The sequence below is a fragment of the Oncorhynchus clarkii genome, chromosome 30, assembly GCF_045791955.1.
Source record: "Oncorhynchus clarkii lewisi isolate Uvic-CL-2024 chromosome 30, UVic_Ocla_1.0, whole genome shotgun sequence".
In the NCBI taxonomy this organism is placed as follows: domain Eukaryota; kingdom Metazoa; phylum Chordata; class Actinopteri; order Salmoniformes; family Salmonidae; genus Oncorhynchus; species Oncorhynchus clarkii.
The window spans coordinates 16729145-17000896 of NC_092176.1; the positions used below are offsets into that span (position 1 = coordinate 16729145).

At 42.0% G+C, this 271752-nt stretch overlaps 6 protein-coding genes and 1 pseudogene across 9 annotated transcripts; 4 read left to right on the forward strand and 3 right to left on the reverse strand.

Moving 5' to 3' along the window:
- The first annotated feature begins 20133 nt into the window (after positions 1-20133).
- LOC139389658 (coxsackievirus and adenovirus receptor homolog) lies at positions 20134-28726 on the forward strand. Its single transcript, XM_071136533.1, has 8 exons — positions 20134-20247; positions 21109-21200; positions 24946-25115; positions 25364-25565; positions 25883-26035; positions 26168-26290; positions 26369-26507; positions 26624-28726. Exons 2-8 carry the CDS (start codon positions 21119-21121, stop codon positions 26871-26873), a joined length of 1119 nt encoding a protein of 372 aa, XP_070992634.1. The 5' UTR covers positions 20134-20247; positions 21109-21118; the 3' UTR covers positions 26874-28726.
- Positions 28727-33747: 5021 nt separating this feature from the next.
- On the reverse strand, positions 33748-66800 carry LOC139389412 (dedicator of cytokinesis protein 5-like). Of its 2 annotated transcripts, none has more exons than XM_071136155.1 (51): positions 66672-66800; positions 54100-54183; positions 53766-53806; positions 53624-53679; positions 53443-53539; positions 53135-53283; positions 52887-53022; positions 52621-52778; positions 52281-52362; positions 51867-51996; positions 50983-51055; positions 50451-50593; positions 50097-50222; positions 49838-49962; positions 49506-49604; positions 49192-49264; positions 48950-49053; positions 47896-48076; positions 47625-47722; positions 47445-47534; positions 47173-47273; positions 46891-47025; positions 46683-46788; positions 46269-46339; positions 46052-46158; positions 45805-45941; positions 45580-45675; positions 45193-45291; positions 44676-44846; positions 44446-44546; positions 44216-44274; positions 43818-43972; positions 43618-43703; positions 43312-43468; positions 43025-43065; positions 42584-42674; positions 42318-42437; positions 41635-41724; positions 40686-40790; positions 40090-40231; positions 39749-39830; positions 39578-39662; positions 38124-38210; positions 37759-37935; positions 37483-37566; positions 37253-37390; positions 36858-37021; positions 36365-36515; positions 36098-36251; positions 35773-35891; positions 33748-35675 (listed from the first exon to the last, which is right to left on the reverse strand). In XM_071136155.1, exons 1-51 carry the CDS (start codon positions 66712-66714, stop codon positions 35571-35573), a joined length of 5604 nt encoding a protein of 1867 aa, XP_070992256.1. In that variant the 5' UTR covers positions 66715-66800; the 3' UTR covers positions 33748-35570. The 2 variants fall into 2 exon arrangements, with proteins under 2 accessions (XP_070992256.1, XP_070992257.1); XM_071136156.1 differs by having other exon boundaries at positions 33749-35675; positions 36098-36248.
- A 10095-nt stretch (positions 66801-76895) lies between these two features.
- On the reverse strand, positions 76896-79719 carry LOC139389908 (neurofilament light polypeptide-like). Its single transcript, XM_071136941.1, has 4 exons — positions 78605-79719; positions 78195-78319; positions 77703-78004; positions 76896-77589 (listed from the first exon to the last, which is right to left on the reverse strand). Exons 1-4 carry the CDS (start codon positions 79670-79672, stop codon positions 77390-77392), a joined length of 1695 nt encoding a protein of 564 aa, XP_070993042.1. The 5' UTR covers positions 79673-79719; the 3' UTR covers positions 76896-77389.
- Positions 79720-87517: 7798 nt separating this feature from the next.
- Positions 87518-186791, forward strand: LOC139389493 (calcineurin-binding protein cabin-1-like; annotated as a pseudogene).
- A 9602-nt stretch (positions 186792-196393) lies between these two features.
- On the forward strand, positions 196394-199123 carry LOC139390044 (T-box-containing protein TBX6L-like). The gene is made up of 9 exons (XM_071137156.1): positions 196394-196409; positions 196660-196816; positions 196946-197048; positions 197466-197630; positions 197745-197891; positions 198004-198074; positions 198166-198254; positions 198355-198574; positions 198688-199123. Exons 1-9 carry the CDS (start codon positions 196394-196396, stop codon positions 199121-199123), a joined length of 1404 nt encoding a protein of 467 aa, XP_070993257.1.
- Positions 199124-201116: 1993 nt separating this feature from the next.
- LOC139389266 (kelch-like family member 22) lies at positions 201117-208272 on the reverse strand. 3 transcript variants are annotated; one of them, XM_071135825.1, is made up of 8 exons: positions 208174-208272; positions 207084-207379; positions 206804-206969; positions 206404-206715; positions 205699-206108; positions 204556-204748; positions 204019-204252; positions 201117-203900 (listed from the first exon to the last, which is right to left on the reverse strand). In XM_071135825.1, exons 2-8 carry the CDS (start codon positions 207302-207304, stop codon positions 203571-203573), a joined length of 1866 nt encoding a protein of 621 aa, XP_070991926.1. In that variant the 5' UTR covers positions 207305-207379; positions 208174-208272; the 3' UTR covers positions 201117-203570. The 3 variants fall into 3 exon arrangements, with proteins under 3 accessions (XP_070991926.1, XP_070991924.1, XP_070991925.1); XM_071135823.1 differs by lacking the exon at positions 208174-208272 and adding an exon at positions 208011-208127; XM_071135824.1 differs by lacking the exon at positions 208174-208272 and adding an exon at positions 208011-208085 and having other exon boundaries at positions 202427-203900; positions 207084-207358.
- Positions 208273-240819: 32547 nt separating this feature from the next.
- Positions 240820-255762, forward strand: LOC139389843 (neuropeptide Y receptor type 1-like). The gene is made up of 2 exons (XM_071136819.1): positions 240820-240863; positions 254011-255762. The coding sequence occupies exon 2, from the start codon at positions 254184-254186 to the stop codon at positions 255300-255302; it is 1119 nt and encodes a 372-aa protein (XP_070992920.1). The 5' UTR covers positions 240820-240863; positions 254011-254183; the 3' UTR covers positions 255303-255762.
- Positions 255763-271752: the final 15990 nt, after the last annotated feature.

The following is a 271752-nucleotide window of genomic DNA, read 5'->3' on the forward strand; positions in this document are numbered from 1 at the left end:
GGCTACTTCGAAGAATCTAAAATACATTTGTTTAACTTTTTTTTTGGTTACTGCATGATTACAAATGTGTTATTTCATAGTTTTGATGTCTTCACTGTTATTCTACAATGTAGAAAATAGTAAAAATAAAGAAAAACCCTTGAATGAGTAGGTCTGTCCAAACTTTTGACTGGTGCTGTATGTTGCGTAGCTATATGAGTTGGGACAATGACAATATCAGATACTGTCAATAGTAAAAACGAAGTGTGAATGGACATACTGGTTGTCAACTTATGTTTACGCAGAGTAGGCATTGTATGCCAGTACACCAATTTGACTGAACCATTCATATCACAGATACTGTCATCTGCACTATAGAAAGAAACTGTACGACTGAGTAACTTGGCAACATGCCCCTCCATTACCACTCACTGTATTCTGTGATTGTCCTCTTTTCTCTCCCTCTACTGGCAAATGCCTAAGTTAGCTCTCTCCATGCTGTGTCTGTTTGTGTTGGTGTGGGAGGGCCGTGTGTTCCTGCTGTGTAACAGGGAAGGGAAAGAACAGGGGCAACAGCCACTCAGAAAACATGGTCCCAAGGGTCAGGGCACTTTTGCTATTAGGAAAATGCCACCCACCTCCGCCTGTCTTCCCCTCTCCTCCTCCCTCCCCAGTCAACTCCATACGGTCAACTCCCTCAACGGAAAGGAAAATAAATTAAAGTGGGCAAGGAGGCATGTGTTAAGCCAGACAGGATTAGGGGAATTTGGTGCCAGCGTTCAAAAGCTATTTACATCAGTGAGCTATCCCACCTAATCAAAAAGGGGTGGAATTTAGTCACAGTCTACAATTGAGGATAATAATCCACAGTGTATTATCATCCTTCTACTGGTCCTAAACTAGAAACATGTCATTTCTCAGACTTGGAGACTCCTCATGTGTGTTGTTGTGTATAGGCTGGTATAAGCAGCTACTTGACAGCTTGGTGTGTGTAGAGTGTAATATTCATAATGATCACTGCTCTTGAGGCCAATAGAGAACATTATAACGATCTAACCACAGCTTACTCATACTAAACAGCATGTCTATACAGAAACATCATATAGTGAAAGATGGCAGGAGGGTGATGTGTCCATGGCCATCATGTGATGTAAAGTGAATGCAAACAAACATTGAGAATGGTTGATGTCCATTTGATTTCAAATGGATTTATGTGCCCCATCATTTGTTTCACTTTCTCAGTATGAGTCATGACGAGGAGTTACTGCTGGCAGCTAGATTTATATACCCATTTATTATGCTTTCAGCTGCTGCATTTATGATGAATTCCTGTTTGGAATACAAATGTGCCTTTGTATGTGTAGAAAAGAGCAATGTTGTAATTATGTGCATGTTAATCTGCCTTTTAAAAATTCTGATAGATGAAACATGGTTTACATTGTCTTGAAAACTCCAGATGGTTATAGCACTGTCTGGCTGCTGTATCTGGGAAAGGAGGCAGTGAAGAGAACGATCCAAGGTTCATGAGTTAGGTGTTTTACTATAGATGGGGAAACAATAATTGCTGCACAGTTAACCTATGCTAGCTATGATTTCCAATTTTAGTAAACTACAGTATGTGCTTAAATTATCCAGGCTGCACTGCAATATGCCTACATAGATATTTCCTTCTTCTTCTTTGTATTAGTGATTGTGTAGAGCTGGTATTGAACATGTCAAATTAATTACCCTAGACAATACCCGGTCAAATGCATTTTGATAGGCTATTAGTATTAGAGAATTGTATTTTTAGAAAGGGAAAACAATTGTATTTCTCAATAACTGAGTAAGATTAACATTCCATTGCACGTTGTGGTATACTCTGGCCGATATATCTTTACTTCCAGACCTACCCATACTGCAATATTCTTAACACTCGCTGCAGATGACATGATAATTAGCATTCATAGTACTGCTTGTAATTAATATAACATTGCCTAAACACTATTTCCATTCCAGAGGACTCTGAATGCCAACACGGAACCATTACAGGCCCAAACCTACTGTGTCCTTCATTTTAGACTGTACTACATAGATTCCAATGTCCTCATGAAATAATTTGGCAGAAAATCAGTCAACGTGTCCAATGTTTCATATTAGGAACTAATGTCGGACCACCTTAGGATCTCTGGAGTTTGGAATTGTTTTAATTTATTTTATTAACCTCTGTTTAATGGGGGTTTCATAATGCATGGAGCAACATCATGTCTCCTGGTCACCTCCGTGGCATTCACCACTCCAGAGGTTGGAAATGAACATTCTCCACTGACGCACTGTGTGTGCAGCACAGAGGCCCTGGTTCTGGTCCAGTGGATCTTCATCTCCAGCACAGCTTTTGCTGTTTGATGTTTCTTTTTGAGTTGGGGCAAGCATTGTTTTTGGTTGCGGTTGTTATTTTTTTTACGTGTTAATGGGATCTCAAGTGAACAGGACACCCTGATTGCCCACTTTCTTCTTTTCCGACATAGTGACTCACATTTCCTTGAAGACTACCTCCCTGATTTGAAGACAGACATCATGATTCAGTCCTACATCCTCGCCTTCTCTCCCATCTCGTTATGAACTGTGTATTGTTCGGGACGGCAGGTAGCCTAGTGGTTAGAGAGTTGGACTAGTAACCGAAAGGTTGCAAGATTGAATCCCCGAGCTGACAAGGTAAAAATCTGTCGTTCTGCCCCTGAACAAGGCAGTTAACCCACTGTTCCTCAGGTGTCATTGAAAATAAGAATTTGTTCTTAACTGACTTGCCTAGTTAAATAAAATTAAAATTGTTGTGACTTTTTTTAATGTTCAGGGGCGGAGACAGGGTTTCTATCACCAGGTCTGAAAGTGTATAATTTAAGTAATTCTTAATTGGATGACACAGGTGTTGTTAGTACAACCATGATCAGGGTTATAAGGATGAAGTAAATTACCACGTACAAATCTTGAAAAATCAGTGTAAGCTAACCATGCCTCTTGTGAAATTAGCCCCATATTTGTCATTTTTGTAAAGCACAAGGTTTTGTTTGGTCAATTTGATTTCATTATGAAATTATGAAATCAATATACACCCACCATTCAGTAAATATAATGCATCGTCTGTGTCAGACCTGGGCAGAAAATAGTTGTATTTTGTAGTTTATTTGAAAATACCAACTTTTCATATACCCGAGGTAGTCGAATATAGTTTATATAGAGTTTCTTTCTTTTATATACAGTTTCTAAGCAACTGGTTTCTTTCATATTCAAATACAGGTCTCAGAAAAACAACTATTATTTGCAAGTATTTAGAAAACCTCTCAGAAAATCTAATAATATTTGAAAACAAAAATATATATATTTGATGGCTGCCAGAACCAAAGACTTCAACAGTTAGTTGTATTAGTCAAAATATACTATCAATAGCACATGGTTTGGAGGGCTCTCAGATTTGAAAATAGCCTAAAATGAAATCCACAAGGGACATGGAATCACCTCAACATTAGAGTAGACCACTTTTGCAGCTTGAAATTAATTAACAAATATATTTTAGTAATTAGTGAGACATAAGGTAAAGCTTTACATCCAGTTCTTATACATGTGTAGTAACTTTGTGATTATTACAATAGCAACATTGTCAGTACATAGGACTTTGGAAATTGCTTTATAATTCCACAATAAGGGAGTTATTACATAAGTGGAATAAGGAAGTCACTATTCCTCGTGTACAGAAGTTACAAAAATTCTCAGCTCATTGCTATGCAATTAAAATGCAATTACTAAAGTATTATGTGAAAACATGCTAATAAAATGTTGCTCCTAAAGTAATTACAGTTTTACTACACAGTCACAAGAACAGTTTAATGTTAAGTGTTACTGAGAATGCTAACAGCAACAAAATATGGCTATTAAGTGTCAGAAGGAAACTTAATATCCAACTGCCTTCTTGAATCAACAATAGCCAAGGTAGGTAGAAAATCACATTAGTTTGTATTCTGAGTAAACTTTCCCTTTAAAGATGGTACAGTGTGTGTTTGAAACATGAGCACTTCTCCTCAGATGGACAAAGAGGTTCAAAGTAATTTTTGCTAAGCAACCAACTCGCTGTTTGCAATGCTTGAAATGACTTTTCAGGTATCATAAAATTATTTGCAGCTTTCAACGTGTTCAGTGGCATGTTGAAAGAGAAATACAGTACAGTAGTTGAGCATCACAAATGATTTATACTTATCTGTACAAAATATCATTGGTAATTGGTTTGACTTGATTATGCACTGTACATCTGAGGCAATGGACATTCAGAAGAATGGACATTTACAGAATGTTCAGATATAAACCTATTGTGTAGATCAAGTATGACTGTCAGATATATTGGCACGCATTAGTATAGGAGATTGTGTTCTATTCATTTAACATTAGTTGAAGGCAGCCAATCGAATAGTTTCTGAAATGTAGTCACTTCCTGAGATCTGTATTCAAATATATTTTTTAAAGTAGTTGCTTTCTCAGATCTGTGTTCAAATTGTTTAAAAAAGGAGTTACTTTCTGAGATCTGTATTCAAATAGTTTTCAAAAGTATTTATTTCTGAGACCAGTATTCAAATCATTTAGAAAATTAGTCATTTTTTGGGATCTGTAATTCAAATAGTTTTAAGAAGTTGTCCTTTTTTGGGATCTGTATTTAAATAGTTATAATCACCTCCAAAGTAACTCTTTGTTCTCCCCCCAAAAAACTTTCCACAAAGCATAGTTAAAACTATAGTTACAATTTGTTTTTGATTTATTCATACCTGTATAGAATTTCATATTATGATTTCACAATTTGCTCATTTCCATCAAGTCTACACTTACTGTAATGACAATGACAATGTCATCGTCTATGACACAGTATGACAAAATAGCAAAAGATGAAAGTGTTATAAAGAAAATACACCATTTGTTGACAAGATCGTCAAGATGGCTACATTCATAGAAAGTTCATCTTGACTGTTGGACTATGACAACTCCGTGCAATTTCCTTGGTATTTTCCCATTTTTGATGTGCTCACTGACCGTAATGATTTGATCATGTGTGTGGTCATGTAGAAAGTAAAGTTGTCATAGCAAATTATACGCTTAGGTTAAAGAATAATTCTGATGGGCCATTCATTATGCTTTATTTTATGAAATGTCAGAGAAAAGAAGTGGCTGATTTGTATTTATTTATTTAACCTTTATTTAACTTGGCAAGTCAATTAAGAACACATTTTTATTTACAATGATGGCCTACCCCGGCCAAACACTAACCCGGACAATGCTGGGCCAATTGTGCGCCGCCCTACGGAACTCCCAATCACGGCCGGTTGTAATACAGCCTGAAATTGAACCAGGGTCTGTAGTGACACCTCTAGCACTGAGATGCAATGCCTTTAGACCACTGCACCAATCGGGAGCCCCCCAATTTAAGTTTTTAAAGAGGCACGTCAATATCAATTCTTTATGAACCATGTATGCAGTGAAATGTTTGATTCCACCCTCCCAATAAGATTGAGTACATTTTCCGGTTTTAAAAATCCATTTTAAAGTGAGGAGTATCTGCCAGCCAGCCATGTTACTAAAGACCCAGCTCAATTTAATGGAATTAGTATTGTTGTATTTAGACGGCAGCACCAAGGCTTGCTCTCTTTTGTAATACTTTTGAATGAAAATGCCTTGTGAATGGACTGAAATTCATGATGCAATCTCTTTCTCTGAGCAACTGTATAAGAATACAAGAATATCATTAAAAAAAATTGCATACACATAGCTAAGTATTTGAATTATTTATTTTGTATTATTTTATTATTTTTTGCTAATCTTTATAAAGGGTGCATCAAATTTTTCACCTGACTGTACCTGAAAGCAAATCACTGAGATACAATGTTTTCAGAAAGTATTCACACCCCCTGACCTTTTCCCTATTTTGTTGTGTGATCAAGTGGGATTAAAATGGATTGAATTATAATTTTTGTCCACAATCTACACAAAATACTCTGTAATGTCATAGTGGAAGAAAAATTACAACATTTGTGAAATAAAACACTAATATACAGTATCTTGATTAGATACGTTTTCAATCCCCTGAATCAATACATGTCAGAATCACCTTTGGCAGCAATGACTGGTCAGGTTTTCTGGTAAGTCTCTAAGAGCGTTCCACAACTGGAATGTGCAACATTTGCCCATTATTCTTTTCAACATTTTTCAAGCTCTGTCAAATTGATTCAATACTAAACAACCATTTTCAGGTCTTGCCATAGATTTATAAGCAGATTTAAGTCTAAACTGTTACTCGGCCCCTCAGGAACATTCTCTGTCTTCTTGGTAAGCAACTCCAGCGTAGATTTGGCTTTGTGTTTTAGGTTATTGTCCTGCTGAAAGGTGAAGTCATTTCCCACTGTCTGGTGGAAAGCAGGCTGAACTAGGTTTTTGCCTGTGCTTAGCTCAATTTAGGTGATGTTTTGATCCTAAAAAATTATGTTTTCTCCCATCACAGCCCAAAATAAGACTTTGAAATTCAGGACAATTATTTGCTTTTCCAAATTTTTTGCAGTATTACTTTAGAGCCTTGTCGCAAAAAGGATGCATGTTCTGAAATATGTTTTATTCTGTACAGGCTTCCTTCTTTTCACTCTGTCAATTAGGTTAGTATTAGTATTGTGTAGTAACTACAATGTTGTTGATCCATCCTCAGTTTCCTCCTATCACAGCTGTTTTAAAGTCACCATTGGCCTCATGGTGAAATCACTGAGTGGTTTCCTTCCTCTCCGGCAACTGAGTTAGGAAGGACGCCTGTATCTTTGTAGTGACTGGACGTTTTGATACATCATCCAAAGTGTGTAATTAATAACTCCCACATGCTCAAAGGGATATTCATTGTCTGCTATTTTTACCCATCTTCCAATAGGTGCCCTTCTTTGCGAGGCATTGGAAAACCTCCCTGGTCTTTGTAGTAAAATCTGTGTTTGAAATTCACTGCTCGACTGAGGGACCTTACAGATAATTGAATGAGTGGGGTACAGAAATGAGGTAGTCATTCAAAAATCATGATAAACATTATTATTGCGCACAGAGTGAGTCCATGCAACTAATTGTGATTTGTTAAGCAAATTTTTACTCCTGAACTTATTTAGGCTTGCCATAACAAAGGGGTTGAATACTTATTGACTCAAGACAAATCAACTTTTTATTTGTTATTAATTTGTAAAAATCTCTAAAAACATCATTCCACTTTTACATTATTTGTGTGTAGGCCAGTGACCAAAAAATCATAATTGAATCAATTTGAATACATTTTTTATTCAGGCTGTAACACAACACAATCTGGAAAAGTCAAGAGGTGTGAATACTTTCTGAGTGCACTGTATAAGGCTTTAGCAGAGTTATACAGTGCCTTGCAAAAGTATTCATCATCGTTTTCCCTTTTTTATTGCATTACAACCTGTAATTTAATTACATTTTTATTTTTATTTCGTGTAATGGACATACAGTAAACAAAATAGTCCAAATTGGTGAAGTGAAATGAAAAAAATTAGTTGCTTAAAAAAATTCAAATAAATTGAAAATGCAAAAGTGGTGCATGCATGTGTATCACCCCCTTTGCTATGAAGCCCCTAAATAAGATCTGGTGAAACCAATTACATAATTAGTTCATTAAAGTACACCTGTGTACAATGTAAGTGTCACATGATCTCAGTGTATAAACACCTGTTCTGAAAGGCCCCAGAGTCTGCAACACCACTAAGCAAGGGGCACCACCAAGCAAGCAGCACCATGAAGACCAAGGAGCTCTGCAAACAGGTTAGGGACAAAGTTGTGGAGAAGTACAGATCAGGGTTGGGTTATAAAAAAATATCAGAAACTTTGAACATCCCACGGAGTACCATTAAATCCATTATTAAAAATGGAAATAATATGGCACCACAATAAACCTGCCAAGAGAGGGACGCCCACCAAAACTCACAGACCAGGCAAGTAGGACATTATTCAGAGAGGCAACAAAGAGACCAAAGATAACCCTGAAGGAGCTGCAAAGCTCCACAGCAGAGATTGGAATATCTGTCCATAGGACCACTTTAAGCCGTACACTCCACAGAGCTGGGCTTTACAGAATAGTGGCCAGAAAAAAGCCATTACTTAAAGAAAAAAAATAAGCAAACACGTTTGGTGTTCGCCAGAAGGCATGTGGGAGACTCCCCAAACATATGAAAGAAGGTACTCTGGTCAGATGTAGCTTTTTGGCATCAAGGAAAATGCTATGTCTGGCGCAAATCCGACACCTCTCATCACCCCGAGAACCCCATCCCCACAGTGAAATACCACGCTGTGGGGATGTTTTTCATCGACAGGGACTTTGAAACTGGTCAGAATTTGGAATGATGGATGGGGCTAAAAACAGGGAGATTCTTGAGGGAAACCTGTTTCAGTCTTCCAGAGATTTGAGACTCAGATGGAGGTTCACCTTCCAGCAGGACAATGACCATAAACATACTGCTAAAGCAACACTTGAGTGGTTTAAATGTGTTGGAATGAGCTAGACCTCAATCCAATTGAGAATCTGTGGTAGATTGCTGTACACCAGATTGCTGTAAAGATTGCTGTACACCAGTGGAACCCATCCAACTTGAAGGAGCTGAAGCAGTTTTGCCTTGAAGAATGGGCAACAATCCCAGTGGCTAGATGTGCCAAGCTAATAGAGACATACCCAAAAGACTTGCAGCTGTAATTGCTGCAAAAGGTGGCTCTACAAACTGTTGACTTTGCGGGGGTGAATAGTCATGCACGCTCAAGTTTTCTGTTTTTTTGTCTTATTCCTTGTTTGTTTCACAATAAAAAATATTTTGCATCTTCAAAGTGGTAGGCATGTTGTGTAAATCAAATGATACAACCCCCCCTCCCCAAAAAATCTATTTTATTTCCAGGTTGTAAGGCAACAAAATAGGAAAAATGGCAAGGGGGGTGAATACTTTCGCAAGCCACTGTACTCAAAGTTTAAAGCCAGCTCTATATAATATAGAATTTACACTGCAATATTCTTTATTTACATGGATGTAACATTTTATAAATAGTAGGGCACCTTACTCAACATTGTTCTATTCAAATGATTCTTAATTTGTAATTATGTAACATTTCAGTTACTTTTAGTTTGTTTTGTTGGGATTGCCATAATGGTACAAATCTAAAATCCATCCAGTAAATGTTCACACATTTGGAAGCCCTGTCAACCAAGCATGGAGGACTAGACTCAACAAAATGATGAATTGATTTACAAAACTGTAATTACTCTTGATGAAAATTGCCTTTATTCATTTTGTCGAACATTGTCACTGTATGTTGTTTACACATTGAAAGTAATTATACAGCACAACAGAATAGATTGAGAATACACAAAAGAGTTATTAAAGAAAATAAACATCCTCATTTTATAATCCTTAAGACACCCTGAAAAGCAAGTGACAGTTTTATACCGTTTCAAATATTTAATATTTAGTTTGGAATAAAATAGATTTCTGCATTCTCAATTACAATAACAAGAAGACTAAGGATACATATGAATTATTTAGTTTGTGTTGGAGCATAAACAGTTCTACGTTATGCAACATGAGCTGCATTCAATAACATAGAGCCACTTTCATATTCAGTTGTTGCCAGATGTCCCACATTAGTTGTCAGTGGTCAATGATAACCAGAACATTATAGCTAGAAATAGGAAACAAAATGCCTTTTGTAAATGAAAAGTAGAGGAATGTACTTATTACTGAGCCAACCATTTTACATGATTAATAAACCGTCCACTTTTCAACATACTCCCTTAAATCTGTGGTATTTTGTATCTTGGAAATGTGAGTTTAAAACAGTTGGAGAAAGTCATGTGAAGTTGTTTATCAGAAAGTGGCAGCCCTTACATTCTTCCGCTTCTCTTCTCCTAGCAGGACTTGGGAGACTACAATCTCCATGGACCCTCCCTCTCTGCCAAACTATAGTGCCTTTGGCAGACTAAGCATACCCTCTTGGATTATGGTATCCACCATCTCAGCTGAAATACTGTAGCTGGAGGGTGTGTGTGTGTGCGTGTGTGTGTGTGTGTGTGTGTGTGTGTGTGTGTGTGTGTGTGTGTGTGTGTGTGTGTGTGTGTGTGTGTGTGTGTGTGTGTGTGTGTGTGTGTGTGTGTGTGTGTGTGTGTGTGTGTGTGTGTGTGTGTGTGTGTGTGTGTTGTTTTTGTGTTTATTTTGATGTGTGTAGAAATAGAAGAAGAGAAAGCTAAATATTGGCAACTAATTTCAAGGCAGAGCTTTTTTTGTCAGAGGTCATCATGTCTTGTGAACATATTGCATACTGTATGCTTATGATGGGTGTTGATTTTTACAACCATGCGGTTGAAATACTGTTCTTACACAAAAAGTGATGGAACATAAAATGCATGAGCAATAGTAAGGTTCTTGCATTTTTGTTCACTGCCATCTTTTTAATAAATAAATATTGATGAAGTTGTGTGAGGTAAACATTTTTAGAGGGCAAATAGACTAGAGGTCTGTAAGATATAACCATCCTGAATAGATGCAGAACCAGGCCAGTGAAGTGAAAAACTATCCATAGAGGAGAATGGAGTGGTCCATATGGTATGTCTTTTAAGATTTGGGACATTAACTTATTCCAAATTACCACAACTTTCCAATTTCTGTCCTTCGTGACTTGTCTGGGGAGGATAAGGCTTGGCACATATTCTGGGTAAAGCTCAGAGTAATCTCATCTGATGAGATAAAAACAACTCAATCGATGTCCATGCAGTCCTTAAAACACAAAGGAAGCAATTTATTGGCAAAGGTAAACACTATTTGTATTTTAGCCCCTTATTCATTGTACCTTCTCCTATCTTGTTAAATTCTCCTGGCATAGGGGGGCCTCCCGGGTGGCGCAGTGGTTAAGGGCGCTGTACTGCAGCGCCAGCTGTGCAATCAGAGTCCTGGGTTCGCGCCCAGGCTCTGTCGTAACTGGCCGCGACCGGGAGGTCCGTGGGGCGACGCACAATTGGCCTAGCGTCGCCCGGGTTAGGGAGGGCTTGGTCGGTAGGGGTGTCCTTGTCTCATCGCGCACCAGCGACTCCTGTGGCGGGCTGGGCGCAGTGTACGCTAGCCAAGGTGGCCAGGTGCACGGTGTTTCCTCCGGCGCATTGGTGCGGCTGGCTTCCGGGTTGGATGTGCGCTGTGTTAAAGAAGCAGCGGCTTGGTTGGTTGTGTATCGGTTGGTTGTGTATCGGAGGACGCTCTTCCTTATCCTCAATCAGGAGAGGGAACAATAGACTTAAATGATTTAAAGAGAACACCTTAGAATGAAGGGGAGAACGTGTTAGGAGGAGCATCAATATCAGGTCTGATATTTTAGTGGTTGTGGAAGAGGAACGACTTAATTTCCCACTTCCCCCCTGCATTGTGGCAGGGAATGCCACTCTAAAGCTTATGATCAGTCCTCAAATCAGATCCAGTGACCTTTATGAAAAGACTTGAATAGGCACACATGATGACTGATACTGAAGTACACATACTTTGTGATTGTGAAAGCCAACTGGATATCAACATGATCAGGATTAGTGCGTCTAGAGCAGTGACTAGTAATCCACCATCTATAGAGGCTTATTGTTCCATGTTGTTTACTTCAGCATTCCTGTTCCTGTCATACTATGCTGTGTACAGCTGGTCCTGGGTTTAATATGCAATGCTCCCCTTTGCTGCAGCTGTCTGTGCCTCTGAGATAAAGAAGTCACGGAGAGGGAAAGGAGCCCTAAGCTTGTACTTGGCTGCTGATAATTGGTTTTATAATGTGGCCACATGGATACCACACAGTGTGGGGGCACAAAATGAGTCACCATGGCTGGAAAGGAGACAACTGTCATCATGCAGGAGAATTAGCTCCACAGGGAGAAGGTTGAGGTGAGAGTGATGATGATAGACAGCCTACAAGACAATGATGCTGCTTCTGTGTATATTATAGCCTAATTGTAGGTAAAAAGACTCCTGGGACTAGCGTATAATTAGGGCAGTAAAGTGGTCCCTTGATAATGCCAATTTGCATCTCACAGGAAAAGGAATATCTCGAAAACAAATCATCGCTGCCAGAGGTTACATTTAATTGAGAGGGTTTGAATACACAGATATGAGCAAGCCTGAGTGTGCAGAATTCTAGTCACGTAAGCCATTGAGGCAGTGATTGACTGCAGCCCCCTGGCAAGGAGCTCCCTCCTCGTCGCAGTGACGTCCCACCTTAAAAAGACAAATATATGTGCTTAACTGCCTCTCTGACATTGACACACCGTGACTCACTCTGCCATGCTATTTAGGTATGGCTGTTGGCAAGGCCCATGTTTCTGCAGCCTCCCCGGCTTCTCCAGTTTGGTAATTTGTTTGCTTCCCCTGTTAGGTTGTTTACTTGTAATTTCGACATCTGTCAAGGTGGCTTGTTTGCTACCATGCAGTGTCATTAGGGCCCCCCCCTGTAAAATGTACTAAGATAGATGGTGTTATCAGAGGCTTGGCTGGTGGACAAATTCACTTTGGCTGCTTTTCATCTGTTAGGCCTGTTAGGACAATTAACAAAGGATAGGATGTTCAGGCAGATGCTGTGAACAGGAGTCTCCATGCCATAGAAACACAGTGCAGGCAACAACACAGCAACACACACACACTCATGCACTATAATACTATCACCCATTTGCTGTATAGTGCTTCAGTTTTACAAGTATTGATAATAAGTAATTTAAGTCCTGTGTTGAACTGTTCCAGTGCTGTGCCCTCCCTCTATGCTCATTCTGTCCTGTCACATGCTGTTCAGCCCACAACAATCTGTTGTCCGAGAGCTATGTTACACCAGGGGGAAAGACTGGGGCAGTCAAACACCTGCTCTCATGAGAGTCAGAGTCATTAACATGCACACACACACACGCACCTACGCACACACACACACACACACACACACACACACACACACACACACACACACACACACACACACACACACACACACACACACACACACACACACACACACACACACACACACACAGACACACACACACAGACAAACTTTGATAAGGATTTGCTGACTGAACTCTTATTCCACTAAGTTGAGAGGAGAGTATGTGTGTGTGTGTGTGTGTGTGTGTGTGTGTGTGTGTGTGTGTGTGTGTGTGTGTGTGTGTGTGTGCGTGCGTGCATGCGTGCGTGTGTATGTGTGTGTGAGAGAGAGAGAGGGAGAGAATGTGATTTAAAGAGAGAGACACATGTAGTACATATAGAGAAAAAGAACTAGAGAGAGAGTTTACGGGGATGTGTACAATCCAATCTAAATTCTAGTCATGTTTGATGCAGCATCTGATAAGTTACTACATTTTTGTTGTTATTCATTCTAATTAATATGCACAGATATGACGGCATTGCTCTAGCAAGTACTTTGAGAATTCCTAATGGCCAATATCCTGTTCTGAAGCCAAAGTGTGATCAAGTAAATGCATTCCCTGTAGATCGATGCTGCATAATTTTACGTTATCCTCAGCCCTGACCAATTTAGTCCATTGGCTTATATCCCCCTCTCTCTACCTAATTCACCCATCATCAACCAGCATGGTAATCAATCAACCCTGTACCCAACATCATCAGAGCCACAAATCACATCAATCCATCTTTAAACAGTGAAGACAGCCACATGAGAGTCTTTTTTCTGCAATTTTTTAAACATCCAAGTGCAATTTGTGAGATTGGTGAGGAGTGGAGGCTGTTGCAGGCCAGTCTCTGAAAGCCATGCAACATTACATCACATAGGGACAGATGGAAATGTACTGGGGGGAGGGGCTGGTCCAACTCAAGGTGCCCCAACGTTAAAAATATTCTCACACGACCCTCCCCTTGTACTGTTTGCGTTTCCAACACCACAATAAATAGACTATGTCAAGCTCGACAAACAGAAAATACATCCCTCCCTACCTTGTACTCAGTTTTGAAGGCTTGGCTTGACAAGCTCCAAATGCCATTAAACTCTTTGGTGTTTTGTAACAGATGTCTCTTTCCATTCAACAATTGGCCGCTGCACAGTTTGGATTGATTTTATTTGTCAGCTAAAAAAATTCATACAGTATATACACAAATATTTTTTAAAGTGACTATGATTGTACAATAAAGTCAGCCACTACAGTTGAAGTCGAAAGTTTACATACACTTGGAGTCATTAAATCTCGTTTTTCAACCACTCCACAAATTTCTTGTTAACAAACTATAGTTTTGGCAAGTCGGTTTGGACATCTACTTTGTGCATGACACAAGTAATTTCTCCAACAACTGTTTACAGACAGACTATTTCACTTATAATTCAATGTATCACAATTCCAGTGGGTCAGAAGTATAAGTTGACTGTGCCTTTAAACAGCTTGGAAAATTCCAGAAGATTGTGTCATGGCTTTAGAAGCTTCTGATAGGCTAATTGACATGATTTGAGTCAATTGGAGGTGTATTTGTGGATGTATTTCAATGCCTACCTTCAAATTCAGTGCCTCTTTGCTTGACATCATGTGAAAAACAAAAGAAATCAGCCAAGACCTCAGAAAAAAAATTGTAGACCTCCGAAAATCTGGCTCATCCTTGGGAGCAATTTCCAAACGCCTGAAGGTACCACGTTCATCTGTACAAACAATAGTACGCAAGTATAAACACCATGGGACCACGCAGCCATCATACCACTCAGGAAGGAGAAACGTTCTGTCTCCTAGAGATGAATGTACTTTGGTGTGAAAAGTGCAAATCAATCCCAGAACAACAGCAAAGGACGTTGTGAAGATGCTGTAGGAAACAGGTACAAAAAGATCTATATCCACTGTAAAACAAGTCCTATATTGACATAACCTGAAAGACCGCTCAGCAAGGAAGAAGCCACTGCTCCAAAACCGCCATTAAAAAGCCAGACTACAGTTTGGAACACAGATTGTACTTTTGGGAGAAATGTCCTCTGGTCTGATGAAGCAAAAATAGAACTGTTTGGTCATAATGACCATCGTTATGTTTGGAGGAAAAAGGGGGAGGCTTGCAAGCCAAAGAACACCATCTCAACCGTGAAGCATGGGGGTGGCAGCATCATGCTGTGGGTGTGCTTTGCTGCCTCAGGGACTGGTGCACTTCACAAAATACATGGCATCCTTTGGATGGAAAATGATGTGGATATATTGAAGCAACATCTCAAGACATCAGTCAGGAAGTTGAAGCTTGGTTGCAAATGGGTCTTCCAAATGGACAATGACCCCAAGCATACTTCCAAAGTTGTGGCAAAATGTCTTAAGGACAACAAAGTCAAGGTATTGGAGTGGCCATCACAAAGCCCTGACCTCAATCCTATAGAACATTTGTGGGCAGAACTGAAAAAGTGTGTGCAAGCAAGGAGGCCTACAAACCTGACTCAGTTACACCAGCTCTGTCAGGAGGAATGGGCCAAAATTCACCAAACTTATTGTGGGAAGCTTGTGGAAGGCTACCCGAAAAGTTTGACCCAAGTTAAACAATTTAAAGGCAATATTAATTGAGTGTATGTAAAGTTCAGACCCACTGGGAATGTGATGAAAGAAATAAAAGCTGAAATAAATCAATCTCTATACTATTATTCTGACATTTCACATTCTTAAAATAAAGTGGCGATCCTAACTGACCTAAAACAGGGAATTTTTACTAGGATTAATTGTCAGGAATTGTGAAAAACTGAGTTTAAGTGTATTTGGCTAAGGTGTATGTAAACTTCCGACTTCAACTGTAATTTCCATTGTGGTCCCTATTTTGTAAAACATAAAATACAAAGAGAATTACATAGATACAGTCACATTACAGTGATAGACACAAAAACATTTTGTGATAGACACAAAAAAATGCAGCTGTCAGAGATTAACATACTAAATGTACCAGCACATTGCATGCAAAGGCCTATAGCCTTCGGTGTTCAATGTATTTGTGCCACCCATTAATGAGAAACCTATGTCAAGTATAGACCATATTGTGTGCAATACAGGTTATGGAAAAGAGCAGAAGCTCTGATCTATCCATGTAGACCCCAGTCCTACCTACCAACCTACCTACAGGTTATGGAAAAGAGCAGAAGCTCTGATCTATCCATTTAGACCCCAGTCCTACCTACCAACCTACCTACAGGTTACGGAAAAGAGCAGAAGCTCTGATATATCCATTTAGACCCCAGTCCTACCTACCAACCTACCTACAGGTTACGGAAAAGAGCAGAAGCTCTGATATATCCATTTAGACCCCAGTCCTACCTACCAACCTACCTACAGGTTACGGAAAAGAGCAGAAGCTCTGATATATCCATTTAGACCCCAGTCTTACCTACCAACCTACCTACAGGTTATGGAAAAGAGCAGAAGCTCTGATATATCCATTTAGACCCCAGTCCTACCTACCAACCTACCTACAGGTTACGGAAAAGAGCAGAAGCTCTGATATATCCATTTAGACCCCAGTCCTACCTACCAACCTACCTACAGGTTATGGAAAAGAGCAGAAGCTCTGATATATCCATTTAGGCCCCAGTCCTACCTACCAACCTACCTACAGGTTACGGAAAAGAGCAGAAGCTCTGATATATCCATTTAGACCCCAGTCCTACCTACCAACCTACCTACAGGTTATGGAAAAGAGCAGAAGCTCTGATATATCCATTTAGGCCCCAGTCCTACCTACCAACCTACCTACAGGTTACGGAAAAGAGCAGAAGCTCTGATATATCCATTTAGACCCCAGTCCTACCTACCAACCTACCTACAGGTTACGGAAAAGAGCAGAAGCTCTGATATATCCATTTAGACCCCAGTCCTACCTACCAACCTACCTACAGGTTACGGAAAAGAGCAGAAGCTCTGATCTATCCATTTAGACCCCAGTCCTACCTACCAACCTACCTACAGGTTACGGAAAAGAGCAGAAGCTCTGATATATCCATTTAGACCCCAGTCTTACCTACCAACCTACCTACAGGTTATGGAAAAGAGCAGAAGCTCTGATATATCCATTTAGACCCCAGTCCTACCTACCAACCTACCTACAGGTTACGGAAAAGAGCAGAAGCTCTGATATATCCATTTAGACCCCAGTCCTACCTACCAACCTACCTACAGGTTACGGAAAAGAGCAGAAGCTCTGATATATCCATTTAGGCCCCAGTCCTACCTACCAACCTACCTACAGGTTACGGAAAAGAGCAGAAGCTCTGATATATCCATTTAGACCCCAGTCCTACCTACCAACCTACCTACAGGTTATGGAAAAGAGCAGAAGCTCTGATATATCCATTTAGGCCCCAGTCCTACCTACCAACCTACCTACAGGTTACGGAAAGAGCAGAAGCTCTGATATATCCATTTAGACCCCAGTCCTACCTACCAACCTACCTACAGGTTACGGAAAAGAGCAGAAGCTCTGATATATCCATTTAGACCCCAGTCCTACCTACCAACCTACCTACAGGTTATGGAAAAGAGCAGAAGCTCTGATATATCCATTTAGACCCCAGTCCTACCTACCAACCTACCTACAGGTTACGGAAAAGAGCAGAAGCTCTGATATATCCATTTAGACCCCAGTCCTACCTACCAACCTACCTACAGGTTACGGAAAAGAGCAGAAGCTCTGATATATCCATTTAGACCCCAGTCCTACCTACCAACCTACCTACAGGTTATGGAGAATTTGCTCTTTTAGTATTTCTCCAGTAGGTTTCCTCAAGGAGAAAGTATTCTATGTCAAAGATAATAAAACAAAAACACTATAGTAAGTTATACAGCAATAAATCAAATGTACTTATGAAGCCCTTTTTACACCAGCAGATGTCACAAAGTGCGATATTTTATTTATTTAACCAGGTAGGCTAGTTGAGAACAAGTTCTCATTTACAACTGTCCAAGATAAAGCACAGCAGTTCGACACATGCAACAACACAGAGTTACACATGGAATAAACAAACATAGTCAATAATACAGTAGAAAAAAGAAAAATCTATATACAGTGAGTGCTAATGAGGTAAGATAAGGGAGGTAAGGCAATAAATAGGCCATGGTGGCGAAGAAATTACAGTATAGCAATTAGACACTGGAATGGTAGATGTGCAGAAGATTAAAAATATATATATACATAAAAAAAGAGATATTAGAAACCCAACCTAAAACCGCAAACATCAAGCAATGCAGATGTAGAAGCACGGTGGCTAGGAAACACTCCCTAGAAAGGCAGGAACCTAGGAAGAAACTTAAAGAGGAACCAGGCTCTGAGGGGTGGCCAGTTCTCTTCTGGCTGTGCCGGGTGGAGATTATAAGAGTACATGGCCATTTAAGGCCAGATTGTTCTTCAAGATGTTGAAAAGTTCATAGATGACCAGCAGGGTCATAATATTCAGTGCGAGACAGCTGGTGCAGTAGAGAGAGAGAGAGTAGAAAACAGCAGGTCTGGGACAAGGTAGCACCTCCGGTGAAGAAGTCAGGGTTCCCTAGCTGCAGGCAGACCAGTTGAAACTGGAGCAGCAGCACGACCAGGTGGACTGGGGTCAGCCAGGAGTCATCAGGTCAGATAGTCCTGAAGCATGATCCTAGGGCTCAGGTCCTCCGGGAGGGGAGGGAGAGAGAATTAGAGGGAGCATACTTAAATTCACACAGGACACCAGATAAGACAGGAGAATTACACCAGATATAATAGACTGACCCTAGCCCCCCGGCACATAGACTATTGCAGCATAGATACTGGAGACTGAGACGGGTGGGTTGGGGGACACTGTGGACCAGTCTGGCGATATCCCCGGACAGAGCCAACCAGGCAGGATACAACCCCACACACTTTGTCAAAGCACAGCCCCCACACAACTAGAGGGATATCAACAGACCACCAAGTTACTAGCCTGAGACAAGGCTGAGTATAGCCCACAAAGATCTCCTCCACCGCACGAGCCCGAAGGGGTGCTAAACCAGACAGGAAGATCACGTCTGTGACTCAACCCCCTCAAGTGACGCACCCTTACTAGGGACAACATGGAAGAGCAGTAGTAATGTCCGCAAAAACACTACAGTAAGTACTACAGTATACTACAGTCCGCAAAAACACTACAGTTTAACAACAGTATACTACTATCCAGAAAAAACACTACATTCATTTCTATAGTATATATTACAGTATACAGGTTATGTATATACTACAGTAAATACTAAACACTACAGTGAATACTACAGTGAAGTCCGCAAAAACACTACAGTGAATATTATAGTATACTATAGTATTTTTTCATGTGGCTTGCCCGACAACCTTCATTTACATACCTATTGAAATTAAAATGTAATTAACTATGGTACAGTATATTGAAATATTAAATATTTCCACAAATCTTGATCAGTCTGTAATTGTTGTAGCTTTGTGGTATTGTATGTTGAGGTTCTGTGAAAAGGCCTGGGGTGTATTCATTACAGAAACCATTAATCGTTTAATAACCAAACGGAAGTGTTTTTATTGGACAAATTCAGGTAAGTTCCACCCCATTTCACTCCGTTTGGTTCCGTTTAAGAAATGTTTTGCAACACAATCGATGCAATGAATAGACCCCTGTGGTTTCGTAGGAGTGCCAAGGAGGTGAGGCAACTATCAGTTTGGTAATCATTAATCTCGCCAAAGGCATACGCCACACACAGCAGCTTCCAGTATAAGAGCCAAAACATATATTTTTATTTTCATGCTCAATTTCCCAGCACAATATATTACTGAGAGAATTAAAACAAAAATTCTAGTCTAGTCATGCAATAATTATTAACAATACAAATGCATCTACATTTAAAGACATATTTTATCAGATCAGAAGCAGAGACAATATTTGAAGCCATGTTGTTGTTAGTGTTTTGCTTATTATAGCCAATATTTTCTAATCATAGAAAGTACAATGTTTAAATTATCCTAAGGCAATAGATGGACTGCATGCAATTAAAAAGGGTGTGAGACTGGTACTCATTACTCCGATTCTGTTGCAAAATGTTTCTTAAACAGAAGCAAATGGAACAAAACGGGGGAGGGACCTACCTGAATTGGTCCAATAGAAACTCTCATTGTATTTGCTGTTTGGCTAATTATTACACCTGTTTCAGAGTTTCAGGTGAAAGAGAAGGCAAGCAAAAGTTTTGTCCTGGTTCACTCTGTCAAGCCTCTTGGAAACTACATTATCTTTGGAATATTGCTGTGCAGAAAGGTAATTTGGATTCATTCATTATGTGATTGTTGAATTAAATACTGCTCAGGAATATTATGAATATGTGCTGATGTACTTGAGAGGTTAAAGTACAAATTCCTGACTCACTCAGCAACAGCCGTTAAATTGGAGAGGAGAACTTGTTGAAAATAGAGTAGGTAGGTATCGTTGAGATCAAAACAGGTTTATATATTTTAATTCTGTGCAGGGTTGTCTATCCCTTGGAAAGTGTGAGTGTATATTGTTAAGGGAAAACAAGTGTCCCATTATCAGTCATTTCAGTGCATGATAAACACTTATCTCCCTCACTAACTTTAAGCACCAACTGTCAGAGCAGCTCACCGATTACTGCACCTGTACATAGCCCAAACAACTACCTCTTTCCCTACTGTATTTATTTTATTTATTTATTTTGCTCCTTTGCACCCCATTTTTATTTCTACTTTACACATTCTTCCACTGCAAATCTACCATTCCAGTGTTTTACTTGCTATATTGTATTTACTTTGCCACCATGGGCTTTTTTTTGCCTTTACCTCCCTTATCTCACCCCATTTGCTCACATCGTATATAGACTTGTTTATACTGTATTATTGACTGTATGTTTGTTTTACTCCATGTGTAACTGTGTCGTTGTATGTGTCGAACAGCTTTGTTTTATCTTGGCCAGGTCGCAATTGTAAATGAGAACTTGTTCTCAACTTGCCTACCTGGTTAAATGAAGGTGAAAAAAATAAATAAAGACTACCTGTTTGCTGAGTAATGCTTCCTAGAAACTAGATTAAAATCACAATGAGGAAGTACACATTCAAATGACTCAGGTAGTCATTGTAATCATATTTCTCTTGATGTGCCATACAGGTTTACCAACATGGTCACTCTGGGAAAGTGCCTTACATGCTCAAGACTACAGTTAGCTGTGATGTTTGTGGTAACAGTTTATCTGAATACAGGTGAGTAATGCAATGTTTCCTAACCTAGTCGCCCTATGACATCCACTATTTTGGGCCCTTCTAAGCCCACTCTGCACCAGACAAAGTCCACTTTTAAACTGATTCATTTCTAGGTCCATTTCCATTTATCTTTGTCAGGGGATATAAAATGTGCCTGTGTGACAGTCAATGACATTGACTATATGCACATCCTTACACAAGGTTTATGTCACCTGATGGAGCCGGGTGGAGCCCAGACAGTGTCCCAGGTCAGGGAATTACAATGTCCGCTTCTGTTCACCCATTAGCTGGTGTCTGTCCTACATGTTCGATATATCACATTATACTTATACAAACTGCGTAACTGATGTCCAACAATTGGGGATATTCACTAGGAATCAAACAGAACCAAATGGAAGCAAATGAAACTGGCAGGGACCTACCTGAATTTGTCTAATAGAAACACATTTTCTACAGTTTGGAATAATGATTACACCCCTGTTGTGGAAGTGAAACTACAGTACCCTCCAAGTTGTCATACCCCTTGACTTATTCCACATTTTGTTGTGTTAGAGCCTGAATTTATTAAATATATTTGTTTTCTCACCTATCTACACACAATACCCCATAATGGCAAAGTGAAAACCTGTTTTTAGAAATGTTTGCACATTTTATGAAATGTAGGTATTCACACTCCTGAGTCAAGCACCTTTGGCAGAGATTAGAAGCACCTTTGGCAGAGATTACAGCTGTGAGTCTTAATAGGTACTTCTTTAAGAGCTTTCCACAACTGGATTGTGCAACATTTCCCCATTTTATTCTTTCAAAATGTTCAAGCTGTCAAATTGGTTGTTGATCATTGCTAGATAACCATTTTCAGGTCTTGCCATAGATTTTCAAGTAGATTTAAGTCAAAACTGAAACTCGGCCACTCAGGAACATTCACCGTCTTCTTGGTAAGCATCTCCGTGTTTTATTGGATTTGCCCCAAACATAACTTTTTGTCCTGAATACAAAGTGTTATTTGCTTTTCCACATTTTTTGCAGTATTACTTTAGAGCCTTGTTGCAAAAAGAATGCATGTTCAGAATAAAAATATTTCAGTACAGGCTTCCTTCTTTTCACTCTGTCAATTAGGTTAATATTAGTATTGTGTAGTAACTACAATGTTGTTGATCCATCCTCAGTTTTCTCCTATCACAGCTGTTTTGAAGTCACCACTGGCCTCATGCCCATTTCTCCTTCTCCCAAATCCAGTCAGCTGATGTTCTGAAAGAGCTGCAAAATCTGGACCCCTACAAATCAGCCGGACTAGACAATCTGGACCCTTACTTTCTAAAATTATCTGCCGAAATTGTTGCAACCCCGATTACTAGCCTGTTCAACCTCTTCTCAGTGTCGTCTGAGATTCCCGAAGATTGGAAAGCAGCTGCGGTCATCCCCCTCTTCAAAGGGGGGACACTTTTGACCCAAACTGCTACAGACCTATATCTATGCTACCCTGCCTTTCTAAGGTCTTTGAAAGCCAAGTCAACAAACAGATTACTGACCATTTTGAATCCCACCATACCTTCTCCGCTATGCAATCTGGTTTCAGAGCTGGTCATGGGTGCACCTCAGCCACGCTCAAGGTCCTAAACAATATCTTAACCACCATCTATAAGAAACAATACTGTGCAGCCATATTCATTGACCTGGCCAAGGCTTTCGATTCTGTCAATCACCACATCCCCATCGGCAGACTCGAAAGCCTTGGTTTCTCAAATGATTGCCTCACCTGGTTCACCAACTACTTCTCTGATAGAGTTCAGTGTGTCAAATCGGAGTGCCTGTTATCCAGGCCTCTGGCAGTCTCTATGGGGGTGCCACAGGGTTCAATTCTTGGACCAACTCTCTTCTCTGTATACATCAATGATGTCTCTGATCCACCTCTACGCAGACGACACCATTCTGAATACTTCTTGCCCTTCTTTGGACTGTGTTAACAACCCTCTTGCTCTTAAATACAAGTAAACCTAAATGCATGCTCTTCAACCAATCGCTGCCTGCACCTGCCCGCCCGTCCAACATCACTACTCTGGACGGCTCTGACTTAGAATATGTGGACAACTACAAATACCTAGGTGTATGGTTAGATTGTAAACTCTCCTCCCAGACCCACATCAAACATCTCCAATCCAAAGTTAAATCTAGAATTGGCTTCCTATTTCGCAACAAAGCATCCTTCACTTATGCTGCCAAACATACCCTTGTAAAACTGAGCATCCTACCGATCCTTGACTTTGGCAATGTCATTTACAAAATAGCCTCCAATACCCTACTCAATTAATTGGATGCAGTCTATCAGTGCCATCAGTTTTGTCCCCAAAGCCCCATATACTACCCATCACTGCGACCTGTATGCTCTCGTTGGCTGGCCCTCGCTTCATACTCGTCGCCAAACCCACTGGCTCCAGGTCATCTACAAGACCCTGCTAGGTAAAGTCCCCTCTTATCTCAGCTCGCTGGTCACCATAACAGCACCCACCTGGAGCACGCGCTCCAGCAGTTATATCTCTCTGGTCACCCCCAAAACCAATTCTTCCTTTGGCCGCCTCTCCTTCCAGTTCTCTGCTGCCAATGACTGGAACGAACTACAAAAATCTCTGAAACTGGAAACACATCTCCCTCACTAGCTTTAAGCAGCTCACAGATTACTGCACCTGTACATAGCCCATCTACTGTATAATTTAGCCCAAACAACTACCTCTGCCTCTAATTTATTTATTTAGCTCCTTTGCACCCCATTATTTCTCTCTACTTCGCACTTTCTTCCACTGCAAATCTACCATTCCAGTGTTTTACTTGCAATATTCTATTTACTTCGACACCATGGCCTTTTTTTGCCTTTACCTCCCTTATCTCACCTCATTTGCTCACATTGTATATAGACTTATTTTTCTACTGTATTATTGACTGTTTTACTCCATGTGTAACTGTTGTGTCGAACTGCTTTGCTTTATCTTGGCCAGGTCGCAATTGTAAATGAGGACTTGTTCTCAAATTGCCTACCTGGTTAAATAAAGGTGAAATAAAATAGTGAAATCCAATTGGTTTCCTTCCTCACCGGCAACTGAGTAAGGAAGGACACCTGTATCTTTGTAGTGACTGCGTGCATTGATACACAATCCAAAGTGTAATTAATAACTTCACCATGCTGGGATATTCAATGTCTGCTTTTTTACATTTTTACCCATCTACCAATAGATGCCCTTCTTTGCGAGGCATTGGAAAATCTCCCTGGTCTTTGTGGTTGAATCCGTGTTTGAAATTCACTGCTTGACTGAGGGACCTTACAGATTATTGTATGTGTGGGGTATAGAGATGAGGTAGTCCTTCAAAAATCATGTTAAACACTTATTGCACATAGTGAGTCCATGCAACTTATGTGACTATTATTGTACTCCTGAACTTATTTAGGCTTGCCATAACAGGGTTGAATACTTACTAACTCAAGACATTTGTTTTTTATTAATTTGTATTAAAAAAATCTGAAAAACATAATTACACTTTGACATTATGGTGTATTTATTGTGTGTTGGCCAGTGACAAACATTTAGATGTTGTAATCCATTTTAAATTCAGGCTGTAACTGAAGGCACTGTACAGTATGCTGAATTAGTCACAGGATGTTGTTAACACAATGCTGTTAATGCAGGAACTTGTCACTTTAGTCTGAAACTAGTCTAAGTTTCAATCTTGAATGTGTGTTTCTCTAAACCCTAAGATATCACAGTGGCTATGCAGATAACATCCACAGGGTCTCAGACCATTCAAAGAGCCCAGGGGGAGACAGTCATGCTGGGGTGCACATACACCCCTGCCCCCTCTGACACAGGAGATCTGGACATTGAGTGGTTGAGTGTCCATCCAGACATGACCCAGAAAGACCAGCTGGTGAGACTACAGAGCAGGAGACAGAGGCGGGTCTTGTTATGGATAATTTAAGGGGAGGGTTTGGAGATGCAACATGGGTCGTAAAACGAATGTGTTAGTCTTAACATCCACTCATATCTTTGGCAGACTAGTCTTGGAGATGTTGTTTAGCTACAGGCGATCTTATCCTCATTGTTGCAGTAGAAAAACCTGTTAACATTTGTTCTCAAGACTTGTTGCTTTGTCATTGATGCAAATCTCTCTCTCAGGTCATATCTTATACAGGAGGGCAAAAATTGCATTACGGGGACCCCAGCTTGTCTAAGAGGATGGACTTCACAGGAGACCCCGCGTTGGGAGACGCATCTGTCTCCATCTCTGCAGTGAAAGCCTCAGACACAGCCACCTACCAGTGCAAAGTCAAGAAGGCGCCGGGTGTCGACATGCGAAAAGTCACTCTGGTGGTGATGGGTGAGGAAGGCCGCCCCTCCCAGACTGGTTTCTGTTTGACCAGTTTCATCATTCCACTGTCCTCTGTTTTTAAATCTGCTTTATCACTGAAAAGGAATTTGAACACCCTGGTGCTCCTTTTGTTCTTATCAATATACTCATTTTCTTGGAAATGCACTTAGAAGGAATCAACACATTTACACAATGGCCCATTTTGTCATTGGTCGCAGAGTTAAGTAAAACAAAGGAAATGGTATTCACTTGTACTGTATACTTACTCTACACACTCTTTATTAAGTTGTTTTCCTGAGACAGTTTAACCTCTTCTCTTACACCAGTCCCTCCATCAGTGCCTAAGTGTTGGGTTGAAGGCGTTGAAGAGAAGGGAGCTGATGTCTCCCTGCGATGCAAGTTATCCGTGGGATCCACCCCCCTTAACTATGTCTGGATCAGAGAGAGTGGAGGGGCCATCCCGCCTACAGCAACACAAAGTAGGAAACAGGAACTAAAGTCTCTAGATAAGACATGGGTCTACACATAACCATAGGTCTACTGTGCATGTTGATATACTGAGGTGAGGTGTGGTTTGTAGCTAGCAGTGATTGTCTTTGTGTTCCATTTAGACTCTCAGACTGGAGAGTTGATGATAAGAAATCACTCAGAGAGCTACATGGGAAATTATCTGTGTGTGGTGTCGAATCCTGTGGGCAAAGAGCAGTGTAAATACACCCTGCACGCATACAACCGTAAGTTTTAATTGGGAGAAAGTGAGGAACGGTGCCTGTGTGTGAACCTGTCTCTGAATATCATGACTTCCTTTTTAGCTCCCAACAAAGCAGGGATCATTGCAGCTGCTGTGATTGGTGCACTGCTACTGTTGCTCCTCCTCCTGCTCCTCATATGGCTTCTGATCTGCTGCTGCCACAAACGTCACTACGAGAAGGAGGTTGCCCATGAAATAAGGTATGAAATATGACATTCCATACCTTCCAAGAATTACATGCAGCAGACAAACTGTAAAATGTGTTTAACTCCTACCGTTCTGTGCCACTCTTCCATGGCCTGGCCCTGCCCAACAGGGAGGATGCCCCAGCCCCAGAGAGCCGACCTGCCAGCAGGAACTCCAGCTTCCGCTCGGTCCTAGGCTTCCGCTCCCCCCCTGGGGCAGTCTATAGCTCAGTGACAAAAGGTCAGCCTAAGAGGACAGAGTCAGACAATAGGAGCTTCTACACCAACAGTAGCATAGGCATGCCTGCCCCCAGCAAGCAGAAAGCCCCTCATTTGCCACCTGTGCTGAAATATGACAGCAGTAATGGTTACCCTGTGTAACAATGTTTTGGGTTGGGGTAAGGATAAGCATGAAACCTCATAATTTTTAATTAAATTTTGTAATTCTTGGAAGGCCAACCTTCAGTATAAACAGCTATATCACATGCAGACCCGGCATTACAGGATATGTATAATCTCATTCCCATGCTACTTCCACCCTGTACTTTGTGCAATAGCCTAAAAACTCTTGGTGCAATAGTGCAACGGTTAATGTTTTAGTCACGTGAAGCTCAATTGAGGATTTTGCCAATGAGAATGAACGAGATGATATTTAAAGTGTATGTCAGATGAAGTGGTGTAAAAATACTTGAAAGTACTACTTAAGTTGTTTTTTGGGATATCTGTACGTCACTATTTATATTTGACTACATTCCTAAAGAAAATAATGTACTTCTTACTCCATACATATTCTGACACCCAAAAAGTACTTGTTACATTTTGAATGCTTAGCAGGACATAAATTGTCTAATTCACACTTATCAAGAGAACGTCCCAGGTCATCCCTACTGCCTCTGATCTGGCGGACTCACTAAGCACATGCTTCATTGGTAAATGATATCGTAGCGTTGGAGCGTCTCCCTGGCTATCCGTTAAAAAAAGTTTGCTTAATATAAGAATTTAAAAAATAATTTATACTTTTACTTTTGATGCTTAAGTATATTTTGGCAATTACATTTACTTTTGATACTTAAGCAAATATTTTTAGACTCAAGTAGCATTTTACTGGGTGACTTTTACTTGAGTCATTTTCTATTAAGGTATCTTTACTTTGGGTACTTTTTCCACCACTGGTCAGATGTATGTTTTTTATTCTATGCATGACTTATTTTGTCTAACAGACAAGTAACCAAAATGTTTCATCTTTTCTATGAGTTTTCAATGAAAATATATATTTTTTAATCAAGCACTTGATTCTGAATCAGTTGTATCCTGTACATTTATGTGTCACCAATCGAAAAAGCTAATGACCCCACCCTCAATACACCAGGCCAATGATTGTTAATACGGAATGACATTGTGTGCCAGTCAGATATGTGATTTAAGATATTGATTTTGATATAAAACTTAACGACTGATTTCATACTGACTAGCCTCAGAAGGCAGACAGTTCAAAGAATAAAAGCTTGAAGAAACTCTATGATCAAAGGATTTTTTTCAATCTTAGCACGGTGGAATGTCTACAATGATTGATTTGGATGCAAGGATCACTGGGTTTTTGCCTTTTTTTTGGTTTCCATCATAGTATGATATTGATCTGTCTAGACTCCTCATTCCAGATTCAAACCTGCCACAAATAATTAGGCATGCTTTCGTTGTGGTCTTGCCAAGCAGAATGCTTTAAGAGTCAACACCCAGAGCACCAACCCTGTACAGTGTTGAATAAACACAGAACATGAAGGTGAGCCAAACGCAGGTTGCCCCCTTTATCACATGTAAATCGACCCTGTGGAACGGATGTGTAGATCTGTGGCCATAGGAAGGATATTTGCATGGGAACTTGACCCTGAGGTTTTGTTCAGTATCTGTGGTTTTGTCAACATGTCATTCTGCAATACATCTGGTTCAGTAATTCCACCGGATATACACAGAGCGAATTGGCCAGTGTTACCTAGTGTTGATTCAGGAGTTAAATTAACACGGTGTAAAATAACCCCAGTGTTGTGTGATTGTGTCAGTTTTACTTTGTGGATAGTAAAACATTCCCATCAAAACCATGGCCATCGTTATCAGATTTCCCAGCATGCTCTACGGCAAAACATTTTTTAGGATTGTTTTTCATATCTGTGCTTTTGCATGTACATTGTGTAGCGTAAGACTAATCCATCAAATATAAATAAAAAAAATCTAAACTATTCCAGTCCAATGTTCCTAACCCTGACAGTCATTCTGAATGCATGTTGCAGGTGAATAAAAAATTCCAAATGTTGGATTCCCTAACTCAGGCTGTCTTCCAATAGGAATTACACATCACATTGCAAGCCAGCATAATGACTTGTAGGCCTGATGTGGCCTGTAAACCAGGAGGTTCCTAACACCACTGTTATAAGGGAAAACTTGGCCATCAAAGGTCTTATGATATTTTTAATGTATTGTCCTAACAAGTTTAATTTGAATGATAATATTCACCTCCAGTAGGAACATGAACAAATTCAACAACCATGTCTCTGTCACTAACAAATACAGGCATGGGTGGTAACTCAACAATGAATTTGAAAAGGCAAGGAACACTGGCAAATGTATATTGGAGGTGGGGTCATGGCTTTCAATTGTTTTTGGCCATCTGTGAGTGGACGTTTTGCAGCCTACCAGATTGTGGTCTATGGTTATATTAATTAGAGAACGTGTCAGAATATAGGGATCAATGAGAGAAAGTCTCTGTTTCAGCACCAACTGGTAAATTTAAAAATACTCTGATCTTGTAGATTATTTAGGAAATTGTTAGTTAGGAAAGTATTTCTGAATCATAAAAAAAAGGTTGGAGAGCCTTTACGCACAAAATATATTGATGACTCAAAAATAGTGGTTTACTAGCCAAGGTGGCCAGGTGCATGGTGTTTCCTCCGGCGCATTGGTGCGGCTGGCTTCCGGGTTGGACGTGTGCTGTGTTAAAGAAGCAGCGGCTTGGTTGGTTGTGTATCGGAGGACGCATGACTTTCAACCTTCGTCTCTCCCGAGCCCGTACGGGAGTTGTAGCGATGAGACAAGATAGTAGCTACTACAACAATTGGATACTACGAAATTGGGGAGAAAAAAGGGTAAAATTCAAAAAAAAAAAAAAAATAGTGGTTTAATTCATGCTGAAAGTTGCCATATTCAAGATCAATGCATGAAATATTGGAAGGTGAAAACAATGTGTACAATAAGGGTGAAACAGTCCTATAAATCTACCCTTTTTTAAATGTTGAGAATGATTTCTTTCAGCTTTTATTTCTTTCATCACATTCCCAGTGGGTCAGAAGTTTACATACACTCAATTAGTATTTGGTAGCATTGCCTTTAAATTGTTTAACTTGGGTCAAATGTTTTGGAAAGCTTGTGGAAGTCTACCCACAATAAGTTGGGTGAATTTTGGCCCATTCCTCCTGACTGAGCTGGTGTAACTGAGTCAGGTTTATAGGCCTCCTTGCTCGTACACGCTTTTTCAGTTCTGCCACAAAGTTTCTATAGGATTGAGGTCAGGGCTTTGTGATGGCCACTCCAATACCTTGACTTTGTTGTCCTTAAGCCATTGTCCATTTGGAAGACCCATTTGCAATCAAGCTTTAACTTCCTGACTGATGTCTTGAGATATTGCATCAATATATCCACATACTTTTCCTTCCTCATGATGCCATGTATTTTGTGAAGTGCACCAGTCCCGCCTGCAGCAAAGCACCCCAACAACATAATGCTGCCACCCCCGTGCTTCACAGTTGGGATGGTGTTCTTCGGCTTGCAAGCAACCCCCTTTTTCCTCCAAGCATAATGATGGACATTGTGGCCAAACAGATTTATTTTTGTTTCATCAGACCAGAGGACATTTCTCCAAAAAGTACGATCTTTGTCCTCATGTGCAGTTGCAAACCGTAGTCTGGCTTTTTTATTGTGGTTTTGGAGCAGTGGCTTCTTCCTTGCTGAGCGGCCTTTCAGGTTATGTCGATATAGAACTCGTTTTACTGTGGATATAGATAATTTTGTACCCGTTTCTTCCAGCATCTTCTCAAGGTCCTTTGCTGTTGTTCTGGGATTGATTTGCACTTTTCGCACCAAAGTACGTTCATCTCTAGGAGACAGAACACGTCTCCTTCCTGAGCAGTATGACTGCTGCGAGGTCCCATGGTGTTTATACATGCGTACTATTGTTTGTACAGATTAACGTGGTACCTTCAGGCATTTGGAAATTGCTCCCAAGGATGAACCAGACTTGTGGAGTTCCACAATTTCTTTTCTAAGGTCTTTTATTTCACCTTTATTTAACCAGGTAGGCATATTGAGAACAAGTTCTCATTTACAATTGCGACCTGGCCAAGATTAAGCAAAGCAGTTCGACACATACAACAACACAGAGTTACACATGGAGTAAAACAGTCAATAATACAGTAGAAAAATAAGTCTATATACAATGTGAGCAAATGAGATGAGATAAGGGAGGAAAAGGCAAAAAAAAGGCCATGGTGGCAAAGTAAATACAATATAGCAAGTAAAACACTGGAATGGTAGATTTGCAGTGGAAGAATGTGCAAGGTAGAGATAAATAATGGGGTGCAAAGGAGCAAAATAAATAAATACAGTAGAGGGAGAGGTAGTGGTGAGACCACCAGCACAGCTCTGTCTGTGGCCAGTTGTGCCCACCAGCTGCTCTGCAGTCTCTGGATGACCATGGGCAACATGGACTGCCGACTGGCCACGGACAGGACTGCCAACTTCACCATCATGTGGAGCAGTGCCTCCCTGATCTTCTAATAGAGCACCAAGTTGGTGATTGAGCCCATCTGCTGCTACACCAAGATCCAAAGGCCATCCTGAAGCACTGTAGTCCTGGTCATCCCTGTGTGGTCTCAGAACCTGTCTGCCCATGCGGACTGTTCTCGTCCCCGAGAATAACACATGAAAACAAGAACTGCGGTGCCATCATGTCTAATGACAACCCAACATGATACAGATCACCATTTATCTAGTCCTCTCTGACATCATCCTGGGAGTACTGATGTTAAAGTGTTGCATATCCATCTTTGTTCACCTGGCCATCCATCTCCAGCACATTAAGACCAGTACCAATGGTTTCCACGCGCCTAAGCTGGACTCTTGGTTCTTATGGTAAGAAGAACTTCTGGAAGGTTCTCCTCCACTCTTACAATGTCTGCCTCGATGAGTTTCCCTGTCGGTTCTGGCTGAAGGTGCCAGAGACCAAATGCAAAACCAGCTCTGCTCACAGTCGAACACCGGTCAGTCGACCGGTCAGACCAGGGTAGGCAGTGAGCTGGCGTACATTTAACGTGTTTGGATAGTATGGGTTTAGAGCCATCTGCTTGTCTGACCACTTCATCATTAGGTTAAATGTGTTTATTATTCTTCCAGTCATAAAACTATGATAGCTTAAAAACTATTTATCCACGTTATTTTATAATAGCCCTGTCTCTGTTTAATGTTGTTATCAGTTTAATTAAGCCGTTTTTATTATGGGTGTAGTTATTAAGTAATGATAATAAACAGAGTAGTTCAAGCCCTGGATGCTGATTGGCTGAAAGCCATGGTATATGAGAGAATATGGAGGCGAAAGAAAACTGTTTATAATAGCAATAAGGCACCTCGGCGGTTTGTGCTATTTTTGCCAATATATCACGGCAAAGGGCTGTATCCAGGCACTCTGTAAGAACAGCCCTTAGCCGTGGTATATTGGCCAAATACCACATCCATTCGGGCCTTATTGCTTAAATAACCTCCCGTGTCTTTTGACATTATAGATATTAAGATTTACAGGCCTTATTAATATCATGGCTAGTCATTTTGGGGCCTTTGCCACAGCCTGTTTCTCTGATCTCAACAGCTAATATCCCGTGTGTTTCTGAGAGCATAGCGAATGGGATTAAAATGGTTCAGTAAATTGTTCTGACATCTATAACCAGGTCATTAGCATAACAACCAAACAATACACTCCACCAATCAAACTGCATTTGAAGTGTAAACAAATATTTTGCTGAAAATCTGTGCCATGTATAGTATACCTGTTCTGTAGAACCTCTGCTCACGAATCTAAAATATTAAGACAAATATGTGACAGCTATATGATCTTTCATAATTCGGCAACACTGACAATACCCCACTGCTACATTCCCTCTAGCACCATCTAGTGAAGTCTTATATGGAGATACACAGGGGTATTTCTAATCATTCAACTGCACTTAAAGGAAAACTCCACCCCAAAAAACGATTTTTTTGTTATTTGTTTCATTTAGTCCATTGTTGACATAGTACCAAAATTATTTGCTTGTCAGCAATCAGGTTTTCAAGATATGTAACTTTCAAAATACAGAAATCATCCCTGTATGATGCAAACGCAAGTTAGTTTTTGGGTGGACTTTTCATTTAAGTCTACTTCTATCTATTGGTCAATGGCTTCTATCCATTGGTCAATATTGACGATAAAAACCAGGTCTCGTGAAACTCGTCCATGGGATGAGCGAATATCACAGGGCAGCCTGGAAGCATCACTTCTTTAGTCATGTGACTCAGGGACTGCAGGGAGAGTGATATCCTGTCCCCCAGTATCTGACAGGAAGGAAGAGGCCATTAGGAGGCCAGATTACCAAGACCAGTATCTACATATCACACAGGGCCTACTGCAATAAATTACACTTGTAATAAAACTCCCTCCCCAGCCCAGGCAACACTACTGTACAGAAAGAGACTGCTTTCACATATAGGGAACAGTCTTGTGTTATACTACAGTCCACGTAAAGAAACAATGTTGTGATCTTGATACATTTAATACCGCTATGAAGAATGTTCTCTTTCTCAACACACAACATAAAAATAAAGCATGAATATGACTGAAGCACAATTACATGTAGAACCTCTGGTATCTCAAGGAAATTACTGCCAGACATAAATTCTCACATTCCACATCACTATTTACCAGAATTAAAATTAGGCTTTGTGTGACAGAATGAAAAGAATCTCACTGTCATACCATCTCACCAGACGTCAAGGTCCTTCATTATGCTCTCAATTATCGCATAATTATTCATCAAAAAATATATAATGAAGTCCCAACTAGTGCCTGATATGTCCTTGATAAGGGATGACACCGGCAATAGATATGAGTACAGGATAATGATTCTGCTGAGGACAGAGACTGGTTGTCTAGCCTTCTGTAACAATACCTTCAACAGAGCAGTTTGTTAAATTCTTTATTTTTGTTTGGTCGGATTTACAAGTTTTATTGGTAAAAAATATATATATTACATCTCTTCATGCTACTATAAAGCTTTAAATCTCTTTACAAATATTTGTTCTGATCATTGTTAGAAAAACTCATTTAAAAAGGGTTAGATCCCTTCTAAAATATCTTTGATCCCTGGAAATAGTCTAAACTAAAATACTGACTCATTCTTGCACTACATACATGAAAAGGTCATTTCTGAAATTCTGAAAGATTACATGCATAGATGAGCAATTCAGAGGACAAAGAGAGCATTGCATTGTTTTGAAAATAACAACTATATGAAACCGAATAATAAAAGACAATGTATACATTGATATATAAATCAAGTTGAAATTTTCACTGTTGAAAGTAGACCGATGTAAATGACCATGTCTCTATCTGTCCAACTCAAGTTGCTTGATGAACGCATACCAATTAACTTGAAATCTTTAAAATAAGTTAAAGTAATACAACAATGAATCAATAAAAGCGTAATAAAATGAAGCTATGAAATGCACCAGGACTTGGGAGAAAAAAAATACCTGCCAACTTTAAAACAGATTATTGAGTTTGTGCCATACCGTGTTAAAATGACAACTTGCTAAATATATCAAGCAAATTTGTATAGAAAGCATGAGTTCAAGACATACAGTATTTTGTTTTTTATAAAACGTCAAAAATATACAATTTAAAAAAATCTAATTTACATTAATTCCTTCCAGTGCATGTCTCTAAAGATTCTGAAATCATTGAGGTACTATCTTAGTGTGCTTTCATCACACACATATGTAATGCATAGTTACTCAGTATTTATGAGTTAGCCAAGGTTATTCAATGTGACTATCGTCCACAAACGTATTTGGGGGAAAGTTCCATTTTGATTACAAATCTCAATTCCCTCCAAAAGGACTCCTACGCATGTACAACCTATGATCTATGACTGGGTCGAGGGAACCAAAAAGTCATCCAGGGTCGCAACCATAGATTTAGACTATATAATCAACAACAATAGAATCAAAGTCTGTTGAAAATCAGTCACAGACCACAAATTCCCTGCTCTTGATCAGCAATAGTGATTCTAATATAAAAAGGTTTTCACCTAGCTATATCACATAATAAAACATGAAAATGCAGTCACCGCCTGTGCTTTTCTTGACGAATGCCCAAAACAGGCACTGGAAATTATGAATAGTCCAGTGTGATTCCAACACATAATGACAAAAGACAAAATTGAAGCTTTGGTCATTCCTTATCCTTGCAGTGATATTCCCAAAATATATACTACACTATATACAACATCATCTCAAAGACCCTTGGGAAATATGCTAAGGTCATTGTTATTATTGCTTTTTCAGAAATATATACACTTCCCAAATCATGAATTAAATCCACCTTCATCCAATTCCCCATTCCCAGGAAACTAGACTATAAATGGACTCTCCTCAAAATATGAAAAGGCGTGTGACCCAATGCACCACGGCTTACAAAGACATCTGTCACACTCCATTTTACAACATACCATTCAATTACTTTAGTATGGAAACAATTATGCTTCTGTTTCTTAGAGATTCACAGGGCACACACAACACGTACCCAGCTTGTTGGAATAACTCGTAGTAAGTATCAGAAATATCCATTGTTGACATGTAATTCTGAAGTACATAACAGGTAAAAGTACTGGTCCTGAAATAGTACTGTAATAAAGTGCTACAGTACCACAAGGTGACCCAAACCCTTTTCCCAGGCAGCAGGTCTCTGAACCAGATGAGAGGGGCTGTCCGGGTGGAGGATCCTCACTGAGGATTATTCTCGTAGGAGCCAGGGAACATAGACTTCCTGGTTTTAGGAGGAGGTGGAGGGGGCTTGCTGTCAATTTTCTGAGGCAGAGGAGGGTGGAACTATGGAGAGACCGGGGAAAAAATTATCATGTTAAAAATATTCTGTTCCACAATGTGCATTTTACTAAAAATATAGATGTTTTCAGTGAAGATATACCTCAAGGGAGTTTTGGGAGATGTCAAACATCTCATGGGGATGTTTCTTTGGTGGCATGGGTGGGGGTGTTCCGGGAGTGTCAGTGGTGGCATCATTATCACCGGGGAGAGATGAATAAGCTGCAGAGAGAGAGTGACAAAACACACACATTTTAGGCTGCATGACAGCTAAAACTATTTGTGTGTGAACTACATGGACAAGAGGTCAGATATCCTGCACAGGGTTCTATATGTCTGTGTGCAGAGTGAAGCTGTAAGCATCTCTTTAAGGATGTGTAGGATAGGCTGCTTTGTAGGTATGCCTTGTGTGTAACTAAGCTACATACTGGAGCTGTGAGGAGTCTGAGGAGAGGCTGGCAGGGGGCTGAGTGGGTTGTCAAGGCTGAGGTGAGAGGAAACACCCTGGAACAGAGATAGGGTCAGGCGACGATCCCCAAACTGCAGACTTTTGGGTCTCTGCGGCTTCTCTGGAAGGGTCTGCTAAGGAGTAGAGTACAAAGATACAGCCCTCCTTGAAATCACAGTCAAGTAATTACTGCGAATGTATTAGCCATTTGTGCCTTAGTGCAGGAGCCCAAAACAGTTGTAGTTACCTCATCTATGTCTGGCTGTCTCTCCACCAAAACCTGTGACTTGCTCACACTCCATTCTTTTCGGTTCTTTCGACCGATCCGGTTGTCATCCTCAGAGCGGGACAACATCGAGGCCCGGCGATCGTTGGCAGTGTCACGGGACAACAGCGAACTGATGATGGATATCAGGACAGAGAGAGACAAGGGGGAGGTGTACAGTTAGATGGTTATACTGGCATGTGCAACACTTCAGAATGTCACACTGTGAGATGTGGAAAAGCACAGACAAATATTCCTGACAAACATAGCAACACAAATAGACTACACCAGACTACACTAGCCCAAGAGGGAGACAAACACAGGAAGGGAGGATGGAGGGAGGAGGGGGACTGACTCCTTGGAAGAGGGAGGGAGGATGGAGGGAGTGGAGGGACTGACTCCGGGGAGGGGGGAGGAAGGAGGAGGGGGACTGACTCCGGGGGAGGAGGAGATAGGATGGAGGAGGGGGACTGACTCCTGGGAGGAGGGCCGGGAGGGTCCGTTAGAGGAGGTGGAGCCGCTGGAGAGGCCTGAGGAGGTGGTGGAGACAGTGGACATGCGGCGCAGGGTGGAGGACAGGATGTAGGGCATCACTACGGAGCCCACACGACTCTTCTTCCTTTCAGTGAGAGAGCAGGGCTGGGACACACAAATGGGATTAAACATCATCAGGAAACTTGGCAGGGACTAAGCGGAATGACAGGCAAAACACTAACAACAATAGAGTGCCTTAAGCAAGATTTATGGTCCTGCAGCAATATAATGTACACTCTGCTTTGAATGAGGGAAGTTTGATAGGGAGGCAGAGGAGCCAATAGCTAAATTTGGCACAATTTTACATTAAATAAGAGTTTGCCATTGGAAACTGACCAGGGTTATGACGCCGTAATGCTTCTCCACTCTCTCCCGCAGGTCTGAGAAACAGGTGAGCAGGCGGTTGTGTAAGGGCTTCAGCTGCTCCGTGGATTTCTCTCCGTGGATTCGGATGCCATCAGCCAGGAGAGGGATCTGAGGGGAGAGGAGGAGGGAGCCTCTGTTCTTATAGCAGGTACTGTATGTCTAAGTACAGGTTCAATAACAAGGAGAGAATTACAATTTACCTGGAGGGCAATAAGATGTTTGAGGACCTCAATGCTCTCAAGGTCATCTGGGTGTTCATGCATGTAGGTGTCAGTGAAGAATGCCTGTAGAGACAGAAAAGGGGTGGAAACAAGTTTAGCATTTTGAGACATGAAGATGTTGTCATATGCACATTAAATACTAACTAAAATAACAGTGACCTAGAAAATAAGAATATCAGGTTACAAATCTTCAATGAAATGTGAAACAAAATTGTATAGGATTCAAGCTCCTAGGTAGTAATAGTCAAGTGAAACCTTCTCGTAGTTGGAGTAGCCACCCATGACGGCAGGGTCAACAATGCCATTGAGCATCATGGAGAGTGGGTGGACGGACGTGGAGCTGTCACAGGCCTGCTGCTGCACCAGGTTACTGAGCTTCTCATTGGCCATCTCCATGGTCTCCACAGCATTCTGCAGAGGGCTGATCTCCTCCTGACCAGTAGGAAAACCAGGAGAGGTGAGGAGACATCAAAGTGTAAAAGACCAAATTGGGTGAGTAGGAACTATTTGCTATGGGTGGTAGGGAGTCCTCAACAGTGTTTAGGATTAAACATACAGCACATTAACACCAGTAAGTTTGTATTACTGTGATTTCTATCAGTAATGATGATGACACTTACAACAGAGATGGACTTCACTTCGAACCATTTGAGAATCCCTGGGAAGTGATAGGTTGTGATGTAAGTTGTCCTCTCGATCCACATGGTCTGTAACATGAGGCGGAAAATATGACGGCTGAATGGTCAACAACACAAATGTTTTGAGCAACAACCTCTTGTATTCAACTGCTAATCAAAAAGGAACACCTATGTCAGAATGCTGTTGATTGACTACAGATCAGTGTTCAACACCACAGTGCCCTCAAAGCTCATCACTAAGCTAAGGACCCTCGGACTAAACACCTCCCTCTGCAACTGGATCCTGAACTTCCTGACGGGCCGCCCCCAGGTGGTAAGGTTAGGCAACAACACATCTTCCACGCCGATCCTCAACACTGTGGCCCCTCATGGGTGTGTGCTTAGTCCCCTCCTGTATTCCCTGTTCAGCCACGACTGCGTGGCCAAGCACGACTACAACAGTTTGCTAATGACACAACAGTGGTAGGCCTGATCACTGGAAACGTAAGACAGCCTATAGGGAGAAGGTCAGAGACCTGGCAGTGTCGAGCCAAGACAACAACCTCTCCCTCAACGTGAGCAAGACAAAGGAGATGATTGTGGACTACCGGAGAAGGAGGGCCGAACACACCCCCATTCACATCCACGGGGCTGTAGTGGAGCAGGTTGAGAGCTTCAAGTTCCTTGGTGTCCACATCACCAAAAACTATCACAGTCCAAACACACCAAGACATCGTGAAGAGGGCACAACAACACCTTTCCCCCTCAGGAGACTGAAAAGATTTGGCATGGGTCCCCAGATCCTCAAAAAGTTCAACAGCTGCACCATCGAGAGGTAGTGCGTACGGCTCAGTACATCACTGGGGCCAAGCTTCCTGCCATCCAAGACCTATATACTAGGCGGTGTCAGAGGAAGGCCCAAAAAATTGTCACCTGCCACCCAAATCAGACTATTCTCTCTGCTACAGCACGGCAAGCGGTAACGGAGCGAGTCTAGGTCCAAAAGGCTCCTTAACAGCTGCTACCCCCAGGCCATAAGATTGCTGAACAATTAATCAAATGGCCACCCGGACTATTTACATTGACACCCCCCCCCCCCCCTTGTTTTACACTGCTGCTATGCACTGTTTATTATCTATACATAGTCACTTCATCCCTACCTACACGCATATTGACTCGGTAGCCCCTTTATATAGCCTCGTTACTGTTATTTTATTGTGTAACTTAAAAAAAGAAAAATGTTTAGTTCATTTTAGTAAATATTTTCTTAACTCTATTTCTTAAATTACATTGTTGGTTAAGGGCTCGAAGGTAAGCATTTCATGTGACAAATAAAAATGCATTTGATTGGAAAAGGGCTACATTCCTGAGTTTAGAGTGTGTGCGTTGAATGGAGGAATTTGTCTTTGTTAGGGCTCTGCAGCATGGTGAGTCTGAGCTGTGTGCCAGGTACTCACTGCAAATTCATTGTCGGGGTCCTTTGCGCCTTTCCTGAAGGGTCTGGAATACTGAAACTGGTCCACTTCATTGGTTCTGTAGTAGCTGGGAGAGGAAGAGGGACAAACAAATGAGTTGCATGAGTAAGAACTAAGAAAATGTATTCAACCACAAGCTGTTGTGTTCCTTACTTCAGGATCTGCTCAGGAACACCCTTGTCTTTGAACTGGGCGGGCACAGTAAGGACTGGCTTGACTGTAAAACACTGGATATCTGTGAAGAGCATGTAAGGATAGGACTGTGTATTATTAAAAAACGAAAACCTTTTTAGTGCTGTAGGGGGAAACGGAGACGGGGGCCAGTGTATTACTGGCTCAAAATTGTCCTTGAGAAAGGTATAATAAGACTTACCTATAATGGGAAATACATCAACTGAATAATGTCCTGACTAGAAGCATTAACACCAATTAACATTTAAATAGCATTCATAGCTGGGAGCGTGAGGGCATGCTGCAACAGGCCTAAAGGATACGCTGTCCTTGGGAGTTACAGATGTTGTCCCCAGGGGGCGCTGTGCTGGTCATCCTGGCTGCGTTGGGGAACTGCGACAGCAGCTTCAGACTGAAGTCCTCCAGCCACTCGTACTCCTTACCACGGTAGATGAACACTTTGTTCTGTATGAGCAAATCCGTTCACAGATATGGTGAGCCTCCATATACGGTAGCAAATTAAATGTGAACGATAGGATTTAATTCAAACTTTGTTATTGAATGACATGCTACAGAAGATGTCAAAGATGGACTGTGGTCGACAGGAACGTGCCACTGCACTGTAGAAATAGACGTGCGTCTGCCAAATGAAGGCTATTCTAACCGGAACCTGACAAGATCATGGAAGGTGTTCAATCCATAGAATCCCCCACTGCTTTATGCAACTGATAACTAGTATCGCCTGCATGCTACATCATCACCGTGAAACATTTTTAATATTGACTATCATTTCATTTCATGGAGAGTTCCATAACTAAAATGAATAAAAGGCACATAAATATAAATATCTCAGGCGAATGAGACAGAACTTGAAATGTGCTATGGAGGCTGGATTTCTGAAAATACGTAATAATCTTACCCTGAGGAAAGTGGGGAATCCAAGGCCATAGTATCCCACAGCAAAGTATTCTGGCTGAGGCCGCATGGCATGCATTATATTCTCATAGAACTGGGCTTGCTGTTTCTGTGTACAACAGTAGGGAGAGTATAGAGGCTGTAGTGACATTGAGCTAAATTAACAGAGCCACAATCAGGAACAAAGATAACATACAACAGGAAACACTTAAAATACTGTAGAAGCTAACCAGTTCCCTGTGCACTTAACTTAATTAAGTGTCAAAAATGGAGGATTCATAATGAACATAGATTCATAGCAGTGCAGCAAAACAATGTTTTTGTACAACCCCACTGCAGGACTGTTGAATACCACGATGACACAGTATTTACAAAAACATGACTTAAAATAGAGTATCACTGCATAATTAACTGAATGTTACTTCCTAATGGCAGATGCCAGTATGTCTGTATGCATGAGTGGGACTATTGGATAAAAAAGGTTTGACACAAGTGTGGCAGCAACTCTGATATCTTCCCCATTTCCTCAAATTGTTTCTGCAGTAATGGGTTGTTTTTTTTCTTCAACTATCACTGTCATTTGGATTGAGCTAGCTGAAATGACTTTCTGTCTTAGACAAGACATGGTCGTCCTAGCCATTGACAATGTATCGTGAACAATTTATTGGCATAATTAACTCCTAGTCTTTGTGGGCACTGAAAAGCCGGTTAGTACAGCAGTTGAACTAGTCCTATTGAAAAGGCCTCACACTAAATTCGCAGTGGGCTATCCCTTTCTGGCATTGTAAGTGGAACCTTCACAAGCATTTTTTTTTTTACATGTAAAAACTAAAGAGGATAATCATTTTTGGTTTTACTGTTTGCATGTTTTAGGGACAATTTCTATTTAGTAGTGAGAATATTTTGATTAAATCTCAGACTAAAACACGATAGCAAATGATAAGTCCTCTTACCAGCAGCTGGCTCAGCTCCATGAAGTCGAACATCTGGTTCTCGTGCATCTTTGCCAGCTGTTTACCCATCTCAATGGCTTTCTCCCACATCTGAACAGATAAATGCAGCAGTTGGTAAAAAGACACGAGATGTGAACATGGTTTAGACATCACCATCTGTCCATCACTAACACCTCTTTTCAATCAAACCCTAACAGCAGGTTTCATCGTTGATGTACTGTGGTGAACAGTAGAAATGTTTAGCCTAACCCAGAAATCTGGTACCCATGTTTGATTGAATATGGCCCTCAGCTTCTTTTGCAGCAAATGAAACAGACACAAATATTTCTGACAGTAGCTCATATGGTATGTTCAGGGGTAAGTAGCATATCATCTCTGACTACATATGCTGTGAAATATACTGGCACCCTTGCACAATTCCCAATTTCTTCTCGAATAAGTTGAAATTGAAAAAAACTTTTGTTGTTCATACATGTATTTGTTTGATTCACAACAGCACAGAACCAAAACATTTCATAAAAAGTCCCAACATTATCTACTTTACAAGGTAAAAATTCAACAATTTTTGAAAAGAGAAAACAGAACATTCTGCTCCATTTCAAAGTGGAAGGGTGACAATATATTTGACCACATATGTACATCATGCTTCCTAATAGGGTCACTGGGTGAGGGTGGGAACTCACTTTGCCCTTGTCCAGGTTACAGATGATCTCCTGGAAGAGTCTCTCTTTGAGCTCCTGCTGGGTCCAGACATGTTTGCCATGACCGGGGATCAGATGTGGGGCACAGGGCTTGTCAGACCACTGAGGAGGGCAATATATACAATACACAAAGTGCATTTAGTTTTCTAGTAATGTATGTCATAGTATGTTAACTGTCATTTTAGGGAAATAAGCCAAAGACGGTTGTTTTCATTGAAAGTCGAATTGAATGTTAATTTGACTGAGACCTCGAGGAGTTCGGCGTGAAGTAACAGGGTGTATGCTGCCTCCGTGTAGTTCTCACAGACAAGGTGCAAATCCCTGAGCTTGTACAGATACCTGAGGACGAGGTCAGTATTTTAGAGTGATATCTAACAGATAGTAGGTAGAATCTACCGCACACCCAAAGCTGATTTGTAAAGGTGCTGGAGGTAAAATGCAAAACTGGAGAAACAAAGAAAAAAGAGTCTCCGCACACTTCCAGTCAGATGTACATTTATTTGACTATAGCTGAGCTTTCGGTCAGTCGACCTTGCTCTGAAGAAGGTCGGCTGACCCGAAAGCCCAGCTATAATGAAAATACATTTGCATCTGACTGGAAGTGTGCAGAGACTTTTTCCTGTTTCTCCAGAGTGATAGCTAACAAAATGGGATCCAAAGAAGAGTATACATTGAATCATCGGTCTCACCGAATGTAAATGTCTTCCCGCTTCTTCTCCTTGTAGAAGTTCTGTCACAACCAGAATAAAAACAGCTGCAAAACTCAGCTTCTGTACAATTGTTTGATAATATTTTTTGGGTTAAAATCAATTGGTTCAATGTAGAAACATAACATCTTGATATAATATTCTTCTGAGGTGGCGAGTGTGGCTCAATCTTTCTGATTAGAGTTTGAGTTCCACATAAACCAGTCCGAGGTGTTAGTTAGCACCTGGTAGGCTCTCCTGTCTCTTAGTGATGTACTGTAAGGGCATACCAGGACGTTAACGGTGCAGCTCATGCGGAGCTCAGGGCTCTCGTCATGTGTGATGGTGCGGTAGGCCAGTAGCTTCTCCAGCAGACTGCTGAGCAGCAGAGCCAGCTCCTCCCCTGACTGAGACAGGTATCTGTGCCTCCGGCAGTGCTCCAGTAGTCTACACAATACCAACAATGCAAAATGTCAATGAATAAGGGAGTTATATAGTCCATATTTAGGTCGCGACTATGAAATCATGAGGTATGACTAATAAGAAAAAGGAATTAGCCTCTGAATGATTGGCAGGTTTATTGTCAGGGTGCTTACGTTTTCTCCAGCAGGATTTTGTACTGTTCATCCCCACGGCCTCCCTCTACCTCCTGATCCAACTTGGTGATCAGCTCATTCTCAAACTACAGGTACAGAAAGACAAAATAAATCTGCTCAGCCAAATACAGCTGGGAACCTCTGTGTACAGTGATACTGTAAAGCCAGACAGGAAGCACTACCGTGGGCAGCTATCTCACCATGTTAAAGGTGCGGCTGGGAGTGAAGTTGTGCTCACACTGCATCATGTCAAAGAAGATGGGGATGGTGGCTTTCCTCAGCTCTGGCTCAGGCACCAGGGTAGCCTTTAGGATGGGCCCCACCATGGCCGGGATGAACTTCATCTTGTGGGGGCCTGAGGGATGCATAAAGTCAGAAGCAAAATCATTTGAAAGGGCAGTAAGTGGCTCTCCATTTTCATGCAAACAACAGGACAGTAAACTCATAAAGCGGTAAACAAAAAGCAGGCCACCACCATGAAACTAGGCAATAAAACCTTGTCCTCAAAGCCTTTTGCCACTGAACAGGCCATTATATAGATGTCTTTATTTGTTGAGTTTCTGTCTTACAGAGATAACAACCCCCGGACAGTACTTACCAAGATTATACCACATATCTCGGATCTTAAAGCCAATGCTCTTCCTCATGTCTCCATACCTGTAACCACAACATAGAATTATACTATATACTGTAGAGCATATGCACACGAACTTACAGCACTATTTCTTATACATAAAATTCAGTTCTCTGTGGAAATGTTTATTTTGTATTAATAGTTTAAGGGAATTTGTATTTAAACTAATTGAACCAAAGAAAAAAAAAACATACTTGTTCAGTATTTTATTCCGTTTTTCTTGAGAGAAGGATTCCAGTTGCAATGACTTGTGGGTAAGGAATGCAACAGTCAAGTGGAAGTAGTTGTTCCAGAGCTAAAAAATAAAACATGATAGTTTTTACACAGACATTGGGACAATGATTGACCTAAATAAGTTGACATTAGCAGAGAGACACGGATGTATTTTGTCCACCCCATCAGAAGGTGGCGACTGGAGACCCACCTGCAGCTCAAAGTGGGTCTGGTCCATGAAGTACATGTTGAGGACCTCAGAGTACTGGTTGATGGCCCGCAGAAACACACCAATCTGCAGGAGGTTCATGGTCATCCAGTCAGAGGGGAAAACGTTCCCCATCAGGTCCTTAAACATGATGAATGTCTCCATCAGGAAGTCCTGTAGTGGGCCAGGGAGAGAACAGTTACCTTGCCTGTAGTGGAAGTACCTAGATGTATGCATCTCATGTCTGCACAAACATGTGGGGTTCTGTTTCTGACCGATTAGTAACATGCTGAACTATGCACAGCAGTCCCCTTGCATTTCTCATATTAGACCCACACAGTTCAGTACAGATGCAAGGACAGGGAGATCCTCACATGTTCCAAGTCAGTCCCATGAAATGTCTACAAACAATAATCACTTCAGGAGCAGTTACAAGCACCAGTGGTTGAATGCCAGCTATCGATTGGATGATTCAGGAAGAGCGATGCCCAGGGCAGGGGAGGTGTGCCGGCCCACTTACAATGATGTCTTGTCTGGTCTTGAAGGTGCTGATGTAGTGGGCGTAGTGCATGTCATCCATCTGCTTCAAGATGGCGGTCATGCAGGCTAGGTAATGACCCTGCCATTGAGATAACAGAGCATCAGTCACCTTAGTTGTAAAACTACTTTAGGTTCCCACATATAACATGTTTTATGCTTTGAAGCTAATTATAAGCTATCATTCATTGTTGTATGCTTATAAGTGCCGACTAAGTTATTTATAGGATGCATAGAAGCAGCTTTTCAGGACTGTGCCTTGTACATGGAAACTTAAAATAAATCATTTCCAAATGAACAATTGAAAATAACTTGGCTTTTTCTTTTGAGTTAGATGAAGAACTGTCAGAGTACTGAGTATGAGTCTTACAATGAGAGTGGAGGTTCTGCTCATGCTGATGACAGTGCGATTGACCCTGCGAAGCAGCCGCTCCATTATCAGCTGGACATGGCCCCGGGTTGGACCCTGGGACACAAACAGGTCAGATCAAAAATGAATGTATCAAAACCAATCCAGTTAAGAGTTATGGATGTCACGGATTTCAATGTGTCTAATTGCAGAGATAGAGGTGTGCTATAGCCAGTAGCCACTCACCACATTCTTGCGGTCCAGGTTGTCCAGCACAGTGCTGAGCAGCTGAACACAAGCCTCGTGGTCTGGTTTATTGGAGTGGTCATCCAGCTGCCCACTCAGCTGGTCTGTCACCAGCGGCAAGAGGACATCTCGACACTCTGTGGGGTCAAAGAGGAATAGAGCCTATTCAAATGTGTCATCCTGTGGTTCTGTTTTTAAATAGAGATCATTCTAAAGTTATGTTTGAGCCAGAGAGGTGCTACAGTACCTGACTGTTTGAAAAGGTCACTCTCCACCATCTTACACATGCAACCAAGTTTCTGGCGCACCAGCTGAGAGTCAGGGATGCTCTCAATGAACTTAGTCAAAAGAACACTAGTGAGAGAGACAGGATGAAATTCAGAAAGAGACAAGGACATTTTATATACAGGAAAAAGTATAATTTCTGCAGATTCAACAGTTGAAAAGTCATTACAAGGAGTTACCTGAGCTCTACAGGATCAAAGACATTCTTGATGTCATTAATGATGGTGGGAAGGTATTTTAGTATCGCCCCCTGAAAAAGACGAAGGTCTCAAAAGTCTTTAAAAAAGAACACGGGGGAAATATCACTGGATAAGGCTTCTGTGTTTTACAGCTCTAGTCAGCTCGAAAGTGTTTTAATTCACGTTCTTCTGCAGTTTATCAAGTCAAACTTGACTTCAACTATCTTTCACGAAGCCAGCATAAGGCTTCCATAAACATAGAAAGGGTAAGCTGGTTTGAACAGCTGACAATTATCAGAATAACACAGTAAATGTTGCATTACCAGGCTATGCCATGCTAACAAAGTGTGCATTAAAGAAGATGAAGTACCATGTTAGTGCCAATCCCAGTTTCTCTCCCCTAAACCAACTCACCTTTATCTTCACTCCCTCATCCAGCGGTCTGTCCATGAGTGTGTTGAAGGACAGGAAGAGTGTCCGTATGGAGTTGAAGAAAGCATCCTCACTGGTCCCATAGAATCTGAGTAAACAAAATAGGGACATTGCTCATTTCACAAACAAACTAATATTGTCTCGCAAATGTACTAGTATGCATGAGGAAGGAAGGTCACGGCTATGATACCTGAGGTAGAGGACCCGGGACTGCACGATGAACCTGAACAGGTACTTGAGGGCTTTGAGGGCTGAGTACAGTCTCTCGGTTAGGACAGGCTCATCTGCATGGCCCACATAGTAATTCAGAACCTTGGTAAGCTTCCTGAAAAATAAATGGAATAGGGAACTCAGGCACACCAGTAATTACATATAAATGAATTCTGAATGGGTGGTGAGGTGTCAAAACAGGAGGAAGGAAAAATGAACGGCATAGAGATGAAAATGTGAGAAAGGAGAGAGCTCGACTCACATGTAAGCCAGAGTGGCACTGAAGTGCTTGTTGATGTATGTCTCCAGTACTGGGTTAAAGTGCTGGAACTTGATGTCTCCAATCAGTGTGATTATGAACACCTAGAAGAAATGCAGCGCACAGTCAGGAACCGGTGTAATATAGAATCCTGCTAGAAAATAGTGTAACATTAATCATTTCTAATATACAATTGTCTTTTGGTATATTAATGACAGATGCCATTAACCCTGATAACTTAATGCAAGTAAGTAACCCACGAGTACAGAACTCACCAGAGCATTAAACAGCAGTGTGTCATAAGTCTCCTCCTCTGAAGTCTCCATCATGATACTGAAGAGGGCATCAAGTGTGTCCTGTAGAAACTAAGACCACAAAAGACAAATGCATTAGGCTAGGGTGTCCTTGTATGTAAAGCCAGTTAAGAATGCTAACTCTGGAGCAGTCAGACTCACCTTGACAATTTCCCCCCCCTCAACCTCCATCAGGCGCTGCAGGTTCTGGTCCAGCTCTTCAGGGTTGGACCTCCAGTTCAACAGGCCCAGGAGATCCACTGGAAAACAGCAGAGGAACAGCAGCATATCACTTTTACTGACCCATTTCATATAAACTTGAATGAGTATGTCAACACCACTCTGATTTGTATTTGATACTTAAGATATTGTTTCATATCCATTTCCACCATGGTGCTTATAGATTAGAGATGATTGTGTCCTACAACAGTACCATTCTGGGTGAGTTTAGTGGAGCAGGTGAGAGTGCCAATCTGGAAGCTGTCCTTGGTGAGTGGGATGACTCCTGAATGGTTAAAGGTTTTCCCTGTCTGCCTCTCCTTCTCCTCCACTTCAGCCCAGGAGCCTGGCAGAGTCAGGTATGTTTTTGCATCCTCAGACTTCTTTGCGTCAACCTAAGAGAAAAATATATATATATAATACTAAAACATATTCATTGATATGTAATTTGATATTCATTGACTAGGGAGCTTTTTATTTTATGTAAAATATAATTACTTCACTATTTAATCGATAATGAAAAATAATCCCTACAGGGAAAGAAAGATCTCCAACTGTAGTCAAATGTATCAGAACCTTCTGGTTCCACCAAGATGTCTACATCATACAGGGTCTGTGACAGTTAGGGTTGCAACGCTACTGGTAATTTACCAATGTTACTGAAATCTTTATAGGGAAGGGGGATACCTAGTCAGTTGCACAACTGAATGCCTTCAACTGAAATGTGTCTTCTGCATTTAACCCAAACCCTCTGAATCAGAGAGGTGCGGGGGGCTGCCTTAATCGACATCCACATCATTGTCGCCCGGGCAGCACTTGTTGTTAGGGTTAACTGCCTTGCTCAAGGGCAGAACGGCAGATTTTTCCACCTTGCCAGCTCGAGGATTCGAACCATCGACCTTTCGGTTACTGGCCCAACGCTCTTAATATATCAGGCTGAAACCCTCATATTAAACACCAATGGTATTCAAATTTCATTTTAAGTTTAAATTTAGGCGAATGTTTTACAGCTTTGCCGTTATATATTTTTTATATAATCTTATTTAATTATTTCATATGTGATAAGGCCACAAGAGGGCCAGAGACAATTCCAGACACCTGTGATCATTTGAAGTAACCAAAAGGGCCATTGTCTTGTGATAGATTACATCAAATCCTTGAAAGATACCAAAACTCTGGTAGCTTGCTTGTAAACTTCAAAAGTTTCCAGTAATATACCCTCTCTTAACAACCCTAGTGACAGTAACAGACTGGTGTGCTGGTCCCACCTTGTAGACGATGAGGTCATGTCTGCCGTCTCTCAGCGTGGTTCCGTCTCCTTTCATCAGGCGGACGAACGCCATGCCAAACGGCTTCTCTGATTTGTCTCTAGCTAAAGGAAACACAGTCATGTCAGTGGGGACCCAATCAACCAACTGAGGAACACATTTATACTCATGCTGACCAGCTCCCAGAGGGTTAGGGCAGGCTGCCCGGCTGTCGAGTGTTTTTAGAAATGTGAGGCACTCACAGTCCTGAGATGATCTGTGTCGAAACATCACCCTGAGATGACAGCGACCCACATCTTCAATAGGAATAGTCACCTTGTAGGGGGAGAAGAAAAGGATGAGGAGAGGAGTGTATCATGACAAGATTATAGACAGAGAAAGTCATATCTGGTGTCTGTCTAGCATTTTGTATGCGTGAAACAATCCTTGCCAATATCTCCTCTAAAGGTTTTATTGTTATAGAGCCAAATTGATTTGGAAAAGTAATTGCTGAACTTGAGCCACCATGAGGAGAGTCCTGACAGAAACACCTGGGATGCTGGTAAGTGAACTGTACCTTGACTGTTTCATTCCAGCTTGGCTGCTTGACCTGGTAGTAAATTACAGACTTGTATTCTGTGATCCCATCATATCCAGCTCCAGGAAATATTGCTTTCTATTCAAGGGGATGGAATGAGCTTCAGTCAAACATAGGATACTTTTTTTGCAGATAAGAACATTTTATACATCCCATGTAAACATTAATTGGGGTCATTTTATAATAAACCCTGAACTACAATGTTGTCTTACAGTCAACCAACCTACATGACCGACATGCAATACTTGAGGTCAAAATTGTTAAAGAAAGAAAGGTGGAAGCACGTATAAATGTTAGGACGGCACCCTTACCTCCATGAGATTGCCATCGTTATCTAGAACACTCAACATCACCTCAACATTTTTGGGTGACGTTTTTTTACCACGGTCAAACTCCCCCTGCAGCAAGGTGACATAGATATCGTTCCTCACATACCCTAGAGGAGAATTAGTTGGTTAATACTAAACAAGGATCTATTGCCTGTCACTGCTGTAAAGGCAGCTACAAAGTATGCAACCCATTGTTTCAGACAATTCAGCTACAGAAGATGAAAATGTAAACTTATGGCACCTGGGAGGATGATCTCAGGGAAGCCCATCTTTCTGACGATGGCGGTGGTGCGATCAACAAAGTGAGGGTAGTCCTTCCTGACCTGGGACAGGTCACCAGGAAGCAGCTTCAGTGTCACAAACAGTCCTGAGAACCCAACAGGGCCCGTCAATGAAGACAAAGTTAGTAAGACAGACACGGTAACAGAATGTTCAGAATCGATTCACACAACCTGTAAAGGTCCTATTTAGAACCATGACCCACATTTCAAAAGCCCCTTCTGAGTTATATTCCTTTGTATTTCATATTCTGTTCTACTCTGCTATATTCTGGGCGAGTTGTTGCCACATCATGTCAGTGAAGGTCTCTCTTTACCCTGGCCCTTGTGGTTGACCTCCCGGGTGTTAATGACTTTGTTGAAGACGGCGGTGAGAGGCTCGTTCTCTCCAATGACCCGGGATGGGAGGAGAGGAGAAATGATGAGCTGCCTCTGACGGATGTAGGTCTCCATAGCTATCCTGAGAGAAATGGGAAGGAATAGGAGGGGGAGAAATAGATTGTAAAAGTGGGACTGACACGTGGATTGATCACAAAACATAGAGCAACGAAAAGCATATTAAGATACTGGAGGTGAAAATCCACAAAATATAAAAGTGCATGTGACCAAGAAGGAATGGTAAACAGTCTCCAGTTGCATTTTTGTTAACACTGTACAACAAACTTAGACTTGATCTACAGTATGGTATAGCAATAGAAAGCATAATGCTGTATCCTAACAGAGTTCAAGCCATTTGTCATTTGACTATAATGGTATAAGAGCAGGTTGATTTCAAATGGACTGGGGAGTGGGGACCACTAACACAGGGTGAAAATGAGCAGAGGCTGTTGGAGATTTTAAAACACTCACTGCTGAAAGGGGATGAAATGCTGCTTCTCCTCATCGTCTGCTTTTCCATGGGCGATATCTGTGATGTCCATCACTGTGGACAGAGACGATGACGTTGTGAATGCTGTGGTGATAGGGGGCCATGGCTAATATAATAAGCTGATATCAATTCAATTATCTAGTTATTGCCACTGCTGCTGCTAGCATGGCCTCACTTTAATATCTTTGGTATTTGATTTCCCAGCTCGAGCTATTTTACAGCAGAGGTCTTTCACTCTGATTAAGTAAACTACAGAGTAGAGCCACAATGTCGTTTGTGTTTGAAAACTAGTTATATGGCCCTCACACACCTGTTGCAATGTACCAGAGAAGCAATGAGAACAAGAGAATTCCACAAAAACAGCATAGGTAGGATTCCAGCAGGCCGGTCTGCGTGACATTGAGCTTTGTGTTGCAATAGATGGTTCAGTCGGCATTCCTCTTTCTCTCAAAATGTGTCATTTCTTAGGAAATAGCTGAGGGAAATGAGAGCTCTCTATTGTTCCCAATGATTCTGGGTTCAATCCATTTGTTGTGACACCCGAGGAAACCATTTCTCATCCAACACAGAAATGTAATCCTTCACTCAAAACAAAGAGGGCTGTTAAAAACTTTTGGCGAGGCACACAACCTGGAAGTGTTTTAGGGGTCAGGAAGGTAAGCAGGTGCAGGTGTGCTTAGGGTGTGTCTGGCTTTTATCAAGGACAGGGATTCCTACTGTAACTTTTTATTTAGGCTGTCAATTTACCCATTCACTCAAACTCGGAGTATGGGAAGTGTTCTGATCTCAGATTAATTGAATTCCATTGAATTGAATGTGTGAATGTGAGCAAACAAATATAGTGAAGCATTAAAAGACATCTCACCAGCCACACCAAATGGTCTCCTTAACCCTCCAGTGTGTTTCTTGCCCTCCTTGAGCTCCATGCTGCCCACTCTGATAATCTGACAGACGAGGAAGAGACGTGGCCTAATCAGGTCACTGCTGCTCAGATCCTGACCAGATTGGAGGAGAGAATTTTAATGCAAAGATAAGAACTACATAATGCAAGTACAATTAAAGTTTCTTGGCAGAAAATATTCAATATCTTATGCAAATCTGCTTACATAAAGCTTAATGTGAGCAGTTCAGAGCCTGTCTGAGGAAATAAATGGCATGGCATAGCATGCCCCATCCAAGGACTGTCACTGCCCATCTGTCAGGCCACATGGCTACTAGTTTATTACATTTACAACAGTGAAAAAAGACAGAAAGTAGAAGGGAGGGTTTCATCTGTTACCGTGAAAAGGGCAGGCAGGTTGTTGAGTTTCTCAATCTCTTTGGGCATGCCCATGCTGTCCCAGCGCACCAGGAAGTTCTCACTGCAGACATAAACAAATCAGGAATCCCAACTCACTTACCTCACTATAGCCACTCTGTAACAACCTTTTTTCGGTGTTTGACAAGATACACAAATATATCAAAAGGGTGATTTAATGTTATGCAATATCTGCATATATGTGACATGGAATACACATGATTACGGGACAAAAACTTCTTTATGGTGTCAGAAAATGGTATTGGCAGTGATGTTATCTGGTTTACTATAATGCAATGAATTGAATACATTGATATCTGACCTGATGAACTCAGACTGGTCAGGGTCATAGAGTGACATAAGCAGCTCTGCATCCTCCCCGATGTTACACACAAAGTTCTTGAGGTTCACGAAGAGACTGTAGGTGTGCACCGTGCTGAACAGGGACTGGCGCCTCATCTCCAGGTTCTGCAGACGGGTCTACAGAGGAGCACAGACACTATATGAGCGAACACACAATGCACTGGCAGGGCAACCAGTATTAGTCAGAGAGACAAATGAGAGAGAAAAACACCAGCTAGCCCATGCCTTCTCCTCCTGTATTCTGTCATCTATACTGCGGGATGCAGTCTCAAAGGCCCTGAACAGACTGACTGTGCTGGTGCAGTCCGGGTCCAGAGTGTTCCCCGCGTCATCTCGCACCACCAAGTCCAAACCCAGAATCCTGTACAGAAAGAATCCCATATAGTTTTAGACAGATTTACAAGGGCATATTCTTAGCACAATGACTTTACAAGCACGTTTATGTCACAGTGGAATTAGAGTACAATTCATACCGGTTTCCATAATCAATCTTAGCTGTGACTTTCTTCCTGAGCTCCACAAGGTCATCCTTGGGTAATGTTCCTGACACTATCTGAGATCGATACTCGATGAGGCTGTAGGCCATCTGCTGTACGCCCCTGAAGAGAGTGGTCTTGTTGTTCTGTCAAACAAACAGTCATATTCATCATCACAGCCACCCAGACTTACATAATCACACTTTTCCAAACAGAGTGAATGTCAGAGTTGGATAACAGTATAAGGGTAATGTGAATAAAATGCAAGTAGGGAGATTGATAAGAAACTAATATTTACCACGTACCACATACAGCTTGTACCATATTTGTGTCCATTCCCTCAGAGTGGCACCGAGTTCCAGTACCAGTGGTAGGTCTCCTGGGATAACTATTTCCTGTTGGCTGAAGGGGGAAGGAAAGAAATAACCAGATATCCCAAATACAATGCATGTCTAATAACATGACATGAAATGAGTGACACCTTACCCTGTCCCTTCAACTTTCGCCTCCTTCAGGTGGATGTACGAGGCTGGGAAAATGCCCTGTGAGATGAAACATAAACCTCTTCTTCAAACTATTTTCTCATTTCAATGAAACACTATGAACAGATGTACGGTTGTTGCCATACCTTCCGTGATTTGTCCCGTAATGTGTACCCTCTGTACCAGCCTGGGGAGATTAGAGATTGATAGATGGAAATAGAGACATGACAGAGATATAGGGATAAATACAATAGATAAGATAAGATTGATGAGAAGAGGGCAAACTCGATCCAGATGCTGATATTGACTGTTCCATCTTTCAAGAGCATTTCATTAAACATCGCTGATAATTTTCCATGCATGTCTGGTATTGAGCACAGCCTTGGTTCAATGTTTTACAAAGTTCCAGAGTGTTGCAAACTGTTCCTTAACGTGTAACAGCTTGTTGTATGTGAGTGAGGCTAGACTGTTCATGCTCACCTTCAAATGTCTCAAGTATATGTACAGTGTCTCCCACCTGGAGAGACAGCTCCTGCTCGCCTCTGGAGTCGTAATTATAAATTGCTGAGAGAATTGACAGGCGGGGGCGAAAAGAGAGACAGTCTTACTACGTGAACCAACATACAAACACAAAATGACAATCCCCAGCAAGCTCAAGATAAAGGAAGTGGAGACAGAAAAATTATATGAAGAGCCAAGAAAAGCTTATAGACTTTGGCCTTTTCCCAAGTCATATCTGATAAAAGGTACATGGGTAGTCGGGTATTTCTTGTGCTGTGAAAAAACATGCTTGAATTAGAGTCAACTTTTTTTATGCATTGAAAGAATTTACAGGTGCATTCTCATGGTGCACGTGAAATTCGGTGTTGGCTGTATACTGGAAACGCAGTTAATAAAAGGGCCCTCAATTGCTTTGAACTTCATTTTACTCTGCATTATATCCTAATAAATGTACACTACCGGTCAAAAGTTTTAGAACACCTTTTCATTCAAGGATTTTTCTTTATTTTTATTTGTTTTACTATTTTCTACATTGTAGAATAATAGTGAAGACATCAAAACTATGAAATAACACACATGGAATCATGTAGAAACCAAAAAAAGTGTTAAACAAATCAAAATATATTTTATATTTGAGATTCTTCAAATAGCCACCCTTTGCCTTGATGACAGCTTTGCACACTCTCGTCATTCTCTCAACCAGCTTCACCTGCAATGATTTTCCAACAGTCTTGAAGGAGTTCCCACATATGCTGAGCACTTGTTGGTTGCTTTTCCTTCACTCTGCAGTCCGACTCATCCCAAACCATCTCAATTGGTTGAGATCGGGGGATTTTGGAGGCCAGGTAATCTGATGCAGCACTCCATCACTCTCATTCTTGGTCAAATAGCCCTTACACAGCCTGGAGGTGTGTTGGGTCATTGTCCTGTTGAAAAACAAATGATAGTCCCACTAAGTGCAAACCAGATGGGATAGCGTATCACTGCAGAATGCTGTGGTAGCCATGCTGGTTAAGTATGCCTTGAATTCTAATGAAATCACAGACAGTGTCACCAGCAAAGAACCCCCACACCAAAACACCTCCTCCTCCATGCTTCACAGTGGGAAATAAACATGCGGAGATCATCCATTCACCCACACTGCATCTCACAAAGACATGGCGGTTGGAACCAAAAATCTTCAATTTGGACTCCAAATGACAAATTTCCACTGGTTGCTCGTGTTTCTTGACCCAAGCAAGTATCTTCTTAGTATTGGAGTCCTTTAGCAGTGGTTTCTTTGCAGCGATTCGGCCATGATGGCCTGATTCACAGTCTCCTCTGAACAGTTGATGTTGAGATGTCTGTTACTTGAACTCTGTGAAGCATTTATTTGGGCTGCAATTTCTGAGGCTGGTAACTCTAATGAACTTATCCTCTGCAGCAGAAGTAACTCTGGGTCTTCCTTTCCTGTGGCGGTCATGAGGGCCAGTTTCATAATAGAGCTTGATGGTTTTTCCGACTGCACTTGAAGAAACTTTCAAAGTTCTTGAAATATTCCGAATTTACTGACCTTCATGTCTTAAAGTAATGATGGACTGTTGTTTATCTTTGCTTATTTGAGCTGTTCTCGCCATAATACAGTATTTTACCATATAGGGCTATATTCTGTATCCGCCACCACCTTGTCACAACACAACTGATTGGCTCAAACACATTAAGAAGGAAAGAAATTCCACAAATGTACTTTTAAGAAGGCACACCTGTTAATTGAAATGCATTCCAGGTGACTACCTCATGAAGATGGTTGAGAGAATGCCAAGAGTGTGCAAAGCTGCCATCAAGGCAAAGGGTGGCTACTTTGAAGAATCTCAAATATAAAATATATTTTGATTTGTTTAACACTTTTTTGGTTTCTACATGATTCCACATGTATTATTTCATAGTGTTGATGTCTTCACTATTAATCTACAATGTAGAAATTAGTAAGAATAAAGAAAAAACCTTGAATGAGTCGGTTTTCCAAACCTTTTGACTGGTAGTGTACAGTATGTGCATGTATTCATGATTAGGATTTTAGGACTCAACCTGAGCTCACGTTTTAAATAAAGAGATGATTAACATTATTCCTGTCATTTTTCATTCCTTGAGGCTGTGTGTTGGGTGGAGTAAGTGGAATTTTTCCCCTGCAGGTTTATTACAACATCCACACTGAGGGAGGTGGCGTGAGAGGAGGGGCTTGACATCATGTATTATTTATTTCTAAATCACAAAGGAGACTGACGGTTAAAGGTCACTTTATACAGGGCATATTGCAGCCAACTGGGTCAGCAGAGTGCCCTGCCCTCTATTCTCCTCAGTTTGTTAACTTAAGTGTCTTCCTGGAGACGGTTCCCTCTTCCTCCTCTTTTCCGAAGGACACGAGTGGGAGACAAATCACAAAGCACAGTATGCTCTCTTGCTCTCCCGCTGACTCTCTCTCCGCGCACACACACTTCCTTGTCATGACTTGCAGACACACTTTCAAAGCCTAGTACTCGGCATTATCTACCCTCTATAACAGGAACAATGTGAGGAGCTCTGTCCTGACTTGCATGGTGATAATCCTTGTTGCCGGAGGCTAGATCTCACTGCACGCTTCAACTGGCTCAGCTCATCACACCTCTGAATACCTCACAACTGAACATCAGTATCCTTTTCTTTCCTTAAGCATCCTTCCCTTCCCATAAGTATCCTTCCCATTTAATTGTTTGCAGTTCCCCTTCAAATCAAATCAAATTGTATTGGTCACATACATGTGTTTAGCAGATGTTATTGCTGGTGTAGCAAAATGCTTGTGTTTCTAGCTCCAACAGTGCAGTAATATCTAACAAGTAATATCTAACAATTGCACAACAATACACAAAAATCTAAAGTAAAGGAATTAAGAATGTATAAAATATTTGGATGAGCAATGTCAGAGTCGGCATAGATTAAGATTGAAAGTTTTCATCACTGCTCTTTGTTCTGTGAGAACTAATGTAATATGTAGATCTGGAACAGTTATATATCCACTATGATGATCTTTATCTTCTATGATCTTTTGAAAGACCTTGTACAAATACCGCTTTTTTTCATAATGCAGTTGTACAGTGATAATGCAGTGGTACAACTAACCTAATATCAACTAACAATAAGGATCCAGACTAGATCATCAACAAGACAAGAAAAAACATCCACCTGGCTGTGTATGGCTTCTTCAACATTGAGATTATTTGAGATCGCTCATCACCATTACATAGGCCAATACAAATTAGATCGGATAGACTTATCCAGCTAGCATCTCTCTGCGTACACAAATTCACTGACTATCTACTCTGATTTCAGAGCACTCTCATCAGTGTGCCAGAGCGTAGAATAACTGGAATAACTGATGAATTTACGAACGCACAACACTTGCTGAATATGACCGGTGTCAGTAAACGTAGGCAAAAAAAGTAATAGTTAGTCACGATCGCTCTAGATAACATGTAAACAGCCTAACCAGCTCTGCTAGGGCGAGTAAAATAGTCTTGTGTCTGGAAGTAGCTAGCCAACTACAGCCAGTTAGCAGTTTATTTTATTTTTATGGCTGTTTGATAAATAGGACTGTAATGGTCCCAAAAGTAAGAGGACTTCCGTGGTATTGACATATTTGCAGAAATCCATCCAGGTGTATGTTGTAGCTTTTGGGAATGTGTTGTAATGATCTAAATTCGTGCTGTTGTAACTGCCTGTAAGCACACAGTCCAGTTCAAAGTGAATGATGGCAGGTCTGTGTGGTAAATGGCTTGTTTGCATAAAGGCCTACTGTAGCTCTGGTTGGCTATGGTGCACGGGTCTGAGTAGACTCCGGTCCTGAATGAGACAGATGGGCTTTTTTCGGTTTTATTTACGCTTTCCCTCTATAGAATTTTCACAAATGCTTTAGTATACGTAATTCCCAGACGTTCTAAGAATTTATGAAAAGTGAAAATTACCATATCTAAGTGCTCGCTTGTCAGAAAATGTTTTTAAAAGTGTCATTCTTCCTGGGGGTGTATATAAACAGACTTGAATAACATTTCATGTTGCTAAAATGCTGTCAGTTCCACTTTAAAACTCCCTCTGCCAACTCAGAAACAATAGCAAAGAAAAAATACCAAAGAAATGACATCTCCCTCTGGTCATGCAGAGTGACACCAACTTGACATCGTTCTGTCTGTGTCCTGAGAAATGTCTGGCAACAGCAGAGATCTGCCCGTGGTTAAAAATCACGCCAAGCATGTTGTGATGCAGCACTACTGTTACCTCTAAGCGCTACTGTCTGTGCCTCAGCACTGCTCACCAGTGCAGCTCCTTCACACTGTTTTGCATCTCAACCTGTGACATCCCTGGCTGAGGTTACATATAAACACACACAGACAGCCTCTTGTCAAAATCCTACCGGCTCTCTATAATCTGACCAAATCAGATTGAAATGCATGTCAGGAAAATCAAATGGCATTTTATTTATGTAAATAATCCTTAAAGATCATGTTAAATATTGGATCCTCTATATAGACGATTGCCTTATGATCTGGACAGGTTCCAAAATTAAATGAATATCTTAACTACAATTACTCTAGAGTACAATCAATTTCCTTCATTATGGAAAATAACATTAACTCTATACATTTCTTAGATGTACTTGTTAAAGGGACAATCTCTAAGTACTACAGTTCACAGAAAACCTACAGATAAAAATATTATATTGACAGCTGATAGTTATCACCCTCTTCCCCCAAAAAGAGGTTTACCAGTAAGCCAAAGTCATAGACTGAGTCGCATTTGTGACACAGAGGAAGAATATGACAGACAATCAAATTCTCTCCTTGAGTATTTTCGTTTGAGAGGTTATCCCGATACCTGGCTTGATTAAGCTAAAAAACAAGTTAAAAGCTTGAACAGAAGCCAGTTACTTAACAAATTCCAACAAAAACAAAATAAACTGTTTTCTGTAAACTATATACTTACTTTCGATGATAGCCATAATGGCATCAAGTCTATTGTCAAGAAACACTGGCACATATTATCATCAGACTCATATTTAAATTCTGCCTTCCAGAATCCACCTTTATTCAATTATAAACGATCAAGACATCTATCAAACATATTGGTTTGATCAGATGTGGTCAGAGAGAGAAAAAGAGGCCTTCATAAAAGGATGTTTCCCCTGTAGAGCTTGTACCTCTTGTAGCACCATAAGGAAATGTTCTAATTTAGTATGCCCTCAGACTTGAGATAAAATCATGTAGAACTTGCACTACTAAAATGAGTTATTTATATGTTACAGTGTTCTTGTAATAAGATTTATATTGGAAAAACATCCCGGACCTTGAAAGTACATCTTGGAGAACATAAATCCACTATTAGACGTCAAGATATCATCTCGCCAGGTGCAAGACACTTCATAGAACAAAATCATTCCATTAAAGAATTGCGTTTCTGCGGGATCTAAAAAGTTAATCCACCACGTAGAAGAGGTGACTATGACAACAAATTACTCTAAAAGAGAAGCCATGTGGATATATAAATTAAAATCTATTTTTCCACACGGTTTAAACAAAGAATTAGATTTCACCTCCTTCCTATAAGCCACATTCAGACTGTTATAGAAGAACACTGTCCGTATCAGATTTTAAGTATTGTTTATGAGTTGGCCCCACATATTTATGAACGGCTTTGCCTGATGTCCTTTGTGGTGGACTATCTCATTAATTGATATAATGTATTTTGGTGAGCGGAAACCTGGGGCGATTGATTTGTGAGTTGCCCTTCGTGCACCCTCCCGTACCCTATAATTCTGTATTTCTTTGTGACTAATTTATATACAGGTAGACCAGAAAAGCCACATCCCTGATTGGTAGATGAGTGACAACCCTGATTAGAAGCACTGCTGCCCATCTGCTGTTCTTTACAAATGCTGTTTAGACATTTTTTTATTGTACCGACACACTGAAGAAGGCTGGAAAGCCAAAACGTCTGTGTACACTATCCCTGATGCAGTGAAAATAATTTAAAAAATTGAATAATAACGTAAGCTTTATGCAACATCTTTTTGAGTGCAAACCCATTATACCTCTTTGTTTGTATGAAATGCATGTGTGCTCTGATGAGTGATGATAGTGCATTTGCAGTGCCTTGCGAAAGTATTCGGCCCCCTTGAACTTTGCGACCTTTTGCCACATTTCAAGCTTCAAACATAAAGATATAAAACTGTATTTTTTTTGTGAAGAATCAACAACAAGTGGGACACAATCATGAAGTGGAACGACATTTATTGGATATTTCAAACTTTTTTAACAAATCAAAAACTGAAAAATTGGGCGTGCAAAATTATTCAGCCCCTTTACTTTCAGTGCAGCAAACTCTCTCCAGAAGTTCAGTGAGGATCTCTGAATGATCCAATGTTGACCTAAATGACTAATGATGATAAATACAATCCCCCTGTGTGTAATCAAGTCTCCGTATAAATGCACCTGCACTGTGATAGTCTCAGAGGTCCGTTAAAAGCGCAGAGAGCATCATGAAGAACAAGGAACACACCAGGCAGGTCCGAGATACTGTTGTGAAGAAGTTTAAAGCCGGATTTGGATACAAAAAGATTTCCCAAGCTTTAAACATCCCAAGGAGCACTGTGCAAGCGATAATATTGAAATGGAAGGAGTATCAGACCACTGCAAATCTACCAAGACCTGGCCGTCCCTCTAAACTTTCAGCTCATACAAGGAGAAGACTGATCAGAGATGCAGCCAAGAGGCAGGCCCATGATCACTCTGGATGAACTGCAGAGATCTACAGCTGAGGTGGGAGACTCTGTCCATAGGACAACAATCAGTCGTATATTGCACAAATCTGGCCTTTATGGAAGAGTGGCAAGAAGAAAGCCATTTCTTAAAGATATCCATAAAAAGTGTTGTTTAAAGTTTGCCACAAGCCACCTGGGAGACACACCAAACATGTGGAAGAAGGTGCTCTGGTCAGATGAAACCAAAATTGAACTTTTTGGCAACAATGCAAAACGTTATGTTTGGCGTAAAAGCAACACAGCTGAACACACCATCCCCACTGTCAAACATGGTGGTGGCAGCATCATGGTTTGGGCCTGCTTTTCTTCAGCAGGGACAGGGAAGATGGTTAAAATTGATGGGAAGATGGGCCAAATACAGGACCATTTTGGAAGAAAACCTGATGGAGTCTGCAAAAGACCTGAGACTGGGACGGAGATTTGTCTTCCAACAAGACAATGATCCAAAACATAAAGCAAAATCTACAATGGAATGGTTCAAAAATAAACATATCCAGGTGTTAGAATGGCCAAGTCAAAGTCCAGACCTGAATCCAATCGAGAATCTGTGGAAAGAACTGAAAACTGCTGTTCACAAATGCTCTCCATCCAACCTCACTGAACTCGAGCTGTTTTGCAAGGAGTAATGGGAAAAAAAATTCAGTCTCTTGATGTGCAAAACTGATAGAGACATACCCCAAGCGACTTACAGCTGTAATCGCAGCAAAAGGTGGCGCTACAAAGTATTAACTTAAGGGGGCTGAATAATTTTGCACGCCCAATTTTTCAGTTTTTGATTTGTTAAAAAAGTTTGAAATATCCAATAAATGTCGTTCCACTTCATGATTGTGTCCCACTTGTTGTTGATCATTCACAAAAAATACAGTTTTATATCTTTATGTTTGAAGCCTGAAATGTGGCAAAAGGTCGCAAAGTTCAAGGGGTCTGAATACTTTCGCAAGGCACTGTATATCAATAAATTGTCAATCTTTTCATTTTATAGCAATGACATCCTCTACACTATCACTGGCATCTTGACGATTACACATTGGTCGACTACATTTGAAATACATTGTATCAGACATTAGGCTAGTCCATAAGTGAGGGGTATGTCTTATTTTCAAACATTACTAGGGTTTAGCAGCCATTGACACACAACAAGCTTCATGAATGTTCTGATTGTATCAGCATTACACAAACATAACTAAAAGGTAGTGTCTGTTTCAAACGGTATCTACCCGAATAAGAACAAACCAATACACAGTTGCATGGAGTCATCTGTCATATTCAAAATGGGGGGAAAATGTAGTGGAACAGCAACAATACAAAGTATGACTTCAGTCCCTTTTCGACAATGACATGTCTGTGGTCTTTACCAAACATAGCAAAAGATGAACAAGAACTTGAACACAACATTCCACAGAGGTATGCTAGCTACTTTGGGGGTTGGCAAGCTAAGTCAAGGGCATTCCTTACTAGAATATTGTTATTTTTTAGAATGATGCCAATATCCATGTTCAAACAAAGTTGAAACCCAAATTAGTGTCAGAACAAAATTAACATTCTGTACATGAGACCTAAATCATTCTATGAGATTGTGGTTATTTTCTGTCCTGCTAAATTCAGAAATCTGTAGGCCTATTATATTTACACATGTCAATGTTTTGTAAACAATGAAGGAAAAACAACCACATGAAATCGTGATTAATTTCCACGTAACTTTTTTAAAATTTATTTTTTATCTATGAATGGTGTTATTGCTTGTGATACAGTGATATCAACCAAATAACAATGGTGCAAGACTCTGTTCAGGATGAGTGTTAATATTTCCTGTAGGCAGGATCGAGTTGTTGCTGTTGTGATTATATTATATAATTTTTAAATTGTGTAATGTTGATTGCAAGATGGCGCCGACAGACATGGCAGCTTTGCTTCTAGCTCCTATGCAACTTTGCAGTATTTTGTTTTTGTGTGTTATTTCTTACACTATTAGCCCAGAACGTTTTGTGTGTTATTACATACAGCCAAAATAACTTTTGGATATCAGAGCAGCGTTAACTCACCAGCACAATGACCAGGAATATGACTTTCCCAAATTTGATATTTTGTTCTCACCCCCTAGGGCAATTTAACTTATCCCAGAGGCTGCTCCAAGACGCCACTGGCGGAGAAGAGGTATTCGGAGTGGACTTCTAGTCCGACTCAGGAGGCGTGCACACTATCCACTGCTTCAGAGTATATTACTCGCTAATGTTCAGTCTCTGGACAATAAAGTAGACAAACTCAGGGCGGGGATCTCCTTCCAGAGAGACATCAGGGACTGTAACGTACTCTGTTTCACGGAATCATGGCTCTCTCTGGATATACTGTCCACGTCCATACAGCCAGCTGTGTTCTTAGTACATCGCACAGACAGGAATAAAGATCTTTCCTGGAAGAAGAAGGGCGGTGTGATTGTGATAACGTATAGAAACTCAAGTGCTTTTGTTCACCCGACATAGAATACCTCACAATCAAATGCAGACCATATTACCTCCCAAGAGAATTCTCTTCGGTTATAGTCACAGCCGTGTATATTCCCCCTCAAGCCGATACCACGATGGCCCTCAAGGAACTACACTGGACTTTATGCAACTGGAAACCACATATCCTGGAAACCACATATGGCCACATTTATTGTAGCTGGGGATTTTAACAAAACAAATTAGAGGAAAACGCTACCGAAGTTCTATCAACACATTGACTGTAGTTCTCACACAGGGAAAACACTTAACCACTGCTATTCTCTCTTCCGGGATGCCTACAAGGCCCTCCCCCGCCCTCCCTTTGGCAGATCACAACTTAATTTTGCTCCTCCCTTCCTATAGGCAGAAACTCAAACAGGTAGTACCTGTGCTAAGGTCTATTCAACGCTGGTCTGACCAATCGGAATTCATGCTTCAAGATTGTTTTGATCACGCGGACTGGGGTAGCCTCGGATAATAACATTGATGTATACACAGACACGGTGACTGAGTTCACCAGGAAGTGTATTGATGGATATTGTTCCCACCGTGACTATTAAAACCTACCCAAACCAGAAACCGTGGATAGACGGCAGCATTCACGCTAAACTGAAAGCGCGAACCACCGCATTTAACCCTGGCAAGGTGATTGGGAATATGGTTGAATACAAACAGTGTAGTTATTCCCTCTGTAAGGCAATCAAACAGGCAAACCGTCAGTACAGAGACAAAGTGGAGTTGCAATTCAACAGCTCAGACACGAGATGTATGTGAGAGGGTCTACAGATAATCACAGATTACAAAGGGAAAACCAGCCACATCACTGACACCAACGTCTTGCTCCCAGACAAACTAAACACTTTCTTTGCCCGCTTGAGGATAACGCAGTGCCATCGACGCGGCCCGCTCCCAAGGACTGTGGGTTCTCCTTCTCCGTGGCCGACGTGAGTAAGACATTTAAACGTGTTAACCCTTGCAAGGCTGTCGGCCCAGATGGCATCCCTAGCTGCTTCCTCAGAGCACGTGCAGACCAGCTGGCTGGAGTGTTAACACACATATTCAATCTCTCCCTATCCCAGTCTGCTGTCCCCACATGCTTCAAGAGACCCACCATTGTTCCTGTACCCAAGAAAGCTAAGGTAACTGAGCTAAATGACTATCACCCCGTAGCACTCACTTCTGTCATCCTGAAGTGCTTTGAGGCTAGTTAAGGATCCTATCACCTCTACTTTACCTGACACCCTATACCCACTTCAACTTGTTTACTGCCCCAATAGATCCACAGACAATGCCCCCAGGTGGTGAAGGTAGGACACAACACCTCCACTTCACTGATCCTCAACACAGGGGCCCCTTAAGGGTGGGTACTCAGCCCCCTCCTGTACTCCCTGTTCACCCATGACTGTGTGGCCACACTCAATCATCAAGTTTGCAGACGACACAACCATAGTAGACTTGATTACCAACAATGACGGGACAGCCTACAGGGAGGAGGTGAGGGCCCTTGCGGAGTGGTGCCAGGAAAATAACCTCTCCCTCAACGTCAACAAAACGAAGGAGCTGATCGTGGACTTCAGCAAAATGCAGAGTGAGCACGCCCCTATCCACATCGATGGGACAGCAGTGGAGAAAGTGGAAAGCGTCAAGTTCCTCAGCGTACACATCACAGACAAACTGAAATGGTCCACACAGACAGTGTGGTGAAGAAGGCGCAATAGCGCCTCTTCAACCGCAGGAGGCTGAAGAAATGTGGCTTGGCCCCTAAGACCCTCACAAACTTTTACAGATGCATAATTGAGAGCATCCTGGTAAGGCAACGGCACCGCCAACAACCGCAGGACTCTCCAGAGGGTGCTGTGGTCTGCACAACACATCACCGGGGGCACACTGCCTGCCCTCCAGGACACCTACAGCCCCCGATGTCACAGGAAGGCCAAAAAAATCATCAAGGACAACCACCCGAGCCACAGCCTGTTCACCCCGTTATCATCCGGAAGGCGAGGTCAGTACAAGTGCATTAAATCTGGGACCGAGAGACTGAAAAGCAGCTTCTATCTCAAGGCCATCAGACTAATAAATAGCCATCACTAGCCGGCTACCACCCGGTTACTCAACCCTGCACCTGAGAGGCTGCTGCCCTGTATACATTGACATAATAATGTTTACACAATGCTTTACTCATTTCATATGTATATACTGTATTACATTCTACTGTATTTTAGTCAATGCCACTCCGACATTGCTCATCCTAATATTTATATATTTCTTAATTCCATGATTTTACTTTTTGATATGTGTATTGTTAGATATTACTGCACTATTGGAGCTAGGAACACAAGAAATTCGCTACACCCGCAATAACATCTGATAAATATGTGTATGCGATCAATACAATTTGATTTGATTGCTGCTGCCTTCATGGCAAGAAGTGCGTTTCCACAAAACTTTATTGAGGTACGTGTGGGTGGGTGTGGCTTGAAACAATGAGTGACGTTTTAAAGGGCAGTGGCCATGCTGATACCGTTCCCCAACCAACCCCTCCTCGTTTTCCAACTGGTCGTACATTACAGCACCGTTTATGTTCAATTGAACGATCCAGAACGTAAAAACGTACTGAACGCAGCCCTGTTCTCGCTTGCAAAAGAGACCATCTGAATGGACTTTTACTGGTTAAATACAAAAACAACAGGTACCCAATTGCGATATTATAGGCCTACTGACGTCATCATACTCTCTGAAATGGTTCCCCATTAGTTTTGATTTACCTTGAGGGCGTGTATTCACATAACGTTCCACACAGCATGCCTAAACTAAAGTGACTCATGTAGGCTATGCGCCTAGGTTGTTTTCATGATATATGATAGGCTAAAATCACAATGTCTTACACATTTCCAACTATAAGCTTACATGGATGCTTCAGTATATGGACAGCAATAAAGTTTCAGCACGACGTGTATGTAGCAAGGCTCATTTTCGAATCAAACCACTCGATTTACGGATTGTTACTGTATGGACGTAGAGAGCACACCCTGACCAAACGTATTCACATCGAATCAACATTCACTTTCTTTCAGGGATTCCTAAGCTACATGTGTGACAGTCAAAGTAGCTTAACTTCGCCTTTTCCTAAAGATTCCTAGCTACATAACTTCCAAGTTTAATTGCCTTGGCCAACTAGTAAATAGACTGCTGTGTGAATTACAACCCAATTGTAAACAAGACGACATAGTTGTCGAACTTACCAACGCCATATTTCTCTTTTTTAGTTGGAATCCAGCGGGTCATTGCGGTAAAATGATAAATAAATAAATAGATGAACTGCTGTGCGGGTGGGACACTTCTCGTCCTGAACACTACAGTTTCGCCATCATGACTTCAAAAGGGGGGAGGGGAGAAAACTAGGGCTATGCAATTGAACCCAGCAGCAAGCGTTGCCGCGCCTCGTTGCGTAGGCTAAAGATCACTCAATTGAACAAATGTGGCAAATGTAACATAACGACAATGTAACAATAGAACCAAACTTCAAATAAGTAATTAGAGAAACTCACTTACACTACACCGTGTATAGTGTACATTAGGATACCATACCTTTCACCATGAGAGTCCATTGTGCAAAATAAAACTGGGCACATTACTGAGATAAGGTATGATAGCCACAATCAGAAGTAAGTATAAAACATTTTTCGTTGTCGGAGCAACATTTTTGTCACGAGATAAAGTTAGACTGACATGAGAGAGCAATGGTCTGTAACAATGCAGAGGTACCATGCAGACACTGAGTGTACTATAATATAGGTCAGCCAGAGGCGGCCTATGGGCCAAAACTGGACTGCAAGGAATTTGGAATGTTACTATTATTATTTTTTAAATCACCAGGGCATCTGTTAAAAATGTGTTTAGTTTAGGAAGTCTTTTCCCTAGTATTCCCACGAATAAAAATAATATGTGATCATGTCTCAATGTAATCAAGGTATGAAATTATTGTTATTTTCAAACGCAATCTATTTTTGGGCTTAGTTGTGGTCAATTTGCAGTGTAAAAAAATATGATAATTATGTTTCAGTCCGCTCAAACAAAATTATCCGGCAGACGCTCTTATCCCGAGTGACTTACAGGAACAATTTAGGGTTCAGTGCATTGCTCAAGGGCACATTGACAGCGTTTTAACCCAGTTGGCTTGGGGATTCAAAACAGCAACCTTTCGGTTACTGGCCCAACACTCTTAAACCCTAGACTACCTTCCTCCCTGATATAGAGCATATTCTGGTGACTTAAAAAAAATATATATACAATAGGCCTAACGTTACCTACCATATGTTATTTGATTCAAATTATTTTTACTTTTTTGATTTTAAGTGATTCAACCATTGACTGCTTTGTTTCCTCAAGGTCAGGAATGTAGAATCGACCTGTTGTCAATGACGTAGGCCTCAGTGGACACTGTCAGAGGATGTGCGCGTGTGTGTGTGTTATTTAGGAGGAAAATGATTGCAGTAGCCTACTTGATCATCAGCAGGTGCACACAGTGTTTGTATTTTAGAGGATGAGTCTGTCTGGGGTTACCATTCATGCATTTATCTGTGTAAGTTTGCATCAATACGTGCATTGATTGTGATATTTTATTTATGAATGGGCCCCAGCCTCCCCGTAAGACAATGGGCCCCACCCTCCCCCTCCTCACCGATGCAGCTGTTTAGTGGATCCGGCCTGTTATTCTACTTAGCCTTTTGTCTTCACATAATGTGTTGCTGATAGCACCGCACATCCAAATGTTGCTGTCAATAACCATTAGCCATCCATTTGCATAGTTTTCCCCCTTGACAGCTTGATTTAGCTCTCACTATTTTTATGGTGATTTCTCTGTGCGTTTTGCTCTGTCATTGTTCTCATGTAAATTTCACACGGGTTCGGCCAGGACAATTGCTATGACATTTTTTGCATTATACAGTATTTGGTTTCTGCTAACCATCACAAAATATATCTTGATTTGATTCTGCAAAATGTCATATCCCCATTGAAACAGTAGGGTAACTGCAGAGGGCGTTAGTAGTCAGCCCTCAAAAGCAGATTCTCCCAAAACTGATTGGTGGTAGAGAAATTATTGGTACAGTTTTGGTATACATTTGCCTAGCACTTACAACTGCTATCCATGTTTGTGGCATGCACAATACAAAGAATTTGCAAAAATAAGTCACAACAAAAGAAAAATTATCTTAAACAATAATTGGTTGTTAAGAGAAGGTTTACTGTAGCTACAATTCATTTAAGTTAGTTTTACAAATCTAATGCATATAATAAACATTTTAACATGTAACTACACAAATCAGATACGGATAAGGTACCTACAATGTAATTACACTGTACACACTGTACCGTCTACCATGTAAATATATAGGTATTAGGGACAGTTATTGTATATTAGTACAGCATTTAGGTTTATTTATGTTGGGGAATGTTGTTCTCTTTGAATGACTTGCTCATTGTCTGCTTCATCTACAGGTGCAGGATCATAATTTAATCACCTCATTGTTGCAGGAAATGTTCTGCACAGCGGGAAAATGCAAACTCGTACTGCATTCAAGGTTTAAAAAGGCTTCTAAAATGTGTCATTTTCTCTTTAAAATTTCAGACTTGATTTGCCCTAACTAAACATGTATCAACCCCTACAAAAAAATACTATGAATTCTAATCCACACAATAATTCACATTTCCAGTTACTGAAGGATTATTTCCCTGTTTTGAGAAACTGGTCAAATTAAGATCCTACACCTGTAAGTGATTAAAAGATTGGACCACTTACTTGGGTATATATTGAGCGGTTTATGTACTTAAATGCTTTTGAATAATTTGACACGGTTTTGTTTGATCCAAGCATTTTTGTGATTTGTGTATTCTTAGGTTTATGATTCAGTGTAGGCCTTACTTTGCATGGAGTAAAGATCTCTAGTCATATTCAGGTTTATACTTTTGCCATGTTATAACCTTCCACAAATATAATCTCAACCACAAATGGATTACTTTAATGTATTAATATATTTAAAAAAAAAATTTGACATAGAGACTAGTCAAATGAAAAGGAATTCTGCAAGCTGTGAATAAGGAACACAATATTGCCATCATGTGACAGACTTTTGTTATTACAACATAACATTTTAAGTAGTCAATTTTCTTCTACAACTTCTATTTTTAATTTGATTTATTTCACCTTTATTGAACCAGGTAGGTAGATACTGGGGTGCAAAGGAGCAAAATAAACAAATAAATACAGTTTGGGGATGAGGTAGATTGGGTGGGCTATTTACAGGTGCAGTGATCTGTGAGCTGCTCTGACAGCTGGTGCTTAAAGCTAGTGAGGGAGGTAAGAGTCTCCAGCTTCAGAGGCCACGGAAGGAGAGTTGTATGGCATTGAAGCTCATCTGGAGGTTAGTTAACACAGTGTCCAACGAAGGGCCAGAGGTATACAGAATGGTGTCGTCTGCGTAATGGTGGATCAAAGAATCACCAGCAGCAAGAGCAACATCATTGATGTATACAGAGAAGAGAGTCGGCCCAAGAATTGAACCCTGTGGCACCCCCATAGAGACTGCCAGAGGTCCGGACAACAGGCCCTCCGATTTGACATACTGAACTCTATCAGAGAAGTAGTTGGTGAACCAAGCGAGGCAATCATTTGAGAAACCAAGGCTATTGAGTCTGCCAATAAGAATGTTGTGATTGACAGAGTTGAAAGCCTTGGCCAGTTTGATTAATATACGACTGCACAGTAATGTCTCTTTTCGATGGCGGTTATGATATCTTTTAGAACCTTGAGCGTGGCTGAGGTGCACCCATGACCAGCTCTGAAACCAGATTGCATAGCGGAGAAGGTACAGTGAGATTCTAAATGGTTGGTAATCTGTTTGTTAACTTGGCTTTCAAATACCTTAGAAAGGCAGGGTAGAATAGATATAGGTCTGTAGCAGTTTGGGTCTAGAGTGTCTCTCCCTTTGAAGAGGGGGATGACTGCGGCAGCTTTCCAATCTATGTGAATCTCAGACGATACGAAAGAGAGGTTGAACAGGCTAGTAATAGGGGTTCCAACGATTTGAGCAGATAATTTTAGAAAGAGAGGGTCCAGATTGTCTAGCCCGGGTGATTTGTAGGAGCCCAGATTTTGCAGCTCTTTCAGAACATCAGCTATCTGGATTTGGGTGAAGGAGAAGTGGGGTAGGGTTAGCCAGGTGGAAAGCATGGCCAGCCATAGAGAAATTGTTGACATTCTCAATTATTGTGGATTTATCGGTAGTGTCAGTGTTTCCTAGCCTCAGTGCAGTGGGCAGCGGGGAAAATGTGCTCTTATTCTCCATGGACTTCGCAGTATCCCAGAACCTTTTTGAGTTTGTGCTACAGGATGCAAATTTCTGTTTGAAAAAGCTAGCCTTAGCTTTCCTAAATGCCTGTGTATATTTGTTCCTAACTTCCCTGAAAAGTTGCATATCACGGGGGCTATTCGATGCTAATGCAGAACGCCACAGGATGTTTTTGTGCTGGTCAAGGACAGACAGGTCTGGAGTGAACTAAGGGCTATATCTATTCCTGGTTAAAAAAAAAATAATAAAGCATTCTTATTTAAGATGGTGAGGAAGGCGCCTTTAAAGAATAACCAGGCATCCTCTACTGACGGGATGAGGTCAATGTCATTCCAGGATACCCGGGCCAGCTCGATTAGAAAGGCCTGCTCGCTGAAGTGTTTTAGGGATCGTTTGACAGTGATGAGGGGTGGTCGTTTGACCGCAGACCCATTACGGATGCAGGCAATGAGGCAGTGATTGCTGAGATCTTGGTTGAAAACAGCAGAGGTGTATTTAGAGGGCGAGTTAGTTAGGATGAAATCTATGAGGGTGCCCGTGTTTACTGATTTGGGGTTGCACCTGGTAGGTTCATTGATAATTTGTGTGAGATTGAGGGCATCAAGCTTAGATTTTTTATTTTATTTTTTTTTATTTCACCTTTATTTAACCAGTAGGATGGCCGGGGTGTAGCAGTGTGAACAGCATGTAAACCAAGTCAATAACACAGTTTAGGTGCACCTAGCAGCACTGGAGTGATAAATGATCAGATGGTTATGTAGAGATATTGGTGTGCAGAAGAAAAATAAATAAATAAAAACAGTATGGGGGGCAATCTATGTACAGCTGCAGCGATCACATATGGTGTCCAGGGCACAGCTGAGGGCAGAGGGTTGGCTTTAGGGATGATCAGTGAGATACACCTGCTGGAGCGCGTGCTACGGGTGGGTGTTGCCATCGTAACCAGTGAACGGTTGATGAGTTGATATGAGTTCGAGTGGTGGGTGGTAAACAAACGGATGGCACTGTGATAGGGTGAATACTGCCACAGTTTTACTAGGGTAAGTTTGGCGGCGTGAGTGAAGGAGGCTTTGTTGCGGAATAGAAAGCCGACTCTTGATTTGATTTTCGATTGGAGATGTTTGATATGGGTCTGCGGGTGCAGGCAGCGAACGGTTGAAAAGCATGCATTTGGTTTTACTAGCGTTTAAGAGCAGTTGGAGGCCACGGAAGGAGTGCTGTATGGCATTGAAGCTCGTTTGGAGGTTAGATAGCACAGTGTCCAAGGACGGGGCGGAAGTATATAGAATGGTGTCGTCTGCGTAGAGGTGGATCAGGGAATCGCCCGCAGCATGAGAAACATCAGAGTCTGCCAATAAGAATACGGTGATTGACAGAGTGTGCACAGTACTGTCTTTTATCGATGGCGGTTATGATATCGTTTAGCACCTTGAGCGTGGCTGAGGTACACCCGTGCTCGGAAACCAGATTGCACAGCGGAGAAGGTACGGTTCTGTTTGTTGACTTGGCTTTCGAAGACCTGATAGTAGGATGGCCGGGGTGTTAAGCATGTCCCAAGGTCACCTAGCAGCACGAGCTCAGAAGATAGGTCAATTCACATATGGTGTCCAGGGCACAGCTGAGGGCAGAGGGTGGTCTATAGCAAGCGGCAACGGTTGATGAGTTGATATGAGTTGATAAACAAACTGAAAGGGTGAATACTGCCACCTGCAGTGTACTGTTTGAAAAGGTATAAAGCCAAGTTTGGCGATTTCCTGCCACCTGCAGTTATGGAATGTTTACTCACAAGTATAATTCATTGGTTGATCCCTCCTGATGACCTGGATGCTTTTGGGTACTAGAGTCCTTTATCAATCTCTATGTCAAACACCTTCTATTTAGAGAACATTCCTGCGCTTGAGTCATGGTATTATTAGGGGATATTCCTAAAATCTCAATAATGCTGATTGATGAGACAGATTTAGGCTCAAGAGACCATTGTGTAGGATTGTTTCATGAACAGTCTACCACCTCAGGTGCAAGCTTTATGTAAGCATTATATAAGCATAACATCTCAGTTTGGTGTCGATAGGGTCGATGAATCAGTCAAGCAGACTGGCATGTGTGTCTTGTCCTCCCTTCAGTCAGGCTCATCCTGTTCTCACCTAATGCTCTAGTTAGATGAGATTGCATCATACACTCCTAGAGAGAAAGCATGACTATGAGCAGAGATAAATAGTACTCAAATATTGGTGTTTTCATATTCAGTCTACCAAATGGATTAATGGTTATTTTGAGAAAAAGTCAACTGTTGTCCTACTACAGTATGTCTTAAGCAGCATGTTTTCCCTTCTCTTTCAATGTCAGAGGCCCAACCTCAAGATGTGCTGGGATGTAAAGGCTGCCTGAGCTACAAACACTGAGCTAAATCACTTCTATGTTCGCTTCAAGGCTAGCAACACTGAGGCATGCATAAGAACATCAGCTGTTCCGGATGACTGTGTGATCATGCTCTCCATAGCCCACGTGAGTAAGACCTTTAAACAGGTCAACATACACAAGGCTGCGGGGCCAGATAGATTACCAGGACGTGTGCTCCGGGCATGTGCTGACCAACTGGCAGGTGCCTTCACTGACATTTTCAACATGTCCCTGATTGAGTCTGTAATACCAACATGTTTCAAGCAGACCACCATAGTCCCTGTGCCCAAGAACACAAAGGCAACATGCCTAAATGACTACAGACCCGTAGCACTCACATCCGTAGCCATGAAGTGCTTTGAAAGGCTGGTAATGGCTCACATCAACACCATTATCCCAGAAACCCTAGACCCACTTCAATTTGCATACCGCCCGAACAGATCCACAGATGATGCAATCTCTATTGCACTCCACACTGCCCTTTCCCACCTGGACAAAAGGAACACCTGTGTGAGAATGCTATTCATTGACTACAGCTCAGCATTCAACACCATAGTACCCTCAAAGCTCATCACTAAGCTAAGGAACCTGGGACTAAACACCTCCCTCTGCAACTGGATCCTGGACTTCCTGACGGGCCGCCCCCAGGTGGTGAGGGTAGGTAGCAACACATCTGCCACGTTGATCCTCAACACTGGAGCTCCCCAGGGGTGCGTGCTCAGTCCCCTCCTGTACTCCCTGTTCACCCATGATTGCATGGCCAGGCATGACTCCAACACCATCATTAAGTTTGCATACGACACAACAGTGGTAGGCCTGATCACCAACAACGACAAGACAGCCTAATTGGAGGAGGTAAGAGACCTCTGGTGCCAGAATAGCAACTTCTCCCTCAACGTAACCAAGACTAAGGAGATGATTGTGGACTACAAGAAAAGGAGCACCGAGCACGCCCCCATTCTCATCGACGGGGCTGTAGCGGAGCAGGTTGAGAGCTTCAAGTTCCTTGAGGTCCACATCAACAACAAACTAGAACGGTCCAAACACACCAAGACAGTTGTGAAGAGGGCACGACAAAGCCTATTCCCCCTCAGGAAACTAAAAAGATTTGGCATGGGTCCTGAGATCCTCAAAAGGTTCTACAACTGCAACATTGAGAGCAACCTGACCGGTTGCATCACTGCCTGGTATGGCAATTGCTCGGCCTCCGACCATAAGGCACTTCAGAGGGTGGTGTGTACGGCCCAGTACATCACTGGGGATAAGCTGCCTGCCATCCAGGACCTCTACACCAGGCGGTGTCAGAAGAAGGCCCTAAACATTGTCAAAGATCCCAGCCACCCCAGTCATAGACTGTTCTCTCTACTACCACATGGCAAGCTTCTCAACTGTTTTTACCCCCAAGCCATAAGACTCCTGAACAGGTAACCAAATGGTTACCCGGACTATTTGCATTATGTGCCCCCCCCAACCCCTCTTTTATGCTGCTGCTACTCTCTGTTTATCTTATATGCATAGTCACTTTAACTATACATTCATGTACATACTACCTCAATTGGTCTGACCAACCAGTGCTCCCGCACATTCGCTAACCAGGCTATCTGCATTGTGTCCTGCAACCCACCAACCCCTCTTTACGCTACAGCTACTCTTTGTTCATTATGTATGCATAGTCACTTTCACCATACCTACATGTACATACTACCTCAATAAGCCTGACTAACCTGTGTCTGTATATAGCCCTGCTACTGTTATTTTCAAGTGTCTTTTTAATGTTGTTTTATTTCTTTACTTTCTTTACTTTCTTTACTTTCTTTACACACACACACACACACACACACACACACACACACACTTTTTTTTCGCACTATTGGTTAGAGCCTGTAAGTAAGCATTTCACTGTTGTATTCGGCGCACGTGACCAATAAACTTTGATTTGATCTGTTTGGTGTATTCCTTACTCATCAACAAGGTGGCGGTGAGTAGAGCCTCTGCATCAGAAGACGATCATAAACAACTCTTGTCCTCCAATCATCTATTCAAAGATGAGATCATGAGTTCACCAGGGATCCCTTATATGATGATCCCTTCTCCCATGGATGTTTCTGCATTTCTCCAGTGAACCAAGGAGGCTAAAATACTTATGAGTAGTACAGTATATACACAGTACAACACTTTGATATTTACATTGTTTTCCCAACAGCAAATCAGGTGATGATTTGAGTTGTTATGTTTGCTTTGGGACATTACCCTTGTGGCTATATGACATACACATTAAGTCCAACTTGTTAACTTCCCTTTTTTGTTGTCTTTTTTTATACAGAGAATATGTGCTGGTATCAGTTTGATATGCATGCTGTCTCCTCATTCACTCTTTTGTTTCAGGAAGAAAGGGAAGGTTGGAGGGAGGAGCTGCAGAGGATAGGGTGAGCTGAGGACAAAGAAACTACAGAGGGGAAAAGAGAGAGGTGGCAGCTGCAGATTTTGGGGAGATGGCTTTCTAATACTGTATGTAACAGGGCCAAAGGTCAAACATAGAGGACTGCGTGTTTTTTTTCTTCCCTCAGTTCTGCTGTTAAATTAACTTCTGAGAGCTCTGTAGCATGGTAGTCCAATTGTTGGTGTAAATAGCATAGTGTGGGTTATGCCATATATTACAAAGGAATAAAAGTCTCTGTGACTGTTTTGGAGAATAAAATGAATAAAAATGTGAAGAGAGAGTGATGATGGTAGACAAACCGTATGTCATCTCAGAATAACAGTGACACTAAAGAGAGGGAACTTTAGCCAAACAGTCAGAAGATTTATAGCCACTGCAGAAATTAAGACCCTCTCTGTGTCCCTGTCAAGTAAAACTGATATCCTTGAAAGAACAAGTGTTCTCCTTCTTGGGGATACACAGCCACAAAATTCAACTTGATATGAATAGCAACAAGTCACATATAGCCCATGGTATGTATGCAATCATTTAGCATTCATACAGTGTTCCTGTATGTGTATGAATGGCTGTACATTTCCGCCACCAGTGTGGTGCAAAAAGAGTGTCTGGAATAAAACAGGACCTTCCTCTGTCAAGATTTAATGCAGTAGGATTTTCCTCTCTTGTTTCTCTAATGGAATTGCTTTTTGCTGGCATCCTCCATCAGTAGACATTTGGCCAGATTCTTTGGTGCAGCACCAACTTAGCTGAGTCATAAAACTTCTGAATTATGGCCAGTGATGTGAAGGAGAGTGAGCCAGCAGGAAAAACACAGGACCTTATGAGGAGACACACACACACACACACACACACACACACACACACACACACAAAGGCTCCTGCTCTCTACTTACTATCCGTCAATTTAAAAAAATAAATACCGAAATGTCTTTAATTCTATCTTTGCCAGGTGTTCTTTATTGTTTTACAATCTACCAAGGTGGGAAACTACCATAAATTTCCAAAGTTTGTTCATTGTCTGTCAAAGGGCCATCTAAGAGGGCATCTCTCAGATGACACATACAGGTCGTAGGTACATTGTGGAGAAATTACATCATCTATCAACCAACCTATAATTGAAACAGTTGTTCTAATACACATCCCTTTTATTCTTAAAGAACATCCTGATTCGCCAATGCTATTATCTATACACTCCATACACTTATTGCTGACTCATCTGGCCAGTCATGAAAATGAGTAGTAACTTCATAAGTGTAGTGAATTGAGTTGTGCAATAATTCATGTTTCATGTCTTTATTTGTGTTCAGTACTGTACATCATGGATCCCACAAAGAAGATTTGGTCTAAGGCATTTCAAATCAAGTATTGAACACAATGGTGTTCTCATAGGCATATTGTGGTGACAGAAAAGCACATAGGTTTTTCAAACAAATATTTCACAGGCTAATACAATACAGTATTTGCGCACAAAACTCCACACATGCTCTCTCTTGTTTCTCGCACCCAATAATTAAGCAATCATATTGAATTTATTTTGATGTATTTCATATACAGGTATTTGCTTTTTATTGTTCTGAAGAGCACCTTGCAGGCACACACATGCATACACTCTCATGCTCTGCTTCACTCAGTGTACAGCCATACTGTTTATTTGAACTCAAACATAAAGGCCTCTGCTGTATATACAGTGGTTTCCTGATTGATTGTACTGAACTGATCTATTTATAGAGCACCTCGATAGGGAACAATCAATGTGTCATTCATTCTTGATTTAAATATTTTGGTCTTTTGGCTTCTCTTTTTCTTCTGCCACTTCTACTTCCTGTTTGCTTTCTTCCTCGTCTCCCTTATCATCCCCTTCTTCTGTTTCAGTGGCTCCATCCTCCACTCCATCTCCTCCTTCTTGGCTTTCATCTTCTCCATTTTCTTTAGGCTCCCCTGCTTCCTCTTTCTCCATATCTCCATTATCACCTGTAGAGACAATGTGATTTGTTGTTAACCGCTGTAGGCAATGAACTTGACAATTCAAAACCTTTAAAAAAAGAAGTGAAATCACATTAATTCAAACTCTAGACAACACTGACCTGCTTTTTGCTCTTCTTCTTCTTCCTCTGCTTCCTCGACTCCCTTCTCCTCTTCTTCCCCCTCTTCTTCCTGAGGACTTGACTCAGCAGGCTGTGCTTGACTGGCAGCTATAATCTCATCTGCAGAGGAGAATGATGAGCTGTACATGCGTAGGTAGGGGGCAGCAGAGCTCAGGCTGGACTGCATGAAGAACATGGGGCGGTTGTAGGATGGGGCAACACTCAGGCTTTGGGAGTAGACACTGGACATTTCCCCTGGTCCTCCAGCACTGAAGCGATTCTCCTCCCCTTCAAGCAGCTTCCTGGAAACAGAATAGATACATAGATCACAAGAGATGGCCCTAGTTGGCACTCAGTTAAATTTGTTGTACTGTAAAACACATATAATCCAATCTATGATCATATAGTAATGGTACAATTATAAACTTCTGGAGGAAGTTCCTCTCTGCGAAGTAGACACAACATGCAGGTCTAATGTTATGAGTTACAGACCTGTAAGCTGCTATCTCGATGTCCAGAGCCATCTTAACGTTCAAGAGGTCTTGATAGTCCTTCAGGTACCTGGCCATTTCATTCTTAGTTGTCCTCAACTCGTCCTCCAGCTGGCCAATTGATTCCTATTTTGGAGATATCATTAATATGATTAATTAGGTGTTGATTGTGGAATATATCTGATGCATGTAAAGGTTTTTCCAAACATCATGACCAAACAACGTATTCTATAGGCCAAAACTTACTTTGTTGATGTAAAGGATGCATTACGCAGCATTTCTGTAGAATATTCATTGTGTGCATTTGTCTGAAGGATTAGGCTCAGCAGAGTCTGCTACACTACTTATGCTGATGCAGATATTTAGACAGGTTACAGTTTTCATTCATGCTGCTCTGGCACTGACACTGACCTGTAGGGCTGCGATCTCAGCACTCTGTTTCTCCTCCACCTCTTGTAGCTGATTCTCCAGGGACTGGTTCATCCCACGGCATGCTTCAATCTCCAGGTTCCGTGTTTTGATCAGGCGCCGGTACTCCCCGGCCTCGTCTTTGGCACTGCGAACGTTGTCTGTGTTGCGGGTGGTGCCTTCTGTCATCACACTCACCTTGCTGCGGAACCATTCCTCGGCTGACTGGAGGTTGCGGTGTGCCAGTTTCTCATACTGGACACGAATGTCTCGGAGGGCTGCGGACAGGTCTGGCTTGGCCACTTCCATCTCCACTGACACCTGGGCATTGTACTGCACCTGGGCCTGCAGCTCCGCTATCTCCCCCTCATGGAGACGTTTCAGAAAGGCCAACTCATCCAGTAGTGTCTCTGTCCTCTTCTCCAGCTCAACACCGCCCAAAGCAGCCTCATCCGCTCTCTTCCTTGCATCCATCAGACGGCCTTCTACCTCTTCTCTGCTGACTACCTCCTCTTCATAACGGCCCTGTAGACTCTGCAGCACCTCCTCCATCTGGTCCCTGTGGTTCTGAACAGCCTGTTTCTCATCGCGGGCCTCCTCCACAGCAGCACGGAGCTGGCGGATCTCGTGCTCATACAGGGACCTGAGGTGGGAGGGCTCGCCATGCTTCTGCCTGAGGATCAGCAGTTCAGCATCCAGCAGCCTGTTCTGCTGTTCCAGCTCGTGGACGCGCTCGATAAAACTGGCAAAGCGGTCGTTCAGCTCCTGCAGCTGGGCTTTCTCCTGCGTCCGCACGGCCTTGAACTCAGTGCTGACCTGAACCGCCTGGCTTATGTCCAGTTCAGCAGTGGCAGCAGAGCCAGAGGCAGATAGCAGCATGGAGGAGCTACGGCTGTATGTTGGGTAATGCAGCCGGGATGACCCATGGGATGAGAGGGGGGCAGAGAGGCTGGAATACACCGACCTGGATGTCATTCCTCCTGCACTGCCTCCATACCCTCCACTGCGCAGCGTCACCCTCCTCTTGTGGGAAGAGGAAGGAAAGTAAGGGTCGTAACCAATGGAACTCATGACTCGTGAAACAGGCAGCTCTATGTTTGATGGAGTTGCTGGGTCGACTGCACAGTGGGATCTGCATCACTGTGGCTTTTATAGGGCTGTAATGACTGTGACGCAAACCTTTTTTTAAAGCACTGACAGCAGGGAATAATGACAGCGCCAGCCAGCCAAGTCTGAGCTGTTAAGAAAGGGATTGAGAGATAGGGTGAGAGGAAAAGAGACATATGTAAGGGGCGGGGATAACCAGTGGAGTGAGAGGGAAGGCAATGAGGTCAGTCTGTAACGACAAAATGTACATTTTGCTGTGAAGCATGTCTGTCTTTCTGAAACAGGATGAGTAGGAAATGTTACTTTTAGCCCTAAAAACAAACTATAGCAGTGCATCAGGTGACTGCAGTGCAGAGGCTTGAAACTACAGCGCTGGCAATTGAGGGAGCAAGTACATTTGCCAACAATGACTCAGCACTGCACCATTTTGCCACTCCCATAAAGCTGGGTAAGAGTCCAGAGCATTGCAGAAAAACTCATTCTTGTATCAATGTATATTTTGCTCAACATTTGTATCAGTATTAAAAACCTTTGTCATAAAATGTAGTCCTTAGTGCAGGCTTTATAATGACAGCACTACTGGACTCACAGGTGCACGTTTCTGGGTTCAAACCTATTTGGGCTATTTGGGCTCGCCTGAATTTGCTACACTGGTGTCACAGAGGAAAATCCCACTTGTCTGGCTATTCAGACTCTAGTCTAGATATAACACCTCTCACAGACTCCAAAACAATCTCTACATGATGGTCACAGGTTGGGGAAGTCTTTTGAACAAAATGTAAAGTTGTGAAAGCAATAGTATTCGTGTGCAAATGGTTTAATCATCTAAAAACATGAATTTTGGCTACTCAGACTAGACTAGATATACTGTATCATACCAGCTTTCACAGACTTCTTACTAATATCTATTTAAAGTTAATGTATTGAGGAAGCTTTATGAAGACAATTTAAAGTTGTGAATGTAATTATATTTTTGTGAAAATGTGTTATTCATAAAAACAACATGGATTTTCCTGTATCTGGGTACTCAGAATAGGCACAAGATATACCATGCCACCTCTCAAACACGCCAAACAATCTCTACACACAGTGGTCACAGCTTGGGGAAGCTTTATGAAGGAAGGCTAGAGTTGTAAATGCAATGATATTTTATTTTTTATAAATCATTTTGACAGTAACACCCTGAAAACTCTTTCATGAAGCTGATTAATTTCCATATGTACTAGGAAGTTAGGTGTTTGTTTCTTGACTGAAAAAGTACCTCAGGCCTTGAAAAATAAAAAAAAATGACTGATTGAAAGTAAGGGGATATCGGTGAACAAATGCCGTGGTCAAGGCTACGACGGCGCCAGTGCAATGAGTTGAGCTTACTCAGGTATTTAAAAGCACATATTAGACCAAGAGCCTAAAAACCGATTTATGCTTGATCCGGAAATGTGGTCCAGAGGCTCCATAGGAGGGTGTGGCCCAATTACGGAGCCTCCAGAAGCTTGTGTTGGCCAAATCAAGCTCGGTACCACATCGCCGTGCCCCTCCCAAATTCTGTTACAAATGCTCTGTATAGCTACGCATTGACATAATTGGTTGACTGTAGTTGGGGGCAGTATGTCCTGTATAAGCACAAACTCACTTATTTCACAACAGCTCTGCAACACGCAATTCGTATGAATGCTCTTACTTCTGCAGAGGCCACATCGCAGTAAATGCTGTACGGCCAATACAGATGCCAGATTGACCATGAATCGGCTTTAATGCTTCTATAGTTCTTTATGAGTTTTAGTGTAGAAAATGATCTTCCCGCAGAAGCGACAGTTACAGGGATGATAAAAACGACTTGATTGCCATAGCAACATAAGGGAAACTGGGCAGAAGGGAGTGGTGCTTCAAATACAGCAGTTCTGTTGCCTTCCTCAACACATTACGGAAAGAAATTAACTGTATAGGAAGCTCTGGGGAAAGGTCGTCTGGATACTGGACAGCCAATAAATTGGCAGATGCAAAGAGGTTATCACGATTAGCTGTTACGACTTCCTCCGAAGTCGGTCCCCCTCCTTGTTCGGGCAACGTTCGGCAGTCAACGTCACCTGTCTTCTAGCTATCGCCAATCCACCTTTCATTTTCCATTTGTTTTGTCTTGTCTTCCCACACACCTGGTTTCAATTCCATCAATTACATGTTCTGTATTTAACCCTCTGTTCCCCACATGTCCTTGTCCGGTATTGTTTATTGTAAGTGCTTGTGCACGTTATGTCTGGGGTTTTTGTCCCATTGTATATATTGTTTTTGTTCATGGTGATTTTTATCATTAAACTGCGCCATTGTAACACAGTCTTTGCTCTCCTGCGCCTGACTTCTCTACCGCCAGTACTCACGCCTTACATTAGCGGACAACAGTTATTTAGGGCTTGAACAAAAAAAGCGGTTTGCGATTTTGTTCATCTTGGTGAACCCCGTTTGACTTGTGTTGATGCAAATCAACCACAAACAGCCCTTATCTCTGGTATATATTGGCATGCATCATTCAAGACTAACAAGCTGAAGAAAGAGTGGCGTGTATTCTTGGGTGCCAAGGGAAGCCAGGCCTCCCCAAATATTTGACCAATAAAAAAATACAAAACATGAATTTTACGCCAATTAGCAAGTGGCTGAATCTCACCTGAGAAATCATCTGAGCGAGGGAAACAGCGCACCTCTGTCCTAGTATGTGTAGCCCGTGTATCTGATGCTGTCTGAACCAAAAGAGCATAACATCTTGAGGCCGTAGCATTTGATTGATTGATGCCAGCAAGTTTTTGGCCACCCTTGATAAAAAAATAAATAAAACAATTAACCAATCAGCATTGAGCTGGGCTCAGCTCAATGTAATTAAATACATGTTTTGCTCCATGAAGTAACCCAACAATGTGTACGCCGCCATCTTGTCTTTTTCAAATCTTAATATTTTATTGATTGAGACAGGAGGGTGTCCACCCCAAAATGCTGCATGTCATGAGTGCAACTCAGAAATCAAGCGTCACGTTGAATGACATTCACCGTTCTCAATCTATGAGAAGATTTGAAATAGACAAGATGGCGGCTTACACATTGTTTGACTACTTCATGGAGCAAAAATGTGATTTTAATTTAATAACAGAAAATGTTCTAAATTCAAACGAACCACCTGCAACTAGCCATGAAAGATTAGAAGACATACTTTGTATAGTGAAGTAAAGGTTGGTAGAAAATTATCTGTGCTACACTTCACACTACCTAAATTATAACCAGTGGTGGGAAAAGTACCCAATTGTCATACTTGAGTAAAGTAAAGATACCTTAATAGAAAATTACTCAAGTAAAAGTGATAGTCACACGGTAAAATACTACTTGAGTAAATATAGCTTACTTAAGTATCAAAATTAAAAGTATAAATCATTTCACATTCCTTATATTGAGCAAACCAGACGGCAAGGTTTTCTTGCTATTTTAAGTTATGGATAGCCAGGGGCACAGTCCAACACTCAGCCATCATTTACAAATTAAGCATTTGTGTTTAGTGAGTCCACCAGATCAGAGGCAGTAGGGATGACCAGGGATGCTCTCTTGATATGTGTGTGAATTGGACCATTTTCCTAACCTGCTAAGCATTCAAACTGTAACAAGTGCTTTGGGTGTCAGGGAAAATGTATGGAGTAAAAAGTACAATATAAATAGTAGCGTATAGTACAGATGACCAAAAACACTTTACACCAATGGTAATAATGCCAGGATTGTAAACTGTTATGGACACATACAACAGTAGCTAAGATGGGGAGAAGTCTGTCCATAATAAAGTGCTGCTCTGCCTTTTTCACACACTATCAACAAGGCAGGTCCTACAGGCCCTAGTTTTGTCACATCTAGACTATTGTTCAGTCATGTGGTCAGGTGCCACAAAGAGGGATATCAAAAAAATTGCAATTGGCTCAGAACAGGGCAGCACGGCCTGCCCTTAAATGTACACGGAGAGCTAACATTAATGCATGTAAATCTCTCATGGCTTAAAGTGGAGGAGATATTGACTTCATCACTACTTGTTTTTGAAAGAAGTGTTGACAAGCTGAATGTACCAAGGTGTCTGTTTAAACTACTAGCACACAGCTCAGACACCCATGCATACCCCACAAGACATGCCACCAAAGGTCTCTTCACAATCCCCAGGTCAAGAACAGACTAAGGGAGGCGCACAGTACTACATAGAGCCATGGCTACATGGAACTATATTCCACATCAGGTAACTGATGCAAGCAGTAGAAGTATATATATAATTATATTTTAAACAGATAAAAATACACCTTATGGAACAACGGGGACTGTGAAGAGACACACACACCGGCACAGACTACGCACGATAAGACACGCACGTACACATAGATGTTGAAGAGAAATTGTACAATTAGGTTTTGACTTTGTGGCTGTGTTAACTAGCTGGTAACGATGGGGCAGAGATACCCGTCTCTGTTTTGGGTAAACTCGTTTTGCAAGCCAACGTGCAGCGGGGTCTGAACGAAATGACGGAAAGAGAGCAGAGAGCGTACACCCATGGTGTGCAATCAACGGTATATCATATATTATGTTTGGGTGCTTTTTTTGTATTTTTACGGTCATCCTATTCGGAATTCCAAGTTGGAAACGCACACTTCCTTTTTAGAGCCCTTACTTTCTGACCTGAAGATCACTGACATAATGATATGACCAAAGGTTTTCCTGAATTCCCATTTGTCTGGAAATGCTGTGTTCAAAACGACTGGGAACTCGGAATTTCCTGACTTCAGTGCGTTCAAGACAACTGTGAACTCTGAAGAAAATGAGGTCCGACTGGGAAAAATCGTTTTGAATGGTCACCCAACTTGGAATTCCAACTCGGGAACTTGGGCCTGTTTCTAGAGTTCAGACTTTCCGACCTGAAGATCACTGACGTCATGATTTGCCCTTGTTTTTTTCAGAGTTCCCAGACGTCTTGAAAGCACACATTTTTTGGGGGTCAAATCATGACATCAGTGATCTTCAAGTCGGAGCTCTAGAAAGATACCAGAGTTTCCGACTTGGAATTCCAAGTTGGATGAGCTGTTTCTTTTTCTTCAGTTCCCAGTTGTCTTGAATGCACTGAAGTCAGAAGTCTGAGATTTAAACGCAGTATACAGATGATAGCCCTATTTGGTAAAATATCATATTTTGACATGAACAGCTCAAATAAGCAAAGAGAAAAGGCAGTCTATCATTGCTTTAAATTTCAAGAACTTTTAAAGTTTCTTCAAATGCAGTCAGAAAAAACATCAAAAGCTATGATGAAACTGGCTCTCATGAGGACGGCCACAGGAAAGGAAGACCCAGAGTTACCTCTGCTGCAGAGGATAAGTTCATTAGAGTTAACAGCCTCAGAAATTGCAGCCCAAATAAATGCTTCACAGAGTTCAAGTAACATACACATCTCAATGTCAACTGTTCAGAGGAGACTCTGTGAATTAGGCCTTCATGGTCGAATTGCTGCAAAGAAACCACTGCTAAAGGACACAAGTAGGAAGAAGAGACTTGTTAAGCAACATTTTTGTGGTAAACAAAATACATTTGTTCAAGTGTGACTTGAAGGTATATGTTTTCTCATAGGCTGTGATGCTGGATTCCACAGATGTGAACATATGGTACAAGATTGGCCAGGTGGCTGTGCATTCCATTGGCACGGCATGCCTTTGAGGAGGGTCTGCAATGTAACCCCGACCACTGGCCCTGTCTGGACAACTTCATTACTGTTGTCTGCATACTCAGTGACTACTCAGTATCTGTATATCTGTCCTCTGTCACTATGTAAAGGATTGACATGTTTTATTTATTTAACAACACAAGTCAGTTAAGAACATATTATTATTTACAATGACGGCCTAACCTGGACGACGCTGGGCCAATTGTGAACCGCCCTGTGGGACTCCCAATCACGTCCGGTGGTGATACAGCCTGGAATCGAACCAGGGTCTGTAGTGAAACCTCTAGCACTGAGATACAGTGCCTTAGACCGCTGCTCTACAGACTATCAGTAATATTTCAACTAACTCTCTATTATAGGTCGACCAATTAATCTTGTACCATGACGATTAATTAGGGACGATTTCAACTTTTCATAACAATCGTCATCGGCCTTTTTGGACGATTACATTGCAATCCACGAGGAGACTGCGTGGCAGGCGAGTGCGGCGTCAACAGGACCTTGTGGCTGCAAGGAGCCAAGGTAAATTGCTAGCTAGCATTAAACCTATCTTTATAAAAAACTATCAATCTTCACATAATCACTAGTTAACTACACATGGTTGATGATATTACTAGTTTAACTAGCTTGTCCTGTGTTGCATATAATCAATGTGGTGCCTGTTAATTTATCATCGGTATATTTATTTATCATTTATCACAGCCTACTTCAACTTCGCTAAAAGGGTGATGATTTAACAAAAGCACAATCGTTGCACAAATGTCCCGAACCATAAACATCAATGCCTTTCTTAAAATCAATACACAAAGTATATATCTTTAAACCTGCATATTTAGTTAAAATAAGTTAATGTTAGCAGGCAATATTAACTAGGGAAATTGTGTCCCTTCTCTTGCGTTCAGTGCAAGCTGAGTCAGGGTATATGCGACCATTTCTTCCTAACAAAGGCCGTTATTAATTTGCCAGAATTTTACATAATTATGACATGACATTGAAGGTTGTGCAATGTAACAGCAATATTTAGACAGGGTTGCCACCCATTTGATAAAATACGGAACGGTTCCGTATTTCACTGAAATAATAAACGTTTTGTTTTCGAAATGATAGTTTCTGGATTTGACCATATTAATGACCAAAAGCTCGTATTTCTGTGTGTTTATTATATTATAATACAGTCAATGATTTGATAGAGCAGTCTGACTGAGAGGTGGTAGGCAGAAGCAGGCGCGTAAGCATTCATTCAAACAGCACTTTGTCAGCAGCTCTTAGCAATGCTTGAAGCACATTGCTGTTTGACTTCAAGCCTATCAACTTCCGAGATTAGGCTGGCAATACTAAAGTGCCACTAAGAACATCCAATAGTCAAAGGTATATGAAATACAAATGGTATAGAGAGAAATAGTCTGTGTCATAATTCCTATAATAACTACAGCCTAAAACTTCTTAACTGGGAATATTGAAGAACTGGTAATATTGAACCACCAGCTTTTATATGTTCTCATGTTCTGAGCAAGGAATTTAAACTTCAGCTTTTTTACATGGCACATATTGCACTTTTACTTTCTTCTCAAACGCTGTTTTTTTGCATTATTTAAACCAAATTGAACATGTTTCATTATTTATTTGAAACCAAATAGAATTGATTGATGTATTATATTTAGTTAAAATAAGTGTTCATTGTTCATTCAGTGTTGTTGTAATTCTGATTATTACAGAGATAACTCACGTTTTTGCCGAGGAGATCTTAGTCATGCAATTTTATATCTAACAAATGTGTTTGGAGCAGTATTTCAGTATTTCAGTACAGTATTGTGTATGAAAATGAGTCGTCTCTCGACAAATCACAGACGAAGGGGCGTAGACTTCTGCTACCGACTTCGGAAAAAAGGCGTGCCCGAACAACCCTTACCAAAGTCCAAAACGAGCAAAAAAACGTCACCTCATAATATATGCACAAACTCTTCTGAACTGTTTCATCTGGGAAGCATGTGGACGCCTTTTCCCTATCCCTTATTCTAAACCTAACCTTAGCAAGTAGTTGCTTATAAACAGATTGTTTGTTGATAGTATGACCATCTGTAGAGCATCTATAGATGGACTTTCCGGACTATCCAAGTAAAGTGTTACCTAATTTATCTATCATAATATTTTCCAGGCTGTTTGTATTTCATCCGCAAAGCTTTGAAGAACAGCCTTTTCTGAAGAGGGACTCTGTGCAAATGTTACTGAAGTGGTACGGCCCTACTTCTACTGTCAGGGGAGACCGTTGCTGTTAATATTCATACATGTATTTGTTTTTTTGCAGTTGACTCGCTTGCTGTTCATTGTGATTAAGGGTAAGAATGCATTGTTTTAATTGACGAAAAGCATTTTCGACTTATTCTCATATGGGAGAGAGCCTCCTTGCCATGTACAGACATCAGACAACCTGCGAGCCACCATGCCCAAGCCTGGGCCGCAGGATCAACCTGTCCCAGTACCGCAACCCCAACTGCCTCCAGGCCTTGCCTCCTGAGCCCTGCCCTCCTCCTGTCAGTGAGTTCCAGACCATCCCCAGCAGCAGCCCCAGCATCTCCCTGCCTCCACTCCCTGAGCAATCACCACTGTCCCAGCCCAGCCCTCTGGTTCAGATCACAGACTACAGCCCCCTCTGTTGGTCAGTAGCTTCTTTTCATCTAATTTAGCATGTCAATTCCATTGATTTGCAAGCATGAAACCATTTATACAATGTCAAATTGACTGGTTTATTGTATACTCTGATAATGTGTTTTATTGTTTAAGGATCCATTTGTACCCTCACAGCTATGGAAACCTCCCTCACTGAAAAGGAGAAGGTGAAGAAGGCCCCTGAGAGGAGACACTGCCAAGCGCCGCTCAGGTCGGGTCATAAACACCAAGTGCAAGGAGGAGAAGATCGACTTCCAGGAGCTGCTGTTCAAATACCTACCATCCAGGTATTGTCATGAAACCTCAAGGGGAAAACTATCAACACATTGCAAGTATATATTCTTATTGGATGATAACTAGGCTCTTCCGTTCCACTCAGACTGAAGAAGTTTGACCTTGAGGAAAATGATGAGAGCCTGAGTAACCTGGAGGCCCAGCGTGAAATCAAGCAGGACTTCCAGCTGCTCCATGGCACAAGCTGCATGCCTTTAAGACTACTGAATACATGGAATCAGGTACAGTGCCTTGCGAAAGTATTCGGCCCCCTTGAACTTTGTGACCTTTTGCCACATTTCAGGCTTCAAACATAAAGATATAAAACTGTATTTTTTTGTGAAGAATCAACAACAAGTGGGACACAATCATGAAGTGGAACGACATTTATTGGATAATTCAAACTTTTTTAACAAATCAAAAACTGAAAAATTGGGCGTGCAAAATTATTCAGCCCCTTTACTTTCAGTGCAGCAAACTCTCTCCAGAAGTTCAGTGAGGATCTCTGAATGATCCAATGTTGACCTAAATGACTAATGATGATAAATACAATCCACCTGTGTGTAATCAAGTCTCCGTATAAATGCACCTGCACTGTGATAGTCTCAGAGGTCCGTTAAAAGCGCAGAGAGCATCATGAAGAACAAGGAACACACCAGGCAGGTCCGAGATACTGTTGTGAAGAAGTTTAAAGCCGGATTTGGATACAAAAAGATTTCCCAAGCTTTAAACATCCCAAGGAGCACTGTGCAAGCGATAATATTGAAATGGAAGGAGTATCAGACCACTGCAAATCTACCAAGACCTGGCCGTCCCTCTAAACTTTCAGCTCATACAAGGAGAAGACTGATCAGAGACGCAGCCAAGAGGCCCATGATCACTCTGGATGAACTGCAGAGATCTACAGCTGAGGTGGGAGACTCTGTCCATAGGACAACAATCAGTCGTATATTGCACAAATCTGGCCTTTATGGAAGAGTGGCAAGAAGAAAGCCATTTCTTAAAGATATCCATAAAAAGTGTTGTTTAAAGTTTGCCACAAGCCACCTGGTAGACACACCAAACATGTGGAAGAAGGTGCTCTGGTCAGATGAAACCAAAATTGAACTTTTTGGCAACAATGCAAAATGTTATGTTTGGCGTAAAAGCAACACAGCTGAACACACCATCCCCACTGTCAAACATGGTGGTGGCAGCATCATGGTTTGGGCCTGCTTTTCTTCAGCAGGGACAGGGAAGATGGTAAAATTGATGGGAAGATGGATGGAGCCAAATACAGGACCATTCTGAAAGAAAACGTGATGGAGTCTGCAAAAGACCTGAGACTGGGACGGAGATTTGTCTTCCAACAAGACAATGATCCAAAACATAAAGCAAAATCTACAATGGAATGGTTCAAAAATAAACATATCCAGGTGTTAGAATGGCCAAGTCAAAGTCCAGACCTGAATCCAATCGAGAATCTGTGGAAAGAACTGAAAACTGCTGTTCACAAATGCTCTCCATCCAACCTCACTGAGCTCGAGCTGTTTTGCAAGGAGGAATGGGAAAAAATGTCAGTCTCTCGATGTGCAAAACTGATAGAGACATACCCCAAGCGACTTACAGCTGTAATCGCAGCAAAAGGTGGCGCTACAAAGTATTAACTTAAGGGGGCTGAATAATTTTGCACGCCCAATTTTTCAGTTTTTGATTTGTTAAAAAAGTTTGAAATATCCAATAAATGTCGTTCCACTTCATGATTGTGTCCCACTTGTTGTTGATTCTTCACAAAAAAATACAGTTTTATATCTTTATGTTTGAAGCCTGAAATGTGGCAAAAGGTCGCAAAGTTCAAGGGGGCCGAATACTTTCGCAAGGCACTGTACATGTCTTATGTAAATGACGTCACGCTGCTTGCTTAGTGAGTACAGCAGTGGTGCAGGAGGTGTATCATAGTTGGAGGAAGCACAGTAGTGGCCTGCCCAACCCTCTACTCCGCAACTGCAGTAATCAACACAAATGGGTATAGGACATCTATTCTGACTCTTTTGATATATTACTTTATTGACAGCGTTTTTAATTGAGAAGCTTACATCTCTGCCTGTGTTTTCTACATTCCACCTAATGCGAATGTCAAGCTGTCTGTAAAAGACTTGTGATTGGTGTTTTATGCAGGAAATGTCGCTGATGAGCCTATCATGTCTGGAGCTTCAGCTGGAGCAGTGGTCTCACAGCAAAGGCAAGAGTGGTACGTGTCAAACACATTGGTGTACTTTGGTATTCTTTATGAAATACAGTTTTCTGTTGGTTTCTTCCTTTTGCATGAACCATATTGGTATATTCCTTTCTGTGTTTTTATTGTGAAGGGTCCCCAAGAAAGTGCAGTGGGGGCCAGAGCAGTGTTGGGTTTGATGCAGAGTTCCCAGGGCAGAACTCTGAGGGGGACCTGTTATAGCTGGGGAACCTGTTTGAGGAGAACTGGGTGGCTGTGGTGGTGCGTGTTTCCTTGCTCAAGGCATGCTTCTTGGCCCTGCAAGTAACCTTCACATTCATCCTGCAACATAATTTACCCATGTTTCCTTGACTATTTAGCATAACACTTGAATATTTGTTTCTAGTATGATACTGAGTTGACCTCTTTCCTCATACATCTCACATATTAGTTTCAATGATTAAGACAAGTCAATCTGATCTACATTTGCTATTGACATGTGTAATCCATAACCTAAGACGTGCTTTGTGTGCTTGTGTCATCTCACAGGGAGACCTGGAACAGGCCCTTGAGAGCTATGATGTGTGTGCAGGCATGCTGCAGAGATTCACGCACGGACCACAGAGGAGGAAAGGTACACCATCTACCTGCCCAACCTGCGTGCAGATGCAGCGATCTCGGTGGAGGAGGTCAGTGGAAGAGCTGAACAGTAAAACTATAGCACAAATAGTCTATTTGAATAACATGCACTTGGCCCTCAACCATCCCATGAGAGCATGTAGTTCCCCTGTGGATTTGAGTTGTCTGGTTCATCAGAAAGTGTTCCCTTCTCCCAATTGCATGGACAGATTGATAAAGAAGATGGTGTCTCTGGAGCATTGTCAGTCCCTGGCGGAGATCCAGCGTCTGAGTCTAGGGACTATGAGTCTGTGGTGTGGCTGCTGCAGCCCACCCTCAGCTATGGCTCTGGGCGGGTCAAGCCTCTGGCGTTTGTCCAGCTGCTGCTGCAGTTTACCTTCTGGATTAATACAGCAATAGATCATTTTGTAGATGTACTGTAGTATTTGTCTTTATATGGTTCTTTTAGTTTCAACAAGTCTTTCTCTTTGAGGCATGGTTGTCACTACTAATCAGTGTAGTACCGACGTAGGAAAGCAGTATTAAATGTACAATATGTACCATGATGACATTTTTCCTCTTTTCCTGGCGTCTCTGCCCCAGAACACCCTGTTGAAACTGAAGGACTACCGTCAGTGTCTGGAGTGCACCGAGGTTGCCCTGAATGAAGCCCTGCAGCAGCTCAACTCTGTCCCAGTCAGCTCTCACACGGCAAAGGAGGAGTGGTTCTCTACCATCACAACGCTGCTGGGAGGCTTCGAATTCTGCTTCACAGAGGACCCTCAGCTCCTGAGCAACGTCAACCACTACACCAGCATGGCCCGGCTGGCCAACAACCTCATCCGGGTCAACACTCACACTAATATACTTGGTAGAGACGAAGTGTGTTTGGAAACAGAAAATTATAGTTAAATGTGTGCTGTGTCCAGCTCAGCCCTGCCCTGGATTCTCCTGCACCACATCATCAAGCACGAGGAGGCCAGGAGCATTAGTGAGTTCGGGCACTGATGTTGAGCGATTAGCCTGGCTCACAGTCGGAATTCCAATTCTTCCCAAAGGTGTTCTTTGGGGTTGAGGTTAAGGCTCTGTGCAGGCTAGTCAAGTTGTTCTTCACCGATCTCCACAAACCATTTCTGTATGAACCTCGCTTTGTGCACAGGGGCATTGTCATGCTGAAACAGGAAAGGCCTTCCCCAAACTGTTGCCACAAAGTTGGAAGCACAGAATCGTCTACAATGTCATTGTATGCTGTCGGGTTAAGATTTCCCTTCACTGGAACTAAGGGGCCTAGTCCGAACCATGAAAAACAGCCCCAGACCATTATAAACCTTTTACAGGTGGCACTATTTATTGGGGCAGGTAGTGTACTTCTGGCATCCGCCAAACCCAGATTCGTCGATCGAACTGCCAGATGGTGAAGCGTGATTAAAAATAATCAAATGTTATTGGTCACATAAACATGGTTAGCAGATGTTAATGCGAGTGTAGCAAAATGCTTGTGCTTCTAATTCTGACAGTGCAGTAATATCTAACAAGTAATCTAACAATTCCACAACTACCTAATACACACATCTAAAGGGATGGAATAAGAATATGTACATAGAAATATATGGATGACCGAGCGGCATAGGCAAGATGCAATAGATGGTATAAAATACAGTATATACAGTGCCTTGCGAAAGTATTCGGCCCCCTTGAACTTTGCGACCTTTTGCCACATTTCAGGCTTCAAACATAAAGATATAAAACTGTATTTTTTTGTAAAGAATCAACAACAAGTGGGACACAATCATGAAGTGGAACGACATTTATTGGATAATTCAAACTTTTTTAACAAATCAAAAACTGAAAAATTGGGCGTGCAAAATTATTCAGCCCCTTTACTTTCAGTGCAGCAAACTCTCTCCAGAAGTTCAGCGAGGATCTCTGAATGATCCAATGTTGACCTAAATGACTAATGATGATAAATACAATCCACCTGTGTGTAATCAAGTCTCCGTATAAATGCACCTGCACTGTGATAGTCTCAGAGGTCCGTTAAAAGTGCAGAGAGCATCATGAAGAACAAGGAACACACCAGGCAGGTCCGAGATACTGTTGTGAAGAAGTTTAAAGCCGGATTTGGATACAAAAAGATTTCCCAAGCTTTAAACATCCCAAGGAGCACTGTGCAAGCGATAATATTGAAATGGAAGGAGTATCAGACCACTGCAAATCTACCAAGACCTGGCCGTCCCTCTAAACTTTCAGCTCATACAAGGAGAAGTCTGATCAGAGATGCAGCCAAGAGGCCCATGATCACTTTGGATGAACTGCAGAGATCTACAGCTGAGGTGGGAGACTCTGTCCATAGGACAACAATCAGTCGTATATTGCACAAATCTGGCCTTTATGGAAGAGTGGCAAGAAGAAAGCCATTTCTTAAAGATATCCATAAAAAGTGTCATTTAAAGTTTGCCACCTGGGCGACACACCAAACATGTGGAAGAATGTGCTCTGGTCAGATGAAACCAAAATTGAACTTTTTGGCAACAATGCAAGACGTTATGTTTGGCGTAAAAGCAACACAGCTGAACACACCATCCCCACTGTCAAACATGGTGGTGGCAGCATCATGGTTTGGGCCTGCTTTTCTTCAGCAGGGACAAGGAAGATGGTTAAAATTGATGGGAAGATGGATGGAGCCAAATACAGGACCATTCTGGAAGAAAACCTGATGGAGTCTGCAAAAGACCTGAGACTGGGACGGAGATTTGTCTTCCAACAAGACAATGATCCAAAACATAAAGCAAAATCTACAATGGAATGGTTCAAAAATAAACATATCCAGGTGTTAGAATGGCCAAGTCAAAGTCCAGACCTGAATCCAATCGAGAATCTGTGGAAAGAACTGAAAACTGCTGTTCACAAATGCTCTCCATCCAACCTCACTGAGCTCGAGCTGTTTTGCAAGGAGGAATGGGAAAAAATGTCAGTCTCTCGATGTGCAAAACTGATAGAGACATACCCCAAGCGACTTACAGCTGTAATCGCAGCAAAAGGTGGCGCTACAAAGTATTAACTTAAGGGGGCTGAATAATTTTGCACGCCCAATTTTTCAATTTTTGATTTGTTAAAAAAGTTTGAAATATCCAATAAATGTCGTTCCACTTCATGATTGTGTCCCACTTGTTGTTGATTCTTCACAAAAAAATACAGTTTTATATCTTTATGTTTGAAGCCTGAAATGTGGCAAAAGGTCGCAAAGTTCAAGGGGCCGAATACTTTCGCAAGGCACTGTACATATGAGATGAGTAATGTAAGATGTGTAAACAGTATTGAAGTGGAATTATTTAGAGTGCATTGTATAAAGTGACTAGTGATCCATTTACTAAAGTGGCCAATGATTTGAGTCAGTATGTAGGCAGCAGCATCTCTGTGTTAGTGGTGGCTGTTTAACAGTCTGATTGCCTTGAGATAGAAGCTGTTTTTCAGTCTCTCGGTCCCAGCTTTGATGCACCTGTACTGACCTCGCCTTCTGGATGGTAGCGGGGTGAACAGGCAGTGGCTTGGGTGGTTGTTGTCCTTGATGATCTTTTTGGCCTTCCTGTGACATCGGGTGCTGTAGGTGTCCTGGAGGGCAGGTAGTTTGCCCCAGGTGATTTGTTGTGCAGACCGCACCACCCTCTGAGGAGCCTTGCAGGTGAGGGTGGTGTAGTTGCCGTACCAGGCAGCCCGACAGGATGCTCTCAATTGTGCATCTGTAAAAGTTTGAGGGTTTTAGGTGACAAGCCAAATTTCTTCAACCTCCTGAGGTTGAATAGGCAATGTTGCACCTTCTCCACACTGTCTGTGTGGGTGGACCATTTCAGTTTGTCTGTGATGTGTACGCCGAGGAACTTAAAACTTTCCCCTTTCTCCACTGCTGTCCCATCGATGTGGATAGGGTGGGGGGGGATGACCCCTCTGCTGTTTCCTGAAGTTCACGATTATCTCCTTTGTTTTGTTGACATTGAGTTTTCCTGACACCACACTCCGAGTGCCCTCACCCACTACTGTTGTGTCGTCTGCAAACTTGATGATTGAGTTGGAGGCGTGCATGGCCACGCAGTCATGGGTGAACAGGGAATACAGGAGGGGGCTGAGCACACACCCTTGTGGGGCCACAGTTTTGAGGTTCAGCGAAGTGGAGGTGTTGTTTCCTACCTTCACCACCTGGGGGCGGCCCGTTAGAAAGTCCAGGACCCAAATGCACAGGGCTGAGTTGAGACCCAGGGCCACAAGCTTAATGATGAGCTTGGAGGGCACTATGGTGTTGAATGCTGAGCTGTAGTCAATGAACAGCATTTTTACATAGGTATTCCTCTTGTCCAGATGGGATAGGGCTGTGTGATGGCGATTGCATTTTCTGTGGATCTATTGGGGCAGTAAACAAGTTGAGGTCTAGGGTGTCAGGTAAGGTAGAGGTGATATGATCCTTAACTAGCCTCAAAGCACTTCATGATGACAAGTGAGTGCGATAGTCCTCTAGTTCAGTTACCTTTGCTTTCTTGGGTACATGAACAATGGTGGCCATCTTGAAGCATGTGGGGACAGCAGACTGGGATAGGGAGAGATTGAATATCTGTAAACACACCAGCCAGTTCTGCCAGGTCTGCGCATGCTCTGAGGACGCGGCTAGGGATGCCGTCTGGGCCGGCAGCCTTGCGAGGGTTAACACGTTTAAATGTCTTACTCCTGTTGGCCAAGGAGAAGGGGGACCCGCAGTCCTTGGTAGTGGGCCTATTATCCTCAAACTGGGCAAAGAAGGTGTTTAGTTTGTCTGGAAGCAAGACGTCTGTGTCTGTGACGTGGCTGGATTTCTTTTTGTAGTCCTTATTTGCTTGTAGACCTTGCCACATGCGTCTCGTGTCTGGGCCGTTGAATTGCGACTCCACTTTGTCCCTTTACAGACATTTTGCTTGTTTGATTGCCTATTCCCGGAGGGAATAACTACGCTGTTTATATTCAGTCATATTCCCAGTCATCTTTCCGTGGTTAAACGCGGTGGTTCGCGGTTTGTTTTGCGCGAATTCCGTCTATCCATGGTTTCTGGTTAGGGTAGGTTTTAATATTCACAGTGGGTACAACCTCTCCAATGCACTTTATCACTCCAGAGAACACGTTTCCACTGCTCCAGAGTCCAATGGCGGCGAGCTTTACACCACTCCAGCTGACGCTTGGCATTGTGTATGGTGATCTTAGGCTTGCGTGCGGCTGCTCGGCCATAGAAACCCATTTCATGAAGCTCCCAATGAACAGTTATTGTGCTGATGTTGCTTCCAGAGGTAGTTTGGAATTCGTAGTGAGTGTTGCAACCTAACGACATGACTTTTAAGCGCTACGTGCTTCATCACTCGCTGGTCCCGTTCTGTGAGCTTGTGTGGCCTACCGCTTTGTGGTTTAGCCATTGCTGCTCTTAGATGTTTCCACTTCACAATAACAGCACTTACAGTGGACCAGTGCAGCTCTAGCAGGACATACATTTGTCAAACGGACATGTTGGAAAGGTGGCTTGTTAGAAAGTCACTGAGTTCTCCGGTAAGGCCATTCTACTACAAATGTTTGTCTATGGAGATTGCATGGCTGTGTGTTCGATTTTTTTAAATATATCTGTCAGTAACGGGTGTGGCTTAAATAGCTGAATCAACTAATTTGAAGGGGTGTCCACATACTTTTGTGTGTATGTATGTGTGTGTGGTGGTGGTGAAGTCCATCCTGTTCATAACTGCTATAATGCCCTATTTAAATCTATGCTGTAAGCCCTAAAATGTCTTGCTGTTTCCTGTGACTCTCTTCAGATTGCTCTAACACCCCCATTCTGCCCTCCTCCCTGATGCTGCTCAACCTGGCCCATGAGTACCTGGGCCGCCGCTCCTGGTGCTGCAACTCAGATGGAGCTCTGTTCAGGTGCTATGTGAGTCGGTCAACAGAGTTGAGATTGTGTGGACATTCTCTGTATTTGTTTTCCTATGATATGGTTTGAATTAGTTTCTAATATCTTTCAAAGTATTTGTCAAAGTTTAATCAGGATAGAACTAACCTCATTGTTGTATTCATGTTCATGGTTCAGGTTCGTGTTCTGGAGAAAGAGGCGTCTCCCTCTAAAGCGGAGGATACTCATCCCTACAAAGATGAGATGGGCGTTGAGCAGTGCTTCTACTGCCTGTATGCTTACCCCAGCAAGAAGATCATGGCCCGTTATCTGGAGGAGCACTCTGCTCAACAGGTCAAACACCCAGCCCTCTTAATGTTATATTACTGACTGTCAATCTTTCAATGCCTTTCACATATCTGAGGATTAGCTAACAGATCATGTAATGTGTTCAACTGGCCACTAGGTGGTAGTCAATTCCACATTAGGTTGTTTACTCACTGGGATTGGCTTGTAGTGTAACTGTGATACGCAGTAATTGCATGATGAATAGACTGTGTTCCAAAGGGACAAGGTTCATTAGTTAATGAATGCAGTCCCAAGACTAATTAACTACTGGTTGGTCCACTGAGTCATACGACCCAGGAACTCCACTCGAGCAGGTCAATACAGGGGGAAGAAAGCAATTGATTCACTTTCAGGGAGTTTGAATGAGATTAATTATCTGACTGCCTCTGCATCAGAATGTACCAGCCTGTGCTGTTAGTCCCTTATCATGGGAATAGTTAGTCCCTTATCATGGGAACCACCAAGGTTTCACTTAGGAAGAGTTGAATCTTAGGGCAAACTCTTTGGTGGCGAGTTTTAAAAAGTGTGTGTGCATGCGTGTGTTAGTACTAGGATTTTTTTTTAACAGTACAATACATGTTTTGCTTATCATCATAACTAACTGTGTTTTTCTAAGAAGAGCAGGTGGAACTCCTTTGGAGCCACGCCCTCTTCATGTTCCAGTACTTTAATCCCAAGAGTACCTCAGTTTGACAGCTACAAGATAAGCACGGTGTCTTCTGACCTGGCCAACCTGCTGAAAAGGATCTCTGGCATTGTCCTACAGTGACACTCCCATCCTCACTATTGATGAGGTGTCAGCCTACATCGAGTGCACGGCTGGAATCAAATCAAAGTTGATTTGTCATGTGCACCGAATACAACAGGTGTGGGTGGACCTTACAGTGAAATGCTAACCAATAGTGCAAAAAAGGTATTTGGTGAACAATGGGTAAGTAAAGAAATAAAAACAACAGTAAAAAGACAGTGAAAAATAACAGCAGTGAGGCTGTATACAGTAGCAAGGCTATAAAAGTAGTGAGGCTACATACAGACACCGGTTAGTCGGGCTGATTGAGGTAGTACATACGTGTAGATATGGTTAAAGTGACTATGCATACATGATGAACAGAGAGTAGCAGTAGCGTAAAGAGGGGTTGGCGGGTTGCGGGACACAATGCAGATAGCCTGGTTAGCCAATGTTAGCACTGGTTGGTCGGGCCAATTGAGGTAGTATGTACATGAATGTATAGTTAAAGTGACTATGCATATAAGATAAACAGAGAGTAGCAGCAGCGTAAAAGATGGGTTGAAGCCTTTTTGTCCTAGACTTGGCACTCCGGTACCGCTTGCCATGCGGTAGTAGAGAGAACAGTCTATGGCTGGGGTCTTTGACAAATTTTAGGGCCTTCCTCTGACCGCCTGGTGTGGAGGTCCTGGATGGCAGGCAGCTTAGCCCCAGTGATGTACTGGGCCGTACGCACTACACTTTGTAGTGCCTTGCGGTCGGAGTCCGAGCAATTGCCGTACCAGGCAGTGATGCAACATGCTCTTGATGTTGCAGCTATATAACCTTTTGAGGATCTCAGGACCCATGCCAAATCTTTTTAGTTTCCTGAGGGGGAATAGGCTTGTCGTGCCCTCTTCACGACTCTTGGTGTGTTTGGACCATTCTAGTTTGTTGTTGTGGACACCAAGGAACTTGAAGCTCTCAACCTGCTCCACTACAGCCCCGTCGATGAGAATGGGGGCGTGCTCGGTCCTCCTTGTCCTACAGTCCACAATCATCTCCTTAGCCTTGGTTACGTTGAGGGATAGGTTGTTATTCTGGCACCACCCGGCTAGGTCTCTGACCTCCTCCTAATAGGCTGTCTCGTCGTTGTCGGTGATCAGGTCTACCACTGTTGTGTCGTATGCAAAATTAATGATGGTGTTGGAGTCGTGCCTGGCCATGCAGTCGTGGCTGAACAGGGAGTACGGGAGGGGATTGAGCACGCACCCCTGGGGGGCTCCAGTGTTGAGAATCAGCGTGGCAGATGTGTTGCTACCTACCCTCACCACCTTTAAAGGTCAGTGCGGGGCATTTATGAGTCACAAATGCTAATTGACTGGACGTAGCCACAGCCTGACTTTACATGTTGTCATGTAGAACAGTTTAGCAGAGTTGGGGTAAATTCCGTAAATTCTATTAGAATTAAATTCCATCTACCTGTAAATGTAAATTCCAGGTCACCCTGAATTCCAATAATTAAATTCCCAATTCAATATTATCCACAAATCCAAATTCCCTCAGGCTGATTATGTCACTGTTTAGATATTTCTAGTATCGCTAGGCTATAGTAATACAAATTGAAATGATTTTTAAACATATCCAGAGGACTGTTTTGTGCATTCATTCCATTGACTGTGAACTGTACAAATATTGAATTCCAAAGATGACTTTTTTTTTTACTATTTCAATTCCAATTCTGTAACTTAGATTGCTGAAATTTGAATTGATTTCAATGTAAATTCTCCACTTCATGAGTGAATTTATTGGAATTGACCACAACCCTGCTATTTAGGCCTATACATCACGTCATGACCATTCATTATAGGTGATGACACTGTACAAGTCATTATGCATTGAAATATGTAGGTAACTGCCAAAAATAAAGGAAATACCAACAGTCTTAATAAGGCGTTGGGCCACTCACTACAAGCCGCCAAAACAGCTTCAATGCACCTTGGCATAGATTCTACTAGTGTCTGGAACTCTATTGGGAGGGATGCGACACCATTCTTCCACAAGAAATGACATAATTTGGTGTTTTGTTGATGGTGGTGGAAAACACTGTCACAGGTGCCGCTCCAGAATCTTCCAGTGTTCAGTTGGTTTGAGATCTGGTGATTGACTGACACCTACACACTTTAAACCCCCTACGCTCCTTTTGAGACCCCGCACTGAGACCTCTTCTACCCATGGTAGCCAAAATAATGGGCAACTGGGCATTTTTTTTTTATACATGGCCCTAAGCATTATGGGATGTTAATTGCTTAATTAACTCAGGAACCGCAGCTGCTTTCAATATACTTTGGATCCCTTTTTTTCCTTTTATTTTGGCAGTTACATGTCTGATTTACAAATTGAATGCACCTGCACAATAGCTGAAACCTTTATAAATCACACATTGATCTAAATGGGGGACTTGATAGGTCCTGACAAGTACTCCCATCTCAAATTAGGATTAGAGAGGATCTCTACATGTATCAGAATCTAGTTGAATCTGTAAGACTGCTGTCAGACCTGACAGTAGGAGCATAGTAGATCATCCAGTCGTTGTGTTCCCACCCAGGAGCCGGTACATTGCCTTCCTGAGAGGGGTGCTCCAGCACCCCCTGTTGTCGAGATCTTCTCCCTCCTGGCTGACTAGTTCTTTGAGAACAGTCCAAGGCCGTAAAGTTCTATATGCATGACATCTGTGTGTCCAAACAGGTCAGGAAAAAACAAGTCAATTGTGGTTGTGCTTTTTAAGATACTCATATTACCTTGAGTTGCTTTAAGTATTTTACCTTACAAGTGAATTTCATGTCATGATGATAATGACATTTCCTTGGCATGCTCAATGCTGTGTGTGTGTGTGTCCTGGACAAGTTAAACTCTATTGAACTGACGAGCGATGGCCCCATCCAGGACAAGATAAACTGCAACGAACTGAAGAGCGATGGCCCCATGTGAAAGCACTCCACGGCTGTGTTCAACTGCTTTAAGAGGGCCCTGGAGATGGACAGCACCAACCTGGCTCTGTGGATCGAGTACAGCACCATGTCCTACGCCGTGTACTCCTTCACCTCGCGCCAACTCAAACAGTGGAGGACTGAGCTTCCCTCCGAGGTCATCAAACCGGTGCAGTGGACAACCAGTGTACAGAATACTCATATGCACTGTGTTTTGTGTTCTACTTTTCTAAACTTCATGGACGTCACTTTTAGTCATGCTGTGTGTGAATTCATTGTTCAGTAAATTGATCACTGTTGACAGTAGCGGTTTGTGTGTGTATTTCAGATGGAGGAGAGAGACCATGCTGGAGACGTGTTTCCAGGGGACGTCTCGGTGTGAGGGGGATAGGGATGAGGAAGAGTGGTTCATTCACTACATGCTGGGGAAGATAGCTGAGAAACGCAAGCAGCCACCCGGGGAATACATCCAGCTCTACAAACAGGTGCACAGCAGGGGAAACGATCTGTGGACTCAAGTGATTCATTGGTCTGCCTTGCAGACTAGATTTATACAGACAGGGGAGCCCTAGGGCTCAACGGAGCAGAAATCTTCATGGAGGTCAGTACAGTGGAAGAGGGGGAAGGGGATGTGAGTTATAGGGAAACTAGGAAGTCAGAGGTCCGATGAAGCAGTTCTGTCTGTATGCGTTTCCCTGTTACCTTCACTGCTTATTCACCTCTCCAGACCCAGTACTTCCATTCTATAGCTCCATTCTATAGCTTACACTATAATCACTATGTATCTGTTTTTTTTAATTTTTTTTACATTAAAGGCTGACATTTGACCATTGAAAGATATTGACCATGGCAACCAGCTTTTCATCCTGTGTTATTAACAGCCATCAGATGATCTGATGCTCTCGTCTCTTTCTCTTCCCATGCACATTATCTGCACAAGGAAGCTGCCAGATACACTACCACAATTCCCCTGACTTGTCTATGGAGGCCCTGGAGGTACACTTGTTTTAAACCCAAGGGTTTCTAGGTCTAGTCTTTTGTTCAATAATAGATATATATATATATATATATATAGAGAGAGAGAGTATAACTCTGTTATTAAAGCTGTGTGACTCTCTGGCATCTCTCTCCCCCTAGCTGTACTTCCATCTGAGCGCCACTGTCCTCAAGCTGCTGGAGTCTGAGGAACCAGACCTGGAGCATGATCTTCTTCAACATCCTGGCTGTGGTGGCCACTGGACCCTTTGCCAGGGGGGGAAGAGAAGAGAAGGGCAGGCCCAGGCCCAACGAAAAGTGAGGGACCTCAACCTTAGCCTGGGATCTATGCTCTGTCTTATAAATCTCATTCTGTGACTCGACTACAAACCAAAAGGAAAAACATGAAATTCTCCCCCTCTGGCCCAACCTTTTGTTTTGTCCCCACCCCCTCTCTCACCTCAGGGAGATGGATGAGGACTCCCACTGCTTTGTGTCATCTATGTGTGATGGATGTTCATGGGGCCTCCCTCCCCTCCAACGCTGCAGGTCTGACGCCCCCACCTTACACGGCCACTTTGGTCGACCACGATTACACCAAATGTAACACCCTCCGGCGGCGGCGGCAGCAGACCAAACGTAACACCCTCCGGCGGCAGCAGACCAAACGTAACACCCTCCGGCGGCAGCAGACCAAACGTAACACCCTCCGGCGGCAGCAGACCAAACGTAACACCCTCCGCCGGCAGCAGACCAAACGTAACACCCTCCGCCGGCAGCAGACCAAACGTAACACCCTCCGGCGGCAGCAGACCAAACGTAACACCCTCCGGCGGCAGCAGACGAGGAAACAGTATGAGGAGGAGCTGATGGTACAGTCTGGTTATCTGTGGTTGAGCCCATTCTTCACCGGGCTGGGGAGTAGTGTTGGTTATGAGGATAATCACTATGATGATAATGGCTCTGGTTCCAGTGATGACTCAATTAGCACTGGGTGATTGGGATGTCTTGGGGAATTTGGTAATATGGTATCTCAGGTTATTTGGATATTGTTTTACTGCTCTATAAAAATGCAATAGCATTTAGTTTAGGCAAACAGAGGTGTGAAGGTAGTTTGGCCGAGGGCGTCCTGGCCTGTGTGTGTGTTAATATGTAGAAGTTTGTGCTGGTCACCCTCTTTTCCTTTCTTTCCCATTTCCCTTGGCTTTTGATGACATTGTTTTCTATTGTAACTTCAGCAGAGCTTGTCTCCTTGTGTAACCAGTGTGAAATGGCTAGCTAGTTAGCAGTGCGCGCTAGTGGCATTTCAACCGGTGATGTCATTTGCTCTGAGACCTTGAAGTAGTTGTTTCCCTTGCTCTGCAAGGGCTGTGGAGCGATGGGTAACAATGCTTAGATGATGACTGTTGTTGCTGTGTGCGGAGGGTCCCTGGTTCAAGCCCAGGTTGGAGTAAGGAGAGTGACGGTTCTCATCACCTCTTATGAAGCTATTTAGATTGAGAATAGATCTTCTTGGCTTTTGATTTGATAAAGTTTTGATTTTAGCTTCTAATTTTAAAGACCAATGCAGTCAAATTGATTTTCCTGTTTTATATATATATATATATATATATATATATATATATATATATATTAGTCCCATAGGGCGGCGCACAATTGGCCCAGCGTCGTCCGGGTTTGGCCAGGGTATGCCGTCATTGTAAATAAGAATTTGTTCTTAACTGACTTGCCTAAAGGTTAAATAAAATTGCCTACTAGGCAAGTCAGTTAAGAACAAATTCTTATTTACAATGACGGCATACCCTGGCCAAACCCGGACGACGCTGGGCCAATTGAGCGCCGCCCTATGGGACTCCCAATCACGGCTGGTTGTACAGCCTGGAATCGAACCAGGGTCTGTAGTGACAGCTCTAACACTGAGATGCAGTGCCTTAGACCGCTGCGCCACTCGGGATCACCATGAGGTGGGAATAATAATGTGATAATTTCCTTTTTAGTGTGAGAGTTGTTTAAAAAGAGCCTGCAATTTCAGCCCATTTTGGTGGCCTGCCAATAAGAAAGACTTCCAAATCTCTCTGCCAATAAGAAAGACTTCCAAACCTCTCTGCCAATAAGAAAGACTTCCAAACCTCTCTGCCAATAAGAAAGACTTCCAAACCTCTCTGCCAATAGTAGTTCACTTTCAGTTTCCCCTCCCTTTTCAGATCACTGCCAGACAGTCCTAGCAGCATTCTTGATTGAGAAATTGCTCTTTGCTACAAAGCTATTTTTGTTTCTCATTTGAATTGAAAACAATCACAGTAAGATACTTAATTGTTACCCAGAAATGATTTGATATTAAGAGAAAAAAAGGTCCAGTGCATCCGGTTTTAACTTTTGATTTCATCAGTTTTTTTCTGATGACTTCTTACTAATCATATCAGGGCAATTATTTTATAAAAGAATGCAAGCTTGCTGGCTATCGCTTTAGACTTGGATATTGATATGTTCTCTGTAAGGTGTGGTGTATTTTAGAGGGGGTAATGGCCAGTAAAAGAGATCTCTGTTCTGGACACAGCAGGCTTTTAGTGTGTTGACTCTAGACTCATATGACCAACACAGAGCCACAGGCAAGACACAGCCAGGCTTCCATTGAGAGGTTTTACCTTATCCCAGGGAACAGTTGCTGCATTGTCCTGGCAATGACATCTCACTACAGGTTCACTTGAAACGACTGAGCTGAATTTAAGATTTTGTCACACTGACAGGACACTTATCGAGGGAGGCAGTTTACTTGTCCTAAGCTTGTCTTGATATAAATATTATGTGTCAAGGAACGTTTGGGAGCTATTCTGACACTTTAACTGGTTTCTGTAATATGCCTCTCACTGTGTGCAGATTGATTACTAAACCAAAGTCTAGTGCTGCTTCAGTGTTAACTGTCAGTTGGAACAGTAGGGAGGGGTGGAGAAGGGGCTGCATTTAGAGTACACATTCATGTCCTGTTTTAAAATACTAGAGTGGGGTGAATCACTCACCTTGTAAAGAGTCATTTAAATGATTCTACTTTACTAGACCTATACTGTCCAGATATAGACGATATTGACAGACAATATAAGAGCAGGGTTAAAAATCCTTCACTATAAAAGAGGTAGCTTTTCAAAATGAATTACCAACACAATATGATATCAGAAAAATGCACTGATGCAACTTTGCTCTACATTTTATCACTTAACATTGCATGACAGTAGTGTGATGAGGGACACGAGCAGTTTACTCTTAACTCCCAATTGTTGTTGGTGAGCTGATTGTCTCCTTCACCACAGTGTGTATTCTGCATCTTTTAAAAATGTGCCACATCTGAGTGCACTAAACCTACGTTTAAATTTATGAACCATTTTTAAGAGCATATTTTAGAGGGGAAGCAACAACACTGTACAAAAAAAGTGTGTGTGTGTGTGTGTGTGTGTGTGTGTGTGTCAGTTCATACTTAGTAGGAAATGAGGCCAGATTTGCCTAATATGTTCCTGAAAAAAGCTGAAATGCAATGTATGAAGCAGTATTCTTAGTAGCTTTTCCCTTATAGAAACTTAGTGCTACATACAGGAATGTACAATTGGCTCCGGTTACCTTTTCTCCAGCATGTCCCATAACTGAAATGATATTCACATTGTGTATTGTTTACATTGTTGCAAAGACGTCAAGGGTAAACATAAATATTTGCCACAAGTGAAACGATGTCATTAAATAAATGCTGTTGGTTGTGTATATTGAATGGAAACTGACCATTCATTACAAATGGCTTTGCAAAATATCTTTGCATTATACTGTAAAAACAGCCTTTAGCATGTTGTTTTCCCCCTATGCCCTGTCTAGCTTGAATGTCTGAATACTGCAGCCTTTAGCATGTTGTTTTCCCCCTATGCCCTGTCTAGCTTGAATGTCTGAATACTGCAGCCTTTAGCATGTTGTTTTCCCCCTATGCCCTGTCTAGCTTGAATGTCTGAATACTGCAGCCTTTAGCATGTTGTTTTCCCCTATGCCCTGTCTAGCTTGAATGTCTGAATACTGCAGCCTTTAGCATGTTGTTTTCCCCCTATGCCCTGTCTAGCTTGAATGTCTGAATACTGCAGCCTTTAGCATGTTGTTTTCCCCCTATGCCCTGTCTAGCTTGAATGTCTGAATACTGCAGCCTTTAGCATGTTGTTTTCCCCCTATGCCCTGTCTAGCTTGAATGTCTGAATACTGCAGCCTTTAGCATGTTGTTTTCCCCCAATGCCCTGTCTAGCTTGAATGTCTGAATACTGCAGCCATATTGCCCATGTTGCCAGTTTCTGTCATTCTTTCCTGCCTGCTTGTTTCTGCCACCTGCTTTGACGTTTATATGCATGTAGATAATGCTGTCACTGGACAAATTCAGTCCTCTCTCAAACAATCCACTGAATGGTGTGACTTGGACCGTGGGCTACTATTTGACTTGTGTTTTGGTGTTGGCTAACGTTTGCAACAAAGATCTTAACCTATTTGATTGTATTTGAAAGTTATGCCATAGTTAGTGTTTTCTATTGAAATTGTGTTCAGTTGATATGATGATATAATGCCAAATCAGTCAGAATGTGGTTGGCTCCTCATTGGCACACATCCTTTGAGCTAGATAGCAGAAATGAACCACCATGTGCAGGCAGGTTTGCCAGTGTGTGCTTAATGCCTGTTTGAAACACGTCATGCTAACAGTAAGCAATCTCTCAGCAATTACGAGGAGTACTATTGTCAAATCAGGAATGGAGCTTTTTTTTTTTTTCCAATTTAAAGTTTTAAGTTCTTGTTTTTCAATCAACCAACAAAACACATTCCACATTCACAGATGTGACAGGCTTTAAAAAAATAAAAAGTCAAAAAATATAATAGTACATTTGAAAAAATAAAAATACAATTAAAATTAAAGAAAGTCAAATAAAAACACTTATTTTTCTTAATCTATTTATTTTCCTTGGTGCATATATATGCACACACGTACTCAAAAAACTAATTAAAATAAAAACAAAAAACATTTAACACTTGCAGCAGCACTATCAAGGTTCTTATCAGCTATTTCTAGCCTTCGCTGAGACGACGGGCCAATCATTCGTTTTTGGGTTTTACAGTACCTTACACAACATGTATCTGCACATTTCCCTAGTCACCCCGTTCACTCTGTCCAGTTTGAAATATAGTTGAGTAGTGGAGACCAGAGTCTATCAAACTTGGGCTGTCTCTTGTGGAGGTCATAAGTGAGCCTTTCAAGAGTAAGAAAGTCAACAATCTGGTCAATCCACATTTTAAATGTAGGAGGGGTATTAGAGGCCCACAATAGAAGAATACATTTCTTAGCAAAGTATGTAATAGTCATAAGCAAATTTTCTCTGTCAGGATCAAGAACAAAGTCCTGCTGGGCATTAAGAAGATAGATACACGGGGTCATATCAAACTGTACCTCTACTATTTTCTGTGCAGCAGTATGTATAGATTGCCAGAATCTGGCAATCTCTCTACAGCTCCAAAATACATGCATATAGGTTCCACTTTCAGAGGTACATCTTTTACAGTTAGGAGACATATCTGTTTTCATTCTATGGAGTCTCAAAGGAGTATAATAAAAATGTGTACAAAAATTTGTAATTAGATTCTTTCATTTTTACATTGGTAGAGGAGCAGTATACCCTGTCGCAAACCTCCGCCCATAACTCATCACTGATAGTCAGACCAAGGTCCTTTTCCCAGATTATTTTCAAAGGAGTAAAGGAGGAGCCTCCTTTCTCAGAAAGGAGTCTATAGATGTAAGATATTTTGCCTTTAATGGATTGTGCTGTGACAAGAAGGGTTTCAACTTCATTCAACTGAGTTCTAAACCTCCTCTTGGAGGTAAATGAGGAAATTACATGTCTAATTTGAAGATATATATTTTTTTAAATGGATCTTGGCACATCGAATTCACTGCAGAGCTCTTGAAAGGATTTCAGTGTAGTGGTTTTCTGATGAAATAGGTCTGAAAAGGTCCTGATTCCTAGAGTATGCCAAAGATTAAAGTTGGCATCCCTCAGGGTTTTTGGCAAGTCTGGGTTGCATACAATAGGTGAGTGAGAACATATTTGGGAGGAAATGCCCAGGTATTTCTTACAGTCCCTCCACGCTAGTAGGGTGCTGTAAATCACAAAGGTTTTGGCTATGTTGCCCACTTCACTAAAGTTATTAATGAATATAATTGAGCTTAAGGGCAATGAACCACAGGATTGGGCTTCTATCTGAATCCACGTTGACTCTTGTCTGTTTGTGATCCATGTTAGCATGTTGCGGATTTGGGCAGACCAGTAGTACAATTGAAGGGAGGGAAGGGCAAGACCACCCTTAGATTCAGGTTTCGTTAGAGTGGAAAACTTGATCCTCGGTTTTTTATTGCCCCATATAAATTTGGTGATTTTTTTGGTTAGTTGTTTTGAAGAAGGAAACTGGGAGATAGCATGGGAGCATCTGAAATAAGTCGTTCAGTCTAGGGAGGACGTTCATACGGATGACATTAATTCTTCCTACTAAGCTAATTGGGAGGGAGATCCAGGTTTGAAGATCGTTCTTGATTCGATCCAGGAGTGGAAGATAATTTTCCTTAAAAAGGCTATTCAGATCTGGTGTTATGAAGATCCCGAGGTATTGAAACCCCTGTGTTTTCCATTGGAAAGGACATAGTGTCTTCATAGAGCTGGTGAGTGTAATATTGAGAGGGCAGACAGTGGATTTGTTAAAATTGATCTTATAACCTGAAAACTTGCCATACTGAGCAATTGTGTCTAAAATGAGATTTCTCAGGGTTGGATATGTAGAGCAAGACCTCATCCGCGTGAAGCGTAATCTTGTGCTGCAGGCCGCTTGCAGAAACACCCATAATACTTGGATTGCTCCTTATCAGCTCTGCCAGAGGCTCCAACCCCAACAAGTAGAGCAGGGGGGACAGCGAGCACCCTTGTCTTGTGCCCCGTTCCAGAGGGAATCTGTCAGAGTTCAGTCCATTAGCAGTCACCATGGCATTTGGATGAGAGTATAGTGATTTGATCCATTTAATAAAATTTGGGCCCATATTGAACTTTTCTAAGACTGAAAACAGAAAGCTCCACTCCATCCTGTCAAACGCCTTCTCAGCATCCAGTGAAGCCAGCAGGACAGGGGTGTGGAACACCTTCTCAGCATCCAGTGAAGCCAGTGGGACAGGGGTGTGGAACGCCTTCTTAGCATCCAGTGAAGCCAGCAGGACAGGGGTGTGGAACACCTTCTCAGCATCCAGTGAAGCCAGCAGGACAGGGGTGTGGAACACCTTCTCAGCATCCAGTGAAGCCAGCAGGACAGGGGTGTGGAACACCTTCTCAGCATCCAGTGAAGCCAGCAGGACAGGGGTGTGGAACACCTTCTCAGCATCCAGTGAAGCCAGCAGGACAGGGGTGTGGAACACCTTCTCAGCATCCAGTGAAGCCAGCAGGACAGGGGTGTGGAACACCTTCTCAGCATCCAGTGAGGCCAGCAGGACAGGGGTGTGGAACACCTTCTCAGCATCCAGTGAAGCCAGCAGGACAGGGGTGTGGAACACCTCAGCATCCAGTGAAGCCAGCAGGACAGGGGTGTGGAACGCCTTCTCAGCATCCAGTGAAGCCAGCAGGACAGGGGTGTGGAACACCTTCTCATCATCCAGTGAAGCCAGCAGGACAGGGGTGTGGAACACCTTCTCAGCATCCAGTGAAGCCAGCAGGACAGGGGTGTGGAACACCTTCTCAGCATCCAGTGAAGCCAGCAGGACAGGGGTGTGGAACACCTCAGCATCCAGTGAAGCCAGCAGGACAGGGGTGTGGAACGCCTTCTCAGCATCCAGTGAAGCCAGCAGGACAGGGGTGTGGAACGTCTTCTCATCATCCAGTGAAGCCAGCAGGACAGGGGTGTGGAACACCTTCTCAGCATCCAGTGAAGCCAGCAGGACAGGGGTGTGGAACACCTTCTCAGCATCCAGTGAAGCCAGCAGGACAGGGGTGTGGAACGTCTTCTCATCATCCAGTGAAGCCAGCAGGACAGGGGTGTGGAACACCTCAGCATCCAGTGAAGCCAGCAGGACAGGGGTGTGGAACACCTTCTCAGCATCCAGTGAAGCCAGCAGGACAGGGGTGTGGAACACCTTCTCAGCATCCAGTGAAGCCAGCAGGACAGGGGTGTGGAACACCTTCTCAGCATCCAGTGAAGCCAGCAGGACAGGGGTGTGGAACGTCTTCTCATCATCCAGTGAAGCCAGCAGGACAGGGGTGTGGAACACCTTCTCAGCATCCAGTGAAGCCAGCAGGACAGGGGTCTTCTGTGCGTTTACTTGATCAATAATATCAAAAAGACGGTGAATGTTATCAGAAGAGTATCTGTCTCTAATAAATCCAGTTTGGTCCGCTTTTATTATTTTGGGAAGAAGAGTGTTAAATCTTTTGGCGAGCAATTTGGTAATTATTTTATAGTCGAAATCCAACAAGCTTATGGACTGGAAGGACGAGCAGGATAGGGGGTCCTTGTCCTTTTTTAGCAACACTGTAATGCGGGCTGTGTGCATTGAGTCTGGGAGAACTCCGTTTTTGCAAAAATCCTCCAGCATTGGCATGAAGATAGGGCGGAGCTGGGGCCAAAAAGCTTTGTAAAACTCTCTGGGGAATCCATCTGGGCCTGGGGACTTATTAGGTGGCATGGAGGTAATTGCCTCCAGGATCTCCTCAGGAGTGAAGGGGGAGTTGAGATCTTCTTGGTCGGTCTCTGATAGTTTAGGTAGCGAGATTCCCTCTAGGAAAGAGTGGAGTTCTGCCTCTGTGTGTTTTCTCTCAGAGGTATATAGTTTGCAGTAAAAATCATGAAAAGTTAAATTGATATTTTTTGGGTCGCATGTGACCTCGTCCTCTGCTGTTCGGATAGCCATGATTGTACGCTCTGACTGCTCCTTTTTTAATTGGTAAGCAAGCAATCTACTGGGCCTATTGCTATACTCATGGTATTTCTGTTTAGTAAAGAAAACTTATTTTTTTTATCTCCTGAGTGTAGTCCAAATTCAGTTTGGCTTTGGCTGCTTTAAGTTGACTCCAGGAGGTGCTGTCTGGGGATTGTTTATGTATTCTTTCACAGCATTCCAGCTCCCTCTCAAGATCTAGCCTGTGTGCTTCCATTGCTTTTTTCTTAGAGGAAGCATATGCAATTAGATGGCCTCTTAGTGTGGCTTTAGCAGCGTCCCACATTGTGGCCAGAGAAACAGGAGAATCTTTGTTGTCTTGTGTGTAGTTGTCTATCCATGTAGTTACCAATGTATGGAACGCTTCGTTTGATAGCATGGAGGTGTTGAATTTCCAGCTCTTTGACCTCGGGATGTTTTTGCAGAGGTCAAAGCGGAGGTGGACAAAGGCGTGATCTGAAAGTGCTATGGGTCCGATTGTACATGTGGCTGAATTTAGGAAACTCTGGGATAAAAATGTAATCTATACGGGAGTAGGTGTTATGGACATTAGAGTAGTATGTATAGTCCATAGATGAGCTATCAGTCTCTCTCCAGATATCTATCAGTCCCATCCCTTTAGTAAGAGAGTTCAACATCTTTGCAGATCTAGGATTTGTGGTGGGGACTTGAGGTGATTTGTCTAGGGTTGGGTTAAGGGTACAATTAAAATCTCCGGCCACCACGCCAAAGGAGACACAATGCTCATTGAACAGGGTTATCATTTTTGACATGAAGGCAGGAGTATCTGTGTTAGGGGCGTATATGTTTAATATAGTAATTGGTTGAGCATATAGTGACCCAGTTATCAAAGTAAATCTCCCCTCCGGATCAGATATGTTTTTGACAATTATGAATGGAACATTTTTATGGATAAGTATGGCTGTGCCTCTACTGTTTGATTTGAAAGATGAGAAATACACCTGTCCCACCCAAGCTCTGCGGAGTTTGGCATGTTCAGCATCACAGAGGTGTGTCTCATGTAATAGCGCGATGTCTGCTTTTTCCTTTTTTAGAGCACATAGTATCTTTTTCCGTTTTATTGCATGCCCTAGACCATGGCAGTTCCATGTCAATAGATTCAAGGTACTAGTCATCGTCATCGAACAGTAATCGAACTTTAGTGCAAGTCATCGCTGGGTAAAAGTGGATAGTAGTTACAGCTGCGTTCACATAAAAGGAAAATAAATGGTGTACATAAAATAATAATCTCTGAACACCCCAGCCGAGTTCCCAAACAACTCGACACATCCCGTTGGATCTATTACCCCCCCGCTCAGTCTCAATTCTGTGTTCCGAATAAAACAAAAACCGGGAACAGTTAGCAACGCACAACGTCTCCCTCTCCCCACCAAAGAAATGCCTCATCCTCTCCACCCCGCATTGAGTAAATGACACAGTTGCCCTCGTCCAGACCACAGTAAAAGAGGGGAGAAAAATAAAATCAATAGCCCAGCCCACATATGCCTCCCCCAAGGGACATAGGGAACCCCAGGTAATAATAGCAACAACAAAAAAACAGGGAAATAAAAGTAGGCTGAAACATTAGTAGGCCTAGGTTAGGCTATACAGCCCATCCCTCTCAGTTAAAGGAAAAAAAATATAAATTGGACGGCTATAATGACATTTAGGGGGTGGGTCTCTGGATATCGGCTATATGTTGTCTTACCTCCTTTAGTAATGGCATTAATCGCATATAGTCATTGGTCTGTTTCTCATTGACCAGGATTGTCTTTCAAAAAACGTTTTCCCTCTTCTGGAGTTTTGAAGTGTCGCAAGGCTCCTTGGTGAAGAATCCTGAGCTCGTTTGGGTATTTGAATCCTCTGAAGATGCCTCGGTCAATTGAGTATTTCTTCAAACGTCAAACTCTCTGAGCTTTCGGCGTATTCCAGCTGACAGGTCCTGGTGTAAAGCGAGTTTGGCGTTTCCCACTGTGATGGTGTTGATTTTCGCCGCCTGTAGGACTCGTTCCTTGTCGGTGAATCTCAGGAAACGTATGGTGATTGGGCGCGGTGGTTGTCTGGCTGCTGGTGGGGGCCTCCGTGCTCGGTAAGCTCTGTCGAGTTCTATGGGCCTGTCGGTGGACAGGTGGAGCCACTCAGGAAGTTTGTCTTGCAGGTAGCGGATCAGTGGCATGTTTCCCTCTTCTTTTTCGCCCAGATTGAATAGAACACAATTATTCCTTCGCCCCCTGTTTTCCAGGTCCTCTGTTTTCTCTTCCAGATGCTCGATTTTCTTTTTAGCATATGCTATTGTTTCCATGGCATCTGTCAATAAGTTTTCCATGGATAGGATTCGCCCCTCTGCCTCGTCCAGGCGCCCCACGTTTATGGTTATCTTGTTCTTGATGTCAGGCAAAGTGTTTTCCAGGATTGTCACTTTGCCCCCTATCGCACTGAGCTGAGAGTTAATGGCATCTAATTTGGTGTTTAGTTCTGTACGTTGGGATCTCAACTCAGAAAGGATGTCTTCAACAGAGTGCGAGGTTGGCATTCGTTGTGCCTCGGGGGGAGCGGGTTCTCTTGCTCCTGGCTAATGGCGCTAGTTTTTTCTGAAGCTAGCTTCTTCTTGGAGGCTTTTTCCGTCGCTAATGCTCGAGTCCGGGTAAAAATGTCACCTGTAGTGTCGCCTTTTGTAGCCGCCATTACTTTTTCTTACTAAAGCTAAATGAGTTTGAACTTGGGGTGGAGGTAAGATTAGGAATGGGAAACTACTTGTGCAGAGCTCTTAGTTCATGCGGCCATCTCGTTCAAGGGTCACGTCGACTCCTCCTTTTTTGAGTGTTTTAAAACAAACTCCCGATATCTTTTAAGTCACCCCAGAACTTGACATGATTACTGCCTTCCCAGGTGTCCAATGTAACTGGCATCCCTGAATTGTACTGAACTTAAGTCCCTCCCACAAACTGCTCTCATATCCATCTTCAGGACATTATTGATATGCACAATTTTAGGGGAAACAATTATTCAATGTAAAGGTGTCCCGGAATGAGTTCCACAATGTTCACAACTTCGTCACTACCCCACACTTCTTTTTAAGGGGCGATCCTTCTTGCAACACCTCTATCGGCTACATTTTTGGGCTGTAATTACAGGAGGCCTTTAACAAGTCCCCAGAGCTCCTTTCATAGAACTGTGTTTCCCTCCTGCTAATTTGATTGTCTGCAGAGGACTGCAGCTTCTTGCTGAGGTTGCACAATGTGCTTAGGAAGAAGGCAGGCACCTAGTTTTTCATTGGCTTGGGTGCTGACTAAGGTCTAGTGCTTTTTATGTTTGTACGATTACTATAATAGCTCTCCTGCTGATGATCCTGATGTGTATAGAGATTTTACACTGCTATGCACACTTACCCCCTTTCATGGGATCTACATACCTATTTTATTCCTGAATGGTAACCTTAACAGCTTTGTGATTGATCCCTTGAGAACCCAGAGGATGGTCCATGGGTGTGACTGGCACCCAGGCCAGGCTCAGAGTTGGCCACATGACCTGTGTTTGTGACTCCTGGCAGAGCGCAGTCAGGACAGCGTGGTGGTGACGCTGTCGGACTCCAACTCCACCCAGGAGGCCTTCACAGACCCCGCCAGCTCCCAGGACAGTAGCCATGTTAAGCTTCAGTCTGGGAAGGGCAGTGCCTCTTCATCTGAGAACATCACCCCCATCAAGGAGGGCCAGCCTACAGTTGAAGACATAGGTGGATTTTGTTTGTTTTATCCTGAAATGCAGTAATGGAAATGCATTCTACCCTTTATTATTTCCTAAATGGGATGTTCTTAAGTGATATTGTGGAAGTCAAATGTTGTGTTTTAGAGAGGGTAGGACATATTGAGACTGGATCATGTTAATGTTTGAAAATCTCCTCTTTAAACCCTGAATTCCTCAAGTTCACGTGGTTGGAAAAAAGCAACGAGGACGGGACCGTAAATCTTGCTGGAAGACCAAGAAGTAGTAGACACCATGTCAGTGACAGTACCTGAGGCTGATGCGCTAAAGCCAACCATGGATCCCTGCTCTCATCCACTGCCTGTTCCATCCACCTGACCAAAGGCCTCGTCCACTCACCAGGACCCCCCAGAGATGGTTGAGGTGCCCAAGGCCCTTCCTACTGAGCATTGTCGCATGCGGTGGGACTTGTGTGTCCGTAATGTCTTCTTCTGCCTGAGCTGCTTCCCTCAGCACGACAAGAGCCTCTACCGTCTGGCCTTCTCCATCAACAGCAAGACCCAACAGGTTAGTTTGTCCACCCTCCCTCCATATCATATATGGTTCGCTAACATTCATTCACAGAATGTTTTGACAGGAATATTCACCCCTACTCTTATCATCAGTGGCATTTCCTGCAATTAACTTTGACATTGGATGGAGGCAGAGACAGCGAGGCTAACCTTCGTTCCTACTGTTCCTGTTAGTAGTCGTCCTCACCAGCTGTGTCCTCAAACACGTTTGACATTAGTAGGCAGATTGCCTTAGTACCTTTGTTCAGAGAGTCAGAGGTTGACTCCTATTTTTGTGTATTTGAGCGTATAGCCGTAGCATTGAAGTGGCCTGAAGAGGTATGGTGCCTATTACTTCAGTGTAAATTAACTGGTAAAGCCCAAGAGGTTTTGTCAGCGCTACCTCTGGAGGACAGTTTGAATTATGACAAAGCTACTGTTCTTCGTGCCTATGAGCTTGTGCCTGAGGCATACCGACAGAGATTTAGGTCATATTTCTAGTAAGACTTGTGTGGAATTTGCTTCTGTTTGATAAATGGCATGCTGCTAGTAAGGTAACTGATTTCAACTCTCTCCGGGAGTTAATCTTGTTGGAAGAGTTTAAAAATTGCTTACCCGAACGCATTGTAGTTTATCTAAACGAACAGAAAGTATCCTCCCTGGCAGAAGCGTCTGTGTTGGCAGACGAGTTTGTGTTGACGCACAAGAGTGTGTTTTCGGCTCAAACTGAGAGTAGAACCACTGAGTTTCCTACCTTTAGCCCTAGTCGACCAGCAGTAGTATATCAAGCACGCCAGAAGAATCAGCGTTCCTGTTTCTATTGTCATAAAGTGGGACATATGATTAATGATTGCTTCCTGCTTAAACGCAAACAAGGGATGCCTCTTCGTGCCAAGCCACCAACAGGTGTTGCTCTAATTCGTACGGTTGTGAGGTCTGCAACAAAACAGGTGCCTCAGGGTAACTGTAGTTTGAAAGACCCAGTCCCCGACCGCAGTTATGAACCATTCATTTTCGAGGGGTTTGTGTCCCTAACGAATGACGAAGCGTCTCAGCGTCCGGTTAAAATCCTTAGAGATACTGGTGCGGCGCAGTCGTTTATATTGTCTGATGTGTTGCAGTGTGTTAGTGCAGGGTATTGAAATGGGTTTTGTCCCAGTGCCGTTGCACTTTGTGAAAGTACACTCTGAGTTAATCAGTGGAATATTCAGAGTGGGGGTACGTCCTAAGTTGCCAGTGAAAGGTGTGACCTTTATAATGGGTAACGATATGGCCGGAGGAAAGGTAGTACCCGTATTGGAAGTATTGGATAAAAGTGACCACTCTCTCTCGAATGAGTTGGCACAGAGTTATCCACATGTGTTCCCCGCTTGTGCTGTCACTCGTGCTCAGGCACCCTCTGAGAAGTTGATCACCTCTGACAAACAGCCCAGGAAAGAATTAAAGAACGTTGAACTTATTGCTGATGCAATACAGTTACCAGTCACTCGTGAGCAGCTGATTGCTAACCAAAAGGTTGACAACAAGCTTACTAAATGTTTTTCTAGTGTTGTCTCGTTAGAAGAGGTGAAGAAGAAGAATGTGGCTTACTTCATTGATGGTAATCTCCTCATGCGTAAATGGAAATCCCATGTTGACGCGGGTGGAGATAAAATCCAGTCAGGTCTGGTTCATTTAACCCTCAGATCTGAAAACCAAAGTGTGAGTTTGGGAAGGCTACTGTTACCTATCTCGGTAAAGAGGTTGGCCAGGACAGGTGAATAGACGAGAGCTACTAGTTTACACCATTTCCTCAGGTATGAGTTTGACGGTATTATTTCGGTTGTCGTGGTTATTTCGTTCACTTTTACTTTGTCACTATTATAATTTACATGAGTTATGTTACGGGTCTCACTACCATCCCCCCCTAGACTAAACCATATTAATGTCTTAGCTGCTTCCCTCAGCACGACAAGAGCCTCTACCGTCTGGCCTTCTCCATCAACAGTATTCAAATAGATGGTGTTTTTCTAAGAATTGCATGTCTGTAGTTTGTTTGGCTTGGACTCTGACTTCCTCTTATCAATTGTGCTACTTTGCCTGTGGGACTGTGGAGTTAATGTGACCGTATAGTACAGTAGGTGCTGAAACAGCAGAGTGCGCATTGGACACAAGGCTCTGTGTGCAGAGGTGTGCGTGGGTGGCAGCAGCACAGTGCTCTCTCAGCCAGGTTTGGCACAGCTAGACTGTAGTGTCGTGACGCCCTACAGTCAGCACTTTGCCAGTCAGACCCTCATATGGGACAGCTGATCCCAATTCAATGAGGTTGGGTTAACCAATTTCCAGGGCAGAGTTTTGGTCATTGATAACAGACTAGTGAACTGTTGCTGTTCTCTTTATTCACCTCTTGAGACCGTTATGTAGCTGTTCTCAGAGCATGCTTTTCATATTTAGATTAGGATTCTTTCAGTCAGGTAGACTGACCTGGGCTGTAGTTTACTGCCCAGTGTTTTAGGCTTGACAAAAATGGATTAAGAATCTCAATCACAGAGCTTGCACCTGTTTTAAGAACTGAGTATATCCTAAAGGTAAGTGAAATAATTGGTTCTGTATTACATTTCCTTTTGGAGCTGAATGAAAAACAAGGAGTTGAGCTGTTCTGCTAAATTGTCAAGTAACTACCTACGGCTCAGCGTTACAGACCAGAGGCAGCATTGTGGCTGTTCAGGTCTATAGCCCTCTTGGTTAATAAGTGACAACCCTGTTTGTTTTTCACTACAAATCCTACTTCTTCTGGGGTTTGAATTACAAGCTAATGTAATCGTACGTTTCTCAGTGAATACTAAATTAAGGCTAGGGGTTATTATTGGGCAAATTCCACGGTAACAAAGTGATGCAGAGTCATTTTATTTTTTTAAACTTTTCAATCATTGGTTTTTGTTTGGTTTATATTTTAAAGTGAAAAATCTGAGTCTCAGCATCACCCTGTTACGTTGAATTGCCCTATTGTAACAGGAATGTGTGGTGGATGGATAGCTGAGAAATTAAATAACCTCTGATTCCTTTATGCAGAACCTTTAAAAACATTCAGATGGCTTTCATAGATTTGTCATTAAATATGATAATTTACATCTGTCCACAACACTTGACTTTGGTATGGAACTTCATGTACAAGGCCTTCACTGCTGAAACAGATGTCTGCTGAGCTTTCCTGATAGCTTGTCCAGGAGAGATGCCAAATGTCTGGACCAACTTTATTGATATGATACATTATTGAAACACAGAAAACAACACTGTGGGAGAATCATAGTTGTATGAGGGTGAACTGCACCCTTCTACTAAAGCCTCTGCACGTCTTTTGCTCCCAGAAACAGTTAGGCTAAACCTGCATGGGCTGGGACCGTCAGTGTGAGACTCATTAAGGAAGTCAGGGATTGGCAGGAGGGCCTGTAATCTCCGATCATTTGGCACTGGGTTTTTACAGCTCAGTGGCTAGAGTTGGCTTTTCAAAAAGGCAGTGGTGGAAATGTCTTGTCAGCGATATGTTCTATGTCTATCTGAATGGCCATTCCTCTGCCTAACCCAACCTCTCCACTATCTAATAAAAACATCAGTGCTGATTTAAAAGGAGTACCCCTTGCATGTCAACAAATTGACTTCAGCTACAGTCCCTTTGTACTGTTAAACTACAGTTAATGGCCATTGGAGCTGCTATGACAGAACAAGGTAACAATACAGGGATGTTAGGTACTGTAGTGAATGTTGCATCCGTAAATTATTGATTCAATGACGCTTGTGGTATGATGTAACATTTTCACCTTTTTCTTTGTCTCGTGTTTGTAGTTTGTGGTCTTCCTCTAGAGGGGCATCCCCCACATTTTCTGATAATTTTGTTGTGTTTTCACAGAATCTGCGGTGGCCACGTGATGTGTTGCTAGGAAGCAGTATCCCATGGCAACAGCTGAAGTATATGCCAGCACGAGGACTTTTCTATGAGGGGAACAAGACAAACCTGTTCATTGTAAGTTCCACAGTTCACCAAGCCAGCTCCGCCATCAAGTTTCTGCTACCCTGGCTGGCTCACCTGGCTAACATTACTATGCACTAGTCCTGGTTGTTAGTTTGTTTGTTTGTTAATATTGATGACCGATAGCTTAGCAATGACCGATAGCTTGGCAAAATCAGGCGGGGGTTCCGATATCCTTTTGCAATAAAAATCGGGGTCCTTATCCTTGATATTATACGAACTATAGGGGTATGTAATCTCGCTGAGACCTACTTCCCAGGCCTCTGATAACTCTATAGGCTATGGAAAATTGGTTGTATAATTCGAACTTTGGTTATTCATGTATTCACAGTGGGGAGAACAAGTATTTGATACACTGCCGATTTTGCAGGTTTTCCTACTTACAAAGCATGTAGAGGTCTGTCATTTTTATCATAGGTACACTTCAACTGTGAGAGACGGAATCTAAAACAAAAATCCAGAAAATCACATTGTATGATTTTTAAGTAATTAATTTGCATTTTATTGCATGACATAAATATTTGATCACCTACCAACTAGTAAGAATTCCAGCTCTCACAGAACTGTTATTTTTTCCCTCCTATAACCCCCCCCCCCCCCCCCCTTCATAATCTTTTAACTTGTAGACAGGGGTTATATGTGGTAGATATTCAGTAACTGTGAACATCTCATCGCTGTAACCTTGCTCATATTTTTTGTCAAACACCCCTCAACTTGGATATACCTACCAAGTCCCCCACTATGAATTTAAAATAAATTATTTTCTTACGACGAAGGGGGAACAAACCATACAGATTTTTAAGACTTCAAAAGAGTTTTCATAAGAGACCTCGGAGGGCTTCATCCGTATACTCTTATGGTAGTTGTAACCCTTTACTAAATATTGAACTATATCGATATATCTGTGTGTTGTGAGCTGTAAAGTATTTCCACATCCTCTCCTTCAAAGTTCTGTTAAAGCGTTCCACAACTGAAGCTTTCAAATCCGAACCTGTAGTAAAATGTACGATATTGTGCTTTTTCACGAGTTTCTGAAAAGTATTATTAAAAAGAAAAAATATTGTCAGTCTGCACTTTCTTGGGTGCTCCTCCTTCCTTTAAGATAGTCAAAGGTCACAAATAGTCACATCTGCCCCAATAATTTTTAAGACTCTTACAAATGGTATTTTAGAGAAAATGTCTATAACCGTTAGCATGTAGCGATGTCCATTTTTATCTGCAAGGGCCTGCATGTCACACAGATCTGCCTGAAACTGGGACAAGGGATGGTTAGGAATTGTTTTTGCACAGGTTTATGCAGAGTGTAAGCATCCTGCTCTGCTAGCCATTCATTCACTTGAGCAGTGCCTAACCTGCTACCTGTTTCTTCGGCTATAGCTCTCTGGAACCACTCCTTCCCCCCCATAAGACCCTGGGTTAGAGGGGGTATAATAAATGTTTTTCAAAATCTGCTCCGCCATCCTTCTTGCCTCTCTGATGTACAATAACATTAATGAGCCCCTTTTAAATAACGACATTTCTTTTGAATTTTATTTTTGCAAACATCAAGTATTACATATACAGACAAGTCAGGATACGTAGCAGGATATTAGTCCCCGTTTTCTCAACGACCCATGCATGCAACACCTTGTGTGCTTGGTTTACATTTACAGGCTTGTATCTCTGAATTTTTAAAACACACATATCTGTTATATAAGTATGTAAACAACAAATATGATACGTTACAATTAAATGGTGTTTCAAACAAATAAAGTAAAATCTTAGACAAGGATGTTTCTAGTTCTTCAGAATCATCCAGTTGTGTCCATTGTAGACTCTCGCCCGTATCTTACATGATTCATGATTTGCTCCATTTTTAGCACACACTTGTGGGTTGTGTAGAACGATAAATTGTTCCCTTTATTTTCAATAATTTGCTGCATAACATTTGTAAGTTCTCTCAAAAGAAAAAAAAAAAAAATGTATTTATTCTCTAACATCATATGCATATAGTTACCCATTGCTTTACATCTAAATAAAACATATTAATTATTACTCGTTCTCTTGGTTTATTGAGCCAGAAAGTCACCACATCAGCCACCAAAGCTTCCTTGTATTTGTTGTCGTCCACCAGTGTGTGCCGGATTTCTTTGAGTTTCTCGTGGATGTAGATCATCTCCTTTAGTTCATGTAGGAAAGCGTCTGTTACCCAGGAAACTCTGGGAATAGACAGCACAAGACCCATAGACTCCAGGGCTCTGACCATCGATGGTATAAAGCGGCTGGACCACAGTCTTTTCACCAGCTCCTCAAAGTGGTTGAAGAAGTAGTACCAGGGTGGGGCATATAAACACGAAGGTCGGCGTTGGCTGGGATGACTGATCTCACAACCGTGGCATTGTCCTCTTATATACTCTCCAATAACCACATCTAAAAGTGCAGCTACAGAGGCCTTGATGGTGTCCACAAAAATAGTACTGACCACCACATCAAACATATCCTCAGGCGGTGTACATGTCGGGGGGGCTTGCCTAGTAGGAGTAGATTGGAGGGCTGTGAGGCATAGAGTTCTTAGGGTCTGGTACACATGACGTATCGATGGTATGGTATATGAATATCCATGGTATATGATGAACCGGTGGCTTTATGGTCACCCCTTTTATTGTTGAACCATTCCTTTGGTATCGGGGCATGGTTAACGTAGCAGCCGCTTACTTCTTGGGGTTCCTTTGAATCATAATCCTTAGGATTCGTATATATCATGCACTTCCTTAGCCAAACAATGCTCTGCCATTGTTGGCTCTGTACAAAAAGAGCATCCACTAACTCTAACATTTTCAATTCCATTATATCCCAACTTTTAAAAGGAATAAGCATACGCAACCTAAAATCCCCACTCAGGCCACCATCACTGTTTTCGTTGTGGATTTCCTCGTTGCTGATATAGAAGTCCACGCACCCACATGGAAGTCCATTCTTTCTTTGTATTTTCACCCTATGAAATATTCTTCCTGAGGAGTCAGGGGCACCTTCCCATCGGGTCTCGTAGCCCGTGAACAAGCTATACCCCTTTGATAACTCTGTTCGGGACACACCACCTGGCGAAACACCTGCCAGTCTTCAAGCCTGTAGTCCTCTCCTAAAGTCTGGTCTGTATATTCTTCTCCTTCGGCTACCGTATAGAGTTTCACTCTACAGGCCGGATAATCAAACAGAACCCCATAACTGTCCTTTAGTCATCACTTGATCTTTCAGCGCAGTTGTGGGCGGTATTTGGATTCTATACATGTTCAGAAACCTCTTTTTTTGGCGCATCGTATATTGATGCTTTATAATCGGACCTTTCTCTGTTTCAACCGAGGCCCTGCTTCCGTTGTTACGGTCATCACGTGTGTGCCACTGATCACAAAATCCATGTTTAATTTCTTTAGTGGTTTATCGTGGTCGCTTGTTTGGTGTTCTGGGGTTTATTTATAATGCGTCTTCCCCCACAATAACTCCAGACATTCCTGTTTCATAGACAACAGCCCTAAGGTCATTACAACAGGGTGGGGGCCATACTCTTTGAAATGTTCAAACACATCCCCCAGTTCAACGAGGTCCCTACACATCAATCATCATGACAGTGCATCTGTTCCTTTGAAGCTATCAGATTAAATAAACACCCTCCCCCTACCGTGAGAATGGAAGGGAGGATGTCCTGCAGGATGCCCATATATAGGCATACACACCTGACCCATCAAGTAGGGTCATAAATCGCACGTTTGACGTGTGCGGTCTACTGTATTCTCTCTGAGGTAAACCGCTGATTTAATCAGACAAATAGTTTTGGGGTAAGTCAAAGTCACAGTGAATAATTTCAGGATGACCCATAGGATAGCAAGAGGAACTCATTACATGAGGATAAAGGGATGTAAAATCTACATCCTATTGTCTCATAGGGTTGCGCTACATACCGTAATGTCAAAGCATTGGTACGACCTCCATACATGGCCTGTCGGGGTTCCAAGGGTTCTGGTGTGTCAAAGCTGGAAAGGAAAGCTCGAACATGAGGATCAGACTTTTTGAGTTCTGTCCCCTCATGCTCCCACATCACATTCACTTTCAACCCATAAGTAGCCTGTAAAGATTCCAATTTGTCTTGGATCTCCTCGTACATATCCCCAAAAGTATTTTGGGTTAGGACACACATGGCCCGGGGCACAAAGCAACCGTGGAAGAAACAACCGTTGTACTCAAACACTGTCTCAACACCGTCGATCTGTGTATATCCATCTACGTGATACGGCCCAACAGCCTTCTCCCCACTATTCAAAGCATGTTGAATAAAAATGTTTTTATCCTGGGCTAAGTACTCCAACCATTGAATGGACCAGCTAGAGTATGACTTGAATTGTCGTCGGTTTCCTTCTCTGACCCCCTCCGCCTAGGGGTTGACGTACGATTTGTACAATGAGCTCTAGGGTCCTATCAGCTATGATGGATAAATTAGATTGAGCAAGTCGTTCCAGCAGGGCTATAAATTGTTCAAGATCTGCGGCACCATTGGGTAAAACAAGAGTATGCAAAACACTATCTCCACAATTTTCAAGTTGTAAGACATCACAAGGTTCTGCAAAATCTGTAGCCCTTTCTAAAAGTTCACTCAGAGTATCCAAGATCATCACATAAAAAACCTGCATAATCAAGGTTCTGATTCATCCATGTGAAATTAAAAAACGGTCTAATCTCTGTATTGCTGAATTATTTATTATTTGTTTCGGTACACAACCCTAACACTTCTATCAATACCATCACCACTCTTGATTTATTACACAATTTTCCAATTCCTCAAAAACATTGTGTGGTTGCTCAGACTCCGCGGACATAGGAGTTAAAGGAGGGGGGTGTGGGAGGGTGCTGAAGATGTTGTGCTCTCATTCATTTGGTTAATTAAGGATATGAGTTCTGGTTGTATTCTAGAAGGATCCTTGTTACATACAGGTTTTTAGCGCTTGTTTGGGTGTTTTTTTAATCAGATTGTTTTTTAACAAGCGGGGCATTGTTCTATGCCAGAAGGATAGATCTTGACTCTATTGACGCTTTAGTAAAGCAACCATACATTTGTGAAGCTGAACCCCTCTGGCTTTCAGAGCCCTGTAAAAGGCTGTGAGAAACATATCTCGATCTATTTCAGGATCTGTTTCTACCTCAGAATTGGCTGTATCAAGCTGTTTGGCTGCCTCAAACATCAACACATCGTCTTCCTGAGAATTTAAAGCGTTGAAATGATCAGGTTTCAATGTTTTACTAGGTATGTCCTGGGTGCCGAATTCCTCCTCGACCTCGTCCTCTCGACATATTGGGCCTTCTGTGTTGGTATACGCCTGGGAGGAGTCTGGAAGAAAAATATATACAAAAATAGGGTATTAAAAATAAAATGTATATTATATAAACATTTCAGATATATTAATATATAAACAATATATAGTTAGAGGTAATTAGTTTTTTTGGCGCTTGCTGTTCTGAGGAATCCTGGATAACACGGGTCCTATCCCAATGTCCTCTGGCTTTGTAGATTCTGCAGGGTTTGTATAGCCATCGTTGGAGTCTGGGAAAAAAAACATTTATTTGACATTGTTTTAACATATTCTATCAAAAAATGTATAACTAATAAAAAATAAAAAAAAACGTATCCATAGAGAGCATGTTCTTGAATCCAATCGTTTTCAGACCAGTCGCCCTTCTCGGGCCTTTGCACTTGTGCCAAAGTATTGCTATGCGCCATAAATGCTAGATTATGTAGCGATTGGCTGGAGGTTCCAGGGGGTGTGTAGCTGTGTTAAAACGGCGCTTCTTGGGTTGTTTGGAGTTCTGGTAAAGCCGTTTGTTTCAGCTCCCCCGAAGTCGTTCAGAGGTAGAGTCAATAATGCTTCAGGTATTCTTGGGTTCTGTCCGCTGTAAACACAAGATTAGCTTTTTAAAATAGTGTACACACTTTTTTTGTTTCCATGTATAAATATTATTACGCATTTTATTTTTGGACTTATGTCGAAAATAGCTTGATGGTGACAGGCTGCGTAAAGAAGAACCGGTCGCTGTTTGCACCTCTGTTTCCTCATCTAATGTTGGATGATCCAAATAAATTATTCCCGGTAGCAGCTGTATAAATGTTGGGTATCCTATAGACGTTTTTAAATAATATTTAAATATATTTATACGAAATATATACATTTGAACTTAAAACAAATATATATATATATATACAATAGACATAAAAACATACCTGAAAATTCAATGTCCACCACTTTTAGAATATCTGTAAAAACCATATATAACAACGGTTTAATATTAGAGAGTTCCAAACAGTGCAGTAATGTCAAACATTTCCCACAAACTACCTAACCCACACAAAATCTAATATATGAATTCCAAATCCTCACCTTCAAAATTCTCCATGTGCATAGGCTTGCAGAAAGGCTGGAAAATACTTTCAGATGAGCAGCTGTGTCCGAACGGAGCAAATGTATGGAATGAATTTACAGACCTGGGGGATTGTTTGTTTGTTGACTGTTTTTTGTTGTTGTGTGGAGACAACCTATGTGCAAATGACCCCCTAGTGTTGGTATTGTTTTGGGAAAAACACATTGTTTTTAAACCTTAGAGGTGTCTAGACCTATTCTTTGCTGGTTGGTTGGATTGACTTTTGATCCCCCAACATCATCGGGGAAACAACATCTGTTTTTGAGAGGCTTATGTGGAAATGACCCCTAATTTTGAATTGTTTCAAGCACACTTGTCGAGACGACACACACACACACACACAGACCCACCCCACACACGTAACCCCCATCCTCGGGGTAAAACGCCTGTTTTGAAAGACTTATGTGCTAATGACCCCTTAATGTTGAATTGTTTCAAGCACAATTGTCGAGACACACACACACACCCCGAAAACCCCAATGTTTTGAAACACACACACACACACACACACACACACACACACACACACACACACACACACACACACACACACACACACACACACACACGTCTTTCCTGAAGCCGTTCTAAGACACACACACTTAGAGAAAAAAGGTGAGATACATTTTTAAAACCCGATATTTAACCCTTTATTTAATTCTACATATTTAGTACAGACCTTTTTAAACATGTTAAAATGTTTTTTTTTTTAAATACAGCGCAATATTTAACCATGCCAGAATTTTTTTATACACATACAAAATAACTTTGTATAACAAACTATATACACTGCTCAAAAAAAATAAAGGGAACACTTAAACATCACAATGTAACTCAAACTCAATCGCACTTCTGTGAAATCAAACTGTCCACTTAGGAAGCAACACTGTTTGACAATAAATTTCACATGCTGTTGTGCAAATGGAATAGACAACAGGTGGAAATTATAGGCAATTAGCAAGACACCCCCAATAAAGGAGTGGTTCTGCAGGTGGTGACCACAGACCACTTCTCAGTTCCTATGCTTCCTGGCGGATGTTTTGGTCACTTTTGAATGCTGGCGGTGCTTTCACTCTAGTGGTAGCATGAGACGGAGTCTACAACCGACACAAGTGTCTCCGGTAGTGCAGCTCATCCAGGATGGCACATCAATGCGAGCTGTGGCAAAAAGGTTTGCTGTGTCTGTCAGCGTATTGTCCAGAGCATGGAGGCGCTACCAGGAGACAGGCCAGTACATCAGGAGATGTGGAGAAGGCCGTAGGAGGGCAACAACCCAGCAGCAGGACCGCTACCTCCGCCTTTGTGCAAGGAGGAACAGGAGGAGCACTGCCAGAACCCTGCAAAATGACCTCCAGCGGGCCACAAATGTGCATGTGTCTGCTCAAACGGTCAGAAACATACTCCATGAGAGTGGTATGAGGGCCTGACGTCCACAGGTGGGGGTTGGGCTTACAGCCCAACACCGTGCAGGACGTTTGGCATTTGCCAGAGAACACCAAGAGTGGCAAATTCGCCACTGGCGCCCTGTGCTCTTCACAGATGAAAGCAGGTTCACACTGAGCACGTGACAGACGTGACAGAGTCTGGAGACGCTGTGGAGAACGTTCTGCTGCCTGCAACATCCTCCAGCATGACCGGTTTGGCGGTGGATCAGTCATGGTGTGGGGTGGCATTTCTTTGGGGGGCCGCACAGCCCTCCATGTGCTGGCCAGAGGTAGCCTGACTGCCATTAGGTACCGAGATGAGATCCTCAGACCCCTTGTGAGACCATATAAGCTGGTGCGGTTGGCCCTGGGTTCCTCCTAATGCAAGACCATGCTAGACCTCATGTGGCAGGAGTGTGTCAGTAGTTCCTGCAAGAGGAAGGCAGTGATCCTATGGACTGGCCCGCCCGTTCCCCAGACCTGAATCCAATTGAGCACATCTGGGACATCATGTCTCGCTCCATCCACCAACGCCACGTTGCACCACAGACTGTCCAGGAGTTGGCGGATGCTTTAGTCCAGGTCTGGGAGGAGATCCCTCAGGAGACCATCCGCCACCTCATCAGGAGAATGCCCAGGCGTTGTAGGGAGGTCATACAGGCACGTGGAGACCACACTACTGAGCCTCATTTTGACTTGTTTGAAGGACATCAAAGTTGGATCAGACTGTAGTGTGGTTTTCCACTTTAATTTTGAGTGTGACTCCAAATCCAGACCTCCATGGGTTGATAAATTTGATTTCCATTGATCATTTTTCTGTGATTTTGTTCTCAGCACATTCAACTATGTAAAGAAAAAAGTATTTAATAAGAATATTTCATTCATTCACATCTAGGATGTGTTATTTTAGTGTTCCCTTTATTTTTTTGAGTAGTGTATAATTATTACAGTACTAGACTTTAATACCCTTTTAAATGATTATATTTATAACTGTCTGTTGTAGGAAAGACTTCATATATTTAAAAAAAACATTGTTTTAAAACAACTGCAGAAAAAAAACATTGTTTTGAAACACATACCTTTCCCAGAAAGCCTTTCTCTGAGACAGACTGAGAGAGGGAAACTGAGATTCCATTCGTTAAAGGTGAGATACAATTTTAAAACCCTTTATTTAAATATATTATTTAGTTCAGACCTTTTAAACGTGTTATAATTAGTTAAACAATTGTACTATTCCTTTCTTACAGAAAAGGGGAAACTATATGGTTAAACCCAGACACCTGCCTGTGTCTAATTCCCCATCTTCCCGAAAGTGTCTCTTCCCTGCACGATGTCCAGCACACTCCAGGTTCAGTATGTTTTCTTTACCTGGATAGATCGAACGTCTTGCCTTTAGACCCTGGGTCTGTCTTAAGGATAGAAGCGCCCAGCGGCGTAATTGTTCACGATGTTGGAAAAGATTGTCCAGCTGTTTTATCATGGCCAGCTCCACTTAAAGCTAAAGACAGGCACAAAATAGTTCACATCCTTGCAGGCTTTGGAAAATACAAACTAACTAACTGATTTTGTAGCATTGGAACTATTGAATTGGGCACATGCAAATTGTCACTTTGGAGTCTGGACTATATGCCACTGAAGAGATTCTTATGGCTTTCAAATCATCTCGCCCGCACACTTCCTCTTCCAGCGCGTACCCGGGCAGGGTTGTCCCACTCAGGGCGTGTTCGATCTGGCATAGCGCCAGCCGTATCTTAAGCCATTCTCTCATATGTAGCGCAGGAGAAAAACTCCCGGGTTTTGTTTGATAAAGGGGACTGTGGCCGCTGTCTGTGAAAATCTTCACAGTTGAATCCTCCGGTTGGAAAATGTAACCCATATGTCCATCACTCATATCCTGCACTTCATTAAAACAATCAGGGGCATCACACAGAATGTCTTCAATGTTTTTGTCATTGTGTTCTTGACACGAGGCACAAAGTACACCTACATTTGGCCTAGGAGACATGTTTCATTTGTTATTTAATGTTCTGGGTTTATTTTAATTTCTTGTAGAGTGTTTTCTGGGGTTTATCGAGGTCGCTTGTAGTGTTAAGCTCTTATTTATAATGCGGCTGCCCCCAATAAACCCGGACATTCCTGTTTCATAGACAACAGCCAGTACAACTGGGGGGAGCCATACTCTTTGAAATGTTAAAACACATTCCCCAGTTCAACGAGGTCCCTACACATCAATCATAGTGCATCTGTTCCTTTAAAGCTATCAATATGGGTTAAATAAACACTCTGAAGCGTGAGAACTTCCTGACAGGATGTCCTGCAGGATGTCCATATATGGGCATACACACGTGACCCATAAAATAGGGTCATAAATCACGTTTGACGTGTGCCGTCTACTGTATTCTCTCTTCTGTGCTGTCCTGTATTGCTTCCCATATGAGAGCTTTGGTAGAAAATGTGTGATCAACAAACAATATGAGAGAAGATATATGGACGTTGTTGTTTTTTTTTTATACAGAGTTGGTCCCCGTTAAGATACCTTGCTATTTAAACCATTTCCTCTCCATGTCCCTGTTATTCATGAGCTGACCTGCTATCTGTATAATCAACTCAATTTAGCCAAATAGGAGATATTCTGTCATTTGTTGGAGGTTATCTAGCAAGCTTAGTAATTTTGGTCATTTGACTTTTGTTTTATTGCCGTTGCAAAGTCTGTATGATTCGACAACGCTATGGCCTACTCGGGGTGTTTCGAGATGGCCTACTGCTGAAATGTGCTGAATTAATTGAGGAACATGATAACGCTCTGAGTGACACTGCCTGTTTTTCAATTCACAACAATGTCTTTGGCTATCAGTACTAAATATCAGTTTCACTTGCTGTGAAGTCTTTTTACATAGTGGAGAGCTGCCAAGATGGCAATGTGGCGCAGCGACAATCTTATTTTGGGAGAACCCTGGCGTAGTGACCATATCTTGGTTTTAAACGCTTTAAATGGGCACTTCTGATTTTTGCACTATTTCCCGGGACTCTAGGGATAAATGTGAATTATTCCCGCTTTTGAAACTTGTGACCTTATTATAGACTCTGTGACTTTATTTTACAATTTGGAAAGTGAAAAGTTATTTTGAATATTGAGAACTCAAAAGTGAATAACAGCAATTTCAAACAATTTCACATCAAATCAGAAGTAAATGATTGGAAGGAAATGTTTAGAGTTCAAGTTCCTCATTCATTTGGCATGTCATCCAATAGACTTCCTCCTCGACTTATAGCAATAACATACTGCACCAAGAGACCCTTATTAATGGCTAAAACAATGGAGGGAGAACTGAGACATTCTAACTTTGCGTCAGTTGTTTAAATTGGTAAAAATTTGAAAATAAAAAGCGTACTTTTGGGAAAGACATACTCCGTGTCCACCATCTCATTACATTTGTTGTAGTCCTATAAGATAATTCCCCATGCTGCAACTCTTTTTATTCCCCGTGATCCATGCAGCAAGTTTAACATTATTATTTTTTTAGCATGCTGTGGTATGGTTGCTTTTAGCCTAATTGTGGAATCCTAGGTAGCACTGTCATGAATGTAAGCCCATGTGGAGTGAGGGCTTGCTCTATTGTGTGCCTGGTAGGATGATTAGGTCTGTGGAGGATCTGTAGAAGATATGACTGTGGTCATCTCTTCCCCACACCAGTAATTTACAGTGCCTTCAAAGTATTCACACCCCTTTTTCCACATTTTGTTGTTACAGCCTGAATTGATTAAATTGAGAGTTTTTGCCAAAGTGGAATTAGATTTTTGGACATTTTTACAAATGAATTGACAATGGAAAGCTAAAATGTCTTGAGTCAATAAGTATTTGACATCTTTGTTATGGCAAGCCTTAAGTTCAGCAGTGAACATTTGCTAAACAAGTCACATAATAATTGCACGCTCCCTCAACTTGAGACTTCTGTGGCATTGTGTTGTGTGACAAAACTGTACATTTTAGTGGCCTTTTATTGTCCCCAGCACAAGGTGCACCTGTGTAATGATCATGCTTTTTAATCAGCTTCTTAATATAAGGAAAAATGCTCACTTCTAGGGAGGAAAACAAATTTGTGCACAACATTTTAGAGAAATATGCTTTTTGTGCGTGTGGAACATTTCTGGGATGTTTTATTTCAGCTCATGAAACATGGGACCAACACTTTACATGCCGTGTTCAGTGTACTTGAAAAGCTATTGCAAGGCCTGAAACTGGTTGTCTAGCAATGATCAACAAGCAATTTGACAGAACTTTAAGAATTTTGAAAATAATAATGAGCAAATGTTGCACAATCCAGTTGTGGAAAGCTCTTAAAGACTTACAGCTGTAATCACTGCCAAAGTATTGACTCAGGGGTGTGAATACTTATGTAAATTAGATATGTCTATATTTCATTTTCAATACATTTGCTAAAATGTCTAAAAACATGTTTTCACTTCGTCATTGTGTGTAGATGGGTGAGGGGAAAAACATCTATTTAATCCTATTTGAATTCAGGCTGTAACACACAACAAGATGTGGAATGAGTCAAGGAGTATGAATATTTTCTGAAGACACTGAACCTCCTTTCAAATTGACTTGAATGAAAGCCCCATGGAAGCAGCTATTTGTGCTTCTCTAAAGTGTGCATCATGAAATGGATATGTGTTAGCTACATTTTCGTCATGTTAGATTGTTGTCACGTCGTAGCCTTATTATGGGAGAGGAAGACATTTAGGTCCGAATCCTATTTTTAAATCTGCATGTCCAATTTGAACTTTCACGCAAGATCCTTTTGACACACAAGCAATGTTTACTGTGAAGTCTAAAGAGTTACGTGTTATGTTAAATTAGGGTTTGGTCTTATTTTGGTATCTTGTGTTGAGCTGGTGTAGTAGGAGGGACCTCGGCTGTGGTATCCTCTCCATAAAGCTGTTGAGAACAGTGTGTGAAAGCCATGCTTAGGCTGATGAAGGGAGCATGCAGCACAGCCCTGGCTCCATCTGGACTCGGCAAGCTACCCTGCCTGACAAACCGAGTGTTAGTCACTGACAGTCAGACTCTTTATTAAAGGGCACAATAAATCTCACCCTGAAATACTAATTGTAGCCAAAATAAGATTCTGAAAGCCACGCTGCTCAGGGTGCCACACTCTTGTCTTTGGGAACTGTGTGGGAGGGGGGGTGCTCAATTTGCCAGACACTCCTCAATCATGAAAATAAGCAGGCGAGCCACCCTACAGCTGTTGTCTGACATGCCCTGCCCAGTAGTATCACTGAACCTCGAGCCTGACCGACAGATCAATCATTGTCGGTAATATGTGTTGTGCCTTTTGTATGGCAGACAGAGGGGACAGTCATTGCTGTTCTGTGGTCCATCAGTGACAGAATGGCCAAATGACTGGATGGGAAATGAAAGCATAGGCCTACAGTACAGTGTGGCTAGATCAGACATGAGATGGTAAGCTACATGATGGGACTTGGTCTTCAGTGGGTGGCCAGGCCACCTGAAATTAGTTTTCTGTAGGTCACTCTGTCCTATAGTGTAATGTAGGTCTGACTGGCCTAGTTTTCCTCTGGGTTCAGCTGGTGTGTTGTCAACTGGGCCACCATTAAGTGTCACCTAACCCATGATCTGTTGTTTTGACACGTTCCAGCTCAGTTGGGAGTGACTGTTGCATAATTTATTGTGCTGATCAATGCCAAGGTTTCTGTTTGACTGGTAAGCCTTCTAATAACTGATTATGTCAGCACAATAATCCTGTTGCACCAATTCCAAATGTTGTTAATCGAATAATGCTTTAATGCCATAACTGAACAAGTTTAATTGTAGGGATATCAACATAGAAGATAATAATTTGTTTCTAGTTGAGCGTTTCAATCAATCGTGACATTTTTTTCTACTTGTGTTGGATTGTTGTGTGATTTCCACTCTAATTTCCATGTCTTCTTTGTATATTTGAAACATATTAGGCTACAAATAAATCAACCATGACAATGAATCCCCAGTGGAAACAGCTGTAGATGGACAATAATATGATGGATTAGATATGGCATAGATATACAGGTAACTACCAAAATAATGTAAATGAGGAATACAAAGTGTATTGAAAACAGGTGCTTCCACACAGGTAATTAAGCACTTAACATACCATCATGCTTAGGGTCAAGTATACAAATGCTGGGAAGGATATTATTTTGGCTACCATGTCTATGCCCTCATAGGATGATAATGGCCCCATCCACTTGGCTCGAGTGGTCAATGAATGTCCGTCTCAGGTACCAGATCGCAACCCAATTGAAAACTCATATAGGACATTCTGGAGTGGTGCCTGAGATAGCGTTTTCCACCACCATCAACAAAACACCATATGATGGAATTTCTTGTAGAAGAATGGTGTCTGATTTCTCCAATAGAGTTCCAGCAACTTGTAGAATCTATGCCAAGGTGCATTGAAGCTGTTCTGACTTGTGGTGGCCCGACGCCCTATTAAGACACTGTTGATGTTTCCTTTATTTTGTCAGGTACCTGTAGATATAACCTACAGTGCATTCTGAAAGTATTCAGACCCCTTGACTTTTTCCACATTTTGTTACAGCCTTATTATAAAATGTATCGCCCCCCAGACTTGTCCCGAAGCCACTCTTGTCTTGGCTGTGTGCTTATGGTCTTTGTCCTTTTGGAACGTGACCCCTTTGCCCCATGTGCCTTTTGACTCAAATCAAATGTTATTTGTCACATACACATGGTTAGCAGATGTTAATGTGAGTGTAGAAAAATGCTTGTGCTTCTAGTTCCGACAATGCAGTAATAACCAAAGAGTCATCTAACCTAACAATTCCACAACTACTACCTTATACACACAAGTGTAAAGGGATAAAGAATATGTACATAAAGATATGAATGAGTGATGGTACAGAACGGCATAGGCAAGATGCAATAGATGGTATCGAGTACAGTATGTGAGATGGATAATGTAGGGTATGTAAACAACGTGGCATAGTTTAAAGTGGCTAGTGATACAAATATACATAAAGATGCAGTAGATGATATAGAGTACAGTATATACATATACATATGAGATGAGTAATGTAGGGTATGTAAACATTATATTAAATGGCATTGTTTAAAATGGCTAGTGATACATTTTTGACATCAATTTCCATCATTCTCCATTATTAAAGTGAGCTGGAGTTGAGTCAGTGTGTTGGCAGCAGCCACTCATTGTTAGTGGTGGCTGTTTAACAGTCTGATGGCCTTGAGATAGAAGCTGTTTTTCAGTCTCTCGGTCCCTGCTTTGATGCACCTGTACTGACCTCGCCTTCTGGATGATAGCGGGGTGAACAGGCAGTGGCTCGGGTCGTTGTTGTCCTTGATGATCTTTATCGCCTTCCTGTGACATCGGGTGGTGTAGGTGTCCTGGAGGGCAGGTAGTTTGCTCCCGGTGATGCGTTGTGCAGACCTCACTACCCTCTGGGAGAGCCTTACGGTTGTGGGCGGAGCAGTTGCCATACCAGGCGGTAATACAGCCCGACAGGATGCTCTCGATTGTGCATCTGTAGAAGTTTGAGGTTGAAGAGGCGCTGCTGCGCCTTCTTCACAACGCTGTCTGTGTTGGTGGACCAATTCAGTTTGTCCGTGATGTGTACGCCGAGGAACTTAAAACTTACTACCCTCTCCACTACTGTCCCGTCGATGTGGATAGGGGGGGGTGCTCCCTCTGCTGTTTCCTGAAGTCCACAATCATCTCCTTTGTTTTGTTGACGTTGAGTGTGAGGTTATTTTCCTGTCACCATTGGCTTCCTTCTGGCCACTCTACCGTAAAGGCCTGATTGGTGGAGTGCTGCAGAGACGGCCAGCTCTAGGAAGTCTTGGTGGTTCCAAACTTCTTCCATTTTACAATGATGTAGGGTAACGTGTTCTTGGGGAGCTTCAATGCTGCACACATTTTTTTGGTACCCTTCCCCAGATCTGTGCCTAGACACAATCCCAACTCAGATTATTCCCTTTAAAATGCATGCCAAACAAAATACAATGATCGCAAAGTTAAACCATACAACTCTATGCACAAGGACTACTTATTAACAATTTTCCTTGTGCGTAGAGTTTTATGGTTCGTTTAACTTTGCCATCATTGGTTACTGTTTGGCATGCATTTTAAAGGGAAGAATCTGAGTTTCAGCATCACTCTGTTATTGTGGAATTGCTCAGTAATAAAGGTGTCAGTCCTCTGGTCTGAGCCATCAGGCTGTGCTCTGCTGTACTGTGCAGGGCTTACTGCTCTGATTTGCTCTGTGATCCTGCAGAGTCACAGTGTGCTTGCTAAGGCATGGTGTTGCCCCCACACGTATGTTCTTACATATTCATCCGCCCACACATGCACTCTACTGCAAGCTCCAGACAAAAATAATGTCATCTTACTGGATCCTAATTCAGAGGAATTACATTGTTTTCTAGTCTTTAACATTTTTAAATAAATCTTGTGGCTTTTATCCTCACTTTAAACCGTTGTCTTCATTGCGCTGAGATGCTAGCTAAGTGTGTTTGTGGCTATAAAACAACGTGTTCTTGAGCCCAGTACTTGTATAAACTATAGTGTTAATTGGGTATGTTTTGTTAGCCTAGGAGAACTAGTTGGTATGAGCAGGCAGGCAGGGGAGGAGGAGTGTGAAGGCCGGGGAATATGTTGTAATATATGGACTATTTTGATGTGGTTCTTTCTCTGAGGTCCTATCTGGCGTTGTAGCAGTTACTCCTCTGCAGTACCGTCTGTCTACCCTCCCTGCTGGAGAGCTCATGTCAGCAGATTTTAATGTTTTTTTTTAACACTAACAACAGGAAGCAGGAAAAACAAGGTGTTTGCGTTAGTGATGAAAGTTCGACTCTCTTTTTACTGACTGATATTTTCGACTCGTTCAGTCAAAAGAACAAATCTTTTGACAAATTTTGTTCAGTTGATTCCGTATTGCCCAGAGCACACAGGACCCCTTACCAGCGAAGGTTGAACTAAAAACGTCTTGATTCTACAAACCTCTTGTTCACATGCTGGTCACCATAAGGGGCTTAATGGAGCTGTCATTTGTGACTGACTTGTAGAAGTGTGCTTCAAACAATGTACATTCTATTGATTTCTAGGCATACAACTAAGACTATTTCTTGATACATCATGAAATGGCATCTAGTTGTGGCTGCAACCGGACTAGATTGTTAACAACTTTTGGCGGAATACATTGCTTGACTGCAGTGAGGGTGATGAGCACAATATCGTTCAAACTGCAGCACCCAAAACAATTAGTTCTCGAGTTAGTTTGTTGAGCAAAGTCTGTGTGTATGTTTTGGTTCTACAAATATGTATCCATGATATCATAACATTAAATAATCAATTAAATGCGTTCCTTCTTGCACCATGCCATCCATAATCAGTTCTTAAACATGTCATTTTTGTTCTCTATGAACGGCACATCACTAGTTTGCATAGCATGTTTGTGGGCCAGCAGGAGATGAAGAGAGGAAGGGGAGGAGGCGAGGCTTGTTGTCCGTGTGCTACTGTGTTACACTGGCCTTGTGGCCACTAGTACCCTCCTGCTGCAGGCATGCTTTCTTTTTAGTCCTGCAGATGTGTACATTCATTTGTATTGGCCTACACACACATTCCTCTCTTTACTTACTCCTTCTCTATCCTCCCGCCTACAACTCCTTCTCTATCCTCCCGCCTACAGTTCCGTCTTACTCTTCCTCGCTCTCTTTTCCTGTTGCTCTCTTGCTGTTGCGTGATCGTGCTCTACCCCTCCTTGTTGCTGCTCTCACTAGCGCTCTTCCTCCCTCTCCCTGTTGCTCTTGCTCTCTTTCCTCAGTGCTCTCTCTCCCTTCTGTTTGTGTATTGTGTGGGTGTGTGCTTATGGGTGGGAGTAAGTCAACCTGTCTCTGATTGGATGGGTACAGTCTAAAGGGGTGGGCACTAGGATGTGTATAGAGTGCGAGTGGAGGGAAAGAACCCGAGCTGGCTGGGGTCAGGGGAGAGAGAGTGCGTGGGTGTTTTTGTTTTGAGATGGCATGGTTTGAAAAAGAGAGAGGAGCGAGTCAGCCCGTCTGTCACTGGCATGCTGAGTCTCTGGGCCCTGACGCCAGCACCGTTTCTCCTCTCCTCGTCCAGGCGGCTGCCCCCCTCCTCTCCTCCTTCTCCAGCTCTGCCGTGCGCAGCTCTTCTCTCCTGCAGCTTTCGCAGCCCCAGCGCCTGCCTCCAATCCACCCCCCGCTATCTGAGTGTGAGTTGCTCTGTGGGTGGGGGGGGGGGGGTGGGGGGTGCTGCCAGGGGCTCTGGTGCTGCTACAGCCAGCAGGAAACCATCCAAAAGAATACACACAGACACGAGTGGAGTAGCTTTCGTTGGTGATGGTGAGTGTCTCTCTCTCTCTCTCTCGTTTCGTGCCTTTCTCTCGCTCTCTTTTTCTTTCTCACTCTCTGTTTACTGGGGAAAACGCACATGGTTGTATAATCTTGTTTATGTGAGTGGAATTCCACCATTTGTAGAGTTAGTGTAGTAATTCTACAAGGCATGGGGGGGGGTGAATCATTTGAGTTGGCCTATGGAGAAGGAGGAAGAGTTGTGTTGAGCCCCCTGCTTGCAACAGAGGTTGCTTACTCTACGCATGTCTTTTCTCAAGAATAGCATGGTGTTGTACAGAGAGAGAGTGAAAAAATAAATATTGGAGTGATATGGAAAACTCATTGTAAGAAAGTGCGTAGTAAAAGTAATTTCCTGTTGCTATTTCAGTGTTTCCCCTTAACTGTTGGTTTTGCTGTTCTGCAGGGTGTAAAGGTTTGATAGGAGCTAACGATGTGAGATGTTTGTTTGAGCCTGAGGTGATGTGTTCTGACATAAAGTAGGCATGTGGAGGGGATTAATGGGTTATGGCTTGGCTAGGGGGAGTGAGGGGAGCTGGGGGGGAGGGAGGGAGTGAGTGGAGGGGAGGTACTCAACAAGCAGAAAATAAAAGCCTAACAAGGCAGCAAACATGTCGTCCCCCACGTATAATGCAGCACCCCCCTTAGGCTAATCAGTGTAATTTTGTAAATGATGGCTCTCTATGGCAAGACTCATTCATTCACCCAAATTTCCCTCAAAATCAGGCCAGTGGGTCTGAAATATTGTGTAGGTTAGCTAGACTCCTATCCCTGAGCATGTGCCAAATTTCATCACTCTGAGTCCAACAGATCAAGAGAGATAAACATGTGCCTGTTATAGCGCCACCAGGTGGTCAATGTTCTTGCACATGTTGTCTTGACAGTGTTTGCAACATGTACCAAATTGTGTTACTATAACAATATCCTTTACTGGTTTTATATGCATTTATGTGCCAGAACACTCCATCGTGAATGTTTTTTTATTTTTTGTAATTTTTATTTTACCACTTTTCCTTCCCAATTTCGTGGTATCCAATAGTTTTTTAGTAGCTACTATCTTGTCTCATCGCTACAACTCCCGTACGGGCTCGGGATAGACGAAGGTTGAAAGTCATGTGTCCTCCGATACACAACCCAACCAAGCCGCACTGCTTCTTAACACAGCGCCATCCAACCCGGAAGCCGCACCTATGTGTCGGAGGAAACACTGTGCACCTGGCAACCTCGGCCCGCCACAGGAGTCGCTGGCGCGTGATGAGACAAGGATTTCCCTACCGGCCAAGCCCTCCCTAACCGGACGACAGTGCCTGGGCGCGAACCCAGAGTGTCTGGTGGCGCAGCTGGCGCTGCAGTACAGCGCCCTTAACCACTGCGCCACCCGGGAGGCTCCAACGTGAATGTTTAGTGGTCAATAGCGGCCATGTTGTTTAGGTACTAGTCTGGAAAATATTGCATTGAGACCTTTGTCCATTGATGACCACGTAGCAAATTTCGTGCAGGTCGGTCATTCGTTGCCAGAGTAGCATTTTAAATGGCTGAAAATCCACCTTATTATGGGTCCTTGAGGCAAATGTGTTCCTTGTGAAGAGAGGGACCTATGTACATAATGTCATGTCTTTAGGTCAAACGGTGTTAGGGGCGTGACCTTTCAAAGTTAGCATTCTCCATTGCTTGTTATTGCGCCACAATTTGGCCAGTGTAATCAGTGTAATTATGCCAAATTTTGTCAAAATCTTAGATCTTGCTTGTGACGAATGTGCTAGTGTACGGAGATGGATCCACAGTCCCCTCCCCGATTTTATCGTGGGGGGGACGGACAATGATTGCAAAAATGACTGAACAGTAGGGGAAGTTGGTTGTAATATTTATTGAGAGTGTTATGAATTAGACTATTAGGCTTTTACTGACTAAATTTATTGGTAGTGTAACCCATGGTAATGTAACCCACATGAGGGATAACTAGCCTCCCCAGGAAACATGATCAGTCCCGGACAACTCTGAAAAGCATGGTCCCACTATGGAGATGAATGTGGTCTCTTGCATCACAGTGGTGGTGTTATTTGATAAGCTACCTGCTACACTATAACGTATTGTGGATTGAGAGTCCCAGGCATGGAGGGTTAGAGCGGTTCCATCTGAGAGGAGGGGTGGTGTGGGCCAGGCTGATCTATGCATGCTAGGACTTCTAGCATCAAGGGAGAATAGACCTTTAACATTCTTTAATTTTCTTGTTTTATCTATCTTCTTAAATCTGGAATTTTAAATCTGGAATTGACGCACTAACACAGCGGTCACCCTGCCTGTGTTTTTGGTCAAAAGCTGAGGGATGGAAGGACTGACTATGTATGCAAGGACTGACCAGCCACGATAGCAAAATTATAGTTTTAACCATGTTTTGAGGCTATACAGTGTTTGTTTACATTTACTTTGTTTGCAAACATTGGAGTATAACAAGCTTATATTTTGGGTTATGATGGGGTACAACAGTTGAACTAAACTCATGAGGCATTTATAAGTTATATTCTTCAAGAATTAGTGTGTCTTTGGCTATGCCGGATTAAGTGATATGACATGCTATTCTATAAAATAATTTCTCCGTAATTAATATTACCTGATTGAGCTAATCATGTAAATGTAATTAACTAGAGAGTCGGGGCACCACAAAATAATATTTATTGAGCTGTTATCTTCTGAATAAACTCTTAAAGACCTAGTAATATTTTACATCAATATCAGTCAATATTAATCATCATCTTAATTCAGTCTCATCTGAAAGTTGTAAATCTGCACGAACCCTGGCTAACAAGTTGAATCAGCAATACAAAATTGGGTTTAATTATTTATTTACTAAATACCTAACTAATTACACATACACATAATTAAATCATAACTTGATTACGTCATAGGAAAATGTCCCTAGCGGGCGGAACAGATATGATAGATGGTTACACAAAAGAAAAGGGGCTGGGTTTGAGTGAAAGAGCGGGAAGACTTATGCATTCTTATATCTTATGCATTCTAAATTACCGCCCATTTCGAAAAGGAAAATGCAATAAATATTTACTCTGAGCTGCGCTTCGGTAGGTTGGTGGTAGATGGAAGGCCGTGTTGCCAAACCGAGTCCTTTGTCCTTTGAAGAATGTCTCTGCTGGTAAATTGAATACGTTGTAGTAACGTCGTTGTGTGGTAGACGGGATACTCTGTCTGTTCCTTCCTAACCCTCATTTGCATCTGCTGTTGCTAACTCAACGGCTAGGAGGTATCACTTCTGTAGTGAATAAGAGTTCAAAGTTCATACCATTTGCAACCAACGCTCATGCTGATGTTGGCTTCGTTCTGTAGTTATTATCTGAACCATTCTGACATCGGACCGTCGTCCTCATGTCCTCGGAACAGGAGGTTATATTGTTGCCAAGGCTTTATAGGAAGGGAGAGGAGGGCGTGTTTGAAAAGTTTTTTAGCCCATGTCCCTTCACAGGGGCGGGCCACTGATTGAGCAGAGCCCCATCTATTGAAAACCCAAATTTCACATTTTAGAAGCTAAAATCACATTTCATCCCATCACGAATAATTTCATATTCAAACATTTAAATTGAACAACAATTCCATGTGAATCCGATAACTCTGATGTGTAGACTTTCCACTGTAGAGTTTGTCATCTTATCATTGATGAGAATGTCTCAGATGACAACCGAACTGACATCATATTCATTAAGTACCACCGCATATGTTCAATTGGTTGGATTACCAGAATATAGTTCATTTCCCTGCACCTTCTGATGTTCCCAGAATCTCTATGTTAACCAAGGGTTTTGCAAATGTAACATCAGTAGGGTAGAGAGAGGAAAAAGGGGGAAAGAGGTATTTATGACTGTCATGAAACCTACCCCCAGGCCAACGTCATGACAGTATGTATATATATATATTAATTATATGATGTAGTAACTAAGGATTCTAGCTCCAAGGTTGGCTGCCAGGGACAAAACATAAGCAGAAGGCAAATTCTTTCATGTCTGCCTGAATTATTGATGCAGTCATTATTATGTTGCGATGTTTAATGCCTGATCAAATTATACATTGTGAATTCCCTGTGATAGAGCTTGTGTTGTGCGTGGGCCAGGGGTGTAAAACGCATCTCCATCTCTCACACAGACCGTGAGAACAATAACATTTACCCCTGAACAGCTTGTAAACAATTGCTGCAGAGAGCAACAAATAAGTAGCAAATCTTGACTTCCATTAGAAGAAGAAAAATGTAATGTTGATAATCAGCGGTGCGGCATGTCATTTTTGAAACTGGTTGTAATTCATTTGAGTCAAATATTTGTTTTCACTTCTACCAAGGAGGATTCATCAACATCAACAGGCGCACAAACAAGTGTTACTGGTTACCATTTTAGAAAAATTGTTAACCATTTGTGACCGACCACCTCGATTATGTCTCATGTTGCAAAATGATTCCTTGCGCACCTGATTACGCATAGAAGTAGGACTATAATAGTATTTATATTTAGGTGCAGGAGTCCAAAATACTTTTGAGCTAATATTCTATAAGAGGAACAGGAGCTCAAACGGTAGAACATTTGAGGTGCCGGTACTCGGCTCCAGTGAGCTCCTGCCCATCTTAAGCACAGCTTCTTATCCCTTGCGGTAATAGCCTAAAGTTGTATCTGTCACAAGCTCACTGGTACGGGAAACTCTTGAGGGCCCAGAAATAATATTTTATACAATAAAGTTCGCTAGCGTGAGCTTTGGGCCGGACCCAAGTTAATATTTGATACAATATTTCAAGTCCGTTGCAGACAGGCCATGTGTAGCCAATGTGATTTATAGGATATTTATTTTTATCAGGATTTTTTCTACCTGCTGGCTGCAATGGTTTTTATTTGTTGGATTTATGTAGGCTATTTTGGAAATGTTAATAGAAGTTAGTTTTTAGGTTTTTCATTTTCGATTTGGATAGAATTTTGATTAACCATGTGACAATGATATGAAGACATTATTAGAAATGAATTGAAACTATTCCACGAAAATGTGCTTATGAAATCCATAACTGGCACGCAGATCGGTAGAAATGGTAAGATGGATCGGTAGAAATGGTAAGATTCCACATGAGAAAGGTTACAGACTCCTCGTGTAGCCTATTACCAGCAACTTCAGGAGAGTAATGTAAGGAGAATGGTTAGGTCAGGTTTTTCTCTTATGGTTATCTTGATCTCTGGCTCCCTCTTGAGTAATTTGTCTTATTTCATCAAACAGTAACATTTAAAGCATCAAACAAGCTCAATGTATATAGTTGATTTTATTAAAACTAGGGAAGCCGATATTAGCTAAAAATGCTGGCATCGGTGTCTAGTTTAAAGTTGATGTGCAAAACTGATGTCAAAGCTGGCGTGCATATCTATATAACTTAGCTAGATGACGTAATTACGCCACACAAAATACAGCGCTACACGTGCAACACAGCATTCCTAACCTAGCCCACAATGTCTGCGGTGTGGATCTATTATTAAGTTTCAACTGAAGATAGCAAAAGGGCCATGTGCAACGTTTGTGCTGCTATTATTTCCCAAGGAGGGGAGAAAGTGAAATCTTTCAATAGCACAAACCTAATTACTCATTTTAAAGTGAATCATCCCCAGACGTTCAGCGACTACTTAAAACAAAAGCAGAAAAAAACAGCAAAACAAGAGACAACTCAAAAGCGAAATCCATTAACGGCAAGATAATGGCATTCATTGCTCTTGACAATCAACCCTTCTTTGTCGTTGATGATGTTGGCTTTCGCCGACTGGTCGAGCACCTCGAGCCCCGGTACACACTACCAAGTAGGCTCTGTTTTTCAGATGTTGCCCTACCGGAGTTGCACAGTATTGTTGAAATGTACATCCATGAGCTACTTGCTGTGGGCATCACTGCTATTAGCTTCACGACTGACATTTGGACCAGCGATGTCAACCCCATAAGCATGCTGAGTCTGACAGCACAGTGGGTCGATGAGGATTTCATACTGAGGAAAGCCGTATTGCATGCTCAAGAATGTGCCGTTTCTCATACCGCTGCTGCCATTTCAATGGCATTTGAGAACATGTTTGAAACTTGGAAACATGAACACACTCCTAGCGCCATTTGAACAACTGACTCGAGAAATAAGCTCATCAACTGCGTCTGCAGCAGACATAATACCCTCTGTCGTGGCATTGAAACGCCTGTTCAACAAAAGTGCCGACACAGACCGTGGGGTTAATAACTTGCAAAAGTACTCTACTTGTGGCTGTGAACAAGCGATTCGGTGGCATTCTCTCTGAGACTCTTTACTGTGTCGCCACAATGCTCTGTGCTAGGTACAAGGACCACTACTTTGATGAAGACAAGAAACAGGGTTTACGTGAAATGTTAGACACAGCTGGACAAGATGGAAATGGACACAGTGACAGTGCGCACCGAAGAGGACCCACGACAGAAGAGGCCACGGATAGATAGAGCTGAAACTTCACTGTTTGACATGTATGATGAAATCCTGGTTGAGAATGAAATGACTGAACAAATGAACAATGAAACTGCACAGCAAGTAAGTGAAAGAAATAGGTTTTGATTATGTTTTACTGGCAATGGGGACATATGTAAATGCCAACAAAATAACTTTTTGGTGTGTGTGTCAACTATTTAACTGTACTAGAGTGTTTAAAAGGCAGCTGAAATTGTAAATATCGGTATCGGGTTTTTTGGCAAAGAAAATATTGGATATGTGGATGAATGCTTCATGGCAGACTGGAACCCCTTTAACTCCATTTTACTTGTACAGCTTGTTTGGCCCACGTTGTATCAAGTCACTTGAGTTGACACTGACCTTGTGCAGAAAGTAGTCCATCACAACTTTTTTCCCACTGATATTTGTCGATAGCACCTGTTCAATTCAGGGCAGCAATGTTGTTGTGAGCAGTAGCCTAATTTTTGCAGTTCTACATGGCTAACGTTATATCTTTCAAAAAAGCTGCGGTAGCAAGTATTATCTACACATACCGAGCAGCTCATGCTGAACAGAAACATTTCTCTACACTCGCAATAACATCTGCTAACCATGTGTATGTGACCAATAAAATGTGATTTGATTTGAGAAGCAGGCTACATGGCAGACCAATCCCAACTCCTCTCTCGGCATGTCCAGCCCATCCATTATCTCAGCCAGTTATGGCTAGCGGGAAGGTTCCTGTCTTTTTCCATGGCTAAACCAAATAGGCTCGTCATTTCACAATATTATTTGTATTTATAGATGGCAAACAAGTTTGTTATTAAGTCGCATGGAAGTTCACATGTTCCAGAATGCATTTCTGCCCAAAGCCACATTTTGATAATAAAAAATCAAATGCTTCCTGAAACGTCACATTTTAAGAAGTCTATAGGACAAATACATTATTTTAAGAGGGATATTTTTCTCTAACTTGAAATTCTACCCCACTCTTGATGCTTGAGTGACACATTAACTTTATGTTCCAAGCCAAAGCTAAAATTTTCCCTCACTTTTCCCCTAAAAAATATGCTTCAAAATCATTGATGGTAAAGTCATGTATATCTGCTATATCTGTTGTGCTACAGCATAATCTGTGCAAAGCCATGGCTTCACATCTGCCTAAACAGATTTATTGTGCCCATGGGGGAACTCCCCCCACCCCACCTCCCTTAGATCTGTTTATCGAAGTGAGCAGAGCCCAGATCACCCCCTCACCAGCCGTACTACTCCTAGTCTTGTTTGGAGGCATTTGGTAAGCTGTGCATTGAAAGTTTAAAGGGAAGATTGCAGACTTAGGTTGCTGTTAAACATCCTGATTTGTTTGATCCTTCTAACTAAAAGTCCCAATACAACTTATCACTTTACATTTGTATTTTTGGAGAAATGTCAAATACATTTTTATTTGTCACATACACATGGTTAGCAGATGTTAATGCGAGTGCTACCGAAATGCTTGTGCTTCTAGTTCCGACAATGCAGTAATAACCAACGAGTAATCTAACCTAACAATTTCACAACTACCTTATACACACAAGTGTAAAGGGATGAAGAATATGTACATAAAGATATATGAATGAGTGATGGTACAGAACGGCATAAGCAAGATGCAGTAGATGGTATTGAGTACAGTATATACATATGAGATGAGTAATGTAGGTTATGTAAACATTATATTAAGTGGCATTGTTTAAAGTGGCTAGTGATACATTCTTTACATCAATTTTTCCAATATTAAAGTGTCTGGGGTTGAGTCAGTATGTTGGGAGCAGCCACTCAATGTTAGTGGTGGCTGTTTAACAGTCTGATGGCCTTGAGATAGAAGCTGTTTTTCAGTCTCGGTCCCTGCTTTGATGCACCTTTACTGACCTCTCCTTCTGGATGATAGCGGGGTGAACAGGCAGTGGCTCGGGTGGTTGTTGTCCTTGATGATCTGTATGGCCTTCCTGTGACATCGGGTGGTGTAAGTGTCCTGGAGGGCAGGTAGTTTGCCCCCGGTGATGCGTTGTGCAGACCTCACTACCCTCTGGAGAGCCTTACGGTTGTGGGCGGAGCAGTTGCCGTACCAGGCGGTGATACAGCCCGCCAAATTTCTTCAGCCTCCTGAGGTTGAAGAGGCGCTGCTGCGCCTTCTTCACCACATTGTCTGTGTGGGTGGACCAATTCAGTTTGTCCGTGATGTGTACGCCGAGGAACTTAACTTACTACCCTCTCTACTACTGTCCCGTCGATGTGGATAGGGGGGTGCTCCCTCTGCTGTTTCCTGAAGTCCACGATCATCTCCTTTGTTTTGTTGACGTTGAGTGTGAGGTTATTTTCCTGACACCACACTCCGGGGGCCCTCACCTCCTCCCTGTAGGCAGTCTCGTCGTTGTTGGTAATCAAGCCTACCACTGTCGTGTCGTCTGCAAACTTGATGACTGAGTTGGAGGCGTGCATGGCCACGCAGTTGTGGGTGAACAGGGAGTACAGGAGAGGGCTCAGAACGCACCCTTGTGGGACCCCAGTGTTGAGGATCAGCAGGGTGGAGATGTTGTTACCTACCCTCACCTCCTGGGGGCGGCCCGTCAGGAAGTCCAGTACCCAGCTCTACAGGGTGGGGTCGAGACCCAGGGTTGATGATTGGAGGGTACTATGGTGTTAAATGCTGAGCTGTAGTCGATGAACAGCATTCTCATATAGGTATTCCTCTTGTCCAGATGGGTTAGGGCAGTGTGGTTGTGATTGCGTCGTCTGTGGACTTATTGGTAAGCAAATTGGAGTGGGTCTAGGGTGTCAGGTAGGGTGGAGGTGAAATGGAGGTGAAATGGTCCTTGACTAGTCTCTCAAAGTACTTCATGATGACGTGAGTGCTACAGGGCGGTGTCGCTCAGTTACCTTAGCTTTCTTGGGAACAGGAAAAATGGTGGCCCTCTTGAAGCATGTGGGAACAGCAGACTGGGATAAGGATTGATTATGTCCGTAAACACACCAGCCAGCTGGTCTGCGCATGCTCTGAGGACGCAGCTGTGGATGCGTCTGGGCCTGCAGCCTTGCAAGGGTTAACACGTTTAAATGTTTTACTCACATCTGCTGCAGTGAAGGAGAGTCCGCAGGTTTTGGTAGCGGGCCGTGTCAGTGGCACTGTATTGTCCTCAAAGTGAGCAAAGAAGTTGTTTAGTCTGTCTGGGAGCAAGACATCCTCGTCCACGACGGGGCTGGTTTTCTTTTTGTTTTCTGTGATTGGCTGTAGACCCTGCCACATACCTCTTGTGTCTGAGCCTTTGAATTGCGACTCTACTTTGTCTCTATACTGACGCTTAGCTTGTTTGATTGCCTTGCGGAGGGAATATCTACACTGTTTGTATTCGGTCATGTTTCCCGTCACCTTGCCCTGGTTAAAAGCAGTGGTTCGCGCTAATGCTGCCATCAATCCACGGTTTCTGGTTTGGGAATGTTTTAATAGTTGCTGTGGGTACAACATCACCGATGCACTTGCTAATAAACTTGCTCACCGAATCAGCGTATTCATCAATGTTGTTTGACGCAATGCGGAACATATCCCAATCCACGTGATCGAAGCAATCTTGAAGCGTGGAATCAGATTGGTCGGACCAGCGTTGAACAGACCTGAGCGCGGGAGCTTCCTGTTTTAGTCTCTGTCTATAGGCAGGGAGCAACAAAATGGAGTCGTGATCAGCTTTTCCAAAAGGAGGGCTGGAGAGGAATTATATGCTTCGCGGAAGTTAGAATAACAATGATCCAGGGTTTTACCAGCCCTGGTAGCACAATCGATATGCTGATAGAATTTAGGGAGTCTTGTTTTCAGATTAGCCTTGTTAAAATCCCCAGCTACAATGAATGCAGCCTCAGGATATGTGGTTTCCAGTTTACATAGAGTCAAATAAAGTTTGTTCAGGGTCATCGATTTGTCTGCTTGGGGGGGAATATATGCGGCTGTGATTATAATCAAAGAGAATTCTCTTGGTAGATAATGCGGTCGACGTTTGATTGTGAGGAATTCTAAGTCAGGTGAACAGAAGGACTTGAGTTCCTGTATGTTGTTATGATCACACCACGTCTCGTTAATCATCTTTCTTACCGGAAAGATGCTTGTTTCTGTCGGTGCGATGCGTGAAGAAACCAGCTGACTGTACCGACTTCAATAGCTTGTCTCGAGTGAGCCATGTTTCCGTGAAGCAAAGAACGTTAGTCTCTTATGTCTCAATGGAATGCAACCCTTGCTCGGATTTCATCAACCTTGTTGTTAAGAGACTGGACATTGGCGAGTACTATGCTCGGGAGCGGTTTGCAATGTGCCTATCTCCGGAGCCTGACCAGAAGACCGCTTTGTCTGCCCCTTTTACGGCGTCGTTGTTTTGGTTCGCCAGCTGGGATCCGATCCATTGTCCTGGATGGTTGGCAAAACACAGTATCCGCTTTGGGAAGTCTGTTATGTTTAGCATTTCTTTCCTGCCTGGCTTCTCACCAAAGGCTGTGAAAATGTCAACAGACAATGTGGACCTGTTTGGACCTGTTTGGTAGGATGAGGAAGAGGCTCCCAGGTGTAGGGGCGGGCCAGTTGCTTCTGTGGAGGCATATCATGTGTTTTTGTTTCATCATGATATGCCCAGCTTCTCCTCCCTTTCGTATACACCTCTAAGCTGCTCATTACAACGTGTTTAAAAAAAAATTGCACATAGACCATAATCTGCGCTCAGCTCACATAGTCAGCTCTGCTGTGGAGCACCGAACCTTGCCTGTACACACCTGCTGGGATGACGTGTGCACTGGGTTTTTTGGTCGTCACATATGCTGTCACATGATAACGTGTGTTCAGATCTGATTGATCGTTACCTGTGATACTCCTCGTGCTCTGAAGACTTACCAATCCTTCAGAGATATTGAAATTAAAAAGTCAATGTGTGTTTGATGTGCTGCTGCTCTCTGGTTCCCTGAACCAACCTGAACCCAGACAGAACACAACGCTAATGAGGCTGCTTGCCTGGGGCGGGATCTGTTATGCCTGCCTGAGGTCAACCCCCAGTCCACCCCCACCTCCACTCTTCAGAAACTGTCTCTCCCTACAGCAACTCTTTCCGTTTTCTCATTAGTGCTCCCATCTTCCATTTCCACAGTTGCCTTTTCACCTCCTTTTTCTCTCTTTCCTGTGGGTTTGCCCATTTTTTCCCCTGTTAATTGTTTGCTGGTGTCAGCCCTATTAGCAGCCCAGTGCCTGAAGGAGTCTGCAGTAGCATTAAGCTGTGCACATGCTACATACACACAAAGAAATAATGTGGCAAGTTTTCATTTGAGATTTACACTGCTGGCAGCCGTGTCTCACTGGGCCATGGCTCCAGTGGATCAAGGCACTTGGTACTTTTCAGCTTTCATTTACATAACAATGGATAACTGTGATCTTTAACACCTTCTCACGAAGCAACTGTCTTGATGATGCAGAGGTTGTAGATTCTGCTCGCTCCAAGTCTAGTGTCACACTCCTGACGTGGAAACATAGTTATTACACTAGGGCCCACATTAACATAAACCACTGGCGACACACTGGTGTGGGGTACGTCTCAGGTCGATGTGCAGCACAAAATATTTCATTTACCCTGTCCTCCAGCCCGTGTCCAATGAATACATGAAAGAACCTGTTGTTTCTCTCTCAGGTTTGTGCATGCCATTACCTATAGACCTTAGCAGGGGTGAAAGTGGAATGAATTTCTTCCCGGTACGGGACCTCCTATGTGTGCTTGTCAAACAGTCATTTCAAAGGGCTCCTTTACTAGGCTACCCATGCAGGTTCATCTGCTCACAACATTTCCCGCCTCCAAACAGTAATGAATGGAAAGAGACCTCTGTTACACAACATACCAAAAAGTGTAATGACATTTGCCGATTGTCATTAGTCCACAACGTCTCGGCCACTCAGCTCTGCCTTGGCAAAATGTACGTGTTCTTGTCAAACCACATCGCATTTTGGGGTGTAGGCTGTACCACCTGTTTTTCATGAGGTAATTATAAATAGTGGTGTAGTAGCCTAGAGTTTAATTTTTATTTATTTTTATTGACATTCTGTTTTCGTTATTGTAGTAGGCTCATGTTTTACCAGTACTGTGTACCCCCACTATTGATTTTTCCGGGACATCAGACCGCATTATTTTCACCCCTGGTCCTAAAGGATATTTAAACATGGTCCTCTACCAGCTGGCCAGAATGTTTGCTTCATAATTCTGTATGTTAAAAAATGTTTTTATTGAAGGACCCATGCACATGATCAGTGTTCTCTGTGTTGCGTGAGTAAAATGAGCACGCATTTAGCTGTTGCCATTACTTTCCTCTCACCAGCACTAATTCAAAAGTGCTTTCCTCGCAATCTTAAATAAGCATGCCCCATTCAAAAAATGTAGAACTAAGAACAGATATAGCCCTTGGTTCACCCCAGACTTGACTGCCCTTGACCAGCACAAAAACATCCTGTGGCGTTCTGCATTAGCATCAAATAGCCTCCGCGATATGCAACTTTTCAGGGAAGTCAGGAACCAATATACTCAGTCAGTTAGGAAAGCTAAGGCTAGCTTCTTTTAAACAGAAATTTGCATCCTGTAGCACTAATTCCCAAAAGTTTTGGGACACTGTAAAGTCCATGGAGAGTAAGAGCACCTCCTCCCAGCTGCCCACTGCACTGAGGCTAGGAAACATTGTCACCACTGATAAATCTACGATAATCGATCATTTCAATAAGCATTTTTCTACGGCTGGCCATGCTTTCCACCTGACTACCCCGGCCAACAGCGCATCACCCCAAACTGTTATAGACCTATATCCATCCTGCCCTGCCTTTCTGAAATCTTCGAATGCCAAGTTAACAGATCACCGACCATTTCGAATCCCACCGTACCTTCTCCATTAGGCAATCTGGTTTCCGAGCTGGTCATGGGTGCACCTCAGCCACGCTCAAGGTCCTAAACGATATCATAACCACCATCGATAAAAGACGTACTGTGCAGCCGTCTTCATCGACCTGGCCAAGGCTTTCGACTCTGTCAATCACCGTATTCTTATCGGCAGACTCAACAGCCTTGGTTTCTCAAATGACTGCCTCGTCTGATTCACCAACTACTTCTCACATAAAGTTCAGTGTGTCAAATCGGAGTGCCTGTTGTCCGGACCTCTGGCAGTCTTTATGGGGGTGCCACAGGGTTCAATTCTCGGGCTGATTCTTTTCTCTGTATATATCAATGATGTTGCTCTTGCTGCTGGTGATTATCTGATCCACCTCTACGCAGACGACACAATTCTGTATACATCTGGCCCTTCTTTGGACACTGTGTTATGCTGCCAAACATACTCTCGTAAAACTGACTATCCTACCGATCCTTGACTTCGGCGATGTCATTTACAAAATAGCCTCCAACACTCTACTCAACAAACTGGATGCAGTCTATCACAGTGCCGTCCGTTTTGTCACCAAAGCCCCATATACTACCCACCACTGCGACCTGTATGCTCTTGTTGGCTGGCCCTCACTACATATTTGTCACCAAACTCACTGGTTCCAGGTCATCTATAAGTCTCTGCTAGGTAAAGCCCCGTCTGATCTCAGCTCACTGGTCACCATAGTCACCAACATCCACCCGTAGCACACGCTCCGGCAGGTATATTTCACTGGTCATCCCCAAAGCTAAGACTTACTTCGGCCACCTTTCCTTACAGTTCACTGCTGTCAATGACTGGAACGAATTGCAAAACGTTGTATATCTCCCTCTCTAACTTTAAGCATCAGCTGTCAGAGCAGCTTACCGATCACTGTACCTGTACACAGCCAGTCTGTAAATAGCACACCCAACTACCTCATCCCCACATTGTTATTTATCCTCTTGCTCTTTTGCACCCCCAGTATCTCTACTTGCACATCCTCATCTGCACATCTATCACTCCAGTGTTAATGCTAAATTGTAATTATTTCGCCTCTATGACCTATTTATTGCCTTACCTCCCTACTCTTCTACATTTTTTATTTATTTTATTTATTTTACCTTTATTTAACTAGGCAAGTCAGTTAAGAACACATTTTTATTTTCAATGACGGCCTAGGAACAGTGGGTTAACTGCCTTGTTCAGGGGCAGAACGACAGATTTGTACCTTGTCAGCTCGGGGGTTTGAACTTGCAACCTTCCAGTCCAACGTTCTAACCACTAGGCTACCCTGCCGCCATTTGCACACACTGTACATAGATTTTTCTATTGTGTTATTGACTGTACCTTTGTTTGTGTAACTCTGTTGTTTGTGTCACTTTGCTTTATCTTGGGCAGGTCGCAGTTGTAAATGAGAAATTGTTCTCAACTGGCCTACCTGATTAAATAAAGGTGAAATAAAATCATTATCTTGAAACTGGCACTGCAGATCTTGGGTAATAGGCTCATACATGGAGAGGTATGGTGGTTAATATATTGCCTAAAACAATGTACTGTCACACTTCTCTATCCCTTTCTCCTTTTCTCTTGCCCTCCTTCACTATCAGTCTGTGTAAAATAAATCCCCATGTATGTCAAAAGAAATATCAGGTACATCCACTTTTCAGTTGAGCTTTTGCACTTTTTTAATTAAACTGAAAACCCACCAGTGGGGCACATTGAAAAGCTCATGTCAGGGATCTGTTGGCCTTGTGAGTGTGTTAGTGGAAAATATGTTTTGAAACAGAACTCTAGTTAGCCTGACAGGTGAGGTCATACATAAGCCGGTCTCCATGACACGCTACCAAACAGTGTTAGTGAACTGTTGCCTCTTCGACTCCTCCTTTTCCTCCTCCCCCTCTTCTTCCCCTCCTTCCTGCTTCAGGGCATCTGGCATATTCCAGTGGATGAGATTGATCGCCCTGGCAGTTTTGCATCTCATATGAACCGATCCATCGTCCTCTTGCTGGAGGTGCTGTCTCAGCTGAAGGACCACGACACACTGATAAAATTCTCTTTCATGCTCCAGAGAACCCCTGACCAGGGAAAGTAAGGATCTCTCATGACTCAACCATGTTTCTCTGTTTTTCATGGCAACCATTTTTTCTAGTGTTTTTGTGTGAATTTGTTACTCTTCTCTTTCCTTTCTCTCTCTCATGTCTTAAAGGAAGTATTTGCGGGATGTGGATCGTCAGGTTTTGGCCCAGAGAGCATTTTTCCTAGCTGTAAAATTCCTGGAGGATAATCTGAACAAACTCACAGGGGTTTGCAACCAAAGCACTCTACACACTTGGAGAGGAGCTGAAAGCAGCTCCGTAGTTTATAGTTTCAGCATGCTCTTGCTTGTGTTGTGACGGGCTCTGTTCTTTCTCAGGTGTCAGAGCAGCCTTCCAAAGTGCCTGCGCCCTCCATGGGGGAAATGACAACCGCGGACACGTCCAACAGGCCCAGTGCAGAGGACAGTAGTCATGCACTGCATAAGAAGCCTGAGCTCACTGAGGAACCCCAGGTCACTGCCCCAGGCCCTGACTCTGGGTCCCGGGAGACCCCTCAGACACAGCCAGCCCTGCTGGCCACAGACAGAAACAGGGGGGATCAGCAGCAGAGAACTCCATCTGGGAAGGTGGAGGCTGCTGTGGGCGAGTGGGCCAGAGCAGGGTCAGAAGAGCCCATGGAGCTGGATGCTGGCCACTGGGGGCGTCCCTCCAAGACCACAGACTCTCAGGGCAGACAACCAGACACGGAGTCTCCCAGAACTGTCCTGGTGCCTGGGGAGAAAGTTGTTGAGAGCAGCCGCGCACCGGAGCTTTCTCTGGAGGACCTGAGCATCAGCTCCAGACAGCAGCAGCAGCAGCTCCAGTGCCCGGTAGCTAAGGGCCCAGTGTTAGCCAGCGGAGCAGAGCAGGGACTAGCCCAGGGGGCGCTATGCAGGCCCAGCAGGAAGAGGAAGCTCCTGGATGACGTGGAGTCAGGCGAAACTCTTCTGCTGGATGCCTACCGGGTGTGGCAGCAGGGCCAGAACGTCATGACCTACGACCTGGGGCGCATTGAGAAGATCATGTCAGAGACATACATGCTCATCAAGCAGGTATGCTGTACTTTTGTGTTATTGTCGCAAACTCCCCTGTTTACCGTCACGTTTACAGCCACATTTCTCTCTCCCATCAACAATTGATTTATAACTGTGCCATGTCATGCACACATAATATATACTCACTGAAAAAGGAAATGGGTTTGGGAAATCCCTTTTGATATTGATTTAGCAAAGAGACCTGAAACACAGAGGGGACTTTCCCTACTCATACAACTGCTATAAAATACTTTCATAAGGAACCAAATAGCACACGAGACCACTTTTAGCCTAATCATCTTCCCAGTGCTACATGTATTAACTAAGATATTAACACAAATAGCACTATTAATATTTACAGCTCATAATCATAAGTATAATCATAAAAGGGCAGCAGGCAGCCTAGCGGTTAAGAGCATTGGGCCTGCAACTGAAAGGTCGCTGGTTTGAATCCCCAAGCCGACTAGTTGAAAAAATCTGCCTGTGCCCTTGAGCAAGGCACTTAACCATAATTGCTCTGTATTTGCTCTCTCGTTTGCGAAGTGACTAAAAATGTAAAATAAGTCATTATAAGCATTAGGACATATCACCCTAAATGTAATTGGTGTTTTCATTACATTTTGTAAATCCTGACCTAGCTAATAGGGAACTGTACAAAGTGTTTATTATTCTAAATGTCAATTATTCTAAATGTCTTATTTTCCAACAGTGATGGAATTGATCATTTCCGATGAAAGGTCTTCTGTATTACGTGGCCCAGTAATGGCTTCCGTGGATTCAGACAGAAAGAATGACCCATTTATTATTTCTGTCTTACCAGCAGACAACACAGATTTATTGCTCACTGTTTCCTGTTTTTCTGAGACAACCGTTACCTGTTTGAAAGGTGAAGGTTGTGCATTTTATTTACTTTGGTTTATCAAGACAGCAAAATGATTTTGTGCTTTGTGATTGGGACCCTTTCTAGTGCACTGGCACTGCTTGTGTAGAACCAGTCATGGTCTTGCCCGCTCACTGACTCTGAAGCTAAACGTAAACTTCTGATTCAGTTTGCACTTATGTTACCAAGAACTGACACTGTTGTATTAAGTAGGTACCCTACTAGTTCTGAGCAAAAAGGGACATTTCTATTGCAGCACTGTAACCGGAATGTTGAGTTGACTTAATTTAATAATTTCTTCCACTTGCATAGCAGAACTGATCAAATAATAGAGGGATTAGTTACTTTGTGTATTGCATCTGATCCAACTTCTCCTTTTCTGTTGGCTGGCATTGAGGGTGTTGTTTGAGCACAGCTCTCATCAGCCTCTAGACGCATAGCTAGTGATCAATGCTGACCGTGGGGAACCTGATCTGACATTGGCTATGTGTCAAGCCACAGAGATGGAGCTGGAGTGGGAGGCAACAGAGGATGGAGGGGCTACGACTAAGCTGACGAGAGGGAGATGGCTAGCTACTACAACCCTCGCTCTATTTAGCTTCTTTCAGTGTCACTTCTCTCTCTTCTCTCTCTCACACGCACACTGACGGATGCTATTTTGCAAGTTAATAATACTGAAACCATTGCAAAGTGTGCTGAGACTTTGGCTGAGATTTGCTTCCCATGTTTTGCGATCAAGGGAAATTACTTTTTTCCCCCTGTGGCTGGAAAGGGGTAACATGACAGTGTTCTGACACACTCTAATAGGGATTACATATCTCCTGAACAAAGTGAGCAAGCCTTGACACAACTTTCTTAGTACAGTTGAGTCAGTGACACTACATGCTTTTCCCTAACATGTTTTTAGTGAAGCGAAATTACAGTATTAGTGCCAAATTCTTCACCTTGCTTCTCACTTTCCAAATACAAGCCATCTCTTAAAAGTTAGCTTCTAACCCAATTCCACAAGGCTTTTGCGCAGCACAGCAGTTTTGTTTCATGCCATTGGATCTGTTTTACAGTTCAGTGATGTAGCCATGAATATAAAGTACAGAGCAAGAGCAGTTGGCAGGTTATGTCAAAAGTTTTAGTTAGCTTTGGCTCAGCTTTAATCTGACATGTTTGTGCACAGGCAAGCCCTCATAGGTCTGTTATGCTACTTCAGAAGAAGGAAAGTTCTCGAATAGCCCACGCCTCCACTCTACCACGCTAGGGGAGGGACTTCCTCTAAAACGTATCCACAATGACAGCTCTCCAGTGTAACCAACCTCTGTCTCAGAGTGCTGCCTCTTGCAGTCCTCCCAGTCTTTGGCCCCCAGGTCTGCCAAGTCATTGATGCATGGAATTAAAGAAGTGTTCCTATAATCCCATATTGCATAACATTTCTATAGCCTATGCAATTGCGCAAGAAAACAAAGTTTTGATGGCCTCTATTAAAAAGAGGATCTCATGAGCTTTCTATAGGCTAGGTCTAGTATATTTATTTCTCAACTTTCCTAATATTAAGAACATTGGTTCACAACCTGAGTAGCCTACTTGGCTGGCATGAAAATGAACCGCGGGAATAGCGTGCTACATTAGCTATTCAAGTGCATACGGATTAGGTCTTTTTTTCCCCCCTGCCACTGTTCCAACAGGTGCATGATAAGTCAAAACAAATTTCACTCACGTATGTGTGAAGTTTGTTTGATATATATATATATATATATATTATTTAGTGTACAGTGCATTCGGTATTCAGATCCCTTGATTTTTTTCCACATTTTGTTACTTTACAGACGATTCTAAAATTGATTAAATTAATTTTTCCTCGTCAATGCACTGTACCCCACAATGACAAAGCAAAAACTTTTTTTTTTTAATGTTGCTAATTTATAAATGTTTTTCTTTTTACAGATACAGTTGAAGTTGGACGTTTACATACGCCTTAGCCAAATACATTTAAACTCAGTTTTTAACAATTCCCGACATTAAATCCTAGTAAAAACTCCCTGTCTTAGGTCAGTTAGGATCACCACTTTATTTTCAGAATGTGAAATGTCAAAATAGTAGAGAATGATTTATTTCTTTCATCACGTACACAGTGGGTCTAAAGTTTTACATACTCAATTAGTATTTGGAAGCATTGACTTTAAATTGTTTAACTTGGGTCAAACGTTTAAGGGTAGTCTTCCACAAGCTTCCCACAATAAATTGGGGGAATTTTGGCCCATTCCTCCTGACAGAGCTGGTGTAACTGAGTCAGGTTTGTAGGCCTCCTTGCTCGCACACACTTTTTCAGTTCTGCCCACAACTTTTCTATGGGATTGCGGTCAGGGCTTTGTGATGGCCACTCCAATACCTTGACTTTGTTGTCCTTAAGCCATTTTTCCACAACTTTGGAAGGATGCTTGGGGTCATTGTCCATTTGGAAGACCCATTTGCGACCAAGCTTCAACTTCCTGACTGATGTCTTGAGAATATATCCACATCATTTTCCTCACTCGTGATGCCATCTATTTTGTGAAGTGCACCAGTCCCTTCTACAGCAAAGCACCGCCACAACATGATGCTGCCACCCCCGTGCTTCACGGTTGGGATGGTGTTATTCGGCTTGCAAGACTCCCCCTTTTTCCTCCAAACATAATGATGGTCATTATGGCCAACAGTTCTATTTTTGTTTCATCAGACCAGAGGACATTTCTCCAAAAAGTATGATCTTCGTCCCCATGTGCAGTTGCAAACCGTAGTCTGGCTTTTTTATGGCGGTTTTGGAGCAGTGGCTTCTTCCTTGTTGAGCGGCCTTTCAGGTTATGTCGATATAGGACTTGTTTTACTGTGGAAATAGGTACTTTTGTACCAGTTTCCTCCAGTATCTTCACAAGGTCCTTTGCTGTTGTTCTGGGATTGATTTGCACTTTTCGCATCTAACTACGTTAATATCTAGGAGACAGAACGTGTCTCCTTCCTGAGTGGTATGACGGCTGCGTGCACCCATGGTGTTTATACTTGCATACTATTGTTTGTACAAATGAACGTGGTACCTTCAAGCGCTTGGAAATTGCTCCCAAGGATGAACCAGACTTGTGGAGGTCTACAGTTATTTTTTTGAGGTCTTGGCTGATTTCTTTAGATTTTCACATGATGTCAAGCAAAGAGGCACTGAATTTGAAGGTAGGCCTTGAAATACATCCCCAGGTATACCTCAATTTACTCAAATTATGTAAATTAGCCTAACAGAAGCTTCTGAAGCCATTACATCATTTTTTAAAGCAGTTTAAAGGCACAGTCAACTTAGTGTATACAAACTTCTGACCAACTGGAGTGGTGAAATAATCTGTCTGTAAACAATTTATGGAAAAATGACTTGTGTCATGCACAAAATAAATGTCCTAACCGACTTGCCAAAACTATAGTTTTTGTTGACAGGAAATTTGTGGAGTGGCTGAAAAACTAGTTTTAATTACTAAAACGTACGTGTATGTAGACTTCCGACTTCAACTGTACTTTATTTACGTATGTATTCATACCCTTGGCTATGAGACTTTAAATTGAGCATCCTGTTTCCATTGATCATCCTTGATGTTTCTACAACTTGATTGGAGTGCACCTGTGGTAAATTCAGTTGATTGGACATGATTTTGAAAGTCACACATCTGTCTATATAAGGTCCCACAGTCGACAGTGCATGTCAGAGCAAAAACCAAGCCATGAGCTCCAAGGAATTGTCCTTAGAGCTCTGAGACAGGATTGTGTCGTGGCACAGATCTGGGGAAGGGTACCAAAACAGTTCTGCAGCATTGAAGGTCCCCAAGAACACAGTGGCCTCCATCATTCGTAAATGGAAGAAGTTTAGAACCACCAAGACTCTTTCTAGAGTTGGCCGCCCGACCAAACTGAGCAATCGGGGAAGAAGGGCCTTGGTCAGGGAGGTGACCAAGAACCCGATGGTCACTCTGACAGAGCTCAAGAGATCCTGTGTGGAGATGGGAGAAACTTCCAGTCGGACAACCGTCTCTGCAGCACTCCACCAAATCATGTCTTTATGGTAGTGGCCAGACGGAAGCCACTCCTCAGTTAAAGGAACATGACAGCCCACTTGGAGTGTCCCAAAAGGCACCTAAAGGACTCTGACCATGAGAAACATTTCCAAACAAACACCATATTATCTGGTGAAACCAAGATTGAACTCTTTGGCCTGAATGCCAAGCGTCACGTCTGGAGGAAATCTGCCACCATCCCTACAATGAAGCATGGTGGTGGCAGCATCATCCTGTGATGTTTTTCGGCGGCAGGGACTGGGAGGCTAGTCAGGATTGAGGGAAAGCTGAACAGAGCAAAGTACAGAGATCCTTGATGGAAACCTGCTCCAGAGGACCTCAGACTAGGGCGAAGGTTCACCTTCCAACGGGACAACGACCCTAAGCACACAGCCAAGACAACACAGGAGTGGCTTCTGGACAAGTTTCTGAATGTCCTTGAGTGGCCCAGCCAGAGCCCGGACTTGAACCCAATTGAACATCTCTGGAAAGACCTGAAAATTGCTGTGCAGCAATACTCCCCATCCAACCTGACAGGGCTTGAGAGGATCTGGAGAGAAGAATTGAAGAAACTCCCCAAATACAGGTGTGCCAAGCTTGTAGTGTCATACTCAAGAAGACACAAGGCTGAAATCGCTGCCAAACATGCTTCAACAAAGTACTGCGTAAAGGGTCTGAGTACTTAAGTTTATTTTTAATACATTTTCAAAAATGTCTAAACCTGTTTTTACATTGTCATTATGGGGTATTGTGTGTAGATTAATAAGGGAATAATAAACTATTTAATCCATTTCTGAATAAAGCTGTAATGTAACGTAACAAAATGTGGTTAAAGTTGAGGTCTGAGAACTTTCCTAATGCACTGTTTGTAAAGACACGATTAAATCGAGAATAGTCTGATGGGTAAGAATATCATCACTATATCAATGCATTTTTTCAACTTTCATGCATCATGTAGCAAAGGCCTAATATATGTTGATACGTTTTTCTCATGACAACTAAAGTGGCCAAATGACTCTAAGCATAGCCTATAGGCCCAGGGTCCCTGGAACAGGGTTGGAGCGCACAGAGCCCAGTGACACTGTTCTTATAAGCCCAGCCATTGCGCAATCGAGTATGAAAAGAGTTTTGACTGGACATTATTTAAAAGAGGATTCCAGCTTTCGCGTGCTGCCATATTTATTTCTCAATTCTTAAAATGAAGCACATTCATCCACTTTACAACCGGTGTAGCCTACCTGGCATATTAAAAAACGTAACCTCCATTCACTATTTAAGTGCAGGCTATGGATGACATCAATCAAAAACAATTCCACACATATTAGTAGGCTATATGTAAAGGTCAGAATTAATTCAGATGAGTCTGATATACTTGTCAAATTGTGAATGAGAGACTGATGAAGTGTGTGCAGCCTGTGCAAGAAACAGAGCAGAGCGAGCGCATTCCTTTCATGCAACTTTTTTTCAAATTGTCATTAGACACATCATGCAGCCTTAGGCTACATGTTTTAATTTCTAATATATCCTAAGGTTTGTATCACAACTGAAGTTGCATAAATAACTAAATTAAGCATATAGCATATATATTTGTTAACCGCTCAACACAATTGCCGCATGTGTCCCTCAGAAATCATTTTTGGGAAAAATATCCTTTCTATTTTATTCAGCTATCTTCAATTGTAGTCTTCGTACTACAAAATGCCACAGGAATTATAAGCAAATATTGTAATTAACTAGTGTAGCCCTCAGCCATATGGCATAGCCAGATCAGGGCTTAACGTAAGGATTACTCAGAATATGCTGTTCTGCTCTTCTGAAATAGGTAAAATGTTCTTCATGTCATAGGTTGTTTCTTTAGACCTGCCTAAAAGAAACAATGGATTTATTGATGGTGTAGGCTGTATTAATTATAGATTTTTTTCGACTTCTTAAATTGTAGATGTTCCAAAGGTCTGCATCAGTGGCTTGTAAGGCTATGGGTGGACGCCCAGCAACGCTAAACTGGTTTATGTTAATTAACGTCAATGACCGTGAGACTGGCAGTTATTTGCATGACAGTTACCGCCTGACAAAATGTCATGACTGTCACAGCCCTAGACTCATTCCACAGGCCATTTCCTGTGGCAGCAGCATGTTACAATCTAGAGGGTTCCACCTACAGCGTGTGGTCAATGCAGAACCAAACAGCGTTTACAACCACACCACCACATAATAGTGTAGCATGTCTGAGGGAGAGGTGAACATGGAGACTAGCTTTCATGTGTGCTTCTCCTGTGCAGCATCAGCTTCCTGACTCTCACACAGACATCTACAGTTTGGCAGATAGAGAGCAGCCAGCCTTCACAGAGAGAGGCCTAATGAGGGCCGCCGTCTCCTGTTGCCACGGCCACATTCACTCTGAGAAAGGCCTTTTTTCCATATCTGTTAGCTACCCAGAGCAGCATCAGCGGTGCTAAGGTGGCTGTGTAAACGGTGTGTTGCTCTGCTCTGATTGTCTCTGTTCTCTTCTCTTCCCGCATGGTGTGGACAGGTGGATGAGGACGTGGCGCTGGACCAAGCCGTGAAGTTCTGCCAGATACAGATGGCCACGTCAGCACAACGACAGGTATGGGGGATGACCTGGTCCACAAACACAGTGCACATACACATCAACACAAAGTACATTACATTTCATGCATATACCCTACACCTACATGGACCCCATACAAATACAACACTCACAAATGTAAACATTCAATATGTACATACCAGTGGAGACTGCCGAGGGGAGGACGGCTCATAATATTGGCTGGAACGGAGCAAATGGAATGGCATCAAAACACTTGCAAACTATGTGTTTGATGCCTGTCCTCCCCAATTAAGGTGCCACCAACCTCCTGTGGTACATACACTCAGTGGCCAGTTTATTAGGTATACCACCCTGTTCACAAAAATGGTTTGCTCCAACAGACAGTGTGGCCGTGGCTTGCTATATAAAGCAGGCAGACAGGCATTGAGGCATTCAGTTACTGTTCGATTGAACGTTAGAATGGACAAAACGAGTGACCTAAGCAACTTTGAGCATGGTATGATTCAGTGCCAGGCGCGCCGGTTCTAGGATCTCAGAAACAGCCGGCCTTCTGGGCTTTTCACGCACGACAGTGTCTAGGGTTTACTGAGAATGGTGTGACGGACAAAAATAATCCAGTCAGTGGCAGTCCTGTGGGTGAAAACAGTTTGATGATGAGAGAGGTTAAAGGAGAATGGCAAGAATCGTGCATGCTAATAGGCGGGCCAAAAAATGCGCAGTACAACAATGGTGTTCAGAACAGCATTTAGAAAACACTCAACTCGTCGGTCCTTGTCACGGATGGGTGATTGCAGCAAACGACCACAACAGGTTCCACTCCTATCAACTAAAAACAAGAAGAAGCGGCTCTAGTGGGCACACAATTACCAACACTGGACAATTTGAGGAGTGGAAAAACATTGCCTGGTTCAACAAATTCACGGATCCTGTTGCGTCATGCTGATGGCAAAGTCCAGATCTAGTGTAAGCAGCAAGAGTCCATGGACCCATCCTGCCTGGTGTCAATGGTACAGGCTGGTGGCTGTAGTGGAATGGTGTGGTGAGTGTTTTCCTGGCACACGTTAGGTCCCTTGATACCAATTGAGCAGCATTTGAACGCCACACATTGTAGAATTCATGCTACAAAGAATGCAGGCTGTTCTGGAGGCAAAGAGGGTTACGACCCGGTACTAGATGGGTGTACCTAATAAACTAGCCACTGAGTGTATATCACATCCCAGGAATTGAATCAAAGCACTTTGCACAAATAGATCTGCCCCAGATATCATATTCTCATCTGTTCATCTGACTGGAGACGTCTTCCAAAGCCAGGACCTCTCATTTATACATCTGGGCTTTGATTGAAGCTATTCGAGGGATGTGTGGAGAAGTCACACAATTCAAATTAAACTTCAGGTTCATTGCCTCTTGTCTTTCCCATCCACAAGATGTTAAGATATAAATGATCTGGCCATTCAGTGGTCTACTCGCGTTCATATTTTTTTATGACCAGTATACGCTCACACCTATCTGTTGTTGGGGTACGCCCACACCAGTCCAACACAAAGGTATTTTTTGTCTGTAAACAAAAATATATGCAACATGCAACAATTTAAGATTTTACTGAGTTACAGTTCATTTAAGGAAATCAGTCAATAGAAATGCATGCATTAGGCCCTAATCTATGGATTCCACAAGACTGGGAAGGGACGCAGCCTACCCACTTGGGTGCTAGACCCACCAACTGGGGAGCCAGGGGGCGACTTATTGGAGAGAAATGAACATTCAATTCTCTGGCAAGAGCTCTGGTTGACATTCTTGCAGTCAGCATGCCAGTTGCACGCTCCCTCAAAACATGAGACATCCTGTGGCATTTTGTTGTCCCCAGCACAAGGTGCACCTGTGTGATACTCATGCTGTTTAATCAGCATCTTGATATGCCAAAACCTGTCACTTGGATGGATTATCTTGACAAAGGAGAAATGCTCACTAATAGGGATCTGCAGTTTTGTCACGCAACACACTGCCACAGATGTCTCAAGTTTTGAGGGAGCGTGCAATTGGCATGTTGACTGCAGGAACTTCCACCAGAGCTGTTGCCCAAAAATGTTATATTCATTTCTCTACCATAAGCCGCCTCAAATCGTTTAAGAGAATTTGGCAGTACATCCAACCGGCCTCACAAGCGCAGACCATGTGTGTGGTGTCGTGTGGGCGAGTAGTTTGCTGATGTCAACGTTGTGAACAAAGTTCCTTATGGTGGTGTTATGGTATGTGCAGGCGCAAGCTAAGGACAACGAACACAGTTGAGTTTTATCGATGGTGATTTGAATGCACAAAGATACCTGGAATAGATCCTGAAGCCCATTGTCGTGCCATTTATCCGCCGTCATCAACTCATGTTTCAGCGTGATCATGCACGGCCCCATGTTGCAAGGATATGTACACAATTCCTGGAAGCTGAAAATGTCCCAGTTCTTCCTGACCTGCATATACGGTGCATTCGGACAGTATTCAGACCCCTTGAATTTTTCCACATTTTGTTATGTTACAGCATTATTCTAAAATTGATTTAAAAAAGTTTTCCTCATCAATCTACACACAGTACCTCATAAACTGAAATGTAACTTTTACACAAGTATTCAGACCCTTTACTCAGTACTTTGTTGAAGCACCTTTGGCAGAGATTACAGCCTAATTTCTTCTTGAGGATGACATTACAAGCTTGGCACACCTGTATTTGGGGAGTTTCTCCCATTTTTCTCTGCAGATCCTCTCAACCTTCGCCCCAGTCTAAGGTCCTGAGCGCTCTGGAGCACGTGTCATCAAGGATCTCTCTGTACTTTGCTCCATTCATCTTTCCCTCGATCCTGACTAGTCTCCCAGTCCCTGCCACTGAAAAACATTCCCACAGGGATGGTGCCAGGTTTCCTCCAGACGTAACGCTTGGCATTCAGGCCAAAGAGTTCAATCTTGGTTTCATGAGACAAGAAATCATGTTTCTATGGTCTGTGACTCTTTAGGTCCCTTTTGGGGAAAAAGCGGGCCTTGATGTACCTTTTACTGAGGAGTGGCTCCGTCTGGCCACTCTACCATGAAGGCCTGATTTGGTGGAGTGCTGCAGAGATGGTTGTCCTTCTGGAAGGTTCTCCCATCTCCACGGAGGAACTCTGGAGCTCTGTCAGAGTGACCATCGGGTTTTTGGTTACCTCCCTGACCAAGGCCCTTCTACCCTGATTGCTCAGTTTTACCGGGCGCCAGCTCTTTGAAGAGTCTTGGTGGTTCCAAACGTCTGACATTTAAATCAAATCTAATTTTATTGGTCACGTGCACCGAATACAGTAAAATGCTTACAAGCCCTTAACCAACAATTAAGTTTAAGAAAATCCCCCCAAAAGTATGAGAAAAGAATAACAAATAAGAATAAGTCTCGTCGGTGATCAGGCCTACCACTGTTGTGTCATCGGCAAACCTAATGATGGTGTTGGAGTCGTGCCTGGCCGTGCAGTCATGAGTGAACAGGGAGTACAGGAGGGGACTGAGCACGCACCCCTGAGTGGCTAGTGATACATGTATTACATAAAGATGCAATAGATGATATAGAGTACAGTATATACAGTGCCTTGCGAAAGTATTCGGCCCCTTGAACTTTGCGACCTTTTGCCACATTTCAGGCTTCAAACATAAAGATATAAAACTGTATTTTTTTGTGAAGAATCATGATATAGAGTACACAACAAGTGGGACTGTATTTTTTTGTGAAGAATCAATCACAATCATGAAGTGGAACGACATTTATTGGATATTTCAAACTTTTTTAACAAATCAAAAACTGAAAAATTGGACGTGCAAAATTATTCAGCCCCCTTAAGTTAATACTTTGTAGCGCCACCTTTTGCTGCGATTACAGCTGTAAGTCGCTTGGGGTATGTCTCTATCAGTTTTGCACATCGAGAGACTGACATTTTTTCCCATTCCTCCTTGCAAAACAGCTCAGTGAGGTTGGATGGAGAGCATTTGTGAACAGCAGTTTTCAGTTCTTTCCACAGATTCTCGATTGGATTCAGGTCTGGACTTTGACTTGGCCATTCTAACACCTGGATATGTTTATTTTTGAACCATTCCATTGTAGATTTTGCTTTATGTTTTGGATCATTGTCTTGTTCGAAGACAAATCTCCGTCCCAGTCTCAGGTCTTTTGCAGACTCCATCAGGTTTTCTTCCAGAATGGTCCTGTATTTGGCTCCATCCATCTTCCCATCAATTTTAACCATCTTCCCTGTCCCTGCTGAAGAAAAGCAGGCCCAAACCATGATGCTGCCACCACCATGTTTGACAGTGGGGATGGTGTGTTCAGCTGTGTTGCTTTTACGCCAAACATAACGTTTTGCATTGTTGCCAAAAAGTTCAATTTTGGTTTCATCTGACCAGAGCACCTTCTTCCACATGTTTGGTGTGTCTCCCAGGTGGCTTGTGGCAAACTTTAAACAACACTTTTTATGGATATCTTTAAGAAATGGCTTTCTTCTTGCTACTCTTCCATAAAGGCCAGATTTGTGCAATATACGACTGATTGTTGTCCTATGGACAGAGTCTCCCACCTCAGCTGTAAATCTCTGCAGTTCATCCAGAGTGATCATGGGCCTCTTGGCTGCATCTCTGATCAGTCTTCTCCTTGTATGAGCTGAAAGTTTAGAGGGACGGCCAGGTCTTGGTAGATTTGCAGTGGTCTGATACTCCTTCCATTTCAATATTATCGCTTGCACAGTGCTCCTTGGGATGTTTAAAGCTTGGGAAATCTTTTTGTATCCAAATCCGGCTTTAAACTTCTTCACAACAGTATCTCGGACCTGCTTGGTGTGTTCCTTGTTCTTCATGATGCTCTCTGCGCTTTTAACGGACCTCTGAGACTATCACAGTGCAGGTGCATTTATACGGAGACTTGATTACTCACAGGTGGATAGTATTTATCATCATTAGTCATTTAGGTCAACATTGGATCATTCAGAGATCCTCACTGAACTTCTGGAGAGAGTTTGCTGCACTGAAAGTAAAGGGGCTGAATAATTTTGCACGCCCAATTTTTCAGTTTTTGATTTGTTAAAAAAGTTTGAAATATCCAATAAATGTCGTTCCACTTCATGATTGTGTCCCACTTGTTGTTGATTCTTCACAAAAAATACAGTTTTATATCTTTATGTTTGAAGCCTGAAATGTGGCAAAAGGTCGCAAAGTTCAAGGGGGCCGAATACTTTCGCAAGGCACTGTACATATACATATGAGATGAGTAATGTAGGGTATGTAAACATTATATTAAGTAGCATTGTTTAAAGTGGCTAGTGATATATTTTACATACATTTCCATCAATTCCCATTATTAAATTGGCTGGAGTTTAGTCAGTGTGTTGGCAGCAGCCATTCAATGTTAGTGGTGGCTGTTTAACAGTCTGATGGCCTTGAGATAGAAGCTGTTTTTCAGTCTCTTGGTCCCTGCTTTGATGCACCTGTACTGACCTCACCTTCTGGATGATAGCGTGGTGAACAGGCAGTGGCTCGGGTGGTTGTTGTCCTTGATGATCTTTATGGCCTTCCTGTGACATCGGGTGGTGTAGGTGTCCTGGAGGGCAGGTAGTTTGCCCCCGGTGATGCTTTGTGCAGACCTCACTACCCTCTGGAGAGCCGTTTGTGGGCGGACCAGTTGCCGTACCAGGCGGTGATACTGCCCGACAGGATGCTCTCGATTGTGTATCTGTAGAAGTTTGTGAGTGCTTTTGGTGACAAGCCGAATTTCTTCAGCCTCCTGAGGTTGAAGAGGCGCTGCTGCGCCTTCTTCACAACGCTGTCTGTGTGGGTGGACCAATTCAGTTTGTCCGTGATGTGTACGCCGAGGAACTTCAAACTTACTACCCTCTCCACTACTGGCCCATCAATGTGGATAGGGGGGTGCTCCCTCTGCTGTTTCCTGAAGTCCACAATCATCTCCTTTGTTTTGTTGACGTTGAGTGTAAGGTTATTTTCCTGACACCACACTCCGAGGGCCCTCACCTCCTCCCTGTAGGCCGTCTCGTCGTTTTTGTTAATCAAGCCGACCACTGTAGTGTCGTCCGCAAACTTGATGATTGAGTTGGAGGCGTGCATGACCACGCAGTCGTGGGTGAACAGGGAGTACAGGAGAGGGCTCAGAACGCACCCTTGTGGGGCCCCAGTGTTGAGGATCAGCGGGGTGGAGATGTTGTTACCTACCCTCACCACCTGGGGGCGGCCCGTCAGGAAGTCCAGTACCCAGTTGCACAGATGACGAGTTTGGAGGGTACTATGGTGTTAAATGCTGAGCTGTAGTTGATGAACAGCATTCTCACATAGGTATTCCTCTTGTCCAGATGGGTTAGGGCAGTGTGCAATGTGGTTGAGATTGCATCGTCTGTGGACCTATTTGGGCGGTAAGCAAATTGGAGTGGGTCTAGGGTGTCAGGTAGGGTGGAGGTGATATGGTCCTTGACTAGTCTCTCAAAGCACTTCATGATGACGGAAGTGAGTGCTATGGGGCGGTAGTCGTTTAGCTCAGTTACCTTAGCTTTCTTGGGAACAGGGACAATGGTGGCCCTCTTGAAGCATGTGGGAACAGCAGACTGGGATAAGAGTTGTTCCTACAACTCCCAAGTTGTAGGAACATCCTAAAGTATGATTGATGGAAACAGGATGCACCTAAGCTCAATTTCGAGTCTCATAAGCAAAGGATTACTTGTGTAAATAAGGTATTTCTGTTTTTTATTTCAAATAAATTAGCAAAAAAATATAAACTCTTTTCGCTTTGCCGTTATGGTGTGTAGATTGATTAGGGGAAAACATTAATTAAATTTTTTTTTGAAAAAGGCTGTAAGGTAACAAAATGTGGAAAATGTCAAGGGGTCTGAATACTTTCCGAATGCACTGTATTCACCAGACATGTCACCCATTTAAGCATACGCATACAACCGTGTGTTCCAGTTCCCACCGATATCCAGCAACTTCACACAGACATTGAAGAGGAGTGGGATAACATTCCACATGCCACAAACAGCCTGATCAACTCTATGCGAAGGAGATATCACGCTGCATGAGGCAAATGGTGGTTTTCTGATTCACGCCCCTACTTTTTATTTAAGGTATCTGTGACCAACAGATGAATATCTGTATTCTCAGTCATGTAAAATCCATAGATCAGGGCCTAATGAATTGATTTAAATTGTCTGATTTCCTTATATGAACTGTAACTCAGTAAAATCCTTGAAATGGATGCATGTTGCATTTAAAAAAAAAAATCTATATAAGAAATCTAAGATTATATCCATCTCAGGGCTACAGCTATGCATTTGGTTTGCTAACTTGCTAGCTAAGTGGCTAGATGTCGAAATTAAAATGGTTACAGCAAAGACATTTAATCCCCTCCTGTATCAAGATAAATTGTTTTTTTGCATCAAAACATATCACCCCTTGTGTGCACATTGGGTAATACTGTTTACCCCGGTATGGTACAGAAACGGTATGACAGTATCACATTTTATTGGTCACATACACATGGTTAGCAGATGTTAATGCGAGTGTAGTGAAATGCTTGTGCTTCAAGTTCCGACCGTACAGTAATATCTAACAAATAAAAATACTGCATAGTTTCCTAAGAACGCGAAGCGAGGCGACTATCTCTGTCGGCGCCATCTTGCCTTACTAAGATGAACATCTGGATACCACTCAACCTTAAATATTGCAGTTGTCAATACTGCAATTTCGATGTGAATTTGATGAATTGTGCAGCTCTAATTTCCAGCCATGGATAGATGCCCTGGGGGGATGATACAGTACGCTACTCAATAAATATTGGAACAGCATTGATTCAGTGATTGTTAATCATGACATATTCTGTTCTATCACCTCTTTGCTATCTGGAAACAAACCATTTTTAAAGAGATACTTAATCATTTTGATGCATGTTTGTTTATTTCTAGATGTTAACGCATGTATGTTCCTCTCCTCTGTTTGCATTGCACATTCCATGCCATTTCACTCTTTTCCCCGAAGCCTGCTGTAACTTATCTTTTGACCACTTTCCATTGTTTTCAAAGCACCCGTTTGCATATGTGTCAGTTGAGTTTCAATTACTTTAGCCAAACTTCAGCCAAACCTAGTAATGCACTCGTGGGAATGTCTGACTGCTAGTGACTTGCTATATAGGAAAGACGTCTGTGGTAATAACAAAGATGATTTGATGACACAAGGCGACAGTTGTTTGGACCCTTTCACTGTAACCTTGTTTACCACTGTAGCCTAACTGAGGGAGATAACTAGCTGGGGAGTTGTGCTAGTTTTGTTTGCCCTTATTATTTGGGTGCTGTGCTGTTTGATTTTGATGCCTGCAGAGCTACATGGGTGAGCAGCGCAGCAGTGAATGTCTGCAGAAGAAGTCAACTAGATCAGAGTATTGAGTTTCCTAATGGACTCACTGGCATTCTTCTCCCTTTTCGCGCGTGAGACCGTGTGGCCCATTTAACATGCAGTCTCTGTATGTAGTAAGATGAGCAGTGTTCTCAGCCACAGGACTAGCCGGGTAGATCCCAGGGCTTTTGAAGTCTTCTCTGTACCTGTGCATTAAGAATATTCCCTTTTGTCCTCTTCGTCTTCACACATTGCAGAAATGTTTATTGGTTTGAACTGTGTATTTCATTGGTATGCACAGCATTGCTTATTTGCACATGAAAGGCAATGCTACATTCTATGGGGAAAGTTTAACACAAGTTTCTTCTGTCGCCAAATGCAGAAACTCTAGACACAACAGTGATTTTCAATTCATTAAAATGCAAGTTATATCCAACGTGAAACTAGAAAAAAGGCCATTATAATAGCTTTGTGTGAGTGTGATGCTTACCCTAACCTATAATCATCACAGCTGAGCTTTGTGTTCATCTCTCACATTCTTTATAAAATCATCAGTTATTTTGCTGTCTGTGACTGATTTATGCCCCCCCACAGCCCTGCCTCCGCATCCGGCATCTCTCATCCTGTTGTCGTGGTGACTTAAACCACAGTACACTATACTGGAGGGAGAAAACGATGGGTAGGCTACCATAGCTCGCAATTGACAGTTATTTAGCATAATTTATACAGATGAGGATTGTGGTCATGACTCATGGCCTTATAAAAGCGTGTGCATTACAAGTCATGATGTAGATCAGATTCTGATGCTGGATCCAAGCAGGAGGGTTTCATAAGTGTGCATGAGGTCCGCTGTAATCAGTTTGTCCCATTTATCACACCACATCCAGGTTACCCATGGGTTTCTTCTCACTTCTCCATGTTTAGACCTGATTGACATTATCGTTTGTAGGTAGCCTCGAGGTTAGAGCGTTGGACTATTACCCCCAAAGGTTGCTAGAGCGAATCCTCGAGCTGACAAGGTAAAAATCTGTCGTTCTGCCCCTGAACAAGGCAGTTAACCCTCTGTTCCTAGGTCGTCATTGTAAATAAGAATTTGTTCTTAACTGACTTGCCTTGTTAAATAAAAAAAATACATTAAAAAAAGGGCGGGAAGTTACCGTGGTAGCGTGACTAGTCATGTTTGTGCCTGTCACCAACCTTTTCTGAGTCAAATTGCAAGCCAAGATCTACCACTCAGATGTGTTTTAAACACAAGACAATGCAACATTAACCATTTAAAAACAGTACTGTAGCAATGAAGATTGTCCAGTAAGCGATAGACCTAATACATTATCACTGCATATTGGCTTTGCTTGAATTGCCGATGCATTGTTAAATAAATAAATAAAAACAGCAGATATCTTCTGGATTTCTTGACAATTTCTCTCTAGTGATGGTTTTAAACGTTTTGAAATCTCACAGTATCTATTTTTCTGTTGCTTTCTTTTATGCCTTCTAAATTACTGCAGACACGGTGATCTGAACCATCCGATTGGCCAGCGGTAGACCTATAGTGCACTTGATTTGCTCTCTGGGCACGCAGAGTTTGTTCCTTCAGACACTTGAAATGGTTCAAAATGGCAACAGTTTGCTATCCGGCGCATGAATCGGGTGTACCTAATGCCAACAGCTCGAGACGAATAAAAACATATAGGACACAAGGCATTATGGTTTTTACATAAATGTTTGGCGATCGACTAGTTTGGTGACCACAGGACTAGTAGAAGCGTTGTCTTCTCTTCCCTAGCAGTTGAAACTCAAACATAGAAAAACAACCTAGCTGGTAAACAAAACAGTGTAAATAGCCAAGAAACACAAGGACAAAGTCTCACTTTAGTAGACCTCCGTTTCAAGTAAATTAGACCAACTTTTATGCTTGTGCACTTCTAAAATTGTATCTTTCACTTATTTCTTCACCTGAGTATAGACCCCATCCAGGCAGTGTTGCAGCGCAAGGGGGAAGGGAAAGGGGGATACTGGGCTATATAGGATTCGTAGTTCTTTGACTGTGCGATTAATTCACCAGCTATAAAACAAAACGTCATACTTTTGAGAACAGCTTCTCCATTTATTTTACTATAAATGTGATCATACTTGAATATTTTTATTCACAAATGCTCTAAGTGTGGAGCCCTGACCAACCGCCAACGTGGCTGGTAAAATATTTTACCCGCCAATGCCAAAATCTCCCCACATTTGGCAGGTGGGGGTGTTCATTTTATGTCATTTTTAAAGGTGCTACACAGGATTTATTTTTATTTCTGCATTGTAATTTCATAAAATATCTATCTGCAGTAATAGTGGAATGATATTTCACAGTATTTCTTACCCCCCAGTGTTGTGATTGGCTGTGATATTTGCCTATTGATTTCTGCCGCTGGAGAGTCATCTCTTGTCAAAATGGGAAAGCTGTTCTGACTTTGTGGCGGTATTATCTAGTGGCATTCGCTTGGTCTTTTCCTGGTTGCTAAAATGCTACGCTGTTCGCTCAATTTCAGTTTGTGAGAAAACAAGCACTGAATAATATAGGGAATCCTTGTACCATCTACATCTCTGTGAAATATATTTTCAATAACCAAGAAATATATTTGAAGCTGATGGACCAAAACCGAAAATAAAGGGTCAAGCGCAAGTCTCCGACATGTTACGGGGAAATAGGATAAGATTTGGTTGAAATGCAACCTAATGCTAGGTGAATTGCTAAATATTTCACAGCAATTTAGATGGTTCAATGATTCCTTACACTATTCAGTGCTTGTTTTCAAATGCTGCTCCGGCCAGAGAAATCAATTGGCGAATTTCACAACCCTGGCGGGTAAGTAATACTGTGAAACACAATCATTCCACTATTTTTATTTCATTGATTTAACTAGGCAAGTCAGTTAAGAACAAATGATTATTTACAATGACGGCCTACCCCAGCCAAACCCGGCCAACGCTGGACCAGTTGTGCGCCGCCCTATGGGACTCCCAATCACGGCCAGAGACGATACAGCCTGGATTCAAACCAGGGACTATAGTGACACCTCTTGCACTGAGATGCCACTGCGCCACTCGAGAGCCCGAGTTAACTGCAGATATATTGACATGTTATGAAATTACAGCACCTTTAAAGTACAGAAGTTATTGTACATCTAGGCTCTTTGTTGAGTCTGAGTTCACACCTGGGAAGAGGTTGGCATAAGGCTAAGTAACTCCCCTGCAGGGACCTGGGCGTTACTCGTGTGGGTGGGAGGATCTGCTAGTCGTGTTTTTGAGAGGATTCATCATAATGTCTTGCTGTTTCCCCCATAAATTTACTTTTGACTTATTTGCACAATTTTGTGAGGGGTTATTTTGTGTCCGTCAATTGTTTCACCTGTACCTCTGACCATTGTCTCATTGGTACTCTGCTCAGAGTTACGCCCTCCTTACCAAAAAGTCCGGTCACATCTCAAACACTTCAGTGCCACCTGCTGCATTCACAGACTAAGTCAAGGAAAATATGGAGCTTCGGCTCTCAAAGAAACAATGACAGCCTTGAACTTATTTAGAGGCAATTTCATTAAAATGTGATAATAATAAAAAGATGATCAGAACAGGAGATGACCTACACAGAACTGATAAGCTGCTTTCAAACCCCATCTCAGTAATTGCAGAAGGGACCATCCATGGTCTGAATCTGACTTTGAGACCAGTCTGGCTGTAAGCAGTCTTCATATGATACACAACGAATGGTGGATACGAACTAGGCTACACGGAGTCTGCTGCAGTGCTCTCAGGTACTTTTTCTCAGAGCAAAGGGTCGTTATTGTGTTCCAATATTTTTATGTATAATTCCTGATATAAGAAGCTTCACAACTAGCGGTGGAAACCTGTAGGAGCTGCTGCTGTTGGTCTGTGTTGAGCTGTGCTGTGTGGTGGGTCTATTGCAGTTGGAGTTTGGGGGGTTGGTTGGTTGGTTTGTTTGTTGAAGCCTGTGTGAATCCCCCAGGGAGCCTCGTTATTAATGACTCAGAGCAGGATTTGACTAGAAATCCCTGAGGTGGGATCCTGAGAAGAAAATACCATTGTGGTGAGCTATGTTATCAGTAGATCAGCTGACTTATCCAGACTAACCTTCTGTTGTTTTGTGGCAACCTTGTAGCCAGGGTCTGAGTTTTACTGAGTTCTGGGCTTTTAGGAAAGTTGAATGCTCATTTACTGCATTTCTAAACAATTTAAAATCTAGAAAATGCTATTTGGAAAACAGGAGAAAAAGCAATAAGTACTGCAGCTATTATCACATTGGTTGCTTCATTCACCACAGTTGATCAACAAACACAGCCTGTTAGCTCTACAATTATCTGATACACATTAACTCTGCACTGGTATTAAAAACTATAATTTAATAAGTACAGAGGGATCTGTTGCAGAAAATGTATTTTATTAACAAAAGGTAAACCCAAATTTGCTTTACAAAACTTTTTGTTGTTGAAGTTTTACAGCTAATTTCCTGCAATTCTACACATTTTGCCATGACTTATGCCATGTTAATATGATATCTGAGTGAGAGTGACTAACAAAATCAATGGGGGCCCCCTTGAGGTCATAAAGGTGAAATAAAATAAATAAAAGGGCCCCTGAACCCTCTCATTGAAGCCACGGCAGTTCAAGGTCGACCGCGGTACTGCATAGTCTTGTTAACACTAGCCTATCTACGTCCTTGACTTGAGTTCTGGAACGGCTGCTTTGATGTGTCGGCACGAAGTGACGATAATGAAGAGACTGTGTCCTCAGACTTCAAGACTGAATGAATCAGGATCTATTGTTTTACGTAGGACTGCTCCAGCCCTTCCGCTTCAAGCCAGCACACAGTAGCTAGCAGTAAACACACAGTAGCTAGCACAAACCTTCGGAGTTTGGGCATTGTTTGCTGCTAACATGAATAGAGCACACAAATCACCACACACATTTTCAAAACATAACAACCTGTCTATACTAAAACGAGTGACGTTAGACAACTGCATCCTGTTAAACGATCTTGCGGCTAGCAAGTAGCAACTAAAGAAAAATAAGAGTAGCAACTAATGTTACCTAGCATTGTTCAGCCCATAGAAAGCCAGCCAGCTAATTACCAGCTAGCTTGCTATCAACTCAAAATCATCTAGCTAATCAAATGTATGTGTTAATTTATAACCAACTACTTATAGGCTGAACATTTCCTTACCCCACTTAAGTTATTCATTTTCCTTTTCAGAATGTCCTCTGTTTACATAGTAGGGCAATGATGTGAACTGGGGCGGCAGGTAGCCTAGTGGTTAGACTAGTAATCGAAAGGTTGTAAGATCGAATCCCCGAGCTGATAAGGTAAAAATCTGTCGTTCTTCCCAGAACAAGGCAGTTAACCCACTGTTCCTAGGCCCTCATTGTAAATAAGAATTTGTTCTTAACTGACTTGTCTACTTAAATGAAGGTAAATTGAACTGTATGTTCAATTCTGATAAGTTTCCTCCCTTCCCCCTCATTTTTGGCAATGCATGAACATGAAGTACCCTAAACATTAATAGATCATAGTCTGGCCCCAAAATATCAGACTACAGCAAGTATGAACAACAAAACCAAAAGGGATATGAATTATCTTTCATCAAGTCAACCTAAAATGTATATCTAATGCAACATTTACTAATGTAAAGATAAAGAAAAGCAAGCATGTACAAAATGTACTTTTATTTTACAGGATGATATATAATGCGTGAAGAAAATAGGGAATGACTGTGAAGGTGTAAACTCAGTGAAGGTGTCTCATCCCTCTGTACCCTGGTGTAGTGTAACAATTCTTGTTCAGCCTCGTAGCATGGTTCTGATTCTGGATAGTAGCATGGTTCTGATTCACCCTGGATCCCACTGCAGGCTTGCCTATGAAGCGAAGCAGGGTATCTCCTGGTTGGTCCTTGGATGGGAGACCAGATGCTGCAGGGAAGTGCTGTTGGAGGGCCAGTAGGAGGCACTCTTTCCTCTGGTCAAAAAATATTTATCCCAGGGCGGTGATTGGGGACATTTCCCTGTGTAAGGTGTTGTCTTTTGGATGGGACGTTAAATGGGTGTCCTGTCTCTGGTGACTACAGATCCCATGACACTTATCGTAAGAGTTGGGGTGTCCGACCTAAATTCCCAATCTGGCCCTCATACCACCATGACCACCTAATCATCCCCAGCTTCCAATTGGCTCATTCATCCCCCTGCTGTAAATGAGAATGTTCTCAGTCAATTTACCTGGTAAAATAAGATTAGAAAAAAATGTCTGATCTCCTGTAAATAGTGAAAGGACATTTAGATGTCTATGGGACAGTTGACAAACCATAATATTGTAAAACATTCAGTGGGCTATGAGGTTTTCCAACCTGAGACCCTATGGAGGATGAATGACCCGTCGAATTACAGAAACCCTGTACTTGTTCATATGAATGTAAGACTAAAAGGGGGGAACAACTGCAATTGGACAATAGAACAAATAAGGCTGAGCTTGCTTTATGCAATTTCCATCGTCTAGTAGTTTGCACCTGTAATTAGTTATTCACACAGTATACATGAGTATTGACCATTTTAAAAGGTTCTATGAAAATCTATATAAATCAGAATTCAACAACCTGATCCTACAGCCGCCTTAGACTCAACAACCCTGAAGAAGTAATCAGCTGACAAAAAAGAATAACGAAAATCACCCAAAGACAAATATTAGACACTGTTAAAAGATTTGCGTGGGAAAAAAGCCCCAGGAATTGGACGGCTTTCCTATAGAATTCTATTTAATATTTTGGGACAAAGTAGTGCCTCTATTTACACAAATGACAGCACACATGTCACTCAGTTCAGTGCTTCCTAGTTCCATGTATCAAACAGTTATTTCAGTTATAATAAAACCAGGAACATCTGGAGAGTCCCCTGCTGCTTACAGACCCAGTTTAATAAATTGTCACAATGAAAAGCTGATAGGCAATACAATGGCAAAAGTCTTACCAGACCTCCAAGATGGCGTAGCAGTGGGATGTCTGTTTTGATTGTCTTCTGCATACTCTCCTGCAACCTGCCTCTTCTACATTTGCACACACTACATAGATGTTTCTATTTTTCTTTTCTTTTGTGTTTTTGACTGTACGTTTGTTTTTGTGTAACTCTGTTGTTTTTGTCGCACCACGTTGCTTTATATTGGCCAAGTGGCAGTTGTAAATGAGAACTTGTTCTCAACTGGCCAACCTGGTTAAATAAAGGATAAATAAAAAAACCTGATACATATAGTTCAAAAAGTGTATTTTAAAAATTTACCCAAACGAATACAAGAACATGTTTCGCTAAGAAACGATACGCTAAGAAACGAGATATAGATTTATCAATAATGGCTGTTGATGCCGAAAAGGCTTGAATGGCCTTTTCTATTAAAAAATTATGAAGCTTACAACTTTCCAGCTGAAATAATAAATAAATAAAACATATTATATACATGTCCTAAAGAAGAAATATACACAAATAATACAACTGAAATTGCTTTAAAAAGGGATACGAGACAGGGTTGTCCTCTCTGACCCCTCCTGTTTGCACTGGCAATTTAACCGCTTGCAGAAAGAATTAGAGAGGATCCAAATGTAACAGGTATTGGTAAACATGAATTTTAACTAAACTTATTTGCACATGATCTCCTGATATACCTGACCAATATTGAAAACTCGATGCCCCCCTTGCTAAAAAAAATTAATACATCTGAATACAAAAAGATATTACATTTACGTGGAATAAAACGAAATAATGGTAATAAGAAAAATAATAGCTCATCTACAGCAATCCTTTAAATGGACCACAAAAATATTAAATACTTTGGATGCTTAATAAGTGACAACAAATATATAAAGATAACTTTATCCCATTACCCAACAATATGAAAGCAGATCTAATTAAATGGAACAATCTTCCCATAAATCTTACAGGTACAAATAAAGCTCTTCAGAATGGCTTGGATCGCAACGTTTTTATATTTGTTCTTGGTATTACCAATTACCCCACGAAGACATTCTTTAAAAAGTATACTCATCATAAGACTTAATATTGGCAAATAAAACTCATAAAATAAAAAGGAAAGTTTTACATTTTCTTAAGTCTGAGGGTGGTTTTAACCTTCCAGACTTGGAATTGTATCAGCTCGCTCAGGTTTTTACTTGCACTAAAGAGAGGAGCAATATGTGCATGCTCATCCCCAGAATTTTTTCACATGTCGATTTTCAAAGGATAAAGCTAAAAACATTAACAGCTTAATAGTTAACAACACTATAACAATATGGAAGAAAATGACACATTATTCTACAGGAACCAATATTACTCCCTAAAAGCACAACCTATGGAACAATCTTTGGATAGCTTAAATAAATTGGTCCACATGGAAAACTAAAGGCATAGAAACAGTAAATGACTTGGTAATAGGAAATACATTTATTTCAATTACAGAATTAAAAATCAATTTTGGACTGACCAATGTACATATTTTCAAGTACATCCAACTTAAACGTTTTATATCACAACTTCCATGTGAAATCTTTTCGACATCAGAGCAATCTTAAGGGAATCATATTTGAGTCAGAAAAAGGATATTCATGTAATAGGAAAGATATACAAAACCTTGCAGAGAGCCTATTCAACTGACATTCTCTTCGAAAAAATATAAACTATTGGAACTAAGACAAAAAATAACTGATATTGGCACAAGATGGAGGGAATGTTGGAACATAACTTACAAACTACAGTTATAAAATTCACACTTAATCCAGTATAAACTCATGTATATAATTGATTATACAAGAGACAAAATTCACAAATTCTAGAGCACAATGGCAGCCATGTCTTAAGTGTAAAACTAGCAATGACTCAATAATCCATGTCTACTGGGAATGTTATAAAGTCCAAATGTTATGGGCGGAGCTAGAAAGTTGGCTGTCAGAAGTATTACAATGTAAATGTACTTTTTAATCCGTCTGTCTGCGTATTTCAAGACATGTAATATGAGGGTGCAGTGAGATACCCGATGGGTTGGATGATACTTTTCTCGTCAATCATCTTGAAAAAAACATGTAGATACCTGGAAATCAACCAATCCGCCATCGTCAAATGCTTATTATCTAAATGTTGAAAATGCGTGGGCGATGGAGAGACACTAAATGGTGCAGTTTGTGGCCATGTGGCAGAGAGTGATGCGGGCATTGGAGATGTGGGTGTGGAGCAGGCAGGTCTGGGCAGTGGTGGTGATGTGGATGTTTGAATGCGTCTGCATGCTGTCGTTTGTATGTATGTGTATGTATTGTGTCATAAACAATTTAATTGCTTTTAATACACCAGATGTGTAAAAAAATATATATATATATATATATAATAATAATAAAAATACACCAGATGTACACTGAGTGAACAAAACATTAGGAACACCCACCTAATATTGTGTTGTTGTACCCCCATTTTGCCCTCAGAACAGCCTCAATTCGTTGGGGCATGGACTCGCTCAACAGGGTGCTGGCCCATGTTGACTCCCATGTTTCCCACAGTTGTCAAATTGTCTGGACGTCCTTTGGGTGGTTGACCATTCTTGATACACATGGGAAACTGTATGTCATAGAAAGTGCAGGTGTTCCTAATGTTTTGTACACTCGTGTATGTCCTTGAACTGATTATTTTAAAATCGCAGTGATAAGGATAATTTAGTCCGGTCGGCCTTCAACTTGATATGTAGCTATGGCCGTGCTTGGTCACATTGCCATAACTTGGAAATAAGTCATGATACCATTATATACTTCTGTATATCATTATCAGTGCCCTGCCTCTAATTCCTCCTTCCCAGTTATCCAATGTCTCCCTCCTATTCGGGTACTTTTAAAAGAAGAGGTGGTATTCAGTCCAATGCTCTCCTTTTTCAGAGGGGAAACTGAACAGAATCTGTATTCATACCGTTTGCCATTGGCTGTGTTCTTCCTGGTTGCCATGACAGCAGTTGTTTGTGCAGCTCTTGTGTTTGATTGGTCCTCAAAACATGCCAGAAGAAGCCGACCATTTACACTGAGCTGCACTGGGGACAGAACGCAATCATGGTTACTTTAAGACACCTTGGAGCCGGTATGAGATATGGGTCGGAAAACGTACTTCAGTGCAGGGATGGGATATGCCACTGCCAAATGCCAAATGTTACCTTTATCTACATTGATGCCTCAAAGGTACAATTTGGAGTAAAGTGGCATATCCCATCCCTGCATTGAGGTACGTTTCAGACCATATCTCGCACCGGCTCCACTGTGTCTTAAAGTAACCATGATTGTGTTCAGACCCGGTAGGGTCGGTGTCTTCTGGCAACACAGAGAAGTAAGACCTCCACAGGACACTGCTCTAGCATAAAGCCAGTGTAATAGTATCATCTAACTGTGTAAACAGTGAGATGGTAACAGCTATGATGACTCAACCGATTTCTACGGTGGTTCTATGTCTGGGACATTTTTCCCTCCAGGGAAGCAGATATGCAGTTCTCAGTGTTCTATCTGCGCTCTATCTACAGTATCTGTACAGAGGAAAGAAGATTCTACTGCAGATGGGCACTCAAGGTCAGGCACTCCTCCTTATTACCACACTCTGTCTTTATCTTTCTCAGTCTGCCGGTGATGCCCCGACAACACCCAAGTACACTAAGGATAACCGCGACATCTTCTTCCCTGCCTCTCTGCCAACCCCGGTCTTGCTCAGCCACACTGCCTGCCACCCTCTGTCCATCCAGATCCAGGATAGCGAAGCCAAACTCCAGTACGAGCCCCTGGGCAAGGTGCCCAGACCTCCAGCCAGCGGCTCCCACGAGCAGCCCCAGCACAGGAGAGCCCCCCTGCCCATCCACCCTGCTTCAACTATGGCCTTCAACCCCCAAACAGGTCGGTTTCATCCCTCCTCATCTCAGTACAGTTCACAATGCACAGCAGTGAAACTGCCTGTTCTGTTTGAAAACAGACTCTAAAGCAGTTTAAAGTATGCTGCTACAAAGAGGACATGGTCATCAAACATTTTAATTACAATTGCGTAGTTCCTCTTTGGAGAATATAGTGTAATGTGAAATGATTTGTAACACCCGCAGTAATTTCGCTGCAAACTGCTTGTGTTCACTGTGCTGTATCTGCAGTTTGACTCCCTCCGTGGTACCTGCTGCTCTAGGGGAGAAGGATAAATGACTTTCAAAGCTGCTCTCTCGCTGTAATTATATAGACAGCCAGCAGGGGGCACACTTGCCCACTCAGAGCTGTGTTATGTAACTACTGTACACTATGAACTGGTTGAATGGTTTCTGTTTTAGTAAGTCACTTATGTCTCCCTGGTAATAGAACATCTGTTGACACTTACAGATGGAAGTGTATCAAATAATGATCTGTCTGTAACTTGGAACACTGTTCTCCTGATGATGCATTGTTTCTGTATGACACAACTGTGTCAAGCCTCTTTAGTTTACAATCCTGATTGTTGAGTACATGAAATCTTTAAGGATTCAAGGAGGACATCATCCACACACACACGCGCACACACATACATGAGGTTAAGGAGATCAGTGCTCAGCATCGGGCAGCTTGGCACTGCAATCTACCAATGGTTTCCCAGGCAACCTGAATGAAGAGGTTGGGTAGAGAGGGAGTGGGATTATTGTATTTGCTGTCAGTGCTGCTAGCGCTATTGTACGTTGCTACATGGGGATGTTATTCTCACAGGCAGGCAGGCTGAGGCATTACCCTCCCTCATATATCCTATCTGCCTCCAGCTTTCATTGCGGGGTCTGTTATGGCAGCCTGGAACAATATTTGAAACCAGTGTTTGTCTGTGTATAGAAATTACATTTATGTTCCAGTAAGCTCATGTTAATGTTGGTCATTACAAACATTGTTGTTATAGTATAGTGCACTGCATATTAAATCAGTCTGAAATGGATTATTCTGCTAACCTCAGAAGTATGAGTGAGAGCCTGTCATCTTGTCTTTCTTCTCTATGCTGGTGTGTTTGGATGATGTATGGATTGTGACCCAGCCAGGTCATGTGACGTGGTTGTTTCTCCAGATGAACTTGAGGAGCCTGCAGAAGGACTGTCCTACAGACAGCAGGAGTCTCATCTGTGCCAACAAATGAAGCTGGCCACTGTGTCCCCAGGGCAGGAGGCTGCAGGCTGGCCCCATGACGAGCCTGCTTCCTGTAGTACCACACACACCTGCTTAGGTAAGAACATTTACAACCAGGAAATACCAAGAGGGAAAGTAAGAATTCTAGTAAGTGGAGGACAGGATCCTTGTTAGAAGTTCTCATAATGTTCAGGGAAGTCAGGAACCAATACACGCAGTCAGTCAGGAAAGCAAAGGCCAGCTTTTTCAAGCAGAAATTTGCATCCTGTAGCTCTAACTCCAAAAAGTTATGGGACACTGTAAATTCCATGGAGAACAAGGGCACCTCCTCCCAGCTGCCCACTGCACTGAGGCTAGGTAACACGGTCACCACCGATAAATCCATGATAATCGAAAACTTCAACAAGCATTTCTGAACAGCTGGCCATGCCTTCCTCCTGGCTACTCCAACCTCGGCCAACAGCCCCCCCCCCCCCCCCCCCCCCCCCCCCCGCAGTTACTCGCCCAAGCCTCCCCAACTTCTCCTTTACCCAAATCCAGATAGCAGATGTTCTGAAAGAACTACAAAACCTGGACCCCTACAAATCAGCTAAGCTTGACAATCTGGACCCTCTATTTCTGAAACTATCCGCCGCCATTGTTGCAACCCCTATTACCAGCCTGTTCAACCTCTTTCGTATCGTCTGAGATCCTCAAGGATTGGAAAGCTGCCGCGGTCATCCCCCTCTTCAAAGGGGGAGACACCCTGGACCCAAACTGTTACAGACCTATATCCATCCTGCCCTGCCTATCTAAGGTCTTCGAAAGCCAAGTTAACAAACCGATCACTGACCATCTCGAATCCCACCGTACCTTCTCCACTGTGCAATCCGGTTTCCGAGCCGGTCACGGGTGCACCTCAGCCACGCTCAAGGTACTAAACGATATCATAACCGCCATCGATAAAAGACAGTACTGTGCAGCCGTCTTCATCGACCTGGCCAAGGCTTTCGACTCTGTCAATCACCATATTCTTATCGGCAGACTCAGTAGCCTTGGTTTTTCTCATGACTGCCTTGCCTGGTTCACCAACCACTTTGCAGACAGAGTTCAGTGTGTCAAATCGGAGGGCATGTTGTCCTCTGGCAGTCGCAATGGGGGTACTACAGGGTTCAATTCTCGGGCCAACTCTTTTCTCTGTATATATCAATGATGTTGCTCTTGCTGCGGGCGATTCCCTGATCCACCTCTACACAGACGACACAATTCTGTATACTTCTGGCCCTTCCTTGGACACTGTGCTATCTAACCTCCAAACGAGCTTCAATGCCATACAACACTCCTTCCGTGGCCTCCAACTGCTTTTAAACGCTAGTAAAACCAAATGCTTGCTTTTCAACCATTCGCTGTCTGCACCCGCACGCCCGACCAGCATCACCACCCTGGATGGTTCCTACCTAGAATATGTGGACATCTATAAGTACCTAGGTGTCTGGCTAGACTGTAAATTCTCCTTCCAGACTCATATCAAACATCTCCAATCCAAAATCAAATCTAGAGTCGGTTTTCTATTTTGCAACAAAACCTCCTTCACTCACGCCGCCAAACCTACCCTAGTAAAACTGACTATCCTACCTATCCTCGACTTCGGCGATGTCATCTACAAAATAGCTTCCAATACTCAGCAAACTAGATGCAGTTTATCACAGTGCCATCCGTTTTGTTACTAAAGCACCTTATACCACCCACCACTGCGACCTGTATGCTCTAGTCGGCTGGCCCTCGCTACATATTTGTCGCCAGACTCACTGGCTCCAGGTCATCTACAAGTCCATGCTAGGTAAAGCTCCGCCTTATCTCAGTTCACTGGTCACGATGGCAACACCCACCCGTAGCACGCGCTCCAGCAGGTGTATCTCACTGATCATCCCTAAAGCCAACACCCCATTTGGCCGCCTTTCCTTCCAGTTCTCTGCTGCCTGTGACTGGAACGCATTGCAAAAATCGCTGAAGTTGGAGACTTTTATTTTCCTCACCAACTTTAAACATCTGCTATCTGAGCAGCTAACCGATTGCTGCAGCTGTACATAGTCCATCTGTAAATAGCCCACCCAATGTACCTACTCACATTCCCCTACTGTTTTTATTTATTTACTTTTCTGCTCTTTTGCACACCGGTATCTCTACTTGCACATGATCATCTGATCATTTGTCACTCCAGTGTTAATCTGCTAAATTTTAATTATTCACTCCTATGGCCTATTTATTGCCTACCTCCCCATGCCTTTTGCACACACTGTATATAGACTATTTTATTTCTCTACTGTGTTATTGACTTTGTTTACTCCATGTGTAACTCTGTGTTGTTGTCTGTTCACACTGCTATGCTTTATCTTGGCCAGGTCGCAGTTGGAAATGAGAACTTGTTCTCAACTGGCCTACCTGGTTAAATAAAGGTCAAATACATTTTTTTTCTATATCTCTAATGTTCAGACCAGCAACTGTATGGCAGCAGTGAGCAGTCTAAGATGTTGGACCCCAGTCGTGTGCGCTCCCGCATCCCCCCCAACATGCCAAAGCTCTTCATCCCCTCCACCGTCACCAAGTTCCCCCCGGAAATTACCGTCACCCCGCCTACACCCACCCTGCTCTCCCCCAAAGGAAGTATCTCAGAGGAAACCAAGCAGAGACTCAAGGTACTTTCCCGCTTCCTCTCTCTTTCCCCTTCTATCGCTCTATCTATCAATTCCATCAATTGATCGATCTCTGGCCACTTTCTATCTTTTCACCCTGTCTGTTAAACTGTCTTTCAGTCAGATTAAACCCCTCCTGTTCTTTGTCCCCTTTTCCTGTCCAGAACGTGATCCTGTCCTCCCAGTCGGCGGCCACAGTGAAGGAGACGCTGAGCCAGCCAGCCCTGGAGGTGCAGGAGACCTCCAGCCAGGAGTCCTCTCTGGAGAGTGAATCAGACGATGAGGATGAGGAGGATGATTACATGGACATCTGAGCTACTGACCAGCTGTGCCCCCCCACCCCCTTGTCCCCTTCTCACAGCTACAAGAGTGAACAAACCAAGGCTGCTCATTTGAGCTAGACCTGACTACCGCCAACCCTATCACCTTGTCTTGAAACAATGGAATGGTACATGTCACTGCAGCTAGTGTCTCTGTATTGATGCAGTTGGTCTATCTTGTATTGAATGGGAAAAGGCTCTAGAAAGTCAAACTGTGGATGACTGGGGATGTTTTTAGTTCAACAACAATTTAGCAAAGTGCCATTTTCCACTCATCACACCTGCCAGGTAGCCAAGGTCTCCATAGTCTTTCACATGAAAATGGGAAAGGGTGTAGAATGATGATCACTTACTGTAAGTTAAATGGTCAGAATTTGTGGATTGTTGCTATGCAGACAAATTCTTAGCCTTCAATGCAATTGGCATCCTTGGCTGTGATTTATGCATCTTTCACAAGTAATGGGGTCAAAAATTCAGCCTGCTTTTACTATATTTCAACTGCAGCTACATCCTTGTTGGTGGGATGCAACATCCCACACTGAGGTACTTCAACATGATATGTGCCATGGCAACATACAACTGTTGCCAGCCAACTTTTGTCCATACACATTGATATAAGAACGTAAACTGCAAGAAACCCACATTTGTATGTAACCTGTATTTTCATGGATACTACTATTTACTGAGGACCATCAGCTGCAAACCAGGCTTTTATATGGGCCTCCTAACGCAATGTTGGGGAACCTACTTCTCCAAAGTTAATAACCTGTAGCAGATTGGATATGTTTACACTTCCACGTGTGATGTCTTTGATTTGTCTTTTGTTTGTTCTATTTTTGTACTCCACTGTATTATTTCAAGTCTCGTTTGATTGTGTCCTTTGTTTCTGTGTGGATTTGTAGCTTGGAGGAGTCTTTACCAGGAAGAGGACTTGTCACCAGCATTGCTCAGGATAATAGACAGAGAGATGTTTTGGATTAGCCTGAATTAGCTTTTGTACATCACACTTAAAACATATTTTCCAATGAGGCAACTCTTATAGGGTTTGAGTGTTTTTATTTAGCATTTGGGTCAAGTACATCTCCATTCTAGTCAATTTAGGAAACAAATTCAATTTAACTTAATCAGTTGTGCTTCAGTTTATTAACTGAATTCACTGGCATTGTAAGGGAAGGTGTGGATGTTCCTAATTCAGGCAAAATGCCTTCCCGATGGATCAGTTTTGGTAAATAGGTTTAAATTCAAAGTAAACTCGGAACGGGGATAGCTAGTCAGTTGTACAGAAGACAATATAATGTTTTTTACAGATTGTTTTCTATAAAAAGGAAATGTACTGTATGTTTATTGTCAAAAACAAGACTTTTTAAAAAGGAGGAAATGATGAATTAATAATTGTAAAGGACACCGCCCAAACAAGTCTTGCTTGACTACCTGTAAATGGATGTTTGTATTTTTTGGTGTAAAATACTGTTTTGTATTTCTACTGCTGAGCTTCTTATGGGAATATAGAATGGCTGAAAGGTGACTTTGGGTTCAAGGCTTTTCTTCTGCTCTTCGACCTTAGCTCAGGCTGGGGAGTTGTTGTTCTCTACATATTGACTTGCCACATTAAAGATGTCACAACAAAAATATACTTGATACACTCATACCTGGTCTTTGCTCTTTAACTCTTATTTCAATTACTTACATTTTCTGTTTGTTTTCATATTTAGTTTGAACTTTAACCTCTGGCAGCTGTAATAGTTATGTATTGGTTGCAAAAGCTGTATGTATACAGTAGTTTAGACCAATTGGCAAGACAACCTCAATGTCATTTAGTTCTACAGACTACAATTCTAGTGAAGTTTGACCTAAACAAAACAACCTGTGGCAAAGTGTCACTCTTTCCACCAACATGGCCCCTGTGTATCAATCATGTTTTCTATCTCCATAATCTCCTCTAGCTGAGACCACCCTGTCTCTCTGACATTTTAGTCAAAGGGCTCGTACACTTCAGTGTGAAGTCTCTGACACGAGGGAAGTCATTAGCCTTCATTAGCAACTTCCAGAAGTTTCTTATGAAGTGCTGTGAGTTTGTCATTTGCCCCTTTGTCAGGAAAGCTACATTTGAGGTTTGTTTTCTTATGAGGTGGACCAAATGTGTGATCCCCCATCCACTAGGTTGTAGTTTTGAGATCTCTCTTCTCCAAGTCTTGATAGGGCAGAGGGGGTTGGTAAGTGATTTGTTCAGTTTTATCTGTCTATCAACAGGAAGAAGTTAACTACAGTTGAAGTCGGAAGTTTACATACACCTTAGCCAACTACATTTAAACTCAGTTTTTCACAATTCCTGACATTTAATCCTAGTAAAAATTCCCTGTCTTAGGTCAGTTAGGATCACCACTTTATTTTAAGAATGTGAAATGTCAGAATAAAAGTAGAGTGATTTATTTCAGCTTTTATTGATTTCATCACATTCCCAGTGGGTCAGAAGTTTACATACACTCAATTAGTATTTGGTAGCATTGCCTTTAAATTGATTAACTTGGGTCAAACGTATCGGGTAGCCTTCCACAAGCTTCCCACAATAAGGTGGGGTTCGGATATATATTTGGGGCCCACTGTTCATTTTGTATATCAACAACATTGGGGATCTTATTGAAACAGCGGGTGTTAATTTTTAAAGAGCATTTCATATCATACAACAGAATCTGTATGATTTAAAGCTGGTTCTAAATTCGGGTAAAACAAAATGCATGGTATTTTCAAATGCCAGGCATGTTACTAATCATGTCATTGCTACATTGGCTGGACATACTATAGAGCAAGTTAAAGTGTACAAATATTTGGGGGTGTGGGTTGATAAGCTGAGCTTCACTGTGCATGTAGAGAACTTGATAAGGAATCTGAAGCTGAAAATAGGTGTTAATTACCGGTATAAGGCTTGTTTTTCTTTTGAGGCCAGGAAGGCCTCAATGTACAATGTACATTACTGACGGTTTTACATTTTAGTGATGTTATTTATATATATATATATATATATATATATATATATATATATATATATGCAGGCCTCAGCCACTACTCTGAGAGCACTTGATTCAGTATAACAAGCAGCCCTCAGGTTCATTACAGTTGGCTGGTCATCATTGACCTTGAGTAGGCTTAAACACTGGTATACACTGATTTATAAGGCCATATTGGGTGAAATGCCATTTTATCTCAGTTATTTATCAATCTGACTAAAAAAGAACAATCAATTACGGTCCCATTCTCTTATGCTTCTAACAGTACCAAAAATTGGAACAGGTCATGGTAGAAATAGTTTTAGTTACTTAGCTCCGTGCTCCTGGAATTCTCTCCTGAACATTTTAAAATTTGATGATCTAGTTTCGTTGGTGGAGTTTAAACACTTGATCGACGTATACATCATAGAAGAGTGTAATTGTTTTTAGGCCAACTGTTTTTAGTCAAGACTTTCGTGCTTTTAATGTACAATGTTTTTGTTGTACTGTATGTGTGCTTATAGTTTTGTTTAATGTTGTGTTAGTGTATGTAAGTTGTTTTGTCTGACACGTTGTTCCCCTTGCTGCTATTGGACCAGGTCTCTCTTGGAAAAGAGATTATCTCAATGAGAAAAAACTGTATAAATAAAGGTAAAATAATGCTAAAATAAGTTGGGTGAATTTTGGCCCATTCCTCCTGACAGAGCTTGTGTATCTGAGACAGGTTTGTAGACCTCATAGCTCGCACACACTTTTTCAGTTCTGCCCACAAGTTTTCTACAGGATTGCGGTCAGGGCTTTGTGATGGCCACTCCAATACCTTGTTCTTAAGCCATTTTTCCACAACTTTGGAAGTATGCTTGGGGTCATTGTTCATTTGGAAGACCCAATTGCGACCAAGCTTCAACTTTCTGACTGATGTCTTGAGATGTTGCTTCAATATATCCACATAATTTCCCCCCTCATGATGCCATCTATTTTGTGAAGTGCACCAGTCCCCCCTGTAGTAGAGCACCCCCACAACATGATGCTGCAGTTATTTTTGTTTCATCAGACCAGAGGACATTTCTCCACAAAGTACTATCTTTGTCCCCAGGTGCAGTGGCTTTTTTATGGCGGTTTTGGAGCAGTGGCTTCTTCATTGCTGAGCGGCCTTTCAGATTGTGTTGACATAGGACTCGTTTTACTGTGGATATAGATACTTTTGAACCTGTTTCATCCAGCATCTTCACAAGGTCCTTTGCTGTTGTTCTGGGATTGATTTGCACTTTTCGCACCAAAGTACGTTCATCTCTAGGAGACAGAACGCGTCTCCTTCCTGAGTGGTATGATGGCTGCGTGGTCCCATGGTGTTTATACTTGCGTACTATTGTTTGTACAGATGAACGTGGTACCTTCAGGCATTTGGAAATTGCTCCCAAGTATGAACCAGACTTGTGGTCTAAAAAAAAAGTTTGAGGTCTTATCTGATTTCTTTTGATTTTCCCATGGCACACCTCCAATTGACTCAAATTATGTCAATTAGCCTATCAGAAGCTTCTAGAGCCATGACATAATTTTCTGGAATTTTCCAAGCTGTTTAAAATCAGTCAAATTAGTGTATGTAAACTTCTGACCCACTGGAATTGTGATACAGTGAATTATAAGTGAAATAATCTGTCTGTAAACAATTGTTGGAAAAATTACTTGTGTCATGCACAAAGTAGATGTCATTACCGACTTGCCAGAAGTATAATTTGTTAACAAGAAATTTGAAAAAACTCCAACCTTATGACTCCAACCTAAGTGTATGTAAACTTCCGACTTCAACTGTACCTACCTATAGCCCGATCCATTTTTGTCACCATTGATAAAGATGAGCAAAAAATCTTAAAATAAATTAGGCTATATTGCATGCTCAATTTTTTTTTAATAAATATTATTTTATATTAATACAATTGCTTAGAGAATGAGATTTTGTTTAAAAGTATATTGTTTTCAGTACTCTAGCACCCTACAAGGAAAACGACAGCCTTTTTCTGAAACGTTTTTATTTAACCAATTGTGCGTCGCCCTATGGGACTCCCAATCACGCCCGGATGTGATACAGCCTGGATTCAAACCAGGAACTGTAGTGACGCCTCTTGCGCTGAGATGCAGTGCCTTAGACTGCTGCGCCACTAGTTTCCAATGGGGTTCATGGTTTCCAATGGGGTTCAAGTCCGGAGACAGATGGCCTTTGCAAAATGTTGATTTTTATGGTCAATTAACCATTTCTTTGTAGATTTTGATGTGTGTTTGGGGTTATTGTCTTGCTGGAAGATTCACTTGCGGTCAATTTTCAACCATGTTTGGGCTAAAATATACTGTTACTTGGTAGAGTTCATGATGTCGTTGACCTTAACAAAGACCCCAGGACCAGTAGAAGCAAAATATCCCCATAACATCAAAGATGCACCACCATATTTTACCATATGAGGTACTTTTCTGCATATGCTTCCGTTATTCGACGTCAAACCCACTACTGGTGTGTGTACGTGGCCAAAAAAAGCTTGTTTTTCATGTAATCTGACCATAGCACCACCTGGAGTTTGATTAACGACATTGGCACTTGGATTGGAACCAGTGCTATGCTCAGATGACATGACAATACAGCTAGTGGTGCCATACACAGTAGTGGTGGGTTTGGCGTTGAAGAACAGTAGCAAAATCTATTTGAGCAATTGTATTATTATAATATATCATTTAGCAAATGTTATGAGCATACAATATATCAAGGGTGACTAATTATGGAGCCTGACTATATTGTCTACAGTATTCATCTAAAGAATGCAAATGTAATTCACTAAAACATTGCATTTAAACAAATTCCGAAGTGCCTCACTGACAAAGTTGTGCTCAGTGTTTTGCAGAGAAAAAGGGAGTGTTGTCACTATGTTAGATCATTTAAATCCTTTCAGAATGTATCCTGTGTTATTGTGCAATCATCTTTAAGATTCACTGATTCTTTTTATTTTACCAGGCAAGTCAGTTAAGAACAAATTCTTATTTTCAAAGACGGCCTAGGAACAGTGGGTTAACTTCAGGGGCAGAACGACAGCTCTGGGGTTTGAACTTTCCGGTTACTAGACCAACGCTCTAACCACTAGGCTACCCTGCCGCCCCAGAACATCATAGTCGTTGTTTATAGCTGAAACAAACTGCACTTGAGATGAAGTTGTCAGCCAACAATCACAAAATGACAAAACTAATAGCCCTGATGTCAGGTTTAACAAAGGTGAGTCTTTCCAGTGTTTGAGGTGATGTACCGGTAGGCTGAATCAGAAGGGATTGGAGCACCACTGACATCAGGTTGTCTTTAGCCAGCGACTGCTACCTATACAAACCCCTCAAAGTAACCAATTAAGGCATCAAAAGGGCATGCTGCATAGTTAATGTGGGCCAAAGGTGTGAGATTTCTCGTCGGCCCACTGCAGGGGCTCTTTATTGGGCTGGAGGATAGCCGTCTGATCCTTGGGCCCGGCTGTGTATTGGCAGCTGTTAACTATTCAGCACAAGGGGATCTGCACAGTTAAAACAAATGGCCAGAGACTGACACCTGGGAGGTAGAGCATCAGTGGTAAAGGTTATCAGTGAGCAGACAGAGTGGCCTGGCCAGCGGCCCCGACATAGACCGCTCTGAGGACCAATGCTTTGCAGGGAGGTTGGGCCCTAGTAGGCTCATCGGACTTGGAGAACAGTCAAGAAACATTAGCTCTATTGACACAAACTTGGTGAGTGAGCAGAGTCACTTTAATAGCTCTACCTACATGTACATATTACCTCGACTAACCGGTGCCCCCACACATTGACTCTATTCCGGTACCCCCTGTATATAGCCTCGCTATTGTTATTTTACTGCTGCTCTTTAATTCTTTACTTTAAAAAAATTAAATTGTAGGTATTTTTCTTAGCTGCATTGTTGTTTAAGGTCCTGTGAGTAAGCGTACCTGTTGCATTTGGCGCATGTGACAAATAAAATTTGATTTGAGTTCATTTTTATATACTGTAAATTACTGTTTGCCTTCTCTGAATCTCTATGCCATGTCTGCTATGGCAATGGTATTACTTTCTACAACTTTGTTACATCCAGTGTAGAGATCATGTTAGGGATGGTCTTTATTCCTCTTTTCATACGTTATGTTGAGAATAAAAGGGAATATTTATGTTTGACATATTTTGTCATAGATTTACAACCCAGTGCTTCAGTGTTGACTCATTGAAATCATTCATAGAGATTGAGTAACAACTATTTGGGTCACTTCACTGTGATTATAGTTAGCTACACTAGTTCTTAACTCAGTCATTGTCTTCAAGGCCACAATTCCCCTGATGTGTTACCCACGTCTAAATATAGCAGACAGCAGCATCTGTAAAATATAATAGTAGACCCTCACCTGCCACCCTGACTGGCCTGTATCCTCTGCCACGGACAACAGCCTGGCTATCACACCTGGCTATCACCTCCATCTTCACTGCGTAATGGGATTGACACCGCCACCACTGAAATGTACACCTTAGCTCTGAAAGTGACATGCTCACATTAGACTTCCCTGTAAGCCTTTAAACCATGATTACCTAAAATATTCCACGTCAAAATTGGTCCCTTCTCCATTTTCTGAAATAGACACATTCTTGTAATCACACAAAGAGCTGAGCCATCCTTGTTTTGATATCTCATGACACGGCTCTGAGAGGACTGATGCTGGGTGACTGGTAGGAAGCCCCTGCAGGAAAGCTCTCGCGAGGGAGACGGCACAAGAGGCCCTGCGAATATGCATTTGTCCTCAGAAGTGCAAAGTGAGGAGTGCAACATTGAACCTGTGATTAATAACTCCTCAGCAACAATTGGTTTCACATATAAGGAGACTGAAACCACATCACACTTCCTAAAGCTCAGAGTGCTACTAGCAGGCTGGCCCTCTATGCAGGGGGATTGGTGGAACCAGTTATGCATGTGACATCTGTCTTTTCCCCCTCCAAAATAGCCTTTTAGAGTCAACGTGAGGACCTGTGCTGTGAAAATCCAATGCTCGTCTCTCTGAGTGGTTCTGTTGGAGTAATGGGAGAAATATACATTGACTCAACTTAAGCTCTTTATAATTGCCAGTCAATATTCTCACAGCCCAGGCTTTCTAGTTGTAAACCTCTCCTGTGGCCTGTTTAACTGCTATTCCTTAGAGGGATGTTTCTCTAGTTGCCTGGTTTAATACAGCCATTTCCAAAGGGCTAACTTTATGGACCTTTTAAGGTATCAAGATCAATTTAGAATTATTCTAGTATTTCTCACAAATGGGGTTCCATACTTACAGTATGGTCTCTCACATGATAACATAGGCTTCAGTAGAGGCTGCTGAGGGAGGACAGCTCATAATAATGGCTGGAACAGAGTAAATGGAATGGCATCAAACACAAACTATGTGTTTGATGAATTTGATACCATTCCACTGATTCTGCTCCAGCCATTACCACGAGCCCGTCCTCCCCAATTAAGGTGCCACCAACCTCCTGTGATAGGCTTATACAGATTCACAGACGCAAATTACAAAGACAATTGGGCTCACAATAATACTATGGAAACTTGGACCATACAATACTACCCCTGGAGGAACTGTATGCAATATGCCCACATAAGCATACAATGAGAGACTGACTAATTGTATAGGGACTGTATGAAAACTGCTTGGTTTTGTAGAACAAAGCTGAGTGAGACATGTTTGTAGATCTATTGAGGGTATTTGAGGTACTTTAAGTACCAGAGGAAGTGGAGATGAGGAGGAACTCTGCTGAAGTGCTGCAAATGGTTCTCTGTTTAGCATTTGTTTAGCCTGTGGTAACAGAGGGGAATACAGGTGAATGCAGGAGGACACATAGCCAATGGACGCTTGTGGATTTGCCTGGAAGATGGCGATTGTGGGAGGGAGGGCTCCTTTGGAATGGAGGGGAGGTTGTGCCCAGCCTTCATTCTGTCTCTGCCTCTGTCTCTTTCAAGCTGTGGTGCCTTGGCCCTGTGGTGCTAACTGACTGTTAATTGCTGGCCCATACAGTGCCTCTCCGCATGGAGAAACTGTGGCCTACAAGGGAAACTGCCCTAATGAGATTATCTATCGAAGCATTGTCCTGTCTAGACAGATCAATACACAACCCCGGGGCACTGCCTCCAGCCCCAACACCCAACCTGGCTCACCCCCAGGTAAGACTCACCTGCAGAAAGACACTGGTATTATTGTAAGTTATTACACCATTATAGGTTTATTGGTCCCTCACACACTCCTCACTTTCTCAGATGGAGAATGAGACATGGCAGAGACCCTGTTGGGCAAGATTAAGTCATTGTTTCAACCAATAGTGCAAATGATATACATATGACACGTGTATATTTTACAGTTATGTTATAACTGTGTTGGAAGAGTGACTCAAGATGGGATAGCATTTCTTACATTTTATTGTCAGAAGCACATTAGTTCAAAGTGAACAAGGTCATTCAACAGACTATTTTGGTAATCATAAAAAAAGAAATTAAAGCTACATTCAGCAATAGTTACTGCTGTTCAATGGTCATTTCAATCAATGATATATACCCATTAATGTTGGAAGAATATAACTGTCTTACCCCATCAAAACCCAAAATACAAGGTTACTCCATTGTTTGTAAACAATGTCTCTGTTAACAAGCAATATATAGCTTCAAATATGCTCAAAACTATAATGTTGATCTCATGAACTGTCACTCCATAGCTCCATAGCATTTGAGAATGGTTACATTTCTCCAGCCCCATCCCTCAGCATTATAGTAAACAAAGTGTCTGGGCTGGCGTTTGGCAAAAACATGAATTAAGGAATGTGACACGGGTTGCAAAGGGAGGGTATATATATATATATATATATATATATATATATATATAGTCCTGGAAACTTTCGAAGTTTACCAGTAAACTACCAGAATTTTGGTATCTTTCAGGGATTTTTATGTCCTTTTAATGTTTTGGGGGGCTCCTGAGTGGCGCAGCAGTCTAAGGCACAGTATCTCAGTGCTAGAAGCATCACTACAGACCCTGGTTCGATCCCGGGCTGTATCACAACTGGCCATGATCAGGAGTCCCATAGGGCGGCGTACAATTGGCTCAGCATCGTCCGGGTTAGGGGAGGGTTTGGCCGGGGTAGGCCATTATTGTAAAATAAGAATTTGTTCTTAACTGACTTGCCTAGATAAATAAAGGTTAAAAACTTTTTTTTTTGAAATCATGCACATAAAATTTCAATAATGCACAAAATAATATTTGTTGATTAGATGCTTTTTTAATTATGAGGTTATTTTCTCTTGAACCATATGGTCTATCTACTAGAAACTGATGGACAATATGGACACAGTTACAAAAATGAATACCATATATGGATACTTTTTTTTTTTTTGTTTTAAAAGTTATTCAATTCTAAACTAGCAAAGTTACGTTAGATTGCCATAGATTTTCTGTTTAATACCAAAATTACTGAAGTAATTATTGTTATTATTGGTAATTCTGGAAAATCAGTAGCTTTGCAACCCTAATTTTATCAGTAGCTTTTTGCAACCCCGACTCAAATGTTATATTTTGTGAGGGTTGATCTCACTTCCCTGAACTTGTATTAAATGTGTCAAATGAATTATAATGGCTATTTTATCACATTGCATGAGGACACTAAATGGACTTTCTGTGTGTGATTACGTCTGTGTGAATGATATTTACACAGATTTTGGTGCCGCTGCAGGCCCCGTTCTCCAGTGGGGAAGCCTGTCCATATTTGTTTAAAAGTCTCTTAGCAGTTAATAAAGATGCATTTCCTCCGTCCCCCTTCCTGTGGAGACGGTATCAAGGCCCTGTTAAGTCCCTTTGATTTCCACAACCCTCCAATCACAGTGGGACATTGACTCATCATTGTGCCACTTCAAAGCCTGGGAATGGCTCTCTCTCCTGGCCACTCCCACCCCTGGGATCTCCTTAAAAGTCAGGGACACCTTGTCCTCCAGTTGAACAGTTCTAGAGTGCCCGAAGTGATTGCTGTTAGAACACTATTGGACCTAACACCCCTCAATTTATGCTTCCAGCACCAGTGGAATATACTGAAAGCCCAAGACAGATGTGCAGCACCAAGGAGGGACTGTGAACTACTTTGGATATCACTGAACCAGTTTACTGATACATTATATTTTTGGCGCACCTCTTCTTGTTGCACCAACTCGTCTAAAGAATGCAGTCCATCAGAGGTGAGTGTTGGTCCTGAAGCTCTTTTTTTGTCATCAAACCTCCCTTGGACTCCCAATGGACATCACACATTCAAGTCATAAGCTCTCATTGCCTATATCAATAGTTTGGGTTGTATTCTTAGTCTACTCTGTGTATATGAAATGCTCCTCTTTATCCCGGCCTATTCAGTTCTCATCTTGATCAGCTAGTCATCCATCAGTTTTGGTTTATGGCTGTGTCTTAATGATGGTTTCCACATCTACATCTTAGACATGAAGTCCAACTTTATTGCTCCACCCTCCTCCTCTATTCCCGGTGGTCCCGACGCCTATCACCAAGGCAACATCAGGATGACTCTGGAGGACCCAGAACTCTGGAAGTCTTTCCATGAAATTGGAACAGAGATGATTATCACTAAACCGGGCAGGTAAGATAACCACAGCTTCCAATTCTATCTGCCATGATCAATTACAATGTACTTGATCGAAATTGCTTCAAGAAGTAACATTTTTATTGTGTGGACTGTCATGATAATGATTATCCTTGTATTTTACAGGAGAATGTTTCCACACTGTAAAATCAACCTTTCTGGGCTGATGCCTTGTTCCAAGTACATCTTGCTGGTTGACATGGTTCCTGTGGATGGTTTCAGGTATAAGGTAAGAACCTTTAGCATGTTTGCACTTTAATACATATCCATTGTCTTTCATGAGCAAAATCATTGAAATCATGGAGAATTTTACATTTAGAAATGACACAACCCCGGCTTGTAAAAAACAATCTTGATATTAGCGATAGCTTTTCTCTAATGGCCAGCATCTCCAGACGAGATCCAGCTCCACTCCAGCCTCTGCTCATCACCCCTCTGACATTGGACATCACAGGGCATTATCTCTTCCTGTTGTTCTATCCCCTGCTGTTTGCCCCCTTCTCTCTGTGGGTGGTGCAAGCCAAACTATCACTCTCTCTTTTAGCCTCCTTAAAGTTAGGCAGGGATCCTCTGAAAATCACCTCACCCTCCTTGTATGACAGATAAACAAAGTTTGTTTTTACTCAATTTCTTGGTCTCCTTCCAGTGGAATAAAGAGAAATGGGAAGTGGCTGGGAAAGCAGAGCCACAGCCCCCTTGCCGGACGTACCTGCACCCAGACTCTCCAGCCCCTGGGAGCCACTGGATGAAACAGACCGTGTCCTTCCTTAAGCTCAAGCTCACCAACAACACCCTGGACCAACATGGCCATGTAAGAAGGCATTGTCAAGCTCTGTAATAATAGATATAGACTTCTTCTATAGAGCTTTGATGATATTAAGTGTTGTCATTGTTCCAGTGACTAAACTAACTGCATCTCTATCAGATAATTTTGCACTCCATGCATCGCTACCACCCGCGCTTCCACATTGTCCAGGCAGACGACATGTACAGTGTACGCTGGAGTGTATTCCAGACCTTTACCTTCCCTGAGACCTCCTTCACCTCCGTCACTGCTTACCAGAACACTAAGGTCAGTCTCACTGCAGTCACTGGCAGAGCAGGGCACTCACTACCCTTTATTTCCCCAAGCAAGCATCTGGTAACAAGGCACTAGGTGTTTAAAGCAACTCTTTCTCCCCTAGATAACCAAGCTGAAAATCGACCACAACCCATTTGCGAAAGGCTTCAGAGACGAAGGAACTAATACAAAAAGGTAGAATAGTTACTATAACTATTGTTCTATTATATGCTTGTCTTGAATATAAGTTCACTAATGATCGGCCCTATTATCTTTCCCGCTGCAGGCGCGCTAACAGAAACCCAGCCTGCCCAGAGAATAAAGCAAAGAAAATTGATTGTCTAAGCAGAGAGTCAGATGAGGACAGTCCTCCTGGTATTGGATTTCACCACTTGGTGACCAAATTACTCATCACTTCATGTAGAAATAGTTCTTCCCTGAGCTTAGTGGATCTGATGTCATGTATGTTTTTCAGACTTCCCCAGGTCATCATTTGAAGGATACGAAGGAGAGCAGGCAGAACTCCCCAAAACCAAAGAGGAGGAAGTGGTGAAAGAGGAACGCTACTCCCCCTGGGGGCCTGAGAGGGAGCATGGCCACCACGTCCGGACAGATTCACCCCCTGGACCTGACGCCAGAGAAATGTACAATGCAGAGCAGCTAGTACCAGCCCCAGCTTCATACCAGCCTTACAGGTAGGCACCACAGCATGCTATCTGTCATGTTCATTCTGCTGTATATCTCACTGCCACATTGTCATCAAAGCAGATAACACTGACCACCACCCTGCCTTCTCTTCTTTCCTCAGGTTCCATGAATACGGGAAGTCTCCATCTCCCTCCTCCAGCGTAGGCAGCAGCAACGGGGGTTCTGGACGGGCCAGCTTTGAGTCCAGAGTCTCTGATGTAGCCACAGTCCCAGAGCATGAGGCCTCCAAGCCCTCTACCCATGAGATTGGACCATCTCCCTGTGGCACCCAGCCCTCTGCAGGACATCACCAGGACTACACAGGGGTGCTCAACATGGCCCAGGCAGGCAAGCCAGGGGTCCTCAGCCACCACATTTACACCCCTTACAGCACCGAGCAGACCCTGGGCCAGTGGAGCGGCCCCAGCCCCGTCCAGTACCCTCCCCCTCACCACCTGCCCTCTGACTACAGTACCCCGGCTATGCACCACGGATATCACCATGGCAATGTGGCTGAGTGGAGCCAGTACCCACTCTTCTCTTACTCATGCTGGTGAAACCATTTCCTCAGTTTCTCCCAAAAGAGAAGGACTGCAGTCTCACAAGTGACTCAGCGAGACCTCATAAATGCTACTATGCCGTCATACCTGTGTTTCCTCTGTCCCAAGTCCAGCACCACACCCTGACTGCTGATCCAGAGCTCACAGCCATGCTACCTTATGCTGGGGCTGAAAGAGAAGGACCTGGGTCAGGAGAAATGCCAACCAGCAGAGAGAATAACGGAGTGGAACAGAGACAATATACTTCAGAATGACTTACCAGAGTAGAGGTGTGGACTGGTCTGATATCACAACTGGCTTTAGGCCTAAGGCCTGAAAAATGTATGCGTTCCTCCCAGTGAAATGTATGTTAATTGCTGAATTTATTTATTTCGTGTTTGGACTTCGTTTCTCCCTGGTAAATATTTTTGTAAAAATTAAAAACATTTTGGGTGTAATAAATTGCTTTACTGATATGTTAATGTCACCTGTATGGAATAAAAAAAAAGTTCTAACTGTTTTTCACTGTTTTCTTCAAAGCTAATGAAGTATTAATTTCTTGGGAGCCTGGTGCATTATAGTGCATGACAATACAGCAGCCAATGCAACTTTTAAAGGCATTTTCCTTAACGCTTGTGGAGATCACATTAATGGTAAACTCTGCGCAGGTCGGCTCAAGCATAAATTACCCTTTAAAAATGTATGTCATAGCGCATTCTCCCTCCGAACGAGCCTCAAACTGAATCTGGGCCTTGATCAATCTCCCTTCTTGGGATATCAGGACTTTCCACTGGCTGTTTTCTATGAGTTCAGTTCTCTCGGATTTGATTATTGCTGTCAGATTTTGAGGTCAAAATAGATGACCTAATGCAAGTCCAGGTTGATAGGATATACAATTAAGGATGGTACACTGTTATCCACACTCCATAACCTTGTTCATCTGTCTTTGCACTTTTGAAAATCACATAGCTACACTTCCTACTCTGGTGTTTGTATTTTACCTTTGTTGACCTAACGAGGACCACACTCCGGTTTCCTTTGGCTCAGCATGCATTAAAGACCCTGCACTATTGTGCCTCTGGCCAGGGGAGTGACTTCACCTGCTGAGATTTACCCACTTGCGTAATAAAACATGCCACGGTCATCTTTCTCCCTCTGAACGAGCGTTAAGAGCATGAAAATTGGGGGCAGTTGGCTTCCTTTCACAGCAGCAAGCACAGAGCAGCCTGATGGCCCTTTTTCACGGATGTCAGCTGCTAATGACTGCCGTAAAGCCCGGGAGGGAGGGTGGGAGTCGTCCTCCAGGGGACAATGCTGCCAAGGGCTTTTACTCAGCTCAATTCATTAGTAGGCTCTTTGTGACATTAGTGGGGAAAATCTTTGGCTCCCTTTCTCCCGCCCTCCTCTCCTGATGAACTCACTCTACCCAGCTGATACATGATGCACACGTTGTTTACCCTATCTGACAGTGTTGGTGTCGGGAGAAGAATAGAGGACGTTCTGTATAAAGGTCCCAATTTAACTTTAGAATTGATCTCCCATCTCAGTGAGTCATGCCACAGTAGAGTCATCCCAGTCATTACTGATTATTTGATGTGGCGGAAATGTAGTGGCAGAGAAGATCACTGTAATGAAATTAAAATATCCTGGACAGTCATAGATCGCTGGGGCCCCAGCTATCAAATGAGATCCAATCCAAGTGAGAGCACTTTGGAGCGAATTGCAACATTATTTGATCTATTCTCTGCTCTACTAGAGATATGCCAGGAGCATATTCCATTCCCCATCCTTTATTCTAGGAGGAGATGCTGAGTCAGCAGACTGTTGGTACTTGAGGGTGGGAAATGGTTTGGGCTATGGCTGACAGGAAAATACAGGAAGATTAAAAAAAAAAAAAGTTTAACTCCCCCAATATCCTGTTTGTGTTTTTTTTGTCAGGACAGGGCTATCAGCAGTACCACAGACATAAGTACGGGTATGTACCGCTACTGGAATTAAAAACAAATACTGATTTAAGAACACCTCTTCAATATACTAAATTGATTTAACATGATGAAAATTAACTTGGAAGTCAAAATACACCATGTTTTAGGTTCAATAACCAGAGTTCATAGGGAGTGCAGTGGAAAACAAAGTGACCCAGTGTTGCATAACTGTGACCCAAATCACCACAAAGAATTACTCCCCCAGTGTTCTCATTTTACAAATAATATTAGAATAGCAAGCAACATCTGTGATGTTAAATAACTGATAGGGCATTTGTCTTATTGGACTATAATCTAAATACTGTGCCCATTTCTACAACCAAACAGATATCAATGAACCGTCATACAGAACATAGTCGACTTAGATAATCAGAAGACAGGCTGATGTTAGTGCTGATAGATAGTTTACATCCATGCATGCTCCTCAACATGACCTAACTGGGTGGAGGAGTGTGATGTTCTGGGGGTTGGACTTAGGCCCGGCCCACTTCCTCCCCTGACAGATGTCAAATGGTCAGCAGGACCCTTTTCAAGTGCAGAGCTGCCTCCCCAGGTCTGTCCCAACCTTCCTTTTTCATCACCAGCAGTAGGACAGGACAGGGCTCAGAGCACAAACACTTATCTTATGTAACAACCCCCAAGACACTCACGTCCAACATTCCACTCTGCATAAACTGTTCAAGACAGCACCACCCAGGAAATGTCAGCATTTTAATAGCTCTGATAATGGACAAGCAAAGAGCTCTAAATCGACCTTAACTCTAAAGTGTGTAAAGGCCTCAGCTCTCTCTGACAATGCCAAATAATTGACATACGTCTTCATTATTCCCCAGGTGGTCAGTGGTGTCAGAATGAATAGATTGCTGTTTATGGACACCATGAAAACGTAGCAGTTTGTGCGAGCTGAGCTGGATGTCCAAAACAAGAGGGCACATCAGCAGACCAAAACGACACACCAGGGACTGGCATGACAGTGTGAAATAAAGAGGGGGGAACTGACTGGGGGATGATGGGGGTTTGCAGATGAAACAGCCTTGGAGAAGAAAGCAGCAGTCAAGCTTCATAAAGTCAATGGGCTATAGGACCAAATGGAGAGGAAATAGCTGAGACTGGGAGGGATGAAGGATATAGGCAACAACAACCACCTTGAAAGGACAGACAACCACTCAGGCCTGGTCAATACCATGTAAATCTCAGTATAGAGAGGAATTCCTTTGGACATAAAGGAAATTGCAAATAAATAAATGATTACTACATGAATTAGTAGTAATTATTCACTAAATCACTCTCAACAATTATTTGCTGCTCTGTAAAAAGTCACATATATAGGCAAACGGTTGTCTTGGGGTTTAGAATATGATCTTGTTTTTATTACAGAGATGCAGGGTAAAATATTCTGGATGATTTCATGTGTACCAATTGTAGTATAATCACATGTTTACTACATCTTTATTCAAATCCACTGTCAACAATTAGTGACTTCTTTCCTCAACAACAATTTGATAAACTGTGATAGAAGAGGCACATTATTAAAGGCCCATTTCTAACCAAACAGGAAACCCTGTCTTAAGTGTAACAGAGAAAACAAGGCACAGTGTGGAAATAAGACAAATGAATCATTATTCATTTTAAGTTCATGATGAGTAAATGCCATTCTCATGATATCATAGTAATAACCAGTCGTTATAAGGGCCAATATTGGAACATAAACCATGAATCCGGCTCAACAGAACTAGACAAACAGTTTTGGTTTCCAAGCTGGCAAATTAATGGCCTGTTTCCTTCACAAGTGCAACATTAAACAAATGAAATATTATATATCTAATGATACTGTAAAAGCAAAGGTTATTATTTGGTCTAAAATGTCAAACTAAATATGATTATAGATTTTGTTAACCGTGATCATTTGAGTACTCCTCCTCATCAAATTATTGCATAGTCAATGAATATCCCTCTGTGCCTCATTTGAACTGGTTGTAATGTTAAGTTGAAGAGCTGTGAAACATTTGTATGATTTTGTGGAGGAAGTGTTCCAAAAAAAGGCTATTTCTTTCTTCTCCTCTTTGTATAAAGTAAAGGGGGAACAGCAGTGATAGACCAAAGTGGTAAAGTCACCTTAATCTGTCAATCTGGCAGACACACACGCAGAAACGTCTTCAGGTCAAAGTGAGGGCAAGCTGCAAAGACGGGAGAAGGCCTACAGAAGTACAGATGTTGGAGCAACAACACAAGAGAAAGAGGCAAAAGGTTTTGGTTAACACTTTGGTTCAGAGGCACTCAGCGTGGTCAACATGCAGGGAGAGACTACCCTCCCATCACCACTGTATCAAACAAGCTAGGGAAATACCACAAGGATTCATTCAGCCTTGCATGCAAAATAAAAGATTGAGCAAATAACAGATTCCCCTCAGATTCAGTTCAATGCCACCTCTGAACACCGCTCTAGTCTCCTCCTCCACAGTCAGTACCACGTCAGTCAGTCAGTCCTCAGAGTTGTCCAAATCCACCTCCTCCCAGGATGCCTTGGTGCGCTGCTCCCAGTTCTTGGCTTGATCAATCACAGCACGGGAGAGGAGCACCACGCAGGCTGCCAGGCCGGAGATACGGTCCTCGAATGCTGTCCCACTCTCCCAGAGGTCTGCCTCTGTGTTATACACGTGCACGTATTTCATACGGTTGCTCTTGTCATGAGAGCGCCCACCTAGTATGTAGATGAGGCTGCCGAGTACTGCCACACCAGGCTCCCCATGACCAGCTGGTAGAGGAGTCATCACAGACCAAGAGTTATCTGCTGGGCTGTAGCATGCCACCTGGATAAGAGACCAGTAACTTAGTACATTACTTTACATCTCACACCTCAAGCCTTTGTTGCATTACAAACTGTTGCTCAGTCACTTTGAATACCATTGGTAAGTGGGGGTACGGTACCTGGAGAACATCTCGGCGGTACCCGCGCTCATCATTGCTGCCACCAATGACATAGACCCGTCCATTGACAGCAGCCATACCATGCCATGCCCGCTCCACCGGCCCCTCTGCACACTCTGCCCACTGGTTGTGCTGGGGGTCATAACAGTATGTCTCTCTCAGGTACGCCATTCCCCGCCGCCCACAAGTGATGTACATCTTGCCATCCAAGACTGCTCCGGCGTGTGCATATACCTAGAGGGAAGACTAGACTAGTATTCAGGCATAGGATCGGCACAACATAAAAAATAAGAACAAAGGGCCACGGAATATCAAGAATAGCTCATTCAGGGAAGAAATCCATATTTATTTGATTATTCTCACAAATGGTGAATTGGTCCTATTTGTTGTTTATCTCAAGGGAAGGTTCCTCATAAATCCCCTTCTCCCTCCATACTTTGATACACTGACAAATAGATATCAGTGAATATCTAGCACCCTCTTATGGACAATGTGAGTGCATACTTAGAGGTTTTGCTCTTTATGACGTGATCGTACCTCTCTCTTGAGGGCTGCCACATATTCCCAGGTGTTGGTGTGTGGGTCGTAGCGTTCTACACACTCCAGTTCATTGCTGTAGTCGCGCCCCCCAATAGCGTAGATGTGTCCGTCCAGCACACACACACAGTGGTCTGCATGCTGCTGCTGCAGGGGCTTGATGGAGCACCAGATGTTGTGGCGAGGGTCATATCTAAGAGGAGGAGACTGAGTGCTTGAGATCAAATATCACGTCTTTTCATTAATTCATGTCAAATGTCAAAAAGAGGACATGCTAATTAATGGCAAAAAGGGGAATGCTAATTAATTGGCAATTAGTCATATTTTGAACGTGCATTTTTGTGATATTTGTCATGCAAAATTATTGCAAAGTTTCAACTGCAGTGATTTAAATCCAAAGAAAAACAAGACTTCTGACTGTTCCAAGGACAGTAGTAAACAGACCTTTTTGAGCAAATTAGAGTTCAAATTCAATTACATGGGAACTCAACACAGAACAACTTATCAGTCAGATGGCATTTTGAGCTGACACCTGTCTGTTGTTATGCATGTAGCCTACTCTTTTATAATAGGAATGCATATATTTTTATTTATTTAACTAGACAAGTCAGTGAAGAACAAATTCTTATTTACAATGACGGCCTTGGGTTAACTGCCTTGTTCAGGGGCAGAATTACAGACTTTTACCTTGTCAGCTTGGGGATTCAATCTAGCAACCTTCAGTTACTGGCCCAACACTAACAACTAGGCTACCTGCCGCCCCAATACTGCCCTACCAAGCAAAAAGGCAGTATCTGCTCATTTGGTTGAAATTGAGTTAGTCATTTTTGCTACTTTAAATACATGCTTAATCATGTGGACAAGTATCCTGCCTCTGTTGTATTGTTTTGGAGAAGATGGGGGTCATTTTAGCAGTAAAGTTACTGTGAAACTAAGGTAAATTAAAGATTTTTCTCCACGCTATGAGCAGTTACTGCCTTTTTGCTAAGTAGGGTGGAATACAGTTTTACTTCTATACAGTGGCTTCTTTCATTGTTAGACACTGCATTCTGCTCTGTATGGTAGATAGTTAAGAGAATCACACAGTAGATCATGACAGCAGACCTAATGATCAGATCGATACTCTGTTAGAGTGGGTCTCACCTCCAGCAGCGAGTCTCTGCACGAAAGCCGCTGGTGTTCTTGTCTCCCCCAATCAGATAGACAAAGTTGTTCAGCACAGCGATACCTTGGTTGGACATGCGGGGGGCTTGAGCAGCCGTGAGTGTCCTCCACTCACCCCAGCTAGGGTGATAGACCTGGAACAATTCTTCGCTCTCAGTCAGTGAGCCAGAGGAGAACATACCTCCGAAGCCAAGGATGCAGTTGAAGTTGGAACGGGGCTGGGTGAGGGGGCCCTGCAGGATGGGCTGCCAAAGCTCCTGCTCGTGGTAACGCAGTGCAGCTGCCACAAAGTCCTTCAGTGGACACTGATTCAGCCGCCCAAACAGTCTCTGCAACACCTGTTTGTCCATGAGGCAGAAACGCACTGCCTCGAGCATCCTCAGATTGTCCTGGGGGAGGGGGAGAATGAGTAATGAGGCAGAGCAGTCTGTTCCACACATCCCTACACAAAGGCCCATCTGAGTTTGTTCATCTCTGATATCACGGTGCCATTCACCAGCCATGTATCTATACAAGCCTGGTGGTCAAACGTGAAACAGCTTTCAAAGTTATTGGATTTTCATGTAGTACAAAATGACCAGCGGAGGGCATGCATTCTTTTACTGCTTCTGATATACGGCAGTACCATGGGCAAACAGCCTCAAATGTCTCAAAGCGAGTGGCTGACTAACCGGCTGGCCTTACCTGGAGGGACACCTGGTCTGTCTCCACCTGCTCTGGGCTGTAGTGGTAGTGCAAAGCTGCCTCGTACACCTCATTCTCTGAACTGACCTCCAGCTCGTCACTGCTCAGCACACTGAGGACCTTCTCTGGGGGAAGCTGGCGGTACACCTCTGTGCGAGAGAACGTCTGAATGTTCCTCAGGATGTAGGAGTGCACCTTGGCCCCCAGCTGCTGCAGCCCATACACATCAGCCAGCTTGTCAACTTCCAAGATGTTGCTGTCATCCAGCCAGGAAAAGAGGAAGTCACAGCAAAAGCCAATAACCTCCTCAATCTACAAAATATTAAATCCAAAGGTCACCAGGGGATACAGCCCAAGACATATGACTTTGATCCAAAGGACACACAAAAAAAGAACATACCTGTACAAGAGTGGCAGCAACCAGGACCTCCTGCACATTGTCCAGGTCTAGCTCAAGCTCTGATGTGTAGATGAAGTCCAGAAGTTTGGTCATGGCAGTGTAGGTCACCCCATGCACTGGAATCTCTGTCAGCTGTGTCTCTCTGAGACCTCCAGCAAACATCCCTCTGGAGAAAACACAGGCAGGGTTAGGGGAGAAATAGCCTCTCCCCAAAGCGAGACGAGGCGAGAACTCCCTAAAGTCTTGCAGATGGAAAGTAGTGTCAGGTAGACAGGCCTACCTGAAGTAGTCACATGCGGCAGCCAGGAGGATACGATGGGCTTGGATGGGCTTGCCCTCCACCATGAGTACTACGTCAAACAGGATGCCACCCTGCCTCAAGCCAAACAGCCCATCCAACAGGCTGCGGGAATGGGCACAACTTCGATATGTCTGGCGGCCACATTGGCCAGATGAGGTGGTGGGGCTCCCCATTTGGTTCAGCTCCCCATCATCGGCCATTGCTGATTATTCCTTGTCTCACATTAGGCACACTAGTACTAGCTAATACTCACTCTTCCCATGATGTTCCACATGCTGATGTGGTTGGGTGAGATGAAACATGAAAGGGAAAAATAAACACGATCATGTAGCTACAGTTGCATAACTAGCTAGCTAACACCCCATGCACACAACATCATGCTAGATACTTCTTCCATTTATAATCATATCTGAAGATCTAGCAAGACGAATGTAAATCACGAACTACACTGATAATAGTAGGGTGACAGACCACCGGGTTAATAGCTAGTTATCTAGCTAGTGAATAACAGAATTGACTTATTATATGACTAGCTATATTGAATTCCTATGATATTCTTCTCCGATACCCATCACAACACTACCATAAACAGACATCACGTGACAAATGGTACAGCTACCCAAAGATGGTCTAGTTATATACTGCATAATACCTAGCTAGTTCATGAGTCATTATTACACAAGCACGCTGTGTAGCAGAACTCTCAAAAAACAGACGTTTCGAACGTAGCAGCAAGCTAAGTTAGCTAGCTAACATTAACACAGCTCTGCGATATCATTCTTCTGCAATTGCAAGTCGGTTGAAAAATAGTTAAGTTGTTTTCACTTTAGATTAGTTGAAACTAAAGCAATATTACCATTTGAACAATGTGGTTAAATAACTAGGGGAAAAAACAAAACAAAATACCTAGTTAGCCAGCCGTGTTTACTGTTTCTTTCAGTTATTCATGCACCCATTTCGTGTGAGGTCATTTCCGTCTACAATATTATTTCTGCGCGCACTAATGTCAGTGAATGATAAAGCATGACCATCTTAAATGTTTGTTTTACAGAAATAATGCATAGCGTACCTATTGTGCTGGATTTCACAGTGATTCGTGCTAATGTTGTGAAAGAAACTGAGGAGGGGAGACTGTCACCTGTGCACTATACAGGGTATTATGTAATGTGAGTAGGCTTGTCTGAAATGTAAATTAAGCGACACAATATGTGATTGTCTCACTGAGATATAAAAGAACGGATAGCCTACAGGAAATATACTTATTGTATGTGGCAGATGCGGAATAAATGTGACGTATGCCCATTAGTTGACTTACCAGAAGAGGACGCTCTTTCCTCAAACAAATGTCCTCTCTATCAACCCTGTGTTCATGTCAATGGGTGTGTTCGAGCATTAAGCTTAGACAAAAATTGTCAGTGAAGTCAGGGGAGCTGCATCTGTGACTGCCGAAAGTGGGACACTAGTGATTTTCCAACAGCAAACCTCAAATCAGCACGGCAGGGTCAACATTGTTGATAAAAGTGCTTCTTTATAAATGTCGACAAACTTTTCTATCACCCCATACCACACACTCACAAACTGAAAACAATGTGTGTACAATTTATTGGTTAGAGATGATTTGTATACCTTGTAGCTTCAGAATCCGGGCAAAGTTTGTTCCTGTTTCAGTCACGTTTTTGGCCAAGTTCACATGCTTCAAACAAAAACCAACTGCTCATTTTGAATGAATCTTTTTGGTCAACATCCGGAAAAGAGCCATTCATTTGGCTCCCTGATTTCCATACAGCTACTACTGCTTTTTAAACTCCGGACGATTATCTGTGGATAAGTTAGAAAAACTTTCTGTGAAAATGTTAATTCCTCACTGCAGGAACAATAGGTAGTGAGGAGAGCAACTCATTTTTCATATTTTTTTTCATCCATTTCTATGCACTACTGAACGAAGACCCGTTTAGGAGCCAAATGAACTACTCTTTTAGGTGAACGTATCCAAAAGATGCAGCTCATCGAAAAGACTTGGAATGCCCGTCCCTAAAAAACACTCTAATGATTGGTTGACAAATAGTTAGTAGTTAAATGTAATTTAAAGAAGGAGAAAAACTGACATTTAGCTAGATCATTTCCAAAGAAAGAACCCGTTGCTTACAGCAAATATGGTGGTACAGTTATTGTGGACTGTAATCAACCTGGCAACTTTGTATGGCAAATGATATTCACATGTTTACTGTGTTATGAATACCAATGTTCCCAGCTGCCTCCATTGGATTCAAGACAGAAGTTGCCATTTCTATTTCACATCCAGAGTCCAGACTATATCCCTTGAGATCTCATCAAGTTCCCACAGAGCTAAAGGTTCAATCTATATATGTCACATCCTCAATGTCTCATGAAAGATATGCTCTGTAATCTCCATTTTACTGATCAATGTAACTGGAGAGAGATTTATTTATGTTTTATTCAAATGGTCAGTCAGTGGTCATGGTCAGTCAATGCAATGTTTATAATGATAATGATTAACAATATCGCCTATACACAATCTGAATTCATAAGTGCAATATCAATACTGCATGTATTAGTCATACTGTATGTTGGATCACAAATGTAAATAAATACTTTTAATTTCAGAAAGAGTTTATCAAGCTGTTTAGACATTGTAGGTTGTTCTAGCTTGATAATGAGAGCTCAGCTCTGCACAAGCTCATACAGATGTTTCCTAAGGCTGCTTGTCCTGTTGTATCAAGGTATTATTGCTTTGGTTTTACAATCTCATTCATCTTCTGGGGAAGCTTTCATTTGCATACAGTTTACATTGTTTCCTGACATGTGAGACAGACATTTTCCAACTGATTTGGCATGATCCATTATTTAGTTCTATCCCTCAAACAGTCCTCATCTGGTGTATTTCTTTCTTTAGCACATGTCCCTATGCTTACTTTATTCTTAGTTTAAGCATGTATCAATGTAATCACAGCTCTTATCAGTTGTATTACCATTCACTTTCCCATGGCCTTGATTATGCCATTGCTTTCCCAGACATAATGCTATTTATACTCTGTCCTATGTCCTATTCTTGTGTGCTATGCGAGAGAGTTAGTACACTGGTAAAATTAAACCATTGTTTAATCAGGAACAGAATCACCAATGACAGAAGGGTACATGATTTTGTCAACATGAGGCAATTGTAATCTGTTTGTCTGTGTGTCAATTGTCAGGTTATCTTGCAGTGAAATTAGAACAAATGATGTTTCACAAAGAGACATTCATAATGTATTTTCCAAAGATAACCATTGCTCCATTCATCCTGATTGTGAAATGTTGGCTCATTATGTTCAGCCTCTGACTACGCTCTGTGGTTTACAAAGATGGATGGCAATCCAAAGGTTTGCTGTATCAGGAAGCACAAACATTGTATGCTACATGTAAACAGTTATGATTATTAAATACTCACTGGTTTGAAATAATGACACCTTAATTTTATTTTTGTACAGCACGGTACACAACACCATACACGTTGGTGGTCTTCAATTGTTGGTGGTCTTCAATCTTATCAGCACACTGGTTCTCATCACCACCTCTCATCCTCTCACTGTAACAGCTTGACACAGTCTTCTGTGTCACCATCTATAGTTGTAGGAAGAGAGGCCAGAGGTAACAGAGGGCATTGCCCTCAACCAATATTCCAGCCAATAGACCCACAGGCAATGTGGTAGATGTTATTCATAGATTTGAGATGGCTTGAGTTGGCCCAAAAAATCCATGTCACATTAATAAATTATGTTATGCTGATTGCATTGAAACTGAAAGGTGAAGCTGATGCAGCTCCACTGGATGGATCTGCCTGCCTCACAGGTGGTTGATTGAACAGTGCTTGAATAATTACTTTAGAATTATATAGGTTGACATTGGTCCTGGCATGGCTGTGTCAAACACTTCAGCAAAATAAAGTAATTCTGAAAGTCAGACTACTAGACTGAGGAGAGGACTCTAATGATATCATGGAGTTTGGCTTCTCTCTCGTCTTATTGTTTTATTTGACTTGTGAGAATGTGGACATGTTGTTGTTGTCGGCCCTGTCTCAAGGTCACATGTCTGGCAGAGTCATTAATGAGAGTACAATCCAACCAAGCTGGTAAAAATATCATCAGTTGTTAGGAAGGGCAGTTCAGCTTGTGTACAGATGCAGTTGTTGTTGGAAAATAACTGTACAAGTGAAAGCTATAGGAACAGTGAACCAGAAATCAATTACATTCAACTTCAAGGCTATTTATTTGGCAGATGCTTTCCAACAAAATAAGCCACTGTTTGAGCTATTAACTGGCAATTTCTTTGCAAAATGTTCATCCTTTTCTGCTGGAACTACTCCAGAGCTTATCTCTTGCAACCATGTGGATAATGAACATCTACTGTATAGAATGACCTTCAGCCAATCAGATTGGATTATTTAACAAAGTTATGGTATAAGAATATAATGGCGCTATAGAGACTGTAAATCTGTGAAGTGTCTGTCACTGTTCACTAAGTGTAAATTCTGGAAATAAAGGGATGGTTTCCAGGACACAGATTAAGCCTAATCCAGGACAAAAAAAGCATTTTTAATGGAGAATCACCATTGATCCCACTTTTTAGTCCAGGATTAGGATTAATCTGTGTCTGAGAAAACACCCCAGAAGGTTAATCTATTCATAATAGGCAACTACGGCATGCAAAGAAAATGATCGATTTCACATAATGATTGTCTGTCAAAATAGTATTGTATTGCTATCATCAGGTCCACAAGCCTTTACGAGTTCTGGAGAAAATAGTAGAGGAGTCTGCAGCATCACCTGCCAGTTAAACATACAATAGAAAGTAATGAGGCGTATTACTAAGGCTTGTTGAAAGGCGGGTGAACCAACCGTGCTTTCCTCTACAACACGGTGCTACTATATTTCAGTATGACTATGAAGTCTTGAGGAACTGGCAGATCTGTGAACAATACAACTGATTAGCACAGGACAGGTGGGTACCAGCACTGCCATTCACAGACAGTCTTCAAGCCATAGAATATGGTTTCCATGCAAACTAGTCACCCGTGTACAGGAGAGTTGGCATAAGGACCCAGTATTACTGTACATTAGAACCCATGTTCAGTATCAATCAGTCACTGAACCCCCGCCAACCATCTCTACTTTTAAATGTTGTAACGTCTTGTGTATCTGAAGATCAGTGGAGGCTGTTGGGGGGAGGACGGCTCATAATAATGGCTGAAATAGAGTCAATGGAATGGCATCAAACAAATGGAAACCATTTGTTTCATCTATTTGATACCATTCCACTTATTCTGCTCCAGCCATTACGAGCCTGTTCTCCCCAATTAAGGTGCCACCAACCTCCTGTGCTGAGGATCCATATTTGAAAGTCATTGACCTGGTCCACTGATGATTTTAGCAAATAGGCCTAGTCTAGTGCTCATTTGTTTCACGAAGTGGAATGATTGGAATGAATAAACAGAGCCCAATATGCTTTACAATGGACCAATTTTCTTCCCTGTGGTGGTGTAAATCAGAGGAATGGTTGGGTAGAGACTGAAGTATGGCTGCTCGGTGATTATGAATGTGCAATCAATTCTCCTCCACAATGACATCCTATAATACAACAGCTCAGAGGACCGGTGTTTGATGAAGCCTACTCTGTCTCAGCTGGCTTTCTCCGAGTAATACATAATTCTCTCCCTCCAAGTTATAAACTGTGGGCTTTTCCTCCTCTTTTACTGGGCCATATCAGTCTTGATTTGGACAGATGCATTTGCTACATTTGTCATTGTCATAAATCATTGTGTAAAAGCAACTTCTGTTTATCACGGGTATTCTTCTGGAAATAGCTATGGTATCTGTTTAAAAAAACGTTTACAGTTTTTTGTTCCGTGTTTAAACTATTGGAATTACTTATCTCTTTAAACTAAATTCACAAAGAGTCAGTTCAAGTAAATATTTGAAACAATGTCTGACCTGAGTGTTTTTGACACAAGCCATCATGCAGAACTATGGCAGCTCACAGGCTCCAGATGATAGAAATAACAGTACTGCTGTCTTAGTCTCTCTGCTGTGTGTGCTCCTTTGGTTAGCTTAGAGGTCAGTAGCAGAGGTTAGTGTCAGCTTTGGAAAGGCTAGGACATTTCCATGACTCACGGCGGAGTCAAAGCCAGGAGAGAGGCAACTGTAAAGATCAGAGCCATCGAATGTAAGAATGACGAACACTTCTTCCAAAAACAACAAGCTTGATGGCTCATGGTGAATATATTCACGTCTGAGGAAGTTTGTGGGATTGTCTACTCAGTCCCCTCTTGTAGTATTTCGTAGAAGATAATCAGATTGTCAAGTGAGGAAGAAGACAAGGTTTTGACACTACTTTAACAAACCTAACACAATTTTAAATCTAATCGTTGGCTGTAGCACTATAGGTCTGGGGAGTGTCAGAAATATTTTTGCTATTTTCACAGCTGGAATTATGAGTGGAATAGCCGGTGGTGGTTGAAAGGGCTAGGTTTTGATGAATAAATAGGTACAGTGTGGCAAAAAAGTATTTAGTCAGCCACCAATTGTGCAAGTTCTCCCACTTAAAAAGATGAGAGAGGCCTGTAGATGAGAGAGGCCATCATAGGTACACTTCAATTGTGACAGACAAAATGAGAAAAAAAATCCAGATTCACGTTTGTAGGATTTTTAATGAATTTATTTGCAAAATATGGTGGAAAATAAGTATTTGGTCACCTACAAACAAGCAAGATTTCTGGCTCTCACAGACCTATAACTACTTCTTTAAGAGGCTCCTCTGTCCTCCACTCGTTACCTGTATTAATGGCACCTGTTTGAACTTGTTATCTGTATAAAAGACACCTGTCCACAACCTCAAACAATCACACTCCAAACTCCACTATGGCCAAGACCAAAGAGCTGTCAAAGGACACCAGAAACAAAATTGTAGACCTGCACCAGGCTGGGAAGATTGAATCTGCAATAGGTAAGCAGCTTGGTTTGAAGAAATCAACTGTGGGAGCAATTATTAGGAAATGGAAGACATACAAGACCACTGATAATCTCCCTCGATCTGGGGCTCCACGCAAGATCTCACCCTGTGGGGTCAAAATGATCACAAGAACGGTGAGCAAAAATCCCAGAACCACACGGGGGGACCTAGTGAATGACCTGCAGAGAGCTGGGACCAAAGTAACAAAGCCTACCATCAGTAACACACTACGCCGCCAGGGACTCAAATCCTGCAGTGCCAGACGTGTCCCCCTACTTAAGCCAGTACATTTCCAGGCCCGTCTGAAGTTTGCTAGAGAGCATTTGGATGATCCAGAAGAAGATTGGGAGAATGTCATATGGTCAGATGAAATCAAAATATAACTTTTTGGTAAAAACTCAACTCGTCGTGTTTGGAAGACAAAGATTGCTGAGTTGCATCCAAAGAACACCATACCTACTGTGAAGCATGGGGGTGGAAACATCATGCTTTGGGGCTGTTTTTCTGCAAAGGGACCAGGACGAAAGAATGAATGGGGCCATGTATCGTGAGATTTTGAGTGAAAACCTACTTCCATAAGCAAGGGCATTGAAGATGAAACATGGCTGGGTCTTTCAGCATGACAATGATCCCAAACACACCGCCCGGGCAACGAAGGGGTGGCTTCGTAAGAAGCATTTCAAGGTCCTGGAGTGGCCTAGCCAGTCTCCAGATCTCAACCCCATAGAAAATCTTTGGAGGGAGTTGAAAGTCCGTGTTGCCCAGCAACAGCCCCAAAACATCACTGCTCTAGAGGAGATCTGCGTGGAGGAATTGTCCAAAATACCAGCAACAGTGTGTGAAAACCTTGTGAAGACTTACAGAAAACGTTTGACCTCTGTCATTGCCAACAAAGGGTATATAACAAAGTATTGATATGAACTTTTGTTATTGACCAAATACTAATTGTCCACCATAATTTGCAAATAAATTCATTAAAAATCCTACAATGTGATTTTCTGGATTTGTTTTTCTAATTTTGTCTGTCATAGTTGAAGTGCACCTATGATGAAAATTACAGGCGTCTCTCATCTTTTTAAGTGGGAGAACTTGCACAATTGGTGGCTGACTAAATACTTTTTTGCCCCACTGTAGGTGTGATGAATGCTTGGCCACTCACTGGCCAATCAATACACTTCATGCCTTAATACTGCATGCAAGTTCTGTAGGTTATTTATTGTCTTTGCTTTATCATATACTCCAATTCGGCCATGGGCACGGAATATTCTTGTCCTGATCCATTGTGGATTGATACTACAGTTGATTAAATAGCATAGGCTACAGTAAAGCGTAATAACAACAGTTCAAAAAAAAAATCCAGCGTTTGCTCAATAATGTTTGGACTGTTGGCAGTAAACATTGTTGTAATTGGCTTCAACGAGCCAAGACTTGCTTTCAGAAAATGCATCACGCTTCTCCTTAATAAAAAATACTAGGCTCCCAAAAATTATATTGTATGTGTGAGGCACGTCCTTAATAAGCAAAATATAGCCTTTGATACTGCATTATTGGACCAAATAATTTAAAGGGGCAAAAAAACAGAGGGATGGGGCTGGAGAATCCTCCATGATATCGAGATTATAATTTTAACCATGTCTTGAGGCTAGAGTGTTTGTTTACATTTACTTTGTTGACAAACATTGGCATAAAACAAGCTTATATTTTTCTAGAATCAATGGGTACATACTAGAGGTCGACCGATTAATCGGAATGGCCGATTAATTAGGGCCAATTTCAAGTTTTCATAACAATCGGAAATCGGTATTTTTGGACACCGATTTGGCCGTTTTTTTTTTTTTACACCTTTATTTAATCTTTATTTAACTAGGCAAGTCAGTTAAGAACACATTCTTATTTTCAATGACGGCCTAGGAACGGTGGGTTTACTGCCTTGTTCAGGGTCAGAACGACAGATTTTTACCTTGTCAGCTCGGGGATTCAATCTTGCAACCTTACAGTTAACTAGTCCAACGCTCTAACCACCTGCCTTTCATTGCACTCCACGAGGAGCCTGCCTGTTACGCAAATGCAGTAAGCCAAGGTAAGTTGCTAGCTAGCATTAAACTTATCTTATAAAAAACAATCAATCAATCATAATCACTAGTTAACTACACATGGTTGATGATATTACTAGTTTATCTAGCGTGTCCTGCGTTGCATATAATCGATGCAGTGCGCATTCGCGAAAAAGGACTGTCGTTGCTCCAACGTGTACCTACCTATAAACACCAATGCCTTTCTTAAAATCAATACACAGAAGTATGCATTTTTAAACCTGCATATTTAGCTAAAATAAATCCAGGTTAGCAGGCAATATTAACCAGGGGAAATTGTGTCACTTCTCTTGCCTTCATTGCACGCAGAGTCAGGGTATATGCAACAGTTTGGGCCGCCTAATTTGCCAGAATTTTACGTAATTATGACATAACATTGAAGGTTGTGCAATGTAACAGGAAATTTAGACTTATGAATGCCACCCGTTAGATAAAATATCGAACGGATCCATATTTCACTGAAAGAATAAACGTCTTGTTTTCGAGATGATAGTTTCCGGATTCGACCATATTAATGACCTAAGAATCGTATTTCTGTGTGTTATTATGTTATAATTAAGTCTATGATTTGATAGAGCAGTCTGACTGAGCGATGGTAGGCACCAGCAGGCTCGTAAGCATTAATTCAAACAGCACTTTCATGCGTTTTGCCAGCAGCTCTTTGCAGTGCTTCAAGCATTGCGCTGTTTATGACTTCAAGCCCATCAACTCCTGAGATTAGGCTGGTGTAACCGATGTGACATAGCTAGCTAGTTAGTGGGGTGCGCACTAATAGCGTTTCAAACGTCACTCGCTCTCAGAGACTTGGAGTAGTTATTCCCCTTGCTCTGCATTGGTAACGCTGCTTCGAGGGTGACTGTTGTCGATATGTTCTTGGTTCAAGCCCAAGTAGGGGCGAGGAGAGGGACGGAAGCTATACTGTTACACTGGCAATACTAAAGTGCCTATAAGAACATCCAATAGTCAAAGGTATATGAAATACAAATGGTATAGAGATAAATAGTCTATAATTCCTATAATAACTACAACCTAAAACTTCTTACCTGGGAATATTGAAGACTCATGTTAAAAGGAACCACCAGCTTTCATACGTTCTCATGTTCTAAGCAAGGAACTTAAACGTTGGCTTTCTTACATGGCACGTATTGCACTTTTACTTTCTTCTCCAACACTTTGTTTTTGCATTATTTAAACGAAATTGAACATGTTTCATTATTTACTTGAGGCTAAATTGATTTTATTGATGCATTATATTAAGTTCAAATATGTGTTCATTCAGTATTGTTGTAATTGTCATTATTACAAATACATTTTTTTTTTAATCGGCCCGATTAACTGGTATCGGCCTTTTTGGCCCTCCAATAATCGGTATCCGTATCGGCGTTGAAAAATCATAATCGGTCGAACTCTAGTACATACACTATATAATGGTACATGGACACCCCTTCAAATGAGTGGATTTGGCTATTTCAGCCACACCCGTTGCTGACAGGTGTATAAAATCCAGCAGACAGCCATGCAATCTCCATAGACAAACATTGGCAGTAGAATGGCCTTACTGAAGACCTCACTGACTTTCAACGTAGCCTCATCATAGGATGCCACCTTCCCAAGTCAGTTCGTCAAATTTCTGCCCTGCTAGATCTGCCATGGTCAACTGTAAGTGCTGTTATTGTGAAGTGGAAATGTCTACAACAAAGGCTCAGCCATGAAGTGGAAGGCAGAACGGGACCACTGAGTGCTTAAGTGCGTAGAGTGTAAAAATTGTTTGTCTGAGTTCTAAACTGCTTCTAGAAGCAATGTCAGCACAAGAATCGTCAGGAGCTTCATGAAATGAGTTTCCATGACCGAGCAGACGCACACAAGCCTAAGATCACCATGCGCAATGCCAAGCGTCGGCTGGAGTGATGTAAAGCTCGCCGCCATTGGAGCAGTGGAAATGCTTTCTCTGGAGTGATGAATCATGCGTCACCATCCATCAGACAAATCTCGGTTTGGCGTTTGCCAGGAAATCGCTACCTGTCCCAATGCAGAGTGCTAACTAACATTTTATAGAGGATTATTGGTCTGGGGTTTTTCATTGTTCAGGCTAGGCCCCTTAGTTCCAGTGAAGGCAAATCTTAACGCTACAGCATACAATGACATTCTAGATGATTCTGTGCCTCCAGCTTTGTGGCAACAGTTTGGGGAATGACTTTCCTGTTTCACCATGTCAATGCCATCATGCACAAAGCAAGGTCCATACAGAAATGGCTTGTCGAGATCGATGTGGAATAACTTGACTGGCCTGCACACCGCCTGGTATGGCAAGTGCTCTGAATCTGGCCGTAAGGAGCTACAGAGGGTGGTGCGTACGGCCCAGGAGCGCCAAGTACAGGACCAAAAGGCTCCTTAACAGCTTCTACCCCCAAGCCATAAGACTGCTGAACAATTAATCCACCAGTACTATTAACATTGACCCACCAGTCAGCCACCAATTGAGCTGATACTCGCTGTTTACTATCCATGCGTAGTCATTTTACAAATTACCTTGACTAACCTGTACATTGCACATTGACTCGGTACCGGTACCACCTATATATATAGCCCTGTTATTGTTATGTAATTTTCTTGTGCTACGTTTTGATTTTATTTATTCATTTTCACTTTAGTTTACTTAATAAATATTTTCGTAACTATTTCTTGAACTGCACTGTTGATTAAACATATCACTGAATACTGTTGTATTCAGCGCATGTGACAAACAACCTTTTATTTTATTTGATCGAACACCTTTGGGATGAATTGGAACGCAGACTGCGAGCCAGGCTTAATTGCCCAACCTCACTAATGCTCGTGGCTGAGTCGAAACAAGTCGAAACATATTTAACCCCATACTTCCATTCATTTGTATGGATTACTTTTAGATGAGTCCCGTGACATTGTGGGGATTGTGTCTCCTCTTTCTACAGTAGGGTCATATCAGTTTGTAACCAAAACGGTTTGGATGCTACAGAAGTTTTTGTGAGAAGAACGGAACTGCGCCATAGGCGGATGCGGTGGACTGAGATGCAGACCATGCAAAAAAACAGATATCTCTAGCAAAAACACCCTTCTATGGATATGCTACTTTGCAAGGCCAACATAAAAATGCAATAACCGATTGCTGTTGAACCCAATGGTGTGTGATTGCGGCCCGCAATTAGGGGCGTTCCTGCATGTTGGTATCGTCCCCCGCCTCCTCCCCAAATTGTGGGCCGCAATTGCACCGTACTCATGGAACCAGCATTAGTAGCCTAGGGTAAGGGTAGCCTATGGAGGGCTTGATATGAAACGGAAAACAGGCAATCTGTTTTTTAAAACAACAATATTTCAAAATAGGATGGGGTCAGAAGCATGATATCATAAATCGCTCCTCTCGTTCCATGGCACAGTGTGCACATGTAGGCCTAAATGTCTTTACATATAACATTCAACTCTATACAAAATAATAGGTCAATTGTATCTTTGCCTATTTCAAGGCAGATTCTCCCCCAAAAATCTGCCGTTGAAATGGCATTATAGGAGGAATGAATAGTTTGGCCTTTAGAGTAGTGTGTCTTTGGAAATGGGATGAGGGGCGCTGCATGAAGTATGCAGGTATGTGATTTGTGAATAATGAAAAAGCAAGAGGGCAAAACTTAAAATATTTCAAAGCACTCTCAGTACACCATTTAAAACGCCTGTATTCATATGCTACTGGCTAATGGCCAGGATAAAGACACCTACGATGCTGCTAAACCAGCCTTGATTAAGGGGAGGGTAGGCTATTGCTTGTTTTGAATCAAATTAAACAAAACAGTTTTTTATGTTTCTAAATATTACGGTTCACCGGCACAAAAGGCAAATTTCTCCTTATGTGGGCGCTTTGCATCATGACTGGATAGGCTGTGCTCCCGCTGTTAAAATCAACTGTGTTACCATTATGACCTGCTTTTTGTGGGTCTTAAAACTTCCCATCAGCACTGCATGAAATTGTCACTTTTGTGCTTGTTTTTAAGGGCACACCTCAAATATTGCCACCCCTCCCACCTCAGCCCAAGCGAGCTGATGTTACACAGATAAATTGCCAAACCTGGCTACGAAATTACAAACTAACGTGTGTTTGACACTTGCACCTTCTTAGCGCCAGCCGGAAATAGAGCCCATTGTGCCATTAATGTGCCAGGTTACCTGATAACAGTGTTGCTATTGTTTTTATCTCTGTGTTGTCCTGCTGTTTTTCCTTGAGCTAGGCTTCCACGTCCCCTTACCAGCCTTTTCCATATTGCCTGCTCTGATTATTAATTGTTGTGCTAGTTTATGACTTCCCTGAGAGACAGGCGCTGTCATATGTGGTGGCTGATGAGTTCTCCTTTAGTAAATTTCCGCATGCAGCGACCATGTGGTGGCAGGAAAATTACATTTCCCAGTGGAAGTGTTAAATGAATTACTTAGGGCTGCCTGCCTGCAGCCAGCAACACTGCTCTTCTCCACAGCAACAGGAGTCTGAAAGGGATTTGGACTCTGGGTCTACATCTGTCTGTAGAAGAAAAGGTACGTAACGGGGTGGGGTCAGGGAAACTGTGAAGACAATGACTGCCAGTCTCGGTGGCAGTCTCAAAAGCCCTGTCTTTCATGTTTTCTCTGTTGGATTGTTTTATACAGCAATAATACTCCCAAATCCCTATTTGGACCAACAATGTAATTCTCTCTAATTTTCTAAGTCATTATTTTTGGACCAGTAATCTCACTGACAATGTAACCATTAGCAACTATTCCCTGTTATCAAGCCCATGTGCTGCTACAGACTAACAATGATTATGAATTATGAAAATAGATGACTTCTTTCAAATCATCAGGTACCAAATTGAATAAGCTTTTAATTTGGATATTACCAAGGTTATTACTGTGCACAGGAACCTCAGCATCCAGCTGGTCATATCTGCCATGTGTCTGTGGATCTGGCCTCAAATTAAACTAGGCTGCTGAGAATCAATACTAACTTGTCCACTCCTGCTTCATCATAGTGGATGATACCATCTGCTCCCTGTCAATTCTCACCCCTCTTTTCCCAAGAACTGGTCTATTTTCAGTTGTGAAATCTATCACCTCAATTTGGTGTTGGGATGGTGTAATTTTTGCAGTACACATCACCTAATTAAAAAACAGAAAATCAGGCTATTGAACATAAAGGGGACAAGGATTCAGATGAAATATATATGACGACAATGAGGCCAGATGGTTGTCCATTGAGCCACTGAACTGTGGATGAAACTTTACTTGACTGGAGCTGCATGGAATACTTATGTAGCGTTCTAAAAATAACAGGAAGGAGATGTGGAACATTTATATGAATTAGTTGTGTATGATCAGCAGATCTAATGCATGATAGATTGATTTCATTCTCTAATGTAATTGTGTTTTAATTAACCCCATCGTAGTTTGTACTCTCTCTCGTTCTCCCTCCCGCTCTATATCTCTTTCTCTCTCTCCTTCCCTCTCTCTCCCCCATTTCTCTCCCTTGGTCCCCTCAATACCATGGGCTCTGAACATTTTATTCAATTACAGAAAAACAAAATGACAGGCTTAAAGGCCCATAAGAGTCTATGCCCTGTCTAAGCCAGAATTGTTGGAAACGTTTTAATAAGGTCATACCAAGGATCATTTTGCTATTTGATTTTGAATTTTAAGACCCCTTGAAGTGTCCCAAAAATATAGTAAAAAAATATTTGATGAGCAATTCTTTTTTACCTTAGCCCATACAAACACATTGAATAACAGATGGAACAACAGAGTCTCAAAAGGAAGCTTGTTCTGAGATATAAGAAATAAATGATTATCATTTATATATATATTTTTACATGTATTTAACCCCTTATTTTTTTTACTAAACAGTCTCAATATATACTTCCATATATTTTTGGACTGGTACAGGGGGACCTTCAGACGAGTCTTGTGAGGCCTGTGGGCAATCCTAGAGTGAAACCGACATGTACGTACGTACGTGTTCATGAGAGTCTCACCTTTACACAGAGGGGTCATATTAGTGTGTAGCCCAAACGGTTTGGACACTACAGACAGTTGGCAGTTCGGCTGTACCTATTTCAGACGAGTCCCAAGACGCTTGTGGGGGTGGTAGAGCAAAACGAAGAACACCATCGTGTTTGTGAGAGTCTCATTTTTACATAGAGGGGCCAAACCGTCCAGACGATTTTGTGAGAAGACCAATTTTCAGGATATCTCATGGTCTGACAAACACCGCTCTAGCTCTGTCACCTTTCACTGGAGAAGCGGAAGTGTTACATAGGCGAATGCTGTGGATTGAGACAGCAGCATCCAATGCAAAAAAACTGAACTTCAGCCTAAGCTGACAGATTTTAATTGGGATTTTTTTATTATGCTAATTTGATTTCTGCAGGTGCGCGGACGTCGATCTTAGAGGGATAACGGGCTCTATATTAAATAAAACTATGTAATACAAAACTGTTTACTGTTTATGCTAATATTTTGTGTTGATTTCTCTTCTTTTCTGCATTATGTGTTACTTTATGTATAGACAGGAGACATAATGATGCAATGCTGGGTAAGAAACTACATTATTTGGGTGATATTGACAACATTTGGGGTGTGATCAAACGGTCACTGCTCCATTACAATGATAGTTTAGGGAAAGGGGATACATACCTGTTGGGGCTGTGTTTCTGGACCTAAGGAAGGCTTTTGATACTGTTAACCATGAGATTCTCTTCACAAAATTGTACAAGTTCAACTTTCCCCCCCGATGCCTTGAGATGGATGAAATCATACCTTGAAGGCAGAACTCAGTGTGTCAGAGTGAGCAATGAGCTGTCACCCACTCTTAGCTATGATGTGGGCGTGCCCCAAAGGTCAATACTGGGGCCCCTCCTGTTCAGCCTGTACATTAATGATCTGCCTTCTGTCTGTACTGGGTCGGAAGTTCAAATGTATGCAGATGATACAGTGATATATGTGCATGCAAAGAGCAAACAACAAGCTGCACAAGAACTCACTACTGTAATGGTTCAGGTTACAAAGTGGCTCAGTGATTCGTGATTGCATCTCAATGTGAAAAAAACTGTTTGCATGTTCTTCACAAAGAGGGCAACAGATGCTACTGAGCCAGATGTCTGTGTCAGGGGAGAAGCTCCCGGTGGTATCTGATTTTAAGTTCCTTGGCATCATACTTGATTCCAACCTCTTTTAAAAAGCATGTGAAAAAGGTCATTCAGATAACCAAATTCAACCTAGCTAATTTCCGATTTATAAGAAATTGCTTGACTACAGAGGAGGCAAAACTGTACTTCAAACCTATGATACTCCCCCACTTAACATACTGCTTGACTAGTTGGGCCCAAGCTTGCTGTACAACATTAAAACCTATTCAGTCTGTCTACAAACAGGCTCTCAAAGTGCTTGATAGGAAGCCCAATAGCCATCATCACTGTTACATCCTCAGAAAGCATGAGCTCCTGAGTTGGTAACATCTTGTGCAATACACCGACGCATGTCTTGTATTCAAGATCCTAAATGGCCTGGCTCCCCCTCCACTCAGTATTTTTGTTAAATAGAAAACCCAAACATATGGCAGCAGATCCACAAGGTCTGCCATGAGAGGTGACTGTATAGTTCCCTTAAGGATAAGCACCTTTAGTAAATCCGCTTTCTCTGTGAGAGCTTCCCATGTCTGGAATACACTGCCATCAGACACACATAACTGCACCACCTATCACACTTTCACAAAATGTATGAATACATGGCTAAAGGTCAATCAGATTTGTGAACATAATCCCTAGCTGTGTATTGCCACTTTCCGTGTTGTCTGTTGTCTGTAGCTTGTGAGGTGTGGAAACACTTTGTTGCTTTTATGAATTTTGTCTTGCTGCTTTTTGTTCTATGTCTTGCTTGTCCTATGTTGCTCTGCGTGTGCTCACTGCTCAATGATTGTCTATATTGTAATTGTTTTTAACAACCTGCCCAGGGACTGCGGTTGAAAATTAGCCGGCTGGCTAAAACCGGCACTTTTACTGAAACTTTTACTGATTACTGCACTGTCCCTGTCCCTGCACTGTAAAAATAAAATAAACTCAAACTCAAACCTATTCAGTTGCACAACTGAATGCATTCAATTGAAATGTATCTTCTACATTTAACCTAACCCCTCTGAATTAAAGAGGTGCAGGGGCTGCCACACCTAACTAACATCATCTGTGCCCCGGGAGCAGTTGTTGGCAGTTAAATGCCTTACTCAGGAGCACAACAGCAGATTTTTCAACGTTGGGGAGTCGAACCAACTCCCTTTCAGTTACTGGCCCACACTCTTAACCACTAGCCTAAGTAACTCCAAGTTATATATTGTAACGATTCAGGGATCACAAGGAGTTAATGGAGGGTTGTCCAGCTGCTTCAGGAAGATCATGGGGGGTTGAGTTGCCCTGTTATAATCCACTTGGACATGGCTTTCAGTGAGTGAGGGGACAGAAGGGTTTTAACTTGGTATGAGACACTGGATGTCGAGCCCTGGCAGGCTTGACTGTCTCCTTATTCTTCTTACCAATACAGTTAGTTAGACAGAGTGGGCCCTCCAATGCTACAATACATTTATTATTGTTTTATTTCATCCTTATCATCAGAAGCAGTTGGAGAAATACATCTCATGTGTTCCAAAAAGGCCTATTAGAACAAAGGAGCATCAGAGTGAGCTCAATGTCAGGCGTGATCTGTTGGATGGAGGGAGCTATTTGTCATCCCCGAGAGCCAGAGGCATTTTGGCCTCCGTTCTAGGCCAGGGTAATTTACAGCCTCAGGGGAATTATAGGATTGCGCCACAACACTGGAGTCAAGGATCACTTCAACTGAGGATTCATGTGCTGCTGTTTCAAGGGATATACCATATTGTGCTGATTTTCCCTCTAAATAAATAGTTTTGGTACATAATTGGCATTAAATAAGACATCTCAGTCAGTCTAATGTTTGTTTTGTATATACAATGCATTCGGAAAGTATTCAAACCCCTTGACTTTTTCCACATTTTGTTACGTTACAGCCTTATTCTAAAACGGATTAAACAAAAAATGTTCCTCATCAATTTACACACAATACCCCATAATGACAAAGTGAAATCAGATTTCTAGATTTTTTTTAGAAAATGTATTACAAATAAAAAACTGAATAAAAAATAACTTAATTACATAAGTATGAGGTTCAAAATCTCTCAGGTTAAACCTGTTTCCAATGATCATCCTTGAGATGTTTCTACAACTTGATTGGAGTCCACCTGTGGTAAATTCAATTGATTGGACATGATTTGGAAAGGCACCTGTCAATATAAGGTCCCACAGTTGACAATGCATGTCTGAGCAAAAATCAAGCCATGAGGTTGGAGAAATTGTCTGTAGAGCTCCGAAACAGGATTGTGTCGAGGCACAGACCTAGGAAAGGGTACTAAAAAAAATCTGCAGCATTGAAGGTCCATAAGAACACAGTGGCTTCCATCATTCTTTGGCCGACCAGGGCCAAAATGAGCAATCTGGGTGAGAAGGGCCTTGGTCAGGGAGGTGACCAAGAACCCGATGGTCACTCTGACAGAGCTTCAGAGTTCCTCTGTGGAGGTGGGAGAAATTTCCAGAAGGACAACCATCTCTGCAAGCACTCCACCAAGCAGATATAGCACTCCTCAGTAAAAGGCACATGAATGCCCACTTGCCAAAAGGTACCTAAAGACTCTCAGACCATGAGAAACAAGATTATCTGGTCTGATGAAACCAAGATTGAACACTTTGGCCTGAAGGCCAAGCATCACGTTTGGAGGAAACCTGGCACCATCCCTACGGTGAAGCATGCTGGTGGCAGCATCATGCTGTGGGGATGTTGTTCAGTGGCAGGGACTGGGAGACTAGTCAGGATCAAGGGAAAGCTTAATGGAGCAAAGTACAGAGAGATCCTTGATGAAAACCTGCTCCAGAGCACATAGGACCTCAGACTGGGTCGAAAGTTCACCTTCCAATAGGACAACAACCCTAAGTACACAGCCAAAACAATGCAGGAGTGGCTTTGGGATAGGTATCTGAATGTCCTTGAGTGGCCCAGCCAGAGCCCAGACTTGTACCCGATCGAACATCTCTGGAGAGACCTGAAAATAGCTGTGCAGCAACGCTCCCCATCCAACCTGACAGAGCTTGAGCGGATCTGCAGAGAATGGGAGAAACTCCTCTAATACAGATGTGTCAAGCTTGTAGTGTAATACCAAAGAAGACTCGAGGCTGTAGTTGCTGCCAAAGGTGCTTCAACAAAGTACTGAGTAAAGGGTCTGAATACTTATGCAAATGTGATATTTCAGTTTTTTATTTTGAATACATTTGCTAACATTTCTAAAAACCTGTTTTTGCTTTGTCATCATGGGGTATTTTGTTTAGATTGATGTGGGAACAATTGAATCAATTTTAAGGCTATCAAAATGTGGAAACAGTAAAGTGGTCTGTATACTTTCCAAATGAACTGCACATATTTGTAAAACTTATACTTACAACAGCATTCTTCATTTGCTATCCTACAATGAACGGGCTATTTATTTATTTAACCAGGTAAGTCAATTAAGAACAAATTATTATTTACAATGATGGCCTACACCGGCCAAACCCAGAAGATAATGGGCCAATTGTGCGCCACCCTATGGGACTCCCAATCACAGCCGGTTGTGATACAGCCTGGATTCAAACCAGGGTGTCTGTGGTGACACCTCTAGCACTGAGATGCAGTGTCTTAGAACGCTGCACCACTCGGGACTAACTCTAAGTCACTCTGGGTAAGATACGCTAAATGAAAAATGTCATGTAAATGTAATATATGGGTGAGAGATGTAACGTGGCTCATGCAGCGAGGATCACTACACTGCCCCCTCCGAAAAGGACTGCACGTCCCCATGCTTTGACTACTCAGTCCCCTCACACGTCCAGGGCTTGCATTCCAGCGGCCTCACGGCTACAATCCCACTTCTGACACTAATGTAGCAAACGGCAGGGAAAGGAAGCGAACCTGGGTCACTGCCGTAAAAGGCAAACACCCTACACATGGTGCCAATAAGGATAACCCACTTGGTGGGAACTGTAATGTGTCTCATATAGCGAGGATCTCTACAGAGAAACAAGCAATACCAGTAATGAAGCATCTAATGATAACAGAATAATTCAGCACGTAAAGAGAATGATATTTCTTGAAGATACAGTTGAAGTTAGAAGTTTACATACACTTGTAGTCATTAAAACTCTTTTTTACAACCACTCCACAAATTTCTTGTTAACAAACTATAGTTTTGGCAAGTCAGTTAGGACATCTACTTTGTGCATGACACAAGTCATTTTTCCAACAATTGTTTACAGACAGAATATTTCACTTATAATTCACTGTATCACAATTCCAGTGGGTCAGAAGTTTACATACACTAAGTTGACTGTGCCTTTAAACAGCATGGGAAATTTCAGAAAATGATGTCATGGCTTTAGAAGCTTCTGATAGGCTAATTTACATAATTTGAGTCAATTGGAGGTGTACCTGTATATGTATTTCAAGGCCTACCTTCAAACTCAGTGCCTCATTGCTTGACATCATGGGAAAATGAGCCAAGACCTCCACAAAAATTTGTAGACCTCCACAAGTCTGGTTCATCCTAGGGAGAAATTTCCAAATGCCTGAAGGTTTTTTATTTTATTTTTATTTTACCTTTATTTAACCAGGCAAGTCAGTTAAGAACAAATTCTTATTTTCAATGACGGCCTGGGAACAGTGGGTTAACTGCCTGTTCAGGGGCAGAACGACAGATTTGTACCTTGTCAGCTCGGGGGTTTGAACTCGCAACCTTCCGGTTACTAGTCCAACGCTCTAACCACTAGGCTACCCTGCCGCCCCAGGTACCACGTTCATCTGTACAAACAATAGTACGCAAGTATAAACACCATGGGACCACTCAGCCGTCATACCGCTCAGGAAGGAGACGCGTTCTGTCTCATAGAGATGAACGTACTTTGGTGCGAAAAGTGCAAATCAATCCCAGAACAACAGCAAAGGACCTTGTGAAGATGCTGGAGGAAACGGGTACAAAAGCATCTATATCCACAGTAAAATAACTCCTATATCGACATAACCTGAAAGGCAGCTCAGCAAGGAAGAAGCCACTGCTCCAAAACCACCATAAAAAGGTCAGACTACAGTTTGCAACTGTACATGAGAACAAAGATTGTACTTTTTGGAGAATCGTCCTCTGGTCTGATAGAACTGTTTGGCCATAATGACCATCGTTATTTTTGGAGGAATAAGGGGGCGGCTTGCAAGCCGAAGAACACCAACCCAACCGTGAAGCACGGTGACAGCATCATGTTGTGGGGTTACTTTGCTGCAGGAGGGACTGGTGCACAAAATAGATGGCATCATGAGGTATGAACATTTATGTGGATATATTGAAGCAACATCTCAAGACATCAGTCAGGAAGTTGAAGCTTGGTCGCAAATGGGTCTTCCAAATGGACAATGACCCCAAGCATACTTCCAAAGTTGTGACAAAATGGCTGAAGGACAACACAGTCATGGTATTGGAGTGGCCATCACAAAGCCCTGACCTCAATCCCATAGAAAATGTGTGGGCAGAACTGAAAAAGTGTGTGTGAGCGAGGAGGCCTTCAAACCTGACTCAGTTACATCAGCTCTGTCAGGAGAAATGGGCCCAAATTCCCCCAACTTATTGTGGGAAGCTTGTGGAAGGCTACCCAAAACATCTGACACAAGTTAAACAATTTAAAGGAAATGCTACCTAAAACATTGAGTGTATGTAAACTTCAGTCACACTGGGAATGTGATGAAAGAAATAAAATCTGAAATAAATCATTCTCTCTACTATTATTCTGACATTTCACATTCTTAAAATAAAGTGGTGATCATAATTGACCTAAAACAGGGGATTTGTACTAGGATTAAATGTCAGGAATTGTGAAAACTGAGTTTAAATGTATTTGGCTAAGGTGTATGTAAACTTCCGACTTAAACTGTAAATAGCAGGGCTGATATTCAAGGATAAAAAAGCATACTGTGAGATTACAGTGCTTTGATCTCTCAGCAAGCGGTGTCAATTATGGGTATCTTGGGGTACAGCGGGGTTGCAATTTACTGTCCATGGGGCAGAGATTCTTATTCATTTACACTGCCAGCGACACATAATTATTTTCAACAATCTCATGTCCAACGATTTATTTATGTAATAGGTGTCTCCGCCAAATATTACCTCATCCCTGGAGAGGTGATTTGTTCCAGAACAGTTGGTTGTTGATGCTGACATTATTAAAACAGTGACTATTGCCCATTTTGTGGAGTACATTTCTGAGCACATTTAGTACCGCTTTCGATACATTATCAATGATAATCAACATAGATGATCAACTGGGCAGGTTGTTATCAAGTGTGTATACTTCTGCTCATCAAATCTAACATAACCTTGTCTTTTTCATAGATATCGGAAAGTTTCTCTGTACAAAGACCTACTTGCAGTTTTTCATGCTTTCATGCTTTACAAAGAATATCCACCCTTCTCCTGTCCTTCCCAGTTTCTACCATGACAGAAGACAGAATACCCTTCTCCTTATCTAATTGTCAGTATTATTCGCTACAAGGACATGCTGATACCGAGGCTGAGGTTGTAATATTTTAATACAAATGGCCTCTTTCATGAATGATACCATTCCCCCTTTCATTACAGATGAGATGATAACTGTGTTGAAAACAGACTGTCCTTTCTTTGTTCACTTCTGTATGATATGTTCCAGATCCACATTGGTTTGTCAAGAGTAAAAAAAAGAAGTAGACTACACTTACGGGTCCTTTTCCAACAATGTAGAGTTAAAGATAAAAAATATATATAAATAGTGACACGAGGAATAAATACACAGTGAATAACAAATAACAATAATGAGTAAAAATAACATGGCTATATACAGGAAGTACCAATACCGAGGCAATATGCAGGGCTACGGGTTAATTGAGGTAGCTATGTACATATAGTTAGGGGTAAAGTGACTAGGCAACAGGATAGATAATACACAATAGCAGCAGCGTATGTGGTGAGTGTGAAAGTGTGTGTGTGTGTGTGTGTGTGTATGTGTGTGTGTGTGTGTGTGTGTGTGTGTTGCGGTGTCAATTTAAGAAGGTAGCGCCTGGGTAGCCATTTGACTAGCTATTTAGAAGTCTTACGTCTTGGGCGTGGAAGTTGTTCAGGGTCCTGTTGGTCCCAGACTTGGTGCACTGGTGCCGGTTGCCTTGCATTAGCAGAGAGAACAGTCTATGGCTTGGGTGGCTGGCGTCTGCAAATGTTCTGGGCCTTCCTCTGACACCGCCTGGTATAGAGGTCCTAGATGGAAGGGAACTCGGCCCCAGTGATGTAGTTGGCCGCACTCACCACCCTCAGGTGCTTTGCTACTGCCATACCAAGAGGTGATGCAGCCAGTCAAGATGCTCTCAATGGTGCATCTGTATAACTTTTTGAGGATCTGAGGGCCTATGTCAAATCTCTTCAGCCTCTTGAGGGGGAAGAGGCTCTGTCGTGCCCTCTTCACAACTGTGTGGGTGTGTGTGAACATGAAACTCTAGACACGCTTCACTATAGCCCCACTGATGTGTGCTCGGCACTCCCTTTCTTGTAGTCCATGATCAGCTCCTTTGTCTTGCTCATGTTGAGAGAGAGGTTTTTGTCCTAGCACCACACTGCCAGGCCTCTGAACTCCTCCCTATAGGTTGCCTCATTGTCGTCGGTGATCAGTCCTACCATCGCCGTGTCGTCAGCAAACTTGATGATGGTGTTGGAGTTGTGCACGGCCACACAGTCGTGGGTGAACAGGGAGTACAGGAGGGGACTAAGAACAAACCCCTGAGGGGGTCCTGTTTTGATAGTCAGCGTGGAAGATGTGTTTACAAATTAATAAAAAAAAGAAAATATGAAATGTCTTGAGTCAGTAAGTATTCAACCCCTTTGTTATGGAAAGCCTAAATAAGTTCAGGAGTATACATGTGCTTATCAAACAGTGTTTAACATGATTAGTGAATGATTACTTCATCTCTGTACCCCACACATACAATTATCTGTAAGGTCCCTCAGTCGAGCAGTGAATTTCAAACACAGATTTAACTACAAAGGTTTTTCTCGCAAAAAGGGCACAGAGTAGTAGAGTTTGTTTTAAATATATATATTTTTAAAGCAGACATTGAATATCCCTTTGAGCATGGTGAAGTCATTAATTCCACTTTGGATGGTGTATCAATATACCTAGTCACTACAAAGACATAGGCGTTCTTCCTAACTCAGTTGCTGGAGAGGAAGGCTCATAATAATGGCCGTAAAAGAGCAAATGGAATGGCATCAAACACCTGGAAACCATGTGTTTGATGTATTTTATACCATTCCACCTATTCCACTCCAGTCAATACCACGAGCCCGTTCTCCCCAATTAAGGCACCACCTGTCAGGTGAATACTTATGTAAATGATATATTTCTGTATTTCATTTTCAATACATTTTCTTAAATGACTAAAAACATGTTTTCACTTTGTCATTATGGGGTATTGTGTGTAGATGGGTGAGAAAAACCCTCCATTTAATCAATTTTGAATTCAGGCTGTAACACAATAAAATGTGGAATAAATCAAGGGATATTAATACTTTCTGAAGGCAGTATAGGTATTCGTTTTGTCCTGGTGGAGTGTAAAAGAGATTGCCTCATCTGTGGATCTGTTGGGGCGGTATACAAATTGCAGTGGGTCCAGGGTGTCTGGGATGATGGTGTTGACACGAGCCAAAACCAGCCTTTCAAAGGATGGGGCAATAGTAATTTAGGCAGGTTACCTTGGTGTCCTTGGGCACAATTGGTGTTACAGATGGTATTACAGATCAGGTCAGGGATAGGTTGAAAATGTGAATCCCTGAGCCGGGGGAAATCTTGGCAAGGCACTTAGTACTAATTGCTCCTTTAAGTCACTCTGGATAAGAGCGTCGGCTAAATGACTAAAATGTACATGCAAAACGTCAGAGAAGACACTTGCCAGCTGGTCAGCGCATGCTCTGAGTATGCATCCTGGTATTCCGTCTGGCCCCGCGGCCTTACGAATGTTAACCTGTTCAAAGTTCTTACTCACTTCGGCTACTGAGAGTGAGATCACACAGTCATCCGGAACAGCTGGTGCTCTCTCATGCGTGGTCCAGTGTTGCATGCCTCGAAGTGAGCGTAAAGGCATTTAGCTCATCTGGTAGGCACGTGTTGCTTGGCCGCTCGCGGCTGAGTTTCCCTTTGTAATCCGCAATAGTTTGCCAGCCCTGCCACATCCGTCTCTTGTGGATTAGAAGTGGATCATGTCCTGAAATCACATTGAACACGAGTCTTCAATGTGTCAATGTTCTCTTACCGTGTAATTACATCCTTTCATTACCTTTTACATTCAAGCTCTAGTCAATTTTAGAGAATGGTACATACAGTCACTGTTTCAGACTATGATCTTAACCCAGAAAAACATGTATTTAATTTATTCTGAAATAATGCTCCTTCATGTCTGTCTTTCCTCACAGAAAGGCCATTTAAAAATTGTGTGGATAGAGAGATGGCTATATGAGTGACAGGTGTGGAGATTGTACAGGGGAGAAGAGCCGTAGTCCTGCACAGTGCACACTTCTGCAGTTCATTGCTGGAGAGTATTAGTGCTTGGTCATTGGGACAAAATTGACAACTCCCCAAGTCCGTCTGCTTTCTATCAGCAAAGGAGCATGCACACTCTCTCTTCCCAATGTTCAAATAATTTGTTCCGTTTGGGACACTATTACATTTTTGATATCTCATTTCAAATATGTTGTATACTAATATACTAGTATATACTAGTTCTATACTATTGAAAATATTGTCCATTTTTTACTTTGCACCAGTGAAAACAGCCTTGTTCTTGTATTTTAATGCAGTTCTTAAACAGGAACCTAAATGTGAGAGATGTGCTGGTATTACTTAACTGTTCAGGAAGATGACACCTGCATCTACGCTCTATGCGAACACCATGCTGTGTGTTAATGTCCATAGAGGGCTCTTTGGATGTTCTGTCTGTCTGGTTTTCAGGCACACTCAGTCTGACTCATTCAGGAGGTCCCTCCTTCTCTTCACATCTCTCTATAGGGGAAGTGCGTGGGGACAGTGTGAACATGTCATCTTCTGGCTTACGGAGTACAAAATACTTATTAAATTGTTTTCTTTGTGAAGGCCTGTATGATCTGTCCACATGTCTTGTGATGCTGTTTCAATGTTGAAGGATGTGAGACACATAGTTTGACACCAGTAGGCTATATAGGTGGGCATGGTAGCTGTAATTCTCAAATCCTAACCTAGCCTCCTACTGTTTTAGCATTGAGGAGGATTGACAATCTGCAATATTTTCTTACCAGTTTAATTGACCTTTGGGAAAACATGGGGAAACTGGTGGAATTGGAGGGATGGATATAGTAAGCTATGCTATGGGAACTAGAGTCACTAGAGAACAAAATTGAATAAATTTCAACTCTATATCTGATATGGTACAGGTGTCTTCTTTTTGATAAGCCCATAACCATGTATGTGAGGTTTATACTTTAGTATCAAAGTAGATTTGTTTAAAACTACCAAGAAAATATCTGGGTGCCCCTGATTTAGCCCATTGCAGTAAAAGCTTTTAAGGACTTCTCAAGTTTTCGCTCGGCTGAGCTAGAATACCTCGTGATGAGCTGCAGATCATACCATACATACGTACAAAGAAAGTTTTCATCTATATATTTCGTAGCTGTCTATTTACAACCACAAACTGATGCTGGCACTAAGACTCCACTCAACAAGCTGTATAGGGCCATAAGTGAACAAGAATAGGCAGATACAGAAGTGCCCCTTATCGAGGTCTGTAATTTGAATGCAGGGAAACTGAAATCAGTTCTACCTCATTTTTACCAGCATGTCACCTGTGCAACTAGAGGCAGCAAAACTCTAGATCAGCTTTACTCCACACACAGGAACGCATACAAGGCCTCTCACTCGCTCTCCCTTTGTCACGCCCTGACCTTAGAGAGCCTGTTTATTTCTCTATTTGGTTAGGTCAGGGTGTGATTTGGGTGGGCATTCTAGTTTTCTATTTCTTTGTTGGCCGGGTATAGTTTCCAGTCAGAGGGCAGCTGTCTATCGTTGTCTCTGATTGGGAATCATACTTAGGCAGCCTGTTTTCCACCTGAGTTTGTGTGATCTTGTTTTTGCACAGTAGCTGCATTAGCCCTGCAGAACTTTACGTTTGTTGATCTTTTGTTGTTTTTTTGGTGTTCATCTAAAATAAAGAAAGATGTACACTTTCCACGCTGCGCTTTGGTCTCATTCCGACGACGGACGTAACACCCTTTGGGAAATATGACCATAACTCTATCATCCTGATTCCTGCTTATAAGCAAAAACTCAAAACAGGAAGTACCAGTGACGTGCTCAATACATAAGTGGTGCAATGAAGCAGATGTTAAGCTAAGCTTCCGGGATTCAGACGATAACATTGAGGAGTTTACCTCGTCAGCCCCTTTTATTAATGGAAGGATCACCCATTCTGAATGTTATATTGTTGTTGTGCATCTGAGTCATTCCCTGGGTCATTTCATGTTTTCATGTGTGTTTGAGTTATTGGCGTACAAGCAGGCAGAAATCCGTCCGGTAGGACATAGCACCATGATAAAGTCTCTCTCACTACACTGGAAGGTAATAGGAATACGACTTTTAGATCACGAAAACATCTATCATACATGTTAGATTTCAATACCTGCCAATGTCATAACTCAGGAGGATGTCTTCTCTCGAATGAGCCATTGATCATATTTTTGCCATATTCCTACCTCAAGAAATGTATAATTTAATGGAGGGTCTAGCACATTTGTCATATTTGTCTGCCTCTTTAGTCCAGGGTGCATTGCATGGTGTCATTGCTAGATGTATTATAGAAATGAGATAGGGATCCAATGAATGAAGGAACATATAAACGCCCCACCCAGCAGACTGTTGACCAATCGCGTTCATGTTGTCATGCTGCGTCATGCGGTTGCTAAGCTAATCTTCAAGCAATTCCTTCTCAAAGTCAGTATGTATGTCAAGAAACGTGCCTATTTTCCTTGAAAGTACGTCATGTCACGATTCCAAAGCTATGCGACACTATAGATAGCAAGTTAATTAAAACATCTCAGAAAAGATTTGTAATGTTTTACTTCTTGTTGACAAAATTTGTGCTAATGTTGGGTTTATGAGCTAGCGCCCAATAGACTCCCATTCACTCCTTGAAGGAAAGCGCTACTTGTCCCAGAATCATGCAGAATACACTGTGATGTAGCATGGGCAATGTTTCACATCTCCTCAAAAGTATATCTGTCGTTGTGAATGTTAAACTCCACTTTGTGAGGCATATCGATCTGCAAGTTGAGATTTTAGACTCCTAAATTGATAGTGTAGTTTGTTTAGGCGATTTGACAGCTAACTAGCTACGTTACGTGCTGATATTGTCTTTGGTATTATTGTGTGTAGCTCTGTTTGCTAGCTAGCTACCTAACGCCCATAGAGAGCATTGCATTGTGATGTTTGGACATTACTGCGGGGACTAGTGAGGTCAGGCACTAATGTTGAGTGATTAGGTCTAGCTCGCAGTCAGCGTTTCAATTCATCCCAAAGGTTCTTCCACACTGACCTCAACAAAACATTTCTGTATGGACCTCGCTTTGTGCATGGGGGCATTGTCATGCTGAATAGGAAAGGGCCTTCTCCAAACGGTTGCCATAAAGTTGAAGCACAAAATCGCTTAGAATGTCATTGTATGCTGTAGTGTTAAGATTTGTCTTCACTGAAAATAAGGGGCCTAGCCTGAACCATGAAAAACAGCCCGAGACCATTATTCCTCCTCCACCAAATTTTACAGTTGGCACTATGCATTGGGGCAGGGTGAGCTTTACACCACTCCAATAGCGGTGAGCTTTACACCACTCCAGCCGATGCTTGGCTTTGCGCATGGTGGTCTTAGGCTTGTGTGCGGCTGCTTGGCCATGGAACCCATTTCATGAAGCTCCAGACGAACAGTTCTTGTGCTGATGTTGCTTCCAGAGGCAGTTTGGAACCTGGTAATGAGTATTGCAACCGAGGACAGACGATTTTTACGTGCTACGTGCTTCAGCAATCGCCAATCCCGTTCTGTGAGCATGTGTGGCCTACCACTTTGCTGCTGAGTCGTTATTGCTCCTAGTCTTCATTTCGCAAATATAGCACTTACAGTTGACCAGGGCAGCTCTAGTAGAGAGGACATTTGACAAACTGACATGTTGAAAAGGTGGCATCCTATGGCAGTGCGCGTTAGAAGTCACTGAGCTACTCTGTAAGGCCATTTTACTGCCAATGTTTGTCTATTTTTTCCACCTTTATTTAACCAGGTAAGCTAGTTGAGAACAAGTTCTCATTTACAATTGAGACCTGGTCAAGATAAAGCAAAGCAGTTTGACACAAACAACAACACAGAGTTTACAAGTGGAATAAACAAGCGTACAGTCACACAATAGGAAAAAAAGTCTTTATACAGTGTGTGCAAATGGCGTGAAGAGGTAAGGCAATAAATAGGCCATAGTTGCGAAGTAATTACAATTTAGAAAATTAACACTGGAGTGATAGATGAGCAGAGAAGTTCATCTCTAGGAGACAGAACGCGTCTCCTTCCTGAGAGGTATGACAGCTGCGTGGTCCCATGGTGTTTATACTTGCGTACTATTGTTTGTACAGATGAACGTGGTACCTTCAGGCATTTGTAAATTGCTCCCAAGGTTGAACCAGACTTGTGGAGGTCTACAAATGTTTGTTTTTTAGGTCTTGGCTGATTTACACTGCTCAAAAAAATAAAGGGAACACTTAAACAACACAATGTAACTCCAAGTCAATCACACTTCTGTGAAATCAAACTCTCCACTTAGGAAGCAACACTGATTGATAATAAATTTCACATGCTGTTGTGCAAAGTGAATAGACAACAGGTGGAAATTATAGGCAATTAGCAAGACACCCCCAATAAAGGAGTGGTTCTGCAGGTGGTGACCACAGACCACTTCTCAGTTCCTATGCTTCCTGGCTGATGTTTTGGTCACTTTTGAATGCTGGCGGTGCTTTCACTCTAGTGGTAGCATGAGACAGAGTCTACAACCCACACAAGTGGCTCAGGTAGTGCAGCTCATCCAGGATGGCACATCAATGCGATCTGTGGCAAGAAGGTTTGCTGTGTCTGTCAGCGTAGTGTCCAGAGCATGGAGGCGCTACCAGGAGACAGGCCAGTACATCAGGAGACGTGGAGGCCGTAGGAGGTTAACAACCCAGCAGCAGGACCGCTACCTCCGCCTTTGTGCAAGGAGGAGCAGGAGGAGCACTGCCAGAGCCCTGCAAAACGACCTCCAGCTGGCCACAAATGTGCATGTGTCTGCTCAAACGGTCGGAAACAGACACCATGAGGGTGGTATGAGGGCCCGACGTCCACCGGTGGGGGTTGTGCTTACAGCCCAACACCGTGCAGGACGTTTGGCATTTGCCAGAGAAATTCGCCACTGGCCCCCTGTGCTCTTCACAGATGAAAGCAGGTTCACACTGAGCACATGTGACAGACGTGGCAGAGTCTGGAGACGCCGTGGAGAACGTTCTGCTGCCTGCAACATCCTCCAGCATGACCGGTTTGGGGGTGGGTCAGTCATGGTGTGGGGTGGCATTTCTTTGGGGGGCCGCACAGCCCTCCATGTGCTCGCCAGAGGTAGCCTGACTGCCATTAGGTACCGAGATGAGATCCTCAGACCCCTTGTGAGACCATATGCTGGTGCGGTTGGCCCTGGGTTCCTCCTAATGCAAGACAATGCTAGACCTCATGTGGCTGGAGTGTGTCAGCAGTTCCTGCAAGAGGAAGGCATTGATGCTATGGACTGGCCTGCCCGTTCCCCAGACCTGAATCCAATTGAGCACATCTGGGACATCATGTCTCGCTCCATCCACCAACGCCACGTTGCACCACAGACTGTCCAGGAGTTGGCGGATGCTTTAGTCCAGGTCTGGGAGGAGATCCCTCAGGAGACCATCCGCCACCTCATCAGGAGCATGCCCAGGCGTGGTAGTGAGGCCACACACACTACTGAGCCTCATTTTGACTTGTTTTAAGGACATTACATCAAAGTTGGATCAGCCTGTAGTGTGGTTTTCCACTTGAATTTTGAGTGTGACTCCAAATCCAGACCTCCATGGGTTGATAAATTTGATTTCCATTGATAATTTTTGTGTGATTTTGTTGTCAGCACATTCAACTACGTAAAGAAAAAAGTATTTAATAAGACTATTTCATTCATTCACATCTAGGATGTGTTGTTTTAGTGTTCCCTTAATTTTTTTGAGCAGTGTATTTTGATTTTCCCATGATGTCAAGCAAAGAGGCACTGAGTTTGAAGGTAGGCCTTGAAATACATCCACAGGTACACCTCCAATTTTCTGGAATTTTCCAAGCTGTTTAAAGGCAAAGTCAACTTAGTGTATGTAAACTTCTCACCCACTGGAATTGCGATACAGTGAATTATAAGTGAAATAATCTGTCTGTAAACAATTGTTGGAAAAATTACTTGTGACATGCACAAAGTAGATGTCCTAACCGACTTGCCAAAACTATAGTTTGTTAACAATACATTTGTGGAGTGGTTGAAAAATGAGTTTTAATGACTCCAACCTAAGTGTATGTAAACTTCCGACTTCAACTGTATTATATAGTGTACTTGTTTCAAGCAGACCACCACAGTCCTTGTGCCGAAGAACACCAAGGTAATCTGTATAATTGACTACCACCCTGTAGCACTCAAATCTGTAGCCATGAAATGCTTTGAAAGGCTGGTCATGGCTCACATCAACATCATCCCAGAACCCTCTCCAATTTGTGTACCGCCCCAACAGATGAAGCAATCTCTATTGTACTCCACACAGCCCTCTCCCACCTGATGAACACCTTTGTGAGAATGCTGTTCTTTGACCACAACTCAAGAGTTCAACACCATAGTGCCCACCAAAGCTCATCACTAAGCTCAGGACCCTGAAACTAAACACCTCCCTCTGCAACTGGATCCTGGACTTACTGACGGGCTGCCCCAGGTGGTGAGGGTAGGTAACAAAACCTCAGCAACGCTGACCCTCAACATGGGGTTCCCTCAGAGGTGCGTGCATAGTCACCTCCTGTACTCCCTGTTCACCCACGACTGTGTGGCCATACACATCTCCAACACAATCATTCTCTTTGCTTACAACACAACGGTGTAAGGCCTGATCACCAACGACAATAAGAGGAGGGAGGAGGTCAGTGACCTGGCAGTGTGGTGCCGGTACAGCAACCTCTCCCTCAATATCAGCAAGACAAAGGAGTTGATTGTGGATGACAGGTAACGGATTCCCCATCCATATTGACAGGGCTATAGTGGAGTGGGTCGAGAGCTTCAACTTCCTTAGTCAACACATCACTAAGGAATGAATATGTTCCACACACATACAATGCTTCTTTTCTCTGCCTCCACATGGCAAGCGGTACCGATGCACCATGTCTGGAACCAACAGGACCTTGAACAGCTTCTACCCTCAAGCCATAAAACGACTAAATAGTTAACCAAATAGCTACCCTGACTATCTGCATTGACCGTTTTTGCACTAATTTGACTCATCAATGCTGTTACTGTTTATTATCTATCCTGTTGCCTAGTCACTTAACCACTACTATCTACCTCAATTACCTCATACCCCTGCACATCAACTTGGTACTGGTACCCCATGTATGATTACTCATTGTGTATATTACTTGTGTTATTATTTTTTATGTGTTTTTAAATATTTTTATCTCTCTGCATTGTTGGGAATGGCCCGTAAGTGAGCATTTCACTGTTCATCTACACCTGTTGTTTACAAGCATGTGACAAATAACGTTTGATTTGAACAGAGGTCAGAATTCCTTATAGAATGGCCACAAAGGGACTCTTTTCATCACTCACCTTCTTACAAAACTTTCCGGGATGTGATGACTTTCACCAGTTGAGAGTGTGTGATAGATAGCCTACACTTTTTCCTATACTTTTTTCCTAGCCTCTAACTCATTCACGATATATCCATGCTATTGCTTAGCTTTGAATGAGGAGAGGAGACTCGACTTTCATGACATGATGTTGCTATAGATGCTTTCATTTTGCTGTGTATACAGTATTCAGATACAGACCATATATTTTTAGTGTCTGCTCACAAATGATCCTGACCATGGTGTGTCAGTTTTATGTAAAAAAAAACACAAGTGTCACATTATCACAAAGCATAAACTTCTACATCAGCCTATCAGATGGGCAAATTATTTCACTAGAAATCAGATCCTTTGTTTAGTTCTCACTGTATGGTCACTTTAACGCTTTACGAGAGATCACCATGTTATGTTTGATATCGACAAGCCACCTCCTACCTTCCTGTGCATGCTTGATAAAATCTCTTCTGTGGAGATTCTCAATATTCATTCCTCCTGCAAACCGGACCTTGACTGTGAAGTTCGGGAAAGGGGGATACAATAAAAGGTAAGCTTAGAATATCCTATTGGCAATGCATTATTATTTTTATAGCATTCTAATTACGCCATGAATGATTTATTAAACCATGGGAATGTGAATGGCAAAGTAAAGAGACCGAAGTTAGGTCTTCAGATGGGTTTCTCCAGCTGTGGGCAGATGTGTAGTCGAAGGGACTAAGCCCATTTATCATGGTTGGGAGAAGCTATTTGTTATAGGCTCAGAAGATGTTGAAGCCCTTTATTGAACTACAGTTAATATGTTGCTAAATTAGACAATAGCCCATTTCTTCCCCCCTCTATTTAGATTACACTTGGAGTGGGGTGATGATTTATTATACTGTCACACTGTTTGTGCCTTCAATGTTCAAAAGGAGACGTCCCTTGTGCGTCTGCATCATTTGGCAGATGAGACGGAACTGTAGACTATAGCTTACGAATAGTCAATGGGGGCCAAGGAAAATCTCCGTGAGATGTAGAGAAACGTTCAGCAAAGCGGGTTAGAATCCGACTTTTCTACTTTTATTCTCATATTTAGGTCTAACAATAAACTATTGGCTATGCTTAGCCTATACCGATTGGCTAAAACAATTGCTTTGAGGACCTATAGAATAGGCTATTGTTATATTTGTTGGGATATATTACATTAGGAAACAGTGAAAAAGGCAATTACTGAACTAATACGTTAATTAATGCCTCAAAAACAATAATATTCCCTACTGATGTTCAACTCTGTATTGAGTATGATGCAGGCTAACTCACTCTGTGTGTCTAAGCTAAACGGTTCCAAGAGCTTAATCTGCATCATGACACCCCTCATTACCCCCTGTCTGTATTTGCTTTAGTTCAATGAGATATCCGCTCTTTGGGTATCTATAGTCAGGCTATAATAAAATTTAGTTGAGATAATGCCAATTTCAAGATTCAACACACATTTATGGGACTGTATGGCATCATGTGGTGGCAAATGCAATACAATGTTGTAGGAAGTGGCTGAATATGTACATAGTAAAGTCACTTTTTTATACAACGGGGGGTTTGGAATTTCCATTGTTAGAGCCTATCCAGCCCATGATATACTAGACAACATACACATGGCCAGTACATTAATAAAAAGTGCCATTGTTTATGTCTTTACCTAGATACACACTTACTACTACTACTTCTCTGGGCAGATCCACTGCCCAGCTATTCAATTTAGAAACTTAATCTCCACTGTGAAAAGCATATAAAACATTATCTTCAACGTTTGCAACAATGTTGCAATATTGAAATTCGATCCCCACTGTGTCCCATAGTAATGAAGGAGTCGAGATAAGACAGACAGTTGTCTTTTCTCAGCCAGTCGAAATCATGAATCAGCACAATTTCTATGGATATATACTGTATATACACTGTACAACGGCATGTCAATAGAAAAACGATCTTGCTGTCTTTCCAGCTTCAGTCTGAAGTGATTGTGTTACTTGTATAGTTGGCTAGCTAGTTCCAGAACTGCAAAGTGGTGCAACTGTTGAGAATCTGAGTCTATGGTTGTTGTTGGGGAAAGGGGTTGACTGTGTATGAGTGTGTATGTGTGTATGTGTGTGTGTGTGTGTGTGTGTATCCCACAACTGTTGCGAGGGAGTAAAAGATGTTAGGGACAGTACAGGATGATTCCCAATAATTGATTGCTAATATAATAATTGCTTTTCATAATGTCATTTTGGTAATGGCGAGACTGGTGAGATAATAATACAATATATGAATAGCTAATTATGGAAAATAAGATAAACAGGATTTTAAAAATATATATATTTTTAATGGCTATATATAATACAAATCGAGGTGAGGGCGATGGAAATCCTTTTGGCGGTTGATCTCCTTCTGTTCACTCTGTGCTCTTTTCGAAGGATGGGTCCCGGTCTCTTCGGGGCTATGGGATCTGGGGGGTCGGGGGTGGTCTGCCGGGCATTGGGATGACAACCCAACTTGGGATGAGGAGGGGTTTTAGCAGGTGGAATAGTGGGGAACAATTTGAGGTTTACTTAGTAGCAATGCAAATATCATGGTACAGATATATAGACAATCATCATGTTACTTTTTAATGGTACGTTTACAAACATATATTTTGATAAATAGAATTGAAACTTGTGTCTCATTATGGTAAGTGGTGAAATAAGTATAGCCAGTTATAATTGTAATGGCTTAGCAGATAACAAGAAAAGACGATCAGTATTTACCTGGCTATAAGAGAAGCGATTTAATATCTATTGTTCACAGGAAACTCATTCAACAATTTTCGATGTTTTGTGGAAAAGGGACTTGGGGGGACAAATTATATTTCTCCCATGGGCAAAGAAATTCAAAAGGGGTGATGATTTTAATTAACAGTCATTTTGATCCCAATGTGCAAAATGTCCTAACAGATATTATTATTATTATTTTAAACATGTTATTGGACAATAAACAGATAAGACTTATTAACCTATACGTTCCAAATAATGATGATCCAAGCTTCTTTGAAAGTATATATGAGAATGTATCAACTCTACAAGCAACACTAGACTATATTATTAGTGGTTAACTTATGGTGGGAGATATTAATATGGTTTTAAAAACCTCTATGGACCGTAAAGGAAATCACACTGCAAACTATCACCCTCAGGCACTTAAGGAAATCATGAATGTCATAGATATATTGGAATTAGTGGATACATGGAGGCTTAAATACCATGACCTAGTGAGATATACATGGCGTAGGCTTAATCAAGCTAGTCATCTTGATTACTTTCTTATGTCATTCTCGCTGGCACCAAAAGTAAAAAAAAAAAAGTGTTGATAGGGGACAGAATGCGGTCGGATCGTCACATAATTGGCATATAAACTCAGAAAATAAAGAAACGTCCTCTCACTATCAACTGCGTTTATTTTCAGCAAACGTAACCTGTGTAAATATTTGTATGAACATAACAAGATTCAACAACTGAGACATAAACTGAACAAGTTCCACAGACATGTGACTAACAGAAATTGAATAATGTGCCCCTGAACAAAGGGGGGGGGTCAAAAGTAACAGTCAGTATCTGGTGTGGCCACCAGCTGCATTAAGTACTGCAGTGCATCTCCTCCTCATGGACTGCACCAGATTTGCCAGTTCTTGCTGTGGGATGTTATGCCACTCTTCCACCAAGGCACCTGCAAGTTCCGAACATTTCTGGGGGGAATGGCCCTAGCCCTCACACTCCGATCCAACAGGTCCCAGATGTTCTCAATGGGATTGAGATCCGGGCTCTTCGCTGGCCATGGCAGAACACTGACATTCCGGTCTTGCAGGAAATCATGCACAGAACGAGTAGTCTGGCTGGTGGAATTGTCATGCTGGAGGGTCATGTCAGGATGAGCCTGCTGGAAGGGTACCACATGAGGGAGGAGGATGTCTTCCCTGTAACGCACAGAGTTGAGATTGCCTGCAATGACCACAAGCTCAGTCCGATGATGTTGTGACACACCGCCCCAGACCATGACGGACCCTCCACCTCCAAATTGATCCCGCTCCAGAGTACAGGCCTCGATGTAACGCTCATTCTTTCGATGATAAACACGATTCCAACCATCAGCCCTGGTGAGAAAAAACAGTGACTCGTCAGTGAAGAGCACTTTTTGCCAGTCCTGTCTGGTCCAGCGACGGTGGGTTTGTGCCCATAGGCGACGTTGTTTTTAGTGATGTCTGGTGAGGACCTGCCTTACAACATGCCTAAAAGCCCTAAGCCTAAAAGCCCAGTCTAGCCTCTCTCAGCCTATTGCGACAGTCTGAGCACTGATGGAGGGATTGTGCGTTCCTGGTGTAACTCGGGCAGTTGTTGTTGCCATCCTATACCTTTCCCACGGTGTGATGTTCGGATGTACCGATCCTGTGCAGGTGTTGTTACATGTGGTCTGCCACTGTGAGGAAGATCAGCTGTCCGTCCTGTCTCACTGTAGCGCTGTCTTAGGCATCTCACAGTACGGACATTTCGATGTATTGCCCTGGCCACATCTGCAGTCCTCATGCCTCCTTGCAGCATGCCTAAGACACGTTCACGCAGATGAGCAGGGACCCTGGGCATCTTTCTTTTGGTGTTTTTCAGAGTCAGGCCTCTTTAGTGTCCTAAGTGTTCATTACTGTGACCTTTCTTACCGTCTGTAAGTTTTTGGTGTCTTAATGACCGTTCCACAGGTGCATGTTCATCAATTGTTTATGGTTCATTGAACCATGTGAAACAGTGTTTAAACCCTTTACAATGAATATCTGTGAAGTTATTTGGATTTTTACAAATTATCTTTGAAAGACAGGGTCCTGAAAAGGGACATTTCTTTTTTTGCTGAGTTTATATTACTCTTACAGAATTTACACGTAGGCGAGGATATTGGAAATTTAATCAAAAGCCTACTGGATGATAACGTGTTTATAACTTGGACAGAAGAATTTATAACTGACTTTTTCCCTTATTATATGGGACACTTTTAAATGTGCCTTTAGAGGCCATGCAATTCAGCACTCCTCAATAAAACAAAAGCAATTTAGATCAAAATAATCCATATTAACAAAGGAAATTGAAGGGCTAACAGTACAGTTAGATATAAATAAAAACTGTACCATAGAGGCACAGAATAAGTTAGAGGAAAAACAAAAAGAAATGGAGAAACTTATTCAAGAAAGATCCAGCGTAATATATCATAAAAATAAAGCGAACTGGATGGAATATGGGGACGAATATACCAAATTCTTTTTCGATCTTCAACATAGAAATGCTACCAAACAAAATGTATTGAAACATGTTACAAATGATGGAGTCACACACGGTTCACCAAATGATATTTTGAAAGAGGAAGTAAAGGAAGAACTTTAAGAATATGTTTTCGTTTCAGTCTCCTCCATCTCCACTAAGCTAATTGTATGGATTTTTTTCCTATTAATAATGTAAAATGAACATCTGTATAGAAAGACTCATGTGAAGGCCAAATTACAGAGGATGAACTTCTTGATGAAATTAAAGCCTTTAAGGCTGGGAAAACTCCAGGGCTGGATGGCATACTAGTAGAAGTATACCAATGTTTTTATATACTCAGAGGACCATTATTAACATGTTTTAACCTCAATTGGAGGCCTCTTACACTTCAGTGTTGTGATGCAAAAATCCTAGCTAAATGCTTGGCGCATAGAATTAAAAAGGTATTGTCAGATATTATTCATCCTCGTCAGACAGGTTTTTTACATGGACGACACATTGGAGATAACATAAGAAAGACAAGTACTGGAAACAATAGAATACTATGAAATATCGGGGAAACCAGGCCTGGTTTTCATAGCTGATTTTGAAAATACTTTTGATAAAGTACGACTGGAGTTCATATATAAATGCCTAGAATATTTTAATTTTGGAGAATCTCTTATAAAATGGGTTAAAGTTATGTATAGTAGCCCTAGGTGTAAAATAGTAAATAATGGCTACATTTCAGAAAGTTTTAAACTGTCAAGAAGAGTAAAACAAGGTTGTCCACTATTGGCATATCTATTTATTATTGCCATCAAAATATTAGCTGTTAAAATTAGATCCAACAATAATATTAAGGGATTAGAAATCCGTGGCTTAAAAACAAATGTGTCATTGTACCCTGATGATTCATGTTTTCTTTTAAAACCACAATTAGAATCCCTCCACAGCCTCATAGAGGCTAGATGAAAACCAAATTATGATAAGTGTACTATGGGGTGTCAGGTAGCCTAGTAGTTAGAACGTTGAACTAGTAACTGGAAGGTTGCAAGATCAAATCCCTGAGCTGACAAGGTAAAAATCTGTCGCTTTGTCCCCGAACAAGGCAGTTAACCCACTGTTCCTAGGCCATCATTGAAAATAAGAATTTGTTCTTAACTGACTTGCCTAGTTAAATAAAGGTAAAATATATATATATATATTATGCATTGGATCACTCAAAAATGCAACTTTTACATTACCATGTAGTTTACCAATAAAATGGTCTGACGGGGATGTGGACATACTCGGTATGCAAATCCCAAAAGAAAGAAATGATCTTACTCCAATACATTTTTATAGAAATAGATAATAGATAAGATCTTGCTTACATGGAAAGGAAAATACCTGTCTATTTGTGTAAAAATAATGCTGATTAACTCTTTAGTCATATCACAGTTTACCTATTCTTGCAACCGGTAGAAGGTTATAAATATGGGGGATACAATCTTCCCAAGCTCTGCAGATGTTCCTGCAACGTGGCAAAGTCATTAGATAATTTATTTTGGTACTGTCCATACGTAGCACGTTTTTGGTCAGAGGTCCAAGAATGAATGAAGACTTGCAACATTTATCTAGAACTAATGCTGCAGATAGCCATACTGGGTGATTTGAAAAGTCATAGTCAATCAATCAATAATATAATAATTATTTTAGCTAAAATGTTTATCTTTAATTCACAATCTGTAGAATCTATGAGAATAGAAAGGTTCAGTACTTTTGTGAAGCATCACAACACAGTTGAAAAATGTATAGCAAATAGAAATCCAAAATGGATGGTGTTAAGAGATAGATGGGAGGGGTTGAATGGAGCTGAAGGGTGGGACTGATAACAACAAGATAACCAATGCAAAACATACAGGGTCTGTAAAATGTGTATAGGTTTAGAAATGTTTTTAAATAGCACAGTTACAAATAAAAATCAAACTGGATGGACATCAGAAATAGATGGATTAAAAACAAACAAAATAGAACTATTGTAAAATAGATTGCGTCCGTAAATGTGTATAATATGTATAAACTGAAGGTAGAAGCCTAAGTGTTATTGTTTATTAGTTACTCCAATTGGGGGAGGGGTGGTAGGGTTTGCGGGAATAATAAAGATATACGTATATATATATCAAAAAAGTGTGTATATGTACATATATACCACAATGCAGTTGTAAGCAAACTAGGCATTCTATATTATACTACAACATCAGTCTAACTCACAATGGGTGTTGTGTTGGCTGAATGTTCAAGGCAGGTCCTCAATGTTCTTCAGCTAGTGAACCTCATCTTGTTTTCGACAATGGCAGCTGGTCTGGCAGAACTTCACATTGGCTCTTGCCAGCCCCATGCAGTATTTACCTCCTCCAGATGATGTTGAGTCTACAGGATCTGTACTACTAAAGCTTCTGTCAAGGTCATCACACTAGTCAGTGTATGTCATTTTACTACTGTCCCAACCAACACACACTCAAAAAAGGTACTATATCAACCCACCCCTCTTGTGTCAATAGATCATGCTAACTACAATACACAATTCCCACCCCCAACAGACACCAGTCAGTCACCCACACCATCCCCTCCTTACTACACTGAACAAAAATATAAAACACAACATGCAACAATTTCAAAGATTTTACTGAGTTACAGTTCATGTAAAGAAATCTGCCATTTGAAATTAGTTTGTTAGGCCCTAATCTGTGGATTTCACATGACTGGGAATACAGATATTCATCTGTTGGTCACAGATAACAAAAAATATGTAGGGGCGTGGATCAGAAAATCAGTCAGGATTTGGTGTAACTATTTGCCTCATGCAGCGCGACACATCTCTTTTGCATAGAGTTGATCAGGCTGTTGATTGTGGCCTTTGGAATGTTGCCCCTCTTCAATGGCTGTGCGAAGTTGCTGGATATTGGCAAGAACTGGAACACGCTGTCATACACGTTGATCCAGAGCATCCCAAGCAGGCTCAATGGGTGACATGTCTGGTGAGTTTGCGGGCCATGGAAGAACTGGTATATTTTTAACTTCCAGGAATTGTGTACAGATTCTTGAGACATGGGAACATGCATTATCATGCTGAAACATGAGGTGATGGGGCGGATGACTGGCACGACAATGGGCGTCAGGATCTCGTCACGATATCTCTGTGCATTCATATTGCCAATGATAAAATGCAGTTGTGGTCATTGTCTGTAGCTTATTCCTGCCCATACCATAACCCCACCGCCACCATGGGGCACTCTGTTCACAACATTGACATCAACAAACCGCTCGCCTACACGTCGCCATACACATTGTCTGCCATCTACCAAATACAGTTGAAACCTGGATTCATCCATGAAGAGCACACTTTTCCAGCGTGCCAGAGGCCATCAAAGGTGAGCATTTGCCCACTGAAGTCGGTTACGACGCCAAACTGCAGTAAGGTCAAGACCCTAATGATGATGATGAGCATACAGATGAGCTTCCCTGAGACGGTTTCTGACAGTTTGTGCAGAAATTCTTTGGTTGTGCAAACCCAGTTTCATCAGCTGTCTAGGTGGCTGGTCTCAGATGATCCCGCAGGTGAAAAAGACAGATGTGGAGGCAGTGTGGTTACACATGGTCTGTGTAAGAACAATGTTGTAGGTGGCTTATGGTAAAGAAATTAACATTACATTCTCTGGTAACAGCTCTGGTGGACATTCCTGCAGTCAGCAAGCCAATTGCACACTCCCTCAAAACTTGAGACGTCTGTGGCATTGTGTTGTATGACAAAACTGCACATTTTAGAGTGGCACAAGGTGCACCTGTGTAATGATTATGCTGCTTACTCAGCATCTTGATATACCACACCTGTCAGGTGGATGGATTATATTGGCAAAGGACAAATGGTCCCTAACAGGGATGTAAACACATGTTTGCACAAAATCTGAGAGAAATAAACTTTTTATGCATATGGAAATTTCTGTGATCTTTTAATTTAGCTCATGAAACGTGGGACCAACACTTCCTACACGAACCACCATCCATTTGGGAATTCAATTTCAATCAGGGTTATATAGCATCACAGAATCTACAGTGTGACTGTCAACATAATCATTAGAAACAACCCTGGTTAAACCCCAGGTGGAAGTGGTTTATTCAAGGCTACTTCATTTAGATTAATAAATAACTGAATTTCTCACTGAATAGCAATCAATCTGTTGAGCTCAAATAAAAGCAGATACATTAACATGAGATAATATTTTTCATGAGATAATTAAATTCAAAGGGCTGGTACGGGAGGACCATAAATAATGGGCAATAGGTGCCAGTGGATATGGTTCAGCCGCTATAAGTCTGTCCAGAAGTCTTTAGAGCAGGTTTATTCCAGATATAATAGTCCATTAAGTATCAAAGGTAAATGTAATTGCTAAAATGTACTTCAGTATCAAAAGTAAAAGTATAAATAATTTCAAAATCGTTATATTAAGCAGACCAGATGGGCACCATTTTAATTAATTTTTTATTTACAGATAGCCAGGGTCTCACTCCAACACTCAGACATATACAAATGACGCATGTGTTTAGTGAGTCCGCCAGATCAGAGGCAGTAGGGATGACCAGGGATGTTCTCCTGATAAGGGTGTGAATTTGACCATTTTCCTGTCCTGCTAAGCATTCAAAATGTAACGAATACTTTTGGGTGTCAGAGAAAATGTATGGAGTACATAGAACATAATTTTATTTCGGAATGTAGTGAAGCAGTGCGCCTCCCGAGTGTTGCAGTGGTCTAAGGCTAGACTAGAGATTATGGTTCAAGTTAAGGCTCTGTTGCAGCTGGTGGCGACCGGGGGACCCATGGGGCGGTTCACAAATGGACCAGCGTCGTCCGGGTTAGAGGAGGGTTTAGCCGGCAGGAATGTTTTTGTCCCATCACGCTCTAGTGACTCCTGTGGCAGGCCCGGGTGCAATGCACACTGGCACAATCGGCAGGTGTACAGTGATTCCTCTGACGCATTGGTGTGGCTGGCTTCCGGGTTAAGTGGGCATTGTGTCAAGAAGCAGTACGGGATGGCTGGGTTGTGTTTCGGAGGAAGCACGGCTTTCGACTTTCACCTTTCCCGAGTCCGTACAGGAGTTGCAGCAATGGGACAAGACTGTAACTACCAATTGGATACCATGAAATTGGGGAGAAAGAGGGGAGAAAATACACATACCAAAAAGAAAACGACTTAAGTAGTACTTTCAAGTATTTTTACTTATGTACTTTACACCACTGATGTTATATCTAGTGTATGAGACAAGGCTTTGTATTTGAACACACGCACACACACAAATAGTCAAGCCGTAGGAAAACTTAGGGACGCTCACTCTGACATAGAGGGGCAGTGAATTGGAATTGCTAAGCCGTGATTGGCTGAGAAAGTTGGGTGACTTGTAGGTACCACTATGGTGAAAATAAGGGATGTTGGGCAACAAACTACTAGAAAAGGGTTGTTGAAACAGCCTTTTTAACATCAAATGTGCATTTATCCACAATGGATGCTTGGGAAATGTCACTTTGTAATAAGAGTGTCAATGAGGATAAGCATAATAATAATGACCATATCTTATTTCAATTAAAATCAAGAGGTTGCTGTGCTTTGAAATATGAAATTGATATTGTTGCAGTAAAAGAACATGGGTTGATTTTGGAATGGAATGCTGATCTTATCCTGAATTGCTAGCTCCCAAGACGTGAAATTAATCAAATTCAATTGCTCTCAGGAGCAATGTTGTAGCCTTGGGCTGAACATCCCTGTAACTTATATTTCCCTCACTAACTTTAAACATCAGCTATCTGAGCAGCTAACCGATCGCTGCAGCTGTAAATAGCCCACCCAATCTACCTACCTCACCCCCAAATTGTTTTTATTTACTTTTCTGCTCTTTTGCATACCAGTATTTCTACTTGCATATCATTATCTGCTCATCTATCACTCCAGTGTTAATGAGCTAAATTGTGATTGTGAAAAGGAAGAAATGCTGTATATCCATTGTGTACAGTGCCTTGCGAAAGTATTCGGCCCCCTTGAACTTTGCGACCTTTTGCCACATTTCAGGCTTCAAACATAAAGATATAAAACTGTATTTTTTTGTGAAGAATCAACAACAAGTGGGACAAAATCATGAAGTGGAACGACATTTATTGGATATTTCAAACTTTTTTAACAAATCAAAAACTGAAAAATTGGGCGTGCAAAATTATTCAGCCCCTTTACTTTCAGTGCAGCAAACTCTCTCCAGAAGTTCAGTGAGGATCTCTGAATGATCCAATGTTGACCTAAATGACTAATGATGATAAATACAATCCACCTGTGTGTAATCATGTCTCCGTATAAATGCTCCTGCACTGTGATAGTCTCAGAGGTCCGTTAAAAGCGCAGAGAGCATCACGAAGAACAAGGAACACACCAGGCAGGTTCGAGATACTGTTGTGAAGAAGTTTAAAGCCGGATTTGGATACAAAAAGATTTACCAAGCTTTAAACATCCCAAGGAGCACTGTGCAAGCGATAATATTGAAATGGAAGGAGTATCAGAGCACTGCAAATCTACCAAGACCTGGCCGTCCCTCTAAACTTTCAGCTCATACAAGGAGAAGACTGATCAGAGATGCAGCCAAGAGGCCCATGATCACTCTGGATGAACTGCAGAGATCTACAGCTGAGGTGGGAGACTCTGTCCATAGGACAACAATCAGTCGTATATTGCACAAATCTGGCCTTTATGGAAGAGTGGCAAGAAGAAAGCCATTTCTTAAAGATATCCATAAAAAGTGTAGTTTAAAGTTTGCCACAAGCCACCTGGGAGACACACCAAACATGTGGAAGAAGGTGCTCTGGTCAAATGAAACCAAAATTGAACTTTTTGGCAACAATGCAAAACGTTATGTTTGGCGTAAAAGCAACACAGCTGAACACACCATCCCCACTGTCAAACATGGTGGTGGCAGCATCATGGTTTGGGCCTGCTTTTCTTCAGCAGGGACAGGGAAGATGGTTACAATTGATGGGAAGATGGATGGAGCCAAATACAGGACCATTCTGGAAGAAAACCTGATGGAGTCTGCAAAAGACCTGAGACTGGGACGGAGATTTGTCTTCCAACAAGACAATGATCCAAAACATAAAGCAAAATCTACAATGGAATGGTTAAAAAATAAACATATCCAGGTGTTAGAATGGCCAAGTTTAAGTCCAGACCTGAATCCAATCGAGAATCTGTGGAAAGAACTGAAAACTGCTGTTCACAAATGCTCTCCATCCAACCTCACTGAGCTTGAGCTGTTTTGCAAGGAGGAATGGGAAAAAATGTCAGTCTCTCGATGTGCAAAACTGATAGAGACATACCCCAAGCGACTTACAGCTGTAATCGCAGCAAAAGGTGGCGCTACAAAGTATTAACTTAAGGGGGCTGAATAATTTTGCACGCCCAATTTTTCAGTTTTTGATTTGTTAAAAAAGTTTGAAATATCCAATAAATGTCGTTCCACTTCATGATTGCGTCCCACTTGTTGTTGATTCTTCACAAAAAAATACAGTTTTATATCTTTATGTTTGAAGCCTGAAATGTGGCAAAAGGTCGCAAAGTTCAAGGGGGCCGAATACTTTCGCAAGGCACTGTATATGCTACCCAGCAGGATTATATCCTGTAAGTATCTTCTCATTTAAATATCTTCTCATGTTTTATTCTGATGGCAAGTCATTGACACGGTTATTGTCACGGAAATGTACCGCCTTTGGAAGGCCTTGTCTTTGCTCTGGGGTTGAGATGATTTACTGTATATCATGAGGCCTTTTGATAATAACACATTTCAGCATTCCTCCATGCTGCTTGCTTGATGATACGCTGTTAATGCATCCTTAGTTATAATTGCTAGTACTCAAGTAGACAGAGATATACTGTACATCTGCATGTTTTTCAGTCACCGCATCTTGAACCTCTCACATCATTCATTATCCTCTGTTTTGCAATAGTCTACTCTAAGAAATAGATTTTAGTGCTTACACAAGCACCTCAAGAGCCAAAACAAACATGAATGAATACTGCAATGATAGCCTTGGCTAAGTTTTGTTTTGAACAATTTCAAATATATTGGTGTATCTACTCACTCTCTTATATTTCAATTTATATTGTGTATGCACCAAAGTGGAAACCATTGAAGCAAAGATTATATTACATTTTAATATTGTTTTACTTTTTTACTTAAAGTGGATCCTAAAGTAGAGTATTTTCCTGCAGCCAGCAGTTTTCAGAAGAGGAGTTAACATGGTTGGAAAGACAAGTCCTTTATTTCTCCTAGGGTTATTAAATAGCTGCATTCACATTTGGGAAATCAGCTTGGTGAATGATTTAATCTTTTGATTGTTGTGTTCTCTTTCAGACGGCAAAAAGACTGCAATCAATGTTCCAGCCATTACTAAGAGTACCGGTATGATTAAAACCACAGCAAACTCAAACATACAATAAAGACATCAGATAATATATTGAAGTGGAAGGGAAACATACTAATACATTTGGATCCCAGTCTAAAAAAAATAAGTTTGGACTTCTAGCATGGAGGTGTCCCATGTGAACAATAGCAGTCATCACGCCTGGTGGAAAGAGATGCCTTGGGGCGACACAGACGAGTGCACCTCCTCCTGGAGTGGCACCACCTTCCTGATAGTTGCCTACAGCGCACTGGTCGCGGTTGGCCTTATCGGTAACACCTGCCTGGTGTTTGTCATCACACGGCAGAAGGAGATGCGGAATGTCACCAACATCTTCATCGCCAACCTGTCCATCTCTGACATCCTCATGTGCATTGTGTGCCTGCCTGTCACCATCATCTACACCCTGATGGACCGCTGGATCCTGGGGGAGGCACTCTGTAAGGTCACACCCTTTGTCCAGTGCATCTCTGTCACGGTTTCCATCTTCACCCTTGTCCTCATAGCCATGGAGCGCCACCAACTCATCATCCACCCCACTGGATGGAAGCCCATGGTGCGCCACTCCTACCTGGCTGTAGCCATCACCTGGTTAGTGGCCTGCTTCATCTCTCTTCCTTTCCTCTTCTTCAACGTCCTCGACAACAGTCCTTTCCAGAACATGAGCCTCCCCTTCAATCTCTTCACTGACCACTTCATCTGTATGGAGCGATGGCCCTCAGAGCACAACCGACTGGCCTACACCACCTCCCTGCTGCTCTTCCAGTACTGCCTTCCCCTCATCCTCATCCTGGTCTGCTACCTGCGCATCTTCCTGCGTCTCCGACAGAGAAAATACATGGTGGAGCGAGCCAGGGACAACTGTCAGAAGAAAGCCAAGGGGTCAAAGAGGATCAATGCCATGTTGGCCTCCATTGTGGTAGTGTTTGCCCTCTGCTGGCTCCCGCTCTACATCTTCAATACCTTGTTTGACTGGAACCACCAGGCCATCCCATCCTGCCAGCATGACATAATCTTCTCTGCCTGCCACCTCACAGCCATGGCCTCCACCTGTGTCAATCCCATAATCTACGGCTTTCTCAACAGTAACTTCCAGAAAGAGCTAAAATCTACCCTATACCACTGCCGCTGCTGGGGGTCGCCAGAGAGTTATGAGAGCTTTCCTCTTTCTATTGTCAGCACAGAGGTCACTAAGGGGTCAACCTTGAGCAAAGGATCAATGAGCATGAATGTACAGTCCTGACCAATTCAGAAAAGGAGAGAGAAAGTATAGAACTTCAATCCCCATTGTCTTAACCATCCATTGAAGGTTGACTTGTTGAGCTTTATGCTGGAGCAAGGGTTGACATGGCTGGAGTTGTTCAAATTAGTCACAGGGGATTGTTTTGTGCCTTCGGTGGGCATGGAGAGAAATGGAAAAGTAAGAGAACACTGTGACCTAAAATAGATTTTACAGTGTCCTCAATTAGATACAGTGCATTCAGAAAGTATTAACAAAATATGGTGAAACACAGTGATAAAAAAAAAACAATATTTTTTTAAATTCCGGCTGTAACACAACAAAACGTGGAAAAAGTCAAGGAGTGTGGTGTTACAGCCTGAATTTTAAATGGATTAAATGTAGATTTTTTTGGTCACTGGCCTACTCCATAATATGAAAGTAGAATTATGTTTTTTCAAACTTTTTACAAATTAATTAAAAATGAAAAGCTGAAATGTCTTGAGTCAATAAGTATTCAATCCCTTTGTTATGGCAATCCAAAATAGAAGTGAAAAGAGTAAACAATTTCTTAACAAGTCATATAAAGTGTTTAACATGTTTTTTAATGACTTCAAACCTACAGGTGTCCTTCCTAACTAATTTGCCAGAGAGGAAGGAAACCGCTCAGGGATTTCACCATGAGTCCAATTATGACTTTAAAACAGTTAGAGTTTAATGGCTGTGTTAGGAGAAAATTGAGGATGGATCAACAACATTATAGTTACTCCACAATTCTGACCTAATTGAAAAGAAGGAAGCTTGTACAGAAAGAAAAAAAATCCAAAAAATGCATCCTGTTTGTAACAAGGCACTAAAGTAATACTGCAAAAATTGTGGCAAAGCAGTTAACGTTTTGTCCTGAATACAAAGTGTTGTATTGGTTTGGATTTGACCCAAACATATTACTGAGTACCACTCTCCATATTTGTAAGCATAGTGGTGGCTGCATCATGTTATTGGTATGCTTGTAATCGTTAAGGACTGGGGAGTATTTCAGGATAAAAATAAACTGAATGGAGTTAAGCACAGGCAAAATCATGGAGGAAAACCTGCTTCAGTCTGCTTTCCACCAGACAATGGGAGACTAATTCACCATTCAGCAGGACAATAACCTAAAACACAAGGCCAAATTTACACTGGAGTTGCTTACCAAGACGACAGTAAATGTTCCAGAGTGGCCGAGTTACAGTTTTGACCTAAATCTGCTTGAAAACGTATGGCAAGACCTGCAAATGGTTGTCTAGCATTGATCATCAACCAATTTGACAGAGCATGAAGAATTTTGAAAAGAATAACGGGCAAATGTTGCACAATCCAGGTGTGGAAAGCTCTTTGAGACTTACCCAGAAAGACACTGTATTCTGTATTTCATTTTCAATTAAATCACTTTGTCATTATTGGGTGTTGTGTTTAGATGGGTGAGATTTTAAAATGTTTATTCCATTTTGAATTCAGGCTGTAATACAAAAAAATGTGGAGTAAGTCAAGGGGTATGAATACTTTCTGATGGCACTGTATGTGTTTATACAATTTGTGCATACAAATTGTCAAACTCATGTCAAACTCATTCTGTGGAGGGCTGAGTGTCTGCAGGTTTTCGCTCCTCCCTTGTACTTGATTGATTAATTAAGGTCATTAATTAGTAAGGAACTCCAGTCACCTGGTTGTCTAGGGCTTAATTGAATGGAAAAAAAAGAAAAAACAGCAGACACTAGGCCCTCCATTGAATGAGTTTGACACCCCTGCCTTAGAGGAAGTCGATGAGTTTATGAAGGTGCAAAGGTCTTCTCCAGTGCAAACACTGTGGAGTAAAAGATGTGGATTTACACCAACATAATATTTCAATGTATTATTTAGGTCTCTATAGAATATGTATAGTTGGGAGGGGGTCGTGGGGGATTGTTTTTGGCATAAAAAAAATATGAGTACAGAATATTGTATGGAACTTTATTTAGAAACACAGTATTTTATTTGTTGTCTAAAGTTTGATAAGCGAGAGGGAAATCTAATGAATTGAAGGTGATTTGTTGATGTAAAAATCTAAATTTACAGACATTTTGGCAAATAAAATGTGCCCTGTGTTAAACGTCTGAATACCAGAGCTATAGTGTAACCAGATGTGTTGTAGTATTTAAACTTGCGTTGCAACACATTATAATTTAAGGAATTCTAGGGGTCCACTCACAAAGCCATCCCACTGGGTACAGACATCAGTTCAATGTCTAGTTTTGACTTACATTTTGTTGAGTTGTCAACTAACGTGAATTCATTGTGAAATCAACAAAAAAAATCACCATGTCATTGGATTTAGGTAAAAAATTGGTTGAATAATTTACTACATGCTCTTACGTTGATGACCTTTTAAAATTCCAAGCAAATTTTCCACGTTGATTCAATGTCATCACAAATTTTGGGGGGTTGAAATTATGTGGAAACAACGTTGATTCCATCAGTTTGTGCCCAGTAGAATGTTTGAATAATGTGTCATTTTGAGATTGTGCTTTTTCTCAATGTTTTTACAGAATTTGCTTTCATTATCCAGCTCACACTATCCTTCCAGCCCTCCTTGTGTAATTCCTTCCCTCATTCCGAGACTCATGGAATATGCATGTTAAGGGATGCCAAGTGCCAACCACTTCCAATGGTTAATTTGTGATATTGATGACGGGTTTAATGGAATAGTTTTCCAAAATAATTTGTCAATGATTTCCTTCATAGATATGAATAATGTGATCTTTACACTGGCAAATGATTTGGCTAAGATCACATCATGTCAATGAAGTCCTCCGAATTGGTTTGTAAACATACCAATGTAACAGAACAGAGTTATAGAATTTCAACAAGGAAAGACTGACAAGGACTGACATTGAGAACTATTGATTTAAAGCAGAGTGCCTGTCACGGACATTCTACCCACCAAGGTTTACTGCTAAATATATTACTGTCTAAGCAGCTGACTTTGATAATAAAATGTGCTATCCAACAACCATATATCAAGCACCATATAACAAAAGAAAGAGAGCAGTAAATTAATACACTGTACTTTATGAATGCAGCACATGGAACAATATCCTACTGTATATCCTTGCTCTCTCACTGAGGTCCACTGAGTCTTTGTATGCACAGTAATATACCTAGTGCCATGTTTAGATGCATTGTCTGCATTGAACTCGATATGTCTCTTGCATTGCCATGTGGGACAATTGGTTTATAATATTAATTTGGAATCAATCATTCAACATTTCCATCTGTTCTCCCTCTAATCTACTCTCGTAAACAGATTTTCATCCATTACCTTTTGGCAGTTGCAAGAATGATTATTCAAAATGATCAAACTGGAACTCATTCATGAATGTGTGCAATATTTAGTTATTACTAGTTTTGCAAGGTAAAATGAAGTCCAGTTTGCCATATACAGTAGTGCAAATATCAGGCCATATTTTGTCTAAACATTTGTAAGATAGCTGCGTTTCTGTTTTCCTATTATGAAAAAATGTCAATTTAAATATATGTCTCTTAGCCTCTGCATAATGTTATCCAATGTGCAAAGAACGTTCTCTGTCTACTGCGTAGTTAGCAATGAGCTTTTAGAAGCAAGATGAAGTGTTCTACATTCTCTGTATTCCTTTCTACAGCGATAACCTTTTACAATGAAAAGTTACAATACCAATAGATGTTACAGTAGCTATACAAAAGTTCAATACCATTTTAATAAAAAAGTTATATTGTATTGCATTTCATGAGTTTTCCATTCTCCAGGTGCTCTTAGATATAACAAAGTAATTATTGCTTATTATTGCTTATTACTTATTTTTTCAAGGCATTTCACCATGATTTAGAGTGTGAATCATTTACAAAATACAGCTCCTTTACCAAATACAGGTTTTACAGCAGTTTAGTCAATTATATCCACATCCCAGAGAGAGAGTGGTTGTACTTAAACGTCCCACATAAAAAAATACTTCAGTTTACTATAGTACTTACTATGGAATTCTATACTCCACATTGAGGGATACTACTATCATGTAGTGCTTACCATAGACTGTTTGTAGTATACAGTAGAATATTACAAACTTTATTATGTGTAGAACTTACTTTAGAAGTGTGTAGTATACTAGAATACAATACTGTAGTATCTCTCAATCATGTAGTGCTTACTTTGGAATTTTGTTGTATACTTGAGAATACTATACACTGTATTATCCCTCAGTTGTGTAGTACTTACTATAGTACTGTGTAGTATACAGGATAATTCTATACTACACCCTGTAGTATCCCCCTCAATCATGAAGTGCTTACTATAGAATGATTTAGTATACTACAGTCTCTCTTGATAATGTAGTGCTTACTTTAGAATGATTTAGTATACTACAGTCTCTCTTGATAATGTAATGCTTACTTTAGAATGTTTTACATTTACAGGAGCATTTAGGGTTAGGTGCCTTGCTCAAGGGCACATCAGATTTTTCATATAGCTGGCTTGGGGATTCAAACCAGTGACCTTTTGGTTATTGGCCCAACACTCTTTAAGATGCACTATGCAGAAACACTCCGACGTTTCCTGGAGGGTGGGTTTAATTTGTGGAACGTTCCAACAGGAATCTGTTCCAAAAACTTTGTAAATAACAAGGTTGCCAACAAGCAATGCAACCTCTCCTGGTTGCAAACATTTGAATAGATCACCTAATTTCAGTTTGTTACAGAACAAGCAGTCATTGTGTAGTGAATCATTGTACCATCTAAACCGCTGTGAGATGTATTTTCCATAACCAAAGATATAGTATATTCAGCTGTTTAAAGCTGGTGTACAAAACCGAAATGAAAAGATGGAAAACTTAACTTTGGAAGCATAGAAATAGCACTCTACCGCTTCTTAGATTTGCTTTCAATGGAAATGAAAGATCTACAACTGACATTTCTATGTGAATTTGGTCAGGTAACCCAAAAAGTTAGAAATTGTAGCTTTAAAGGGAAACAGTGTAGAGGCAGATATCAAAACAAACAACGTTTATTAAACCTTAGAGGATTAGCTGCTTGTTTGACACAGATAAATAACACGCATTAACAAGAGTACACCAAAATGACTTAGATCTGTTACTTCCACTAGATAGCTTTCTGAAATACAAATGTGCTTTCACAGAAATTCAGCTGACCAATTTCACAAAATGACCAAACACAGTGACAAACAATACTGTACTTCTGATGAAATACAAATTACTTTACTTAAAGACAGTCACCTTATTGGAGGAGGGAGCTGCCAATAAACTGCTTGGACCTCAAACCAGAATAGCCTCTCCAAACAAACCAACTGAAAACAAAATGAGATTTTTGCAGTGGCTTTACATAATAAACATCTTGAATATTGTCACACATGAATAAACTCACTAATGGTTCAACTCAACACGTACCATTCAGAACAAATCGACCACAACCCAAACATTTCAAGACAGCATGGTCAAAGTGGTTGGCCACAGAAATAAACCAACAGCAACAACGCCGTGCAGCTTACACACACAAAGGACCTTCCAGTTACAAAGCTCTGGGTATGTATTTATTATTGGTTGTCCTAGGATTGTTGATGATTTATACTTGTAAAGCCAAAAGGAACTGGCAGTTGGTTTTTCATCTTTGAACAGAATATGTGGTGTCAGGATGGCTGGAGAAGAGGTTGGGGACTGTTGGGTCGGTGAACCTGACTCGAGGTGGACTTAGAACGATTTTTTGTGTTTCTTCCGTCCAGAGGGAGTGGACACTCCACACCACGTGCCAAGGGACAAGAACTGTGACTTTCTTTGCTCTCCGGAGCAGGGCGCCATTGAAAGGAGTGATAACTGGGGTGACGTTAAGTGCTGAGGAGGGTGAACTGATAGTGAAGATCTACGGTGTCTAATAAGCCGGCCCGTTTGATGCGACGCAGACCCGGGTAGAGAGACAGAGAAGACACTGTCTGTCCTGCTGACTTTTCATGCAGTCTTTACCCGACAAAGTCAAGTTAGGATGTGTCAGTTATCCTGTGAGAGATTTTGTCCCGATTTTGTCCTGCCAAGCTTATGGTCATGTTCCAGCAGTGTGTAGGAGGGAGATTCCTAGATGTGAGAAGTGTGCAGGAGGGCATGAGACAAAGGAATGTAAGGAATGTAAGGAATGTATAGTGTTGGTTGAAAAAGTTGTGTGTGTAAACTGTAGGGGTATCCCTAGTGCTGGAGATCAGAAGTGTCCACTGAGAGAGAGGCAGGGTGATGTCGCCGGGATTAGAGTAGTATAGAAGGTGTCATATGATTCCTGTGAGTAGGCCGAGGCCAATGGAGTGATATGAATAACATGTACTGCAGTAAGGTTTCTTAGCATTCATAGCCATGGTTATCAACTGTACCGCAGAAATAGAATGTATATCAAAGAAATAGATGTTGCTGAACCAGCTGCAGAGAGGTGTACTTGGGTGTACAGGATTTTACTGCAGAAGTTACAAGGTGTGTTGAACGATAGTGTCCCATGCTCCCAGGCTGCCGGCCTGGTGTAGGATCAGATAGGGCCAAGTAGTGGAATAGTGGTGAGGTTTAAATGGGTGTAGGATTTGTTGGTAGGGCCTTTTTTCCCAATTTCTTTTTTCCATTCCCTTGTTGTGTCACAAAGTGTAATGAATTCACACTCCAGAACAGTAGGAGGAAACACAGGGCTAAAAAAGAGAAATAGATTCATACTCACACTCTACTACAGTAGGTGGTTTTGTATGCACCTTTCAGTTAGTTGCGATCCACCAATACAAATTTAAAAGAAGAAGATGAAGCGGGCGCATCCTTTCAATACGGATCCATCACCCAGACAGAGCTGAGGAGTTGAGAACGAGAAACAACAGACACAAACAACAACCAGTATGCGTCATTGAAATGTGAGTACAAGCCTTTTATAATATAAAAGAGGATAAGAAGAGGACTCTCTCTCCATTGTTTGTTTTGTATAGTTAATATCGGCTGTGAAATACTAAAGGCCAGGGGCGCCATTTTAGACGAGGGGGGGACATAACTTTTTTTGTTTATTATTATTATTATTTATTTTTTATCCAGTTGGATAAACACTCTTAAACAGCCAACCCGACCGCTCGGAGGCGTCCACATGGTCCTAAAGCACATCATTGCCTCGTTTTGTATCACATTCCAATGATAAAACTGGGGGGGACAAAATGCAATTTCAGAATGGGGGGATACATGTCCACCCCGTCCCCAGTGAAAGTTTCGCCCCTGCTAACGGCTCAGTCAAACAGCCATTTTGAGCCTACTGATCTGTTCTCTTTGGTAGTGTTGGTAGTGTAGTGTTGACCAGTGTTAAGCACTTTTTGTGCATTGCTTTTGTTATGCTAACTAGGCCTGCGTTATGGCTATTGATACTTTTCTTAGCTTTATATTTGTTTGTTTGCTATGTAGCCATTAATAAACTAGCCTGCTATAGCTTTACCATGCAGCATGCTATTGCGCCCCCTTTCTGGCCATTCATTGTTAACTGTTGCTATATTTATGAATTGTTTTATCAATTTATATGCTTCGAACAGTTGCAATCAATAATAGAGTAAGTAATAGATTATTGCCATTAACAGCCGATTAATTTTATGTTCATTGCTGTTTTTGCCTGTTATTTGTACCTCTCATTTTAGATCAACCATACTCCATACAAAACCAACCAAGTCTCATGTCAACAACTGTCAGTCATTCCCTGCCATGTGAACTGCATCTCTGCCTCTGCCTGCTCTTTAACAGGAGTCCTACAGTAGATACCTCTGAACCTTTCACCTATTACTACCCGTCAGAGCAAGGAGATTGAGGTTGTAACCTCATATAAATATCTTGGAATTTTAATTGATGACGGCCTCTCTTTTAAATTGCATATTCAACAACTGACAAAAAAATGTAAGCTGAAATTGGGATTTTATTTTAGGAATAAGGCCTGTTTTTCTTTTGAAGCAAGAAGGAGGCTAGTATAAGCTACATTTATGCCTTTACAAGACTATGGGGATATTTTATATATGAATGCTTCCAATCAGTTTTTGAGATCAATTGACACCCTTTACCATGGCACTTTGAGATTTATTTTAAACTGCAAAACCCTTACGCACCACTGCACTTTGTATACCAGGGATGGCTGGCCTTCTCTAGTCACTCGTAGGCTCAGGCACTGGTATACTTTTATTTAGAAAGCCATTTTGGGTTTACTACCTTTTTATTTGGGCATTTTTATTGTTCAGAAATGTGGTGGGTACTCTCTTCGTTCGCTGGACTTTATCCTGCTAACTGTTCCAAATGTCCGAACTGAATTTGGTAAAGGGGCTTTTATGTACTCTGCGCCATCGTCTTGGAACGCCTTACAAAATCCCGATTGGTATTTTTAAATCACTGATGAATGATTTTGAGACTGATTCCCTGACCGGTCAATGCTTTTAATTTGCTGTTTTTGATTTTGTTATACTCTTGTGAATTCTATGGTTTTTACTAGATTACTTGTGTTTTTTCATGTTGTTTGTCTGTAATTTTTGTAATGACTTGGTGCTGTCTATCTTGGCCAGGACACTAGGTAGTACTACTAGTAAAGTCAAGAAAAACACTACAGATATTAGAGTATATAAATATTGTAGACCATAGTATAATATCGTTTTCTTATGTGGGAGGAGAAGTCTGTGTTGAAGTAAGACTGTGAGACCCATAGCTGTACATTAATATCAGTAACCATGGGAAGGTTGACTATAATGAAATTCCAAGACCCCCATTTGTGTACTTTTCCTTGTTGTCAAGAGGCTACACAGATGAAGTGATACATGTCATGGTTTCTGTACAGGATAGTTCAGGAGCAAATATCCAGACATGGATCAGATCATGATTGTAATTAAGGTTTTGACCTGTTTACTTATAGGCCTGGATGAAAGAGTAGAAATCAATGTGCAAATGAGAATGTAAAGCAACAAACATTTTAAATAGTCACTTAAGGGACATTTTGTTTTGCAGTAAAACTGTGCCCAAAACCTGTATACTGTATCCATTTCTATTTGGTATCTATTTCTATTCTATTTCCTCTCCCTGTCACTCACCAGTCACAAATACAGTCAAGAATATTAGAATACTTTTTTACGATTCTCAAGCATTCTGTTCCTCCTCCTTACTCCTTTCACTGTCAATCCTTCACCTAAACAATTCTCATGAGACAACATATGCTTTTAAGATTATTTATAAATGATGCATAATTCACAGATGAGAAAGCAACCACATTCTGTGCTCTTCAGTGATATATGATTACAGAGTTGAGTTTGACATACTTATTAAAGAGTCCCAGAAATAGAAATCTATATACATTTTTGGGATTGTTTTTCTTATCACTTATCCTGTTGGGGCCACTATGGATACTTACCAAATTAGCCTGATCTGCATTTGCCCTGTAAACAGTTTGCTGAGATGAAGACGTTTTGTACGGACTGTCAAGGATAGTTATGGCAAGTGTGTGTATGTTAAATGACAGGGTTATGTGGGTATTTTGAAACCAAGTAAAGCGATGAAACATAACCACACCGTCTGTTTCCCTTTTTGAAGCAGATACCCAGCATGAGAAATACGTAAACACACGAGGAATGGGATGTGGGAGGCCTGACACTAGCCCACCCATCCTTAAGTCTGAAACAGCAGGGATCGTCCAGTCACAGGCCTTAATGTCAAATGTTAATGAATTCTCAATAATATCTCCTGTGGTAACATAGTAAAGTCACATTGGCCTGTGTGTAACCTAACTTCTGTGTAAGACAAATAGAGGCACTGTATTTGAAGCGTATTCTCCTTTGTCTTTGGCAATTGAAGAGGTCATAAAGCAGCTCTGCCTCTTGAATTCTAATCCTGGTATTATACATGCAAAAACGTGTGACTGCATTGAAACATGGAGACAGTCATCTGGGGTCCCACTCGCATATTGGCTCAGTCAATATTTACCAGGTAATCTGTCTTGCTGTTGAGTTGTCCTAATGCCATATCTTTTTATTAGGCATTTCCTGATGCCCTTATGCCCTGGCTGCTCTGATGGCTTTAGTTGCTTGGGAAAGAGTGTGTCCAATAGATGGTTTATGATGAATGGAACACAGGGACATTTGTAAGAGAACCTTTGCTTTCCTTCCACCTGCCACAGAAATCATTTTCAGAGATCACACTCATCTCAAGACTGCGGTAGCAGAAAGACTCATCTACGTCTCCGCAAACACAAAATCTTAATAAACCTAATCGATTAGTCAAAATTGTCTTGTCTCTTTGTGTTGTTGTATTGTTAGGGGTAATGACAGTTGAAATTAGCTGTTCTAGAAAGCTGCAGCTGCCACTTGATGAGTCTCATTTCCCCACGGGGGTGGCATTTGACTGTAATAGCAGGTCTTGGCCTTCATTTATGGATCTCCACAGGTAAGAATGACTGAGCCATCCAATGATCACCCACCTCCTGCAAAAATGAGACTGAATATGGAAAGAAAAGTGGTAACTTTCTCTCATGCCATTTGCACAGCCTACATTCTCACGTCTATAACAATGTACTTTATTGTAATTTTACTAATGAATAAGTAAGAAACAACACAGTGGCTCAAGTGAAAAGGCTCATATGACATTTTTTATGACATCTATCCCCACCCCAAACCACTGTGCCACAGCATCTCACCACTGTCTATATAGATCCGCTATTTTCTCACCTGTATTCTATTTTCTAATTTAACTGGCAGAATAAACCATGCATTATTTACCACGTTTTTTGCCAAGAGGTCCTAAAATGAACATCAGAGCCGTGCAACCCTGTTGATTAATTTATGTGGTGCTGTTGTCTATTGGTGATGTTTCCAGCTCCTCTAGAACACCTCCTGGTAACAGCAGTGGGTACCACCTGTGCTTTCAACACACATATTTGTATACTGATAATGTCTCCATCTACAAGGGAAAGAAAGTTTGCAGTCAGCATAATGAAAAATAATACATGAAGCTAGTAAATAAAAATAAACAGGTGAATTACGACTCTTGTCATATTGTGATCTAATCGTATTGGTAAAGTGCAGTGTCCATGGTCCTTCGTATTTAAGCTGTGGCCTCTCCATCTGACCTTTCCCTCTCTTTGATCATGAGAGTGGGACTGAGAGATAGACCTTGGAATGTAGCTGTGGTTGCCTAGTTACTGCTTCCACAGGGCTTCCAGTGGGTTGCCTTGTTGCCTCCTCTCTCATTGGACCCTCTGACAGAAAAGCTAGTCCAGTGATGACAGTGATCTGTGTACCTCCACTGTTCTACCACATATCTCTCTCTGTGGAGCTATCAGGACTAGAAGCATCATGCTGCTCATCCTCCCGCAATATTATCAATTTAGGTTAGAACATTTACTAGATGAATTACAAGTTTTTAGATCTTTTTATAGTATTCACTGTAATATTTATTCACTGTGTTTAAAAAAAAAACACTACAATTAATACTGTAATAGGTATAGTAGTGTTTACAGTTAACTATAGTATAAATACTGTAGTAAAATAAATGTGGTCATATGTGGCTCAGTTGGTAGAGCATTGCACTTGCAACACCAGGGTTGTGGGTTTGATTCCCATGGGGGACCAGCATGAACAGATTTGAAAATGTATGTACTCCCTAATGAAAGTTACTCTGGATAAGAATGTCTGCTAAATAACTCAAATGTAAAAATATATACTGTAGTAATTCAAGTAGTGTTTTTGTGAACTGTAGGGTTTTGCAGACAGATGGAGGCTTGTTCTTGAGGAAACCTACTGGAGAAATAATACAAGAGTAAATTGTCCATAATCTGTAGGTAGGTACAGTTGCTACAATTCATCCCCATTCCTCCTCCACAAACTTTACTGTGCATTGGGGCAGGTAGCGTTCTCCTGGCATTCGCCAAATGCAGATTTGCATGGTGATCTTAGGCTTGTGTGCGACTGCTCGGCCATGGAAACCCATTTCATGAAGCTCCCGACGAACAGTTATTGTGCTGATGTTGCTTCCAGAGGCTGTTTGGAACTTGGTAGTAAGTGTTGCAACCGAGGACAGGTTATTTTTACACGCTATGCTCCTTCAGCACTCGGCAGGCCCGTTCTGTGAGCTTGTGTGGCCTACCACTTTGCAGCTGAGCCGTTGTTGCTCCTAGACATTTCCACTTCACAATAACAGCACTTACAGTTGACTGGAGAAGCTCTAGCAGGGCAGAAATTTGAAGAACTGACTTGTTGGAAAGGTGGCATCCTATGACGGTGCCACGATGAAAGTCACTGAGCTCTTCAGTAAGGCCATTCTACTGCCACTGTTTTATGGACATTGCATGGCTGTGTGCTCGATTTTAAACACCTGTCAGAAACAGGTGTGGCTGAAATAGCCAAATCCAGTTACTTGAAGGGGTGTCCACATACTTTGTATATATAGTGTATTTGGTCTTCACAGTTCTTTATTTCACTGTTAATATTACAGAAACTTTGTTTTTGATCCAGAACTTAATCTATTAATTTAAATCAGTACATAAACAGAAATGACATAGACAAAATTATTGACATTTTACTTAATATTCGGTAGTACAGCCTTTGGTCAACAACTGCAATCAAGCTGTTCCTATAGCCATCAGTGAGCTTCCTGCACCTCTGTACTGGCAGTTTTGCCCACTCCTCTTGTGCAAACTGCTCCAGTTTTTTCCATATTTGAAGGGTGCCTTCTCTTCAACTGCGGTTTTCAGATCTCTCCACAAGTTTTAAATGGGATTTAGATATGGACTCATTGCTGGCCACTTAAGTAATGTCTAGCGTTTTGTCTTGAACCATTCCTGTGTGCTTTTTGAAGTGTGTTTGGGGTCATTGTCCTGCTGGAAGACCCATGACCTTCGACAGAGACAAAGCTTTCTGACATTGGGTCCGACATTGCGCTCCAAAATGCCTTGGTATTCTCCTGATTTCACGATGCCATGCACACGTTCAAAGCACCCAGTGCCAGAGGCAGCAAAGCAACCCCAAAACATCACTGAACCTCCATGTTTGACTGTAGGGAAGGTGTTCTTTTCTTTTGAAGGCTTCATTTAGTTTTCTGTAAACATAGAGATGTTTTACCAAGAAGCTATAATTTGGTCTCATCTGTCCACAGGACATTCTCCCAGAAGGATTTTGGCATGTTCAGGTGTGTTTTGGCAAATTGCAGTCAGGCTTTCTTATGTATCTCTTTCAGCAGTGGGGTCCTCCTGGGTCTCCTACCATATAACCCCCTTTCATTGTTAACGCGACGGATGGTGCGAGTTGAAACTGTCGTACCTTGTGTCTGAAGGTCAGCTTGAATCTGTGTGGCAGGTGATCAAGGTGTTTTCTCCACCATTCAAATCCTTCACTGCAATCTTCTATCAAGTGTTCTCTTGCGGCCATGTCCAGGGTGGTTGGCTACAGTGGCATGGGCCTTAAACTTATTGATAACATTACAAATGGTTGTCGTGTCTTTGGCTATGCCGGATTAAGTGATATGACTTGCTATTCTATAAAATAATTTCTCGGTAATTAATATTACCTGATTGAGCTAATCATGTAAATGTAATTAACTAGAGAGAGTCGGGGCACCACAAAATAATATTTATAGAGCTGTTATCTTCCGAATAAACTCTTAAAGACCTAGTAATATTTTACATCAATAGCAGTCAATATTAATCGTCACCTTAATTCAGTCTCATCTGAAAGTTGTAAATTCTTGGTTATCTTCACGAACCCTGGCTAACAAGTTGAATCAGCAATACAAAATTGGGTTTAATTATTTATTTACTAAATACCTAACTAATCACACAGAATTACACATACACATAATTAATCATAACTTGATTACAAATTACGTCATAAAGGAAAACGTCCCTAGCGGGCGGAATAGATATAACAGCTTGTTAAACAAAAGAAAAGGGCTGGGTTTGAGTGAAAGAGCGGGAAGACTGAGTAACAAAGGAAGAAGCTGTGCTATCGTAAATACAGTATCTTATGCATTCTAAATTACCGCCCATTTGGAAAAGGAAAATGCAATAAATATTTACTCTGAGCTGCGCTTCAGTAGATGGAAGGCCGTGTTGCCAAACCGAGTCCTTTGTCCTCTGAAGAATGTCTCTGGTGGTCAATTGGATACGTTGTAGTAACATCGTTGTGTGATAGTGGGATACTCTGACTGTTCCTTCCTATCCCTCGTTTGCAGCTGCTGTTGCTAACTCAACGGCTAGGAGGTATCACTTCTGTTATGAATAAGAGTTCAAAGTTCATACCATTCACAACCAAAGCTCACGCTGATGTTGGCTTCGTCCGTAGTTATTATCTGGACCATTCTGACATCGGACCGTCGTCCTCACATCCTCGGAACAGGAGGTTATATTGTTGTCAAGGCTTTATATAGGACGGGAGAGGAGGGCGTGTTTGAAAAGTTTTACAACCCATGTCCCTTCACAGGGGTGGGCCACTGATTGAGCAGAGCCCTAACCTTATGAAAACCCAAATCTCTCATTTGGAAGCTAAAATTACGTTTAATCTCTTCACCAATAATTTTATATTCAAACATTTAAATTGAACAACAGTTCCATGTGAATCCGGTAACTCTAATGTGTAGACATTCCACTGTAGAGTTTGTCATCCTATCATCGATGAGAATGTCTCAGATGACAACCGAACTGACATCATATTCATTAAGTACCACAGCATTTGTTCAATTGGTCGGATTACCAGAATATAGTTCATTTCCCTGCACCTTCTGATGTTCCCAGAATCTCTATGTTAACCAAGGGGTTTGCAAATGTAACATCAGTAGGGTAGAGAGAGGAAAAAAGGGGGAAGAGGTATTTATGACTGTCATAAACCTACACCCAGGCCAACGTCATGACATGGTGGAAACAGGAACATCAAGGTCTCTGGAGATTGACTTGAAGCTTTTAGATTGTCCATGCTTGGCTACAATCTTGTGTCTGACCACCTCAGATAATACTCTGGTTTTCTTTCTTTTCTCCATGCTCATTGCAGTATACACAGTGACGCAAAACAGGAGAATGAGTCCTTTTCTCTATTCAAACTGGTTGAATGCATGCTTTTCATATTGCAGGCACCTGCAACCACCACATGTGAGTTCAATTCCAAAGTAAAGGACAATCAGCTGCTTGAAATCTAATTATTTGTAACTACTTCTAGAAGGTGCCTGTAATATTGTCTGGGCCATTTTAGGATTTCTTTGTGGAATAAGCTAAGATTTGGTAAATTATTCAGATTTTTTTTTTTCAGCTGCAAACCAAATGTGGATACCAAATAGTTTTTTAATTTACAGTTTTCTGAACGAAATGGTGCATTATTTGAAAAAAGGGAAAGGGTGACTATTTTTGGCCACGACTGTAGATAGGTAGGTAGGTAGGTCGGTAGATACGACTGGGGTCTTCAGCGCTTCTGGTCTTCTCTATAACCTGTAGGGAACACAATATATGCTATATACTTGGCATGTAGGTTCCTCTTTCATGTGTGGCTCAAATTGGGATATTGGGGAGGGGAATAGGCAGGGTATATTTGTCCCTTCAGAAATCACCTCTAACAGTGTCTGGTTGTTTCAAAGCTATAAAATTATCTCTAGGCCAAGGTTATTTTACAAACTGTGTTGCTAGTCTCATCTGGACTAGGTTACATCCTCCCACTGTAGATGGTGTTAAAACAGCATAATATACATTACAGACTGATGAAAGCCCTCTGAGAAGTCTCAGACAAGGGCCATTCTGCCTGTGTGAAAACCTGTTCTAGATTCCTACAAGCAACTTTTAATCTGTAAGTCTGCATATTTCAAGACATGGCAAATGAGGGTACAGTGAGGTACCCAATGGGTTGTATGATACCTTTCTCGTCAATCATCTTGAAAAAACATACTTAACTGGAAATCAACCAATCCTCCATTATTAACACAATGGAAAGGTCAAATGCTTTATTACCAACATGTTGAAAGTGTCTGGGCAACGGAGAGAAACAAAATGGTGCAGTTTGAGGTCATGTGGAAGAGAGTGACGCAGGCGCTGGAGCAAGGGTGTGAGCAGGTCAGTTCTGGCTACAGCCTGCTCTACTTTTCCATATCCCCTAAAAAAGACCCTGAAAGAACCTATCCAGCTAAACCTATAGTCTGAATGTCCAAGATTAGTCCGAAATATAATAATTGTGTTGTAACTGTATCCCACACTAAGGTTTTGTCCCATGTTTACAAAATGTATTAAAACCATTGTTCTGTATCTTCATTTGATATTTTACACATTCAGTTGCAACCTGTGTAAATCGGAGAGATTGTTAAATTGAAAGTGAACAGTATTCATCTTTTACAATAGTTTTATATTCAGAAGTGGATTAGATTTACCCATTTTAGTACCCTTTAATACCTTATCAAATCTATTTCATAAAGGATAATACCCTGTACACTAT

Excerpts from the sequence above, each read along its gene's own strand:
- LOC139389658 (XM_071136533.1), top strand. The coding sequence starts at position 21,119 with ATGGTCACTCTGGGAAAGTGCCTTACATGCTCAAGACTACAGTTAGCT. Across the intron at positions 21,201-24,945 it reads AACAGTTTATCTGAATACAG|ATATCACAGTGGCTATGCAG; the intron begins GTGAGTAATGCA and ends CTAAACCCTAAG. Across the intron at positions 25,116-25,363 it reads TGACCCAGAAAGACCAGCTG|GTCATATCTTATACAGGAGG; the intron begins GTGAGACTACAG and ends TCTCTCTCTCAG.
- LOC139390044 (XM_071137156.1), top strand. Across the intron at positions 196,817-196,945 it reads ATTATCACTAAACCGGGCAG|GAGAATGTTTCCACACTGTA; the intron begins GTAAGATAACCA and ends TGTATTTTACAG. Across the intron at positions 197,892-198,003 it reads CTGCTTACCAGAACACTAAG|ATAACCAAGCTGAAAATCGA; the intron begins GTCAGTCTCACT and ends TTTCTCCCCTAG.
- LOC139389843 (XM_071136819.1), top strand. The coding sequence starts at position 254,184 with ATGGAGGTGTCCCATGTGAACAATAGCAGTCATCACGCCTGGTGGAAA.
- LOC139389412 (XM_071136155.1), bottom strand. The coding sequence starts at position 66,714 with ATGACCCGCTGGATTCCAACTAAAAAAGAGAAATATGGCGTTG. Across the intron at positions 50,594-50,982 it reads CATTTCATCCCCTTTCAGCA|GATAGCTATGGAGACCTACA; the intron begins GTGAGTGTTTTA and ends CATTTCTCTCAG. Across the intron at positions 36,516-36,857 it reads TCCCGGCCCTCCTCCCAGGA|TTCGCTGTTGTCCCGTGACA; the intron begins GTCAGTCCCCCT and ends ATCCATCATCAG.
- LOC139389266 (XM_071135825.1), bottom strand. The coding sequence starts at position 207,304 with ATGGCCGATGATGGGGAGCTGAACCAAATGGGGAGCCCCACCACCTCA. Across the intron at positions 206,716-206,803 it reads TTGCTGCCACTCTTGTACAG|ATTGAGGAGGTTATTGGCTT; the intron begins GTATGTTCTTTT and ends AATATTTTGTAG. Across the intron at positions 206,109-206,403 it reads CAGACCAGGTGTCCCTCCAG|GACAATCTGAGGATGCTCGA; the intron begins GTAAGGCCAGCC and ends CCCCTCCCCCAG.
- LOC139389908 (XM_071136941.1), bottom strand. The coding sequence starts at position 79,672 with ATGAGTTCCATTGGTTACGACCCTTACTTTCCTTCCTCTTCCCACAAG. Across the intron at positions 78,005-78,194 it reads ATCGAGATAGCAGCTTACAG|GAAGCTGCTTGAAGGGGAGG; the intron begins GTCTGTAACTCA and ends TTCTGTTTCCAG. Across the intron at positions 77,590-77,702 it reads AGAAGAAGAGCAAAAAGCAG|GTGATAATGGAGATATGGAG; the intron begins GTCAGTGTTGTC and ends TTGTCTCTACAG.